Source organism: Ylistrum balloti, unplaced genomic scaffold (genome assembly GCF_031769215.1).
Source record: "Ylistrum balloti isolate Yb309-2 unplaced genomic scaffold, AGI_CSIRO_Ybal_v1 Utg369800, whole genome shotgun sequence".
In the NCBI taxonomy this organism is placed as follows: Eukaryota; Metazoa; Mollusca; class Bivalvia; order Pectinida; family Pectinidae; genus Ylistrum; species Ylistrum balloti.
In genome coordinates this window covers 1,516,640-1,738,693 of record NW_026781978.1, presented here as the reverse complement: position 1 = coordinate 1,738,693, position 222,054 = coordinate 1,516,640, and the positions used below count along the sequence as shown (strand labels likewise).

Genomic DNA, 222,054 nt, shown 5'->3' with positions numbered 1-222,054 from the left:
TCTGTTTGTCACCAGCAGTGAATAACCTAGCTGTTTGTCACCAGCAGTGAATAACCTGGCTAAATTTATATAATTACCACTGGGTAATCATACTTCTGTTTGTCACCAGCAGTGAATAACCTGGCTAAATTTATATAATTACCACTGAGTAATCATACTTCTGTTTGTCACCAGCAGTGAATAACCTGGCTAAATTTATATAATTACCACTGGGTAATCATACATCTGTTTGTCACCAGCAGTGAATAACCTGGTTGTTTGTCACCAGCAGTACCAGCAGTGAATAACCTGGCTAAATTTATATAATTACCACTGGGTAATCATACATCTGTTTGTCACCAGCAGTGAATAACCTGGTTGTTTGTCACCAGCAGTAGGTAACCAGGCTAAATCTATATAATTACCACTGGGTAATCATACTTCTGTTTGTCACCAGCAGTGAATAACCTGGCTAAATTTATATAATTACCACTGGGTAATCATACATCTGTTTGTCACCAGCAGTGAATAACCTGGCTAAATTTATATAATTACCACTGGGTAATCTGTTTGTCACCAGCAGTGAATAACCTGGCTAAATTTATATAATTACCACTGGGTAATCATACATCTGTTTGTCACCAGCAGTGAATAACCTGGTTGTTTGTCACCAGCAGTAGGTAACCAGGCTAAATTTATACAATTACTGCTGGGTAATCATGTTTCTGTTTGTCTCCAGCAGTGGGTAAGTTGATTTAAATTATATAATCACCACTGGGTAATCATGTTTAAATTGTTTATAAGTAATAAGTAAACAGGATTATATTCTGTAGTCAATATTAGCACAGGAAGATTTGTGTGTAAAACATGTGTACAATAACATTGATGTGAGGACAAAGCTTAAAAAAAGAGTATAATGTAGAATATTGGTATGATGGTAATAGATTTGAATGAGGTAAAACAGTATCATATCATATTTGTTACTGGATACAGAACTAATAATACCATTCACACAGAACATTTGGACACAACTGACTGTCTAATACCAATATCTCAAAGCAGCATTCATCTTTGAACTCTATCCTTTTAAGCCAATTATCTAGTCTGCATTTTGCCTTTTACCTTTGACCTCTGTTCTTCCCATTAATGCATTCATTCCTATGTTGTTTGACAGAGGGACTTCTGATACTGCTGCAAGGCCTTCAGGTAGTTGGCTAATACACAGTTTATCTGTACCTTGGAGATTTCTTGCCTTGTAAACACACCAGACAGATAGTCTGTCTTAGCACAAACAGGAAAGCCAATCGTCTTATGTCAACTGACCATTGACTTCAACAATGAAAGTGTAAGAAAAAAACCTCACAGATGTCTTCATCACAATAACAATGATTTGTCCTTTTCTCTGTGCTTCATAGCCCACAACAGAGAAGGCACCAATCTTTGAATTCCACTCTAGATGTGTGCATATTGGCATAACAAGCTCATAGAATTGGATAAATCTATAAAGTAAAGCAGAAACGATCAGACCAAACCTGATATGTCATCCTCTCATACAATTATATAAACACACATTTTGACATATTAATTGTTAGCTAGGATACAGATAATTAACTTGTGTAGGATCAACATTGGCCACCAAAGTGTCCTTCCAATCTACAATTTATCGCCTAGGTATTCCCTCTCCTCTTCTCTGTCCTTAATCATTTTTCAGCCATCTCTATGTTTTCTCTGTCTCTCTGCCCTAAGACTAGTGTGAATGATGAAACAACTGACCACTATCTACAATCCATTAGGATAGCATTCTCTCTCTTCCGTCTCTTTCTTTCTCTCTGCATGAATATATATTTAATTGATCCTAACTGAAATATCTACTGAACATCAACATTCCTTTAGGTTAGTTCTCTCTTCTTCTCTCTCTCTTTACATGAATATCTTTTATTGATCCTAACTGACATAGCCCAACACCATGGGCACCCGCCTGTCCTAATCAGACGTTCTCTATATGAGCGTCTCCCCAGTCAATGCCCCATCCCTATGCACCCTGTCTCTCAGTGATTATGATGTAACAATATGTCTTTAAGTCCTCAGAGGGTACTAGGAGCCTCGGGTTGTGTGGTGCTGCCTCCCTTTGTGGCGATACCTGGTGCAGGTGTTACAACACTTTTCACTGTAGAAAGGATAGGTGCAGAGCCTGGCCTGGGCTACCAGGTTACATATCTTTATTGTGTCTGTACAAGTGGGATCTGTGGTAGCAAAACACAACATAAGTATTAGTTCTTATAGCAACAAAAATACAGACAACAGTTTACTTTGGCACAAGGGACATAACTTTTAATAAGAAAAGAAATACAAAGTTTTGAACAACTTAAACTGTCAGTACACTCCACACTGGTCATTTGTGTGATGAAGGTGATCATCTCGTCATCGAAACTTCACAATCAAAACTCCCAATGGTTGTGTTATAAGAACTTCTATTCTAATATCTTTAAAATATGTATCATGATGTGCAATTTCTAAGACTTCAAGAAAATAATAAAGGTTATAAGGATTTCAATGTCATAATTACTATAAATTAGAAAATCAGTTTGGCCTTTTAGGATATCTCCATTATGCCTGAAGTTTTCATGGTTTGAAAAATTGTGTTGTAAAATCAACAAGGACATAGTCATCAAGATCCCTCATCCCATCTTCATTTGTAAAATATATACATTTAAAGTGAGCAACATGGAAAACTGGAAAAGACATCAACCAATCAGGTCACAGCAGCCTAATTTATTATGCTTCAAATTCCCCGTCAATTGAACTTGGGCAAGGTATTAAGGTCACTAGTGTACCAACCAAGTTTCATCAAAATCTGACCAGTCCTTCAAAAGATGTCATACAGAAAGCAGCATCTGGACTGACGGACAGAACCCACTTGAATATCCCCTGCCAACTTTATTGATCAGGTATAATAGACTATTTGTTAATGAAGTAATAGTATTGTCACATGAGGAGATAGATTGATATTATAACACCATAATAAGTAATAAATTAATTCATGGTATAGAAATGCATCTCCTACAGCCATTTAACAGTAATACCTTCATCTAGCTGTGGTAGTTCACATGACTGTTTATTACAGGCAGAGCGTCGCGATGGCCGTGAAGTAACAGGACAAGCAGAGTTTGGCTGAAGCTTTGGATCCAAGCATTTAATTTCCCTTGTTCTTGTTCCAGTGTCACAGCTTTTAGAACACTGAAATTATAAATCATATGATTTAGTGCTATGTCAAATTTTTATCACAGGATTTAGATAAAATTGCGAGCTTAATATGTTCAATAAACACCTAAAGACACATCAGGTCTACAGTGTAACATTTCTAGGAACAAAAGAATTGAATTGATACACTGCCATCCAAATTTCTGATAGTATGAGATATCATACCAAAGATATTGGAATATGTTTCTTTACTGTGAAATCACTAATACTTGTGGAGATTTTCTTTTTTACATTTTTTATGAGAACTCCAAAAAGACAAATTCTTTGTTATGTCAATGAACTGTTGAAAAAACATGCAAATTTATTTGGCTATATTAACCTGTGAAATCAAGAGTCTACAAAAGCATTCTTTTGGATTTTTTTGGTTTGAAAAATTGAACTCTACAAAAAATGCCTGATATTACAGTAAGACGAAGGAAAAATCAAAATAGTTTTCACTGAAAACAAGGATGACACACTGCACAGGATCCACAGTACACTGCAGGGAAAATTTGACTGTAGAATTTTTTGACTTTACAACCAGTACAATGTTGAAAGCCTTTTACTTACCAGAAAGACTTTAATGTAGAGTAACGTCGACAGTAGAATAATACTGAAGCCCTTCAACTAGAACTCTAAAGCCAAAGGTATGCCTTATAAGCTATTGATGATTTTATTTAGATAGTTGTGCAACAAAACAGTACTACTAGACTTGTCTGATACCTACCTGTGACCACTGGGTGACAAACCATTCAGAGGGACACTCGGGCAGTGGTCCACAAGACTCTTCTGTCACTGGTTTGTCCGAAATATCGCAATTCACTGGCTTCACCGGCGCAAACAAACGTTCTCCCACCTTTTTCATACAGACAACATCTCTACGACGCACACCTTCCCCACAAGTAGCAGAACACTACAAAGTCATAACAAATCACAACAATCATTATTAGACACTCTCTATGTTGATGTTTACTTATGAGCATTTGCAGTGAAAACCGGGGAAATTATCTCCCCTGGTTGTTACCACTGACACAAGGCGACGAGGACACTGCAAGATCTCGTGGAGCCCCCGTGACAGTTTGGTGCAAACCTTAAATACAGCGCTCTCTTCACTCCTAACAAGCAAACCATATGGTTGTGTCCATCAAACATGAGAAACGTCACTGTACCTTTTATAGTTAGGAGCTACCCCTAAAGGGTCCTGTGTGAACGCACACAGGAATTCTCTACACATTTTACCTCCATTGGTGAATTCGTATCTTGTGTATGCCTAATACATATGCATGATCTGTAACAAATGATGGGGCATTATCAACTCTGGCTTGTTATGCTTTAAAAATGGTACCTTAAAGAAACAGAATTTATCAGGTTAATGCCATCCTATAACAACATAGCATCTCAACAACTTGCATTACTAACAAGGATTTAATCATTGGTTTCCCGATCCCAAAGAATACTTCAATGCAAAGTTGGACACTTGTTAAGGAGCAGATGTCTTTTAGACAATTACATATCTACACCATTACGATACACATATTTTACTAAATCAAGATGTGATTCATTGGTCTATACTGACTAAGAGTAGTTTGAGATCCATAAATATATGTGACTGAGAAAAGGGTGAAAGTTTCTGTCATTTCCAAGTGATGACCTTTTGACTTCAGAAGAAAAAAAGCAGGGGAAAACCTAGGTATCTAAATATCATGATTGTTTTCCTCTCAACAAATCACAATCACATATAGTAACATAATGGCAATCTCAATTTACCAAGGTATTCTGTGACATATATGAGCCAAGGGTTGAATTTCAAAGGACCAGCTGAATATCTATAGGAAACTTATTGGTAATCACCATTCCATGCCAATAACTGTTTATGTATGGTAAAGTAGTGATCTCCATCAATTTCACATGATCGTATGTTCATATGCTTAAATGGATCGTAATGGTTAATTAACAGTAACAGGTATAACAAGGTCTTAATTGATATTGATAGAAGTACATTTTTTTAAATTTACAAAGTTTCTTTAATGAATCCATCCTTTTCTATTTCTAAATATGTTCCAGCAAAACATTGGCTACTTAACACACCCATTCATTTAATATTGAATCTCTCTGACCCAACCGTCAGTCGAGATCCCATCTCCTAGCTGTTCTAGAGTAGTACCAGGTATTGTGCTCTGAACGAAAAATTGGCAGACAACCTGACAGACAATGGATGTCATACGATGCATCAGCTCATTTTTTTCCTCTGGGCGAGGTGAGCAAGATATTCAATAGGACGTAACCTTTCCTTGGTTAACCTTACATTTCATTTAGATGTCAATATTTGATTTTATTCCAACTTTAAAAATTCAAAAAGTTTTAAATAATAGAGGAAATGTAGTACAAAGCTTTGGAAGTTTAAAATTTAAAATCACTACACTCTTTATGATGAAAGGTGACCATTCAAACGAGGTATCTTTATGAAAATGAATTGAATGAGAGACAAAAAGTCAGATGCCTCAAATTATAAAAATCACTGCATGAGTCCATAATATAGTCTAGAAAGACCATTGGTAAGCACAACCATGTGACCTTCTGTTAAAATCATTCACCTTACAAATTATTATTGAAATAATCAAGATCAGGAAAAAAGTCACATACCAGATAAGCTTATTTCAATTAACTCCATTTCAATATTAAGAATTAAATTTACTTCCCAGACGCTTCTTTTTTACAAACAATCTTTACCAACCACATTTCTATCTATTTTGATTGGATTTGCACTTTATATCCTGAGTGTCATATCATGGTAAATTATAATAGATTACAGCCAAGTTACATTAGACAGATGGGCATGTTTTCAAGAGTTCTGGAGTCAAAATTCCCCAAGTCAACAAAGAAAACTGGTCAACATTAGTAGTAAGTAACACCACCAGACCATAATCAAAACACAAATACTTTCAAGGTCACCATCAAGGGAATTGAATGGTATGTCCTACAAGTACAATGTATACATTTGTTTCTTATGAAAATCAAAATGTAACAAGTAAGTTTCGATATATTTCAAACTTAAATCAATTAAAAATTTGATACCATATGTCAAACTTTTGATACATCGAGACTTCAAATCATGCGTGATGGGTTATATCAACGTTTTTCATGTTCATGGCTATATATAGCTGATGATCTGAACAAACACAACAAATACTAAAACACAAGTTTAAATTAAAAGATGCATTTTTATCTTTTAACAAAATATTTTCATTTAAGTGAAAAAAACATAACTTAAAATAAAAATCAACAAGAAATTGATCTTTCATGTAACACAGTATTTTACGGGTCAATTTTAAATGAAACGAAATTACAAGAGTGTTTGCTGATGCTCTGACGCCGACTAGTCTGAATCAATTGGAGAACGAATATAAATCATCATGTCTCTCATGCTTTAATGGTTAAAATTGAAATGTTACGCTGCGGGAATGTGTGCAATCATCAAACAAGTGATAGGATTTGCTCTGATTTTCAAAATTGTGTAAATTAGACCTAACTAAATGTCATTACTACAATGGTGGCAGTGAACATCACGAGAAGTCCCATTTATCTGTGATTAAATATCATGGCTTGTAAGTAAGCAATTAAATTTTAATCTTTGTCCTGTCATTAATTAATCTCATAACACAAAGCTAATGATAACTGGCTATCGTAATCCAATTTTCAGGTAGCACTCTTTGTTGAAATGTGTAAAATTTTGGACAGTACTGGTGAATGTTTTGTTCGAATCATGAGGTGTCAATGACTAAGTTAACGTAGTTTACGGTCCATGAAAAAACTTTGATACATGAAAAAATTTTAAATATAAAACTATGAATCATAAGGGGGTAAGTTAGTGGTAACATATAGAGATAAAATTTGGGACCTGACACCTAGAAATTGGAATCATCAAAGTTTGATTCATAGAAGTTTGACTGTACTTGATCTTTGAATTTGATTCAAATCTATTTCATAAAAAGCTACTTTGTTTAAATTATTCTAAATGTGTCATCAAGGCAACCATCACTACCCACCTCTGACCATGGTCCATCAAACCAACTCCCTCCGCATGGTTTTTTGTTTTTACACCTCTTTCTCTCGCGTGGTCGTGTACCAGCACATTTGATTTCGTCTAATGGAGTACCATCCTCAGCAGAGCAGTAAACCTTACGATAGAGGTAGCCTTTACCACAATCAGTTGAGCACTGCAAGGATATATATAATTTTGTTAAGTGTCTGTAGTATCTTGACACACTTTTTACATCAAACATGACAAAATATTCAAATCATCTAAATACATTTTGCAATCTTTTCTTCTCTTTTTTCCCTCCATCTTTTTTTTAAGTTTGCTATTAAAACACTCTTCTTTGTGTTGATCAAGTTTAGTTTATGCTGATGTTGTTAATAAATGTCTGTGTTTTATTTTTGCAAGTTTACATTTGTTGTGAATATTTTGTTTTCTTGCAAGAATGGCTCTATAGTACTTTGATGTTTATTGTTCATGACCTGCAACCTTCAATAAATATTCTTGTATTTGCAAGATTTTGTAGAAATAGCGTTAACAACTATAACCTTCAACATTCAAAATCAAAGATGGCTGCCTGTCAGTCATTTTGCTCTACAATCAGTCCAAACATTAATGAAGCATAACTAGAGACTGGGGGGGTTCTACATGGAAATTTCATAAAAATCTTTTCTGTATTTCCCATAAAAACTGAACGATAACAACTTTCAGCTTTCAAAATCCAATATGGCTGCCTGTAGGCCATTTTGTTTTTTCAATCAGTCTCAAATGATATTTGAGAAAGATCCATCAAGTGTTTATCAATGAATAGTGATATCAATTGTTGTTTAAGGATAGACTGTCAACAGAAAACAGACAAAGTATAGTTAAAACAGCCCACTATCTGATTATGGTGTGCCTATAACTCGCAATAAATTGTGACACGAAAAAACTTCTTTCAATAAAACACATTAAAAGTTTATATGTCATGCATAACACTAAATATTCAATATTAATGGTAGGTATAAACTCATCTCAATTGTCAAGGTTTTTTTATTTTAGTTTGTTTGTTGCCTGTTTTTTATGACAATGCATGGTGTCCTTGCACTTATAAACCGATGTTGTTAAAAAATGTAAAAACATGTGGCTAAGATAAACCTTGACATTGAAAATGAGACTCTGTGGACAACATCCTGTAAATACTTTGTGTACTTTAAGTATCAACACAATTGTTATTGGCTCATGGCTATTACCAGCGAGGAAGTGCTTCAATCTGTCAACGAGTGCTTATATTGAGTTGCAGCAATTATAATGTACATTACAGTAAGTGGTGTGTATTGTCACTCACTCCTGTAGGAAGTGCAGCCATTGTATATTGCCAAGCTCCCACACAACTTCCGTTCTTTATCATGACTGTATATTGTATTACAAATAATTCTTTGCTTTATTGAGATGTTTTTTGAAGTTTAATACCATAAAGGTTGTTTTTATAGAGGGGTCTATCTCTCGCCATTTCTAAACAAAAATTGTTAAAACAATAATACATTGAAAATCCAATTTTTAGGAAAGACACCTTTACAGTATGCTACATGGGTTCCATGAATGATACATCCTTTCTCCACCAACACCTTGATAAAATATTGCATTAAAAAACCTATCTATAGTAACATGTTTTCCATCATAAAGATGTCCTCGAAATGCATTTGTCACTGACAGCCAGGAGATATAACAATTACTTCTGGCTGGGGTTGGATGGTCCTATTACTTACAAGGAGAGAAGGAATTCAGTCAAGTCCTACAGATTTTTTAATTTCTACGGCCATTTGCACTTGTTGATGTAATCCTATTTCAGCTGAAGACTGAGTTGTTTTATCTGTGAGATAATCATCACATGTACACCCATCCTTATCCCTACTCCAAAATCTAGTTTTTTGCTCCGACATGACAAAACACATGCATAGAATCTTAGTTATAAACTACACGAACAAGCACAAAAACACACAATTCTTTTACATTGAATCCTCTTTACAATGGTATCTGACCAATCCTAACCTCTTTACACAAACATTACAACCACATCTAACTCTTAACAATGACATCACAAACAAACAGACCCTCTTTACAATGGCATAAAAAACAGACCCTCTTTACAATGGCATCACAAACAGACCAGACCCTCTTTACGATGGCATCACAAACAGATCAGACCCTCTTTACAATGGCATCACAAACAGACCAGACCCTCTTTACAATGGCATCACAAACAGACCAGAACCTCTTTACAATGGTATCACAAACAAATCAGACCCTCTTAACCATGGTATCACAAACAAATCAGACCCTCTTTACAATGGTATAACAATGGTATAACAAACAGACCAGACACTCTTTACAATGGTATAACAAACAGATCAGACCCTCTTTACAATGGCATCACAAACAGACCAGCCCCTCTTTACAATGGCATCAATAACAGACTATATCCCCCTTACACTGACTTAATTAACCTATGCCACTGACACTGACATCTTGATATCATGTGTTAAACAGAAATCATGAACACACACTCTGTAGATTTCTAATCAAGACAATATGGACTTTAAAACTTGAGTTTTTCTGAATGTGATTAAGTTTCAACCAGTACAATAGGATAATGGAAATATCTTGCCAAAAATATCCAACTAAACACTATCGATGTTCTCAAGCAGAGACAGTAAAACATTAAAACTATAAAAATAGATGTTCATTGTATTGCTGCACAAGGCATGGGTGTCTACCTCTGGAGACTTGTGCTACTCTCATACACTCACACTGTCAACATGAAAGGTATGTGCTGGGGAAGGCCCTGGTTGGGTTTTTATATTGTTTTTTTCTTTTATGGATCCCTGGCCAGAATCAAATGTACACAAAACAGAATGAAAGAAAACAGACAGTAAGATGTTTGGCGATTCTTCAAGTTGAGAGAGAAGTTGCGAGGCGTAACATTCCAGATATCCCAATCTACTCATCAATCTTGAACATTCCCACCAATCTCTCAAACACAACACTGCAATACCAAACTCATGTAGGTTCATTCTTAGTTCAGGGCATATCTTCAAAGAAATCCGTTTTTTATTCTTAGAGATCTGATGCTATTTACTGGCACTACTAAAAACTATGATGCTGTCATTCCTCAAAAAGAAAGAATATTTTTAAATCAAGAGATTTATTATTTTAATTCTTCTGTAAAAATTCATGTGATAAGATAGTAAAGCAGGTGTACATATTGAATCAGTAAACAGGAAAATGATGATTTTGATACCAAGATAATATCTCTTTTCTATTTGTTAGCTCAATGGATGGACACAGAATGGTGAGGTCATGTAGATTTTATTAAGAAGTAGTTGAAGTAACTTTACACCTTCTGTAAAATTCTATGACATGATTATTTTCCATTCTGTCTTTAAATACTCATAGCTGTTGATAGGAGGTGTGGCAATAAAAAACTGAACCTTGTTTTAATTCGAGATACTATATCAGTATAAGTGCATGTCCACATGGTAGTATCCAACTTACAGAAAAGGTATTATTATATAGTGCTGCTATGGGAGATATAAGAATCACCTGGGTGATATGAAGGTATCCAAATGTAGAGTTGGTATAGGAAGTGGCTGTTGTGTAGGTCTCCATGGATATAGGAGCATAGGCAATATAAAAGTTCACAATAAATACAGGAGTAGACACTAACGGAAAGGTTCTACATAAATAACTAGAGAGAGCAATATATAGGTAGGTCTCCATAGATACAGGAGAAGGCAGTGTAAAGGTCTTCATAGATCATTGAAGAGGGTAATATATAGGTCACCTGAGATACAGGAGTAGGCAGTGTAAAGGTCTTCATATATAACTAAAGAGGGTAATATGTAGGTCTCCAGAGATACAGGGGTAGGCAGTGTAAAGGTCTTCCTAGATAATTGAAGAGGGTAATATGTAGGTCTCCAGAGATAAGGAGTAGGCAGTGTAAAGGTCTTCATATATAACTAAAGAGGGTAATATATAGGTCTCTATAGATACAGGAGTAGGCAGTGTAAAGGTCTTCATTGATAATTGAAGAGGGTAATATGTAGGTCTCCAGTGATACAGGAGTAGGCAGTGTAAAGGGCCCCATATATAACAGGAGAGGGCAATATATAGGTCTCCAGAGATACAGGGGTAGGCAGTGTAAAGGTCTTCATAGATAATTGAAGAGGGTAATATGTAGGTCTCCAGAGATACAGGAGTAGGCAGTGTAAAGGTCCCCATATATAACAGGAGAGGGCAATATATAGGTCTCCAGAGATACAGGGGTAGGCAGTGTAAAGGTCCCCATAGGTAATTGGAGAGGGCATTATATAGGTCTCCAGAGATACAGAAGTAGGCAGTGTAAAGCTCTTCATAGATAAACAGTGAGGACAATATATAATTTCCATAGATACAGGGGTAGACAGTGTAAAGGTCTTTATAGATAACTGGAGATAACAATATATAGGTCTCCAGAGATACAGGGTTAGGCAGTGTAATGGTCCCCAAATATAACAGGAGAGGGCAATATATAGGTCTCCAGAGATACAGGGGTAGGCAGTGTAAAGGTCCCCATAGGTAATTGGAGTACAGGGGTAGGCAGTGTAAAGGTCCCCAAAGCAAATTGGAGAGGGCATTATATAGGTCTCCAGAGATGCAGAAGTAGGCAGTGTAAAGCTCTTCATAGATAACAGGAGAGGGCAATAAATAGGTCTCCAGAGATACAGGGGTAGGCAGTGTAAAGGTCCTTATAGGAAATTGGAGAGGGCATTATATAGGTCTCCAGAGATACAGAAGTAGGCAGTGTAAAGCTCTTCATAGATAACAGGAGAGGGCAATAAATAGGTCTCCAGAGATACAGGGGTAGGCAGTGTAAAGGTCCCCATAGGTGATTGGAGAGGGCAATATATAGGTCTCCAGAGATACAGAAGTAGGCAGTGTAAAGCTCTTCATAGATAAACAGCGAGGACAATATATAATTTTGATAGATACAATAGATACAGGGGTAGACAGTGTAAAGGTCCCCATAGATAACTGGAGAGGGCATTATATTGGTTTTCATAGATACAGAAGTAGGTAATGTAAAATTTCCAAACATACAGACTTAGGCAAAGTAAAAACATCCAATGATACTAGGCAATGGAAAGGTCTGTAAGAATACACGAGTATGCAATGTAAAGGCGTTACATACAGGAACAGGACGGTGGTAAAATCTCTTGCATACAGACCTAAGAATAGGCAGATGATGGGTTCTATATTATAAGATACGGGAGTACAGTGTGCCCAGTGATTACCACAATGGTAGCAGAGGAGTGTGAAGGCTACCATATTAATAGCCCCTTTATCATACTGATTATAAAAGTGTCAAGATAGGTAAGGGAAGCAGCTACAGCTATTTATCACCAGATGTAATACAGTGCAACCTTTTATATTTATACATAAATTATGATTTATAAAATGTACGTACAAATACACATATAAAGAGATATTTATTATGGTCTACATGCAGAGAAACGTGAATCAGTTGCAGTCTAAAGCTACATAGAATCCGAGTCTTTCCTTAATATACCTGTTATGCTATGTTGATGGTTATCCATAACATTTTAAAAATCACAGATGTATAGTGATACCAGTTCTATGCTATGTAAATACTCTGTACATTGCTTGTTTTCTACACTTCTTCAAATTCAACTCAAGTCTTATACATACAACTGATACTCTATTTACCGTCAGTTCTATACCTTCAATATACCGCGCTGTATCATATGCTTTAACTTCAGTTTTCCATTTAAATACAGAGACTGTAGCCAAAAATCTTTAAGAGAAACCTTCTATCATTAAGATATAATATATTTAACTACAAACCTATCTTGCATAGGGTCATCCAACATATACAACCAAATGTCTGGATATCTTACATGGTATCACGTTGAAATTTCACAAACTGTCACAAAAATATCTTACATTGTGTTACAATCATAAATCATTTTACACCTGGTCACCATAGAATCCTACATTTTAACATTGTGACAATAAAATAAATTGTCATAACGATATTGTACATCCTCTCACTCAGTTATTTCACATACTTTCATCAAGAAATAGTCACTTTCATATCTTATTCTTAGCTATTTGTACACAATGTCATCCAGAAATCTTAAATCTTGACATTGAGAAATTGTCAACTTACTTCCGGGATTCACTGTCATGCAAACACTTTATCTGCATGATAATTTGGAATGAATCTTGCACATGTTGTCTGTTAAAGCCAAGGCAGAACACCCAAGTTCAGACTAATGGTTTCCCGTTAATGTGATAATTACAGGGAGTATCAGTTTAGGAGGAGGGATGCAAAACGCAACTTCACATGAGTTATAAGATCCCCTGATTATCACTGATCTACGGCCAATCAGCACTTACACCTTTCACCTGAAGTTAAATGGACTGTAAAAAAAACTGGGAAAATTCATCATGAAAGCTGTAGGAGTGTCAAAGTGACAACTAATTCCATACTTTTAAAGGTTCTCTATTGCAGTCTATGGTTTAGTGCTTTCTGAACAGAGAAGGCCTTCACAAAAACTCAGACATGTACCCATCCCATGGGAGGGTATAAGTCTGCAGGGACCCACACATCACGCTTGTATTACTCACCAAGTAGGGCCATTAGCTTGGAAAAGTACCACCAAAGTAATCTATCTACATCTTCACAGGGCTTTTACATAATCTCTAAGATGATATGTGCTAATAGTATTATGTGCAGTATACACTAGAGCACCATCATGTTACTTTCCATTTTGTACTCTATATATCATGATATAAGCCAATGGTGCCAAATTATTGCATCTGACACATGGGGTGAACTAAATATTACAGGACAATGATTTGTTTGTTACTGTTGCCCTGTCAACAGCTATGATGATTTTGAGGCAAGGTCTCCTTGTAGCAGTGGTTACCTCACTGAACAACATACAGGAGGTCCATCACATCCAAAACCAAGAACACAACCACAGCAACACAACTTTTTCTCAGGTTTCTGAGAATCACAAACTCTCATGGATAGGGAGCATTGAATTTGAGGTTTCATAGCCCATTGCTCTAACACACTGACATATTGCAGCCACTAATGATGATGGAATAATGTTTGTTGATATTTCTTCACAACAGTCGTATATGCGGTTGAGCTCATGAGCAGGTAAATTTATAACTTTACAAGTATCACCTATTGTATAAAAGCATTTGCTATGGTGTAGTTTTAACTTTTACAAACTGAATCAGCAGGCCCTTAGTTATGACATCAATCTTTACAAGTCTGATCATTCTCAAAAGTTATATAGAAGGAAAGAAAAACTATGGAAGAGTTTCATTAAACCTTACAAATTGATCACCATTTTCCCATTCTAAACTCAGCAATATGCTTTCTGACAAAAGTGTTCACATTTCTCTAAAATATAACTCTAGACATTCAAGACAAGTTTGTCAAAGGTTTAGTAAAATCAGTAATTGGACTGATCACAGACACTAGGTTTCATGATGATCTCTACCTCACCGTCTATGACCATCCTCGGATTACTTGAATACCCAGTATTCTTCTAATTATCTACATGGTCCCAAGGAATTCAAATTTGCAAGTTTTTATTAAATTTCTTTAAAATTTTATTCCAGTGATGGAGACTTTTCCATGTAATTAAACAACATAAAATTTGCCAATACTTAAATTTGTTTTCAGCTTCTGCTACAATGGCAGCTGGATACAGAAGCACTACAACTGGTAAACATAAACCACAATGGAAACTGGATTCAAGTCTAGGACAACAGGATTTGTATTGACTGTAGCGTACAACAACTTAAAGCTCAACTGTAAAACACTGATTACAATTGAAAAATTTTAAACTATCTTTGCAACAAAACTGTTTACTTTTCTGAACTTCATATCAACATGTACTTTTAACCAACTGGAAAACACATGAAGTATTTATTGAAAAGTTTTCTCAATATGCAGTGTTGGCAGCTACCAGATAGAGTAGAAGGACCGCCTGGCCCTGTTATCACATTACAGGTTACTACATCAATACAAACGTGTTGACAGACATAGATTGATCTTCCTATAAATCATGACCTAACTCATTCCACACAGATTTTACCAAAATGTACTCGTAGCCATCAATGAAAATCTGACACCCCGGTGTACTCCTCAACAATTTGTCAGCTTAGAAGATCCTATATCTTACACCTGTTTTGGTTTGTTTATACAAAGAACACTGACCTCAAATTGAGAACAAAACAAACAGATGAATTTCATCAGAATTTATTTTGAAAAAAACTGGCAATCTGACAACAACACAACTTTGAGAATCAACTCCATATGACCATGTAGAGAAACTGTCTGAGGATCAACTTTACACAACCATGTAGAGAAACTGTCTGAGGATCAACTTTACACAACCATGTAGAGACTGTCTGAGGATCAACTTTACACAACCATGTAGAGAAACTGTCTGAAGGTCAACTTTACACAACCATGTAGAGAAACTGTCTGAGGATCAACTTTACACAACCATGTAGAGAAACTGTCTGAGGATAAACTTTACACAACCATGTAGAGAAACTGTCTGAGGAGGATAAACTTTACACAACCATGTAGAGAAACTGTCTGAGGATCAACTTTACACAACCATGTAGAGACTGTCTGAGGATCAACTTTACACAACCATGTAGAGAAACTGTCTGAAGGTCAACTTTACACAACCATGTAGAGAAACTGTCTGAGGATCAACTTTACACAACCATGTAGAGAAACTGTCTGAGGATAAACTTTACACAACCATGTAGAGAAACTGTCTGAGGATCAACTTTACACAACCATGTAGAGAAACTGTCTGAGGAGGATAAACTTTACACAACCATGTAGAGAGACTGTCTGAGGAGGATAAACTTTACACAACCATGTAGAGAAACTGTCTGAGGATCAACTTTACACAACCATGTAGAGAAACTGTCTGAGGAGGATAAACTTTACACAACCATGTAGAGAGACTGTCTGAGGAGGATAAACTTTACACAACCATGTAGAGAAACTGTCTGAGGATCAACTTTACACAACCATGTAGAGAAACTGTCTGAGGATCAACTTTACACAACCATGTAGAGACTGTCTGAGGATCAACTTTACACAACCATGTAGAGAAACTGTCTGAAGGTCAACTTTACACAACCATGTAGAGAAACTGTCTGAGGATAAACTTTACACAACCATGTAGAGAAACTGTCTGAGGAGGATAAACTTTACACAACCATGTAGAGAAACTGTCTGAGGATCAACTTTACACAACCATGTAGAGAAAGAGTTTGAAAATCAACTTCAATCAAATGGCACAATATAACAATAGACTGACTGGTCTGTTGAAGGCCTATTGGTCTATTTTGACCTTACATACTCTATAGATTGACCTTTGTGACAAATGACTGAATATTCACACTTTTTTCTTTCTAAATAACAATATTTTCAAAGACAACCACTGATCAATCTTCAGCTAGATAAAGGTCACCTACAAATCTACATACAGTTTATAAATAATTGTTGGTATCAGTGTGGTAATGTGTGGACATCAGCTGGTTGGCATTCCTTAGTTTGATTGTAAAACAAATATACAACCCAAATTTTATGACACGTCAGAGATCAGAGCAAACACATAGATAAATCTGAATTGAGTACTGTGGCTTCTGTGTGTTATAGATGTAACTTAGGTTGATTTTTAATTAGTAATGAGTAGCTTACTAGAGAGACAGATGTTTGGAGTCATGTCAGATAAGCCAAAAGGTATTAAGTATGTTTATTCTCCTTTGTCTTTTTTCCCTCTATAATCTCTAACTTGAGCAAATCTATCCATTCACCAGACTGAATGAAAAAAGTGAGTGAAACATTCCAGAACCATTTTGAGAAGATTTTTGACAATTGTTTGGTCACATCAGTATTTATCAGTGTTGTAATACAATCATTCCCAATCGTGGACTTACTTCTTTGGACCACCTGGTGTGGAACCATCCTTTGGCACATGTACCCATGTCACATGTGCTAACATTTTCTGGCCGGATACCATTACAAATATTCTCCATTGCCTCGCCCCCCTCAATACTTTCACAGTACACCTTCCGCACCCTCTCGCCACGCCCACAGTTGGTTGAACACTGTAAAAAAAAAACAAAAAAAAAAACAATGAATTTATTGATAAAATGTAAATAAAAATGCTTCAGAATCATGAAACTATCTCTTCCAATTCCGAACACTAAATTTACAATAATAATATTCATTTACTTATTTTTTCAACTGATTTTCCATTCTAAATCATAAAAAATAAATACAATAGATATATTACTAACAGGTCTACAAGAAAATATTAAAACTTAATCAGGTATAGGACTTGATGATAAAAAGTACTGTGTCGTGAATATAAATATAAACTGATTCTATGAAGGACTTGAATATTGTTACCATTGACCTATAACCTAACTGAGGAGTTCACAAGATTTGAAATACCTTTCCCCAGTCCTCAGCCTTCCAGGAAGCACATGCTGGGGCCTTACAGCTTCGAGCTGATTGTGGCCTCTCCACATCCCCACAACGGGAGGCAGCCACCCTGATGATTTGAGTATCAGACACGCGCTGTCTACACACAACTTCCCTTGTCTGCATGCCCTCCCCACATGTCACACTGCAGTCTGTCCAGTTCTGAGTGTTCCAACTGAAATATAAAAAGAAGCATCTTTAACAAATGAATGTAATAGCATGTTAACACCAAGGGGACATAACTCATACAATATCAACACCAAAGGAACACAACCAATGTAAGATAACAACAAGGGGAAAAACAAACAACAAAATCATCCCTAAAGGGACATCATTCACAGAAAATCAACAGTAAAGGGACACAATCAATGTAAGATAACAACAAGGGGAAAAACAAACAACAAAATCATCCCTAAAGGGACATCATTCACAGAAAATCAACAGTAAAGGGACACAATCAATGTAAGATAACAACAAGGAGAAACAAACAACAAAATCATCCCTAAAGGGACATCATTCACAGAAAATCAACAATAAAGGGACACAATCAATGTAAGATAACAACAAGGGGAAAAACAAACAACAAAATCATCCCTAAAGGGACATCATTCACAGAAAATCAACAGTAAAGGGACACAATCAATGTAAGATAACAACAAGGGGAAAAACAAACAACAAAATCATCCCTAAAGGGACATCATTCACAGAAAATCAACAGTAAAGGGACACAATCAATGTAAGATAACAACAAGGGGAAAAACAAACAACAAAATCATCCCTAAAGGGACATCATTCACAGAAAATCAACAGTAAAGGGACACAATCAATGTAAGATAACAACAAGGGGAAAAACAAACAACAAAATCATCCCTAAAGGGACATCATTCACAGAAAATCAACAGTAAAGGGACACAATCAATGTAAGATAACAACAAGGGGAAAAACAAACAACAAAATCATCCCTAAAGGGACATCATTCACAGAAAATCAACAGTAAAGGGACACAATCAATGTAAGATAACAACAAGGGGAAAAACAAACAACAAAATCATCCCTAAAGGGACATCATTCACAGAAAATCAACAGTAAAGGGACACAATCAATGTAAGATAACAACAAGGGGAAAAACAAACAACAAAATCATCCCTAAAGGGACATCATTCACAGAAAATCAACAGTAAAGGGACACAATCAATGTAAGATAACAACAAGGGGAAAAACAAACAACAAAATCATCCCTAAAGGGACATCATTCACAGAAAATCAACAGTAAAGGGACACAATCAATGTAAGATAACAACAAGGGGAAAAACAAACAACAAAATCATCCCTAAAGGGACATCATTCAAGATAACAACAAGGGGAAAAACAAACAACAAAATCATCCCTAAAGGGACATCATTCACAGAAAATCAACAGTAAAGGGACACAATCAATGCTACATTAACACCAAGAGTATAGAATCAACACAGTATCACCTTCAAAGGGACATAACTAACACAACCTATACAACTAAGGGGATAAAACCTGATAAAACAAAAACACCAAAGGGACACAACTTATACAACATCGACGCTAAGGGACATAACTAACACAGTATCAACACAAAAGCAAATTTATTTTAATAATTACCAAAGGGAAATAACATTACATCAAAGTGACATCCATATGCCATACCTATGTAATTTCTTTATTTTATGCATAGATTGCAGTTAACAGAATATACAGTACATATTTTTAACTCACCATGTTAAAACCACTTAAAACATAAGAGATAAAACAAAACAGATAAGAAAGTTTATATTCCTGTAGTGTTTGCAGCTCTGTGTTTGTTTTAACCCCCATACTGTAGATACCCCTGTCTTGACTAACACCTCTAGAATATGGCACAATGGACACTATGGATATCCTTGTCATGTCACGACTTACACCTCCAGTGCTTGATACACAGGACACTGCCCAAACACACTCAAATACAGGATAACACTATGAGACAAACAAAGATAATAGTGTGCTTTTTAATTAAACTTTTTCCTGCTGACATCCTGTATCATGTTTGTCTGATGGGGAGCCCCTCAACTATATCTCTGTATATAATCACAGGCGCCATATTGCTTCTGTAAAGGTCCCAGAGTAGAAACAATTAAATCCTGTTTTCTATGTCCAGATAAAAAACATTTATCCTTTAAACTGCTGACACGTGGGAGGGTTTAACTGCCTCAGGTAAATGGAAAAAATAGAGATCAGGTACACAGAAACTTGAAATCAGCTCAGGAACTGATACAAACAGATCATTTATTACAAGAACAAATACTTCAGTTTGACTAATATAAAGATACAACCAGCATGTTTATCCTTTAATAAACCACCTTGTATATGCATTTTCAAAATACTCAGGTGGTCATAGAAGTTGGGAAAGTGCTTTTTGATTCTTAAATCAATACAGTAACTTTCTATCTTTTTCAAAAGAATGGAATTTTAAACCGATTACAAGGCCAATATACACCCCTCATATGCCAAAATAAATAAATATTATTTTGGAACAGATGAAAATATTGAAATGTAACAACATTTCTAAAAACACCACTGAAAAAGCAGGATCAACTTGATGTTTTTACAATAAAGCTTACCAAGTCTAAAAGAAATTGGTCGACACCTGATGCTGAGGATATCTAAACATGATTAAAAATCTGAAAAGAATAAAAGGCAAAAACTCCTCCAAAAAACTGTCAAATCAAGACCATATATTTTAACAACATGGTTGCATTTCATCTAAGCATGTTATTGCTAGTAAAAGAATTACCCTTGGGCTTTTGGTTATTGAAAAGATTAATTTGGACACACATTTTATCGCAGCATTCATCTGACCAAATACCATCATTCAATTTGCTTCTTGGTATTAAAAAAAATCTTGTTATACAGAAGATAAGAATAAGACTTTTACTAATTTGACCCCTGTAGACTTGAAAGACGATCAAGGTCAGATATGATTGCCCCTTACAAATTTCCAGCATGGAACTTGCCCAATACCATGACATAGGGCCATTTATCTCAGGAGTTATAGAAAAAACTTCAGCAAATTTTAATGCCCTGTGTTAGTCATATGGTACCTCATTTAAAACATAGTACCTGCAATTAAAATTGAGCATTTTTGATTGGGGGATACATTTCATGCATGCATAAAAGGTATCCAGATACTTTATGGTAGGGAGTTGCTTTTTATGTATTGCAGTAGCTTCTTTTAACAGATGAGCTCAAACCCTTGTGAGCCGAATTAAACCATTATTTTCAAACTTAGCTGATTCAGGAAATAAATTCTCTTCAGAATATAGACATGATCCTAGTTGATGTATCTTAATCCAGCCATTGAACTTTCTGGCAAGGAAGAGCCTAAGGGACCACTTTATTTTGCTATTTGTAGAGAATGTATTGTTAAGTTGCCTGTAACTTTTTCACATGGTCAATATCTGAAAAAAAAATCCAGTAAGATGTTTATGTTCATCATGAACAATAAAGTCTAAAATAAACATCATACTTGTTTACAACATGCTTTCATTTGCTATGAATTGGGTACTTCAAATGTCCCCCCCACCCCCACCCATTTTTGTATGGCTACATTGCTTCTATTAAACATTATAAATGGATATAAAAAAACAAATACAAAATATTAATAAATATAACAAGTTTTTACCGGTAATTTTCTGTTTGCTACTGTAATGAGGTGATAACAGTAATGAAAATATTTGAAATAAAACTGCATTAAGTGATATTTGATACAACTTCTGGTATCTAAAATTTCCTTTCTTACTTATTTAAAAACAAACAATTATGTTGACTGCTGTGGGAGATATTGCCTTTCAGAAAAAATCAGTAATTATACTATACACGCCCAAAGTCCTAGTGTTACCAGTCAGTGGGAGTCACTACAATAAAAGTAACCAACCACACTTCAAATCATACACACATATATATATATTTTTAAATGTTTTCACTGATAATGACATCATTGTTTGCAGAAAGAGAGGAATTTTAAAAGTTTTTTTTTATGAAGAACATTACACTTTACACTAACAACCTTTTTTTCCTAAAAATGTGGCTGAATTTTCTCCAGCAGGAAATGGCCATATGGCATAACGGGTACATCCTGTCTAATACAGAAATTTTTTTTTGAGGAAAAGAGAGGGCAGCTCTTAGATAATTATTGTGATGGGCATATTGTACTTTCTATAAATGTATGAAGAAAGATATGAACTAGAGATAAAAAAGAAGAAACCTTACTGTTTTCATTTCTTTTTCATTGTGTTACTGTTAACAATGTTCATAAGTTTGAAATTATTGGGGAAAAAATGCACTTGACCTTTGACCTTGAGTTTAAGTGACATGACAGCAGCGCTCTGTATATCAGCTTAAGGTAATGCTAATATACAAGTTTCATTAAAAAATGTTCAACAGTTTAGAAGTGATAGCCAAGACAAAAGAGTAAAAAGATAATCATAATAACTTGAATGACTCAAATAACCATGTATCTATAGACCATTGTACTTTTACTAAAATGTCATGATTTGAATAAATAGTCTGGTCTTTGAACATGAGATTCAAGGTCACAGCGACTTAACGACAGTGCATTACACATTGGCTTTAAGTTATGAAGGTGTACGGAAACTTTCATTAAGAAAGATTTAACATTTTAAAAATTACTGCCTGGAAAAGAAATTATTAGAAGACCAGAATATGAACCAGAAGAACCAGTACTAAGGAAATATTCATTCCGATGGCAGACATTATCATCTTAAAACCGAAAGAACCAACAGACCCATGGACCTTAAGGGTCATCTGGTCATCTGACTGTAAAGAGGAAATATAGGCCTAAAATAAATTGCTCAAATACACTACAGCTTACATAGAAGACATTGGTTGGTTCATAAAGACATTTTCTGCAAACTTGAAATCATTCTTTATGCATGACTACACAAATGCCATTACTCAGAACATACTGCATGTTTAAAAAGCATGCTACAAGCCCTGCAATATCAAGACCCATGGCCTTTTGGTTATTGAGAACTTGCTTATGCATTTCAACACATTGGACACCTGTGACCTTGACAGTAAGTCAAGAAGAACAAACTTGGAAGACTTTCATTCCAGTATGCTACAGGCTCAATATCAGCACCATAGACCTTTTGGTAATTGAGAAGAAATATATTCTAACCTTGTGACCTTGAAAGTGGGTCAAGGTAATTCATTTTAACAAACTTGGTAGCCCTTCATCCCACCATGCTATTGGTTATTGAGAAGATGTTGTTTACAGATTTTGACATAATTGACACCTGTGACCTTGAAAGCAGGTCAAGGTGAACAATATGAAAAAAAACAACTTAGTAGCCCTTCATCCAATCATGCTACTGGCCCAATATCAGCAACTGGGCCTTTTGGTTATTGAGAAAAAGTTGTTTAAAGATTTTAAAATATTTGACCCTTGTGACCTTGAATGCAGGTTAAGGTAATTCATATCAACAACTTGGTAGTGCGTCTTCCAATCATGCTACAGGTCTAATATCAGTATCCTTAGCCTTCTGGTTATTGAGAAGAAGTCATTTGAATGCAAAGTTCACGCACGATGGACGACGACAGACGAAACACAAATGCTACTCTTATGACCTTAAAATGAAGTCATTCAATAAGGTATTGTTCTAAAGAAAAATTGATCCATTTGAAATAGCATTGAAAACAACTAACCCTTAAAATTTTAGAACAACATCATAAATATAAACTTATGATTATACATTTATATCATATTTTATAAAAAGAAAATCATTAGAACTCTTTTTCTTGGGAACATGGAAACTGACACAAAGATCCAATAAAGCATATTAGAGAAAAATATAAAGCAACACTAAAATTGCAAAATGAATTCATGAGATAATTCAAAAACACTGACAAAACTTCCATTCAGACTTGGAAATCAAAGTTCCCTTAGTGGACTGTTGAGTCAGGCACAATTCTTTTAATGTACAAGATCTGCAGAATGAAATGCCATGAATATGTTATCACAGTTAAATGCTGTGAAAATGAATTCATGATTATGTCTTCTACATCTCCATAATATGTTCATATCTTCAGCACAATCATAAAAACACAGACATTTTATAGCTAAATGATACATAAAACAATTTGCCCTGGGAAAGTGTGTAAGACATCATGTATGTATAAATGACAAAGTGAGTTAGGCAAGGATCCCTGATAACATGCCACACAGATGTGCCATATAGATATAGCCATTCACTACTGCACACCATACAACAATGAGCGGACTTGTATGGGGTGCACGCCCGCACAACATACAACAATGGATAGACTTTTACAGGGTACAGCATTGGTGCATCAAAAGACTGCAGGCTAATGTGACAAGCTGACACAGACACACACAGTGGGTCAGGAGGGACTTACATTCTACAGAAAATGGGTTCCTGTTTAACACTTATGATATAATTAGCATTCTTTCCCATTTCCTGACATTTATCAAAGAATTCCCCATAAAGAAAATATTTTTTTTTATATCAGGAATGGGAATTTTCAAAAAGCTAGGTTTGATTTTTATCCTTTCATTTTATTACACATTCAAACCTGTCTGAAAGGATACCTTGATACCAGAGAAACCTGTCTATACAGGCTGCATAATCAGTTTCCTATGTCACACAATGAATAAAAATTAAACCTCTATATAAATGCCACCTGTGTATAAAGTCCATTTCTTCTGCACCCTTTAATGGCCTCTGTAGACAGGTTTGCCTGAATATCAATAATAGACTAAACAGAATGTACAAAATACAACACTACTGATGAAAGCTTTAACCAACTGAGTTAAACATCAATCATTTGTGATAGATCTGTAGGGATGTTTTTCTGTTTCAGATTAAATGCTATATATGTATACCTGAACATTATAAATACTGGTAACTGTATTTTCAGTTTTTCTTATAAAAGTATGTGATAATTCATTACAGTTTATCATTGAGACAGTAAAATTCCTACAGACTCAAAGGCAGTCTCAGAAATTTGGAGATGTTTGAATCATGATGCTAATATTTTCTGTCTGCTAAGCAGCTACATGTAGATGCAAATATTAATGTAGAATGCAAAATATCACTTTGTTGTATTTTACTGTTATCAATTTTTTATCACCAATAACTTATGTTCAATTTCAGGATAAATATTCTTTGAACAAGAGATCCCATGGGGATCCTCATGGTGCCCAACATAGTTTGATCCCTCTTTGTAAATTGAGTTTTTCATTTTTTTCAACTCATTACCTCTATTTTTACTCTGAAAATATCTTAAAAATTCAAATAAATATATAAAATCAATTTAAAAATGCTTTTGAAGAAATTGTGATCATAATCTTTAACTGCCAAATCCGATATAGTTGCCTCTTAACTAATTTGGGTATCTTTTATTATATCAGTTCCAAAATCAAACAGGCACAGCTTCAAACAAAAGAAAGCTTCAATACAAATTTTCACGACAAGCCATCACAGATGATACAAATACTGTCATGCCACACAAGCTGTATGAAATACAAGAGTAAAAAAGAGATAGAGTGATTTGGTCTGTTTCATGAACCTGTCTGTCAATCAGAAATGTATGTTAAATGTCTAAAGTATTACCTTATAGCATACCAGAGGTGATGTTTGTGAACACATGTGTTAAGTTTTGTGACAATAGGGAAAGAAATGCGGCCTGTAGAGCCTGTCAGAAATTCTGTTCATTTCTGTTTATAGTAACAGTGACCTAGTTTTTTTACTGATGAAGGCTGATAAGTGAACTTGTACATGAGGTAATGCTTGTGAAGACATGTATGAGAAGTTCTGTGACAACCAGATAAGAAATGTAGACTTTAGAGTTATGATGTCATTTTGAATATGTATGTACGGGCAAATCCATACTTACTCTCGAAAACTTTGGTCAAGAGGGTATAAAAATCAATCCAGTCCTTCTCAAGAAATAATTACAAACATCCATTGTCAAAATCAAATATGGTCACCTGTCACCTATGCTGTTTTTCAGATCAGTCAGAAAATCAAAATTGGAACAATAAGGGACCAAAGGGAGACTACATTTGACATTTGGGAATGATCCATCCAGTATTTCTCAAGATACATTGACAATAATCTTCCATTGTCAAATCCAAGATGGCTGAATATCAGCCATTTTGCTTTCCTGATCAGTCCCAAAATCAAAAAGCACAACTAGGGACCACATCAAACTTTCATACGAAATTTGAGAAGGAATGATCAGGTGCTTCTCAAGAAATAGTGATAACAAGAAATGTTTACAGACATAGGTTTGAAGGATATAAGGCGATTTGGATAGCCCACCATCTAATCATGGGCTAATTAAAGAGCATGTAGAGCTGACTTGTTGATTTCGTTTATTTCAACATGTTGTCTAACTACTGACAGCCATCAATGAAGATGAAACCTGAAAGTAGAATCAATGGTGTAAAAAAAAACAGATCAACCAACCCTCCAACAATGTAAGAGAAGATCACAGGACCTGTACAAAGGAAAGATTGCTTTGGTTTATCAAGACTTTAGGACCATCATGTTTATTTAACGTGGAAATAGAAAAGCCTATCCACGAATTTGTCAAATTGATAAGTTTTCTGATCTGCTGTTTTTCTGACACAAGAGAATGTGTTTGTGATCAGTCCACACATAATGTGTAAGGTAGATTAGAGAATCAAAGACACAAAATGTTTGCCTTTTGAATCTTGGGCATGGTGTGTTTAACAGATACTTGCCAAGGGTCAAATGGCGGGCTATTTACCGGTGATTTGAGGTGAAAACAGAGTCATTTCCCCACCAATAACAGAATCATTTACAAGCAGAACAGAAATGAAAGACTTTAAGTTCTTTTGAAGCTTTGAATGGGGGGAATATGTTGTCTGTGTATGTTACAAGTATTGATTGTTATAGGATATTATACCTATCAGGTCACTACTGGTTAAATTTCTGGTCACTATTATTAACTGTAAACCCATCTACAAACTACAACCTAATTAACTACTACAGTTACAATAAGCTAATTATACTAGTTAGTTTAAATAACTAACAATCACGACAAATTACAATACACTAATCAACAACCAGAGTCACTAAAATTAGCTGTTACAATCACTATCACTAATTAACTACCACAGCCACTATCACTAATTAACTACCACAGTCACTATCACTAATTAACTACCACAGTCACTATCACTAATTCACTACCACAGTCTCTATAACTATTTCACTACCACAGTCTCTATAACTATTTAACTACCACAGCCACTATCACTAATTAACTACCACAGTCACTATCACTAATTAACTACCATAGCCACTATCACTAATTAACTACCACAGTCACTATCACTAATTAACTACCATAGCCACTATCACTAATTAACTACCACAGTCACTATCACTAATTAACTACCACAGTCACTATCACTAATTAACTACCATAGCCACTATCATTAATTAACTACCATAGCCACTATCACTAATTAACTACCACAGTCACTATCACTAATTAACTACCATAGCCACTATCATTAATTAACTACCATAGCCACTATCATTAATTAACTACCACAGCCACTATCACTAATTAACTACCATAGTCACTATCACTAATTAACTACCATAGCCACTATCATTAATTAACTACCACAGTCACTATAACTAATTAACTACCACAGTCACTATCACTAATTAACTACAATAGCCACTATCACTAATTAACTACCACAGTCACTATCATTAATTAACTATCACAGCCACTATCACTAATTAACTACCATAGCCACTATCATTAATTAACTACCACAGCCACTATCATTAATTAACTACCACAGTCACTATCACTAATTCACTACCACAGTCTCTATAACTAACTACCACAGCCACTATCAATGATTAACTACCAGTCACTATCACTAATTAACTACCACAGTCACTATCACTAATTAACTACCAGTCACTATCACTAATTAACTACCACAGTCACTATCACTAATTCACTACCACAGTCTCTATAACTATTTAACTACCACAGTCTCTATAACTATTTAACTACCACAGCCACTATCAATGATTAACTACCAGTCACTATCACTAATTAACTACCAGTCACTATCACTAATTAACTACCACAGTCACTATCACTAATTCACTACCACAGTCTCTATAACTATTTAACTACCACAGTCTCTATAACTAATTAACTACCACAGCCACTATCACTAATTAATTAACTACCACAGTCACTATCACTAATTAACTACCATAGCCACTATCATTAATTAACTACCATAGCCACTATCATTAATTAACTACCACAGCCACTATCACTAATTAACTACCACAGTCACTATAACTAATTAACTACCACAGTCACTATAACTAATTAACTACCACAGTCACTATCATTAATGAACTACAACAGCCACTATCATTAATTAACTACCACAGCCACTATCACTAATTAACTACCACAGCCACTATCACTAATTAACTACCACAGTCACTATCACTAATTAACTACCACAGTCACTATCACTAATTCACTAATTAACTAATGAACTACACAGTATCATTAATTAACTATATCACTAATTAACTACCACAGTCACTATCACTAATTAACTACCGCAGCCACTATCATTAATTAACTACCACAGCCACTATCACTAATTAACTACCACAGCCACTATCACTAATTAACTACCACAGTCACTACAACTACCACGAAATTTTAACTTCACTAGTCACTTTTGAAGTCTCAACACTTTTTGAAGTTTTTCGGCTGGACATTGGATCTCATTTTCTTTGTATTCTTAATCTAAATGTTAACCTCGCTGTTCACAATAAGAAGCTATCAACTTATCAATACAGATATAAACACCATCTAGTCACTGTAACTAACCTTTACCACCTCAAATCAATTCTTACTTTTATCATCAATAAGATTTAATTACCTTTAACTTCTGTTTTTAGTCCGATTCATTAGATGATTTCTACAGGTTTCAGGTACAAATCATCATACGCTCTCTGCCAGTATATATTACTATAACTTTGTGACTTGAGAATATTTGTTCAAAATAGATGTTAACAGCTGCATGCAATTCTTGGGTGTAAATAAAGAATTAACTAAACAAGAATGGTTGCCATGAATGAACTGTGGGGACGCATGGTCAACGTGGTGTCTCCGCCTATGTCCAACATTACACTGATACACCTGTCATTATCACCTGTGATTTTCACCAGTGACTGATAGACCATTTATTGATAGCAATAAATTGTCCCGTAACCGGACTCTCTTTAACGAGGTTGATACCTGTTAACACCTATAATCATCACTGACCCTAACCAACTGTCCCCGAGTGGTTCATAAGGATTGGTAATTGGCCTGTAATATGATTCTTCGTAACTGTGTAGACATTTGTTAACACCTGTGATTAACCTCAGCAATAATAAGCATTGACCAGACAGGTGTGATTAGGTATAACGAGCAATATATCAGATGTAACAGGGCCCACAAGAAATTGTATGTTCTATATAACAAAGTTTCTTGAATGCCACACAACATCTTGATTAATTGTATATATTGGTGGGTCTATAACACAAAGATGTCTATAGGAGCTGGTGGCTGCCATATTCTTGCTAATCTATGCTTTAGACAATAAACTGATTCAGAAATTTTCATTTTTAGATTTATATCAAATGCTTCAGGACAACTTACTATTGGGGTGCCTCTATCTAATTTGTTTGAAATTTTACAACCTTTTCCAGTTCTTATATAAAATGATTCAATAATGCTGAAACAACATCCTTTATCTCATGTACTTTGCAAACTGTTTAATTATTTTGATATTTAAGGTGGAACAGATTTGCATATCTTTTTCACACTGTACCTCTGATTTAATGACATGTCAAATATGATTTCAGGTGATAACAGTTCAATGTCCAACCATATATACCAGATGGGAGTGTTTCAACAGCATCTGTCTCAGAACAGTTAAATCATGTATTAGTCGTAAGTTTTTTGTCACAGAAAGCATTAACTAGTGTCATCCAATCAATGATACAAAGTTTTAAGCTAATTGACTTCCATGGGACAGTACATTGTGACCACTTATGTATGACATGGAAGAGATCACTAATTTGATCGCTTTTTACTTTTGTCATTTTTTATCTCATAACACTATTTTTCAACTTTAAGTGTACACAAGGATAAACTATAACCATTTCAATTCCTGTGATTTTTTACCATCTTGTACACGGTATCTTTCATTCAAATATGCTTCACACCAGTCATTTGAGTGCTGAATGTGACAGTATAGTCATCAAAAATTCAAATATTAATTTTTTAACTGGTTGTGATATCAGAATACCTAATCAATTACAGACTAAGTGTTATCACAGTCTTTCATTCAAACAAAATGGGTAGCCTTCGATTCCTAACTTATAAGGTTAAAACTTGAAGGTTGATGTAAGAACATTCTAATGGATATGATTAACTTTTAACCTTATATATCCTTGAAAGGGTCACTCTTAATAGGAAAATATGTGCTAGTCTTCTAATCCTGCTAACTATAGGCCTAATAATTATTTTGATATTTAATGTGTAATAGATTTGTATATACTTTTACACTTCTGATATTGTGACATGTCAAATATGATTCCAGCTGACAACAGTTCAATGTCCAACCGTATATACCAGGTAGGAGTCACCTCTCAATTTTAGTTCTTGGTTCTAGGGAAGTGATACATTTCAAGTTTACAACATGTAAGTTAAAATCCAAGTCTGGTATTAAACTTTAGTACATCAATTTCAGCACATTATAGAAGTTAATGTAGAGTAATTAACATATATGTAAATCAGTTATATTCAATGTCACATGTGCCAGTTACCTGTTTGATGACAAAATTCACACAGAGATAGTATCAGTTAGATAACAAAAGGCACAAAGATTCTGCAGCCACATAAAGCCCCTGTCAAAACCTCCATAGAACATTAAAAGAAGGTAAATTTCCAATCATTTCTAAAACACCTGACAACTCATACAACAACAGGAAGATTTGGAACAATTAGGAAAATAATGTTCAATTAGTGATGAACAAATAACTATGTTCTGTTGTAAATGCTACAGTGAGTTAAACAGTGAAAACTCAAAAACTTCACTCTACATCATATACATGTAATTGAATATCTCAATACTATGATAGCAGCAAGTCTTACTTACGCTGGTGGACAGATGTTCGTGTTGCAAGCAATAGTCTGGGTGGCTGGACGAAGGTTGGGGTCACAATTGTCAATCGTCACAATGACATTGGTGTTTCTTTTCATGCACACAACTTTGGTTTGTTGCTTTCCTGGAAAAACACACAAGAAAGTCATATTTATAACTCCATCTGGCATCATAATATCTTCAGTAAACACTAAAACACATGATTTAAGATTATCAGTTTTTGTTTTCAAAATTTCAAGGAAAGTGATTCTGTTATAATGTTGATAATGTTTATGATTGATTAGTGTATATAAAGTTAGCTGTTTCAATAAGAATTGGTTTTGTAAGAGAGGTCATCACATTTTCAGTTTCAGGGATGGATGGAGCCAGCAGCCCTATCTTAAATTTAGTCGCACCAAGGTTTCGCAACAATCCAGGAAAGATCTAATCCTAATGAGGCGATTGTTGCCAATTTCTGTTAATACCTCCTTGGTTCATTTAAGAACACTTAATTCAGTACGACATTTCCTTGTTTGGCTCAGGATAAAGCCCTGAAACCTCTGGCTTTATAGATAACATTCCACTGAATAAATTTAAAGATGGAAAGTCTACCTTACCATGTCCTAGTTAAAGCAGGCAGCTACTTTCAGCAAGATTATAATTTCTCAGTCAAATACTGAGTAGCAAATAATTTGATGAAATATTCCGAAAAAATGTTTTTCTTCTTGTTTTTAATTTGTAGAGAAGACTAATGGAGATTAATACAAACTACCAGATAATCTATAATTTTAACAAAAAAGTAACAAAGTACTTATAAAAGTGAACAGTATCTGTATCCATCATTAATTAAAACAACATACTTCTACAAAGCATTTCTGTAATAAAACTCTATGTACATTTCTGTCCCTGTACACTATATCCTAATGTCTGTTGAAAGCCTTGTATAAAATATGTTAGTCATGGAACTGAAGCTGGTTTGATGGAGAGCTTGTATCATTTATACTCACTAACACTAACATCTTGGGGAGTTTTTAAATAGAAGCCCTGATACAAAGTGTAATAAAAGTAGAAACAGTGAAATGAAGATTTTATAATCAGTATTTGTGAAGCTGGTCTGCTTTATGGTAAAACCTGTATAGCTACTATCATAAAAGTATTAAGGTAAAGGGGAGATAATTCATCAGCACCAAAGTATTGTTGCCTTAGTTGGCATGAATGTTTAAGAAATTGATTTATCTATATATAACCTTGATATATCTAATTTACATCAGAAATCTTTATATTAACAAATCAATGACCTAAATCTGATGAAACCAGACAGGTATTTAAAGTACTATCTTTAATTTTTCACTTTCATTATATTTATACATAGCACATATCTGTTAAATGTATAAGTGATATAGCGGAGCCAGAAGTCAGTCACATCGCCCACTGGCTACATCTTCAGTAGAGATATACATCAGCCCAGCCCCTTGGTCTGCTTAAACAATTTAAAATTTGGTTATTATTCCAAGTATTTGATAATTCCGTTGGTTTCTCAAGTCTGATAACTTGGCCTGACTCCTGGCACTCATGTGTTACCCTGAAAACCCATTATCCGCCCCCATTCATACTTGCCTAATACACCTACACTTTATTTCTGTTCAATATCAGAAGCCAGTCATTTATCTTTTCAAGGATAAACAATTTTGACATAGGTTTTGTGATTTTCACAACAATAGTTCAAGATATGTTAACATTTATTGAGAAAGGAAGAGTCAGTTAGGACGCATCAGCAGCACTATAAAATACACATTTAGCTGAAATACTATCCTATATTAACTTTTAACTACCAACACAATGGCTTCTGTAAGACTGCAAACACTTGTCTAATTGTATAACCCCTAATGTCTAGGAATGTTTCAATGGAGATCCTGCCGGTATGTAATGTCAGAAAGATATAGGCAGAGAAAGATTAAAAAAGTTATTTATGGACCATTTTTTAAATATTTACAATCAACTTTTTAGACACTGATGAACCTATCATAATAACTCTTACATTCCAGGAGAAGCATATGCTTTGAGCTTTTACCAGAAACAAAACCCATCTATTTAAGCAATCATTATGCAGATCACGTAAAATATTACATTCCATTAGTAATCGGTTAGTACAAATTAGAATGCCCTGCTTACATGAATCCTTCTGTCAAAAAATCTCAGGAACCTGGTTCACTTGGTTATCATTAGTTGTTTGGAGATTGTAACAAATTTGAATCCATTTGTCCAAAATAATTCATTGGAACAAAACTGATACATCTTCATCCTTACAGACCTTAATCCAAGAATGTTATTGGCCAATTCCTTATTCAGGAAAAATACACTGAAAGGCTTAACACATTTGACTCCTGTGACCTTAAACAAGATTCAAGGTCATTCATTTAAACAAATTTGAAAAGTCTTCACTTCAACTTGGTTCTTGTACAATTATCAAATTATCTTTGATCATTATCTCCTTGTAACAGAGAAAATTTTCTGTTTAAACCTCCACAGCAAAAGCTCAATTACTTGCTGGTCAAAACGAGTTATAAAATATTTGCTCAGATTTCACAGACATACTTAACCATCAAACATCATATATTTAACACAAAAACACACTATCATTCCCTCTAGATTTGCTAGGCATATGCTTTAACTGGAATAACAATCTGTGCTTAATGTACTTACAGCCTGTTAACAGGTAAATCAATGTCATTCACCAGACTATTGTAAAGCTGCTGAAATGTCTTAAATTGTCTACACTAGACTTGTCAAGAATTTGTGGAGAAATCATAATAAACTCATAAAAGGTATGTCATGAATACTATAAAATCATATATTTTTATGGGGCTAAATTTTCGTGGTTTCTCAAAAAAGCATAATTATTGAGACATTTGAATTCCTACATAAATATATCTTGATAAATCTACTTCAAACTTTCAAGAGTTTGTTGACATATGAATTCGTAGATTAAGAATACCAATAACATCACTGAAAAAAAAAATCCCACAAAAATGAATAATTTTAAAGTAACAACTAAAATATTCTGAACATCCTCAGCTGTTCCCTTTACTAATTGTTGCTTAAGATTCAATTTGGACAGAATCTATACCAGACGATTCAAGTTGATGGATGAATGATAGAGTGTAACATTGTGTAACTCACTGGCAGTTCGGACCAGGTGAGCTAACGAAAGCAGACTCTACAAAATTTTCAAATCTCTGTAAACAAATGAAGGAGAAGTTGGTCCAAAAGGTATCCAAACTGCACAGAGCACAAAGTACACATGTATAATTAAGGTTACAGAACTTTACTGGTGTCAGCTAATCCCAATCTTTATGTCACTGATACTGAAATACCTACATCATGGAGAGACTAGCAAATCACTCAAGCATGTAAGTAAAGGTCACCCTTACAAATGTCCCAATTTGTCAAATTCTACTGAAAATTATTTACCACCATAACAATCAGCTGTAACTAAATAAGGGGCAAAAATGATGCATTTTTTTCCTCTGGAATAAAGCTGGAGGGGGTAGTGTGTACTTTAACAAGGTTTTCTAGGGGTCATGTGTCACATTACTATATAAGCCAGGATATTATTGTAAAATAACCTGTCATTCTGACAAAACAGTAAATTAACCTCAGTGAGGTAATCCTATTTAGAAAACATTACTTTTATATTCATGTCAAATTCAATGGGTTAGCGTTTTGTGTGGAGTTAGGACTTTTGCAGAGGATGTCCATTAACACTTACAGTGTTAGACAAAGTATAAAGATCAGATAAGTGTGGACTGTTCCCTGACAGCTACTGCAAAACTAAACTTTAAATAAGATTACAGTGTTTAGTTAGGTGGTAAGAAGATGACACATCCAAATAAAGCATCAGATGTTTAAATCTTATTAAATGCAATAAAGTGTCACCACATCCCAATATCACAGAACTATCACATAATGAGATCACCATGTCCTAATATGAGAGCTCTTACATAATGAGGTAACCTAGGACACCATGTCCCAATATCTCACATATTAAGCTCACCTTGTCACAGTATCCCTATGCCAATTCTTACATAATGAGGTCACCACGTCCTAATATGCAGAGTTCTCACATATTAAGGTCACCTTGTCACAGTTACACTGGATTTGCATAAGTCGCCTCAATATGAGCTCGGACATAAAAAGTTCAACACTCCAAACATCACTTGAGCTCTGAGCTGAGGTCACTATGTCCAAATATCACTAAGCTCTGACAATGAAGTCACCATGTCTCAACAGTACTGAGCTCTGACCTTTTTTATGAGTTTGTCTAATGACGTCACCATATTCCAAATTCATTGACGTCACATGGGACCAACTTTTGTTTTTAAAAAGATCTTTTTTAAGAAACATCTAATAAAATTAAATATCATACATTCATGGTGTAGTTATATGAAAAGTTTCAATTGTTAGAGATGTGGTAGACCCTTGTAATATTCACCAAGTCAAAATAGTAAAAATTACTGTAAAATCTTTATGGGCCGATTCATTCATGGTAGGAAAGAGATTGAAACATCACAGGATCCTCAGTTTCACAGATGTGCATAACCACAACATCAAAACCACACATGAAAATCTAACCACAAACTCCCATGAAGGTGTGAATGTGTGATAAATAGGTAGTTTATAGGTTCAATAGTAATTTACTAGATGCTAGTGTTATCATGAACCTTCTAATTGGATATGAACCACATGTCGTGGTTTCTTCCTTCAGGATCTGTACAATATTGTGTATTACTCTGAGCAGTTTGTTTATAGTTCCTTCTATGTATAAGCTACTGATTATAGTGACTATCTTTAAACATCTAAATTTAGAAAATTTGTAAATATATCAGAACCTCATTGGTCAAAAACATATTAAAAACATTTTCTAATTTTCACAAAAATTTAAAATTTAAAACAAATCAGGTGTAATAGTCAATAATTACCATCTACTTCAGAGTGAGATTGAGGATAATTCTCCGAACGATGGGCCTTCGTTCTGGATGTACACAACAAATACTCTGCTATTTTATGAGATATAAAAATGGTGAACAAAGAAAAATAACCCTATATTGAAAGACACAGTGAAATGATTTCAATAAGATTAGCAATAAAGAAAAATAACTACACAAAAAGAGATGAAGAAAGGGTAAAAAAGTTTGCACAAAGTGAGGAATAAAGGGAGATAACTCAATACGAAGCAAGGAATAAGTTAAAAATAAATAAATAAAAAAATGCTTGGAAAGCTTATTTTTCTCTGATTGCCTAATGCCCTACAAACAGTTAATGTTCTTTCAGGATGACCTACTGTATACAAGATGAGTGCATGTGTTTGTGGGAGGCTGCCATGTTTGATATGTTCATGTAAGCCTCTTTCTGAGAGTACAGAAATGAAACTGACTTTATAGCACTACTACACTGTAGGAATTTCCACAAGACACTCCATTCACATTATACTGACAATAGGCAAACAAGCCGTTACACTACCATAGTGCTGAACATTAAGCACAGAGTAGTATCTTAAGTTTTAAATATTCTGTTATGCCTTGGGAACCAGGGGACATAACCCAAAGCTTTTCTCGGTGAATGCTTAACTAAAGGACAAAACTGAAGCAATGCCAAGGGAGCTATTTCAAAGAAATTGTTGTTCAGAAAGAAAAGATCAGATTTAAAATTTAGTCACTTCTTTTAAATCATGTTATTAGGCCTAAAGGTCTATACCTTTTAAAGAAATATCATTGAACATTTTCCCCCTAAACTTTTCAAGCAGAAAAAACTTAATAAGGAATTTACAAAAATAAAGACCATTTGTGCGATGAAAGTTAAAATGACTTTAAAAAGAACACATACCTCATCATTCATAAAAGTTCTGTCCATCTGTGAGTATGATTCAAATATTTATCAATTATATTTGATTAATTATCTTCAATACAAGAAATGTAATGAACATCCAGTTGTGACAAGCACCATAACAACAATTAATTTTGACTTGAATGTGGTCCCACTGTTCCACACTCTAATACTGACACGTCAGGGCCATGAAAATAGGTGAATGATGTAATTCAATCTGATGGTTGGTCCCTTGGTAACAACTGTGTAGCCCTAACTAACTCCTGGTCCATTCTGAACTATGATCAGCAGGGCGACACATAATTAAGTAAAAGTGCCAGTGAGGTGGCAGAAATGAAGTCGCAGACTATCTTAAAACAGTCTCATGCATATACCCTGACCATAATCAATGTAAGTGATACTTAGTGCATATGGAAATTTCAATATTTAATGACCATAACTTCACATTATCTGTGAAGTCCTCTATCACAGATAATAAAGATGTGTCCCCTATTTTTCTCACCTTTTTAACAATGCACCATCAACGCCAAAGAAATATGTTGAACACTGTTGAACACTGTTAACAAATCAAACCTTTAACACTACTTAGCACAGAGGTATCAATTCAATAAATGTAGACAACTTAGAATTACAAAGCATTGATTTCATATTTGACGTCACAGTTCTCTTGTTAAACCTGTCTTCTGATATTGTGTATTCCTTAGAACTTGTTTAAGCCCAATTCTGTTATAAATACTCTCAGTTGGTCTGGTCATTACTTATGTACTTAGATATCTGTTGATATGTGTAAAGTGTATGGACCTCCAACATGTGGATCTGATGTTATTAAGACCACTTATTCATTCTGAACCAGACAACAGCATCTAGAGACTGGTGCTAGTCTCTATCAGATTATCATAACAGACAGTATCTCCCCACTGATTACAACTAAGTACAGGTAACGCACAGGTAAACAAGCGTGCCTCATTTAACTATAGTGTATAATTTACATTTTTGGCCTAATGTGTCCAAAACCACTCCATTGTCCATGCTTACATTGGACATTTGTTGGCGACTTAATTTCAACATTTCAGTTCTCCCATGTAAACACAGACATGGTCTTTGTATCTGCCTATGGTCACAGAACTCCATAGTTTCATTGATAAAATCATAACACTACACTTTACCAGAAACAAATTTACCTTTAATGATCAATGGGTGATGATTAAGCAAGGATATTTCTCTTTATACTTCTGGATGTTACTGTGGCCTCGTCTCGTATTGCTATACATATACCGGTATGTTGGCCTAGCACAAATCAAAGTTTTCAACTTCACACTCTGGATTTGGCATTAAGCAAAGTGAAATTTCCTTGTTCATGAATAAATTTTCAGCAATTCAAATCAGGAAATATACTACTTCGAAATATGCTTTTTTTTTTTACTTCCATAAGAGGGGACGGGGTGGGGGTGGGGGGGTGGGGGCTTTACATATGTTGTAGTTATCATGTCCTAATGTCCTGAACAAATAGCCGAGTAAGATGTATCAGTAAACTCACAGAAGGCTGTAGTTGAACGGTTTAGGAATCATTGTTCAAATCTATTATCAATACCTCAAGGTGGAGGAAATTTGTTATTATCCTTATTGGCAGTAAAACATGGAGATATATTTATTTCTGTTTGGTATGATTCAACTTACAGTGACTGCCAGACAAATATACAAAAAATGCAAATCCAAGAGGGTTGTTAGTAAATTAGGGGAATGGTGTTAATTCCATCTGACTAGGAAACACATTGGCAGATCGCTTGAATTTCCGGTATTTTTTCTTCATTTCTAAAAAGGTTTTAATCTGCTTTATACAAAGATGAAATAATGTTGAAACAATTAAGCAGATAAAAATGAGCTTGCATTTGCACATTTCCCGCCCCCTTTCAATATGAAGGCAAATGGCTGGTTTATTATAAGGCACTGGGCAATATATAGGAAAAAATTCTTTTCATCTTTCAACAAAATGCTTTTCAGATATCTACAGTTTGGTTCAAATATAGCTGATATATAGAGAACAACTGTGAAATATGCTTTAAACATGTCGTGGATACATCAACTTAAGTGAAACTACAGACATTTCAAACCCAATCACTGACATATCCAAATGCTTGTTTGGCACGTCACAAAACTATTTTTTCCCTTTTCCATGTGAACAATGTCTCCAGGATATGGGATTGTTGTCACAAATCTGTAATATTCCTTTGGACAAATTTCTGACATGCCTGAGTTTTTTGTAGGATTTGAGATTTTATAAATAAAGTAACATAATGATTAAATCCACATGCTTTCTATGGTGTTGTTAAGAAAAGTTTTCTTTAATCTATTGTTTTTTTATATCCACCGCTGATATTTCATTCCCTATTGTTATCAATACATTATACTCATTCGCAATCAATACTTGAACTTCTATACACATAATTTTGCTAGACTGTGTTTGTGATACTTCACTTTATCACTAGACTGTGTTTGTGATACTTCACTTTATCACTAGACTGTGTTTGTGATACTGCTACACTTTATCACTTGATACTTCACTTATTCACTAGACTGTGTTTGTGATACTTCTACACTTTATCACTAGACTGTGTTTGTGATACTTCACTTTATCACGAGACTGTGTTTGTGATACTACTACACTTTATCACTAGACTGTGTTTGTGATATTACTACACTTTATCACTAGACTGTGTTTGTGATACTACTACACTTTATCACTAGACTGTGTTTGTGATACTTCACTTTATCACTAGACTGTGTTTGTGATACTACTACACTTTATCACTTGACTGTGTTTGTGATACTACTACACTTTATCACTAGACTGTGTTTGTGATACTTCACTTTATCACTAGACTGTGTTTGTGATACTACTACACTTTATCACTAGACTGTGTTTGTGATACTTCACTTTATCACGAGACTGTGTTTGTGATACTACTACACTTTATCACTAGACTGTGTTTGTGATATTACTACACTTTATCACTAGACTGTGTTTGTGATACTACTACACTTTATCACTAGACTGTGTTTGTGATACTTCACTTTATCACTAGACTGTGTTTGTGATACTACTACACTTTATCACTAGACTGTGTTTGTGATATTACTACACTTTATCACTAGACTGTGTTTGTGATACTTCACTTTATCACTAGACTGTGTTTGTGATACTTCACTTTATCACTAGACTGTGTTTGTGATACTACTTCACTTTATCACTTGACTGTGTTTGTGATACTTCACTTTATCACTAGACTGTGTTTGTGATACTACTACACTTTATCACTAACTGTGTTTGTGATAGGTCACTACACTTTATCACTAAACTGTGTTTGTGATACTTCACTTTATCACTAGACTGTGTTTGTGATACTACTACACTTTATCATACTACTACACTTTATCACTTGACTGTGTTTGTGATACTTCACTTTATCACTAGACTGTGTTTGTGATACTACTACACTTTATCACTAGACTGTGTTTGTGATACTTCACTTTATCACTAGACTGTGTTTGTGATACTACTACACTTTATCACTTGACTGTGTTTGTGATACTTCACTTTATCACTAGACTGTGTTTGTGATACTACTACACTTTATCACTAGACTGTGTTTGTGATACTACTACACTTTATCACTAGACTGTGTTTGTGATACTACACTTTATCACTAGACTGTGTTTGTGATACTACTACACTTTATCACTAGACTGTGTTTGTGATACTACTACACTTTATCACTAGACTGTGTTTGTGATACTTCACTTTATCACGAAGACTGTTTGTGATACTAAGATCACTAGACTGTGTTTGTGATACTACTACACTTTATCACTAGACTGTGTTTGTGATACTACACTTTATCACGAGACTGTGTTTGTGATACTACTACAGTTTATCACTAGACTGTGTTTGTGATACTACTACACTTTATCACTAGACTGTGTTTGTGATACTTCACTTTATCACTAGACTGTGTTTGTGATACTTCACTTTATCACTAGACTGTGTTTGTGATACTACACTTTATCACTAGACTGTGTTTGTGATACTACTACACTTTATCACTTGACTGTGTTTGTGATACTTCACTTTATCACGAGACTGTGTTTGTGATACTACTACAGTTTATCACTAGACTGTGTTTGTGATACTACTACACTTTATCACTAGACTGTGTTTGTGATACTTCACTTTATCACTAGACTGTGTTTGTGATACTTCACTTTATCACTAGACTGTGTTTGTGATACTTCACTTTATCACTAGACTGTGTTTGTGATACTACTACACTTTATCACTAGACTGTGTTTGTGATACTTCACTTTATCACGAGACTGTGTTTGTGATACTACTACAGTTTATCACTAGACTGTGTTTGTGATACTACTACACTTTATCACTAGACTGTGTTTGTGATACTTCACTTTATCACTAGACTGTGTTTGTGATACTTCACTTTATCACTAGACTGTGTTTGTGATACTACTACACTTTATCACTAGTCTGTGTTTGTGATACTACACTTTATCACTGAAGGCTTTCTCTGTAATATGAGATGTTGATTTAATACAATAAGCATTATGTTTTATTTGCAATATATTTTTTACCTCCCCCTACCATGAAAAGTCCTCAAATATCATGCCAGTAATTGAACTGGATACACATCTCATGGTCTCCATAGTTGTTATTATACATCAGATAAGTGTAACGAATATGAGGATTTTGTAGAAATACTGTTTAACGATAAAAGTTTGTATTACAAGACATTCTAAAGAGCTTCTAAACAAGATTTGATACAATGTATATAGGCACCTCAGTATCATATAGACAGATTGACTTCAATAAAGTTTGTCAAGATTTAAAGTTTAGAAGTCTAGATTTGACTATATAGTTAACGGATCCAAATCAGTAGACATATTTCCTGTCCACGTATGTATACTGTTCCTGGACCACCATGGGTGATTAACACAAAATGACACTGATAATGGTTTAACAAATCACTATACAAGTCTGCCTCCTACTTAACATATAATGGCAATCGTAAATATTCACCACCAAGTCTATTGTGTTCATGTAAATTTAGAAAAATACACCCTAAAGGTGACAACCCTCACAACTCAGGTCATAGCAGTAACACATGTTCCAGTGAAAGTCTGACCTTAAGGTGACCAAGCCTGTCACATGTTTCTCTGGAAACATGACACATCACCGTGGTGATATTTGTTGGTGGTCATGGTTAGACAGAAGCTTGCCCCTCCTCACTTCATATATAAACTGGAGGCAGTTTGAATTGTGACTGATGATGAGGACCTGTCGTCACAGATTTGAAGCTCTGTTAGATACAGAATGATGACTGAGTTAATGTATTGTTATTGTTTATGTTTCCTACACTGACATCCTGAACACTCATTGTAAAGGATATCACAAATGTCAAAGGGGGCTTGGACAAGGGCCACAACAGGAAGAATATTGGCTTGACAGCACAGGAAAGGAGAGTTCATCTTATCTTTTCTGATGACATTAAATACAGTAGAACCTCATTATCTCAAAATTGGCAGGACCGTGGAAAAACCTTGAGTTATCACAGTAATACTGTGATAACCAGCGTAATGTGTGCACCTACGTTAAGTGTGCATGTCCCTTTGATGGCTAAAAATGGTAAAAAAAAACTTCTACCTGCAAAATATGTGCACTTAAATATTCTATCAAAATTGATCTCTGGGAGTAAAGAAATTGATCTTAAAATGTTAAGCTAACACATCAGGGTTGAGTAGAGTAAGTGAAACTGAACTCAAAATGTCTACTTACCTTTGCCACAGGGTTCAGTACAGTTAGTGAAGCTGTACTGTAACTGTCTACTTACCTTTGCCACAGGGTTCGGTACAGTTAGTGAAGCCAGCTATCCTCCAGTAGTAGTTCACACTGTCAGGAATATTCTGGGCAGAAAGTTTGGGAACAACCTCATTACTGATAGTGTCACCAACATAGGCCCAACCATTTCTTGGTTGGTAGTTGCCTGATTGTTGACCCACTGTCTGTGACAACTGCTGTCGATAAGCAGGGTCAAAGGGGTCAAACTGACCACTAGTTACTGGAGTCCTATGGTAATCTGGACCATATTGATTGAACTGGTAAGACCTATCTCTGGTCTGCACTGGATTATTGTCACTTCTAGGGTTGGTCCCTTTGGCCCGGCCATTGCTTGTTTCCAAGGCAAGATTCTGATTTCCAGAAGTGTCATGGTTTGCTCGGTAAACAGGATTCTCCAGGACCCTAATGTTTCTCTGGTTGCCATGGTTACTTTGGTTTCTATGGTGACCACTGTGTTGTTTTCTACGATTGGTACCCTTATTGTTAATGGCTGCAAGGTACTTGTCCATTAAATGAGAGGGAATAGTGAACTGGTACTTAATTCCTGGGTTCCATCGATAATACAGGAGCTGAAAAAACACAACATATTTAGTCAAAACAAGAAAGTTGTTTCTCGTTCCATGCCAGAAACATATTTCTGCTATCTACAAATATTTACCAGTGCAGATATTTACTCCTTGCCTTCCATATTTCACTATTTGACCTTTGCATTTAAACTTGAACTTTGACCATAACCTTATTTCATTTTGATCAACTCTGCTTCATAATAGTACAACAATATATATATATCTGTAACAGTAGAATTTTTAGAATCTGACCTTAACCTGAAGTCAGGTGACTTGCCTCAAGAATTAGGTCAATTTTTCTTCAAAGCATTGTATGAAATACATGCAAAATATTTGCTTAGAAATGGCGACCTTTTGCTGAAGATCAAAGTGACTTAATTACAGTGTAATGAATGGTGTCTGTATGTGATGTTTATTTCAGCATCTGTTAAATGGTTCAAGAGTTAGAAGAAGAAAATCTGTCTTACACACCAACTATAGATGGTAAACCTAACTTGAGACAACCTATCTATACCTGATATACACAGACCTGTCAATGAGACCATCTGTCTGTTAAATAGACAGTCCTGCCTTAGAGACCACCTGTCTGTTAAATAGACAGTCCTGCCTTAGAGACCACCTGTCTGTTAAATAGACAGTCCTGCCTTAGAGACCACCTGTCTGTTAAATAGACAGTCCTGCCTTAGAGACCACCTGTCTGTTAAATAGACAGTCCTGCCTTAGAGACCACCAATCTGTAACTTCCTTACATTAGATTGCTTGTAACTTCAGAAATGCCTATCTCAGAGACCATCTGTTTGTTACTTCAGACACACTTGCCTTACAGACCATCTGTTTTTTAACTTCAGACACATTTTCCTTGAGACCAACTGTCTATTACTTCAGACACACCTGTCTTTAACTTCAGACACACCTGTCTTTAACTTCAGACACATCTCCCTTGAGATCAACTGTCTGTTTCTTCAAACACACCTGCCTTACAGACCACGTGAATGTAACTTCAGACACACTTGTCTTACAGACCACCTTACTGTAACTTTAGACACATCTGCCTTAAAGACCACCTGACTATAACTTCAGACACACCTGTCTTACAGACCACCTGACTCTTACTTCAGACACACCTGTCTTACAGACCACCTGTCTGCAAGTTCAGACATACTTATCTTAAAGAAAACCTGTTACTTCTGACACACCTTATAAAAAACATATATAGTCTTTACAGTCTGTTACTGATACAAATCTGTTTAACCATCATTATGCCATAGGTACTGCATTAGTCCAATATTATCTTTTACTAAATAGTGTATGCTATAACTAAACGGAACTGTTGAGTAACTGTTTAACTTAGATGATTGTAGAAAATAAATGTTTTTATTTTACACTTTATTGTTACAAAGTGTTTAACAATGTTCTATATAACATACTATAGCTAAGTCATCATTATTCTACAAGTAAGTCTTTAAGAAATTTTCTTTTGTTCCTAAAGTGTGAAATCAGCAGCTTCAGAGCATGTTACAAATACTCAATCTTTGTAATTTTTTACAAGTAAGTTTGACAGGGATGAGAGAATGTTCCACAACAATATCTGGTTTTTATTTCTAGAGTTAATGATATATGTTGTTTATTTTAAGTGTTAATGATGGCAAGATAGGTGTACATTTTCTGTCTATTTTTATCTCCACCAAGCACCTGCAGTGCAAGATAATGAAATTGAAAGTTCTTGCAACATCAGAAGGTAATTTTTTTCACAAGATTCACACATGGGGTTATTTCCCTTCAACTTAAGACTCAAGCTTTAACCTATATAATTTGTTTCAAACTAAAGTTTTGACGAGTAAAAAATTCAGTCACCTTAGTATCGGTACAAACTTTCAGATCTCCATGTCTACCAATATAAGTAATGGTACAAATTGTAAGGTCTGCAACATATCAAATGAATTGGACCATATTTTCCATCAGCTCTTATTAAAAAGGTAAAAAAAGTTTTTTGGAATTTGATATTTATATCATGAATACAACACAGAAATGTGATCGTTAAATTGTAGGGACATTCAACAAGACTGGTGTCTATCTTCACAACCCACTTCCATTTTTATCATCTCCTTGGCAATCAACCAAAATCTAGTAACAGTGGGTATAAATCAGAGGAGAAAGTGGAATTATTATAGACCGAAGGTGTGGGTAGATACATTAATGATGTAATAATCAGTGGTCCACCATATATATGTAACTAACTATGTGGTCAATGGCAGTTAGTCATTCAGGACTTCCTGTCTGGTCATTAGTGGTCAATCAATATCAACTTTCATCTGGTCATTGGTGGTCAACCTTTAATAACTTTTGACAGGTCACAAATGGTAAACCATTAATAACTATAGTCTTTGGTGGTCAATCATTAAATATGATGGTCATTGGCTGTCAATCATTAATAACGATGGTCATTGGTGGTCAATCATTAATAACGATGGTCATTGGTGGTCAATCATTAATAACTATGGTCATTGGTGGTCAATTATTAATAACGATGGTCATTGGTAGTCAATCATTAATAACGATGGTCATTGGTGGTCAATTATTAATAACGATGGTCATTGGTGGTCAGTCATTAATAACGATGGTCATTGGTGGTCAATCATTAATAACGATGGTCATTGGTGGTCAATCATTAATAACGATGGTCATTGGTGGTCAATCATTAATAACGATGGTCATTGGTGGTCAATCATTAATAACGATGGTCATTGGTGGTCAATCATTAATAACGATGGTCATTGGTGGTCAATCATTAATTACGATGGTCATTGGTGGTCAATCATCAATAACAACGGTCATTGGTGGTCAATCATTAATAAGGATGGTCCTGGTGGTCAATCACCAATAACTATGGTCACTGGTGGTCAATCATTTATACTTATTGTCATTGGTGGTCAGTCATTAATAACTATGGTCACAGGTGGTCAATCATCAATAACTATGGTCACTGGTGGTCAATCATTTATACTTATTGTCATTGGTGGTCAATCATTAATAACTATGGTCACAGGTGGTCAATCATCAATAACTATGGTCACTGGTGGTCAATCATTAATACTTATTGTCATTGGTGGTCAATCATTAATAACTATGGTCACAGATGGTCAATCATCAATAACTATGGTCACAGGTGGTCAATCATCAATAACTATGGTCACTGGTGGTCAATCATTGATAACTATGGTCACTGGTGGTCAATCATTTATACTTATTGTCTCTGGTGGTCCATCATCAATAACTATGGTCACTGGTGGTCAATCATTTATACTTATTGTCACTGGTGGTCAATCATTTATAGTTATTGTCATTGGTGGTCAGTGATTAATAATTTTCATTTTGTTCATTGTTGGTCAAGTGGTTCAGATGTGTTATAGAGACAGAGATGACGAAATAGTCTAATGGTAGACAATGACATGTGTACCACAGCTGTGTGAGTGGTTCAGGTGTGTTATAGAAGTAGAGATGTGAAAGTTTAAGTCTAATGGCCGACAATGACAAGTTGAACACAGCTGTGGATCAGCTAATTGTGTTTACTTTTCACTATTCTGTCTACAGGTAAGTAGTTCTCACCATTACAGGACACAGGACTTACACTCACCTGAACTACATGCATCATGAATAACATTTCTTCAAAATAACAAATAGATGTCCTAAAACCATGAAACTGTATTCTTTTAATCATTTGTTGGTTTATAGTACGTAGTAAGCCAAATACATACACTGGGACAGTAGATTTAACTCACAATCAGCAACACCCTTTTCCCACCAAAAATATAGAGTTTATCTCATGTAAAAATTATAGAAAAGGAGTGAACAGGGCGGGGCTCTCAACACCACAAAAACGTTAACTTCCTGCTTTTGATGTTTTGATTGTACAAGATTTAAGTATAATGGTTAACTTCATGGTACTTTACCAGCTTAGACAGCCAGCTACCACATCCTATACAACTCCATTAGAAAACACTAAACAAGGGATCCCAGAGGGGTCTTGCCACCCACCATCATTTGATCTTTATTTGTTCTTTAGAAGTGGGGCCATTTTTTCTCTCTTTCTTCTATTTCTGCTCTTAATCATATGAAACTTCAAATTTTCACTGAAGAATTAGTATTAATAATTTTTAACTGTCAAATCCAAGATGGTACCCTGTCAGCCATTTTTTCTTTTTCTAATCAATCCCAAAATCAAAAGTGTACAAACACGGACCAAAGGTTACCTACAAAAGGCGCAAAATCTATCCTCAACGCATAGTGATAATAAACTTTCATAGCTGAAATCCAAGATGGCGACCATGCCGGCCATTTTGTTTATCTAATCAGTCCCAAAGTCAAATGGGTAAAACTAGGGATCAACAGGAACCTATATATGAAGTTTTAGAAAGACCATCCAGCATTTCCAAACCATAGTGATAACAAACTTTCATAGTCAAAATCAAAAATGGCTACTAGTTAGCCATTTTGTTTTTCTGATCAGTCCCAAAACAAAAGTCACTACTGAGGACCAAGGGGAACCCACAAATAAAATTTAAGAAAGATCCCTTCACTATTTCTCAAGAAATAGCCTTTGGAAAAATTCTTCCCAGATGGACAATCAACCATGCATGTAGGTCAATTTCAATAGCTCACCACAGTGTAATGGCCATCATTATACAGCCAACCTATTCAAACAATGATGAATGAATTCATTGATAGTGCAAATATCTTGTGTTTTAGTATCATCATGATTCCGGTTGGACTAATTGGAAGGTATGTGTGGTATATCAATGGAAGGAACATAACCAGCAATATCATATAGGGACTTCATGCTGATCACATTTCTTATCATTTAAGTGGCATATTAAGCTATGATAAGTACAATATCATGTGAAAAACATACAATTTCTTAATTTCAATTTTAAGTTTTCAATTCATGCAGACCGCAATGTAATATCATAAACAGGATATCTTGCGACATATCAGTTCACAATATTATCAAAAGTTAAGGAGTTTTGACTAAGACCAAGAACAACATATTTGAAGACAGAATATTCCATTTGAATAGATTTGTATGATTTAGACTGTAAGATATTTGTTTTCAGTGATTTTTCGTTCGTCTCATTTTCAAAAAGTTTACCATAAAGTGCCAGAGCTGAGAAAAGCACTTTTGTTAAGACATTCAATAAACAACATGAACAAAAATATGTAATAAGATAAACACATGCCTGCATCTACTGGCATTCAGTTGCTAATGAGTAAAAATAAGTATTTAATTGCTTCCCATTTAATATCATATGTATTTCATGAGTATTACAGAATATCTATATTTCACACGAGTGACAAATATAATTATTTCTACCACATAAGTGAAAGATTATAAATTAATCAATTTCATTTTCATTACATTTTAAATGAAAAACACAGATAGAAAAAAGCTTATCAAAGCAAAAAAAAAAACAAAAAAAAACTAGCATTTAAAATTGTTTAGGCTTATCAAAGATGTTTGATAGTTTGAAGTTCAAAAAACAAAAAAACAAAAAAAAACTAGCATTTAAAATTGTTTAGGCTATATGTACAAGTGCAATCTTTGATGTTTGATAGTCTGAAGTTATGATGTGATAGTCTGTAGTTATGCTGTGATAATTTGAAGTTATGCTGTGATAGTTTGAAGTTATGATGTGATAGTCTGAAGTTCTGCTGTGATAGTTTGAAGTTATGCTGTGATAGTCTGAAGTTATGCTGTGATAGTCTGAAGTTCTGCTGTGATAGTTTGAAGTTATGCTGTGATAGTCTGAAGTTATTCTGTGATAGTTTGATGTTATGCTTGACAATAATATAATGCCATTTTGAATGTTGGTTGTTGTAACATTTCATACTGTTATCAGGTATGAATTGATAACAAAACTGTTATATATACCAAATTGGAGAAACCATGAAATATACACAGTAAAGATTGGATGGAAAACTAACTTTTCAACCCGAACTTCATTTGTGTCTAGATGGAAAAAATATGCAAATTTCAATACAGTGAAAAACATTGCCCTGACAGATCAAAACTACAAAAGTTATATCACTGAATAAATGTAATTACTAGTGATGATATAAATTTCTAAAATCGATGAAATTCCTCTATTTTACAAGCAAAATGTAATAAAAGTAGATAATTTATTTTGTTAGCCTGAATTCTTTGATAGTAATCAAGGCAAGTCAAAAATGTATCTGTCTGGCCACACAAGGGCTGTCAACTTGTATCGGGGACCTAGTACATCTAATACATTGCCAAGATACAATCTACAGCTTGAGCTTATTGACACGTCTGTAATAGTTTTTGCAGATGCTGTACCAACAAAAGGTTGAATGGTCAAGTGAAAATAAGTGGCATCTCAAGAACAACATCCTTCTCAAGTTACAAACACTTTAGACAAAGTTGAATAAATTCTACAACATTTCCAAAATTGTAATAGCCACCAGGATTTGACACAAATTCTATAATCTCTTTTGCAGTTCAATCACAGCCAGTACAACAACTTCTATTTGAAACACTCAGAACCGAACTACCAAGAACTGAAAAAAATTAACACTCTTCATCACAAAAAACATTTTCAGGATAATAATTGTTCTATATAAACGTTAAAGAAAAGCAATCCCTAAATGATTTTGTCATTTTACTTACTTCAAAAGCAGCCTTAAAACTATATGAATCATGAAGAAAATGTTATACAAAATACATGAAACATTTTTCTAAAAGGGACACAGAACCTTTATACATATGCTTTATGTAACAAAATAGAGAACAGATTACCTTTACTACTTAATATGTACTATAAGCTTATTACAATATTGCAGCAAGATTTATGAATAATGCTGAAATTACAGAATCTCCACTATAAAAGGGAGGCTTTATAATCATTTCAACTAAAAAAAAAAAACAATTTTGTCTTTGTTTTTTTTTTTTAATTTTCTTTCTGGAATCCAACATCACATAATATCTTATTTCAAGCTTGTTAACACAAAAATCATTAACTAATATATAACCTTGAATTGACCTTGAAAGTGTGTCCAAATTCCTTTATGATTAAGCATCCCTTTGGACATCCTAGAATGGTCATAATTTGTAGTCATGGTGACAATAAACAAGCTTGACCAGTGACCTCATTACACCCACCCTGGTCATCCTTAAGGGTAGAGCACTGTATCTGTAGGGACATCTGTGAGGACATTTGTCTACTAAATGAGGACATTGTCTTGGTTTCCGTTAAACTTGTAATCATTGAAAGTCTTGTATCATGTGTGAATGATTTGAATGGGCCTAATGCAGTCCTGAAGTACCTGTGATGAACCTTTATACAGCTACATTAGACATCAGTATGATTCTACCTGTACAACAATGATTAATTATAGACCACCCAAAATAATAGTCAGTGATATGAAACCATTAATTCTAAAGTGCAGGATTTTCCTCGTCTACGCAATATCAATAAAACATTGTCATGCAAGTATTTACAATAAAGCAGAAACAAAAAGAAGCAACTTTCAATTGTTTATTGATTTCAAGAGAGTTCTATTAATGATCCTTAAAAGGTTGGCCCCTTCTGAAACCTTAATTTACTAAACCATACTCATGTGCTAATTGGACATTGATACAAAGATTTTTTACACTGATTTTATGTCATTACAATGCTGATCTTACACTTCCAACAAAGATTTATTCTCAAGTCATTCTTTCATGTCAATTGCTGATATGTGACCTTGATCTTCACAAAGTCCTTTGTTTTTTAATCATTTAATTGTGAGTATATTCATGCTGTATCATATTACAAAATTACCTGTACATCAACTGACTGGTCTGTTGGACCTGGGGCACTGATACACTGGCCTGGACAACCTCGACTTTGATAGGCACTGTAGGTAAAGGTTGTACCTGAGCTCCTGTATTCACCTGGAGTACTGAGTCGCATGCCTCCGTTTATGATGTTTCTTCCATTGGTTTCTTTCAGAGCTAAAGACGAAAAAAAATTTTAAAAATATTATTAATCTACATCATCACAATAATATTCTTTGATGGTGTGAATTAAATTGCATACAAAAGAGTTCAGACACTAAAAGTTGTCATGATGATGATAATAACAGGTAAATATTCATATGATTATAATATCTATTTTACGCTTTCTCTGACCTCTTTATGAAAGGAGAATTATAATCATGCTGCCTACTGCACCATCAGAAATATTTATAGGAAATGTAATATGCTTACAAACGCATGTTTAAGTTGAAATAGTGATGTAATTTTGTTTTCTTCAACCAAGAACTGAAACTATTCAGGTTTTTTTATATGCAGATGATGATGTATATAAATTTCACATGCTGGTGAAATCAGTGTAAGCATCTCACTAACTGGTCACCAAGGATTTTTGCTAGTTCATGCCTGCATGTCAAAATATCCATTTTCAGAACTGTTAGATTCCAATTCATATAGACTTATCTTACATACCTAACCAATCCCTTGCAATGGCTAGTGTTTCATGAAATAACTGATGAAAATGAAAATCACCATTTTACAAGGCAACTCCACCATCAACCCAGTAAATTCTTTACTTGACATTCATTTCAGACACATTTAGGAGAAGTTATCATGGCACTAGGACTTTCACTTCTTTAGAAGAAGTTGTTTCAACATCAAACATCTCCACATGAGTAGGTCTAAAGTACTAACACATATAAATCACTTGTGACTGATGAAAATTTACTCAATGGGGATCGTATTACCTTAAGCTGTCAATTTATAAAATTGTCATGTAGCATATAGCAATTTTTTACAGTCTCTGCACCTTGTGCATTTACATGGCTCAATTAATGTTCATGACCTGTTTCAACACTCCATAAATATTCATTCAACAAAATTCAACAGCCTTGTACTATAGAGCATCATGGTAGTGACAAGTGCATTCACATACAAGTGGAAAAAAATAACCTGGCAGTTGTCAATATCACATAATCAAAACTACTTGATAAAAATCTCTACAAATCACAGATCTGATTCTACATTACAGTATATGCAAGTCAGCTAAATCACAATCAAATGTCTGTTTACAAAAGCCATCCAAGAATCACAAAACATCACAGATTCTACACACCAGTACACTTATATATTCAGTGTCTTCTACATCACAGATAACTCAATAAGGCAAAGCTAATCTATGAGATGATATTAATGTTTATAACAAGCTGATCCTTCAGGAAAGCCAGGAGTGCTGTGGTATTAACACTAAGCTGTAGGTTAGTCAGTAAGGCTGTCAGAAAAGCTGTTTAACAGTGCACAGAAACACTAGTAATAAGCTATACCACTTCTCATACAAGTGCCTACTTTCTATAACTCCTACAATTAATTCAATTACCTAGCCACAGGAAATTGATGCATACCTATCCTACAGCTGTACATTATAGTACGTCACAACCAAACAGCACCTATTTATAATATAATCCATTATCTCAGTTGTTCAATTTTATGTTAAATATCCATATCAGGCATATCAGAAACAAGATTACTCATTAACATCATTCACAGGTTGTTAATATGATACTGGCTTTGATATTACGATCTTAGCCCTAAGTACTGATATCACGTGTCCACTTTATGTGACTTGATGTAATCAAAGTGTTTTAACTTTTATACAGCTTCATACAGATTAGTATAATGACTTATACAAAAGCTAGATGCTAATATATATGTTGAATATTTTTGTCAAAAGATAGCATTGCTGTGAAATCAAATTTTCATAGTTTATCAAAAAATCACTATTTTGTTAAGATTTTATTTCCTCGGTAAATATAGTCCAAATAGTTCTTGCAATTATGAAAACAGTCTGCAGACACCCCCTATGGACATACACGTATAATGCACATATCTTTTTTTTTTGAGGGAATCAATTTTTAAAAGTGTGAACAGTACACACATGAACAAGTCATTTCTTTTAAGTTCATGCTCAGTCTTCCCATACTGAACAAAATTTGTGTACGATGCCATCAGAGAGACATAAAATACAAAGAATTAATGGGCCTATATCTTTCCAAATTTCATCTGCTTGAGTTTCATCTCAAGTCCAGGGAAATTAAAGGAAGCAAGCACCAGGGGTTATTCTGACTTGTACACGGCCATGATTTTCCAATGATAACCAAAGAGTCTTTCATCATCTGCTCCGACAGCCATAACAGAATGCAGTCAAGGTATGAAAAGTTAATAAGTACCTATCTTGTAATAATTTTTTTCTGATCACGTATTGTAAAAACAACATCACTTGACAACTGCCAATTGTTTAGGTGGCAAAATATTCACATTTTTAAAAAAAATTTTCCCCCCAGAGTCTACCTGCATATTATACACAAGTGCTTACAGCTATGAAGTTATGGATTATAAATATCCTCCAATCACCAAAAATAAATCCTCCAGGAAAATGAATAATCTCTTCATGATTTCTCTGTGATCCTTTAACAGGAACATAAACGTGAAAGAAACTATTGCAGCAAATATAAAAGAAAGTGATATACATGCTTTCTGACTGATTTCAGGTAAAATATTCCATTTCCAAAACTTCAGTATGTTTTTATTTACACAGATTTAATACAATGTAACATCAACTCGAATCAAATTTGAGAAATAAATACCTCTGTGAGGAATTGTTGGACTTAGTCATATATAAAAGGGAGTGGCTATCAGTACAAATGTTGTGACAGGTTCTAGATCTCTGAACCCTATCTCAAAGTAGGCGTTTCTATACTGTATTGTAACACTCCTAACCTATGTAAACCTATAGCACTATATCAACTTTCTCAACTGGTGCTAAAGCGAAAATAAATCTGATTAGTCGAATATTTATCAGAGTTGTTTGATAAGTGCATTAGGCCGTGCTAACTTATCACCATTCAGAATCTACTCCTTGTCATTTACTCTCAATTTATCTACCAACTTCAATATTCTATGGTGGTAAGTATTTTTGAGGAAAATATTTTGCTCATAGAGTAATTCACATTCTGTTCTTTGATAGAATTTTGAGTCTGTTTTCAACATCCATATGAATAAGAAGATTAACATGAAAATCAGAAATCAGATACATTGCTTGGTTTGAATTTACAATAAAAATTAAAATCTAATGTAATAAAGCACACACCACTTTTTAATATACACGTTACTTGATTCTGACATGTTTATTACTCCATAAAGAAAGTTCCCAGCATGCCTTTATTAATTTGATTGTTGACTGGACAGACAATATTTAATGTTGGAAATTTTGGTAATTGATGTGTCAAGGTTTTGGACTGTTATACAATGGCCGCATCAAATTCTCCCACATCCAACCAAACAAAAACAGGACAAGAGATCTCAGAGGTAAAGGATCTTGGTTGGCCCCTACCATTGTTTGTTCTTTAAAAGTTTGATATTTTTTCCTTCTCTTCTTTCCTCTGTTTTTGCTCTTATATCAAATTTGCAAACTCCCCTACAGAAATAGCAATAATAATATTTGTCAAAACCAAGATGGCCAATTTATCTCCTATTTTCACCTTTCTCATCAGTCCCAAAATCCAAGGAGTACAACTGAGGAATAAAGGTATTACCAGCTGTACATTAAATTTTAGAAATAACAATAAAATATTTTCCCAGAAATAGGGATAAACTTCAATTGTAAAAATCCACAGCAGTCGCCTGTAGCAAAAACAATAATTGTTTAAAGGATTGATGACCAATGAATGGAAGCACTGATGGACCAACGATGGAAAACAAATGCAGGGCAACTTGAACAATGAACAATCAACCTTCTGATGAGCTTCTAGTGGGTTAATATTTAAGGAAAATTAGAGGGAAAATGATTCACCTGTAAAATTGAGATATCTAAACATGTAAAAACATCCAAGTCCAATCTCGGATCTTGCTGTGGTCATGTGGTCAGTGATTCAGATATGGCACGCCTAACATTTAACACCCTGACGAGATCAAACACCAAAAATCACAAAAATTATTCCAATATCACCTATGATTCACTTCTTTGACCTTTTTGTGTTTCATAATCAATGTGGAAACTCCTTCATATTAGCTTGCTGTTTTCATAGGCCATGCAAACTGGCCTAATTTTACAGGCAAGAGAAATGGCCTTTTAATGATAGTACGTAGGTAGGTCCTTCAAATCCAATCATAGACACCAAAAGTTATCACACACATGATCCTACTTACTGTGAATTTAACTGGGATTTGCATGTGGGTGATTTCAATTAATGTGGGTCATATTTTCTCAGGTTGATGAAAAAATGCCCATACAACTCCTGTCAATTTCAAGAATGTTTTAGGTAGCTGGGAATTTTTTTTTTGATATGTATATATCTACGTAAATTACCACACAAGCAGAAAACTACTTCGGTTATATATGGATATGTACTATACAAAAAAATAAATCTTGGTTTCATCCAATTCTTAGCAACTTCTGGTTCTAACTGTTTATTGCAACTGGTTCAGTAAAGGAATTTTTAGCAACATTTGTTCATGCTCAACCTCAGACTGAGCTTACAGCTGAAGATGTTATCAGACAGAAATACTATTAGTATTGTTTTGCTGACAAAACATTTCAGAACAGCAAGACGATTTCATATGTTTGTTATAGTATTGGGAGTTTTCTGCAATGATATTTACAGGCAGTGCTATCGCAGTCTTATTGAGACATTTCTGATAGTCTGCAGGAAGCCAAAAGGTCTATCTAAACATGAAATTTTCTACAATAGTTTTCATTTATTTGTCTTTTTTTTACATGGGATGTATATAATCAGATTCAGAGTATTTGGCAAATAAATTCAATATTTTCAAACAACATTTTCAAATCTTTCTGTAGGAATTTTTTAAGAAATGTAAAAAAAAAAGCATAAGATATCCAGAGAGTCTGCTGTCTGAGTGAGTGTTGATCTTCAAGCAAGACATTCTAAAACAATGGCGTAGATCCTTTTGACAGGATATTTACAGAGAGTGTTGCTGAACAAACCCTTTAACTGATGACAAGATTTTCATTCTATCTATCATTTTTGACAAATCTGATAAGACATGAGTGTTGTTGAGTTCCGACATCCAACATTTTTCGATCAACCTGTATACTAAGATGTATGTGTCTGTTTCCAGACAGTGTTGTTATAAACTTGGACAATAGATAAATAGATCTCTACCTCATACCTGTTGCATCATATTTAATGCCTGCCAAGTTCTTAACTCAAATAAACCAGAATACCACACTAACCTACTCCACTTGTGTTTCCAACCTAATAGGATAACAATGATGTGTGCCCCTCCCACTTCTACAGGTGCATACAGCCTCTCTTATCAACAAGTGATCTAAAAGCACAGGTAATACAATCAAATTACCCCCATCCCTGAACAATCAACCATGCTGCATGCTAATTAGATGTTTATATGTACATAAACAGTGTCTACCTGTACTTTCCTATACAAATGTACATTCACAGTCGAACAAAAATTAGCTCATACATTCAACTTTGATCTGATCTAGGATTGTTGACACTGGATAAAACAATCTGGTCAATTCCAGTACACATACATATATCAAATCATAACGATCTAAGAGAGATCTTCAATAAAGTGTCATTCTAAAACATATTCACCCACCTGTCTGTTTTAAAACCTGTTCAAAAACACACATTAAGTGACCTAGCTGTCCATTCTAAAACACATATTTAATGACTTGCCTGTTTTAAAACCTGTTCAAAAACACACATTCAATGATCTGTCCATTCTTAAACACACATTCAATGATCTGTCCATTCTTAAACACACATTCAATGATCTGTCCATTCTTAAACACATTCAATGATCTGTCCATTCTTAAACACATTCAATAACCTGGCAATTCTAAGACACATATTCAAGGACCCATCAATTCCAAGACACAAATTTATTGACCCTATGTTCTAAGACACATATTCAACTACTTGTATGTTCTATTATACACATTCAAACACCTGTCAATTCTAAGACACACATTCAAACACCTGTCAATTCTAAGACAAATATTCAATGACCTGTCAATTCTTAGACAAGTTCTTATCCATTAAAATATTACTTTTAAGACAATATTCAACAACCTGTTAACTCTCAGACACAATTCAATGACCTGCCAATTCTCAGATACATAATCAATGACCTGTCAATTCTCACACATAATCAACGAACTATCAATATTAAGACACATTCATTGACCTGTCAATTGTAAGACTCATGTCCATTAAAATGTCCATTTTCAGACACATATCTAATGACACGTCAATTCTCAGACCTGTCCATTCTAAGGTACCATTTCAAGGACTCTGTTCTAATACACAAAAATCAACGACCTGTCTATCAGAAGATGTATATTCAGGTATGTAATATGCAGAGAAATATTAAACATGCGGTGTAGAGAAATGTGTAGGAGTATATATATTTCATCATCCTTATTGAATAATCCAATCTTACACTACGTAAGAACACCTACAACTTACAAAAGAGCTTTGGTGACCTAATTACATATACTTAATTTTTTTTCTCAATGCATAATTATGACAGATTAATTTTTTCAGACTTGATATGTTACAAGATAGGTGAGATGGAGTTTTGTAGAATTGCTTACAATTATGAAACCTAATATGCTCATTATGAAAGTGTCTACATGAAGTATAACATAGAACAGGACAATTTAAAGATTGTCGCTATATTACAAAGAGTTCATACCGTCTGGTAGGTGTTGAGTACTGATGTCTGGAGATACACATCTATCATCTAGATCACTAAAAATTACCATATCTGTCTTCATTGATTTGCCTGTACATTGTTGTCTAGTCTTATTTGCTGATATTATTCATTACAACAATATCTTATATACATTTTTCAAAACCTACTTTTGCCAAAAAAACAAAACAGAAATAACATAATATGTACTGGAAATATGTACAAACAGGTTTTCAATCAGTCGTTGATAGTGTTTTCACCATAAGAAGCAAACTAGTAATATAATTGGACTTCAATTAATTATTACAAAGCTCAACCAATTGGTTAAATATGACTTATGTACATAGTGGTACCACAACGATAAATGAAAGATGGCAAATAAAAGGTAGGGCCTAAGAAATCAAGATGGTGGGTCTATCAACTGTGTAGCTATAGACATTATCAAATCTACTCATCTCTTTGGATAGTTCATGTCATATGGTCACTGTCTACATTTCTATAGTTGGCAGTGTGACATTACATTCTGCAATGTCTCCAACCCCTTGTCAAATAATATTGGGTCATGGCCTTCCAATTCAGGGTGACAGGTTGGGTGTTTCATACGGGCACCTGGTAAAGCAACTTAAAGTAAATCCTATTGTATATATTCATTGCATTAGGAGATATTTCATGTTATGTTTGAACATTATTTTGACTATGTTAAATCCAAAGTTTGAATTTGAAACTTTTAAATTTGAGACTTTTAAACACTGATCAAAAATAGTATCAGGTGATGCCAGAATTTTTCATGATTTAAACAGTCATGATATGATCATTGTCGGGTTGACCTGACGAAACCAAGTGAGTTGGCAGCTCTGATCATGGTGTGTGGTGGTGATGAAGAAGACACTGTTAATTAGTTTCATATTTTAATTGTTATCTGTAATATTTTCTGGGTTTCATTGCACTTCAATTTTTTTTTTCAACAATAAAGTGAAATTAGGAGTATTTTGAGTTGAAAAACAAGTTATTTGTGTAGTGGTCTTCCAGGTGATTCCTTCAATTTGGTTGAGCCTTTATATTTGTAAATACTGGGACTTAATATCAGGTAGCTAATTGTGATGAATTAAGTCATTATCAGGTACAAAAATTATAGAAATACCAGCAAGTCCAAAAACATGTCAGAAGGGTGGGATTACCGAAGACTTGAACAAGATAAAGATGACTACCTTTAGAGAATTAACATCCCATTGGAGATATCATTGCTCCATAGTTACAACACTACAGTCTGGAAGCCTTGGATTCCTGATTCAGTATCCTTGTATCAAAGTAAACCTACTCAATTTTACTCTCATTACAGTATGACATGCTTAACAACCAATACATGATGCTAACTACCCTGTTATCACTTCTAAGGTACAGGCAAGTGGAAAATAAACTTTGGGTGAGAGTTTTATCACCTTCAAAATAGAGCATATCATGGTAGCTGGGTACAAGGTATAGGGAGGAAGGATGTGGTCAAAGGACGGTTGTTACAACAAAATATTGGTTGTCTTTAATAGTTCTATATCAACTGTTAAAAAATACCATCATTTCTTTAATACAATGCAAGCCAATTTCACAATATTAAGTAAGGTCAACTAATAAACAGTTACCTTGTAGGGCAATTTGTTAGTCAAGCTTACAACAATTTCATACATTTCTGATCCTTATAACCAGAAATGATCATAGATGATAGGACATGAAGACTGACTTGTTGCTTTATTTTCTAACATTGAGACCTCGGCTATTCACTTTTGACTAAACATTTCAGATGCTGCGATCAAGGCTATTGATCTCATTGTTTCTGACTCTAGGACCTGACTTTTGATCCCATTGTTCCCGACTCTGAGATCTTGACTTTTGATCCCATTGTTACTGACTCTGAGATCTTGACTTTTGATCCCATTGTTACTGACTCTGAGATCTTGACTTTTGATCCCATTGTTCCTGACTCTGAGATCTTGACTTTTGATCCCATTGTTCCTGACCCTGAGATCTTGACTTTTGATCCCATTGTTCCTGACTCTGAGATCTTGACTTTTGATCCCATTGTTCCTGACTCGGGGATCTTGACTTTTGATCCCATTGTTCCCGACTCTGAGATCCTGACTTGTGATCCCATTGTCTCTGACTCTGAGATCATGACTTGTGATCCCATTGTCTCTGACTCGGGGATCTTGACTTTTGATCCCATTGTCTCTGACTCTGAGATCATGACTTTTGATCCCATTGTTCCCGACTCTGAGATCCTGACTTGTGATCCCATTGTTACTGACTCTGAGATCTTGACTTTTGATCCCATTGTTCCTGACTCGGGGATCTTGACTTTTGATCTCATTGTTTTTGACTCTGAGATCTTGACTTTTGATCCCATTGTTCCTGACTCGGGGATCTTGACTTTTGATCCCATTGTTCCTGACTCGGGGATCTTGACTTTTGATCTCATTGTTTTTGACTCTGAGATCTTGACTTTTGATCCCATTGTTATTGACTCTGAGATCCTGACTTTTGATCCCATTGTTTCTGACTCTGAGATCTTGACTTTTGATCCCATTGTTTCTGACTCTGAGATCCTGACTTTTGATCCCATTGTTACTGACTCTGAGATCTTGACTTTTGATCCCATTGTTCCTGACTCGGGGATCTTGACTTTTGATCCCATTGTTCCTGACTGAGATCTTGACTTTTGATCCCATTGTTACTGACTCTGAGATCTTGACTTTTGATCCCATTGTTCCTGACTCTGAGATCTTGACTTTTGATCCCATTGTTACTGACTCTGAGATCTTGACTTTTGATCCCATTGTTCCTGACTCTGAGATCTTGACTTTTGATCCCATTGTTCCTGACTCTGAGATCTTGACTTTTGATCCCATTGTTCCTGACTCTGAGATCTTGACTTTTGATCCCATTGTTACTGACTCTGAGATCTTGACTTTTGATCCCATTGTTCCTGACTCTGAGATCTTGACTTTTGATCCCATTGTTCCCGAGTCTGAGATCCTGACTTGTGATCCCATTGTTCCTGACTCTGAGATCTTGACTTTTGATCCCATTGTTCCTGACTCTGAGATCTTGCCTTTTGATCCCATTGTTCCTGACTCGGGGATCTTGACTTTTGATCCCATTGTTATTGACTCTGAGATCTTGACTTTTGATCCCATTGTTCCTGACTCGGGGATCTTGACTTTTGATCCCATTGTTCCTGACTCTGAGATCTTGACTTTTGATCCCATTGTTCCTGACTCGGGGATCTTGACTTTTGATCCCATTGTTTCTGACTCTAGGACCTGACTTTTGATCCCATTGTTATTGACTCTGAGATCTTGACTTTTGATCCCATTGTTCCTGACTCGGGGATCTTGACTTTTGATCTCATTGTTTTTGACTCTGAGATCTTGACTTTTGATCCCATTGTTCCTGACTCAGGGATCTTGACTTTTGATCCCATTGTTACTGACTCTGAGATCTTGACTTTTGATCCCATTGTTCCTGACTCAGGGATCTTGACTTTTGATCCCATTGTTCCTGACTCTGAGATCTTGACTTTTGATCCCATTGTTACTGACTCTGAGATCTTGACTTTTGATCCCATTGTTCCTGACTCGGGGATCTTGACTTTTGATCCCATTGTTCCTGACTCGGGGATCTTGACTTTTGATCCCATTGTTACTGACTCTGAGATCTTGACTTTTGATCCCATTGTTACTGACTCTGAGATCTTGACTTTTGATCCCATTGTTCCTGACTCTGAGATCTTGACTTTTGATCCCATTGTTCCTGACTCGGGGATCTTGACTTTTGATCCCATTGTTTCTGACTCTGAGATCTTGACTTTTGATCCCATTGTTATTGACTCTGAGATCTTGACTATAATATAAATAAGTCATAAAGCAAAATGAAAACCCAGCAGGAACAGACATGCATGAGCATGAAATTGAAGAAAGCTTTGTAAAGCACTGTACAAGATGTTAGGATAAGAGTTTTTGAACCTGATATTCAAGATGAATACTCAGTATGGGTATGGTTTTCCTATACTTCTATACAAGCTGCATGTACAAAACTTGTTATAAATTTGTTTGATGTTCATTAAAACCATTCAATTGAACTGCCTGCTGGTCATTTTGTTCTTCACCTCCTCTTCTGTCCACAATAAAAGATGTCCCTTAACAAGGTTCTACAGATATTTGTGTAGAATGTTTAATATTCTGTGTGGTATATTCTGAGGAAATGCTACAATAACTTTAATCCTGAAATCCAAAATGGTACAGAAGTGATAGCCATATTGTCTGTACTAACAAGACCAATGTTACAGTATTAGAATTCAACAGAAATGGATGATGAAAATTAAAAAAACATACAAAACAAAAGATCAAATCTGTACGGGAAACAATGCATATTCGACACAAATCCATTCAGGATTTGTTATACAAAGCTGTCAAACACATGATGCCAGGCACTATATGGACATGATGATTTATAATTTATTTGTAATTGGCATGACATTTCTAAGTTCAAGTGATGGATTGTACCTAGTCTTTCTCAATATCATCACAGAAACAGGCCACTAACAACATCAAAGTCATCTGTAAAGTTCAGGGGATCTTAAAATAAGACTTAAAGTTTCGGAAGATGAGTCAAACTTCAGGCCGACCAGATGTCATTCTTGCCAATGTTGGGAAGGTTTGGCTTTAAACATACTCTAGTGCAATGCTATTTTAGTGACATACAGGAAATAACAAATGAAATCACTACTTAAAACACCAGAGAACCAACAATCTGCCTTACAGCTTAATAGTGTTAACGTCAGCAGACTCTGGGTATCAGATACAGCCAGTGCTTCATTACACTGCTATCGTATGCTGCAATCCATCTATAAAAAGGAAAGTAAAACTAATTTATCTTGTAATTATCTATTTGATATAAAACTGTCCTGGAGAGAAAAGGGATTCATTCATCATCCCCCACTTCCCCCTTAAGTCAGGCAAGGGACTTTTTACAGGACCAATATCACACGATTGGCATTGTAGGGGTTCAAGGGATCAGATATTGAGTTATCAAGGGACTTATATGAAAGCAACACCAGAACTGCAAAGGAAAGAGAAGTCAATGAGACAGTCAATGGGAGAGAAAAAGGGCTTTCGAAGGTACAGGAAAGGATTATCAATGGTACGGGAAAGAGTTTTCAATGGGAAAGAACTGTCAATGGGACAGAAAAGAGTTGTTAAAAGGAAAGGAAGGGACTATCAATGGGACATGAAATTGAAGTCAATGGGAAAGGATTGCCAATGGGAAAGGAAATGACTATCAATGGGACAGGAAAGGGTTTCAAAAAGGGTAGTAAAAGGTTATAAACAAGCCAGATAAAGACTGTCTATGGGACAAGAAAGGCATTTCAATGGGACAGGAAAGGAAGGTGGCAGCGACCTTGACCTTGGAGCCCGAAAACCCTTCCAAGGCATTCTCATTGTTAGCCATTGTATAAAGATTGATCAAAATCCCTCTGGAATTAAGGTGTTGGGTCATCAAAGAAGACAACTTGGATACTAAAGGTTTTATTGTACTATAAGAAACAGGATGTGTACAGATATTTATCAAGAGTTTAGGAAAAATGCTGTCAAAGAATTGGAGCAAGAATTTCTGGCATTCTTCCAGAATGAGAATGTGCATTATTAGAACAGCATATGCTGCAGATTGTCTACCTTATGACTAGTGACATTTATTGTGGACACAGGACATTAACATCTAATTACATCTGGAACTCCTATCCTGTTAATTCACAATCTGCACTGTCACATAATCACGCCTTTTTCTTAAGCTGATAAATATATTTCCTTCTATTCATGCCATTGATTATTGTTTTCTGACATTTTCACATGATTGGCACTTTGAGGTTCGCAGGTAAAATAACTCCTTCCTTCACTCATTAAGTACATTTACAATACCAAGATTTTTCAATTATGACAACTTCATTTACAAATTCAGTGTAGTTTATCACAAATCTGTAAGGTTTTTCATGTTCATAGTTTTCGTTATGTTCGTCAGTGATATAAAACAGATCCCTGTATTTGATTAGTTACTGTCAGTTTGACTACAGAGAGTGATAGCTATATCTGAAAACTAAAATTAATAAAATGGATAAACAAACAATGATCTTGTCATTGTGTGTGACACATTTCCACCTGGACATGCACAAATGTCACTCTTCTGACAGTGTGGCGTCGTTTATCTGGCCAGAGGTGGCGAGTATTAATTAGCAAACAATTAAAACTCATATAAATATGTTAATGAATGTCTAATCAACATTACATCAACACACTTCCTCATTATCAACCAATTTAAGATTTTTTTCATACATCTGTCAACTCTATTGTTCATAGGTTTAAATTCAGAATATTTACAGTTACAAAAATACATCTTCAGTAATGGTAGTGAAAACTTTGAAAGTCAAACAACTGTAACTTACGATAACCTTTTCAAAATTGGAATAATCTGGTGATATATGTTTGCATTTGCAGGGAGGGGTGCTACATCTCTGGTGACACGGACATATACCGAAAAGATTCTGTGGCTGGCCTACCATAACTCAGCAGACTAAACTCCTGACAGCTGTCCCAGTGTGTTTGCCAACACAATTTTATCTCCTAATTTAAATAATTGAAGATAATTAGGACCATTTCAGACCTTTTGTTGATGCAAATTACACAATGTTTGTACACTAATTTATGGATACTATTTTATATGTCCTGATACTATCTATATACAGACCAATACTTTTTGTATATACTTCTGTCAGCTAATGCTAAGACTGGAAAAAAGATATGAAAGATAGCCCAGGTTCTTCATAAATACAGCACGTAGTTATGTCAAACTACAAAAAAAAACCACAACTTACACTGGAAACACAACTAAAGGAATATAAAAAACATATTAAAAACTACTGCTGTTAATTCTTTTATTCAATTTAATAAAACTTCATATAATGTTCATGCTGGAGTGTCTTATCATCAAGTGATTCACTTATCATAATTTTAAAGGTAAGAATAAAATGGTTCTTGACAAAAAATGTTTCAAACATTTATCTATTCAATGAAAATTTGAACGAAGAAAACTAGCAGCCATGGGTGTTAAGAGTCCTCAGAATTCTATAAATGTTGTTATTGTTATGTAATATATGTCATAAAAATTAACTTGTTGACTGAAAAGTAACATATTCTGATGTATATTGTACACGTAACACAGAAGTAAACTATGTATATCTTTAACTGCCATCTCATGATAAGGATTTTAACTATGTCTAAATATGTTGTTTTCCCATATAAACTAAACTGTACCCCTTACCAAAGAGATCCTGAGGTCATATTATTCACAAGTTTGGTAAAGCATCTTAAAAGCCTTCCATTCATGCAGAAAATTTGATTTTACCAAATCTTGGTTTTTTGAAATTTGATTCCCTGCGGCTCCTTTTTGCCCCTCCCTTCAGTCCCTGTGGGTCAGCAGCCAGGGTCAATATGTCCATACAATCAAACTGTCATCCTCAACTATGAATTCTAAGTCGGAATTATTTCCAAAGGAAATTGAACAAATTATGCTCAAAATAGTAATTTTCCAATATAAAAGATAGTAAACTGTACCCTTCCTCTGTGGTAAATACCAGATCACACAGGACATGAAAATAAAACTTTTATAAAGCACCTCCAGACCTTTCTATCACCTGTAAGGATTTTCTTCTACTACTCCTAATTGATGAGGAAAATCACTTCTTTTGGCCCTGCCCTTCCAACCCTTAGGGTTAGGACACTAGAGTTAACAATTTTGTTTCACTTTTGACCATGGAATGTTATGCAAAATTTCATAGAAATTTGTTTAAAATTTTTTCCAGAAGATTGGTTATCAGAAGACTTTGGTGACCTAAAAAAAACTACCCAAGCCAGTAGTGGACAGTTCCGATATATTATCATATATTACAGGCTACAGTTCATAATTGATCATCTCAAAACTTTCTTACTGGTTTACTAGTAAAATAAGCATCATTCTTGATAATATTTCTCAATAAACATATTCATTATTTTTCAAAAATATACACTGATGTAGTTACACTTAGCCTAGTATTATGTAGTCACACTTCTGAATAATTTCATGTTGAACAGTCAGGAAGTTCTAATTCATGATAGATTCAGTTTAAACTGTTAATGCCAAAAAAATTTTCTCAAAAAATGTTTAAATGCCACAAACAGTGTCAAGAACTGTTTGCTTAATTGCTGTGTTCTTCCTTACTTTTCTATGATTAATTTTTTCTAATACTTTGGAAGAACTCTTTATGACTGTACGCTATTATAGTTCTAAATGCCACAAAAAACATCATTTGTCATCAGGAATGGCACGCCATCCGTCATAAGTTTATGTAGAAAGAGACAGAAAGATGTTAAATTTCACAAATGATGAAATGGGTTCTTTGTTTAAGTTTTCACCACAGTTTTCCCATTAGTTTGATAGTGTTAGTTACTCAGGCTTTATTTTCCTGTTAACTTCCAGCTAAAATTTACAGCAAATAACTAGAATTATTTTCATTGTCTTCATTTATATCAAATTAACTTGTCTGTAAAAACAGATTGAGAAAACAATGTGTCAGACATGGCTGAAATGAAGGGTTGATTTCCTAAATTTTCCTGAAAACCAAATTATCACAGTATTTTCAATGAGGCTGCTTGTAATTGAAACAGGGTACTTTTGTGGAGGACCATAGACTTACCTAAGTAGTTCCTACTTCTGCCCATCTCTGTAATACTGATGTTACAAGCACCTGCTGGGATCTGCACTATCAAGTTGTATCCATTGGGAAGGTGTGTCCGTGTAAATATCGCAGAAATGATCTGACAGGAAGTATTGTCTCCATTACACACACCACATCCATCACGCTCCAGCCCTGAGCCCAACACCCCATCACAACCCACCTTCTGTAATACAATAAATAAACATCACTTAGAATGGTTCTATGTTACAGGTATGAGCGAGGACAAAAACAAGAAAATGGCTAAAAACCTAAATTTGAGTTATTGCAGGAATGAATAAAGTTTCAATTATAAAGTACTTCTAAATAATGATTAATTAATTGTGTAAAGATGAAGAGATCACTATATGAAGTACTCTCTCACTATGAACTATCATCATTTGGAAACAAGTTTAGAAGAATGATGTGCTATTGATGATTTGTGGACGATTGGCATGCTTCATACACCAATACCAATGCTATGTATTTCTGCATCCATAAGCACGACAGATATCATGCGAATATTGTTGTTGTTTTAGAATCAGTAACCTTAATTAGCTGATATCCCAACAAAAGAGTTAAGTATAGGGGACATAAGGGGACTAATTTAAAAAAATCATTCAGATATTTTTTAAGGCATTGTGAACAAACACCAAGACAAAAGACACTGTATAAGAAAAACATCATACACAGACAAACACATACATAGATTGGATAATACGTACAGAGAAACACATATATTGAATCATACACACACAGAGAAACACATATGTATATTGGATCCTACGCACACAGAGAAACACATATGTGTATTGAATCATACACACACACAGAAACACATATGTATATTGAATCATACACACACAGGAAAACACATGTATATTGAATCCTACGCACACAGAAAAACATATATTGAATCATACACACACACAGAAACATATGTATATTAAATAATACACACACAGAGAGAAACACATATGTACATTGAATCCTACACACACAGAGAAACACATATATTGAATCATACACACAGAGAAACACATATATTGAATCATACACACAGAGAAAACCACACACACATATTTGACCATACATCTATTTGAATAGACATATTCAATGAACAACAGATAAACAACAAAGTATTGCGATTAGTTCTGAAGATCTACGGAAAGTCATAGAAGATACCTGGGTGTCCTAAGATGGTTAATATTTCAATGAAGGTTACCTGTTGTGGAGGCTATTGAATGGAATGTAGACCTTTTGACATACTCGAAAATTGAAATGCTGATTATTTCTGTCTCTTTCAAACTGTATTTAAATAGTTTTCATGTATCCTGAATGTCTGCATCATTTGAGAGACCATGTTAATTCTTTATCAATGATATCTAAGCCTCAGTTGACTGCACAGTGAAGGCAAAGTTGTACAAGGTAGGTGCTAAATTCTTTAGGGCACAAAACATCATTTTAACATGCAAAACATGTATAAAGTTATATAATAACAGGTGTGTTTTCATATATAGGTGCATGCAAAAACTAAAAAAATAAATTTAAACTTTGATTTACACAACTCATCACACAGAAGCCAGAGATATATCTTATATACAGCCGAAACTTGTTGTCTCGAAATTGCCAGAGTCAAAATTCTGTTTGAGTCGAAATAATTTTCAAGTCCAGATTTTTTCCCTTCTAGATCTTTGTAATTTTAGTTCGGATGACTCAAATTTCATTGAGTCAAAATTTCGGGTGAGTCGAAGCGATTTTTCGGTCCCTTCAATTGTAAAGCAAGGGAAAAGTCATTCATTGTCTCGAAATCAATTTTTGTCAAAACATCAGCACGTCTTCTGATGAAATCTGTCAAATCCGCTAATTATGGTGTAAAGGTGGTCCATCGTACCAAAACACTTGGTCTCAATTACGAGAGAAACTAATTTTAGCTTGTTTACAAAAGGAACTTTGTCAGGTTTAGTATTTGGGCAATGAAGTGCTGAAAACATTTTTCATTCATAGAGTCTATATCTTCGTGTGATTTGTTAAGTCTAGTGCTTGTACAATGTTTTCTTTAAAAGGTAAAATTTTTCTAGCATTGTGTTTTCATCAGTTTATTTATTCGTAATTAAGTCATGTTGATATGATTTGTAGCTTTATTCATATTTTTTGTAGCATATCAAAAACAAATTTTAATTTCATTTTATTGCCTTTCAGTAAAATATATGATATATATGTGCTTGGTCAGTAAGGGTATTGTAAACGTGTGCAGGACTTTTGCGATTTCAAAAAACATCAATCTACTCTGTTAGCAAAGCCCTACTTCATTCAACTGTAATCAACTTCGGGAAACATATCATCAACCTTATTTATGCACTTCGTTTGAGTTAAAATTCGGATAAGTCCATGGTCCCTTTAATTTTCAGATAACAAGTTTCGACTGTATTTCAAAAAACAATCCCAAAGGCCTCTGTTTTGCTCATCTCAATTTGAGCAATCACAACAATATCATTTATAACAAGTAATATTACTACTGTGTAAGGGGTAAGGCTGGTACCTCCACCAATAGAACTCAACATTCATGGTCACTGAGGGTGAACCTTAATTCCATGTTTCAAACCCAAGGACTGAACAAGACTTGTTGCTGATCCTAGTGATGTAAATGTTAAGGCCCTGTAGCTTGACTGTCATCATCATAAAGCATGCCAAATTGTAAAGCCAAATCATGATAAAACAATATATTCAGCTCTCCAAGCTCAGTAAAACTGCATGTAATATTGAATAGTAGAGATTTTAAAAATACCCCAGATATCATTAAGTTCCTGTAAATTCACAGGTAAAAAATCAAAGATACTCCAGAACTGTTTGGTTAAATGTTTTTATGATGGTATGTACTAGGAAGGATTCATGAAAAACATAAACTGCCCTGCCTGGGATTCAAATTATTGATACTTAATTCTCTTGCCAGACCTCTCAACTACAGAGGGAATTCCATTAGACAAGACTTGTAAAGTGACCTACTGTCAGTTTCTGTAAAGGCTGCATGGGTTCTAAAGATCTCTTGCTTTTTATTGTATTTTGAGATCTTTAAGTCAAACAATATAATAAATTGTTCCACATCAAATTAAAACAAAAGCCTCTCAGCTTGACAGGTGTACATGTAAAAATGCACAACATAGTCATTTCAACACATTATCTAAAAACATGACATCTCTACAGCTTTACCCATACTTTTAAATAACGAGACATCAGATCATCTGATATGTCAGAATCTACTTTTCATTTTATTCAACCATAGTCCAAATACCTTGACAATAGATCTATTCTCACCTGTACAAATGTAACACCTGTATTACATATAACAGATTTCATCTCTCGATAACAGATTTGTTTTACCAAAACTAATTCCTCTCACCTGTTTGATAAATCTGAACAAGTCTACACACTACACCTCAGACATAGTATTATGTTAAAAAGCCAAGAATATTTTTATGTACATATCAACTGAATACCAACCAGATTTAAATCCATGCTTCATGTCTCTTTACATCCATATAAGGTTATGTTGACCCATTTTCAAATGCAATATACACCACTGGATCATGATGAACATGAAAACCATGAACACTTTCTGTAAATGAAGCATGGAGTTAGGCCAAAGCCTGTAAACCTATCTTTTAGTGTTAGGTGTAGAGTGTCAAGGTCAGTGATCAAATAAAGGTCACAGTGTAATTTTTATACACAACACAATCCTGAAGAATAATTTATCCAAAAAACCTAAATCTAAGTACAGTTGAAGCTTGTCTCAAAATTGCTTGTGTTGAAATTCCATTGGATTTGAAATTATTTCCAAGTTCTAATTTTATCCTTCAGTGTCTTTGTAATTTTAAGGTACATGACTTGAATTTCATAGAGTCCAAATTTATTTGAATCGAAGTGATTTTTCAGTACCTTAATTGAAAAGCAAGAGAGAAGTAATTGGTTGTCTCAAAATTTATCTGTCCACAACACATGGCTAATTATGGCATATCAATCTATTGTCCATACCACATTTGGTGTCTGATGATTGATAACCAGTTTAATTATCCAATTAAAAGTTGGCTTCTTAATTAGTGTCACTACACTATAGCAGTGTCTTACCTGTACATTCAACAAGTACAGTGTTTACACAAAACAGTTAGCTTGGTTGTGTGCATCTTAAAGAACGAAAGAAACAAAATCGACAAACCATTCCATACTTTTTGACGAAATCTGATCCCAAGAATTCTGGAAGAAATTTATTTCTATGCTTATTTACTAAAGGACTGTGACCAGGTACTTTGCTAGATTTAGTGCTTGGACAATGCAGTTCTGAAAGTATTTTTCACTGCGAGAGTCTACATCAGTGTGCGATTTGTTAAGTCTTATGTATAATGTTTTCTATAGCAGTTAAACGCTTTCAAGTGCAGCATTTTCCATATGTTTCCATAGGAAATTCATGTTAATATGATCTGTAACTTCCTAATCATTTCTAGTACCATATCAACAACAAATTTTAGTTTTATTGATATTCTGTACAATATATGATCTATATGTGCTTGGTCAGGAAGCGGAACAAAGTGAATACAAAAGTAATTGATTGTTGGTGTTATTACATGTTTTGATATTTAAATAATAAAACAACAAAGAAGAAATCTATTTGTTTCTGTTTATCTATAGCCATTTTACATAACAGATTAAATTAGCCTGTTTGTACCACAGAGTACTAGCTATAGTAGCCCTTATTTTTTCACCTTAATTAATGCCAGAAAACTGATATCATCCACCTTATTTGGACACTTTGTTTGAGTAACAATTTGGACACGTCAAAATATTTTCCATAGTCTCTTGAATTTCAACATAACCAGTTTTGACTGTACGTAAGATCAGCATCAAATATACAACAGAGGTCGTGATATTCCTATTACGATATTTGATATAATGCATTCTGACATGTTTGTATGGAATGTTCACCACTAAAGTCTCCTGAAACTTGGAGGACTGATGCAGTACCAGTATCCTATATTAGAGATTATGTCCTAAACCATATCACATGTGTCAAGCATGATTATAGAAGTACAAGTATGAAAGTTTGACCCAGTGAAGTAACAGTGTAGTGTAAATGCATAATGCCAAGCAAGACCAATATTTTCCCCAAGAAACAGATAGCAGTGTAATCTAATAACAAACCAGTGCACTCCAAAACATTCTATTAAACAGTAAGTCCCTTGCGCTATAAAAAAAACATTAAAAAATTTTTTTTTTTTAAATTGATGAAAAAAAATTAATTTGAGCTGAAAAAATTAGCTTTATCACAGTGCAGGCGGCACCACTAAATCCTACTTCAGTCCTGATTCATATCTTTCCTTTTTTATTACCTACAGGAATGGATTATTAGATACATCTAACTGTAAGTGAAATCACACCTATCATTTTTCATGTCCGCAATATCTGTCTGTTAAGACAGAAAGGAAAAGTTGCTCACCACAGTTTGTAAAATTGGGATCTTTTGTAAAGATAGGCATTAAACTGAGCCCTTGTAGATTTGACAGTAACACACATACCACCCTGGACTCAAGTATCACTTTAATTTAGACTTGCAGCTTTAATTAAGTGGAAATGTCTTCACATAATCTTTTATAATTACACGAACTTTGTTGATGATACCTATTGTGCAGATGTACGTCAAAGGGTGTCGAGGTACATGGATAGTTTTGAGGGTAAGGTGATACTGTATTTACCTGGCGTTTATGTACATCCCCCCTTGTAATCTGCCGACCTGAGCCTTACACTGTCTCTTACACTCTGACAAGATCATCATGATATTTCAAATACTGTTTGTTTGTACAGGCTGTAGCAATAACGTCTGTCTAAAAACACCAACCCTGCTGATCTTCGCAATGGGTGTTTTTTCGAATCACTTGCTAAATTTGACAGTTATCTATTGGCTGTCTACAAAAAACACCGTCATGAAATTTAGCTCTTGTCAATCACAAATGCTGATAAAGTGAGCTCTGCGATCAATACAGCTATCAGCTATACACTTGGACAAGAACCAGTATGTTAAAACAAGTATCCAAAATGCTGATTATTGATAAAAAAATTTGAGCAAGTAATTCACAGGCAGGAAACCTATAAATACAAAAAATGAACCTGAACTTCAAAGAGGGAACAATCACAGAGAGGCAGTCATATCATCTTATAAAGTATTATAATATTGCAACCATTTCCACTCTGTCAAAGTGAGGGACATTAACTGAAGTCATATTTATCCTTTAGAATAAAACATTGACACTCACCTCCATACACTGTCAAATAGTGAGATAATAACTGAAAGTCATATTATCTTACAGTGTAACATTGACACTCACCTCCATACACTGTCAAATAGTGAGATATTAACTGAAAGTCATATTATCTTACAGTACAACATTAACACTCACTTCTATACAATGTCAAATAGTGGGATAATAACTGAAAGTCATGTTATCTTACAGTACAACATTAACACTCACTTCTATACAATGTCAAATAGTGGGATAATAACTGAAAGTCATGTTATCTTACAGTGTAACATTGACACTCACCTCCATACACTGTCAAATAGTGAGATATTAACTGAAAGTCATATTATCTTACAGTGTAACATTGACACTCACCTCCATACACTGTCAAATAGTGAGATATTAACTGAAAGTCATATTATCTTACAGTGTAACATTGACACTCACCTCCATACACTGTCAAATAGTGAGATATTAACTGAAAGTCATATTATCTTACAGTGTAACATTGACACTCACCTCCATACACTGTCAAATAGTGAGATATTAACTGAAAGTCATGTTATCTTACAGTGTTACATTGACACTCACCTCCATACACTGTCAAATATTGGGACATTAACTGAAAGTCATGTTATCTTACAGTGCAACATTAACACTCACCTCCATACAATGTCAAATAGTGGGAAAATAACTGAAAGTCATGTTATCTTACAGTACAACATTAACACTCACCTCCATACACTGTCAAAGCAAGGGTCGCTAACTAACAGCCATATTATCTTTTAGTACAACAATGGTTTACAATTATATGTAAATGAGCTGAGTCAAAACATTGACACAGAAGCATTCCTTTTACACTATCAACAGGACAGTTATCAAATGGCAAGATCAACCCAGATCTTAAAGTATTCACAAATGTGATATCTATGGAGTTCACAAAGATATAAACAAACATTTTGATAATTTATCACAACATTCAGAGATCCTGATATATTGATAAAGAATCATGGTATTTCCATCGCCCCTGTTTCATAGTTAAAGTCATTAGTCAACAAAAGTACTGGCTTAACTTGTTTCATTTGATCCTTATCAGTAGACGTTTTAATCCCTCAGTTCGGGCCACCTGTCTACAATCTGGCCAGACCTGGACAATGGTCAAGACTTAACATCTCAGTGATTTAATAATTCTGAACTGATGTGTATTTCCTCTGGCTTAACTTTGTAAACCACCTAAGTACACTTATGTGTTCAAGAATCACAACTTTTCTCAATTACCTTTTTAATTGTTAAGCCGATTTACTATCCTACAGGTGAAAGTATATTGTGACCTCCGCAAGAACTCCAAACGTTTGCTGTTTTATCTATTTATACAAGTCAGAGGCTATACAACTTGAGTAGAGGCTATACAGCTGAGAAAGAAAACTGATGGCTGGTGTTTGTTTGCTACCCCACTTGTGTTCAGTTTTTAATTCTTGGTAGGATGTATGTTTCCAATGTGGACTATCCTTACAGGTGGAAATTTAATGCACCATATTTCGTACCCTTTCAAAACAAGAATACTAACAATTTGTTAGGTCTGAGGCTTGAACTTATGGTAGGTTAATCTCATTGGTGTTTTCAATGGTAAATTGATCAGGGTTACTGGGTGTGTTTAATCATTCAGAGGCTTAAAAACATTCAAAAAATTTAAAAGAACTTTTGCATAACTTGGGAAACCTTAGATATTTAAATACTTTTGGAATGCACTTGCACTTTCAGTGTAATTTCACTTTTTTTGTTGGAGTTGTATGGTTAACATGAATTCAAATTAAAATTATTAACGAAGAGTATTATATATCAATTCCATCAATAGAACAGATTTGTTTAACTTACCTACACCTGTACCTCAAAATATTGAAACTAGACATCTTGACAATTTTTCTTTGTGTCAATGGTAGTATTATACATTCAAATTAAAGAACCCAGTAATTAGGTTTTCTTATGATTTTATTTTACAGGCCGGTGAATGCTCTTGAAATAAAATAGATCTGATTTAATCATTAATTAAGATTCAAATATGAGAATCTTATTTGACAGGCTAGCGAATACTTTTGAAAAACATAACTGATTCAATCAGTAAATTTCAGGTATTTTAAGAATCGTATTCTACAAGCCAATACTTCAATGCTTTTCAAATTAAATAGATTTGACTTAATTAGTAATTAAGTTGCATGAGAATCTTATCCTAAAGAAAATTCCGTTTTTCTTTTAAACACAGCACATGGACATAAAATATATCTACAAAATTATATATTTACATAAATATACCAGTATGTTTGTTGATGATTAATGTTAAATAGTATTCATTCTCCCTTTACTTTACCTCAAAATCATCACTACCAACAATCATTGAGTATTCATCATCATCATCATCATCATCATCATCATCATCATCATCATCATCATCGTCATCATCATCATCATCATCGTCATCATCATCATCATCATCGTCATCATCATCATCATCATCAAATCAACTTATTATTAATAGTGAATGCTTTTCAAATCCATTAGATTTAACTAAATGACTAAATCAAGCAGACTGACTTAATTGGTCAAAGATTAAAACAAAGTAGCAACAGCTGATACATACCATTGTGTTGCTAAGGTCAATAAATCTTTCTCATAAAAATTTTAAAACAGGCATAATAGGCCTGTTTTGCTAATTACGTAGTTATCTCACTTCTAAGAACTTGGCAGTGTAAAGGTAAAATTATCAGGTTTGAGTATCAATATTCTATGTTATGGATCTCTGTAAAACACTTTTATTCCACACATTATGAATTATTTATGATATGAAAGTTTTTAATTCTTTAATTCATCCACGTGACCTGCATATTTCTACTTAAGCCATCAATATGGGCCTCAGACTTTACAAACTCAAACTTCAACAACCTACAGGCTTCTATCATAACTGACAGAACTTTTGTTATTAGACAAATTTCTTACATTTGACCTCTGTAACTTCAATTTACATGCCTGTCAAATTTCATTTTAAAAACTTCGCTCATTCATGCTTCTCACCAAATATTATAGCCTTTTTAGAACTTGTTTGAATATTAAAAATGTTTTCCTCTGCATGCAACATCACTATATCCAATCGCACTTCCCTTAGCCAATGCTTCTAGTCCAATATTGTGACTAACAAGCCCCTTGGTTGAAGAAGTTAACCTGGACAGATACAATGTTGACCTGAACAGACACAATGTTGACTTGGACAGACACAATGTTGACCTGGACAGATACAATGTTGACTTGGACAGACACAATGTTGACCTGGACAGACAAAATGCTGACCTGGACAGATACAATGTTGACCTGGACAGACACAATGTTGACTTGGACAGATACAATGTTGACTGGACAGACACAATGTGTACTTGGACAGACACAATGTTGACCTGGACAGACACAATGTTGACCTGGACAGATACATGTTGACCTGGACAGACACAATGTTGACTTGGACAGATACAATGTTGATCTGGACAGACACAATGTTGACCTGGATAGACACAATGTTGACCTGGACAGACACAATATTGATCTGGACAGACACAATGTTGACCTGGACAGACACAATGTTGACCTGGACAGACACAATGCTGACATGAACAGACATTATGTTAACCTGGACAGACACAATGTTGACTTGGACAGACACAATGTTGACCTGGACAGACACAATGTTGACCTGGACAGACACAATGTTGACCTGGACAGACACAATGTTTACTTGGACAGACACAATATTGACCTGGACAGACATTATGTTGACCTGGACAGACATTATGTTGACCTGGACAGACACAATGTTGACCTAGATAACACTGTTAATATACATATATAAGCTGTAATCTTATTTTACCATTTTTTGTGCTTTAGATATTGCACTAATTACAGTGCCTCTATGCCATCAATAAAGCAACTATTGTGAAGGCACAATTTCCTCATCACATTTTTGTTAAAAATTGATATTGCAGTAAAATTTGAACGTGAATACATTCACCAAAATAAGTGTTTATAGTATATACATGTACATTTACATGCCTTTGATTTTGACTTATATTAAACAAATTCTGTTTTTAGTGACCTATGCAGTCTATCATCAGTATATCATAAAGCGTATGTCTTTCAATGTTTAATTCCCTGTACCCTATATTTGTTATATTATCATCTTATTGATAATGCCTTTTTTATACAGAGCATTACCATAACATTTTTTGCAAAGTCATTTTGCAGATTTAAAAGCTACAGTAATACTACAATGTGCACCTTTAACTTGTATAACCGTAATCATCCTGGCCACGAAATATCACACAGTATGGGTACATTCTGACCTATCAAAATGTTAATAAAAATCACAATCACAAAGTGTACATATAATAAACTGTAACACCATATACAACATCTCTCTCGCCTACAAATATGAATGTCAGTAAGTCAGCACAACAGAAGCTTGACGACTATAATCTCAAATCATTTTATATTAAAGAACCTAAAGGAATGAGATTCTTATTTCATCATGTTTTAATTTGCTGACTAGATAAACTTAATGTGATATTTTTCTTATTCAGCAAGCTTGTAAAGGTTTGTGGGGATGCTGTACTGTACAAATGTATACAGGGAGTGTAATGACTTTTCAACAAAAGATTAAAATTACAACATGACATTCCATCTGGAACCCAACTTAAATTCATAGTCCAGTACAAATTCAAGAAATTTAATCACTGATATGATTAAAAAAAGCAGTATTTTTTAATTAAATTTTGTCTCAACAAAGAAATTGATGAAAACCAAATTTCTCTGGAAATAAAACTCACATATCAGTTCATGAATATTACAATGAGTGAATACAATGTCAAACAAGAGCTTACACTTGAGTTACGCATTTAATTTAAACAAGGTTGCTTCATCACTATCCTGTTACATGTCAGTTTATGTGATACTAACAAACTTTACAGGTGTCAACACTCGAATAGTCCTCTGATTCATCAAAATAACAACCATGATTTTGTCTGTGTCAGCACTTGACCAAATGTAACCAAAGGAACCTAAACATTACCTCTGATTCCAGATAATCCCAGGAACCTAAACATTACCACTGAATCCAAGTTATCCCAGGGACCTGAGCATTGCCTCTGACTCCAGGTAACCCCAGAGACCTGAGCATTGCCTTTGACTGCAGGTAACCCCAGGAACCTGAGCATTGCCTCTGACTCCAGGTAACCCCAGGAACCTGAGCATTGCCTCTGACTCCAGGTAACCCCAGAGACCTGAGCATTGCCTCTGACTCCAGGTAACCCCAGGAACCTGAGCATTGCCTCTGACTCCAGGTAACCCCAGGAACCTGAGCATTGCCTCTGACTCCAGGTAACCCCAGGAACCTGAGCATTGCCTCTGAATCCAAGTTATTCCAGGGACCTGAGCATTGCCTGAGCATTGCCTCTGCTCCAGGAAACCCCAGGAACCTGAACATTACCTCTGACTCCAGGTAATCCCAGGGACCTGAACATTACCTCTGACTCCAGGTAATCCCAGGGACCTGAACATTGTTGCTGACTCCAGGTAACCCCAGGGACCTGAACATTGCTGCTGACTCCAGGTAACCCCAGGGACCTGAACATTGCTGCTGACTCCAGGTAACCCCAGGGACCTGAACATTACCTCTGACTCCAGGTAACCCCAGGGACCTGAACGTTGCTGCTGACTCCAGGACCTGAACATTACCTATGGCCCAAAGTAACCCCAGTTATGATTCCCGTATCTACTGTGAAATAGGTGACATATCTCAAGGGTAAACATTCAAGTTTGTAACTACATTCAATCAAAATGACACTGGGTGCATCAGTGCACTGATGCAGTGCTGTGTATTGTGTATACCCTACCTGTACTGTACACATCAGGTAAGATTGTTTGTTCCCCTGTCACCAAACAATACACAAATTAATCACTCGACATTCCATAAATTTCTAGGTTTTATTCTAGAAGAAATCAATGACAAACAAGGACTGAAATAGCCTGCCTAAAAAAAGCTAACTGTAGCCAAAAACAAAACATATTTTCATGACATTTTTCAACCCAGACTTAAAATCACACCTGGTTGGGCGAGATGACAAGATTAGATAAGTAGATAAGATAAGATATATATTATTATAATGTGCACATATGTCACATATTAATATCTCATACAATACATAAATGTGTAACAACATTGCAACATTCGGTTGAAGCTGACCCACTTTCTATCCAGCTTGGCAATTTACAAACACAGCAGTACAATTATCTATTACACCTCAATGGATTTTTTGCAGTTGGAATTTTCATTGGAAATAAAACACTCAGCATATTTCCTTCAAAGTCTCCATTTGAAATATAACACTACATTTACTAAAGCTATGGGACTTGTAGACAGTCCATTATCAAGGACATAAGAAACAGAAACAAAAATTGACTTGAAAGTTTGCATTTCATTGAAACTCTTATAAGGCTGAATTTCTAAGATACGTCTGTAATAGGCCTAAGTGTCCCATAATCCCTTTACCTTCTTCAACCCATATCTCCCAGTAAGAGAAATTGATTTATCACATAATTCACCTGTAATCAAGCGAATTCTGTCATGTAATCATTTTGCATAAATATTATAATATATACTGGCACATTTTTCATTGGCTACAAGACTCAAAAACTGATTATGATGTCATAATATGGATAATGGTATTACCTCAGGTATTGAATACAGCTCAACAAAATGGCTGCCTTTATTGGATTTTGTCCTCCATATTTTTACTATTTTAACTTTTCTGAGTTATATGATGAAGAAGATCTTAAATTTGTTTTCATATGATATATGAGATTTTATGAAACTCGAAGTTTAACTTCTGCTCATTAAGATTTGTTTCATTGAATCCCATATGGAATGAAAATCCAATATATATCATCATAAAAAAAAACCCTGTTGTGTACAAAGGAAATGTAAAAACGAATTTCGTTTGATATTAAGCCTGTATATTTTATTAAACTAAGAAAATGTGTCTTTCAACAGGGATTGTTTTTGTATTAAACTTGTATATTTTACTAGACAAAGAGAATTTGAACAGGGATTTTGTTTGGTATTAAGCTGGTATATTTTACTGGATACCACTGGACTGACTGTAAGAGACAACATCCTATTTGTAACAACAATAGGCTGTGCAAGAGAAAGGCATGTGACATCATTGCAGTACAATACTTCCCCTAACAGAGTCAACAGCTGACTTCCTCAACATTATAAAAAGGCTACTGATGAACTATATGCAACAGGTGAAGTTTGCTTTCCAGTGTGACTTTCCATTCAATAATCTTACATCTGTTTTGCACAATTTACATAGAAGACAAATGGTCTGTCAAGAGTTACTTCCCTTTTTATAAACTCGGAAGACAAATGATCTTGTCAAGCATTACATCCCTTTCTATTAACTCAGATTTTATATGATTGACACATTCTCTTTTACTTTTTGTTTGGAATAACTTAAGAGGATCAACACTGACATTCTGTTGAGGACTATTAAACAATCAGTAGGTGATTTCTCAGCAAACAATTTCGTTAACTATTAGTTACTTGTTGCCAAATTCGGTATAGATAATTCAGTTCATGCTATGTTCCCCAGTGAAAATGATTATATGGTACCTTATCAAATTAATCCTATTAATGGGTATGAGTAGATTAGTTGTATGACTGATTCTGGATTTACACAACCGATAAATTAACTTATCCAGAGTGATTTCCCTTTCAACCTGGCACAGGTTACGTCCAGTCTGATTTATCAAACTACGGTATGCGACATTACAGGTATAGTTCTAATCAGGACCTGATATTAGGTATGTACAATATATACCTAATATATGTATAACCATGTATCAAACTAGCTCAGCTGGCTCAAATATGTTATTTCAATATTCATTTAAAACTCATAATCACGAACAACAGCGAAATGGAATTCTCTAGTCTTTAACAGACATGTCACTAATGATGATATATACATAGGATCTTAAATAAATTTACATTTCATATAGGATATAATGAAACAAGTCTTAAATTCTTTATTTTTGTAGACCATGGCAAGGAAAAATTTAAACTTCAAGAAGTTTTCATAAAATTACATATGAACTGAAAACAAATCTATGTGTTTTTTTTTATCACAAAACTTAGAAAATAATTCCTTACCTTCAATCTAACTACACTAACAATAAGATGTTCCATTATACTCACAGCCTACCATAGAGTACATACAGTACTACGTTTCTGACATGACAATTTAAAATATTACTTGCTAGATACACATATACCTAAGTAGTTTGTGTTTTGGACATGACAATATAACATATTACTTCCTAGGTATACATATACCTAACAATTATGGTGTCTCTTACTTACCAACTAATTCATCCTACTTAGAGAAATGTTTTCTACATCTAGGTCAATGTCCAATTGGTGTCCATCCTGTGGTTGACAGGAATGTTAGCACAAACTGGCTACATTACATCCCTCATCCACATTCCACAGTCAGTATAGAGAAATATTTACACTAAGTATTGGGTCGGATTCATTTTCTGATTTAACCTACCAATGTCACCATTCCAAGTGACCTGATGAGGTATCTATTCTAACGACTTATATATAAAGTTTTTTATTTTAAAGGGGTTTGTGTTCTTTTTGTAGAATAAACAGAAAAAAAAATGGCCTGAAAATTAATAATAAAAAGAAAACTACCTATTAAACAATTTCCACAAAATAACATGTAAAAAACATTGTTCTTTCTCCCACAATTCCCTTAAAAAATATATTGTTTTTCTTCAAATCTTTTGGTTAAGCAGCAAAACCACCAACTTTCAAAGATCACTATAAACAAAATATCCTTTATGAAACAAAGAAATGCTTACAAACGAGAATCAGGCAATTCTTAACTAAGAAGCTTCATTGAATTCGTCTTTATCCAGCTGCCATTCACTGTGCTCATGAACGCAGGTCAATGCTTACAGGAAGTGAAAACCATACGACAAAAAATTCAATTAAAACCATCCCAATCATATTCTTAACATATCTTGTAGGGCAAGTAAAAAGAGACTCCCCTTAGAATTTCAAAAAGGGGCATAACTCCTACAACAGTTGAATAACATGGGGAAAATGTGAATGTACAACTTTAAACTTTATTTCATTCTTCACATTTGAAGAAAACACTTTGAACAAGATCAGTTTAAAGGAAATATTTAGATATAGACTAAAAGCAGCAGCTAAAGACTACTAGGTCTGAATATATACCCATCTTCTCTATAGCTCCAAGGCTGGGTCTAAATACATTCAACCACTCTACAGCTACATAGCAAGGTCTGAATACAACCAACAACTGAACTTGTACACTGGGTCTGAATACAGCCTAACTCTCTACAGTTCCATTAACGGCAGGGTCTATGACTTCATGGATCTACAGCTCCAAGTCTGGGTGTGAATACTGAACAGTTCTAATCTGCACAATACAGATTTCTCTACAGATCATGAGAATGTCTTGTGGCCCCTTTACTCCTAGAAACTCAAGACAATGCTCTTCTACACCTCAGGATCACTAAAATTCCACGAAGGTTATAAGTTACCATGACTAGGAAACTGGCATCATTTGACGGAAAGTCAAAACTAATGTGTGTCAAAAATGTCCTTGCTCCCATACATATCAAAGTATCATTGATGAATTTGCCAAAGTTATCAATTGTGACCTTTAACCTTGTCTGAAGAATATCTTAATATGAAAAGGTGTAAAACTTCTTGATATGATACTAATGGGTAAATATGAATCATATCTGTTGAGAGGTTTTCAAGATATGTCTGAAACAAGACATGGCATGACAAGGAATCATGTGACAAGACATTACCCGACATGCGTGACACTGAAGTCCTTTCTTGAAATAGTGGGGGTATAATTCCAACGAAAGTACAATGCAACATTTATTCTCAGGATACCAGAAATCATTATTTTTTATTCTGTATGGAACATACAAACTTGCCTTCAAAATCTGAAGTAATCTTTTGGGTCTTAATCAATAAGAAAAGATCAATCCACAGCAATTTCTAGATTAAAGCTGTCACTCCAGGGGCTGGTGTTGAGGTCACTAGCTGGAATTTCCGGAGGCTTTGGAGTAAGAGGGGGGCAGATCTGTTTCATAGATTTAATGTTTATAACTGTGATTTTGTCTACTCCTGGGGCTCATATGGAGGTACTTGGTTTAAATATCAGAAGCCTAGGAGGTCTTGATAAAATTCCAAATCATTTATAGTAACTTTACCTGTCAGCCATTTCATTTTTCTGAGAAGATCCATTCAGCATGATGAATAATAAATAAGTAAACTTTATTCATTTCATAACAATTGCTAAACAACTTATATTAATCATTCTTTTTGGCCCAGATGGCAGCGTGCAAGGAGTCTTATAATTACTGTGAGAGGAAACCAAAGATGGCTACTTGTCTGCAATTTTAGTTCTCTGATCTTGTCTCAAAATCAAACAGTAAAACCAGGGATGAACAGAAAAGCCTAAACATGTAATTTGTGAAATATCCATCTAGTACTTCAAGAGAGCAATTGTTTCCATACATGACCTCAATTTGAACTTTAATGATCATTAATTGTAAATGTTTCTAGTTTACGAAGAGACTGATTTCATCTTGTTATCTCCATGAAAATAAACTTAGTTAAACTTTAATAGTCACCCCCCAGATCATTATCAGTATAAAAGGCAGATTACAAGGTAAAGGGTCTGAGAGATTGAGCAATGTGGTTATGTATCTTAAGAGATGAACTGTTTTACAGAAGGCCCTATTAGAACTTACAAACTTTTTGCCAACACTGATATTTAAACACAATTTATTTGGTTTCAAACAATTTTAAAAATAAATGTTAAGAAATTTTAACTCTAAAAACATCTGGTTGAGTATATCAATCTAAATGGAAAACAAAATATTTGAATTTGTTGTTGCTAAAATCAAAAAGTTTATATATAAATAGTGTACTACACTTGACAGAAATATCCTTCTGCTTTTTACAAGGCAAATGTGCTTTGTCAGTATGCATTGTGATACATTGCAAAGTGGTGATAACACATACATTCCTAGCTATGAAAGACAGCAGTGTGAGCAGAACTAATGCTGTCAATGGGTGTAAAATATCGGGTAATTGTGCGGTATCATCTGTATATGGCCATACCTATAACACATGCATTAAATCTTGGTTACAATCACACGCTCATGTGAGTACGAACCATTGAAACGATTCAATCATTTTCATGACAACACTTGACTTTTTTATTTATTGTCACATGGATTCACATTAGTTTTACACCTCTGTTTCCTAACAGATCCTTAATCTAGTTTAATGGTTTTACTAGTTCACTCACTTTACTGTCATTAAGTATCTAATATTTACCTTTGTTTTTTATCTAATGACTTATTCAAATTTATTGTGACAGGTTAAACGATCACTTTGCCTGCATGTACATATGCAGACCAAATTTCAATTGGTTAACATGTTTCTAAAACTTGTTAAAACATTTTAGACTTTTTCAATACAGTTGTAATATGCATTATGATAACAGAATTCTGGACCTAGAATTTAAAGAATTATTTAAATTGTGCTGTAATGATATGGTCAAGTACACTATGTTGCATACCATACTTCAAAGATAAACATGACTCCACATAACTTATTAATGTACATTAAGGATAGTAAGCTATGTGTACAACATAAAAACTTCAATGTTTTTGTCCTTAAAGTATGGAGCACACACCACACTCAGAACAGGCTAGCCAGCCTTTTACTCTCCTGATATGATGAGAACATGTCTCATTAATATTCTAGCCCACCTTCTCCAAATTTTGGTGGCGTCATAATTTGTGCCTTCTAACAAAGCAGAGGACAATGGGTGTAGATTATTTCTTTATTTTTGGGGGCAATGTGTTACTGAAGCATTGCCATATGCTGCTTCTCCTCAGTCTTGCAGTGTGACAGATGAAATGTTTGATGTGGGATACCTTACAAACAAGTCTTCTCACCTTACAACCAATTACAACAATTAGTTTCACGTGGATCAGCACTGGTGACTGGTAGGAAGGGAAAGAACTGAAAAAAAATCATCAAGTGTAACAAATTTAAAGTCCACTTCCTAGACAACAATTAAAACAATGGAACCTCCTAATATCTATTGTGACCTTGACCTCACACAGAAAAAGAAACTACGTCCAGCCAATCAGTACCTTAATTATGTTTCAATTGTAATCAATATCTCAATTGTCTGGATTTTTTTTTAAAAACAGTAAAGCTGCAACAGTTTGGAATCATGACTTTCATGCAGATAAACCAAACCTTGACATTCAATATCTGATAGTGACCTTTACAGAAGAACAACATTTGAAATCAATATAATACTGGCTAGTCATGACGTTTTTCTTACAATATTTGCCTGCTGCTTCATTTCTGAAGGAGGTTTAACAAGACTTCTTGGAGTAATCCCTGAAGTCTTTTAGAAATCAGCAGTAAATATAATTGAAATCTCTGACCCCTTACTGTGTCCTTGACCTCAGATTACAGACTCAAAAGTAGTGAAAAACCATCCTGTCTTGATACACCTGATATCTGTATCAATGCTTGACACAATCTATTTTAAGAAATTTACTTTATTTCCCCTATTGGGCCCTGCCCCTCCTGCACCAGGGGACCAAAGATTCACAATTTATACAAAATTGATTCCCCTTCACCAAAACATGATTTACACCAAATTAGGACAAAATCCAATCACTTCTCTTGGGGAAGTATGATTTGAAAGAATTTCCTCAATTTCCCCTATTGAGCCCTACTCCTCACGCTCCTGGAGGCCAAGATCCACTGTTTATACAAAATTGATTCCCCTTCTCCTAAACATGACAAAGTTCAATCATTCCTACCGGAGGAGTAGGATTTTAGAGAATTTCTTAAATTTCCCAATTTGGGCACCACCGTTCAGACCTTGGACAGGACAGACTTTTATACAAAAAAATGTTCCCTTTCTACTGAAAATACTTCTGATCAAATTTTGTCAAAATCCCCTCAGCTGTTCATGACTAGTCGCATTTTTGTAGAAAAAGTTGACAGACGACAGATGACCAGGTCAGGCCAGGTTGGCTAAAATTCTATCGAGAAATCAAATTACAAGATTGATGTTATCTACTGGTTGACAATTGTAAGTGATCTTAACCTGAGAAACAGGACTCTGCCAAACATTTTCACACAATATAGTTCGTTAAAAACCCCTTTAGACTCTTTAGACTTAAATCTTAAGGCTGATGTCACTAAACTAATTGATTTTCTATAAAAAGTAGCATAGACATTGACCTTTGAACCTTGAAAAACAAACTGAAATTTAATGCATTTTCAAAAATTGACTTTGCATCAGGTTTTCCTGCTGAGCTTCAGGTCCTTGCTATCACATTGAGGTTTAAATGAGCATATCAAAGCCTCCCAAAAATACACACATGCAACACATGCAAATCACCTCAAATACATCAGAAGACCATCCTTAAATGATGGATGTTAAATAGTAATTTGTAACTGTGTTGTCACTGAATGTCCCAATGTTTTTTTTGTAAATAGTAATTTGTCACTGTGTTGTCACTGAATGTCCCAATGTTTTTCTTTTGTAAATAGTAATTTGTCACTGTGTTGTTACTGAATGTCCCAATGTTTTTTTGTAAATAGGAATTTGTCACTGTGTTGTTACTGAATGTCCCAATGCTTTTTTGTAAATAGGAATTTGTCACTGTGTTGTTACTGAATGTCCCAATGCTTTTTTTGTAAATAGTAATTTGTAACTGTGTATGTCACTGAATGTCCCAATGTTTTTCTTTTGTAAATAGTAATTTGTCACTGTGTTGTCACTGAATGTCCCAAATTTTTATTTTTTAAATAGTAATTTGTCACTGTGTTGTCACTGAATGTCCCAAATTTTTATCTTTTAAATAGTAATTTGTCACTGTGTTGTCACTGAATGTCCCAAATTTTTATTTTTTAAATAGTAATTTGTCACTGTGTTGTCACTGAATGTCCCAAATTTTTATTTTTTAAATAGTAATTTGTCACTGTGTTGTCACTGAATGTCCCAAATTTTTATTTTTTAAATAGTAATTTGTCACTGTGTTGTCACTGAATGTCCCAAATTTTTATTTTTTAAATAGTAATTTGTCACTGTGTTGTCACTGAATGTCCCAAATTTTTATTTTTTAAATAGTAATTTGTCACTGTGTTGTCACTGAATGTCCCAAATTTTTATTTTTTAAATAGTAATTTGTCACTGTGTTGTCACTGAATGTCCCAAATTTTTATTTTTTAAATAGTAATTTGTCACTGTGTTGTCACTGAATGTCCCAAATTTTTATTTTTTAAATAGTAATTTGTCACTGTGTTGTCACTGAATGTCCCAAATTTTTATTTTTTAAATAGTAATTTGTCACTGTGTTGTCACTGAATGTCCCAAATTTTTATTTTTTAAATAGTAATTTGTCACTGTGTTGTCACTGAATGTCCCAAATTTTTATTTTTTAAATAGTAATTTGTCACTGTGTTGTCACTGAATGTCCCAAATTTTTATTTTTTAAATAGTAATTTGTCACTGTGTTGTCACTGAATGTCCCAAATTTTTATTTTTTAAATAGTAATTTGTCACTGTGTTGTCACTGAATGTCCCAAATTTTTATTTTTTAAATAGTAATTTGTCACTGTGTTGTCACTGAATGTCCCAAATTTTTATTTTTTAAATAGTAATTTGTCACTGTGTTGTCACTGAATGTCCCAAATTTTTATTTTTTAAATAGTAACCTGACCTGGACATTTTTGGCTCTTATACAAAAAATCAGTCAAAGTGTTACCAGGATTTACATTTGTATCTTTAACTAAATGTATGAAATTATTTCAATGTATGACACTGATTAAGCAAGGGTGGAAAGGTAATGTGACAAGATGGAACAGACAACATGGTAACATGTCTCCCAATAAATATGGTAGGCAAAACATTAAGATTTCCAACTCCTGTGCTAGTGGGTCCTTACTGGAACTGTGCATTTTTACATCCTAGAATTACAGGTAAAATCACAAAGTAAAAGAAGACTGATAAATTCACTGGTTTTCTGGCACAGTTCTGATAAATATATAGGGTTCTAAAATGATCTAGTTAATATGCTTATGTGTCACAAAATAACAATACTTTTAATCTACAATCAAAATGTACTCTACTTAAAGCATAAATCTGGTTTATCAGGAAATGAATCTGGACCTAGTAACACAGACTGAAGTGTGACCGTCACAAACTGTTATAGAAATGTGCCTCTATACATAACAGAGTTGTTATTCCTTTGCCTACCGCTATGTCTAGTTACGATACTGTATCCCCTTTTATCGCAGCGATCAGATTCTTCAACCACAAAAGTAGGCTGTGAGAAAACAATGACTTTCATGATAAAACAAACTCAATGGAATATGATCTAAAAAAAAAGAAAAAGAATTTAAACATAAGACTTTACGTAATGGATGTTCTGACATCTAAAGCCAAAATAGGTATCAAAACAGTAGGACAATAACAGCAGATCTGCAGTATTCATAAATGCAGGCAGATAGAGGTAAGAACAGTTAATCCAACAGAGACAGAATGAAGTAGGAAGAGATATCCAACAGAGACAGAATGAGGTAGGAAGAGATAATCCAACAGAGACAGAATGAAGTAGGAAGAGATAATCCAACAGAGGCAGAATGAAGTAGGAAGAGATAATCCAACAGAGACAGAATGAAGTAGGAAGAGATAATCCAACAGAGACAGAATGAGGTAGGAAGAGATCATCCAACAGAGGCAGAATGAGGTAGGAAGAGATAATCCAATAGAGACAGAATGAGGTAGGAAGAGATAATCCAACAGAGACAGAATGAGGTAGGAAGAGATAATCCAACAGACACACAATGAGGTAGGAAGAGATAATCGAACAGACACACAATGAGGTAGGAAGAGATAATCCAACAGACACACAATGAGATATGAAAGATATTCCAACAGAGCAGAATGAGGCAGGGAGAGACTCCTCCATAAAAAGAGACAGCATGAGGTAGGGAGAATCTCTCCAATTGAGAAACTGAATGTGGCAGGGAGAGACTCCCATGTAGACAGAATGAGGTAGAGAAAATCTCTTCCAATAAAAACACTGAATGAGGTGGGAAGAAATTCTCCAATAGAGATAGGATGAAGTAGGGAAAAACTCTTGAATAGGGACACAGAATGTGGTAGGGAGAGACTCTCCAATAAAGACACAGAACGAACATTTCTGAAATCTTTGTACAGAGAAACAAAGTTAAATGAGACTGGTAATATGTATCAAAAGTTATCTTCCTTAAAAAGAACTGAATTAGCAAACCTAAAACTTAAGATATATATAAACATACACACACACACATACACACACACAAACATTACTCAAACAAATGTGTGAATTAGCAGATATCTCTAAAAAGAAATAAAAAAGTGTGTTTCATTAATCAACTCAAATACAATTTATATCTTTTGTCATCATACTAAAAAATATTTTATCATCTTGTTACTGTGAAGCTGTCTTGGGAAGAAAATGTAGGTTAAGGTGCATACACAGCATCTCCATGTTGGTTATCTTAGCAGGCTAGACATTGACGAGCCTACAAACACAGCATCTTCTGTTGCTTGACATATTAATCTAAGACTTTCCATTTACATAGTCATGTGCACCACTACGACCTCCATGCATGGTGTGGTGATGATGCCAAAACTTCACAATAAAAATTTTGATGGAAGTCTCATTCTGTTGATATTTTAAATTCTTAATAAACTGATATCTAGAGTAATTTAAAACATTTTCTTCTGAAAAATTTCATTTTGGCCTCCAAATAGTTAATCCCAGAGATAAAGTCATTATAATTGATCAGCAAATTCAGGGTCATCCACCGTCTTTGATTGTAAAACTCAGATTTTCTCAGAAACATTGCCAATATGAATTGAAAGGCAATCAAATTTGATGGCCTCACACTCAGTAAGTAATTTAAAAATTTTATTTTTTCAAATGTCTATGTTTGAATTGTACTTCAACGCCAACTTATCATTTTCTTTCTTCCAAATTAATATATGAAATATTACATATTGATGTGACAAAAAGTTACTTAATAATTAAAGATTTTTCAGATTTAATGCAACTGATGATAAAATGAATTAGAACAATGTTTGGTGAAATGATGTCTGAGTCAGCAATACAGCCCCGCACACGTTCCCTAATCCATGGTGGTACGTACACACAGCTAGACAAAAGCATCATCCATGTTATGACCACTATTGTAGCTTTAATACAAAATTTATATCCAACCTTTGAACTGCTGCATGTGCTATAATCTACCTAACAATCCCTTCTTTAATTTTTTGTCAATAAAACTGTCTTCCCTTTCCTTGAATTTCAACATTTGCCATTCTGAATGCACATGCCTTTCTGCTGGTTCTCTGACATTTGACCTATTTAATGATCACTTTCCCTAAATGACCTCTCTTTAACAACAAGAACTTCAGCACATGACGAAGCAGTTTGTACCATGTACACTCTGTATACAAATTGTTACACAACTTTAACAGGTAATTGAATCAGCAAATAACCAGTGATCTACCGAAAACAAAAATCTTAAGCCAAACCAGCCCAGCAGAAGGAAACTTTATATCAATGTCCCACATTCAGAAAATTGTAAATTCTCTGGAAGTTTTGATTGCAGTGTTTCAGATAAGGCATAAAAATTAAAAGTGTCATGATATGAAGAATTTCAATCACAATCTCTCAACATCTAGACTTTATAAGAGTCCTTATCATCTAACATTAAACTCAGGCTGGTGGTGGGGTGGGATGGAGGGTAGGGGGAAGGATGGGAGTGTTATCCTATAGTTCTTTGAAAGATATGAAATTATCAATAAACTTTGATCTATGTTACACTGTGTCTTTGAATCATTTATCTAATTGCATGTTATGACCTTGATGACCATGCTTGGTGAAAGTCGTCTTGTGTTACCTATATCTCACACTACATTTATAGATTTGAGTGACCTTGGGTGACCTTAATGACTCTATTACAACAAAGTGGACTTAAGTGACCATTATCTGACCATGTCATATCTTAGTGACTTTGACTGACCTATTTAATTTGGTATTAGTTCCATTTAGGTGACCTTGGGTGACCTTATTGACTTTTTTTCCCATCTTGGGTAAAAAATTAAGTGACGTTTCTTCTAAGTGAACTTGAACCATCTATACCTATCCTTGTTGCATCTTACTGACCTTGGATGACCTATTTTACTTTGGTAGCACTAGTTGAAATATAACCTATCTGACTAGAGTTATCAAACAGGCCTTACTAAAAGATACACTAATTCCCACCTATGCTCTTTAACACACCATGAAATAATCTCCAAATCTCTTTGCTGTAATTCACAGAGAGAAAACCTAGATAAGCTTTTACATGTAACTTGTTGTTGACACAAATATGTATCTATGACAGGGTGGAGCACCTATTTCGAGTACATGTGGTAGAGCAACCAGTTGGTATTTTTGTTTCCCAGAAGAAATATGTAAATATCAGAGAACCAAATTCTCCTGATTTTTATATAAGTTTTACTGATATGGCTGATTGTGTCAGATCTTACAGAATAAACCTGATAGCCCCAATAAAGCACAGACTTTTAAAAAAGCTTGTCTAAGTGCTGTGGAGTTGGTACATTATAACCAGCTATCACTTATTGACATTTGTCTGATCATACTAGGCCTCACTCAGCCTTCAAGCATTTGTTGCACTGAACACAACATCTTATATTTATCTCACACCAAACAAAGAGTAGGTGTTACCAACCCATGACAACTTCAATTTCATGTCTCTGGTTGAACTATGACCCAAATTAAACATTATCCTTTTTTGTTCCTCTTTTATTTAACAGGATAATAGGAGCAAACTTTATCCAAATCAAACCCTCTTCGTACTTAACACATGCTGCCAGTCATTTTGTCTTTTTATGTATATAGAATTACTATTTTATTTATTTCAAAATATGAAATTCATGATTAAAGTAGATTAAGCATGAAGTAGATTTCAATTAAAACATTGATATAAATATACACATTAACCTATATTTCTATTAAAGACTTAATCCTGAATCAAGTGGTTTAACTTCATATTACACAATAATGTCAAAAACTGAACTCTCTCATCATAAAAAGTTAAGTACCGTACATAGTTTCTCAACTTCTTTTTCTGTATTAAGAATTTGTTTTAAGCTATTTATGTTAAGACAGCAACAAAAATGTATTACATGTATCAGTAAAATTCATAGTGAATTTCAATATTGACAAACTTTGTATTTTAAAATGCTAGAAAAAGTCACATGATCACAAAACACAGGTGCCGGGCCTGGGGAAATGTATGCATAATAAATAACATGAGTTGAGTATGAGCAAACAAATCGAACAGCCATGAGAGTATGCATGCATACACCTATGTTTTATGGTCGCGACCGACTTGTTTCCTTTCATGTGGAGTTCTGCACATTCTAAAAATGTAAAACAGGACAAAAGTCCAGCAGGTTTAAGAGTAACCTTGACTGGTAAATTGTATCACATTTAATCCAACTTTTAAGACTTAAAAAGTTTTCATTATTTTCTTACATAATCACAGGTATCTTCAAAGTTATTAAAAAAAATCCTGACAAAATACTTTTTAAAACACCATTTTGATACACCTTCCATAATACCTCCTGCTGTCGCTGTACAGAGTGTAAAACCCTTGTACCGTAAACTATAACTGTTACTTTTTAATCACAGTCATTTGGTGATCATACAAGATTACTAACACCCAGAATTCACAAATGAAGGAAAGAAGGAGATTACAATCATTTTTAAAGCTATATATTTTCATGTCACAGTTTTATAGACAATTAAATACCGTAACTTGTGTCAATTATTTCAGGTAGATCAACTACATTTTTATATTGATAATCTATAGAGTTTTAACTCTACTGACAGTGTGTATACTGCATAAAAAGTAATTCATATTACATCTTTGTTAATAATGCAGAATACTGCAACTACATGTGAATATTAAAAAACAATTGTATCTATATAAATCATGTCCAACATCGTATCCATAAAGATAACGAAGAACACTGAACTGATTAATAATCTGAAGGATACTGCTTCTATAAAACAACTGTAAAACAATGTATCTACGAATTAAACATTGTGTATCTTTGTATCTCTGAATATTATAAAACATAGTATTTCTATAATTTTTGTAGAACATTGTATATCTACTAGCACATGACTATTGTATAACATTTTATTTATGTAAATATCATAGAACATTTGAGCTATATCAATAACTCTAAATATAATAAATCAAATGAGGATATCCTCATGAAGTGACACATGAGGATGACTTACCAGAAGGAGTAGTATGATGGTTAATAATCCTCCATGAGGCATACTCATATTATCTTTACGTGTTCCTTTCACTCATGGAATTACATTTATACACAGTCCACTAAAATCGCAGTGTAATGTAGTGAGGCTACAGTCAAGCTCTCGTGCTCCCTTTAATAACTGTACTGTACAAAAGCTAGGCAGGTTAGCATACACCTTCTACCTGTCGACAGGTAAGAAACACTGGAACAGGTAAGGCAATCTGGCCAGGTATATAGTTGTAGTCGGGTTGTTTGTAGGGGTGCCGTTACGTGTACGATACAGCGCCGATACGTTGGTTTATAAGTTGTGTAGTGGTGTGCCCCTCACTCGCGTCCTACCATCCCTGTTTGTAAGCCTGCCTCTATCCTTGGTGTTCCTGAGGGACACTTTGATGTAGTGTCACACCTATCTCTAGAGAATCAGGGTTTTAGTTACCTTAAAATCTACACCACAATATATTTATACAAATTCTGAGGTACAATTCTCACATAAAATTTGTCAAATTTTTTAACCATTTGAAATATGTTTTTCTTGGCTAACGTGAAATGAGAGAAATTACTTTCACAATTCCAGTCTTCAAGTATGGTACTACGTTCTCTGATTAACAATGCTTACTGGTCACAGTAAAACAGCCTTTAAAAGTGGGAATGTCCCCAGATCCAAGTTACATTCGCGTTATCACAGAGGCTGCTGTCTGTGTACATCCTGTATACCCACAAGACTCTGTATAATCAAACTAAACATTACCACCCTCAACAACCAAAAAACTTTCTTTACCACTCTTCAGCCCTGACCTCCTCGTGCCACCATTTACCAGACCGGTGTGCAAACAATGTCAACCTAGGTAAATCACAGACACCTTTGATCACTATACAAATACAAGCTTACATATATTTTTTTTCTACATCCTATCTCATATATTAGAAAATTTACATGGCTATCATAATTCATGACATAATTCAAATTTCAATAAAGCCATACATCTACCTTATATACTGATAAGGCGGAGTTGGGTTTTTTTTTTTTGTTTTTAAACTTAAGTTATGTAATTTTCATGTGAGAAAATGGAGCATGTATAATATGACAATTAATGAAAAATCTTCAACTTCTATATATATCCTCACCAGTGTTTCTACTGAAAAGGATGGATTATATTCAACTTATAGAATTAAGCACTCTTAGGAGCACTTAGAAATTTCAAATTCATTATTGCAAAATTAAACCTCTCATATATTATTTCCACACTAATTCTGAAATCATTTCCGCAATGATTATTTTCTTAAGTGCATTATAAAAGAATGGGATTCAAATAGGCCAGAAAAATGTAAAGTCCATCAAGATTTCTTGAGCTGTCATGTTCACCTTTCAATATTATACTGATTACAGGTAAGTCAACATTCCTATAAGGTGCACAGTTGGACTAATCAGAATGTTATGTATTTGGCATGATAGGTTGGTATACCTAGAAATGAATACAAGAGAACACTAGGGCCTGTATCACTCATCTGGCTTTGACAAAGATGTTTTTGGATTAACTAGAGTTACAACACATCATTATCATTTCTAGTCATGTCACGGAAAAACATTATCAAATAGACATCGTGAACATTAGCAGTGTTGATAGTTACCTATATGACACTTAAAAGCTATTGAAGAAGCCAGTCTCCATAGCAGTGATTTTTCATGGAAAGAGAAATAATTTTTTAAAGGTATGAAATATTGAAAATTTTGCAATATTAAACCATCTGACAAGACAGATGTTAATCAAATTGATTCTTTTTCTCTTTTGTTGTTTCTTTTATCATTACTGTTTGAAGGACACACCTGGACTCTGCATTAGCTTGGCCCACATACAGAAGATTTCACCAAGGTCTAACCTCCATGTGAACGACATTTTATGATATATCCCCCTACCATGTCAAGGGCATCTACCGTAACAACACAAAGTAGCGACATCAGCATGTTCTGCCATGATTAAATACTTACAACTATCAATTAAGAAGATAAATAAAATAAATTGACTGAGTTTATGAATGGTGCTGGTTGATACACTGCCATCAGTTACCTGGTTTGATCTCCCACCCTCTGACAGGTGGAGTGCAAACTTAGTTTAAACCCTGCCTCCTATTATAATGCTATCTTTATTATCAAGTGCAAATCAGGTCCTGTAGGTGGTGATAGACGATGTGTGATTAACACAAAGGTTTTAACTTGTATTCAAACTCTAGTCTGATGTTCATTTACTAAACAGTTTCAATGACATTGGAAGGTCAGATTAGGTCATAACAGGCACTGTGAATATTTTTAATGAGGTCACAGATTTTTTAATGCTAACAAAGACAAATCAAGCTATCTTTATCAGTTATTGACAGATGGTTGATACCATCAGGCCAAATACACCATTATCATACTGAAGTCAATAGGTAGTGCACACTTACCCATATGTACTCCAAATCACCTTGAAGTTACAAGGTCACCTTCATATTTCCTTATTAGGCCACAATAATAAATCACAATGTCCGTTCATTATTCTGGCAAACTAATTAATACCATACTGACCCTTATTCGGTCAAGCTGACAGAAATCACACAGACATTATGTAAAGCTAAAACAAATCAGCTTGATCTCACAAAATATATTGATACAGGTTACCTTCACCTCATCAGGTCGTAATGAAGTCATCATGACCTCACCAGGTAACAATGAATCACCTTCACCTCATCAGGTCATATAATACGTAAGTCATCTTGACCTCATCAACAATGATAACAATTTTTTAGACTTTTCCTATCTATGAATTTTGTACTTTCATATTAATGACATATATCTATAAAAATATGTTATGGAGATTTTGGAGGTAAAAAGAATAATGTTTTAACATGTTGTATATATGTTTTTGTTTCCCACACAAATTTATGCTTGAGCTATGAAAGTAAGGGCATACAAAATTCAATCTGAATAAAGTACATATCAGTTTTAAGCACTGGTTGTTACTAGCATGTCTGCTATAAATATTTTGGTACTGTTATTTGCGTTGGAAATAATAAAGAGCTCAAAGATTATAGGCTTTCAAACTAAAAAAGAGTATCAGTGAAATTGATGGATGCTTTACTAAACACACATTTTGAACAAAGGGTAATAACTCTGTAATTAAGGAATTATCTTGGTATGACCGATATATACATCAAGTTTCATGATCCTTACTTAAACGTGGAAAAGTTATGCACTAGCCAGGAATGACAGAAAGATTACTGGATAGACAATATGGCAGTTATGCTAAAGACACAAAATTATAAGATAAAATTGTAACATTTGTACACTTCACATTGTCTTAGTAATACAGTGCAACTACCTCTAATTGATCCATCTCAAAACCAATCACCTCTGAAAACAGAAGGAAATGCTGGTATACAGAATGATATCCTCTTTATTATAAAAATAAAAACCTTCCCAATACCAAGCCCTCTCAATTATGAATACCAAACCAATGTTGTGTCCGAAACGATTGAAATATATCAAGAATCACTTCTGAAAACCAGACTTACCCAAACGATGAAGACCAGAGTTCTAACTGAACAGAATGTGAAATCAACACCTGTGGTGACAATTGTAAGCTTTGCATCCCCTGCATGTACACCTGTAATGGGTAGATTGTGTGTACAACACCTATCCTGATCGGTAGAACTATGATAAACATAATGTATCTCCATGCAAACAATTAATCCAGTTTTGTTTTAGAAGATAAGTTTTTATACCGATCAACAAAACACATAATCATCAAATATATTGGTTGGTTACACTTGCTAACAAGCCAACCATCTGACCATGGCTAACCAGGTTGTAGTTATGTAACCTTGTGTTACTACCAGGATCGCCTGGCATTGCACTGCTTTCTTTTCAACTGAAGTCACATACAGATTACACACATCACTGGTTTTTTTTCACTTATCCTTTCACTTTTTCACAAACATTTTTTCTCTATAAACATTTTTCTCTGTATTCAGCTGGACTTGTGCAGTGTAAATGGTAAATGGTCATTGTAATGAACAGAACAGAATCAGTTCAATTATATCAGCATCCAGACTGGTCAACTTGCTTCACTTCTAAAAACTCCCTAAACTAGCCCCTTCCTAAACTAGATAATTATTCATGCCTCATGCATGGTTTGGAGAAATTCCACTGTATCAATGTATACATCAAGTTTCATTATCCTAATTCAAATGCAAACAAAGTTATGTTCAGGACATGGAATTATTTAATTAATGACTCCATAATTAAGATGATGAAGGCCCCAATCTAGGTACACTTCTCATTGTTCTCTATGACCAATATATACATCAAGGTTTCATTAGTTCATATCAAAGCAAACTTCTGCATTAGACACAATTTTCTTCAAAAGGGCAATAACTCTGTAAATAAGGGGTTGTGAGCCTTGAATCTAGTACACTATACATCACGTCAGTTTAACTGATGTATACACAAAGTTCCATAATCTGTTTTCATAACTTTAAACTTGTGGGAAAAATTATACACCAGACACAAAAAAGGACAGACAGATAATGCAGCAACTATACATTCCTCAAACACTCTCCAGGGAGCGTCAATACTTTATATTACATTCTTTATGATGTAATCCCTTGGTGTGGCTGTTGTATAAATATGCTAAGTGGCCTCCATCATTTTCTAAACAAAACTTTACAACTCAGGTTCAGTAGATCTATAAAAAATGGGAAGAAAATGAGATAAAAAAAGTCTTCTCTGGACATTAGCTTTCTTGTTCAACCAGCAATAGCATACCACTTAATACCCCTTTCTTATAAAATACTTCACGACCACAAGAAATGTCAGTGACAATGATTTCCACTACAAAACATTCAGGTGAGTATAATGTTAAGAAACTCATCTGATACTACAAATGTGTATTTCTTCCTTTCCAATCAATCAAAAGCCCACCTTGATAAGTCTCTAAAGAACCAACACCACACAGAAACGTATTGCTGGTTTATCAGCAATTTGGCAATGGAGGCCAAGAAGAGATGTAACCTCAACTGTCTGCACAAAACTGGCAATCTAACTAGTCACTCTAAGAGATTCATGTGACCTTACACCTGTACAGGTGTAGTAATTAATGGAAAGTAGTACTGTAAATAAACTAGTCACTGTAACCTGTTGTGACCATCTAACTCAGAAAGTCTATAGATAATATGACTTGAACATCTAATTATGTATGACTTTGACCTAATTACAAAGGCAACAGACCTTTGTGATTCATTGACAGGAAACTTTCATTTCAAAGTCTGATAGCATTGAAATAAGAATTTTAAAACAATTACAGAACTAAAATGACTGTGACACAAAAGAACTTCTTGTACCCTATTTGTACTCCAATAGAGGCTACAGTGATTGCGTGGTTAAGACGTCTGACCGTCTTTATCACTAGCCCTCACCTTTGGATGGCGGGTTCAAGACCTACATGGGGCAGTCACCGAGTACCAGCAACAGGTCAGTGGTTTTCCTCCACCACCCACACTTGGTACATCCTTAAAATAACCTGGCCCTTATTAAGCTGTAAAGCATTAATAAACTAAATTGTACTCTTATAAATCCTGAAAACAATAAGAAATGACTTCCAAAAAAGGAAGGTGGGCTTATTATAAGATGTTAATTACACACAATATATATAAGTAGTTTATTACAAACACATGCTAGTTGTTGGAAAGATACGATATATTGCAAAGCATTGCAAACAATACAAACCTCTTCGCTCCCATTTAAAATGTAATTTGATTAAGAACACATCCCTTGTATTGCATCTAGTAGTGTTTAGTTAATTCACATACTAGCAACTTAAACCTCTGATAAATGATACAATCGTGTTCAAATATTATCAACACACATTTAAACTATAAATAGTGGTGACCTTGACCCTATGACACTGGCCAAATGGAAACACCAATTAGTTCTAAGAATCATTTCCTAAATAATTCTATAACAGTAACAGTGACCTTAACGCTGACCCTGGCAAACTGAAGCCTAAACACTTTCAAGGTATTATGATACTTGACCAATATGTAAGGTTTGGTAAAAATCAGTTGAGAAATGAGGTTGCTAGAGCAATGACAATGATTTTCTATGAATAGTAACAGTGACCTTCATGTTGACTCTGGCTCATTTAAACACAAACATGCTCAAGGTATTGTGACAATTAACCAACATGTAAAGTTTGATCAAAATCAGTTGAGAAATAAAGTTGCTAGAGTGATGACAAAAAGTGAACAAGCTACGCATGTATGTTCATAGATACGTATGTACATATGAACGGAACACAATATCCCCTTTGCGGTTGCTGTGAGGGGATAATAACTCATATTCTAGTACCATACACCTATCAATACATATCAACACAGGTGAACCTGTAGAAGAAACTCTCAATGGCATTCCAAACCAAATTACTGTTCAACCATTATAAAGATATCACTGGCTGCTGCAAAGATATCCGTCTTTACAGGACAAAAGGAAATAAAACTATATTAAATTCAAGATAAGGTTTACTTCCAAAATGTTACTCAGTGCAAAATTTGTACTTTTAAAAGAACATTTTCAAGAACTTGAGCTAAGCAGCATTGCCTGCAACACATTTGTATCAAAGGTTTAAAAAAAAACAGAAAGTACCACACTAAACTAAATATCTTCTTATTTTTTCATTATCTTTTTTAGTAGAAATAAAATCTAAAAAGCTTCCCAACAATTTAAGCTTATTTTAAGGAAAAGTAAAAGAAAGTTTCTCAGATGACTCGAGAATTTAGCAAGTGAACCTCACATAATAGTTATATACCATCAAACTATGGATCACCTGAGCAGCTATCACATCTCCCAGTTAACTCCCACCAGCCCACCACGAAAACTCATCAACAGTTCCTACATGTTTTTTTTATGAAATGGAAACTGAGTTAAGTACCTAGACAAGTGCAACATTCTTAAATCTGCCTAAAATCATTAAATGTAAACTTTAGAAATCTAAAATGGTCCCAATTAAGAAGCGGCAACTGTTTAATGTCCCAATATACCTTGGTATGTAAATAGATGTAACAATGATATCATACAATGGTATGTAAGTAGATGTACCAATAATATTATACCTTGGTATGTAAATAGATGTAACAATAACATTATATCTTGGTATGTAAGTAGATGTAACAATAACATTTGAAGTAGAATTGTCTATAGAATCACCTTTGACACAACATTTATTCTACTCAATAAACAATATATTGATGAAGGTATTGATTAATATGTGGTATGTTTTGCGAGGTCTTTCTTTTGGGGTTTAAGCCTCACACATCCTTTTTAAGGTAGAAACTTTCTTGGGTGTCACATATATTATACAAATATTTTTTTAATCTGAAAAGTCTGATTTGTTGGATTTTATTTTCATAGTTTGAATTAACCAAACAAACATGTCAATTATACAGCAATTAGTGTTTCCATATCAAGGGAATGCACTGGTTTGTCATTTCATGGTTTGTCTACAGCCACTAAGACCATGAATGTTTCAAACCTAATGAACTTGTCATCTGTACAGCAATTAGTGTTTATGTATCAAGAGAATGCACTGGTTTGTCATTTGTACACTGGGAAAATGCTTAAGAAAAATCAGGGGACTTGAAATGTTTGTCTTACCTGATAATGACGTTGCTGTACAGCATTAGGTACAAATCAACAAGTCAATCTTATCTGTCTAGATTTTATTGTATCCATACATAATTTTATTCTTCAAATTTAAAATTAATATTGCTAACTAAACTTTAATATGAGTAAAAGATATAGTTCATCATACCGGAAAGAAACTTTTTGATTTCCAAAAAACATTTCACTTATTCACCTCTGAATATTTATTCTTCCCTGGAGGTTTATGATATATCTAAATGTGTTCGTGGAAAACTTGGACAAGAAATAGTAATGATAAATGTCTTATTAATTTCTAACAAGCTATTTAAGCTAATGTGTTGGTTGAAAATCAAATTAATCATCAGAAAGATATGTTTTTGCACAAAGATCATTTATCTGTATAATTTGTTATTTTGTTATCTAAGAGCAACTCTGTATAGTTGTCTACATTCAAGAAAAGGTCAATCACGACAGTAGATGGTTACGATATCTTCATCAAATGGCACATATATCTACAATGTAAGCATTTTTTCCCTCAGAAAAATCAAAACAAGCTATTAATGTTGTAGAATGCCCTAACTTCACCACTCACACTGACTGAATGGTGTTACTCTCCTACCATCACATACTGCAATAGCTGGCATTCAATGCATTCTGACACAACCTCTCCATGCACAAACATGCGTTAGCTCCACCAGGGCAATGCTACATACTCATATATGTCTCCTAAACCTGTCTCTGGAGCTTCCCAATACATAGGCGGCTTCTTAATGACGAAATGGCCCCGCCTAAACATGTATATGTTTTCATTGCTTTTTGAAGAATGATACTTAAGTTCCCATGAAACTCAATAACACTAAATAAAAAGTGATAATCACAAAGGTCAAAATTTAACATAAATGGGAAATGATAAAGCCTAGAGGCTGTACAGTGTTGCACTAATCCATCAGGACAAGTCAAACATTTTGTGTGTCTGATTGTAATATCATAATGGTAATAATATCATTACCATTTAATCCAGCAGACAGACTTTCATTACTATAAAAGAACCATTATTCTGACAAAGAAAAGGGCACAGCTCCAAGTCTCCTTATACTCAGTCTTTGACCATTAAATTAAAGTCCCTGCCACACATATGGTAGGTCCTGTTTCAGTAACACCCTGAAACCTCATCAAAATATCTGTCAGATTTTCTTCTGATCCAAAGCCTCCATTTACTTCGAACTGAGATGCAGACAACAGTTTGACCGTAGAGCCATTGTTGATTGTAATGGAGAATGAAGTATTGACTATAAAACAGTCCCAAATATTGTCTCGATGACAACCCTTACTGATTCAAATTCTGAATAACTCTTTGTATATTCACACTCTGGTACATCTAGCCTTTGGCCATGAACCATAAAAGAACCAAAAATGTTTTTTTAAGTTTTTCAAAAATTTCCAAATACCAATGCTCTGGGATTTTTGCAGGTATTTTATACCTTACCAAAGTGACATTTAATCAGCAGTAGTTGCTGCCATTTACAGCACCAAACCTTACACAGGACATACATCCACTGTTACAGATGAAGTCAATTACTTTTGATATGACTTTTGAGCATAATCTGATCCTCCATGCAAATAATTTTGTTGAAATAATAATTAAATTTGTTTCAAACAAACACGAAAATTAAACAGCCATGAGCAAAACAGGTACATAATTTGCTAAACATGAAAATGTATTTTCATATCAAATAAGAAAACATTTATTTCTCCATGAAACAAGTCAAAGCACTGATAAATTGCCTGGATTACAAAATCCTAAAATCTAATTTAATGACTACAAAGGTTAAATTAAATGATCAAAATTAGATAATAGTTTCTATCTATGTCGGAGACTACAATGAAACATTTTGGAGACATTTCCTTACAATGAAGTGTTGGAAAGTGTCACAGGTTCACAGGGTCATTTATATAGTGAGAACTCCTGTAGATTTAGCCATGGTGCTGTGTGTCATCTTCCTCTTGGGTCAGAAGTGGGTCCTTAACAAGACTGAATTACATTCCAATGTCAACTGCTTCATCTTTTCTTGTCTAAGATGTGTAACAACGTGTTGGATTTCATTAAGAAAATTAATTTTGTTGGTAACACCTGGACAGTATTTATGCAATAAGACCAGCACAGTCATATCTGGCAAGACAAACAGGAGAAAGAAACCAACATGTCATGCTCCACCGATGAGCATGTCATGTGATACTCTCTGATACTTGTTGATGCTTCAGGTGTATTTTGAAAGATATCGTAGACGATAAAATTTCAACAATCCAGAGATACATGCCAGCAAGAGCTGAAAACCAAACTAAATGTTATTGTTAAAGTTTGAAAAGTATCAATATTTAAGCAAGAAACTGCTTATATTTTACTGAAAAGTTTATGTTATTTGTTTCCCCTTAATTTAATAAATATATGCCACATAGCAACAAGGTCAAATCCATATTGTGGTAACAGTCATGTTAAATATCACACTGACCTAAGGTTGTATTTTTGTCATGATCACCAGATGAAAGTATTTAGCAGTAAGGCTGTTCATATGTCCTGATAAGGTCAATTACATACTACAGGAAAAACATCATTTCATAACATCAGACTTCTTTTTAGGTCAAGGTTATAAGGTCAAACATGTATCCTGGTAATAAATTTTAAATCAAATATATGTCATGGCAAGTTCAAAACATTAACTGTACAAACTTGTGTTTGCTGGGTTTATGGCCCCATGAACAGCCAGGGTCATTTCAAAGTAGGGTCTCCTTGAAGAAGCTGGTAATTACCTTACTGAACAACATACTAGAGGCTGTCACATGTCATCCAGAGTAATCAGGAGTAAAATGCCTTGTCCATGGACACAACTGCCAAGGGTTGGAGGGTACAACAATCAGAGTTAACAAATATATATTCATAAAAATGAGCCAAAAAGCGTGGCATTATCCCCTGCATTCAGCTGTTGGTGTAAAACCCTAATATTATATATGTATATATACTGGTATATCAATCTGTGAATCACTCAATTATGTAACGTTACTATCACCTAAACATCTCATAAAGTGAACGAGATAGTGCAAAATGTAACGTCTTCTTTTGTCAATTATCAACTAAATTTCCTTGCATCTCCTCAATTTCAATATTTCATATATACATAGATATCTTCTATATCAACTTTATAGTAAGAGTTTATTTCTTTTTATATCTTGATGTAGATCCTGTGTGTTTGATTGTTGATATTTAAATAGAGCTTGGTATTGTCCATGAACCAATTTATGCAACACTCTATAAGCTCTGGAGTTATATAAGAAGTCATAAGAAATAAAAACAAGAGTGCCGTGGACACAATATACGCCGCCATAAAATATAAAGATCAAAGATTGGTCCTTTTAATTATCGCTTTTAACATGTCTGTATACATAAGCTCAAAATGAAGTCTGTGAGACCAGTTAGCTTAACTGGAAGAGACAGGGACCTGAGATCATAAATGGCATAAATCTTACAAAAATCAAAGAACCGAAAAATCACCCTTTCATGCACATCTACCCATTGTAGAAGTAACATTGTGCAAGTTCGTGAAAATTTGATGATTATTTTAGGAGGAGTTGCATTCACAAGGCTCCACTATGAGCAAGATACAGATACAAAGTTGAAAATGGCATAAATCTTACAAAAATTAACAAACCGAAAAATCACCCCTTCATGCACATCTACCCATTGTAGTAGTAACATTGTGCAAGTTCGTGAAAATTTGATGATTATTTTAGGAGGAGTTGCATTCACAAGGCTCCACTATGAGCAAGATACAGATACAAAGTTGAAAATGGCATAAATCTTACAAAAATTAACAAACCGAAAAATCACCCCTTCATGCACATCTACCCATTGTAGTAGTAACATTGTGCAAGTTTCGTGAAAATCTGATGATTATTTTAGGAGGAGTTGCGTTTACAAGGCTCCACTATGAGCAAGATACAGATACAAAGTTGAAAATGGCATAAATCTTACAAAAATTGACAAACCGAAAAATCACCCCTTCATGCACATCTACCCATTGTAGTAGTAACATTGTGCAAGTTTCGTGAAAATCTGATGATTATTTTAGGAGGAGTTGCGTTTACAAGGCTCCACTATGAGCAAGCTACAGATACAAAGTTGAAAATGGCATAAATCTTACAAAAATTAACAAACCAAAAAATCGCCCTTTCATGCATATCTACCCATTGTAGTAGTGACATTGAGCAAGTTTTATGAAAATCTGATGATCAGTTTAGGAGGAGTTGCGTTCACAAGACTCCACTATGAGCATGCTACAGATACAAAGTTGAAAATGGCATAAATCTTACAAAAATTAACGAACCAAAAAATCGCCCTTTCATGCACATCTACCCATTGTAGTAGTGACATTGAGCAAGTTTCATGAAAATCTGATGATCAGTTTAGGAGGAGTTGCGTTCACAAGAAATGGACATACGGACGGAGAGACGGAGAAGATGACGCCAATAAACGACTGCCTCCGGCAGCGTATAAAAATTTGATGGTAACAGAAAAAAGACAAATAATAATATGTTCTCAATAAGAAATGCACAACTAGGGCACTGACCTAATATATACAGAACGTTTTGCAGAGTTGAGTGGAATGGTTTTTGAAGTTGTAGAATGGAAAGGAAAGTAAACACTAATTTTGTGTTTATTTGGCTATGTTTACATGGTAAAAAAATATAAGAAACAAAATGAAGTCAATAGCAAAAGGCACAACTAGGACACTAACTTCATATATACAGCAAGTTTTGTGAAGTTGAGTTATACCGTTTTGAAGTTATAGCCCCAAAAAGGCCCTCGAATTGACAGCTGGACATGCAAGCGCACACACACACAAGCACGGATGCATGAACACATGCAAGTCAAAATTAATATCCCCCACAAACGGATTTCACTGGGATAAAAAAGTTTACACAAGCAAGTAATATAAATATTATATAACAATCAGGTGAAACACATGCTTATACATATCATTACACCACTTCTTTCCTTTGGTATTTTCATCATTGTTTCTAACAATAAGCACTGATGACAAATGGCTAACAAACAAAAGTCAGTTTCGGCATCTGGTCCTTGTTCTAAATTTCTTCTGAAATGAATTAATAATCTCATTAATTTCACTATATTAATCTTATTCTACGCAAAAACAGAGAAAACAACAGTATCGTAGTGACACTAATGAATGCTCCTCGAAAATGACTTTATTGGACATATGACTTTATCAAAGAGTGGTTAAGATATCTGACCATCTTTTTCACTAGCCCTCCACCTCAGATTTGAAGATCCAAGGCCTACATAGGGCAGTTGCCAGGAACTAGCCACAGGTCAGTAGTTTTCTCCAGGAACTACAGTTTTTCCTCGACCACCCAAAGCTGGCACATCCCTAAAATTTACCTGGCTTTCCATAGGATGTAAAGTAGCAATAAGATAAACAAAATTGTGTTGGTATCGAACAATACAGTCAAATCAAATAAAAAAAATCTCTGCTTGTATCAAAGACATACAATCAGAACACAGCAGCTCTTAAACACTAAAGTAAATTAAAACAATTCATTATTTTGTCAGGAAAACAACATGTTTGGTGTTCATTGGCTGACATCCTGTAATTATTGCGTTAATGTGGACTACATAAGAATGATGCCATTTTAATAAAGAGGGGTTATAACTATACTATAGGTATCAAGTTCCACCAGGATTTGTTCACAAACCAATTTGTTGACAGTTAAGAATGAATCCTTCATGGAAAGCCAGCATTTACAGATATTCCTATTGATGGATTTGATCTAAACACATACATCAAAAGAGAGATCTGGTTTCCATATATAATCTGTACGTGTTACGGGTGGAAAAGAACAACAGTTGATTTATAAATACATGTAAAACAATGACAGGTAATCTGTTCAGCCAGACAAAAGAGCTGTGTTGACCAGGATCCTACCGGTTACCCCTTTTAACGCTGACAAGCCGACAATCACAAGGACCCCAGCACTAACAAAAGAGTTATGGGGAGATTCCAATGACACTTGGTTACATTATCACAGACAAGCGCTATATTTACATCAGATTTATGCCCTGGCCCCGTATCAGACAGTTTTAGGTGACAATGAAACAGTAATTGAATAAAAAAAAGCTCAGGTTCAGTGGTAAGCACATCGCAGAGTCCAAATCATTTAACTCTTTATTCGGGGATTTATTGTCCAAGCAAACCAAGCAGGTCATCTTGGGTTTCCCTATCCGAGTATTATAGGTTTATCAACATGTACTTATAAGACAGAAATATCCCATTTATTTTTTCTCAGTGAATGGCTAGATCCAGCCTTGCCCATTCTGGTCACAACATTCCAACATTACGAGAATGTGTGCGTTTACCTGTTCACGACTTCAATCCGCAGGTGTTACATACACACATACACACGCACATGAGGCTAGTTTTTACAGTTATGGTCATATTCAAATCTGATAAATGGCCTTGGTGTTTTGTGTAAATACATACTGATCTTTACCAATATAGAAACTTCGGGAGCTGAGAAATTGTTCACACCTGAGGACACTAGAAACACTTTTATCTCCACAGGTGAAATAGTGGCACCTGTTAGGTACTTTGAATGCTTGGCTATTTCAAATTAAATGTTTATAATGAGAAACATTACATTTTAGATATTGAGGGTTTCCAGCAGTTTCAGCATTTTATGGAATCTTCTTAAATCATACCCAGCAGTGCCAAATCAGAAAACAGATGAAGAAAATAAATACTAGGTTATCAGTGGAGGTTAAGGATTTTGTGTCCATTTACAGAATAATATCAAATAAATAAGGCTATAATACAATGATTAATGTCAAACCAAATAAAGAAAATGTAGATTGAAAGATGTCCAGCCAAATAAGGAAAATGTAGATGAAGATGTGAAGCCAAATAAGGAAAATGTAGATTGAATGATGTCAAGCCAAATAGGGACAATGTAGATTGAGCTTATGAAGCCAAATAAGGGAATGTAGATTAAAGATGTGACACCAAATAAAGAAATTATAAATTGAATGATGTCAAGCCAAAAAAGGAAAATAAAGATTAAAGCTTACCACTGAGCTTGGACAATATGATAGTGTGCCACATCGACTTGATGAAGGCAACACTGATTTACATTCTTCGACTCAATGGGTGCAATATCGAATCAATTATTGCATGTCTTTCCACTCTTCCAGTGCAATAATGATTATGTATTTTGAAAATGGTACTAGGACAATATTTATTCAATATTCTTCAGACAAATGAGGAGATATCAAACCGTATCATGATCTTTTTTGTTAAGTATCAACAAAGTCCATACTATCTGTGGAGAGAATGCAAGTCATTATCCATACACTTCAGAACTGTTTGATTACCTCACTTTTCATACAATCCTCCATCATTTATCTTTGGATATCAAAATCACAAAGTTGCCAGTCTATCTAACTTGAAGGAAGGAAGGCTGGGAGGGCCTGGGTGTAGGTAACACAAAGGTGACAAAGTAGGGTACAAATAACACATACCTAACATTAGAGTTTGACAGTAGGGGCAAGCTGACCTGCTAATCCATCACCTATCACCACACATAGTCAAAACAGCGACTCAGTTTCACATAAAACATGATACTTTTAAATACCCAAGTAATGAAATAAAATTTATGGTAGATTGCATTACCAATGATAATTATGAACATGAAGGTCTCGTGTAAATAAATTACAAGTATTTATAACGTACCTGACATACTTTTTATAGCTCAGGATTTCTCTGTAATTCCAAACAATCAAACAGATGACATAGTGACAGTCCCTCCCTATATTTCAGTAGTGATGCCTCCTCTCACCAATTATACCTATAGGGTATCTTACTGAGCAAGGTACCACTGAAAACAATATACAAAAGTAACCCTAAACTTTTATAAAGAAAATATCGAAAGAATTCTCTCGGGAAAAATCCTTCTACAAAGGAATATACCGAAGATCATGTTGGCAACTTTCATATATATAAACCATTAAATGATATTACAATTACGTTAACTCAAGCTCATGGTTGTTCACTGATAATAATTCAAGATAAAAAAAATTCACTGCTATTCATCATAAATTGTTCAACGACATTATTTATAACCATCATTGACAATATGGTCATTGCTATTGATTACACTGTTCGCTGCTACTGATCTCACTGTTGTTGATGTCACTGTTCATTGCTATCGGCGACACTGGTCACTGTTGTTGATGTCACTGTTCATTGCTATCGGCGACACTGGTCATTGTTATTGATGTCACTGTTCACTGCTATGGGCGACACTGTTCACTGTTATTGATGTTACTGTTCACTGCTATGGGCGACACTGTTCACTGCTGTTGATGTCACTGTTCACTGTTATTGATGTCACTGTTCACTCTTATTGATGACACTGCTCACTGCTGTTGATGTCACTGTTCACTGTTATTGATGTCACTGTTCACTGCTATTGATGTCACTGTTCACTGTTATTGATGTCACTGTTCACTGCTATGGGCGACACTGTTCACTGTTATTGATGTCACTGTTCACTGCTATGGGCGACACTGTTCACTGCTATTGGTGACACTATTCACTGCTATTGGTGTCACTGTTCACTGCTGCTGATGACACTGCTCACTGCTACAGATGACAAAGTTAACTGCTGTTGATGTCAATGTTCACTGCTATTGATGTCACTGTCCACTGCTGTTGATGTCACTGTTCACTGTTATTGATGTCACTGTTCACTGTTGTTGATGTCACTGTTCACTGCTATTGATGACACTGCTCACTGCTGTTGATGACACTGCTCACTGCTGTTGATGTCACTGTTCACTGTTATTGATGTCACTGTTCACTGCTATTGATGACACTGCTCACTGCTGTTGATGTCACTGCTCACTGTTATTGATGTCACTGTTCACTGCTATTGATGTCACTGTCCAGTGTTATTGATGTCACTGTTCAATGCTATTGATGACACTGCTTAATGCTGTTGATGTCACTGTTCACTGTTATTGATGTCACTGCTCACTGCTGTTGATATCACTGTTCACTGTTATTGATGTCACTGTTCACTGCTATTGATGTTACTGTCCAGTGTTATTGATGTCACTGTTCACTGCTATTGATGTCAATGTTCAATGTTATTGATGTCACTGTTCACTGCTATTGATGTCACTGTTCACTGCTGTTGATGTCACTGTTCACTGTTATTGATGTCAATGTTCGATGTTATTGATGTCACTGTTCACTGCTATTGATGTTACTGTTCACTGCTATTGATGTCACTGTTCACTGCTATTGATGACACTGCTCACTGCTGTTGATGACACTGCTCACTGCTGTTGATGTCACTCTTCACTGTTATTGATGTCACTGTTCACTGCTATTGATGACACTGCTCATTGCTGTTGATGTCACTGTTCACTGTTATTGATGTCACTGTTCATTGCTATTGATGTCACTGTCCAGTGTTATTGATGTCACTGTTCACTGTTATTGATGTCACTGCTCACTGCTGTTGATGTAACTGTTCACTGTTATTGATATCACTGTTCACTGCTACTGATGTCACTGTCCAGTGTTATTGATGTCACTGTTCACTGCTATTGATGACACTGCTTAATGCTGTTGATGTCACTGTTCAATGTTATTGATGTCACTGTTCACTGCTATTGATGTTACTGTTCACTGCTATTGATGACACTGCTCACTGCTGTTGATGACACTGCTCACTGCTGTTGATGTCACTGTTCATTGTTATTGATGTCACTGTTCACTGTTATTGATGTCACTGTTCACTGCTATTGATGTCACTGTTCACTGTTATTGATGTCACTGTTCAATGTTATTGATGTCACTGTTCACTGCTGTTGATGTCACTGTTCACTGCTATTGATGTCACTGTTCACTGCTGTTGATGACAATGTTCACTGCTGTCGATGTCACTGTTCACTGCTGTTGATGTCACTGTAGACTGTTTCTGATGACAATGTTAACTGCTTTTGATGACAGTACAGTCTTCTGATCGCAATATGTTCACCACTATTTTCCTAGCTAAATATAGGTACATACAACCAGTCAGCAACAGATCACAAGGTAGCATTGTTCCAAGTCTACAGAGGTCAAGGTCAAATACATCAGTGTGTTCAGTTAACCTTAGAAATAAGGTCAAACTACTGTGCCTACTGTAACCATAACCAAATATTTTCCTCTTATGTCATAACAAGTATAAAATAAATGTCTGTTTACACCAAAAAGAGCTCCACTTTGTTTCAGAGCCTTGTTATATAAATATTCATGTATATCAGAGTCTATATGTCCCTCCAATTTTTCTCAAAACTGCTTCACATCTTGGAAAGAATTTATAATGCACTGAAGTCCCTAGATAGGTACAATTGCTATAAACTATACACAAATCACAGCAGAGACCTATATTTACTATCTATTGAAATACTCGTAACAAATTGACATTTACAATGGCTAGCTCTTCTATGTACAACAAGTTTGATTTGGTATCTTTATACCGATAAAACTTGGCATCAATCTGGAGTTCTTCAGACATCGTGAGGCTGAGCATTTCATTGAGAAAGACAATACTCTTTACCATTTTATTCCTTTCCAACATATATTAAATTTATCTCGGATCAAACTAGTAAATCATCAAGTGCAACTAGGTATACATCATTCCCACATTGGTGGAAAACCCTTCGGATTCGGTAATAGTGGCACAGACATCTATCAGTGTACATAATTCATATTCAGAAGTGTAAGTCTTAATTTGATGATTTAAACACTTCATCGAGGAATTTACAATCCTGGGAAAGCAATTATTTTAGGAGTAAGCAGTCAATCATTTTGTAACTCTATTTGGAGACGAATTTGTAAACTCTCCACATGTATATTACGGACTTCACAATAACTGTTATACTCTTTATCGGGTAATATACTATGGTATGTTTAGCTGTATATCATATCCGTTAAAGCAGATAAGAAACAAAATGGGCAACTGTACAAAAAAACAACATCCATCTCTTTCTTACTGATGTGTAAAACTTGAAAATCAACAGCCAACATCTGAGTTAAAACCTTTTCTAACTGTTCAGGAAAAGTGAAAGAGAACATTTTGTAATCAGTATGTTATACAAGTTTTTTTTCTATCTGAAAACGATATAGAACTAAAGTGTTATAGTGAGCTAAACAAAGAAATGCTTGGCATTGTTCAGATCTATGTCCCAATGTTAATGACAGACAGAAATTTAAGTTGACATATATCTACATAAAAAGTGAACATCTTTAAGTACAGATCTTTGTCAAAGTAAATGAGAATACAAATTGAGATTTCTAGTTGTTATCTGAAATGATTTTTGAACTGTGATTAAAATATGCTGGTTTTTATTTTCTTTATATCTTTAGAGCTTATTTAAACTTGTTAAAAGTTTCTTAAAGTAAGCTCAGTGTTCTACCCATTTCAGCATGGTAATTCCTTCCTTGTCTTAAATCAAAAAAAGACTATGGTTTTGATCTGTGATGTGCTCTGAGAGCTAACACAACACTTCTTGGGGTGGGCTAATTACAGGACATTGAATAACATTGGTTCATGATATAACAGAATGGCTGGGCTTATTACAGGGTGTTAAAATAATTTTACTGAAGAGTAAAATAAATGGATAGGTTTATTACTAGGATAGATCAAATAATATTAGTGACAGGAATTGGATTTCACTTTAATAATTGATAATCAAAAACACAAAATTGTTCAATTATTATCAGTTTTCTATTTAGTACAATATTTTTGGCTTTTGGTTTACCATACAGTCTTTTACAGGTCTCAACAAATTTAATCCCTGTGACCTTCAATATTGGTCAAGGTCATTTCTTTTCACAAACTTTGTCAGGCATCATCCTCAGAAGCTATTTACCAAATACCATGCTTTTAACCTTTTGGCTAAGAAGCCATTAAGACTTTAACAAATCTGACCAATGCATTCTTGAATTAGGGTCAAGTTAATTTCTTTTTGCCAACTTTTGTGGACTTCATTCTTTGAACTTAACATCTGAATACCATGCTTCTGTGTCCTTTGGTTTATCAGAAGCAGTCTTTTTAAGATTTCAAATTTGATCCCTGTTACCTTGAATAATGGTCAAGGTCATTTCTTTTCAGAAACTTTTTGGGGCTTCATCAAAGGAATATAGCAAATTAACAGCCAAATATCATGCATCTAGGCCTATCAGTTCATAAAAAGCTGTTTAAAGGTTTTGACAAATTTGACCTCTGTGACTTTGAATATGGACCAAGGTCATTGTTGGACATCATCTTAGGAACCTAACAGCTAAATATTATGCTTCTAGGCCTTTCAGTGAATGAGAACAAATTGTTTAAAGGTTTTAACAAATTTGACCCCTGTGATCTTGAATTTGGGGTAAGGTCATTTCTTTTCCTATTTGTTGGGCTTCACCATAGCAACTTATCAGCCAAATATTGTACCTCTAGGCCTCTCACATCTAAAAGGTTTTTAAAGGTTTTAACAAATTTGATGACTGTGACCTTGAATATGGGTCAAGGTAATTTCTTTCCATGATTTTTGACAGACTTCATCTTAGCAACTTATCAGCTGAATATCTGCCTCCAAGCCCTTATAAGCAGTTGTTTAAAGTTTGACTGTGACTTTCATAATGGATCAAGGTTTTTTCTTTTCCCTTTCTTGTTGGGCTTGATCATAGCAACTTATCAGTCAAATATTACACTTCTAGACTTTTCAGTTAAGAAGTGGTTTGAATTGTTTTAACACATTTGACCTCTGTGACCTTGAAAATTGATGAAGGTAATTTCTTTCCATGCTTTAGGTTGGGCTTCATCCTATGAACATTCCTGCCAAATATGTCTAAGCTTCTCAATTTTTGTTTAAAGGAAAAAGTTGGAGGACAGATCATGGACGACATATGGATGACAGAAGTTGTGCCCACAGCCCTTCGGGCCAGGTGAGCTAAAAGTTTAACGTTTGTAATGTATTTTATCTCCTCCTAAGTCAACTGTAAACTACCACTGAAATGTAAGTAAAGCAAAGAATCAATCATGAAGCACAAACACAACTCAAAGCCGAAAATTCACTGACACTTCTGGACATTTTCATGTCTTTTCAAAAATCTTCATCGATCATAGGGTTCATCATTCTTTTCACTTAATTTTATAATTTTTTATCATCAATTCCTACCCATAAATACTATTCTGTTAATTACCAATGTATTCCAGACAGAGGATCTTACATTTGTTTCCATTTCAGGAGTCTCAGAAGACAAGCTTCATACATCTCATATGAAATTGAAACAAATGAAAGATACTGTTAATCACATATCTTAAGATACTTTTGTAAACATTCATAAAAACCAAATTTTATCAGATTGATTCAAAATCTAAATAAGGGACTTGATTGATCTCTCTCTTTTGATGACATTACAATGTATATGATGCCTTGCCTCATTTTAATGTGATGTGTATTATTAAACAGATAACAGGCTATGTTATAGAGTATTATAAACATATAACAAATATATCTATCTAAGGTGTATTATCTACATGTAACTTGTGGTAAGCATCCTTAACAGAAACACTCTCCCTAAAGGTATCAGGTAACACTATGATATTGGGAAAACTTCAGGCGGAAGTAAAATGTTCATCAGTTAATAGTGGTGTGTTATAGTGCATACTACTCAGACTTAATGAAGCATCTTTGGTGTGAGGCGATCACATTACTACTAAAACCTAGGATACCAACAGACCTGGCTCAGTTAAACATCTGTACCTGGACAAAACATTCCTTGCTTCACTTTAAAACAGCAGAATGTCTGCATCCTCACAACTTAAAACTGGAGACAAAATGCACTTCTTCAATATCTTTTTCCACCTATTTCCACCCACCCCATTTCACAAATACAGTTTTTAACCTAACACAAGCACTCGTCCTTGTAATGTCAATAACTGCTCCCCAACCCCATTTTTTTCTGGGACTTAAAAGTCCATAAACAGGTGGCTGACCTTACTTTGAACTGTTTGTCTGAAATTCACCAATATTTCAAACTCAAACTGTATTTATTATTACCTAAGTGTCATAGTTCACAAGGCAACTTTCCCATTTCATGTTCAGTAAGTGTAGATCTCTTCAACTTTTTTCAAGTACACAGTGCATTTATTGGAAAAATAACATAAATAGAGACAAATGCAGCAGTTTTCATGAAGCATCAAGATACATTACCGTGTTTATTCACTAATAGGCCCATGGCAGGCACTACTAACATAACCTCTCATCTACATATTGCAGGTCAGTAAAATGTCATTTTATTTTTCCTGTAATTAGCACACCTCTGATTTACCATGCTAGCCATATGGATCAGTAATTATAATAAATATTTTTTTGATTGAGTTTTGTCATAAATATGAAGTTAATGTGCATGTATGCAAAATAACAATTTTTTCCATGTTTTTGAGAAAGATGTTATGCCCCTTAAAATCAAAAAACGAAAAAGTCAAATCCAAAACAGGCCTAGTAGCCTGGATGGTCACCTGATATTAGCAATATTGATTATAAAGGTTAAAGGGTAAGTAGCTTTCAAGTGTCATGAAAAAGAAATTATGACATTGATAATAGTAAGCCAGTGTCAATACATGCATACCATCACAACTGTCATCCTATACTAATAATCTTTACAAAGTTATATCCAGTGTGAGTAAACCATGCTATGCTCAAAAATGCAATTTTTCAATAAAAATTACAGTAAAGTTTACCGTCTAGCTGTCATTCCTTACTCTTAATTCAAACCAAGTTTGAAATGTTTCCAATGGAAACTAAATAAATTTTGCTCAAAAATCTGCTTTTCCTATATAAACTATAGTAAACTTTACCCCTTCCCAATGGGACAATGTGAGATCATGGGGCCATGAAAATCACAATTTTGGTAAAGAACCTTATGATGCTTCCATCCATGAAGAGTATTTGATTATACCATATTCTACACTTTTGGCCCTTCCCCTCAAGCCCCATGTAGGGTGGGGACCATACAATTCACTAATTTGGTTCATCTTAGAGCAGGGAAGGTTTCTATAAAATATTACTGAAACAAGTTCAGAGGTTTATGAGAAGATCGAAAATGTTAAATGGTTTATGGACAAACGGTGCTGGACAAGGGTGATCATGATAGGTCACCATGAGACCAATTAACACAAAACATAATGAAGACCCCTTGCTTGATGGTAGTTAGCAACAGGTGAAAACTAATGGTACTGGTGCAATTGAATTTTTTATTACAATTTCTGGAGAGAAAAAAAACCTGGTATCAAACCGGTTTCCCTACCATTAGCTATAAACGTTTCTGTGACAGTAGGTCTTGTTGATCATGCTGCAGTGCAAAGGCCAGTGGAACAGGACAACAGACAATCTTTGACGATTTCACATACCTAATCTAATAATTACACACATCAAGCATTCTCAAATTTCTCAAATACCCCCAGATTACAACTGAGGAACCTATACCTCCTCTGGGGTATAATTACATCTCCGGTATTACCACTAAATGACATGCAACTCCACTGAACATTGAATCTACAGCTGTCACCTCTATCCCCAGTAAAACCTTAGTGTCATATGGCACAACTCTACATTCAACTCCAACATAAATGTAGGTAGTTTTTAATTTTCTACTCATGATTTCACTTAAAGCTTCCACTTCCAGTAATGAAAGAAACGAAATCTTTATATTGTCCTTCTTTGTCTTTATATATATATATATAAATAAAAATCATCTCCATCACAAAGAGATTTTATCCCATAACAACTTGAAAGGTGAGCTCATCTGTTTTAATATTTATCTAAATGTTTTATACTATTCAGACACATTACAAATAATATCTCACAACTCCTTAAAATGATACTTAAAGTCCTAAATAAAATGTTTCTGTGTCTATGAAGAGCAGAAAAAGGTGGCTCTATCAAATAGGATGTTGGTATAAGCTGACTAGTATTCTATTTCCTGTGCTTTATTGCATGTGCCTGTATAATTCTACGGCACTTTGATGGTGAAGATCATAGCATTCTCTGTTTAAGTACATTCTAGGTTAATCAAAATCAATGATAACTTGATAAAATTTCAGAATATATCTTTATACCACTGGTCTGACCTGAGGTACCCATTTTTGTTTGTAAATATATTATATATATTTTGTCTGTAAATATCTTGTAAATATTTTGTCTGTAAATATCTTGTATATATTAATGTATTACAAGCACCTGTTAGCCTATTAACTGTGTGCTATAGATTTCTATACAAACCCTAGATGTGCCCTGGAGACAATACAATAAACATATTGGTTGTGTAGATGAGACCGCTAATAGACAACAATACAGTGTCCTGTGTTACCTGCCAGTCATGTTAAAACACTATTAACAGCCAACAATTAAGACATTGGAATGCTACTTATAATTCTCCCTTATCAAACAGTCTGTCCACAAGAAGGATTAGTGTACACTAAATCAGAGCCACGTCCTGCTTCAGACACCTGACCCCGCAACTGGGACGTTTATCAATGAATACAGCATACTCCACCGACAGAACCTTATCTCGCCACTATGCTCCCTCCCATCCTCACATTTTTCTATGAAAGGTAGTATATATGTTTTTAGATAAGCATTGAAGTTTGCACTCACAGACACATTAATTTATCACAGTAGCCCTTGTTTATATATCAGTGGGGTTTTAATGATATTCTAATGGACTTTCCTACCCCCATTCATTCATTCAAGGACGGCTAGGATGAACGCAGGCTCACAGGTATATCTTATATCACACAGCAACATAAACAATTCAAATATAATTGTTTTTACACTCATTCTAAAACCAATTTCATAACAGTTAAAACTCATTTGGACAAGATCCAAGAGTAAGGAAATAGAGAAAATAGCATGTGCAGTTGAAAATGGCTAAGTAATACTTAATATATGTATTTGCCTGTAAGCCAAGCACTCATAAAACAGAAATTTCAGCACCAACACGACACACCTGTACAAAAACCCCAGGTAATAATTATAGGTGCTACTCTTTGATTTGATGTTTATTTCTTTGTGAAGTGTCATGTACAGGTCCAGAAATAATTCTTAACTTCTTCAAAGATAAAACAGAATCTAAAACGATTCAAATACATTAGTCACCAAGGATTCTTTGCAATACAATATACAGCCATATCCTTGGGCATATAATCACATTCTTTACAATAAGGCAGGTTTTATTTTGTCCATGAACACATTGCAATATCGATAAGAAATCAGACATCCTACGTTGTATAAAGCTCAGACTGTGTGCAATAGACCTGTGTGAGATACTGGAATCATATCCTGTAAGCATACTTAATTTTGTGTAATGCCATTTCAACGCATCATCACTTTTTGGCAAATTAGTGATAAAGGTGAATAGGAGCATCAAAAATAATTACAGATATTTCAATTATCACAATGACATTTCAGCACAACATCTCCAGCACCAAGATTATTGCTAAGATAGGTGGTACATTATCTCAGCCATCTCAAAGTTAAATCATCACAAAATTGTTACCTTAACATTTTGATTTTCACCTTTAATTAATGAGTGCATTTATGAATTATAATGTACAATCCATGTTGCAAAAGACAATATGAATTTCCTAGCTATGGTATTCATGGTTTATCAAAACAACAAAACAAATGATGTCAATGACCATTAGAATTTTGCAGTAAAAGATAAAACAAGACCAAGACATTGTGTGTGTCTTAATATTTAGTTAAAATAGAAAAAAATTTGTTAAGATAGAATACCTATAATGAAAAAAACGAATTACGAAAGTAAATATATAAATATGGAATACTGACATTGAAAGAAACTAATTACCGAAGTCAAAATATATATATATATATATATGGGATACTGACATTGAAAGAAACTGATTACCAAAGTAAGTATATATGAAGTTCATCATAATTTTCTATCTACAATTACACAAATGTCTACCAAAGTCAAATCATAATAAACATATATGCATATGCTTTGTATTAAGCCTATGCATGGATATTATAGATACAGCAGAGAAGTGTGAGGAAGAACTAGCATGGTTCCTAGTTCCTTAATTCAAAATTAATCCAATGACCTATACTGCCATAATTCCTCACCAGATCACATCATACTTTTATCAGTTTGATCGGATGTTATTTCAACAACAGCTTTAGAATGGACATTAATATTTTGCTACCTACAGAATTTAATGAAACACATATAGCATTCATGTCGACTTACAACAAATTTAAGGTTTTCAAAGCATATCTCTTCTTCAATAAACTTTGTCAGTCTTTCTCGTAATTTGTCAGATAATGTTAATCTTTTCATCAGCCTGTTTGTTGATTTATCTATTCATATATAATTGTCACTACGTTGCCTGTCTTTGTCTGCCAATTTGTACATTAAAATCCTTCGTCTTTAAATAATTGACCTAACATTTATCAAATAGAATTTTTTTTTTCAAACATTTTGTATGTTGCAAGTTTTCTTGTTTCATTATCTTTGAAATATCTAGCTAGTTTGTCAATTCCATGTTGGTGTGTCTCTCTTCCTACATGTTTAGCATGTTTGTATGCATGAGAAATAACGAACATATTGTTCTAATGTTATAAAACACCTGTTTTTGTCTGTTTCACATTATTTAATAACGAAGAAAAGGCGTACATTGCTTCCCTATGTCAAATGTCTAAAATAAACTCCTGCACAATTTATCTGACATTGACAACAGCGTTTAAGATACATCAGAATATTTAAACAATCGACAGTTGTCTCATTCGCGATGTTTTACTCCCCCGTGACGTAATAACAGAATGGAGAGAATCATCATGGCTACAATATGTACCCTTAGCCAACAGTGTTTTTTTTGTGCAAGTCTGGCACATTCACTTTTTATACTATGGCTACAGAGAGAAATATTCTGCATATTTCTGAAATATTTATACACTACATGTAGTCAGCACAGATTGATAAATATTCATCAGAATGTCCTGTGTGGGTTTAAAAACAATAACAAAGATATATAAAAGTTTAGGCTGAAGTTTTCCAGCATTCTGATAAGACAAGACTAAGTTGGATGATTGTTACTGTCATCTTGAATATCTTGCAGAAGGAGTAGGGAAAGATTGGGAAATAAAACAGAAAACCAATCCAAATGGTTCTATCATCAACATAAAATAAATAGTTTTAAAGTACAATTTACCTGTGGCTTGTTCTCAGCAGGAGTTGGCCAAAGGAGAGGTAAAGCGTGCATGGTCATGTCTATTAACCTGATATAGGGCATATAGTGGATACCTAATTAGGATGTCTAGTCAGACTTACAACATACCGTCTCATCCAGGTACCAAATAGTCTGGCAGCACCTCAGTAAAGGTACCAAATAGTCTGGCAGCACCTCAGTAATGGTACCAAATAGTCTGCTGCCCTAGTCAAGGTACCAGACAGTCTGATGCCCTAGACAAGGTACCAGGCAGTCTGATACCCTAGTCAAGGTACCAGACAGTCTGATGCCCTAGTCAAGGTATCAGACAGTCTGATGCCCTAGTCAAGGTACCAGTCTACTGTCCTAGTCAAGGTACCAGACAGTCTGATGCCCTAGTCAAGGTACCAGACAGTCTGATACCCTAGTCATGGTACCAGACAGTCTGATGCCCTAGTCAAGGTACCAAACAGTCTGCTGCCCTAGTCAAGGTACCAGACAGTCTGATGCCCTAGTCAAGGTACCAGACAGTCTGATGCCCTAGTCAAGGTACCAGACAGTCTGATGCCCTAGTCAAGGTACCAGACAGTCTGATGCCCTAGTCAAGGTATCAGACAGTCTGCAGCCCTCGTCAAGGTACCAGACAGTCTGATACTCTAGCCAAGGTACCAGACAGTCTGATGCCCTAGCCAAGGTACTAGACAGTCTGATAACCTAGACATGGTACCAGACAGTCTGATGCCCTAGCCAAGGTACCAGACAGTCTGATAACCTAGACAAGGTACTAGACAGTTTGATACCCTAGTCAAGGTACCAGACAGTCTGCTGCCCTAGCCAAGGTACCAGACCGTCTAATGCCCTAGTCAAGGTACCAGACAGTCTGATGCCCTAGTCAAGGTACCAGACAGTCTACTGTCCTAGTCAAGGTACCAGACAGTCTGATACCCTAGTCATGGTACCAGACAGTCTGATGCCCTAGTCAAGGTACCAAATAGTCTGCTGCCCTAGTCAAGGTACCAGACAGTCTAATGCCCTAGACAAGGTACCAGGCAGTCTGATACCCTAGTCAAGGTACCAGACAGTCTGATGCCCTAGTCAAGGTATCAGACAGTCTGATGCCCTAGCCAAGGTACCAGACAGTCTGATAACCTAGCCAAGGTACCAGACAGTCTGATGCCCTAGCCAAGGTACCAGACAGTCTGATAACCTAGCCAAGGTACCAGACAGTCTGATGCCCTAGACAAGGTACCAGGCAGTCTGATACCCTAGTCAAGGTACCAGACAGTCTGATGCCCTAGTCAAGGTACCAGACAGTCTGATGCCCTAGTCAAGGTACCAGACAGTCTAATGCCCTAGTCAAGGTACCAGACAGTCTGATGCCCTAGTCAAGGTATCAGACAGTCTGCAGCCCTAGTCAAGGTACCAGACAGTCTGATACTCTAGCCAAGGTACCAGACAGTCTGATGCCCTAGCCAAGGTACCAGACAAAGACCCTCGTCAAAAGTAATGAACAGACTGTAACCATGGCCTGGGTACAAAGTGGTCTGCTGCCCTAGCCAAGGTATCAAACAGTCTGCTACCCACACCAAGGTTCCTAACTGTCTGCTAGCCTAGCCAAGGTATCAGAAACAGACTGCTACACCAGCCAGGTACCAGTCTGCTAACTAGTCTTATTTGTACAGTCTGCTACTCTTAGAATGTATCGTGTGAACTGTGATGTCATTAACTATTTCTATAGCCTTGCCAATCAACAAAAAGCCCTGTAACTAAAGTACATGTTTCCCATGTCAAAACGAAAAAGTAATTTACTTCCAGTTGTAGTTTTCAGTCCCAGTCATCATACATAACACTATTTCTTTGTGAGTGCTATGTTTGGTGTTGACAGAAATATGTTGTAGAATTGACCTTTAACCATTGTACTTTACTTTTAAGTTTATAAAAGTGTGAAATCTTGTAAGGAAATGGACGGTAGCAGATGTGACAGCAGCTATGTGAATTCAAGCATCAGACACACGTAGATTTGACACCAAGCCCAATTTTTTGGAGTGTGACTGGTCACACAACAACAGAGTACAGCTATGAACGTCAGCAACAATTCTAGTAGTCCTTATTCCCGATCTCTGTTATGACATTTCAAACCAACTAGTGCCTTAGTTTTCTTTCTAAAAATGTAAGGATGTAAGTATAGTTTTCTTCACAAGTAAATTCTCCCCAACTTCTATTCTATACACTTCAAACATTATCAGTGTCAATCACGAGAGTCAAATAGCACCCAACATCAGAGTCATAATTATAATCACTCACATTCACATCTGACTTTGTTATTTCAAATATTTATCTAGCTGTTCTCTTTCAGACATTCAATGAATTTTTCAATTGAATAAAACTACAGAAAAATCTACACAATTTGAATTTTGATAACATGCAGCCTCACGGGCTAAGTCTTCCAGATAGACGACATTGCCCACAGTCCACGCCAGCATACCAACTGAGGTAGCCAAATATATTCTACTGATCACCGATATAAGTAAATATTGTACACAAGCCAATGACATAAGATAAAATGAATTTCTAAAGAATGCTGATTTAAATATAACCTGTCCTGTTGTCAGTGATCGGTCTGTCGTGTCAGCTGGACTGCCTGGTATGTGGTAAAGAATGGAAAATCTAAATTTATAAGTGTGAATTAAATAGGCCAAGCAAACAAACACAGCTCTGGTTACTTCAGCTTCAATAAGTTAGACACCAAAATCTGTTAACATATTTATCTATCTACTCAGATGATGTCCTTTAACATTATACAGATTCATGTCAACAAGGGAACCTTTTTTAAGCCTTCTGAAGGGGCCACTGTGACCAAGTGGTTAAGGCCTCCGAGTGCCTTTATCACTAACCCTCCACCTCTGGGTTGTTGGTTCGAGGCCTACGTAGGGCAGTCGTCAGTGACCATGGGTTGGTTGTTTTCCTCCGACTCTGACTTTTCTCCATCAACTAAATGGGGCATGGCCTTAAATGACTCATTATTTTTTTTATCGATCATTTATTTTACATGCCTCCATAACTGCCAGCTTTGATTTTCAACCTTTCTAGTGGACACACAGTTAGCATGTCAGGCTTCAACGACCTGTCGTTATACATGCATGAGTACAACAACATTATGGGTCAATCATCACAAGTCAAAATTAAACTTCACACTTTTCATATTAATCTACCTTGGAATAATATATCATCCAATTTACTAATCATCATTACAAATTCTAGTGAAATGTCTTCTTTTTGTATTTGCACCAAGAGTTGTAAGACAAACATCTATTACCTGGAGGTAAATTCCAATGAGAGCAATAACTTTATAAACTAAACTATTATGTTCTGGTTTGATTTTGCTGCAAGGCTCCAAAAGTTAAATCCTTAAAATTATGCATTTTGAAAATTACCAGGTGTGTGACATTACCATAGGAGCAAAAACAGCTATAGGGACTTAGTACAAACCAATGACATATATACCATAAAATGAGTATATGTTTGTAAATACAGTTAAGGAATGAACATAGAAATATTGTTCAAATACAATGAAATATTACAACACATATGTACAGTGTAGTGCATTCACACTAAAAAAAGTTCAAGTTAGCTATAACAAACATTAAGTCTGTTTTCTCATACAAAGTTTGGAGTCGAAAATTAACATATGATGAGAGAAATCTAACATACATAGCAGTAAAAAGACACTGTTTAACTCCATGAGGTATACTCTCATAAAAGAAATAAATTAAACAAAGGGCCATAACTATGTTAAATGGAGGTCTGAACTCTCAATGGAAAACTTTGCCAAGCCATAAAATACTTGTATATTACATTGCAGTAGATATATTCTAAACAAAGTAACATGTATAGTTAACAAAGGGCAATAACTCTGTATATATAGAAGTATGGTTCAATAACCAATCTAATTAGCAATCACTTCACTAAGGCTGCAAAAGTAGCAGACAATGTGAAAATTATACTTCCCTGGTATGTACTAGAAAGGGACACAAAAAATTTGCAATGTGAAAGGAGCATACAGTGTGACTTGTACAGTGTGTCTCTGTAACTCAACTGACAGGGCATGCTTCTTTCATTCAGTTGGCATAGCAGGATTATCATACCAGAGGCCCAGACTCAATTCCTGTTCTCTATGCAGTAAGGTGCTTTTCCTTGTTTCTTTATGTGGTTGCTCAACAAAGTCCCATGGCTCATGGTATTTACTATCTCACATTCGCTTCGCCCAAGGATACTTCATACCAAATTTGGGCCAAGACCTACCATGTACACAAAATTCATCACCCTTCACCTCAGGATGCTTCTGACAAAATTTGGTTCAATCTGCTTAGTTGTTCATGACAAGTAGTGATTTGTAAAAAAAACTGACAGACTACGACTGGACAGACAACACAGTATACCAGAAGTTCATTTGGCCCTTCGCGCAGGTGAACTTAAAAATGGAAGTACTGTAAAATGAGTATATCAATGTGTCTTGTACATATAATGTTAAAAATGGTCTCACATTTTTAATGGAAGAGATGTGGATTATCATGACAAAGTCCAGGGTTTGATTCCTATCAGGTCTTTATGTAGGAATGTGTTTTCCATTGGTCTTTTTCACTAGATTTTCTAGAACATGTAAATCTACTTGTATACTCTTTGTCCTCCATGGTGACTGGTTTAATTTAACCATGAAAATTTCAAAGCAACAATATTTGTGCTATGGAATGCTGGTACTGGATGCTACATATAATGATTATGTTGGCCTTATCTAACAGCATTGTGCCAGTGATCATTCTCAGAAGCATTTCAAACTCATCAACACCTAATACTAGAATAGACCTAACAGATGCAAGACATCTATCACCATAACACATCAGGTTTTAGCTGTCAAGATATACTGCCACAAAATGCTACATTCTTCATCTTCTTATCTCTGCTAATTTACCAATTTCTTTTTTCTAAAAATTTCCAAAAATTATGTGTCTTATAATTAAACTTAACGATTTTTGACAAGCAAGTGATTTATATAAAGATTTCTGCATTACAAATAATTTGTAATTTCTGGTAATTCAATGCTATAAAAAGATTCTGAAAAAATCTGACTTAATATGTAATACTTCTATGCATAACGTCCTCCATAAAGAGTCTGTAACATCAAGGCTATGTCAGAATGGGTGATCGATCAGTACTGCATTGATTAACAGAACTTGTTCAAAGAAATCTCAGGAATGGATCTTTTTTGATACATCACCACCGCCAACACTTTAAACAATTAAATACTTTTATGACTAAGATTTTTGTCTCTATTTTTTCAAGAAAATGATACTTCCACTTAACCAAAAATAGAAACATTTTAAAGGATTACCATACATTCACAAGATTTCAATCTTTTCAATCATTGGTTCATGCTAATGTTCCTAGTTGATAAAAAAGTTACATAACATGGTATGTAAGTTGTGTACACCTAACAAAGGACAGTATTTTATCAGTATAATGTATTTCTTCATGACAATGAAAATACAATACTTAATCATAGTTAATTTCCGATACTCTTATTATGCCAAAAACAGAGAGAGAAAAACCACTAATAAATAATGTGGAGTAAATTCTGTCTAAAACAGATTCTTTTTGCATCAAATTATATGGCCAATTAAGAGCGAAGTGTGGTTCACATAGTTAGCTGTATCAACTTGCTATATCGAAGTAAATGACGCTGTCACTGTGACTTAAATATTTCTTTAGAATGGTGATAATTAAAATAATTTAGTCAGAAACAATACCAGTTGTAACTGTTACAAACACACACAGTATTAATACTTACCATCAGCAATATCAATAGTACTCCAATCCAAGCCATCTTTTAATGTCTATAATTCTGTTAAATAAAATTCCAAAATGTCCTCGTACAGTTGAAACACTGTTAAGATTTATCTACACATTGTATCACAGCCACAGTAATATCCCTATATCACAGGCAGTGCTCCCATCCACACTGTGGATCTATACACAACAGCCACTGAAAGTACATCTCTCTAAATACACTTTCTAATTTTAAAGGGACAGTTAACAGTAAACAACAAAAGTGGCTCCAGTGTGGACCTTTCCTACAGTTTATATATTTCACCAAATGGGATGCAAATATAGATGTAGATAGGAATGTTAATGATCTGCATGCCAGACAGAACTCAAACTCAAACATTTTTAAAAAGTAGATACAGAAATTTTCCTTATTCCTATGGCAAATGCATCATTTATGTAGTGTAGTAAGCATTGGGATTTACCACAAGAGATCTCTAGGGGCAGTATCTTATATACAGAAAAACTGTTTTCCTGTTATTACACTAGTTATCACCCTCTTATGATAGAAGACCAATAAGTCTACTATGAACTATTCAACATAATGGCATTTACCACCACAATAAGCCCATTTTATGGTAATAAGCCACCCACATCTATTGCAGATTCAGTAGAAATAATAAATGGTAGATCATTGTCCTGTAATGTAACCTACCTAATATCAATCAGTCTTTATTTGGACTTATTACAAAGTAAATATGGAAGATCCTTTCAGAAAATAATTGATGTCCAGCCAGAATATCATAAAGGGATGCAATACTATATAAACAATAAGTGTAATATAACAAATATCTGGCATCAACTCTTCAGGACTAGCCAATGGAACTGTTCCAAAATCCAGTATATCCTCTACCCCTTATTCTCTAGTCTCTCTATCCTTTACCTCCGTTGCCTGTGCTCTCTACTTCCTTCCCCTTACTGTGTGCCTTCTAACTCCTTCCAATTACACTGTACCCTCCACTCTGTCCCCTAAATCCCTGCTTTCTACCTCCTTCCCCTTACCGTGTGCCTTCTAACTCCTTCCAATTACACTGTACCCTCCACTCTGTCCCCTAAATCCCTGCTTTCTACCTCATTCCCCTTACTCTGTGCCCTTTGCTTTCATCCCTCAGCTTCACTGAGCCCTCTCCACTCCCTTACCCCCTTCTGTCTACCTCATTCCTTTTACAATATGCCCTCTAAATCCTTCCCCTTACCCTGTTCCCTCTATTTCCATCCCCTAACCTGTGCCCTCTATTTCCTTTCCCTTTCCTCTGCCTCAACCTCCTTCCCCTTACACTGCGCCCTCCATCAAATTACCCTGTACTCTCTACATCTTTCCTCTTATCCTGTGCCTTCTACCTCCTTCCCATCCTTTAATACTGCCCTCTGTCTTCATCTCCTTACCCTGTGCCCTCTGTCTCCTTCTCTTTACACTATGCCCTCTACCTCCTTCCTCTTTCACTATGCCCACTACCTCCTTCCCCATACAATATGCCCTCTACCTCCTTCCCCTTACACTATGCTCTCTACCTCCTTCCCCTTACACTGTGCCCTTTACCTTCTTCCCCTTACACTATGCCCTCTACCTCCTTCCCCATACAATATGCCCTCTACCTCCTTCTCCTAACACTATGCCTTCTACCTCCTTCCCCTTACACTATGCTCTCTACCTCCTTTCCCCTACACTGTGCCCTCTACCTTCTTCCCCATACAATATGCCCTCTACCTCCATCCCCTTACAATATGCCCTCTACCTCCTTCCCCTTACACTATGCCCTCTACCTCCATCCCCTTACACTACGCCCTCTACCTCCTTCCCCTTACACTATGCCCTCTGCCTCCTTTCCCTTACACTATGCCCTCTACCTCCATCCCCTTTACCCTAATGATGGTCTCATGTATACATACATACAAAGGATAGAAGTAGACTCCTGACTTAGATACGTATATCAGACAAAAAATATCATAAGCCTAACAGAAAAAATATCTCAAAATATCTTGTTTTAAGACAACAGTTTGTCAAAATTCAGTCCATAAGCACTTTTTCATTTGAATAAAGTTGTAACCCTTAAACAGTCTCCTTCTGGAAATTCCAAAATAAGTGGAAAACAAATGTCTGTTAATACATGTATGTATTACAAAATATTACCTCCAGACTGTAATACAGGGACGAAATGCTAATAGTATTCAAAGAAAACACTCTCCTTGTAAACCAGTTTAATGAAGAACCTAGAAACTTCACATAAATGTTGCTACACAAAGATTCCAAACAAAACATCCAACTTGATCCACACTGCATTAACCAGGATAAGAAATATACCCTGTGTGAGAGTGCTGGAGTGACATGTGGCTTTTAAAGGTGACATGCGACTCTTTAGTTAATTCAGTAGAGTGAGCAGGTGAACAAATCTCATGTAGAAAGAAAGAATTTCAAATTATACTTCTATCAAATAACCTGACCCACCATCTCTGTCTGACAGAGCTCATAAACAGGTTAATGAATCAAGCTTTTATCACATGAAGAAAATGACATAACCTTGAAACACAAAATCCCCACCGTACTGGTAAATAGTGGGGAAGGTTTAAGGAGTTAGTCAATAAATCTACATTATGGAAATACTCCGGTATAAAGTAGGATCACAGGTTTTAAATCTGCACATCAAAATTAAAGTTTGCACATGAAATTGTGTATCATTTCTTCAGGATAAAAGAGCTTACTTTATAGCATTTTGTTCTTGATCTGTTGACACACTAAACCTTGGTATGGGAAAAATATTTCTTTATACTTAACACACAGACATATCAAACATGCAGTGATATATGTACTAGTGATATGTGTGTCACTTGTATTTGTTTCCAGCATTTCACCGAATTTTTAATCACAGGTAAACTGTCATTTTGGAAAAGCTAATCATTCTGTACGTGCTACCTTATGCAGTCTCTTTTGTTTTTTATATCATACAATTTTATGTAACTGAAATCCTTTGTAATTTGACATCTTTTATAATTTGATATCCTCTGCAATTGATATTGTGTATAATCGGACAGTCTTTGTAACCTGACACCGTGTATACTCTGACATCCAGTATGTAGTCATCACCTGATATCATAAGTAATCTAACATTCTGTGTAATCTGACATCTTGTAACATCTGACATGTTGTGTAATCTAACATTCTGTGTAATCTGACATCTTGTAACATCTGACATGTTGTGTAATCTAACATTCTGTGTAATCTGACATCTTGTAACATCTGACATGTTGTGTAATCTAACATCTCATGTGTAATCTGACATCTTGTAACATCTGTGTAATCACATGTAACATGTGTTGTGTAATCTAACATCTAGTGTAATCTGACATCTTGTAACATCTGACATGTTGTGTAATCTAACATTCTGTGTAATCTGACATCTTGTAACATCTGACATGTTGTGTAATCTAACATCTAGTGTAATCTGACATCTTGTAACATCTGACATGTTGTGTAATCTAACATTCTGTGTAATCTGACATCTTGTAACATCTGACATGTTGTGTAATCTAACATCTAGTGTAATCTGACATCTTGTAACATCTGACATGTTGTGTAATCTAACATCTAGTGTAACCTGACATCTTGTAATATCTGACATGTTGTGTAATCTAAAATTATGTGTAATCTGACATCTTGTAACATCTGACATGTTGTGTAATCTAACATCTAGTGTAATCTGACATCTTGTAACATCTGACATGTTGTGTAATCTAACATCTGTGTAATCTAATCTGACATCTTGTAACATCTGACATGTTGTGTAATCTAACATCTAGTGTAATCTGACATCTTGTAACATCTGACATGTTGTGTAATCTAACATTCTGTGTAATCTGACATCTTGTAACATCTGACATGTTGTGTAATCTAACATCTAGTGTAATCTGACATCTTGTAACATCTGACATGTTGTGTAATCTAACATTCTGTGTAATCTGACATCTTGTAACATCTGACATGTTGTGTAATCTAACATCTAGTGTAATCACATCTGTTGTTGTGTAATCTAACATCTACTGTAATCTGACATCTTGTAACATCTGACATGTTGTGTAATCTAACATCTAGTGTAATCTGACATCTTGTAACATCTGACATGTTGTGTAATCTAACATCTAGTGTAATCTGACATCTTGTAACATCTGACATGTTGTGTAATCTAACATGGTGTGTAATCTGACATCTTGTAACATCTGACATGTTGTGTAATCTAACATCTGTGTAATCTGACATCTTGTAACATCTGACATGTTGTGTAATCTAACATCTAGTGTAATCTGACATCTTGTAACATCTGACATGTTGTGTAATCTAACATTCTGTGTAATCTGTGTAATCTGACATCTTGTAACATCTGACATGTTGTGTAATCTAACATTCTGTGTAATCTGACATCTTGTAACATCTGACATGTTGTGTAATCTAACATCTAGTGTAATCTGACATCTTGTAACATCTGACATGATGTGTAATCTAACATCTAGTGTAACCTGACATCTTGTAACATCTGACATGTTGTGTAATCTAACATCTAGTGTAATCTGACATCTTGTAACATCTGACATGTTGTGTAATCTAACATCTAGTGTAATCTGACATCTTGTAACATCTGACATGTTGTGTAATCTAACATCTAATCTGTGTAATCTGACATGTTGTGTAATCAACATCTGTGTAATCGGACATTGTAACATCTGACATGTTGTGTAATCTAACATCTAGTGTAATCTGACATCTTGTAACATCTGACATGTTGTGTAATCTAACATTCTAGTGTAATCTTGTAACATCTGACATGTTGTGTAATCATCTTGTAACATCTGACATGTTGTGTAATCTAACATCTAGTGTAATCTGACATCTTGTAACATCTGACATGTTGTGTAATCTAACATTCTGTGTAATCGGACATCTTGTAACATCTGACATGTTTGTGTAATCTAATCACATCTTGTAACATCTGACATGTTGTGTAATCTCTAACATCTTGTAACATCTGACATGTTGTGTAATCTAACATCTTGTGACATGTTGTGTAATCTAACATCTAGTGTAATCTGACATCTTGTAACATCTGACATGTTGTGTAATCTAACATTCTGTGTAATCGGACATCTTGTAACATCTGACATGTTGTGTAATCTAACATCTAGTGTAATCTGACATCTTGTAACATCTGACATGTTGTGTAATCTAACATTCTGTGTAATCTGACATCTTGTAACATCTGACATGTTGTGTAATCTAACATTCTGTGTAATCGGACATCTTGTAACATCTGACATGTTGTGTAATCTAACATCTAGTGTAATCTGACATCTTGTAACATCTGACATGTTGTGTAATCTAACATTCTGTGTAATCTGTGTAACATCTGAATGTTGTGTAATCATCTAACATCTGACATGTTGTGTAATCTAACATTGTGTAATCTGACATCTTGACATCTGACATGTGTGTAATCTAACATCTAGTGTAATCTGACATCTTGTAACATCTGACATGTTGTGTAATCTAACATTCTGTGTAATCTTGTAACATCTGACATGACATCTTGTAACATCTGACATGTTGTGTAATCTAACATCTAGTGTAATCTGACATCTTGTAACATCTGACATGTTGTGTAATCTAACATTCTGTGTAATCTGAATCTTGTAACATCTGACATGTTGTGTAATCATCTTGTAACATCTGACATGTTGTGTAATCTAACATCTAGTGTAATCTGACATCTTGTAACATCTGACATGTTGTGTAATCTAACATCTAGTGTAATCTGACATCTTGTAACATCTGACATGTTGTGTAATCTAACATTCTGTGTAATCTGACATCTTGTAACATCTGACATGTTGTGTAATCTAACATTCTGTGTAATCTGACATCTTGTAACATCTGACATGTTGTGTAATCTAACATCTAGTGTAACCTGACATCTTGTAACATCTGACATGTTGTGTAATCTAAAATTATGTGTAATCTGACATCTTGTAACATCTGACATGTTGTGTAATCTAACATCTAGTGTAATCTGACATCTTGTAACATCTGACATGTTGTGTAATCTGACATCTTGTAACATCTGACATTCTGTGTAATCTGACATCTTGTAACATCTGACATGTGTAATCTAACATTCTGTGTAATCTGACATCTTGTAACATCTGACATGTTGTGTAATCTAACATCTAGTGTAATCTGACATCTTGTAACATCTGACATGTTGTGTAATCTAACATCTAGTGTAATCTGACATCTTGTAACATCTGACATGTTGTGTAATCTAACATTCTGTGTAATCGGACATCTTGTAACATCTGACATGTTGTGTAATCTAACATCTAGTGTAATCTGACATCTTGTAACATCTGACATGTTGTGTAATCTAACATCTAGTGTAATCTGACATCTTGTAACATCTGACATGTTGTGTAATCTAACATTCTGTGTAATCGGACATCTTGTAACATCTGACATGTTGTGTAATCTAACATGTGTAATCTGACATCTTGTAACATCTGACATGTTGTGTAATCTAACATCTAGTGTAATCTGACATCTTGTAACATCTGACATGTTGTGTAATCTAACATCTAGTGTAATCTGACATCTTGTAACATCTGACATGTTGTGTAATCTAACATCTAGTGTAATCTGACATCTTGTAACATCTGACATGTTGTGTAATCTAACATCTAGTGTAATCTGACATCTTGTAACATCTGACATGTTGTGTAATCTAACATCTAGTGTAATCTGACATCTTGTAACATCTGACATGTTGTGTAATCTAACATTCTGTGTAATCGGACATCTTGTAACATCTGACATGTTGTGTAATCTAACATCTAGTGTAATCTGACATCTTGTAACATCTGACATGTTGTGTAATCTAACATTCTGTGTAATCGGACATCTTGTAACATCTGACATGTTGTGTAATCTAACATCTAGTGTAATCTGACATCTTGTAACATCTGACATGTTGTGTAATCTAACATCTAGTGTAATCTGACATCTTGTAACATCTGACATGTTGTGTAATCTAACATTCTGTGTAATCGGACATCTTGTAACATCTGACATGTTGTGTAATCTAACATCTAGTGTAATCTGACATCTTGTAACATCTGACATGTTGTGTAATCTAACATCTAGTGTAATCTGACATCTTGTAACATCTGACATGTTGTGTAATCTAACATCTAGTGTAATCTGACATCTTGTAACATCTGACATGTTGTGTAATCTAACATGTGTAATCACATCTTGTAACATCTGACATGTTGTGTAATCTAACATTGTGTAATCTAACATTCTAGTGTAATCTGACATCTTGTAACATCTGACATGTTGTGTAATCTAACATCTAGTGTAATCTGACATCTTGTAACATCTGACATGTTGTGTAATCTAACATCTAGTGTAATCTGACATCTTGTAACATCTGACATGTTGTGTAATCTAACATCTAGTGTAATCTGACATCTTGTAACATCTGACATGTTGTGTAATCTAACATTCTGTGTAATCTGACATCTTGTAACATCTGACATGTTGTGTACTCTAACATCTAGTGTAATCTGACATCATATGCAATCTATCAATATCAGACATCCTGCATTATCCTATACTATACAGTTTGACACATTCTGTAAGTTGACAAATAGTGTAAAAATGATAATTTCTCATATAAATAAGTTGACGTCGTTCTCAAGGTTATATCTCTGTTAAACACATGAAAAGATGATTATTATACACTAAGCATTTAATTGATTATATTTCTATGAATAGTTCACTAAAGGTGATATTTATTTGTAACTTGACGTACAAATTAATTTGACACACAGAATAAAACAAATCGTTTTTGTAATTTGACTAGTTGTTTAGTCGCCCAGTAGTAAATGTGATCTTTTAGTAGTAAAGTAAACCCTTGGACCGCAGGATGAGAAGATTAAGAATCTATTGGTTTAATCAAATGATACTGGCATTTTAAACTCATCATCGGTATACCCTCAAACTCAATGACCTAGAACACTGGCTTTATTCAGAGAGACCAGGTACAATGATTGGACATCAAACACCTCATTGAAATGTCATGTAATTTTCAGCATTCAAATGGTGTCAAAAAATATCCTACATTCAAATATATCTGTACATCATATTAATCCTATATTCCAAGGTATTTGTGTATATAACATACAGTCCATTTCTCCACAATAACATTCTAATGTTAATCTGTCCAGCTGATGAATATTTAATTTTTCCAATTTAACAGAGATAATATGCTGATTGAGTGTGATATGAAAGTACATATGTGGACTCCTGGTGGTCTTGAGCACTTGTAGAGCGCTGTATATATTTGATACAATTTTAAGATATTAAATATGTCGCCACAACAGACTGGAATAAGGCGACTTTTTGCTCAAATCCTACAACTGAACATGTTTTACACCCTACATGTATACCTAACAGGCCTGAGTTACACTTTTATTGAATAGACCTGTTACATTTTGCAGCTGGAATTACATTTTACTCCTCAAGTCTGAATAACATGTCCCACCTAAACTAACCACAGTTAGTTACATTTTGCAACTTAACAGATCTGAATCAATTTTACTTTACAACTGAAGCGGCCTGAGTTAATTACAATTCATTACTAAATCAACTCACGTTAATTACATTTTATAACCAAACACATCTGAGTTAATCATATTTTAAAAGTAAACAGCTGTGCAAGAGTCAATCATATTTCACAACTGAGCAGATATCCTATCTATACTGAACTTATTCGTATGAAATAGGTTTTAGAATTACCTGCAGAAATAGTGATTGACTATAGTACAAGGTTTGAACTTAATGCACTATTAAATGACATCATGATACAAATGTACCTGTAACTGAAACACATACTTAAAGGGCAGGAACTCTTGGTACATTGTTAATGGCTTTTTACCTGAAGAGTATTAGAGGTGTGAAGTGTGTCAGTCAATCATCACCTTACCTAGCAAGCTAATTAAGTATGACACATGCCATACATTAACAATAACAACAGTGTTACCCTTACAATCCCTACCACAAACAGCAGTAAGTATACTCATTACTACTGTCTGCCTGACGTATCACCTGCCAATGGAACATTCACTTCACCAGAAAGGGAATTCACAAGAAGTCTACCTCTTATAATCTCCAAACAACGTAGCCAACCACAAGCTCAACTCAAACAAAAATTTCTTCAACATAGCTATCTGCAAGCTGTAAATAAAATCCTATAAAGAGGCTAATCAAAAGCCCTTAAACAAGGCTTGTCACAAGCTCTGACTAAAAGATCTGTTTTATACATCTACAAGCTCCAGCCAAGACTGTGATTGAAGCATACTACAGCCTCCAACCAAACACTTATATTAAAAGGCTGTCAACAATGCTGACTACAAGCTCGAATGAACATCTTTCAAAAACATCTACTATAAGTTCAAAAACAAGAGATCCCAGAGGGATCTTGGCGCCCACCATTTGAGGATCTGTTTTCAGTTCTTGAAGATTTGTTTATTTTTTTATTTTTTTGTGTTACAGGTTTTGTAAATGTTCATGAACTGGTCTTCATTGAATGCTCTCAATGATGGCACAAGATATTTTTATTAAGCACCTTTTAGCAAATATCATTTGAAAAAGATCCCAAAGTATTATTAGATAGCAGTCAGTTACAGGTCGATAATGGACATGGTCTTGAATCAATATGATAGAATATCGAAGAAAATATGCTTGTGCTGTATTACTGTCGACATCCAAGATGGCTGCCTGTGGGCCAACTTGATTTCAAATCAGTCCAAAAAAAGTACAATGCACAACTAGGGACCAAGGGTAACCTGCATATGAAATTTGAGAAAGATCCATCCAGTACTTTCCCAGAAATAGCGGTAACAATCTTTTACTTTCAAACTGCAAGATGGCTGCCTGTCAGCCATCTTGAATTTGAATCAGTCCAAAAAAGGTACAATGCACAACTAGGGACCCAGGGAAAACCTGCATATGAAATTTGAGACAGATCCATCCAGAACATTCCCAGAAATAGCAGTAACAAGAATGGTTTACGGACGGATGGACGGACGGACCATGGACCATGGACCACGGACCACGGACACAGGGCGATTTGAATACCCCACCATCTGATGATGGTGGGCTAATAAAGCTTTCCAACATGGTGTACCACAATAAGCAATCTAAAGCATTTTCAAAAAGGCCTTCTACAAGCTCCCTTTCCAAAACCCAGTCTAGAAGACCTACCACAAGCTCTTAATAAGTATCTTTAAACAAGGTCTACCATAAGCTCCTACCTAAAGCCTGTCAATAGGGCAAACCACCATTTCTAATGTAGAGCTGTTCCAAAAGGCCTATGACAAGCTCCTCACTAAATCCTCTCAACAAGGCTTACCACAACCTCCAAACTAAAGGTCGTCAACAAGGCTTACCACAACCTCCAAACTAAAGGTTGTCAACAAGACTTACCACAACCTCCAAACTAAAGCCTGTCAACAAGACTTACCACAACCTCCAAACTAAAGGTCGTCAACAAGACTTACCACAACCTCCAAACTAAAGGTCGTCAACAAGGCTTACCACAACCTCCAAACTAAAGGTCGTCAACAAGACTTACCACAACCTCCAAACTAAAGGTTGTCAATAAAACTTACCACAACCTCCAAACTAAAGGTCGTCAACAAGACTTACCACAACCTCCAAACTAAAGGTCGTCAACAAGGCTTACCACAACCTCCAAACTAAAGGTCGTCAACAAGACTTACCACAACCTCCAAACTAAAGGTTGTCAATAAAACTTACCACAACCTCCAAACTAAAGGTTGTCAACAAGACTTACCACAACCTCCAAACTAAAGGTCGTCAACAAGACTTACCACAACCTCCAAACTAAAGGTCGTCAACAAGGCTTACCACAACCTCCAAACTAAAGGTCGTCAACAAGACTTACCACAACCTCCAAACTAAAGGTTGTCAATAAAACTTACCACAACCTCCAAACTAAAGGTTGTCAACAAGACTTACCACAACCTCCAAACTAAAGGTCGTCAACAAGGCTTACCACAACCTCCAAACTAAAGGTTGTCAATAAAACTTACCACAACCTCCAAACTAAAGGTCGTCAACAAGGCTTACCACAACCTCCAAACTAAAGGTCGTCAACAAGGCTTACCACAACCTCCAAACTAAAGGTTGTCAATAAAACTTACCACAACCTCCAAACTAAAGGTTGTCAACAAGACTTACCACAACCTCCAAACTAAAGCCTGTCAACAAGGTTTACTACAACCTCAAATATATACAACAAGCCTAGCAGTCTTGACAATCATCTGAGGTAAGCAATATTGAGTTTACGGTTGTAGGGTACGTAGCTTTCAAGTGTCACAAAAACAAAATCGTGACAATGATGACACTAGGACTGAAGTGATGTGTTTTAAGCCCTTCAGAGTCTGCCAGTAGCCAGTATCAATATATGCATACAATCAAAACTGTCATCCTATACTAATAATTATTACCAAGTTATTTCCAATGGAAAATAAACAATGCTATGCTCAAAAATGCAATTTCCCTATGAAAACTATGTTAAACTTCACTCCCTCCCCAAGGGAAAATGTGAGAACCTGGGATGATGAAATTCACAATTTGGTAAAGCACCTTGACCTTTTCAGCCATGAAGAACATTGGTTTCCACCATATTTGGGTGTTGAGAAGAAGATTTTTGAAATTTGTGTCAATTTGACCCTGTTTGGCCTGCTCTTCAGCTTCCAGGATGAGGAGTTGAGTGGGGAACCATATAATTCATTGTTTTGGTTCATCTTTAACCAGGGAAGGTTTTTGCAAAATTTCATTGAAATAAGTTACACGGTTTTGGAAAAGACGTTGAAAATGTTAAAAATTTACCGATGCACAACCCTGCACAAATGATCGCAATATGTTACCATGGTGACCAAAATGCCTGTCAACAAGGCTTGCCACAACATCCAAACTAAAACTCTCAACAAGACCTACCTTCAGCTCAAACGGAAAGCCTTAACATAAGTAACTTACCAGGTATCACACTGTTGAACAGAACAGTCAACAAATGGGAAACAAATGTTATTTTAAAGGTTTCATCTAACAGATTTCTAAAATTGTAGATCACAGAGCTCTAATGTAAATGAAACTACTTCTTACCTACAGTGTTACAAATCAGGCCTTCATTCCTAAGACTGGAATCTAGAGCAATCAATTAATTAATGCATTATGATCTTTCCAAAGACTTGAAATTACAACAACTATAGTTTTTTTGAGTCTAGGTTTCATTCTTCTATGAACATCAAAATACACTAGTTTTTTAAAGGAACCAATCTCAAGTCTCAGTAGCAGATTGAATCCATTGGCATAAATCAGAAATTCTCAACACTAGTCTTCTACAGGAATCAACAATAACATACCTACCTTAGAGGGCACCAACGAAGAGACCAAAATGATAACCTTCTATGAAAGACTCTAACTCTGAGCTCTACAGTTACAGGAGAAGGAGCCTCCATAGTAAACTTCCTCGGGCATCAACTTCAAACTCTTTATGATACGTCAACCTTCAAGGACATATGCTCCAGTCCTCCTTACTTAATTTCCAAGGGTTTCAGACTTTCAGCCCTCAACACTTAACTTTAAATTAAACTTCAGCCCCCAATTCTCCATACTTAACTTCCAAGAGGACCAACTTAGGATTTCCCATCCATTCATTCATAATAGCCCTCTATGGCTATGAATTTAACAGCAATTAATTTCAGTCTCAATTTTAAGATACTTAAAAAATGACTTTGCTCTGAAGGTGGTCACATTTTTCTGGAAAAGTATACTTTTTTATATTAATACTTGTTTTCAACAACTAATACTGTGGGGTAAAGTAAAGGAACAGAAAGGAAAGCAGATGAAAGGAATCACTTTGAATGAACCTAATCGTTCATACAGGAGTACTTCTCCCACGCATTTGAGGTTAGAGATAGTTGAAATATGAAGCAGAACTGAAGTAGTTGATGGATAGATACAGACAAGATGGTGTCATGATACAGTTCTACTGAAGGCAGGATTGTAGAATGCATGTTCCAAAATGGGGAGAGATGAAGTCATATTTGTTTTCAAGCCTCAGACTTTTGTAACCAACCAAGACTAAAGGTCAATTCAATTCTAAAAGAAGTGACAAGTCCTCTACATCACAAAAATTATTTTCACCTTTTACGGTTTCAGGACTTCAAACGCAATGCCTTCTAATGCAGCTATCCATGTAGTACATCTGATCTCCATATCTTGTCACTCCATCTAACACTCTATCACAGGATTTCCAATAGGGTGAGTCAACCAGAGTGAATACTGTCACCAAAGATACGCCTCACAAATCCAACATATATACACCAAGTCTGCCTGATGTATAGGAGAAAACTTTCTCTGTTTTTCTGATTATTTCTATGAGACTCATGCTTGGTTTGACTTATAAGTTTATTGATTAAGATATTTACAGATCTATAGGACTACGTTATTTTACATCAAAAGCAGTGCATTTTCATTCCAATCTAAGACAGAAAATAACAGAATAGTTTCACTTCGTTAAATAACTTCAGAATATCTTTATCTGTATGAGATTGGTGAAGGTTTGTATTCAAGTGTTACAGTGCAAACATCTATTACAGCATCAGGGAATGAATTATCAGGGGCAGAGAATCTCAAAACAGCTATCTAGGTATCTACACCATGTAGACAGAAGTGATGCAACACCTGATTATAGAACACTGTAGATCAATCTGAAATGATAGGTCTCTGTGTGATAAACATTCAACTTTCACTTTCAGCACTGTTCACTTTTGAGTATTTCACCTTGAGCAACTGGTCAGCAGCCAAGAAAACAGCAAACCAAGTCAATTGGCACATATGACAACTTGAAACACAATTAGTGAGAAAAGCACCAGCATATAATTAAGCTAGAGTGAAACATTTTGCACGAGGGCAAAGGGCACCTGCATACTACCAATCATTCTCCAGTGACCTCCCCTGTCTATCAAGATGTGTATATCTCAATATGATATGTAACTGTTTACCTAATTGCTTGTGTTGCACAGAGAAAGCCATTATGAGTGCAAACCCCAGTAGTGATGGAGGAGACTGATGGAAGAGACTGATGCTGGTTATGTGGGGAGACATTGGATATTGTGGTATGTTATCAGCTCTCATCAACACATGTTTGTAACAAGGTCCTGACACCATCAATACTCAAAGTTCCAACATACAGCAACTTCTAACAAACATTTTTGATAACTCCTGTACAAAATGTGTCGGACTATATTACATCATTGCACTTATCTTATGACAACATATTTACATCTGAAAATGTAAACAAGCAGGACAGCACAAGGAAGCCAGAAAGTCAAAAACAATTATACCTGAGGCATCAAATAGAATCTATACATTTAGTTAAAAAAATGAAATGTACACAAATCTAATATCCTTTTTATCAAATGAACAATAAAATTTGCAAATATTACAGAAAGCATGCTTTTCTATATCATTCTTTACGTCATCTTACCCTGTATTGTGAGGTTATAATTAATTTGGTGTGATTGTGACATCATTTCTTTGTCACCTCCTGGCATCGCAATAGGTCATATAATATAGAACAGGGGTCCATACATTGAATGACACTGCAATTATTTCATCAAAGTTAACTTACCCTAAATAAAACAAGAACTATCATCCTGAGAGTAACTAGTATCCCCTGCAGATGCAAAGACCTCTATACATACCAAATTTGATAAAAACTACAAGAAAGTAAAACAGTTGCAATTAATTTCAGCATTCCCTAATACCTCAATATACAAAATATAAGTAAAAAATCAGACAATATCTAAATTTCAACCAATCAGAAGACACCATTTAACTTAGCAAGCTTCTTATGTCACACAAACAAATACAGTAATATTTGTTCCCCTATTACATACCAAATTTTGTCAAAATTGGATATCTAACATCTAAATTTTTTACAAATCAGAGGCCAGGAATGTGTTACCATAGTAAATGTTTCTAAAACAATGTATCCTATCAGTTATACCAATTGGCCTACGTTATATAATAAAATCTGTCCAATGACCAATGAATAATGGCCATTTACACTAGTCACCATGACAACCAAAATTTGGGGGTGGGGTGGGGTTGGGGGGGGGGGGGGGGGGGCTTGCTAGGTTTGCTGAGTGCTTGTGACATGGAGTTATGTCCAAATTTTTGTCCCTAAATACCCTGGAAGGATCAGAAGACAAAAATATTCTACAATGGTTTCAAATACTTTACTTACATACGGCAAAATACAAAAGGATAAGGAAGGCTAACCAAAATACATTACTCTTGGAAACATTGTTATCAATAAGAAAAGTGTACAAACAGATATATCTACTAGTCTATTACGTATTTGTATCACTTCAATCTAGCTATACTTTATTCATAAACCTGTAAGCCTGTTTAATCATCTTAACTATTTATTGAACTAAAAAAGAAATCTTTTATCAATTCACAAGACATTCTGTACAACTTGACACCGTATCATTATAACCGCATCTTACCATGACATCAACACCACAAACATATTACAGATGTGCCACAAACATTCCAAACTACTTTAGTGTGGGTCTGTGTGTTTTCCCAGTGAAATCCCTGATAAGCCATGATAAAACGCATGGCGTTACACAATGATACAGCTACATGATGATGTACCAAGCTCTCTTCTGATAAACATGTATCGCCACAGGAAGCAATTAATACAGGCAAGTAAAAATATCATTATCAGCTTTCTCCTACCAATCAGTACATATCTTGATACAGAAATTAAAACCTTATCAGTCTGCAAGTCTATTCCATCGGCTACTACTTCACAACGTATACTGTAATGAAAATATTCCTGACATATTTTCATGGAAAAATGAAATTTTGCAATATAATATCAGACGTATTGATATGAATGGTATTCTAGCTGATATAAATCAACACACTTCCTCCGAGGTTAAATTTAAGTTTTCACGCGAAAATTAGGATGCTTAAATCCCATCAATTCAGTATGCATTACTGCATATTACTATGTGCATGTATATGTAACCATGTACTTCAATGGTCTAGGCTTACAAATTGATAACAAATTTCATTGAGTTACGTAATTAGTACAAACTTTCCATTGACAATTTTACAATCATTAGAACAGGGGAAAGAATGGGACTTAACTGGAATATTCATTTTTTTAATCACATACATGTTTTGAATTGCATACCAAATGTCAATAATTTAAAAGTATCTTCCTGCAAAACATTAAGCTTATCACTGAATGGCTGCAGAAAGCCCACACTGGAATCCCCATCTCATTTGAACCTTCTAAACTACAGAAATATCTGACAAGTATTTTAGATATTTCCAATTGTAGTACTGTCTACCTTGTCTGAGGAGGCAGGCCTTGTATATCTGCCATTGCTGATGTGTGTGGTAAAGAAAACATTGTCAAGGAATGTCTATAATAAAACAATGGGGTTTTGTACCACCATTCTAATCAGGACTGGGAAAAGTTTGTACTTTTAAGCAAGAAATACTGTGAGTACCCTGCAATAAGCCCACAGGCCCTGACACATCACTTCATACGCTAAGTTAGGTGTTGGGCTTATCATAAAATAATAATCATATGTCAATGAAACCTCATTGGTTTAAGGGTGACCCAATTATTACAGGCTTATTGCTGGATAAATAGTTGTAGTGTTATCACCAACCTGCGTCCTTTTACACAACCAAGCATTATCACAATGTGACCTTCATATAGATGGTGGTCTTCAGTTCACAAGCATACCTCAACACCAGCAAGAAATGTTCAGGTCGCTGGCAGAATTTACAAGACTATCAAGTATTCATTTAAGCCTATACAGTAAAGGGTTCACAGCAGTTACATTTACTCTGTGAAACACAAATGGGAACATCTAGATTATTTGCCCTCAATACAATTTATACAAATTTTGTTTAGTTTTTATACTTTTGCCTTTTTCTTTTTGTCATGGATGGATAACTTTCTATAATCTTATATTTCTACATCATGTTAATATTATCTACAATATGATTTTAAACTTGGCCGAGTTGATTTCAGAGACTGACATGGAAAGGTATGTCATTCCTCAAAGGAGAAAAGCAATATGAACACCATGTTACGTAAAAGACCGCAACTTAAAACCTTTGTTATATTAGTACGATTGCTAGCCAACCTTCCATTTACCCAAGAATATTTCAGTACTAATACCTATTGGACAGATAAATGGTACATGGTACAGATTATTCGGTACAAAATATTTGTGCTTAAAGTATAAATCATTATTATACAATAATGGTGTTGTTTGGTAAATAAGCAGTTATATACTTGAAACTTGACGTCATGAGCATCATCCTATATCCACATCAAGAAATCTTAATTTGCTGATATAATGTTATTCTTTTGTTTAAATGAAAAATCCTGAAAATTTGAACTCCCTAAATATAACCAGCTGTATTTATATTCTACATACTCCAAATACAAGCAGCAAAATGCATTTACCCCAAAAACCTTTACAAAGCTATAAAAATAGAAAATAGGTTACAGTGTTTTACTTCTCCTTCATCATGATGCAAATAACAGTTCTTTTTTTCTCAATCTGACTTGTCAGTAGCTGGAAACCTACAATATATTATGGAATGATCCATCATATTCTTTTCTAAAAAAAAAAAACAAAAAATCTTAAACTTCTGGTAATATTAAGTCTGAGCTGGATATACAACACTTAGGTCCATGCAAGTATCACTGATATCCAATGTATTAAATATTGAACACAATTTGACTGTATGTCCCATTTGAGATAGACTTACTAAAGTTCTTTTCTGAGAATACATATGTAACATGCATGGTTAAAGATTAAATGTCAAGAGATACACACTTTTCAAGTTCCTACAGACATGTAACATGCTTTTAAATCTAGCAAGACGGCAAAACATTAGACATGTCACTTAAATGTAAAGGCCTTATTACCACAAATGACAAAGGTTTTAAAAAAAATATCTGTAAGTCACCTGGTCTCCTATGTCTAGCCACAGGAAACATAAAACTCTAAAACCTTATTACTTATTGAAATGGTCGGCTTAGATCCAGACAATAGGTCAGACCAAAAACACAATTAAATTTAAAACCCGATATCTGACACAAAATAGAACAACATACATATACGTCTTCTTTTTAATTGTAGTCTCAGCTTGAGGCAAATGAAACAAGCAGCTAAACCATTGGATACTGATTTGGAAAGAGTCCGTCGTGATGACAGGAGAAAATAGCAAATAGGATACTTCCTCTTTGTCTTACTGTTTTGTCAGGCAAATTTGCGGGCAGCAGCAGTATTAGTATTCGATCATGAAGATAAAATTGCAATAACAAGTCAATAAAATAAAGATTATGTAAGTCAAGTCCCTACCAGACAATGGCCCTGGACACAAACTTCGTCAGAGGAATCATCAGTTCCACACGAGGTGCCATCCTCCACACGGTCTGCAAACTTGTGGTGGAAGTTGTAGTATATTGCACGACAGGACAGCTCACATTTGTTCTGGGCTGTTGATACAACAGATGTTATTATGAAGTCTTTAATATTATGTAATTACAAAATTAACAAATGTCAGGACTTTAATGAGTCGTTGGGTTAACTTCCTATGGGAAATTATGGTCATACTAATATTTTTACCTTGCTAGGGAAAAAATCCAAAACAAAATGAAATTTCACTTTCTGAAGAGTGAAAATATTAGCATTTTAGCTACAATAATATATTCACTTTACATCACATGTACTTTATTTATGGGCACATTCATGTTTCCTACTGTTTCAGTAAGTAGTAAAATCTGTATATATAATGTATCACACTTAATCTCTTAAATCTAAATTTGTCAAATTTTAGACAGCATGGATGATGGCCATTCCATGCATGTCTCACCTTTTCCAATGACATATCAGCTGATAATACACTGTTTCTTTCCTTAACCTTAGTTAGAGTTGGGGCCATACAGTTTAGTACAAAACTTTCTGTTGTACTTGTTTTCTTATTTCTTTCAAATTGACCTGTTCATCTTCATTTAAATAGTGTGCGATAAATACTTTGGTTGACTATTTTAGAGTGTTTGGGGATCTTGTTGGAACCATCATGGACTTTATGAAGTTCATACATACTTTATATATTTCACTATTAAAGCTAACAATAATTTCTATTTCTTTGATATGAAAATCTGTCATACATTTTGGCCTAGCCTGTATATTGCAGCCCTCAAATTTCCTCGATGGAGAACTTATGGATAATGATATTAAAGTTCAACTTCACATCAAACTCTTAGGCCCCAATACACACAACTTTCATAATAAAGCAAAGTGAAGTATTATTCACTTGTATTGATATAGTAAAAATAAAATCACGAGAAACACTCACGACAATGTCATACAATGATTTTTATATAAAAGCTGTAGATAGTTCTTTTTTGTAAACTCTCATTTATGATTTTTGTCTCAAACCGAACTTTAATGGGTATTTTTTTACATTTCCGTAAGAGGCCCGTTTTAATAATAAACATATTATCTAAAGCCATGTATACACTCTTACAGACTACACGAGCCCTCGAATGACTACATACCTACCTGTTAATATTTTAAGTAGAACCCACTTACATGAATGTTCGTTTGTTTCGATATCCTTGGGAAGTGTATCTTAATAGATACAACTAGGCGTAGGTAGGTTTTAATTTTATCTATCAAGTGGAAGTCTTCTCAGATGTTTTTCAATCTTATAAATTTGTAAAATAATGCGTCTATTGGGAATTTAAATATTTTCAATATATATATTGCTCCCGTGTGGAATGGACCGCCTTCTTCAGATTCCGGCAACTACAAATTCGTCACGTGCGCAACCGCCTTCGTCCTTTTCGCGCCGTTTGGATGGAAGGGACATAACTCCCAGTAAAAGTTGTGTTGGTTTCACGTAGCTATTCTAAAGTGTGTGAACTAGCCCTTTACCTACACTTCAGCATGGACGTACATTGCATTATCTAATATGTGTCCTTGATTTTAGGTGATTAACATAATAGAAGTCAGCAAATTTGTATTTTATATCTAACCACAATGACATCGCCCTTACAAAAGTTATTGGTAATGTATAATCATTATTTTATAGTTTAAAGAGTAAGCTTGATAATTAAATGTTGTAAAAAGAAAACAAGATTAATGTGATATGTATCAATGTATCTCTACTACGGTAGTGTTACCGAAACCTATGATATATAATAAAGAAATTTTATGTAACATGGTTACATGTTAATCATCAGTCATCAACTTACGATTGATATACTTGTCCCACTGGTAGCGCCGTCCTCTCACTAAATGATTGCTGTACCTACGACACTGTGCTGTCCGGTCCTCAACCTGCTTTCCCTCACATTTCTGTAAAACATTACAGATAATTTAGCCTTGTTTACCAAAAACATCAGGGAATAAAACAACAGAAGATGTAAATGCAATGATTCAATGATTTCAGCAGTGTGGTAGTTAATCGGAAAGAAAATATGTACCTATATATATATATCTTTTTAATTACCTGTAACTCACACCGTCGGTACTCCACTCCACGACCGGTACAGTAGCTTGGGTTCAGACTCGTCTCCCCTCTTCAAAATGATATTAATGCATTTACAAAATCATGATTTGTTTGACATAATCCTGATATTTCTTACACAATAGAAATGCATTTCCCCGCCTACAACACGTATCACATAAAGACTGACTTCTCACCGAAAAAAATTGAGGACCATTACTTAACAATACGATACGTGATACTTCTAAAATCTTGTCATTTTGATATCTAAAATAATTAATAATTGGTGGTTTTACAGTAACAAAGACTATTAGTTCGGTTTTAGCATTTCCGAACGTGGTTCTAATAGACAATACTAATCAGGTACACTGCACTTTTAATTAACAGAAACATTTCATGATTGTGTAAGTGAACGTGAGGTATACAGATATAGATAGATTTAACCAAATCGTAAAATATAGATACAAGAGAGGAACACTATAATAATATAGGAAAATCGTGGTCACATCATGAAATAAAAGAAATATGAAGAAATCGACAAATAATTTTTTAACACTTTCGTACACTTTTTTTAATGTTATTAATGTTATTGCTGTCTTTAATGAAGACGGATGTGGAACTCACTGTTCATTAAGACACTTCCTGTTCCGGTTCTGAATACCCTGGTTGCACGTCTTGGAACACTTGGACCATGACGACCACTCATTCCACGATAAACTTGACTGATGATAACAAAGAAATCGGTATCTTATAATCTCTTCATAAAACACATATTGTAAAACATAGACTTGAAAAAAATGTAATATGCATGATTGTGCCCATAAAAACATATGACGATCGTGATTGTCGAGATAGAAACATATGACAACTGACCTTGACCTCCTGTCCTCGTGCTGTTACAAAGAACAGGATCAGGTTGATGACAATCGCTGTCCTGGAATGTCATAAAAGGAAAATTAAGCAGAGTTGTGCTCAAGTAACCATAGCCCCATGATAACATCATATCGTGACTATCAAAAACATGTACAGAACTGTAACATATCACAAAAGAAACGACAACAGCATCATAATGTTTATTAATTTTGTGTTTTGTAAGTTTGTTGTGTAAATTAATTTTCTCGGGGGTGGCTATCAATAACTGTTTTACTGTACCAAATAGACGCTGCACTTTAAGTAGCATAGCTATGGAAAGTGGTTATGTAGCATTTCCGAACTTTTGTGACAAACAGCAGATGTAATTACTCCAGATTTTACGATGGACACTATGTAGTTAAATGCATGAAGTGCCATAACTAAAAACAAAAATATAATGGTCCGAATTATTGAAATTGTCCGAGCTTTCGATATATTAACTTGACATCATAACATTTAATGGACACTAGCCGTCTGTCTCTCCATCACGACTGCCCGACTACTAGTCAGTATATAATTCGTCAGTCTTAACGGTCATCACTCGTCCTCTGAAAGACCGAAAGGTCGTAATAGTGGACGTAAAACCCATTAAAATAAACAATATAAATACGGTCATCGAGTCTGGCGTTCAGACGTCTTACGTTTGCGTTAAGTGGATTCTAAATATTGACTACTAAGTCAGACACGAGATGTAGGTTGTCACATTTATCTCTACATGACGTTTAGAGTAAACAGTCAACACCTCGGATGGATGTCTGGTCAGTTCTAGATAAAATACCAGGTGTCGCCGTCCGTTTCTCTGGAGACCTCTCATGTCCAAGTGTCTCGTCTTGACCAATAACTTGTAATCGATGTTGATTCTACCGACTGGAATACTCAACGACGTAGACAGATTTGTTTGTCACCGCGTGTCATATTGCAATGTTTCTATTGATGTTTAGAGTTAAAAATAATTATACGGTAAACATAAAATTTGAGCTCGCGACAAGTTACTTGACTAATCGTAAGGGGTAAACCTCCATTGCAGATTGCTTTGATGATAATTATAGTAAAGCCTATCGGTTCTCGGTGTCGTTTTTCTGCCTCTCAGCTCATTTTATCGAAATCGAAGATTTCTGTGTATTCTTTTGTAACAGTTTAAAGACTCGTCATATCTTATCCGTGATAAAGCGATTTGTCGTGACATACCCTACGATTACAAAGAAATGTATTATATAAACCCTTGAATTTTGAAGATGCAAAGGTCTGGTTTTAAATATTTTTTATGAACAGATACTTCATTAAATCACTAAAACATGTCATTGATCAAGAAGATTACTTAAAAACTAGTCCTACATACTACCAATTTCTCATAACGTTAAATAACCCTATTTCAACGTTAACATTTTAACGTAAACTTAAGTACGTTAAATTAACGCTTGAATTTAACGTTATTTCTGACGTTAGATAAACCTTTTTAACGTTAAAATAACGTTTTGAAATCATTGGCTGTGTAGGGTATGAAAATGTTAATATTAGGAATAGCCACCAGGCTTCTGGTATAATTTTATTATAGGTCGTCCCGTACTATTGACCAAACATCCAAGTTTGTTCTGAGGAAATTTGCCACTCCTAAAACAAAACAGTCCATAATTCTCCATTGTTTCGCATTTTGGATCCCGAATACTGACTTTTTTGTCCGAGACAGTCCCAAACATGCTCAATGAGGTTCATATCTGGTGTCATTGCAGGCCATAGTAATGTCTCTATGACTTCTTGTCGGAGGCAGTCTAGCACAAGGCGGGCTCCGTGTGGTTTGGCATTGTCATCAATTTAAGCGAAGCTTACAGTTTAGAGAAACGCATCCCAAACAGTAACACCGCTACCACCAAATGCTATTGTCCTCAGAATGTATTTTTTGGTCTCCAAACATGGATCTTGTCGTCTGTCGGACTAAGTAAAAGGAGGCTTTAATCAGATCAGTGCCCGTTACAGTGGTGCTTATTCTTTACTGGTCGGCGAGAGCGAAGAGGATACGGCGGCTAACGCGAACATCGACGTTCCACTGTCCTCTGAACCTGTGGCAGTGGTAAAGGGGCCTCGCCTTGTCTGTCTACACTAAAGTCTATCTGCAAGTCCTGATACACTTGTAAACATGCTCGGTTTGGTTCAGGCGCTGCATTAACCGAAAAATCACAGAATAACTGACATCAAAAACGTCCAATACGTGGCTGTGTGTCATACCACCTTGAACCACTCCAGAAGCTTGCCATCTTCCAGCATTTGTCAATTTTCGGTTGGCCATTTTAAGTACAGTACGAGAATGTGTATTATTTACAGGTAATGCACGTGCATACTCTGCTTTAGGTGGCAAAGCAAACATGTGTTTTATTAGAATACGGGATACAACAATTTAATCCGGGTTATCGTTAGTTTGGTGTATTGATTGGTGGCGTACGGTACCAAACATAACAAGGAATACTAGAAAGCCACTACAATAGGAACAATCAGTATTGATTTAAATGTTCATAAGGGAATGGATGGTCCCTAATTTATGATCATGTGTATATACCTGTGTAAATTTAAAAAAAAACCAAATATAGCTTCTACAATTTCTGGAAATGATAAATATATCAACTATTACAAAAAATATATGGGGCTGTATATCATCAAAAAAAAAGACAGTAAAACACTGATAATATTGTATTAATAAATTAATTGATTAAGATAGTTTGATGGTTAAAATGTTAATGACACAACTTTTACAATGGGTTGCCATGCCAATTACGATATGAAGGTAAAAAAATGCATATGCTTATGATAAGAATGTGTACATTCATAACACATAATTAGGCCTAATAATGTTGTCAGTTTGTAATATTTGTTGAATATTGTGTTCTAGGATGAAACATAAAATATATAAATATAGATGTATGTGATTATGAAGACTTTAATAAAAAAAATTGTTGTAGAAAATGGACCTTTCCCTGACAAATTTGAAGTCATTTGGCTCTATACTTTTGGTCTCCCTCAATACAACACAACGCAATCAGCGACTTTGTGACGCTATTTAATCAAGCATTTGTACCTGACATCACACTAGATTAAATTACATCTGTATTATTCACGAAACAATAAGGCAATCATGGGATAATTTGATTCAGATATAGAACATGATTAATATAGTAAAATTTCAATGGAGTCCTGGTTATGGTCCCTGAATACTTCGTTAGAAGACTGCTAGAAGCGACATTTGCGATGACTTGCATTAGACCTCATTGTCATTCATCAAAAAAACAAATACTTTTTTTACGTTATTTGGGTGTATGTATCCATCTCTGTGCGATAATCACAATATATTTTCATAATGTTATTTCTAATTCTAAAATATTCCGTATCACATGAAAGATGATTGCGGTTGGTAGCCATTTTCATGAAGCAATTAATAGCATAAAAGTCCCGATGTTGCACTCAACACTTTACCGTGGCATGTATAATTGGCCCCAAGAGGGTCATCCTATTGTGTGTAGTAGCCGACGCCTATATATATACGCAATCAATAAAAACAAATCATTACAGGAGATATAGCAAGCAAGTACTTACCACATGTCTCACAGATCCAGTTGACCATCACCAATGGAATGACAATTGTCCAGATTGTACAGTGTACACAAATATTTGGATGTGTATTGCTAGTCTGTCTAGTCTCTCAGGCTGTTTCTCCAACTTGAGTGGTCAAAATCAACAAAGTATGTCTCTGTCCGGGATAGCTTGACCAATACCTAACTATTTAGAATTACACGCCAAGTACTTCCGGACAATATCGTATATAACCTCTTAATGTGTCCAGTGCTTGATAAACTGAATATATTTAGATTCGATTGTCCGGACCTATTTGGCAGATGACCAGTAATGGTCAAACAAATTGACCACCAGTATATTACTGCCACTTGATCTTAATATTGTCCTAAGGTTTAAGTTTATAGTATACTGGTTATACTGACATACATATACCAGGCTAAACAGATTAGAGATTAACTCGTTAGAGCTGGTCAGTCATCCGAAATTGATTACTGAGTGGATTACATGCCAATACACCTGGACAGTCAGTGGTAATTTCCCGGCCTTTATGGTCGATAATTTTTATCATTGATTTGCACAAGTACTTAGCGTGGTGTACATTATGTATACTCAATATTTGATGTTAGAACAGATACGCTGTGTATTATTCTGGTAAGTAGTTTTGGAGGGCTATCAAGTTACCGTTCCGTAAAGCCGTATTTACCTACTGTCATGTAACCTATCACCATATCTCACTACCGCTAAAACAGTTTACACGCCAGATTTGATCGCTTACATAACAATAATCATAATAAATACGATTTTCATTGTGTTAGGTCAGGCTGTTTGACATTGTTCTTTAGCTTGAATCCTACGGTTAGTTTAATACACTATGTCGGGTTAGAGCTGTGGTCCAACTATTATGTAAGGAACAATGCCGCCAAATAGCTTCTGGACGAGTTTATGAAAACAGGACCCACAGATAGCAAATCTCTCAAGATAAAATATTTCTTTTAGTGGGACAGAACCATAATAACAGTCCGTAAAACACCTCTTGACTCGTGTTGTGTTTTTAGGTGTTTACTATGGAAAGTGTTTTCTGTCACTCCGTCACTTAAATACATGTAATCTGTCCTAGCACAGCACTTGAGCTGACGTGCCAAACCGTTGGGGACAAAATGAAATATGTTTTATCCTCTATATATTTATAAGCAATTACTTTACAGATGTTTTCAATTACAGAAGATTACAACAATTGAAACACATTATATGTCGATCCAGCAAATGATGTGAGATTTCAAGTGACTCTGTAATGGCATTCAGTATGATCATTGGCAAATATCTGGGTCATTAGACATACGTAAATGAACATAAACAGGCATAGTGATCAAATCCTAACCATGAATATGTACCAAATATATTAGGGGTGTGGGGGGGGGGGGGCGGGTCTGGGGGCTGTTTTATCATAGTTACATCTATAACACATACATTAACGAACTAAGAAAGATTATTAACAAACCATTGTTAAGCTATAGGAAGGCATTCATCAATATTAATCAATAAACTAATTAATTAATCAAGCGATGGCGGACAGTGTGATTAGAACAGAGATTGACTTATTGATAGCGGTTAAATAATTTTAAACGTTTCATGGAATCAAAGCATTTTGGTGTGATTGAACTAAGAGAAAACCACGATATAGTGACCTTATTGAATTTAAGAACCCGCTTATAAAATTTCTTACAAAATCATCGCCAATTCAGAACCAAACTGGCATCGTTATGTTTTATTCATCCTCGCAATGGGATACCACGCATTTATTTCCATTAAGGTAGTTGATGTTATGAGATGGATCAGAGGATCAAATCAAGGTTGCAGAAATTGATTTTCTATTCAAATGAAACAAATCCTTTCTGTCAGGCCTCTACCACATAGCGGTACATGTGATACCGTAGTAACATATCCATAGTAACATTGACATTGACCTTTTGACCTGAGCAGATTTTAGTACCAAGACACGAAGCTAGAGCATGTTCACAGGAAGCAATCCGTGAAACGAAGGTGTGATACATGTACGTACAAGAGAACAATATTACACGGAAACTTTTCCTCGGACAAGCAACTAAGTCAACACTACGATCTCTAAAATATACCAAAATAGCGGAGTGTATTGTACTTTGCCAAGTGAAAAAAGTAACAAAAGCTGTATGTTGTTGTATGATGATGAGTAGATTTACCAGAATAGACAGACAAAAAAATGGAACGTTTGGAACAGCTGTGAATTGACATAAAATTATATGAAATGGGAAAGTGGTTATTATACCCGTGGTCATATATTTAAAATGTGAGCGATCCTCACAGATAAAATAAAGAAAGACAGCTATAATTTTACTATTTATTCCAGTCTTCTTACTAACGTACACGTTTCTCGGTGGTCTCTGACCTTGCGTTACTGTAATAGTCTCTGACTCCAAGGCGAACGCGCGGGAAGAATGTGGGGAAAAAGAATTCCGGATTGTGGTCCTCAATCACAACAGATGGGGCAGCTGATGGTGGCGACTCCAATCGGCGAGACCGGCGGTTGAGTTCAGGAAGTAGTATTACCACTTCCAAGATCATGGTAAATGTAACAACAGCCATCCAAATGATTAAGCCCACAAACATAGAACTGGTCAACATCTCGTCACCTGTGGCTGTTTTTAGTGTTGTAAAAAAAAAGTTGATTTAAATTTTCAATAGTAAGTCATGTAGCGAGTCGGTTTTCTCACAACAAAAGAGCTTATATAAGTTTTGGCTTGTTTTCCACCCCAGATGAAATGTACATATATTTAATATAGAATTATAAGTCCCTTACCGTCATATTCGGACGCATCGACTGTCAAGATTATCGCTATACTGACAGAGTGAAACATATTATTACTGCAATCAGAATAATTGTTTATCAAGTTGAATCTTAAGCGTTTAAATACACGAAGGGAATGAACTTCATTTTTTCTGGTCATTGTCAAGACTCGAAGTCAATATAAAAATATACTCTTTCACCAAAACATTTACCAAAGTGATACTGATATAACTGATATAAATGTCGATGGCCAGCATATGTGAACACCAAGCAAGCACCAACGAAACGCAAGACATCAGCCTCGCTGAAACGGATACTTACTTCGACCTGATGCGACAGGGGTAGCTGTGTATGGACCTACGCACACGTGACCGTCCCACGTGTTGATACAAATTTGGTTTGAGGAACAGTCACCATTATTAACAAGACATTCGTTGATATCTGACAATACAATAATGAGAACCTTTAACCATGGAGGAGGGCATGGCGATATGCTGTCTTTTATGTAGACAAGATATGTATAAAAAGGGCTTCTTCATTTGTAAAATATATGTAAACTACGATGTCACAAAAATCGAAAAAACAGGGATGATGTTCGATAATCCTTATAATCAAACGTTTCCGAAATAATTACAGAATGTTAGGTTGTTAATTACTTATCAACAAATTCTTAATCTAATTGTACAGTGCCTGATTACAAACAGTTATTCTCGCATTTTTACCTGCATTTTTTTGATTGTTGTCAGTTTCTTGTTAAGGTGCTCTTGATTGCATATCGTGAAATATTAACACTCCCGCGAACTTGAAGCGGTATTGAGTTGTCGTTCTTGACTACAACGCTAAGCATGATAGGAGCCCGCTCAAGCCGAATTCGTCGCCCGGACGGAGACACAGTTTCAAATTATTCGTAAGTTCTTTCTCGTTTATTGTGAAGTAAGTGTACTGTTTTTATATCAAGAAATTATTCAAAACTCATATGCGCTAATATTTTAGCATGCGAAGCTCTGGATTTGTCGTGACAAATACCGGGGTAAGAAATTCCCTTTGTTAGAATTTCCCGACTCTAAATTAGATCGAAATGACGACATTTGCTTTATTCAAGCGATTTCATTGGTTGGTATAATAAGATGATGGATAATCGTCCTACGTCATTTTAAAAGTAATATGCGATTGGCTGAGAAAAAGAAAAGTTATAAACGCGAAACCAGGGGAACCCCTGTAAGGCGTACTCTCGGTATACAGTCACGGACTATCTCCTGACTTCACGATAACCTTTCTTGACGGTGAAATTCCGTTTGCTTTTAAATTAGAAATTAATTGTACATTTTCATGAATACTTCAGCTATAATTCGCCGAAAGTAATAGAGTTAATTTTTCATCGATAGCGAACAACGGACGGAAAACTCGGGCTTTCATGCACAAGAAACTGTTCACTCGCCAAGAACAGTAACTCTGTATATATCTCAAAGGACAAGTAATTTCAAAGTTGCTTGTTTTACGAGAAGAAATTTAGCAATTCGGCATTCACCGCATCGTTTCAAGCACTTGTATTGTCACGTGACTTTATAGAATGAAATTTGAGAAAACTTCGGTTTTGGATCGTAAAATTTATTGTTGTTATTATTATTACAGTCTTAACGGCCCGTCAACACATAAAAAGGTCATTAGGGCCATCAACCGGTTTTGGATCTACATCCAAAGGCATCTTATATGTAAAATATCAGGAGCTGCATATTTTTCGGAATATGGTATTTTCCCGTTACTTTTACGACCCTTCAAAACAATTTTGTTCAAATATACTCCCCACCCCCTCAAAAAAAAAGAAAAAACAATCGGTAATCTCAATTTTTTTTTACTTTTAGTGTGTGTGTGGGGGGGGGATATCAGAAACAAAAACTTTATGGGAATAGATTATCTTTTATATTACCCAATTACTTACGCCTCCGGTTACGATACTTACCGTCACATCTATGTTCGTCGTTCGCAAGCAGGTATCCCTGTGGACAGGAACAGACGTAACTTCCGGCGGTGTTCTGGCAGAAATACTGACATCCCCCATTTCTTGTAATACACTCGTCTATATCTGAGATTGATGCACGAAAATATTTGACTTCGGTGCAAAATAATAGTTTGAACGTAAAAATGCTTCAAATTCGTATTACCGTTATCACGAAGTATTCACGTACCAAATGTAAAGGAACTAAAAGTGAAATCAGTTATTTGTAATATTAAATTGCGACTTAGTTTCAGAAAATCCCCGTCTCCAAAATAGATGACACCAACCTTGACAATTTCCGTTTCTAAGCATGTTGTAGCCTCTTCGGCAGGTACACGTGTACCCGAGGGGGCCGTTCGTACAGCCATGGTCACAGTCAACGGTGTGTAGGGCGCAGTAATTCACATCTATAATGTATCAACAGAGTTATGGTGAATCACATTGATCACATATCGCTCTCAAATTCTATTGTGTCGATTTTTTTTATGTGAAATAATATTTTACCATAAAAAATTAAAAGGACGGGTAGACTGAGTTAAAATATTGCAAACTGAGTAGACAGTAGAACGTCTTGAATACTGGATACATTGATAGGTGAATGACATTGCCTGTTGATTTAAATACGAATCTTTCTTTAATTGTTAGCTGAAACCCTGTTCCACCATATTATGTACTTTTCTATCTGGAATTCACAAGTAAAGGTCGACGTTAATTGCATAAGAAACGTATATCAACTACGCAGAACAGGATTTAATACTAAAGATGTGTATGCCCTGTCCGTAAGGTAATTTGTAAACAAACTGCAAAAATTCACTATATGCAACTGTCTTTTGCTTTAGGAAACAAAACTTATAAGTTTTTGTCAATTAAAAACATGTAGACATGTTATTGACGTATTGTAAAACATAAAATGAAAAATCTGTAATGCTTTAATTTTCAAAAATCATGTTCTGAAAATCTGACGTTTTACCACTCCTTACAGTACTTTTTCAGTATGATTATGAACTAGACCTGAAGTGAAAAGACTTCATGGGAAACTGAAGTAAACGTTTGTTTGTTGGGTAATCAGACCCCGTGAACAGTTGGAATAATCATCTAATTGTAGCAGCTAGTGTCTATCTCACTGTGCAGCATATGGTAAGTGATCTGATGCCACCAAGAGAAAATGGGGCTAAGAGTCTAGCTAGACCAAGGATGCAACCACGATGTCATAGACAGGGCCCATTCTGTTTCCATGAAAACGAACCGACACGGTTATTCACATTGGGTTGAGTAAACCAAAAAAATCAAACCAGTGTCTCACCATTCCTTATATTTAGGGTTGCTGGGCCGTAAAATCTGGAACTATTTTATAAATAAATGATGTGACGGTGTCCATTTTGTGATTGGACTATGTAACAAGTCTGATTAAAGTTGTATTTTTGGGGTAGCATATCTCAACTCAAAACTTTAAAAAGAGAAGTGTTGCTTTCGCGACTATTTGTCGCGGGCGAGACATACTGAAAGGTCCCACGGATAACTGCTTACCAAACGGATCCCAGGCTGGGCCTTGCATTCCAGAGGGTCCTGCAACACCGGCTTCACCTACAGCCCCTTGGGATCCAGTTGGTCCTGTGTCCCCGAGTGGTCCATTCACTCCTGTTACACCCGCAGTCCCTGTCGCGCCCTTGTTTCCCTGAAGCCCTTCTAAACCATTCCTTCCACTGTCGCCCCCTTCGCCAATGTTACCAATCTGACCTGGACTGCCGTGTATTCCTAGCGAGCCCTGTACGCCAGTCTGCCCCGGAGGACCCCGGGGTCCAGCTATGCCGGTGACACCTGTCTCTCCGTTTGCTCCATTTTGTCCTAGAATTCCAATGTTTCCTAGGAGTCCTTGAGACCCCGTTGGCCCCACTGGACCTGTGGGACCTGTAACTCCATTGCCTCCGACAGTTCCCTAAGATAAATTATCACACATTAATGTTGGTAGGCCGAAAAAGTGGACGTCAAATCAGTTAGATAAATGAATGTTGGTACAATATGTTTAACATATATTGTATACACGTTGTTTATATTTTTCTTAGAAAGAAGACATACCGTTATTCCAGTATTTCCTGTTTGTCCAACAGTACCGGCCACGCCTGTAGACCCGGGCAGTCCATTAACTCCCTCGGGGCCAGTGTTTCCCCGGGTTCCCCGGTCTCCGGTCACACCAGTCACCGGTGGAGGTATTAGTGCTTTTAAAAACGATATACGATGACTAAATATGTACATTGGAGATTTGTTTTATGTAAGCTTACTAAGACAAAAACGTTACATGGTTCATTACGGGGAGGAATTGGGAAGCAAAACTGAGGACCATCTATAACAAATGCAAATTGAGATTACGCCACATAAACAAGGATTTGAGCAGAGAACAGAGACAGGGCGTTTGCATGAAATAACACACACCGTCAATTTCAGCCATGACAGAGAATCTGTGTGTGACTTGGAAGTGACTGAATATAGCCTCCATTCCCTCGATCGCTATTCCAAACCGGAAGTCGCGTGAGCCAGATAGGGAGAATCGTGTGGGGTTGGAAGTGTACTCAAAAACCACACATGGTGTTGGCGACATGTCCACGAAAACAATTCGGTCAATTGAGGTTGCAACAACGGGATCTGGAACATCGACCTACAAAATATTCAAAAACCTATAACAGTGATCTTATATTTTCCCCAAACATTGTTTTCGTCATCGTTTCATATTGCCGCTTTAGTAACCACTTTGCATAACGGAGTAACATGGAGTTATTAAGTCGCAATCAGTTAAGTACAACATAGGAAGAGCACGTTTGGACTCTGTAATGGGCTATTTCGATGTGTGTAAACATTATCAATAGGCAAGAAAGAGACCAAAAACTCACAACTTCTCGACAAAATCCCCCAACGTTTGGAATCAACCAAAAAGACAATGAATCAAATTAATTTTGGAAATTAATCCGAAACGCAGAGTTTTTCACAATATAATAAAATAATGCATATATGGAATTGTTTGTCTGGTGCCTTTATTGTCCCGTGAGTAATGACACATGTTAAGACGCGGTCTCTTTTTTTGCTACCATACTGAACATCCTTCAGGAGGCTTTTTACATGCTATGTAGGCAATAAGTATAAAGTGTCTTGCACAGGGGCACAACCATGGAAGCACCGGAAGTTCCTGATAAACACAAAATGTCCTATATCACGGATCATCACCTGCAACTGAGATGTTCGATGCGCTACCTTTATAGCTGTCGCGACCGTTGTGTAAATTGGAATTCAACATACCACGTAGTACCCTGTCGCAGTAAAGTTCTGCAACGATGTCGTATACTTCATCCTAAAAGTCAACGACAATGCGTCCACAGTCGTCCACAACTGGAAGTAGACCTGGCAGTCGTTGCCCAATATGTTAACGTGAAAGGCGACAAGGCGTCCAAACATTAGGTCTGTATCACGCAACATCACGCCGATTCCCGAGGCAGAAGGTAGCAACACATCAGTAGAGGTGGTGTTAAACCCGAAATAAGCTAGAATAGACAACAGTCGTTTTACACAAGGAACAATCTAGAAGAGATGGCAGAAGAAAGTCTATATAAATCGTCATAGAATAGAACAGACGAGTCGATATATATATGAGATAAACTATTGCTGACGATAAACTGTATGAATCTGCTTAATGCTACCACAGACGATAGTTTATATGTAAGTCCGCAATAAGCTAGAAGAGACGACAGTCTGTATCAATCTGCTTTATGCTACCACAGCATATAGTTGATTTAAATATGCAATAGATTAAAACAGACGAAAGTCTGCATAATTATGTATAACAGTCTGTATAAGTCTGTAATATGCTTCAACAGTTTATACAGATCTGCAATAGGTTAAAACAGACGAAAGTCTGTATAAAATGTAATTCACTTGAACAGACGATAGTCTAGAGAACAGATCATGATCTATATAATCCGAATAAACTAGAAGAGACGATAGTCTAAAGATATTCCGACATTAGCTCAAGTACCCGATAGCCTACAGTATAAAACCGAAATAGGCTACAAACGACCAGACATTGACTGGATTGTCTGCCGTAGTTTTCTACCCAGACACGACATTGACTGGACTGTCTGCCGTTGTTTTCTACCCAGACACGATATTGAGTGGATTGCCTGCCGTAGATTTCTACCCAGACACGATAATGACTGGATTGTCTGCCGTAGGTTTCTACCCAGACCAGACATTGATTGGATTGTCTGCCGTAGTTTTCTACCCAGACACGACACTGACTGGATTGTCTGCCGTAGTTTTCTACTCAGACCAGACAATGACTGGATTGTCTGCCGTAGTTTTCTACTCAGACCAGACAATGACTGGATTGCCTGCCGTAGTTTTCTACCCAGACCAGACATTGACTGGATTGTCTGCCGTAGTTTTCTACCCAGACACGACATTGACTGGATTGTCTGCCGTAGTTTTCTACCCAGACACGATAATGACTGGATTGTCTGCCGTAGTTTTCTACCCAGACACGACACTGACTGGATTGCCTGCCGTAGTTTTCTACCCAGACCAGACATTGACTGAATTGTCTGCCGTAGTTTTCTACCCAGACCAGACATTGACTGGATTGCCTGCCGTAGTTTTCTACCCAGACACGACACTGACTGGATTGCCTTCCGTAGTTTTCAACTCAGACCAGACAATGACTGGATTGCCTGCCGTAGTTTTCTACCCAGACACGATATTGACTGGATTGTCTGCCGTAGTTTTCTACCCAGACACGACATTGACTGGATTGTCTGCCGTAGTTTTCTACCCAGACACGACACTGACTGGATTGTCTGCCGTAGTTTTCTACCCAGACCAGACATTGACTGGATTGTCTGCCGTAGTTTTCTACCCAGACACGACATTGACTGGATTGTCTGCCGTAGTTTTCTACCCAGACACGACACTGACTGAATTGTCTGCCGTAGTTTTCTACCCAGGCACGACAGTGACTGGATTGTCTGCCGTAGTTTTCTACCCAGGCACGACACTGACTGGATTGCCTGCCGTAGTTTTCAACTCAGACCAGACATTGACTGGATTGTCTGCCGTAGTTTTCTACCCAGACCAGACATTGACTGGATTGTCTGCCGTAGTTTTCTACCAAGACACGACACTGACTGGATTGCCTTCCGTAGTTTTCAACTCAGACCAGACATTGACTGGATTGTCTGCCGTAGTTTTCTACCCAGACACGACATTGACTGAATTGTCTGCCGTAGCTTTCTACCCAGACCAGACATTGACTAGATTGCCTGTCGTAGTTTTCTACTCAGACCAGACATCGACTGGATTGTCTGCCGTAGTTTTCTACTCAGTCACGACATTGACTGGATTGTCTGCCGTAGTTTTCTACCCAGACACGATTTTGACTGGATTGCCTGCCGTAGTTTTCTACCCAGACACGATAATGACTGGATTGTCTGCCGTAGTTTTCTACTCAAACCAGACATTGACTGGATTGTCTGCCGTAGTTTTCTACCCAGACACGACACTGACTGGATTGCCTGCCGTAGTTTTCTACCCAGACACGACACTGACTGGATTGTCTGCCGTAGTTTTCTACCCAGACCAGACACTGACTGGACTGTCTGCCGTAGTTTTCTACCCAGACACGACACTGACTGGATTGCCTGCCATAGTTTTCTACCCAGACACGACACTGACTGGATTGCCTGCCGTAGTTTTCTACCCAGACACGACACTGACTGGATTGCCTGCCGTAGTTTTCTACCCAGACACGACACTGACTGGATTCTCTGCCGTAGTTTTCTACCCAGACACGACATTGACTGGATTGTCTGCCGTAGTTTTCTACCCAGACCAGACATTGACTGGATTGTCTGCCGTAGTTTTCTACTCAGACCAGACATTGACTGGATTGCCTGCCGTAGTTTTCTACCCAGACACGACATTGACTGGATTGCCTGCCGTAGTTTTCTACCCAGACACGACACTGACTGGATTGCCTGCCGTAGTTTTCTACTCAGACCAGACATCGACTGAATTGTCTGCCGTAGTTTTCTACTCAGACCAGACATTGACTGGATTGTCTGCCGTAGTTTTCTACTCAGACCAGACATCGACTGGATTGTCTGCCGTAGTTTTCTACTCAAACCAGACATTGACTGGATTGTCTGCCGTAGTTTTCTACTCAGACCAGACATTGACTGGATTGTCTGCCGTAGTTTTCTACCCAGACACGACACTGACTGGATTGTCTGCCGTAGTTTTCTACCCAGACACGACACTGACTGGATTGTCTGCCGTAGTTTTCTACCCAGACACGACACTGACTGGATTGCCTGCCGTAGTTTTCTACCCAGACACGACACTGACTGGATTCTCTGCCGTAGTTTTCTACCCAGACACGACATTGACTGGATTGTCTGCTGCCGTAGTTTTCTACTACCCAGACCAGACATTGACTGACATTGTCTGCCGTAGTTTTCTACCCAGACCAGACATTGACTGGATTGTCTGCCGTAGTTTTCTACTCAGACCAGACATTGACTGGATTGCCTGCCGTAGTTTTCTACCCAGACCAGACATCGACTGGATTGTCTGCCGTAGTTTTCTACTCAAACCAGACATTGACTGGATTGTCTGCCGTAGTTTTCTACCCAGACCAGACATTGACTGGATTGTCTGCCGTAGTTTTCTACTCAGACCAGACATTGACTGGATTGACTGCCGTAGTTTTCTACCCAGACCAGACATCGACTGGATTGTCTGCCGTAGTTTTCTACTCAAACCAGACATTGACTGGATTGTCTGCCGTAGTTTTCTACCCAGACCAGACATTGACTGGATTGTCTGCCGTAGTTTTCTACTGGATTGTCTGCCGTAGACCAGACATTGACTGGATTGTCTGCCGTAGTTTTCTACTGGATTGTCTGCCGTAGACCAGACATTGACTGGATTGTCTGCCGTAGTTTTCTACCCAGACACGACACCGACTGGATTGCCTGCCGTAGTTTTCTACCCAGACACGACACTGACTGGACTGTCTGCCGTAGTTTTCTACCCAGACACGACACTGACTGGATTGCCTGCCGTAGTTTTCTACCCAGACACGACACTGACTGGATTGTCTGCTGCCAGACACTGACTGGACTAGTTTTCTACTACCCAGACACGACACTGACTGGATTGCCTGCCGTAGTTTTCTACCCAGACACGACACTGACTGGATTGTCTGACCGACATTGACTGGATTGTCTGTTGGATTCTACCCAGACAAGACACTGACTGGATTGCCTGCCGTAGTTTTCTACCCAGACACGACACTGACTGGATTGCCTGCCGTAGTTTTCTACCCAGACACGACACTGACTGGATTGTCTGCCGTAGTTTTCTACCCAGACCATTGACTGGATTGCTGACTGACTGGATTGTCTGCCGTAGTTTTCTACCCTGCCGTAGTTTTCTACAGAACCCGACACTGACTGGATAGCCTGCCGTAGTTTTCTACCCAGACACGACACTGACTGGATTCTCTGCCGTAGTTTTCTACCCAGACCAGACATTGACTGGATTGTCTGCCGTAGTTTTCTACTCAGACCAGACATTGACTGGATTGTCTGCCGTAGTTTTCTACCCAGACCAGACATTGACTGGATTGTCTGCCGTAGTTTTCTACTCAGACCAGACATTGACTGGATTGTCTGCCGTAGTTTTCTACTCAGACCAGACATCGACTGAATTGTCTGCCGTAGTTTTCTACTCAAACCAGACATTGACTGGATTGTCTGCCGTAGTTTTCTACTCAGACCAGACATTGACTGGATTGTCTGCCGTAGTTTTCTACCCAGACCAGACATTGACTGGATTGTCTGCCGTAGTTTTCTACCCAGACCAGACATTGACTGGATTGTCTGCCGTAGTTTTCTGACACTGACTGGATTGTCTGCCGTAGTTTTCTACCCAGACCACACTGACTGGATTGCTGCCGTAGTTTTCAGACATTGACTGGATTGTCTGCCGTAGTTTTCTACCCAGACACGACATTGTCTGCCGTAGTTTTCTACCCAGACACGACACTGACTGGATTGCCTGCCGTAGTTTTCTACCCAGACACGACATTGACTGGATTGTCTGCCGTAGTTTTCTACCCAGACACGACACTGACTGGATTGCCTGCCGTAGTTTTCTACCCAGACACGACACTGACTGGATTGCCTGCCGTAGTTTTCTACCCAGACACGACATTGACTGGATTGCCTGCCGTAGTTTTCTACCCAGACACGATATTGACTGGATTGCCTGCCGTAGTTTTCTACCCAGACACGACATTGACTGGATTGCCTGCCGTAGTTTTCTACCCAGACACGATATTGACTGGATTGTCTGCCGTAGTTTTTTTCTACTCTCCCCTTGACCAACGAGTGCAGTCTAGTGTAGTCAAGTAACTAAGGCAAATAATCCGGTCTAGAATAGACTAGACTCAAGCATCCATGACCAGACCAGACCATACCAGTCTAGACAAGGTTAGACTTGGTCAGATCAGTCCAGATCATATCTACAATCAAAAGACATCTTTCGATATGTTTATAGGAAGCAAAATATGAACAAATCTTTAGTTATGTTTCTTAGGTTATAAAACTTTTAAAAAAATCGATAGACATTAATAATGTATAAATTACTTACCAATGGTGGAAGGTTGCGTATCTACAAAAAAACAACAACTAACAAGTTAAGAATGATTTAAAACTAGACCATATGTCTTCGTATATCGCTGAGAGTTAGACGAAGAAAGAAATGTCAGTATAACGTCCCGGCGTTGACTGAACACGAAGCAAACAGATACATCCATTTATTAAACACTTGAGAAGTACATACACATGTAATACAACAAGAACCTACCCTGTATAATTCCCATGATGCCATAGTGATTGGTATCCTGGTACGGTAAAAATGTGTAAATGTTGCTAACCGTTGGAGTCTGAGTGAACATGTAAGTCAAGGTCGAGGATAGCGGGTTGATGACGAAGTTGAAGGTCACACATTCTTTGAGGCTGGTCGCGGTGAACCCCAATATTTCGGATCCTGTTAGACTGATTGCGTTTCCAAGTCCTAGGTCTACCTATAATGTAACAATGTAATTAACAGTTTAAAGTATGTGATTTTTCGATACATATGTAAGAAACAGTGCTGATTCCGTACACGAGACACTATGTAATACTTTGTATTCCCTTTTTCGATCAAGCTAATATATTGGTTTAATATCAACTATAGATACTGAAACCAGTTTTTTTCCCCTTTTATTTCTATATCTCTACCCGTCTACAGAATATTACGTTGTACATGTATATATCATACACATAACAAACCGGGCCCTGACGAAGCGGTATAGATGGTACAGACACCCAACAAAATGTATGAAATCTAAGAAAGCTCTATCTTGAACTTCCCAGGAAACAGCAACAACATGTCAGACTAGTCAAAATATAAGAGGGCTGCCTTTCAGCCATTTATTTTTCTGATAAGTTTTAACTCGAAAAGGGGCACAACAGAGGACCAAATGGAACCGTGTGAAATTTGAGAAAAATCCATCAAGTACCTCTCTAGAAATGACGATAGATAATCGCTGCCAAAGACCAAAATGGCCGCCGACCATCTTTTATTCCATTCAGGCTTGCAATGGATTTGCGCATCTAAAGATCATGCCTACCTACATATAAAATTTGAGAATGACCTATCGAACACTTCATCGGAAGTAGCGACAACAAGCTGTTACTGCCAAAATCCAAGATGGCCGACTGTCAGCAACTTCAAAAGGTTTTTTTTTTCCCCGGATCAGTCTCAAAATGAGACAATGCACAATTAGAGACCAACGGAAATTTACATACGGAATTTTACATTGATCCATCATCTACTTCTCAAGAATAGAGATAACAACAATTGTTTAAGGACACACATCAGACGCTGGGCAATGTGATCAGTCCTTTAGATGTCTTGTATTTGTGATTATATTTATAGTAACGGCAACCTACATACTGAAGGGGAAATACAATAGAATAGTAGAGAGTACACAGCGATTTCCCAGGTATAGTTTAACATAATTGTAGTAATATAATTGTAGAAATTAATGGTGACCTAAATACTTACCTGCATACGGAATTCACACATGACAAAGCGAGAAGAATTTATTTTGACTTTCGGATAGATATGGATGCCAATATTACTACCTGCTGTTGTCCGTCATTGAGGAAGGACAGCTCCGCCGTGGTGAAGAGGAGGGCGTGGTTCTGGGGCGTGATACGTCTCCAAAGCTGCAGCTGGAAGGAACAGTTGGCGTCCGTGGTAACAAGGAATCCCGTCAGCCATCCGGCGTTGGGTAGATCGACGCCGGAGAGAATCACGGTCTTTTGTCCGTTCAGTGTGTTGGTGGTGGCAGCGGTGATGTTGAATCCCACGTAAGCTAAAGATGTTGCAATTACGCCACAAGAAAAGACTAACTATAAAAAATCATCAGATTCATATCAAAGTCTTTACAAACTGGGTAACAGGTATTGCCGTCATCATATTAACATTGTCTTAATTATTATCTCAGCTACATTTGAACAGGGTCGCATGATTTATTTAATATCGTCCTTGATTTGAAACAAATCATTATCAATAATAGTAGGTTATCAATCAATCAACAAACGATAAATCATATATAAAATTTAAACGTATAGAGCGACCCAAACGAGGAATTGTCATCTAAGTTACAGACAGTATGAAATATTCGCGATAAAAACCAGTTGGCACTAGTCCGAATTATTATGACGTTCTATCGACTTTTTTTATACTCGATCAGGTGTCACTCCAAGTCGGTAGGACGGGAGGATAATTTGGACTACTTGCATGTTTGTTGGTTACGGGGTTTTCCGCCTCCCTGACTCTTCCTATTTCTAGGTGTTGTCTCACCAACAGACATGTCCTGGCAGCGTACAGGACTATTTGGTACCTGTTACAATGTATTCGGATTGACCGCTCTATCGATATGATTAGATTATTTACACCGAGAGAGAAGCACTTTAATTGGTCATTTTAGGTTATAACATGCCCCCCCTCCTCCTCCCCCGCCCTACAACGTAAGAAATTCGACGTCATTTTGTAACTGGCCAATTCGCAGGTGCAAGATACTCTCAAAGAAAATTATGAAATAAAAGAATATTGCTATTTGTTGTACTCTCGCAGTGTATAAGAGTTATCTGTGTTGTGGTTCAATCATAAAATTATTTGAGTCAATCCTTCACTGGTGTCTATTATATTTGAGACGATACGTGTCTATGATATGTCTATAGATGTCTATGCATATTGAAAAAAATGAACATAACACAGATATTACCTTCAGTTGTGAATTAGAGAGAATATGAACATTTTCCATACTTAAACGTCAGATATTAGTATGTAATAGACAAACCCAACAGTGTAACTGTGTATCTCCCACATTTGCTTCACAAGCACATTTGACCTTTTTGACCTTTGAATTGGATCACGACAATAAAATTGAAAATCTTTCGTCCATGCATACAAATATTACCCTAAGTCTCGTTGTTCATAAGAAGAAATTACTTGAAATTTATATCAGGGACGTATAGGATATTATGTATTATTTATTTCTCTGACTTGACTATTTTCTGTTCGGGCGAAATTAATTGAACGATTTCACTAATTTTGTCTATGTGACATTGAAAATTGTGTTCCATGTCATTTATTTGAAAAGACTTAATTAGCGTGATGTTCCTTCATCAGAACATGCAACAAGTTACTAGACCCTTTCTTGGTCCAATGGTTCTACTTTCTATCTCTCTCTCTCTTTATCTCTGTTCTTGGCCTTCAACATATTTTCGTCCATAGAAATTTGGAACAAAGTGAAAGTCGTTCAGTTTTACTGTTATTTAAAACAAAAAGCTCAACGAAAATGTTAAGGAAGATACTTACTGATATTCTGACCCAGGGAAACTGAAAAATGACAATGCATTACAAATTGACAAAAGATGGATTCACTTATGAATATCAGAGAGCTTAATTACATTCGTGTAAATGTGATGGTCTGCCTTAAAACGACTAAATGGTTAGATTTTCATTTCATAACTGATTAAAAACATTATGATATCTAAATACCTGTTAAAATTTATGCATTTTCAGTTAATTTCAATATTTAAAAGTTTACATAACCATTTTATAAAAAGTAAAAAAAATAAATAAAATAGGAGCAATCCAGCACTAATTCATAGCATTATCATTCGGAGAATGTAAACAATGTTTTTGCGCATGCAAATTTAGAAACCATGACAAAGCGATGAGTTAAAACAAGGCTCTGAAATGTCACGTGATGAACTAGACTATCTTCTACCAAAACAAGAAATTACGGTAGACAAATCACGAGTATCGACCGGTATCAGTTTCAAGCTGATCATTTTTTATATTTTTCTCATGTGCTATAATTTTGTGAATAATCTGATTTTAGATTTTACAACGCTTGTCCGAAATCCAACTCATGGACAAAAAAAATTCACGAAATCTAACCATTTAGTTTCTCTAAAATGTTAACTTATGATGTCGTTAATGTAATGTAGTGACGTCATGATGTTCAATGAAGTTGATGTAGATGCGGGTGAGAAGAAAAGCTACAGCAGCTAACTAGACTATTGGTTAAACAATGACTGTTAACTAGACTAGGTTAAACTATGCCTGTTAACTAGACTAGGTTAAATTATGACTGTTAACTAGACTAGGTTAAATTATGCCTGTTAACTAGACTAGGTTAAATTATGCCTGTTAACTAGACTAGGTTAAACTATGACTGTTAACTACACTAGATTAAACTATGCCTGTTAACTAGACTAGGTTAAATTATGCCTGTTAACTAGACTAGGTTAAACTACGCCTGTTAACTAGACTTGGTTAAATTGTGTTAACGAGGCGAAGTTAAACTATGACTTAACCAGACTCGGTACAACTATGACTTAACCAGACTAAATTACTTTGTTACCGCAGAAACTTCTATTTACAAGTATTTTATTGTGTTTATGGAATAAGTTTGATTTGTTTTGAACTAAACGTTGCGATTTTTTTCATACAACATTGTATCGGGATTTTTAGTGAAAATTTAACTTGTACTTCCTTGGCGTTTTGTAGTGTTGTTTTAGATTTGAATTATGTGGGGATATTTCAAGATGGGGATCGTATAGTGATATATGTTATTATATAAAGTCCATGTCATGTGTACTGTGGACAGATGGCGAAATTGTTCACTATCTAGCTTAATACTTTAGTTTATCATTGTTACATACCGCTGCATCCCGACAGGATCAATAGCATCAAAACCCCGAAACTGATGACGCTTTGGTGGTCAATAGCCATGCTTCTCTGAAAAAAAATGGAATTGAAACATTTGGAATATGAGTGTGGGTGGAGGTAATGCACAGCACTACGAAGGATATGTGGAAAACTGACACAGTACTGACGGATTGCAAGGCAAATTTTGTGTACTAAGGGAGGTAACTGTACGATCCTAATAAACATTTTGTCCATTATTTATATAGAAGATTTGAATATGTGACCTGATGAAATCATAAAAAATAAATAATAAAGGAGAATATTATAGCATACCTTTAACTTTAGTTGAAGTCAAAACAGGTCTTCCTTTACGCGAGATCGTTCTGTAGAACCACTCATGCGTGCGGTGTAAGAAGCAAATTGCACGCGCTTGAGCACATGTCGCAAGTTATCCGGTACTCACCCACGTGAAGTCAGGTGATATGGGCTTTTCTGAAGTCATATTGACGATGAATTCAAACGGATCCACTCAATATTAAAGCCGAGTTTTTAAAAAAAAAATAGTATATGTGCCCGCCTTATCAAAGATATTCAGAAATAAATACATACCCACTACTAACTAAAATATACATTTATATAAACATATCACTTGTCAACATGATTTGATCATGGATGTTTACTAAAATTAACTATCTTCGTCATTTTTATATCATGCAGGGCACCAAAACATGGTGTTTCGCCATTGAGACACAGTAATCATCTTCCTTCTGTCACTCCTGAAGCAAAGTATCACATACATTACATCATTTGACAGTGGATTTTTAACTTGTTACCGATATCCGTTGTCAAAATTCACAGAATACATCTTGCCCTGCAGAACCACATCTCGCGCGGGGCAAAATAACGATGAACAACATGGAGAAAAACACGATTGAAGTCATATTTGTGCTACTTTGCGACACATTCTCCATTCGTTCGTTCTAATGCTTCGGAACCACAATGCTGTTAAGAGGGGAGAAAAGGCAACGATTACCCATGATTTTTCGCGATGAAATAACGAATAGACCAAATGACACCAATGGTATCGTGTTCGTCAAAGTAACCAGTATTAATTACATAACACCTTGAAACGTATATGGTTCATAAAAAAACTCAGAGAAAATATTCTTGCAGGTAAAGTCATCTTCGGTTAATTAGTTTGTGCTATGTATGTACGTTTTGGTCTTCCGTCATGTATCACTAGCTTGCATCAGGCTATCGATACACTGAATGAGTGTGGCACGAGGCACTTTACTAATGCGTTTCGCTTATATCAACAAAATGGGAATCTGTAAGATTAATTTACCGCGACACGTCTCGGCCCAACAGCACCTCTGCGCTGAATCGAATATCTAACTTCCTTTTCCGCCTTGGGTTGATGCCGGTTAGCAAGGTAAAGTTTGCTGGACATATCTCCCATCCTTCTTGACGGAATAGTTGACATAATATCCTAATTTCATTCGAGTGGAAGTTATTTGTAATGCCATTTATCATTGTAGTCTTGCTTTCCTCGCGATCGTGTAAATTGTATGGTAGACCAACAGAGAATTTTGAAGTCTTTAGTGTACAATGCTGTTTGCATACGTGGCCATCCGGTGACAACTATGTGTAGAATCCAGTCTGATAGTAACGTAGAGATATTATGGTGAATTATAATAAGATATGTCGAACAGTATATACATACGGACTGCGTTGATTATTCCAAAATAAGACATTCAATCCTACTCTCTGTATTCAAAGTCATATTCCGAATATGCTCTCAGCTCAGGCGTGACGTGAATTCATTAATCCATGCACACCAATATCTAGACCTGACGAAAAGTTTGACAGTAATGGAAATTTATCTCTTCGGCTTTATTTACATTGCAGAAAAAACTTCAATAATGTGTCTATCATTTACATGTTTTCTTGTCTATATTTCAGATGAAGATTTGGTTGACTTTGTTCGCTGCTTTGTGCTTAGTCTTGTGTTGTAATGGTGATAATGCTCGACTGCTAGCATCTAAAAACATTTTGAACCAATATCTGGTTGAAGGCAGGGATCTTACTGTGCAGTACAGCATTTACAATACCGGAGGAAGGTAAACAAAAGGCATTTAAGGATTTGAATATTTTCAAGAAAATACTGATCCCATATTGGACATAGTAAAATATGACATTGTAGATAGCAAAGCTTGTTACAAAAATGCTGATAAAAATGTCAATATTGCTCTATTGCTTTTATCCTTATTTTGGTAACTGGTGATTCTGATCACCTCAGGCTGATGATGTAATATTATATTGACACCAAAAGTTTGTCATTTATGTTATGAGTTGTGACAAAGTCAAGGACATTAACACTCTTTGGCCTAACAGTGATCAATACGCAATTTATTTTAATGAATCCTCTTAAACTTTATTGCTGAAAATAATGACCCCAGAATGAAAAAAAGTGAAGTTTTTCCAGGAGTCCCATCAAAATTCTATGAATACAAGACTTAGGACTCACATGTAGATTTATCACTGTATAAGATTCCAATGTTCCTGCTAACCTGGCCATGGCAACTTTTTTGTTTTTTCTTGCTTTGTTAGTTTTTGTTGACAAATTTTGAGAAAGGTCTGTTTAGAAAAATCTTTTTAGAAAATTATAAAAGAAAAATTCAACTGGTGTACTTAAGCTTTTTCTGGTATATGAACAGAACAGCATGTATCATTTTTCGAGGCCTTAAGCTTCTGAGCTGATATTGTGTGTTTTTATTTTTTAAGTGCTGCTCTGGATGTCAATCTGAAGGATGATGGGTTTCCAGAGGCTGATTTTGAGGTTGTTCGAGGAAACCTTAATGTGCGCTGGGAGAGAATTGCTCTGTATCCTTTCACAAGTGCTTTGAATTGAATAAATAACATGAAGATTTTAAAAAGTGTTAGGAAATGATCAAATTTTATGAAATAAAATGTATGTACTACATTTGGGAAAAACAGTTTTTGACCACAATTCAGATTGTTTTGCCTTGTATAGTAGGTACACTTTTTGTCTTGGGTTTAAGACACAAATGTATAGAAAAGATGGTTGGGGTTAGGTAATTAGACAATGTGTCAAATGCTTCAAAAGTACATGTGTAAAACAAAAACCCACCCAACCCCCCAAAAAATATTGACATAACATTGCAATATGTTTGTGATGACTTTACATCTATAATTAGGAGTCAGAAGTTGTAGTGTGCAAAATTAAAGAGTGATTTAAGAATTTCCAAAAAGTTGCAAACTAAAACGTGTTCAGGATAGATTGCTTGATTTTCTTTTATTTACTTCAGCAAAACTATATTTGGCTAAATTGGATTGTAGAGTTATTTGAACTAAGAAAATGGTGATATTTCTTTAACTTAAGCATAGTGGCACCAATGTGACACATTCCGTCGTCCTTAGACCTCTCCAATATGGCTACTTTAACTTCACATCTGGTGAAGTCAGCTACAAGGACTCTGAAGATGCCACTGAGGCTGTGGTAGGTATTCCCATGTCAACAATTAATTAAGTCAAATATTGTAGCAGCTAGTCTTTAGGATGGAGAGATAGAGTATCAAGTTCTTTAGATACAGGTACATTGTAGTAGATAGAAACATTTCTGGTTTTTTTTATAAATATGACTAAGTTTTCGAAATGATTTTAATTCTTTGCAAGACAGTAAACAGATTCTCATGAATGATGATGAAGAATACCAGAAATGTTGTTGGAACATTTTTATACATGTAATTTATCATAAACTTTATATAGAGCTTCATATCATATACTGTAATACATATATATGTGTATATATATATCATATATGTATTATCATAGTGATGTAAACACGATTTAAAAAAAAGAAATTATTTAATTTACAGTTTGGATATACCAGTGCACCTGGAGAGGGTGGCATTGTTAACAGCAAAGAATATGACAGACGGTTTTCCCCTCATGTTGTAAGTTTCTATGTAAAAATTTTCATATTGTTTGTGTGCTTGGATGCAAATACTGTTGATTAATCAACCATGAAGAGCATAGCATGGACAATTGTACTCTTTATTTAAAACTGACTTCAGTTCCAAGTCAATATTATATCTTGAGAACTTCTCAGCAGATTTGGGGTTGTTTATCCATTATATTTTTTCATGATTGGGACATTGGTTCATTACCTTAACAAATACATATTGTAATTGTACGTCCCCCAAAAATCTCCCCAAGTCATTTATGTACATAGTGTTAAAGGGACCAAATGGTTAGAGATATTCATTTCATAACTGATAACATTTAAATATCTGTTCAAAATTGTGTACTTTCTTCTAATTTTGTTAAAGTTTGCATAACCATTTTATTAACAATGTCAAAAAATTGAAATAAAATAGGAGTGACCCAACACTTTAAGCATGCAATTGTAGATTCAGATTAATTCAAATTCATTTATTTCGCGTTGTCATACGTAAAGCGTGAAACAAGAGGTCATTTTACAAAGTAAAAATTGAAACATGGTTGGCAAATGAAGTTTTGGCTAATAACATAATTATACATAGTAATAAATCATATCAAAGCAGCAAGTTAAAACAAGGCTCTGAAAGGTCAAATGATGAACTATCCAGGATCAAAACAGCGATGGGTGGTAAACACAACAACAAGTGTCGACTAGCATTAATTTGAAGCTGATAATATTTATAAATCAATTTCGGAGAGTGTTATAATTTTGGAAAGAGTAATTTTAAGTATTACAATCTTGCCTGAAATCAAGCGCATGGCAAAAAATAACAAAATCTGACCATGTAGTCCCTTTAAATTAAGATTAATACAAACTAAGGTAAAAATTTAACAATATTTGAATTATTAGGGCAGTTGTTTTGTCCAATAAGAAAAGAACATCACCAATGTGTTGGCTGTGTCAGACTAGGCATTTGTAATGATTTTCATCAAAACCGAACAATATGTAAATTTCAAACAATCAGAAGCTCCCCTCAGTGGCCATTATGCTAAGTCAGAAAATGAACTCCATCAATTTCAACCAATAAAACGGCTTTATGTTGTGGCCGTCTTGTCTAATCAGAAAACGGATGGTGCCATCCATTCTTATGTGAAACCACATCTACATACCCACTACATTTATGAAAATCAGACAATTTCTAAATTTTGGTCAAAGTTTGACCAATCAGGGGTCATGGTTGAATGGTCAGATGAACTGGAAAATGAAGAAGCTCCTGCACACTACCTCACTTGTGCAAAGTTTCATTAAAATCCATTCTGTAGTTTTTGAGAAATGTGTTGGAAACCTTGACGATGGAAGAAATAAGAAAACAAAATGGAGCAAAAAGAATATATCCCCCACTTTGATAATAAGTTGTGTAATAGTAAGTTTAAGTATCTATTTTTTAAATGGAAGCATTAACATTCAGCCATTGTGATACATTTCTGTATAATTTTTATGCCAAATTGATAATCCCTAACCTTATTGCTTCTCTTTTCAGCTGGACTGGTGTGTATTTGCTGTAATGACACTTCCATCCCTGGTCATTCCATTCCTCCTATTTTACAGGAGTAAAAGTCGATACGATCAGCCCAAGGCGAAGAAAAACTAAATTATATTCATCGTATTTCATTTTCATGTTTTTTAATAAAAAAAAATCATTTATTTATTCTCTCATGGCATTATCTTTACGAGAGCAGAGCATAACAATTTGTAAAATTTTACAACATATAAATGATAATTAATGTTTCTGATAAGTCTCATGAAGATGAACAATTTGTGGATGCCAATCAACCAACAGGCATATCTCTACAGTTGTCAACATAATTTGAAAACTATTCTTGAAAATTTGCTGAAGTAATTTGAAGTAACTTCATCAGATGTACAAGCCATATTTTTCTTGTAACAAGCTCATGATCAGGGAGACAAGACATACAACACATCATATTAAGCTGTTAATCTGAACCTGCCAAGAATTGAAGTATTTTAACAATAACAAATCACAGGAATATAAATAAGGGCAAAACATGAACAATAAGACTCCAGAACAAATACAGGAAAAAGACCAGGTTTTCAGAAAGGGATTAACACATTAATCTTGGTCAATCCAAGTAAGTAATGTCACATTCCCAAAATAAGAACAAGGATAGTAACAGAACCATCAAGTATATGTGAGAACATCAGCTATGTCCACCTTAATGTCGCGCAAGTAGAACATGATCTTGATAGAGATCACAATCATAACCCTTATCAACTCGCATCTCTCGCCCTCCTTTGTTGAATATCATTTGCCAACATCTTGCATGGAAGTCATGATATTGGCAACAAACCCTGGAATACTTGATCATCTGCTATATGTAAACACAATAGATTAGGGCTGCAGGGATTTTGATATCCTGAATTGAAAATTCGCAATAATAGAGCATTTTGAGTCATCATGCTTATCATACAGCTTGGAAGAAAGCTGTCCATGTTGTCCTTTATTTCCAATTTTGGTTGGTATAAACATTGAACATAGTCAATCGACCTCTTGTTAGTTAAAGACAAGACATCATCAGTACATCTGAAAGTTTGGTCCCATAGGTATGCCAGTAGTCTGTCAGAAGGTCTTGACACCAAACTTGAGAAAGATTCTGTCAACCTCGTACTTTTATTGTTCAGACTGGAGGAGGGAAAGTGTAATTTGGAATGATCAAAGACTGGAAATATTTAGAAATAACAAGAAATAACACCAAACATGAGCTTCAACATTTTAATGCGTAGCTTTTCCCTGATTACTTGTATCTGAATGCACCACTTTGACAGAGACAATGATGTAGTAAAATGTTCGATTTTCTTTACAACTTGAATGCAGCTACAGTGCTATATACAATTAAATGTTTATCATGTCAATATCACCCTATATTCATCCTTTTGTAAAAACCAACTTGTCAGAAATATTTTCAACAAGAACAATTCAGATTTTACACTAAGTTATATAAAAATTATAAAAATAGTCAATAATTTAAAAATGCATATTATGACATTAAAACAGAAGCGATTTAAATACTTGAATATTTGAATTTAATTAGGGTTTCTAGGACTATCAACATACAAGGTGATTTGAAAAAAAAATCTTTTCCATTCAAATGAGATTACCATGTATTGGTAGTTTGACAATTAAAAATGACCTGTGAAAGGTAAACAAATACATTCCAAGGAAAAAATGATTGTAAAATGTGTACAGCACAAAGTTCAGCACATATATGCACATACATATATATATCCCTTTAAACATGAACATTTACAATTCATCAAACATAGAGACTGGTATAATATGTGTAAGTGCAATGTGTAAGGAATTATATTAAAACCATATTAGGCTGATCAAGAAACAACTTATATTTATTTATCCTTCTATAAGCCCATATCTCTTTAAAAGTTACTCAATCTTTTCCTATAGAAATACAAACCAATATTTTATCTCTATCTATCCAACTCGTACTATTAAGTTTTTTGTCCATGTTGGGGTTATTACTGAATGAAAAGGATAGAAAAAACTTTCATGTACTCAACAATTATGATGTTTTGAAAGAAGTAAATAACATTTCAAAATCAGACATCAAGCCTCGGTCACAGGCTAATTAGAGTTAACCAGTTGTTAGAGAAAAATTCTACTTTTGTCACTTAAGGGACCAGAGATTAACTGGCAATAAATAATGTTCCCAATTCAGTTTGATTTGTCTTTGAAAATTGTAACAAACCATTAGCTATCTCTAACAAGCCTCTAAACAACCAGGGCCAAATGCATATCAATAGGCAAAAATCCATTTCAAACATACAACAAACATAACAAAATCTTGTAATTTACTATTTCCAAGCAACTTTTGGAGCACATCTTGCAGGCAAACCTGAGCAATAATTCCAGGTAATATAAATTTGATAAATAAATAAATGTAAATGATCTGATACTACAAGAAATAAATGAGGATTTCTTCCCATCTGGTTTGTTAAGTCAATATTGTAATATTGTTCTCTCTTTGTAAATTTTGTCTAAGTGGAGCATGTGTGGTGTAAAACAGTCAATAAAAATAATACAATTTGGCCAAATTATCATTTAACCCGTGATGCTTTCAGAATACATGAAGCACTGTATAGCAAACATCTAAGGTAGGCACATGACAATTTGAAACTGATTGTAGAATAATGATTCAGGTGTATCATATAGAACAGAAAGATTTGTAAACTGGTTATTAATAGGAATACTATGGATGTCAGTTTTGCTAGGACATTGGTCAGTGATGACAATGTAGCAAGGTACTTCTTGACCATACCAAGGAAAGTATATTACTGATTACAATTTTCAATACCATCAAAAAAAAAAATTGATACTTGACGTTTGTTTTCACCATGCACAGGAAATAATAAGAAAATGGCTTATTAAATATGTCTCAATTTCATAAAGGAATGGTACAATGATCATATAGCAGAGTTATTACAGATACCCAGGTACAGAAGGTGTATATTTGAGTTGTTGTGGAAATTCAAAGATTCAAGATTCTAACACTTCAAAGAGGGTCTTATGGCAATCAAAAGCATGAATACTCACTAATGTGAAGTGATGAAATATTATATTACACACAGAATTTAATCTTTTATTTCTAAAAAGGGTACTATATATCAATAATGATTCATGTGGGATTTACTTTCGCTTTAATACGCTAGGGAAACCAACAAAAGCATTTGTGATTATTTGTACAAGAATTACTCTGGATGGCATCTATGTTGATCCGGTTACAGATATCAGAGTGTTGAAGAGTCCAGGTCTCTAACAGCTCCTCATTTACAGATTTGAAGTCATTTCCAGGTCAGTATTTAGGAAATCATGCATTTGCAAATATGTCTGAAGTGGTAAGTTTGAAACAGTGTGTTCGCAAATCTAGGTAATTTACAGGAGTTAGTAAAATGTTGCTGTTTAAATCAATCAGATACCTGGGTGGTAAGAGGATTACATTAGAATATTGTATATGTTCTTTATTATTTCACTAAGACAGTATCAGCAACATACAATATGTGGCATATGAAGCACTCTGTGATAAATCTTAAACAATGGGCTACATACATATATATAACGTATGATGGTTACATTTCATCTGGTGTAGATGACATTAACATGATGAACTGGACAACCTTCACAGAAGAAGCCCTCTATTTGTTCTTTATTACTCTTCACAAAAGAAGATATCTATGCCATATTTGTTTGGCATTGCACAGAAAAGACTGAATGCTGAAAAAAAATCCTGATGTAAGTTAATGCTGTATGACTGATATTCTACAACGATACATATGATGCTTTCATAAAATATAAATTTGTTATCTGTTCCTGTACACATATATCAAAACAGAAAGACATGGACTACAATGGATGACATGGTGAAACCTTATAATTTCAACCCAGATATATTCTGATTCTTGTCTTATAATTAACATACTGCTGTCACCCAATTTCTATTTAAAATATAATCATATTCCATACTGGAAAACTAGATCAGCATCACAGTGTATCCCTGGTCTATTTAAAGGAAAAGTTACCTTGACTATAGCAAATTGATTAACATACAGCAGCAAATCTTAAAATGAAAAACTTGCTTTTTGTTGACTTTGAGAAATCAATTTATCCTCCTGAAAACAAATGTGGACAAAGGAAGAACAAAATATCAAACAACATATCAAAGGAAACAAGGTACATTAGGATTCTCCCAGAATGTTAGCTCTAGTTTGTTTCATTTTTTGAAGCCAAGCAGTAAGATTTTCACTGTCCAATGAACCTCCACTAACTGGCATGCTAAATTTAGGAAGTATAGAACTTCCACTGACAGGCAAGCTGCTTGATGCTTGCTCAGAAGTCCTTGACAAAGCTGGAGATTTTCTTGGGGTGCCCCCTTCTAGCTTGAAGCCACCTTTAAGTGGAACAAATGAATCATCTAAATCATCCACTAACTCTAATTCTTGTCCTTCTAGTGAAAGAATATCATCCTCTGCACCCGCATCTTCATTGATGTCTGCTGACCACTGCCCAGTGGAGGGTAACTCCATGTCAGCTAGCCAGGGACTAGTCTGTAGGTGAAGCGAATTATCTATGACTGGCTGATGAGGCGTTAGAGATATCAAGATATCATTATCATCTTTTATGTCAGTCAAAGGGAAATTGGGCTTGGCATGCACTTTATCACCAAGGCTTCCAGTATGTACACTATCCAGACTTGTAACTCCTGGGATAAGGTCAACCTTAGGTGATTTCCCTTGAATGTCAAAAAGGCCTTGCATTCCATCCGTGATGTCATCAATAGACATGTTTGGGAGTTGGATGTCCTCTAGTTGCTCCTCATCCATTTCACCTAGACTTTCAAACATAGTGAAGGTCCCATCTCCTCCACCTCCTAGGTCGGTTCTAGTTCCTATAAATACAAAAAGTTATTAACAAGTTGCAATATATCTCAATAAACCTACACAATACCAATTCTAATAATATGAAGAATATTAGGTATCTTTATTGAAAAATAAATCTCTATTTCAGTGCTGAGTCTATGGTATCTGATGGCGTTCTAGTAAGGAGATATTAGTTTGACACTGACTTTATCACCTGTATTCAATCATTACCTGTTGTCTGAGTTTGACTTTATCACCTGTATTCAATCATCACTTGTTTTTCTGACTGACTTTATCAACTGTACTTATCATTACGTGTTTGTCTGACTTTGACATTCTTACCTGTGAAGGAGTGATTGGTTGTGTTTCCTGATTTAGATTTTGGTGTATCTGTGTCCTGCATGGCCTCCTTGAACATGCCCCTGACCTCCATTGACAAAGGACTGGCCAACATCATCATAGGCATTGGTTCTGGCTGGTCAGCCTCTGGTAGGATGTCACACACTAGTGTTAAACAAGCACAACATTTAACATACTGCAAATAATTACCATGTTCATTTTTTCTACCCCCAACCACCTCTTCCTTTTTTTTTAAAAAAAAGTATCCATCACTAGAAAATAAATTCTGAAAAATTGAAATACAAAGTATGCCATACTTCAACAAACTCAGCATATTCAAATATAACCTTTTTAATATGTAGTCTTTTCTTCAAGATTCTTCTAGTAATTCCTACCAGAGAACAAGAATATAGACACAGTTCAACAGGAATCAGTATAAGTTATGTACAATGAATAATAAACAAATTGAAATTACACAGTAGCAGAGACTAGGTGATCATTAAAAACTAAAAAGAAAAAAATCTAGTCACTCTTTTATAGTCTTTTCCATACACTTGAAGACACACAAGTGAAATCACCTTTCATTACATTGATGGTATATCATATCAGATTCAAACTTAAGAGTTTGATAGCAACAGGAATTAGAAATTGTAACATTAATATGAAAAAACATAATCAGCTCTCCTTCCGGGTATTAAGTGTGAAATGAACTTGATACCTCCTAAAAAAACTGACGTCACTAGACAATACAGCAAAATACAACTGGAGGATGTATATATAATAGAAACTTTAGAGGTCACTGACCTTCCATGCGCGACTTCATTAAAGCCCTAGCAGATGTTGGACAAGAATTGTCAGATTGATTCAAGTCATCTGCTTCTTGAGACTCAAGGTCTAGTCTTAAGGAGGATGTCGGTCCATTACTGATGGGTAGAGAATGGTCAGAATGATACTGAGGAAGTCCAGAGTGAACAGATTCTTTGTCACTCCTATCTGATGGCAGGAACTCTGGCTGCTCAAGCTCAAAGGAAGAATCATGGAGATTCTGAAGGGTGTGTTTTGAAGTATCCAGCTCAACAGATTTACCCAACAGATCAGATGTCATTGATCTTAACTTTGAAGTATCCAGTCCGCCAGAATGGCCAGATTGAAGGCTATTATTGGGAGATTGGTTATCTCCTCCTAGTAAGCCTGAAGGCCGGGACAAGCTAGAGCTGATGGAGTGGACACTTCCTTGCATGGAGGCCTGAGAGTGGACACTTCCTTTCATGGAGGAGTGATGAGAGTGGTGTGAATCTTCTGATCTGGTTGAGTTGTCCAAATTCTGTGATCTTGCTAAAGAATGGTGTGGGGATCCTTTTCCTGTCAAACTTTCCAAAAGTGACTGAGAAGTGTGAGACTTTGGAGACTCATGACAGGAGTTTGATGGATGCAATGCTGGTGACTTTGGAGAGTTCTGTGAGCTTAAATGATTGAACTCTGGTAACAGTGGAGATCTCCTTGACTTCAAATTCTCTGAGCTAAATGAAAGGGAATCATCCTTGGAATTGGATAGCTTGCCTTTCGCATGCCTCGGAGAGTCTTGTAGACTTGCAGATTGATGTGATCGGTTAGTCTCTGAATGACTTGGAGATATCACAGGCTCTGGGAATATTTCTACACCTAATGGCAACAACACTTCTCCACTTGACTCTCCAGGCTTTTTAACGCATGTAATGATAAAATCTTCTGAAAAGAAAAAAACAGGTCTTCATCATTATCAAAATTGCTTTGAATGTTTTGTGTTAAAATGTACTGCTAATTGCAGTCCATGACCTAACATTACAAAAAAACATCTTTTTTGTTGAAGAATAAAAGTATTTCCATAAAATGTATTTGAAAAAGTTTCAATACGGTAAGCTAGAAGCAAGTATTAATCATATGGTCCCAACGAAGTTTTTCATTTTGTGATAAAATGATAGGGAAAACATTTGGAATTTGTGATAAGCCATGAAAGTTCATCACTGATCACAGATCACTGATCAAGTGACTGAGGGTAAGAAACAAGTAACAAGTATAAACAAAATTTGGTCAAAATCTGGCAATATCTAAACTTCAATGAATCAGAGGCCACCATTTACCTTAGCATGGTTTTCATGGCGATGAATTGCATATTGTGATATTTGGCTTCCCCTTATACCCTATATATAAGTTTGGTTGAAATCAGATAATACCTAAATTTTGACCAATCAAAGGGCCATGAGCATGTTGCTATAGCTACTGTTTCTGAAATAGTTAAAGTATCTGACTAAAAGTTTTGATTAGTAATGCTATTTGACCATACTCAATAATAAAATCTGTTGAATGACCAAGGAGTATTGGTCAGCTAGCTACCATGGTAACCAAAGTTTTGGAAAAAAAGATTGCATGTACATGCCCATATGGTTCTTTATATTAATATGAAGTTTCACTTGAATCAGTTTACAGGTTTGGGGGGGTGGGGGAGTTCTCTGAACAATATTATATTTGCGTATGACATACAGACAGACACACTTAGTTGTGGGTTTAAAAAAAATTTGTATAATTGCTTACCATATTGTATTGTAAGACATTTCTTTCTTGAAGTTAGTGTTCATAACATAGTATCAATATAATTCATCTCTCACCCTCATCAGACTGATCTATGAAGTTGGGAGCCATCATTCTGTTGACAATGACATCACTTGGAGAGAGAGCTTCTGTGACTGGTGACCTCTGAATCTGGGTGGGTGGTGTCCTGGGGGAAGGGTGTTTCGGGGAAGTATTGTCTAAAGTGGGACTGCCTCCTGTACAGCTTGTGATGCCAGTCAGAGTACGATCTCCACTACTGAGGGACTGTTCTCGAGATGATGATGTAGCACTCTGGTACGAATTCTCATTGCCTGCTGATGCAAGCCAAACATATAAAACAACAGAATATTTTCATGACACAATTCACATAATGAATTTTAAACACGTTTCTTAAATATTTAGTTGAACAAGTATACTGAGTATTGCTGAAGCAAGATAAGCAAGCTTTCGGAAGATTGTTTTGGACTGGGAGCATTCCTTATAATAGATGTGCATTCTGATCAAAATCAAGCCATGTTTCTGCCATGAGGTAATAGTTCTGCATAAAATGTGTTATATGAATTACATTTATATATGTAGGAGTTGACTATAGGTATATGGTATTTTAATATGAGTGTACATTAATTTTGTACCAACCTCATTCAACATATCAAATATAAAGTGTAAACATTGCAAAAGGTGCCCTTTTCACCGTGATTCATTTTAATAGTACCATGGTACATGTGAAGGTACAATGAGGAATGATTGACACCAAGTTTAACTCATATATATAATAACTTAACATATTGGTCAACAAAGACCAATATAGTTATTATTTTAGTCCCTTTTCAGAACTATTGATAGTACATTTGGATATTGACTTGAAAGATAAAGAGACAATGGCTTATTGAAAGTTAATACATTGTTAGGCTGAACTTGTTGATGTGACAGTTTGATTTTTTTCATGTTCTATGAGAACAACCTTTGCCATCAAATATTATTTAAGTATACTGTTCAGGCTTTTTCTGCATTATAGATAACAATGTTTTCTGAAATTATCAACAACCTACAATAAATCCCTATAACTTGAACCTTTATTCCTCGAATAATCCTTATTTGCCTAACTGATTGCTTGGTCCAAACCGTGTCCTTACATATTTCTTGTTATTTAACTTCGGATTCTTCTAACCATTATCCCTTAAAATATCCGGCATTTATTTTTATCCTTGTTACTTCATGTTCACAATATTCTTTCTATTCATTGTCATATTAGCCAAAATTTACCTGTATAATGTACAACTCAATCCAACTTTAGGGCAATAGTTCTGATCACTCCCAAGATGAGAGTATGGCAGATATATCCGACCTATAAGCAGTTTCAAAGTGTTTTTCCTTGTGATTTGATGACTGTATGTATTGATTATTCAACAAATATGTATCATATATATAAAACGGTGAAAATCTTCACAGCAATGTGTTTTTCATACACTAAGCATTAGAAACCATTATCCATCGTGGTTTGCAGACACAGATGGTTGGAACACTCTATGATTAACCTCTGATAACTCAAATAGCATGTATTTCGACATGATCTGAAGGAGTTCAGCTCAGCAGGGTTGTACTGTATATGTACATCTTAAAATGATCAAATAATCACGTAACTATACTGTGCATTACCCCTTAAAAAAAAATTTCTACAGGCTTTCTTCAAATCAAAAAATTTGCATCATTAACTTGCCAAGATTTCAATTCTATTCAAGTTTTAGCTGATGTTAGAACACATACTGAAGCTAATTCTTAAGTAAATCAAAATGATTGACAAAACTTATATCATACATATTGTAACAAAATGAGTAAAAAATGGATTTAATGGTAACTTTGGAATGGTGTGTATCGTAGAGAGCAGTATCTTAGTTTAAAGTACATCTGGTCAAAAGTCAGTCAATGCTGGACCGAGGTAAAAATCCTGTGAGTGATAGGTAGTGATAACGGGCGGGGTGTGTACCCCAGTGTTGAAGCACCGTGGCAGAATATCGCCAGTATGATTGATCAGGACAGATAGATGCTCTCTTTTGTATGTCTCACTTTGGCGAATGTATTTGTAAGTAAACAAGATAAGAAACAATGTATAAGGTAGATCAAAGATGGGAAGTTGATAACGGGTACTCCTAGTCGCACGTGCCTTCATAATTAGATGCTCCGGGGGCTGGGTTATTGTTGTCCAATAGGGACTAAGCTGAAATGAAGTATTTGGGTATTATTTATACTAAGACAATAGTCAGCAGAAGTTAGTTGAGTCTGGGATCGAGTAGCTAGAGAAAGTCGGGAGTCGGACATGGAGAAGGGCAGAGTCCCATATGGGACCTGCTCCGCGATGGAGCGGGCCCTGGCCAAGTTAGCCCATGGACATTTGTATGGAACTCTTTGATATGGACGGGCAGGTGTTTATTTTTTGTCTGCCTTACACAGGTATTTATTTTTGGTGCCACAACATGCTGCTGTATGTTGATTAGGAACTAACTTTTGTAATGGATATTGATGCGAAGTACTACCTATGGAAAACCACTATACGATGAAATAAACGTTTTGGTATCATAAGTTTGTATATTTCCTGTGATAGCCTGGTTTTGAAAATGTTAAAAAAATGTATTCTAATACAAATTTGATGAAAATCAATGAATAATGCTTCATGAAGGTAAAAAAATAAGGATTTCTTGTGGTACAAAAACATGTTATTAATTCATGTTTTGACATATGGTCACTTAACAGAATGTGTAGGTCCTTTGGACCTTTTCAATCTAAAAGATAAAAGCTCAAGTGTTTATTTTGTATTGCCATTTACAGTACTATTATCATGCAAAGTTTGAAAGAAGTCCAGGTGTGCATGATTTCAATGGGAAATTTAACATCAACTAGAACCCGATCTTTTTTAACGACCAAGGAATGAAAATTTTTATCATACTGACTTGTTGTAGAAGGTGGAGAGTACAGACATACCTGTATGTGTGGGGAAAACAGCAGTGTAGGATTTACTGTTGGTTGGGGTAGATTGTCGTTGGACAGGAGGATTCCTTGCTTTTGTCCCCTTATTCTGTAATTTACTGACTTTTCTTGGAACCTTAGTACTTGGAACCCTGCAATCAAAATTTTAAACTTGATATTACAAAAGTCAATCAAAATAATAAAAATTCATACTATAAAGGTTTAATGATGTAACACATGTACCCAAAATTTTTCTTTGCTAACATTTAATACTCAACATTGATACTTGCCATCATTTAGTATCCAACATTGATATTTGCTATCAATTAGTCCCAAACATAGACATTTGCCTATCATTTAATACCTAAAATGGCCATTTACTATAATTTTGTACCAAACATAAATATTTGCCAGTTATTTAGCAATTAATATTTAGTACCCAACATTGATATTTGCTATCAATTAGTCCCAAACATAAACATTTGCCAATCATTTAATACCTAAAATTGCCATTTGCTATAATTTTGTACCAAACATCAATATTTGCCAGTAATTTAGTACACAACATTGATGTTTGCCTATTATTAAGTACATACTTCAATATTTGCTTTCAAATCCTATAAAAGATAATTTGAGTATGTTCTGTCTTTTACATCATTTATATGAAATCAGAAGAAACAAAGTTTAGAGGAAGACCCATCATCAACCTACTTCTTTTTAGTGTTTGAGGAGTTGATGTTGACTTGAGGAACATACTCAGGAGAGCCTTGGAACAGTTTTCCTTTAACTCGTCTTGCAGTCTTCAATACACCTTCAGCTAACTTACTTGCAGCTTCTGGAGTTGTTTCTGCAGTTTGTGACAAAACATTCACAATTTTTTCTCAAATAGAAGTTTGCAATTGTTTGTGAGCAAACAAATATAAGATCATACTGCACATAGAAATACAGATATATCAGAGTAAAATATATACATGACAAACCAAAATCAATGCTTGCATGAAAGATTTAATATAAGACCAGACCACAATAAAGATGACTGTTTTTCTAGTTTACACAAAATCTTCCACAGACCATCTTGAGAAATGTAATTTTCTGACTTATGACTCAAGTTATCCGTGAAAGATTACAACATATTATGACAAACCATTTTGGGGAGTGCGACGTAAAGCAGATGGTTCAGGCATGTCCCCAGTTGTAGCTTGCCCAGGGGTAAAGGATACTGAGGGTGATGGCTCTAACAATCCCAAGCCAAGTGACTGTATAAAGAAAACATCCCACTGCAGTATTCACAGCATATATCAAAGATTATATTAAAGATTGGAATTCCTTTCTACAATGAGTCTGGTCAGAAGCATTTCAATATTATCATCAATAAGTATGTAATGTACAAGATTATGATAGATACTGTTGACCAGATGTATGATGATAGCCTTGTGTCACTAGCTGAGCTATTATGTGAATGAAATTTAGATGTCATCAATCCACTACCTTGATCTGACCTCGGGTTAAAAGTCACAAGTGGCAGAGCTACCATGCGACGTGTCATGACATTGACATAGGAGACAAGTGGGTTAAGGTCATGACACATTCTTTTATTATGATTTAGGAAGATTAAGATTCACATACTGTTGACCGTTCACTGCGTGGAGTGCTGTTCTGGATAGTGTGACTATCCAGACTTTCCCGGAGATGCTCTACAGACTCCTTCAGTTTTGGCAGGTTGTTTGCCAGTTCCTTCTTCAGAGTCCTTGTATTTGTCAGGTAAGCATGGTTAGTATGGACCTGTTTGGTGACAGATCCTATTTCCTCTGTAAAGTCTGGTACACCTACTGCAAACACATCATACAGGGTAATCCACACATAATCTAAAATTAACTTTTCTTTATTCATTAATTAAGGGAACAGAAATGCCCTGAATTTGACAAATTAGCAAGAACATATTGATATGCTAAATATGCTTGAGTAATTGGATTCTACAAAAACCCTAATTTAGATGTATATGTACAACATATATCATGCATGGGGTTTCTAATTGGTAAATATACAAAAATCTTAAACCTTTACGTTTACAGATATTTCTAACATATTCTTGATTTCATCAGTTTTGGCCTTATTACCTACTAGAGTGATCAGTAATAATTAATTGATAAAGTCCTCTGTATGTTATCACTGTTAATCCTTACCTTGGTGTAGTCGTTCTATGTATAAGTGAAGACAAAGATTCCATAACTGAAGAAGACTGACTAGGTTCAGCTTGCCTCCATGAAATGTGTTGTCTACATGTCGCTGTAACAGTTACAATAGAAGCTTCCTAGTAGATTTCTACAGGGCTGTTTTAACAGTATTGAACTTGTGACATCACAGATGTGTGTTACGAATAGAGAGGTGATCGCCGCTGATTAAAAGGTGTGCATTTCAGATAAATCACAATATCTGGGAAACTGAATAAATCATGATGTTTGCACTCTCTTCACACTTTAATGTATAATATAAAGTATTTTAAAGCTATATGTAGAGAAATGTTTTTGTTACACTTTTAAATCTGTCAACGATTCCATGACATTTTATTGCAATTTTTTCAAAGCAGTCAGCTGTGAAATTTTACAGTTTCATATCAACAAATGACTACCAATTAATATGAGACATAAATCTTAGAGGAACATTAAATCAAATTTCATTTCATATTAGTACAAGCTTTAAGCACTTTGGCAATGACCCTTGTTATGGTTGGAGAGTATTGACGTGAAGGCGGATCAAACAGCATGATATTTTCACAAGATACACTAGATAGATTTCTGGTAGTGATTGACAGACAGCTCTCCCCTACAGTTTACTTGAAAGGTTTGACTTTTCGTTGGTACCAACTTACCCGCCGGATTTCTTGCTCACATTCTCTAAGAAGGAGGTCAGGAACCTTGATGTTAATGGAAGCAGCATCAATTTTATGTTGACTCATGGTTCGGTCTACAATGGATTCTATCACTTCTCTCTCTGCAGCCTCACGCTCACAGAAATCATTGACCTGCTTCCACATGTCACGTACCTAGAAGATGATTTCAGTTCATTTGTATCATTTTTAATAGTAAACAGCGAATATTTATAATAACAGAACTAGTTACTTCTTCAGACAGATTTTGTTTAAGTTATAGATCCTTTCACATCAGTTGTGAAGTAGTAAACTAGTTAGCATGCAGTGTCAATATCAAAGTTTTAATAACACTACCATCCAGAACAACTAAGGTTCAAATAAAACTGGTCAGTAAAAAGAGATATAACTGTACATCAACAGGCAAAACCAGATTGGTATACATTATACACTGCTATAAACTTACCTGCTGTATTCTCTGAGTGCGTTTGGTAGACTGCGGATCCAATTCATTGTCATAACTGTCTGATTGCCGCCTCCTCATAGGACTGAAGTGTAAAGGTGAGTAAACTTTGAATCATTACATACAACATCTTTGCATTCCAATAACAAAACTGAGATCTAGAAAGTACAAACAAACTAATATTCAACATATCTAATATATATATTGTATTCAGTTGATGGGAAGTAGAAAACATGTTATTATTTTATAATAATGTCTTTAACAAATTCTCTTAATTGATGATAATTGACATTGGGTGAATGTTTCACTATTTCCTAATTGACTGGTACACTGACCTGCCTCGTACCACAGCAGCCTCTGCAGCCTGCTGTTTTACCACTCGTTCTAGGTGTTCTCCTTCTCTCACCTCCTTGGACAACTTCCGATAGTCTTTCACCAGTTCACTGCCATACAATTGAAAGCTCTACTATAGTCATTTGATTACCAGGTTTGCTTAATTCTGACTCTGAGAATGTAAGGCTATAGACAAATATATATATATATCATAGAATTTCTCACGTTTAATTGTGAGACTGATTCTGTCATACAACATAAGGCTCAATTTAATTCATCAAGTCTATGTTGCCTGGAAAAGAAATTATTAGAAGAACCAGAATAAGAACCAGAAGAACCAGTAATAAGGCAATATTCATTCCGATGGCAGACATTATCATCTCAAAACAGAAAGAACCAAGAGACCCATGGGCCTAAGGCAATTTTTCTTCCTCCCTTCATTTGAAAGGAATACATAACAATAAGGACAATTCCAGTAACACATTTACTTGATCCATGGACTCCAAAATCACTTGTACCACGGTTAAGTTTACTGCCTATTATATCTAAGTAAATCATCAATTAATAAATTTTAGTAGTGTACACCTAAACCAAACTGGAGTCCTGGAAAGGAATAGCTGTTCTATGGTTTAGATTTGAAAATTTACCAAAACAATGATATGTTAAGTAAGACAGAAGTCCAAAAATTTTCTATCTTATTACAACATACTTAGCATATTCCTTCCACTCTCTGTTTAGCACTAGTGTAGTCTGTGACTCCTCAAGAAACTTCTTCCGGAGTCGAGCTACAGCACACTGAATGTTTTTGGCCATCACATCTCCAAGAGAGGCAGTTTGAGTGGACAACTGAGGGTACCGCAGCTGATCAAATTCTTTAACACCTGCATTTGTTACAAAACAAATTTGAACGTTTCAAAGTAGAAGATATGGTAATAAATATTGACAAATATAAACTAAATAGATAAATTAACTGACACATGTTTACAAACTTACCATTTTCTGTTCGTATTACTGTCCTCAATACATATCCTGAGAAGTGAAACAGTAGATTGTAAAATTTTCCCCCTCCTGGAGACATGAAATGTGAGGCAACAATTCTAGGCAGGTGTGTATCTGGTTCTGTCTGAATAGTACAAATGAAACACATTTACAACTCAAGAAATAGGTTGGTAACATCCAGTTTTAGTGAATGCAAATTCTAACATGTCAGTGAAACAGAAAATACAATTTACAGTGACACTTGTATCTATACCTACCAGAGGTAAGAAAAAGTGCTCAAGATGTATTTCAAGTTAAGCTAAGTTGGATGATAACTGAACGATAAATATTCTACTGCTGAAGCTACCCACAAAGTTTAACTACACACCAGAGCACTCAATTCATCTGTAATACTCTTGTTTTTCTATCATTTCATAAAGAAAAAGATAAATACCCAGGTATATTTTAAGTGTTGTATTTGTTACAACGGAGACCTAGTTAGTACGGGCCTGTCACATATATACATCTGTATAAAAGTAATTGTTGTTGCCCAGAGCACACCATCCACCACTCACCAAGGTGTGACACTAAACAATAGAGAGACAAACTAGTGCTGGATAAGGTGGTATTTCAACAACTATTATAATCACTTATCAAAATTCAATATGCCTATAGTCGCTATTCATTCATAACTACATAAGTTTTCTGCTTAATTTTTAATCTGTAATATTGATCAAACAATATCACCAAACCGCACAAATTGTGCCATCCTATCACACAGATGTATGCTAGATAATGTTGTATTGTGTGTGTGGGTAAGTGAGTGTATGTGCATGATGTGTGGACAATGCACAATGTGAGGATTAGATATGGACAGTGTTTTTTCATGCACTGTGCGATACCAAAACTATTATCATAATAACAATTATTCAATTGCTATAAGTAAGTTTTTGGTATTACAAGGACTAGGGCAAGAGCTAGCTCACAACTTCAACCAGAGATGTTTCAAGGCCTGATCAGCAGCAACATTTATCCTTCTGTTTTATATCATATCCATGTCTAATTACCTTTGTAATGTTTACCAGCCAATTGTGACATGTTCTGCGAAACTGTTGCTCTTGTTGTTTATCAAGTACAGGCCAGCAGTCTCTACAATACAGTACAATTATTGTATCATTATCCCATACAACAGATTAAAGATAAGACCAGTGATTTTCTGTTTCAGTTAACGTTTTAATATAGCAGTTCAGAAAAGATTATTCCTGTACCTGGAAGATGAGATAGAAAAACTAAGGAATAAAGTTATGACATGCCCAAAGCAAGACTTTCCCTTAAAGGCTTTAGCTGCATGTACCTTAAAGTTTAAACATTTAATCTTACTTATTGGACTGTTAGAATTAGACTTTTCACATCATTGAAAGTAAAATTGAATTACTTGAACATCTTCTGAGATATTAAGAAACTTTGGCAGTTATAAGTTCTAAACATCAATATCTGAATATCAGCCATACCTGAATTCTTCTCTGCACATAATTGGATTGAGTTTGTTAAAAAGAAAATATAACACTACTTCAGCTCCTTTTTTGTTTGGAAGGTTAAACATATTTCTGAAAAATAAAAATTGATTTATATTGAAAATAAACAATTTATAATGACATTGATAGTAAAATGCTAACAAAAGATAACATATTGAATAGGGTATACTTTCCACAATATTTAAACCAGCATTTCAATCAAATACAAATTAAACACAGATATAGTAAATGTACAAATATAATCATCAGCTGAGGCAAGCTAGTTGTATAACTGCTTTCCAATATTTTACATCACATAAATAATAAACACAAGTTTTAATCAAACTCTTATAACATGCTATCCAATATACTTATTTCACAAAGGCAGCCATTGCTAGGCACTTTGATAAATACCAGCCTTTTTTCTTTTTGCATCTATGTGTCTTTTCTAAGCTCAAATGTTGAAATTTCCTTTCATATAAGCTTTTAATTTTGCTAACATTATTATCAGCATTTTTATTTTTATGTTTCTCACTCATTTAGGAAATCATAAATATTTTGTGATACTGTAAACACTCTTATTTTGATGTAATCAATTTTAGAGCAATTTCAAATTTGAATAAATAAGTGCAATGATGAATTCATGCATTCATAATAATTGTTATATCAATGGCATACAGAAAACTGCAATAAGTGCAATTATATTTTAACACAACATGTTTAGTATGAATAACTGCTATAATAGGATTGTTCCTAAAACAAGTAAGACTTGATATAACAACCCATGTGTGGATCTAACATACTTATTAAATGGTACACAATATGAGGCTTCCATCGCTCCAGTATCAAAGCCCAACAGCTGTAGGTTGGTAAACAGCATCTGCTTCAATTCCAGTGTGTCACCCATTTTGACAATTGTCTTGCAAATCTAGATGTGCACTATTATTGATTATCCATCTAAACCAAATGAGAATAAAAGAAACACTAAATTAAGTAAGTACATTACAAATGACAAAGCAATATTTCATATATAGATATACATATGCATGCAATGACATTAACTGAAACGCTTAGAATTTGCATGAATCATCTGCAGGAGCAGTCTGTCTACTCTATACTGCTGCAGTGCAAAGTATACCCCCTCCACCACCACAACAGCAACAAAAATTCATGTCCCACTACGGCGCTAGCTATTACGGTGGCTAACTAATGGGACAAATGAAGTTTCACAAAAACAATTATCCGTTTTCGCTGAATCATTAAATTTTAAATATGTGTACATGGAACAAACAAGACGGGTATAAATATAACGCCAATGTTATGTCCACAACCGCTTACCCTGATCATGAAATGCATCGAATTCATGAAAACAGGAACGAACTTGAACTTTCGAGTTTTAAAAATATTGTTGCCTACTAATTGCAAGAAAACGATAGCATATCTGGCGTGTTGTTGCTAACCAGTATTGTTTCGTGGTTCCTACCGTATATAAAGATTTCGTATAGTATGTTTAAATCGGGGTAACAACACAGATACGCTTGGAAAGGCTGCAGATTTTTCAGTGATGTGACAGGGTAGCCATATTGAAAGTAGCCGCCAAGTTGGGTACCCGGATGTTAACAGGAAATACTATTCAATGATAGCATTTACTTTTAAATGTGTTGCATAATTTCTTTATAAAAAAAGTACAGTATATTCTGCACGATTCAAAATCACTTTACATTAAAACATTTTAACAATTCGTTTCATGCTTAGCACTTATTTCACAAAATTTGAAATTTTGTTTTTGTTATGCAAATGTGTTCTAGTGTATCACTTTTGTTTACAGTCGCAACCAAAAAGGATGAACTGACAGTCAGAATCCTAGAATCAGAGGATACAAACAGAGAGGAGTGAAACAGCCAAATGGAAGGTTTATGTTGTAGAATATTATTGTACTAATACAAATGTATACGTAGTGATAGGTTATACGCTGTATTTGTGTTTTTCATCGTTCTAATTCTTGGCATAATTTGTATTTTAAGAAATTAATTTGGGGAATGTATTTTCAGAAGGCAAAGTAACAAAAGCACTGCTGAAGACCAGGAGTGGGGAGTTCGAACTGGAAAGCATACATTCCATTAATTTGAGAGAATTAGGTAGGTCTAACGTAAAAGACAAATACTGTAAATTGGTTTATTTATGTGGACTGTGAAGTGTCATTTACTGACTAATGTGTCCATCTCCCATCTCCTACTTTTAAAGAGTACGTGCCAACTGTAACAATCTCGAAGCTGCATGTCAGACAATTCAAGATTTGAAATATGAATGGAGGGAGGCTACACCTAATTATCCAGTGGTAAATTTAAAATAAGTACCATGGCACTATAACACCATTATTAATCCGGACATCTAATAATGCGGACAAGAAAATTTGAAATAGTTAGAAATTGAGGGTTTGATTGACAGTTTACTGGTTGCTGAAGTGTGCTCTATCACTATTGTTATCCAGCTTATGCATGATTCAATCCCCCCCCCCTTTTTTTTTTTTTACACAATTTCGATGTACATTCTTATTCCTTAAACTTTCAGGTATTTCTGATCTTGGATGCATAGGCGAGTGTACTGGATTGGAGCGAGCGAATTTATCAAGAAATGATATAACAAAGCTTACCAAACTAGCAGGGCTTACCAACTTGACAACCCTAAATCTTTCTGCTAATAGAATAATATCTCTAGGTGAGCTTGAAATCTTTACACATTTAGTTTCAAACATGTCTTGTTTGTATTGATTTAGAAGGATTTCAATGGTTTTTAAACTAAATAGTAAGTATACAGTTTCTGCACTACATCCATATACTGAAACATCGTATGTATAAGAGTGTTCTCAATATTAAACAAGGATGTGGAATACTTTTATTAATTCATGCTGACTGGTTATGCCACTTATGGCTTGTCAGGGCAAAGATAGTTATGCAACAAATTTCAGCTCCTAAAGAAGTCCTAAAGTGGTACCTTGTACCAAAGAGATTTCGCACAAATTTGCAACCCTTGGAATATATGTGTTACTATGACATAAAGGACAGTGGGTTTGGAATTTGTGACAAGTCACTTTGCTTTGTTTATGTGACATTACATTGTTCTATACTTTCAAAATCTTCGATGATTATGAAAATGATATCAGATAAGAAGAAAGGAATTAGGTGTTTTTATTAAAGAGTTGTCCTTCCTAATGAAAACAAATATTTATACAGTCCACTTGGACATCACTAATCTCTGGTTTATTTTATGGTTGCTTATAGTTGCATGGAATGAGTTCATCAAATCTTAGGTGAGATCCTCTTGAGAATCAGTCCAAATGAAAATTGAAATAAATGGCTTATTGATATACTTATATTAAAGCAATTTTAGGACTTGTTGATAAGAACTTCCTGTCTCAGTAGTCCCTGAAAGTTACAGCATAGTGACATCTACATTCTTGTGTACTTATCTTTCTCAATGCTTTAACATAAGGTACAATATTAAAGCAATTTTAGGACTTGTTGATAAGAACTTCCTGTCTCAGTAGTCCCTGAAAGTTACAGCATAGTGACATCTACATTCTTGTGTACTTATCTTTCTCAATGCTTTAACATAAGGTACAATACCCGCTGGAATGTTGACTGTCAGGTGGTAAGTGGTTAGAGAACATTCCTACCTGCAATGTTTTATTGCTGATATTGATTGACTCTCAGCATACGTATTGTTAACCACTCTTGACGGATCATGCTACAATGGGATCCTACAGATATTAGACTGGCATTGACTCCTCTACCCTCTTCATCTATAGTGAGCATCATTTCGTCTTTGTAATTTCAGAATGGAAAGTATTTACACATTGATTCATCTATGCATCATAGATCATGCAGTGTTACATGTACATTCCTGATAATTTGTATTTTCTTTTATTTCTGTTCATAAACAGAAGGATTACAGACTCTAGAAAATCTACAGTCACTTAATCTAGCTGGTAATCTAATTGGTGGGTGAGTAAGATTTTCGATTGTACGCTGATGATTTTCAATATTAAGCCGGAGAAGATGGATTAAGTTTTCATTTGAGTGAATCTGTTTAAATTGATAATCATCTACAATCCACTTCTTCATCAAAATTATTCACTTATATTCATAATTTGAAATAAATTTTGTGCCACCAGAGCCTATGAATGATAATATATATAATAAGGCAATACGTATAATGATTGCTCAAGTAGTCCTCAAACACTACAGTAAATAATCAACCTGATTAATTCTCAAATGTGATTCCTGATAATCAATTAGCTCTAAAGTTGATCTGAAGGGTTAGAGTGACCTATAACCATCACCTTTCATTCATCACAGTGCTTAAAATTTCTATTCAAACAACTGTTGACTTGTACAATGCTGGGAAGAAGGGCTACCAATATTGTTTAAATGAATGACCTTGACCATATTTCAAGGTCACATTGCTCAAATGTATTAAGATCTTTAAACAAATTCTTCTCAATAACCAAAAACCTCAGGGTGTTTATATTTTGCTTGGACCATGCTGGGACAATGAACTACCAAATTTGTTCAAATGAATGAACTTTCAAGGTCACAGGAGTGCAATGTGTAAAAATCTTTCATCTTTCAAATGTGTTGAGAACTTGAAATTTCTTCATTCAACATGCAATAGGTCATGGTATTTGTGTAGTGGCATGTATGATGAACAGGATCTCAATTTTGCATAAATTGACTTATGAACTAACAAAATCTTATTAGTAAGCTGTAGAACAGGTGAGCAATTCAGGCCCATTAGGCCTTGGCCATATATAGGTTTTAAAGTCAGATGACCATTAAAAGCCCACAGGCTTCTTGTTCTAAAGTAAATTCATGCTGCATAGATATAAGATTATATTATAACCACGATAATTTAAGTGACAAGTTTTGACCAAGACATCATGAAGCTTGTTATTTTACCAAGACAACACTTTCATTTATATGGGTTTGGGAGTGAATGCATTTTCTCACTTGTTTAAATCAGTAACCAAGTCTTGTATGTGTATGAATGAAATGAAAGATTTATCTACTTCATTGACTTGAAAATAGCATTTTATTTCTATTTCAGTGTTGAAAACTTCCGGTGTTTAACAGGTTTAGAAAAGCTAGAAATTCTTACAGTTAATGACAAAGCATTGTCCAACCCTTTCTGCATCAACCATGGATACAAAAAAGATATATCAAAAATGCTTCCAAGGTTGCGAACCATTGATGGTAAGCACTTGGTGTATGGTTTGTGTCTATCCTTTCATTGTCCTCATCTTCCTTATTAATGCTGAAATGTCTTCTGTGGTCCTGTCATAACCTGCCTACTGTTGTGTCTCTCTCTGTTTTTTTTTTTTTTTTTTTGTACAAGTGGCTGGTTCCATATATCCTTTCCAGGCATGGACACGTTTATCCTCTTTCCTTCAGAGTTTCAATGAAGTACATTGTATGATGTTGTAAATACATATCTTGGCAGGGAGCCAGCCAAGGAAAACATATCTGTATCAAAATTACTCCAAGCATCTCACTTGTAGATAATTAAGTAAGGGAGAGCTTGTCTACAGCAAAATCACTCAAAAGAATCTGATTTCTTGGTTTGCTTCCTAATCGAGTGATTAAGCCTTTTTAAGGAGATTAAAGAAACTAACATTTGGTATATAATGAATGTTTGGTATTGTTACCAAAGTCAATTTTTTAAGGAGTCTGCAAGAAGCAGCCAGTAAATTTTCAGCAAAATTAAAGTATTGTCATTGTAGATTTTACAACATAAAGATGCCCTTATTTAATTAGTAATCAATTAAACATTAGAGATTTCTGTATTCTCTTGATGACTGCACATCAAAAATATGCCAAAAATTGTTAGTATTCATGCTTTCTGTTACAGGAGAGCGTGTACATGGTCGAGGGAGTGAAGTGTTTGAAATGTGCAAGGACATTGAAGAAGCCTTAGAAAGTAATTGTGTGAATTCAATTATTGACTAAAGTTGCTCTTCAAATAGCAAACAATTTAATCTTTAATGACCATAGAAATTTGTCTTGAAATATGAACAGTTTTAATATTTCCACCTGTGTTCCAAATTAGGAAAAAAATGTTTTAGTTCAAACAATTATTTATACAATTAGACTAAATGGCATTGCAAGCTTCAAATCCTTTGTGAAAGTAATGCATTTGATTTTATAGTACAAGCATATTTCCTATATTAATTGTTTCCTACAAGCAAATGAATCGCCACTATATAAATTAGAAATTTCTTTTTAATTGGAAACATCAAGCCCAAACTTTTAACTTGTGATTAATATAACCTACAAAGTCCATCAAGGTCATTCTAGCAGATTGATTTTGATAATCAACTCACTACTTTTGACATATACATTTTATCCTGACTCTTTGGACATCCTGTGTTATTTGTTACAGTGAGGTCAAACAACAGCAAAGACACAAAAATTATCAAGGCAGAGGAATGGCTCCCAGAGAACTTCTGGACATTTTCATCAAAAAAATTTGACCAAACAAACTTAGCTGATGCAGATGATCAACTGCAAGGTAAAACATGAATAGCTAAATCAATCATTTTTCTTTCAGGTGTACATATTTCTAAAAGAATCCCATGATTCATATCTGAAAGGAATGAAAACAAAACTAGGATCTTTATACTACAGTAATGTGTTATCTGCCCTACCAATAAGTATTCTTGTACTTTCTACTATTGTTTAGTAAAATCATAAATCTATGCTATTTCATTGTGTTTTAAATAGTCACCTCACCCAGACAATGAATATTTATATAATTTGGTATTATATTGAGCTACTAGGCTTGTTGCAATCCTCCATTGACCCCATTGTCACGGTCAATCTTATTGCTATACCATCAGAGTGAAACAAAGGGAAGTAATTCTGGAAGATCAGAATGGTTTCAAAACAAAACTAGTTTGGCCGTTTTTGACCCAATTTTTTTTCATTCGCAAACTTTGTAGACCATGCCATAAGGACCCTAAATATCAAATATGAATTTAATCTGACTGTTGGTTCATGAGAAGATTTTTAAAGATTTACCTAATTTTACCCCCTATTTCCCCCTCTTGAGGCCCCTATTAGGGCCACACCCTTTTTCTTTGCAGACTTGAAGCAGCTTCCCATGGGGATGCTTTTTGCCAAGTTTGGTCAAAATCCATCCAATGCTTCTTGAGAAGAAGTCATTTAAAGAAGGTTTTTACATATGACCCCTTTTACAACCCTTACGGGCCCCAAAAGGGACATAATCACTTTTTTCATCATAATTTCTTATGTCCTTCACTAGGGGATGCTTTCTACCAAATTTGGTTGAAATCGGTCAAAGTTGATTTTTTTACCCTTTTGAGCGCCCCCTAGTGGGGCCGTTTTTGACCCAATTTTTTTTTCATTCGCAAACTTTGTAGACCATGCCATAAGGACCCTAAATATCAAATATGAACTCAATCTGACTGTTGGTTCATGAGAAGAAGATTTTTAAAGATTTACCTAATTTTTCCCCCTATTGGGGCCATGCCCTTTTTCTTTGCAAACTTAAAACGGCTTCCCATGGGGATGCTTTGTGGCAAGTTTGGTCAAAATCTATTCAGTGGTTCTTGAGAAGAAGTCGAATATGTGAAAAGTTACTGATGCACGACGACAGACAAATCGTGATTGCAATAGGTCACCATGAGCCTTCAGCTCAGGCGACCTAAAAAATAGTACATCTACATTAAATTCTTGTTCTTATTTACCTTTCTCAGTTTTTAACCTCATCTGAAGTATCAAACTTTCCTATTTTGTGATATTTCAGGTCTTTTGTACTCCTGCCAGCTGCTGAGTGAAAAGGCTGATACTGCCTTAAGTTCATTGCCATCTACACAATCAACTAGCTCCAGTGGAGACCATTCTTGACAGGAGCAGATATTAAAAAACAGAATTGAAAAAACACTTCAAAATCTTTGTTTATTCATTTCAACAACTTCATAACAAGCAAAGGTTACAACCATATCAACTTAATGATACCTGTATCGTTACATTGAAATCTACAGAAAAATAGTTTGAAAATTGAAGGTTGAATGATGTGAAAATTCCATCCCTATGTGTGGTCAATCAGCTTCCCAAACGTTCGTTTTTATATTTCTGATGTAGAATCCTCAAGTTTTATTGGATACATCTATTTACCATGTTTGTGTATCAATATTTACCTGTGAGAATTACTGCATACACTATATGTGGAAGTAACAAATTACAAAGTCATACAGTGATTGATAGGTTTCAGGAATCACAATTACATACATCTATAACAAAAATGACACTTTTTGTTAAACAACTCTAGGAAGATAAATAAACCAGTCATACAACTTGTATTTAAAATGCATTGTTAAACAACATCATCCAGCACATATTTTCATCAACATTCACATCATCCAGCACAATACAAAATACATATTAAGGAATTTTTCTTATATCAACGTCTTGTCACCAGTTGATGATGGGCCTCATATATCCAATTATCACTCCTTATACTTGTTTGGACAGAAAATGTTCTATCCAATATGTGTTTAGAGCAGTATCCTTGAACTACTTTAGTGTATGAAACACACCTATATATAGTTCTCATTTAGTACTTTCTGTATCATTGTATGGTGAACCACAGCTATATAGCTTAGAACTCATAAAACATTACCACATCTGAAGAAGTAAGAACTGTATAAATTTTTCATTTGGAACAGTTCTTTGAACGCTTCCACTTGGATAAGATGTATGAATCAATGTGATAAACACATGACCACATGAACCATACTTAATCCTGTCATTCTTTGAATTTCCAATCCTGTCGACACATTGGACAGAGCTGATTCACTTGCTGGGAGTTGAGCCACTTCACAATGCAGTGGATATGGAAACAGTGTGAACACTCTCCCCAGACTGCAAACAAACAAATCATGTATTGTCTCAAAAACTTAAGTCACACAACTATCATACAAATTTTTTTTCCAAAATAATTTCTCGAAGACTGGAAATGTATGGACATGTTTTGGACATCATAAATCATAAAGTGAAGCCACAAAATTTTTGATGCATTAATGTAAAATTATTTTTGATGAAACTGCAAAGGGAAAAAAATCCTCTTACAACACATATTTGATCTTTTTGACTTATTTTGTTACATTGCCTGATCATGAAGTGACCTTGACACTTGCAACATGCCTCTTAATATCAACCATGTCTTTTGACTCTTTGCTTGTAGAATCATTGAGTTTCATTTTCTCATGAAGGAAAAATAATTGAATCTGAATCATATTTAATAATATCATCTACACAGAACTGATTTTTGTTGAATGACTAGTAAAATTACCTTGACCTTGGATTGTAGACTTTAAAAATCAACAGGTTTCATTATTTCGTGAAGTGAAAACAGTGGGGCAAGTGTTATTATCATTGATAGATGAGTTTTCTTGAAGCACAATGACGTGCTCTTCCTAAATGTATAGTATGAGCAAATGGATAGCTGTGACATTACATCCTTGCCATGATATGATGTGAGGCTAGGGGAATGATCAGCTTATTGAAAAGACTAAGGATTTACCAAGTGGACAATCATCTCCTGGCAGTTTACAGTCTGGACAACAACCATCAAATGCCATGCGGCATATCCCGCAGTTTTCGTCATTTGCAACCCACCGCCATGTTGCTACTGCAGTCCAACTATATACCAAGAAACCATAAAATAGTCCATTAATAACATGTTTGACATGTACAGCAACTTGCGTCAATCAAATATATATACCAAAATACCTAAAGTACAAGAGGTTATCAATTTCCATGTAACATTCATTCCGAAAATTGTATCTTCTGAGAAAATTCTGTTTGTATTTACCTGAACAAACTAGAAATCTTGGGTCAGCGTTATGTGAACACCATGACACCTTTTCTCAACATGATAAAAAGATGTTGTAATTTTCATTGATAAAGTGAATCAGATTACTATAAATGTGCAAGTACTAGGATTTAGTATTGCTTACTTAAATTTTACATATGTATATATTCATCAATATGCCCAAGGGCTAACACCTTTGACTGGGTTTATTTATCCTGGTAATACTTACCCTGACAGGAGAGGTCCAGTTAAACCAGCGACAGATCATCAGATAATACAGCACATGGAAAAAAGACAAAAAAATGAGAATAAACAACAGAAGTTTGTATAAATAATGAAATACATTGCTACATTATTGTCCAAGGCTTTCAGCTTTGCTTAATTCTTTTTTCAACTGTAACAACAATCATTTTCTCAAGGACAGGATAAAAACATCAGTTACTGTAAATCAAAGCAGTAGAAAAATAGATTATTGAGTACTAACATGGTTAGTAAGAAGCCATCAATTCTAGACATCACACAACTATGATAATGTAAGATGACTAATATTTATAAAGTCAGGATACCATGACATTAAAAAAATTTCTAGAAAAAAATATCTGAACTTGAACTTAACTCTTTAAGAAAATTTCAACAAAAGGGCCGCATCTACATTAGGTCATTGCTGTACATAAAAGTTTGAGAAGATTTCACTAAAAAAAACCCAAATGAACGAAGAGGCGGACAAATTGAAAGGTGTCTACAGACAGACAAGCAAGCTGACTCCAGTACTAATCCAGTAAGTTTAAAAGGAAATTTTTCTGTCAGTAAGTATCCTTCCCTTGTTCAGCTACGTACTTTTTATACATCCACCAAAAATTGTGACAGGACATTTTTTGGTGCATGTATGTAGTGTTGTCCGTTAATCTGTTTGTCAAAAACTCTTTATTTGTCTAAATTTCCTCTTCCACAATTTTCCATCTTTATGACGTTATGATTAATAACCATGACATGAAGTTGTAAATTCCCAAACAGCAGTTAAATTTGATAATATTTAGAACTTTTTGTACTTCAAATATCTTTATGATATGCAGGTCATGATCATGAGGTACAATGAATATTCTAATTTCCATTTTTTTTGATAGAACTAGAATATACAGGCAAATTACATGTTTCATATAGACGTCGGTTTCAGACTGTTATGTATTTCGGAATGGCCAATTTGTCAAGCTGTCTTTCATAATGTATTGACTATCGTGACCTTGCACGCGGATAATTTTGTGGTATAACATGTCACATTTCCAGAAAGAATAAAAATTTGTGATTTAAACCATTCCCCATTAAATATTATGAGTATATATTTCATTTTTTCATAATACACATTTTTATATGTCAAACATCCTCTAAAATTTGATGAAATAACCTATCAATGCATCATCAGATGCCATTGTTTTGTTGTCGTCTGTCATATGAATAAAAATTGACCATGAATAATAGGCAATGCTTTTCCATAATTTCTGGTCTACACAAGTCCAAACTTATGTAGATATTGAGAGTACAGGTTGCATTACTGTGAGAATATCCCTGCATCACTTATGAAAACTCATTTCTGATTTTATTTAAATAGCAAGTTGTACACCAAGAGATGAAAAATCACCTATATTTAAATAGTTTGAGTTATAAAAAAAAGTTAACCAAGAAATATGGCTCAATTGAGAGAAAAAAGGATCATACAATAAAAGCTTGAATCTAAATCTTTAAAGAAGTAGTGCACAGATATCCACCACTTTCACATCATAATTGTATCTTTATTTTCATCAAAATATCATTCCCGTTCAAATGAAGATTTTATGTAATACATGTGTACTTCTATGTCACAATAAGCTAACTCAAGCAGCTCTGTGATATAGTCATGTCATCAGAAACAGAAGTGCAGTCACATGTCCAATTCACATGTCCATCAATTTCAGGTGAGCGAAATTGAGGTCGTATCTGTGGACACTTTTTAGAAAAATGCTGGCCTTTCACCTATCAGTTTTGAAATAAATCTTAAAGTATGAGCATATTTCACATCATTTCCTTGTTTGTTGCCATCAGAGACGTATGTCTCTGGCGGCATGCAGTTCACCATTATATTGTTGCTAGCGAAAAAATATTCTTCAGTTCAGGGGTCCGAAACTAACGCGCCAATAATTTAGTCTGCGATTTGTAACGGTCTCATTGTAACTATATGTATCAGTTGGTCATGATACAGGAAAAATAATAACAAAATCACCCCAGAGACACCTGTATCCGGGATTCTAGTTCACAATGCTGCTCGAGTTGTTTACGTTCCCGACACAGATGCATGTGGTCAAACTAAACAGCAGTACTCACTCTTTACTTTCACCTTCATCTGCACGGTCGTTTGCACTCGTGACTATGCAGTAGCATATATGGCCTACGTGCTACATGTGATACAGTGGGCCAACTGTTTTTCATAAATTCGTTTTCACTTCCAGTAGTTTCCCTCCTCAACTTTCATTTTAGTGATACACTAACTATAACTCAGAATCGGTAAAAGATTTCCGGATGGTAAAAACCTTGAAAAGTTAGAAATGCTAACATTTAAAATATACATTGTATGATACCATTGAATTTAATCATAGATTGATGCAAAGTAAAAAAAAAACTTGGACGGAAAAAATCTCGATATGAGTCAAAAACAATTATAAATGAGAGTCCGGAAGTTTCTCATGGGTGGCGTTTAAAATGTTAGTAAAAGGTTAGGGTTTCCGGTTGTAAATCTACAATTTTCATGAAGCCTTATGGACTACTTCTCCAGCTTATCGGTAAATTTAAAGAGTTAAAGTATTAACTATTTTGTTGCTTCTTTTCTTCTATTTAGCGGTCATTTTTATTTATTAAATGATATCAAGAACAATGACCATCATTGGCGCGTTTGGATCGGTTATTAGGCCTCTAGACTAGACAGTACAAATTGTATGTTTGTATACTTGCTAACCATTTTTTCTAATCAGCTTGGTTCCGGTGTGCCTTACAGCAATACATGTACACATATTATCGATTTCAATAAAAATGACATCAAACACAACACAGGGTACATAGAACAATATTCAATTAAAAAGAAAGTGTCGAACTACAAGAAATACCGCAGCAGAACAATGGGAAAAGTACTGGCTTATGACCAGTGAAACTTCATCAATATCACGCCAAAATTCATATTAAATTCACAACCACACATTATAACACATCGACAAGAAAATATCAATGTTTAACTATACATTAAATTTAATGCCTACAAATCGCAGGGTTTCCTGAAACGCATTCTCAAAATCAATTCAGCTTACACGAAAGAACATGCATATCATGCACTAGACTTGTCGGGCAATAGCTGAACATTATTATATTACCTGGTACTATTGAGTCTCAGAAGTGATTACCAACAGTGCAAAGCTTTAAAACTTGCCTACTATTTTAATCTTATACTCTCCTCTTCACAAAGTTAACAAACAAACAAATGCACTCATTTAATCAGCTGTACTCCATGGCCCTGTTTATTGACAGTCAATATTCAATTAAAACAAATTAGCAACCAATTTTGTCACTTTAAGTGTGATTATTTATAAATATTTATTTATTTGTTGATGACTGCTTGCTGTAAGATGAAATTAAAAAAAATAAGATACATGAATACATTTGTAACATTGAAGTTATACCTCATATGGTAAATAAATTTGTTTTCCTTTTCACTGCTTGATACCTTAATTTTCTATTTAATTTTTGTTATTTCAGACATTCCTGCATGTGGACATAAATTGACATGAATTTCCCAGAGACAAATTTCCCAGCCTGCCAGACTTCTAAGACAGAAAGACGAGAGGTGTTCTATGAGTATGGTTCTCATGGTTATGTAGATGTTACCGGTATTTATGGACAGAATAATGAAGTCTTTTGTCAGAAGGTCCCAGAAGGTTTCCAGAAGAAGGACTTTCTGTGTGCTAGACGACCAACACTGCCTCTGTCATCAACTCCAGAATGTACATAAAATATTAGCATATTGTCATATAAATGATATGAATGTACTTACTTTATATATATTCAAATATAAAAGTTGAATTCTCAGTGTCTGGTGAAATATATTAGAATAACTTAAAACAACATGTCGATGTGTTGTTTTTTATGTTATTGTAATGTATATATATTTACACTGGTATATCATCCCATCAATTATTACACTATTTTGTCAGTTCATTTTGGTTTTTTTTTATGCAAAAGACTTTTAAACTCACCATAACTACAAGATTGAAATTGATTATCTGAAAAAATTAAGACACACCAGATAAGAAATAAGGTTTATGAATTTTCCTCATACAAGCATGTGTATTGCTGAATAATGTATGTAACTACTGTTCTACTGCTTCACCGCTGTTGGCCTCGGCTGAGGATGTCGGCTGTGAAGCAGTAGAAACATCTTAGCTGTATTAAGGCAAATTTCCCCATTTTAGATAGACTTGAACTAAATGGGTTCTGGTTCTGACAAGCGCAAAATGTCCACCCTTTCCTTTGAGTCTTGCCTTGACTTTTTACATGATAGATATGGTAATAAGGTGTACATAGATTTAACATTTTCAAAATCTGGAAAATAGTTTAACCTTTTCTAATTTCAGATGTGTACACCACCTATACCAATGATCATATGAAGGAGGTATTGAAAGTTCATGAAGAAGCTCTAAGTTTCAGAACGTGTATAAAACGTTTCAATTTAAAAGTAAGTATGATAATCTCAGCATGTTACACAGTGTATATGTGTATAAATCTTCACTCAACAGTCAAAGTTCAGAATTGCGCTATAAGTAATGAGTAATTTCAAAATTTCATCTGCATGAAAAAAATAGTTTTACGGGAATATAGCCAATTATATTGAGCAGATAGTCTTTGTTTTCCAATTACAAACTCTTCTGATCATTATGTAGTGATGTTTGACCACAAAAAAAACAAAACAATGATGACATTTGTTTTATTTGATGACTCGTTAAGAAAGAAAATGAGTCAAAGCTACATAAAATTACTTCAGAGTACAGACTTTTATATTCAATTTGCATACTCATATTGAAGTTTTGACTGGACAACTTATTGTATGGCATAGTCTGTTTGTCTTTCAACATTTATTACTTGTTTGGAGGTCTCTTTCCATCTCAGTAAGCTTTATCTATTATATAAAAAAATGTTTTTCTGAACCAAAGTTTCATTCAAGAGGAGAAGATATTGCCCTCTTTGTCTTCTTCAGCATTCTAATCTTTTCTGGAGATCTCTGATTTCTTTGAAACTTTGCAAGGTTTATACCCATGATAAGAAATTTGTGGTTAGTTTTTCAGGTGTATTTCATTACCTTTTTGTAGCATTTCAATCTTTTCTGGAGATTTCTTCTGTTCAGTTTTAACTGGTCTTTTCCTTGGTATGCTTTATTGTCAAAACATTTAGCACTTTACAGTTATTGTCTGTTGTTTTATGAGCTTTTTTATCTTGCCTGTATATCCTCTCAATTAGCTTTCAACTGATTTTGTTGAGACTTGGTACACTTCATCATAATGGAATGAGGTTGTGCATCTGTTATTGTTTTATTAGGATATAATGTGTAACAGATGCAAATGTATATGTAACAATTTTTTCTTATTTTGTGGCTTCAGCATAAAACACTATCTGAGAAAGTGAAGAAAGAGATAGAAGCTTACTATTTGTCATCATCTGGTACAAGCAAACTAACAAATGATATACTACAGAAACTGACTCAACAGTACCAGAGGTTTCGGAACTGGCCGGATATTCCTGTGAGTGATTTGATATAACATAATAAATAAATAAATGAAGTGCAAGTATTCAGTTTGATGGTAATGAACAATGCTATGGATGCCAGACCAGTATAGAAAGGCTGATAGAAAGTCCGAATGATTCAAACAAGCTGCATATATGTGACAGCACTCAGATGCATAGAATCTTAAACAAGTTTTCATTTCATATAAGATTTAATGAAAAAAAGACTTATTTTATTATTATGAGCCTTCTCAGGCAAAAAATAAAACTTCAAGATGAGTTTTATAAAATATGATATCAGATGAAATAAATTTAAACACCATTTATCACAAAACTCAGAAAATTACCGTAAATATTCGCGTATAGTGCGCACTTTTTTAAGCTGAAACTGTCGTGTCAAAAAGGGGGTGCGCACTATACGCAGGTACATGCCATTCCTGGGGTTATCATTCCCGAGTTCTGCATCCGCCATATTGGATTACCTCCCTTCACATAGTTATATGTAAAAGTCGTCGGTCTTATATGATAGTTTGGAGATAAAAACAACAAAAAAAATAAAATGTTTTAATCATCTGCCATTCACACTAGCATTACGGTGAATCTAATTTTTTTTCGTTTCCGGTCGGTCTTACTATTGGTCGGGGCTATAGTAGTGTCGGTACATTTCGAGAGGTTTTAACACAACAAAATCCTAAGGACAAAATCATATGGAGGCAGCCATTTTGTTTTCCAATTTTCAGTTTATCATATAACATCATTGTTCATATTATGATATAACAGTTGATTACTGACTGGCACAGCAAATGAAAAATTCTCTGCGATATATTACATATGCAAAAATATTACATGCCTAGGGGAATAATTTACTGGATAACAGTTTTTTTTTATGTGCTAAATTCAGTATACATGTATATATACTACATGAAAACAAACCTCTCCAGTACGTTATAATGATGAGACTTAACGGTAGTAGAAATACAATTAATAGTTATGATGATAAGAGATTGAAGCTACATCTTCAGTGAAAATGAAGGCTCCATCTTGTGTAGAGATATATACAACTGACTGTTCTAGATAACATTGGGCAGTCTTTTTCTGACTCTAAGCCTCATATTGTCAAACCCTTCATTTATATAAAACAATCATCACCTACATAACAACTTATATCAAACATGAAAATAGAGCCAATGTCAGTTCCAAAACAGGTGGGTTATTTAGTGGGAAGCTGCACTTTTGCTTTGATACCTAGAGGTATACAGGAAGACTGATGAAATAATAGATATGAAAAAGTAGATTTGAATCACAATAGACACAATATTTAATTTTATCAGAGAGTATTTTAAAGGGTTTTCCTTTTGTTCAGAAAACTAGCTCTGAGTATGCAGGTGGATGTGTGTCATATCTACTGGGGTCAAGGACAGCTGATACAAACTCTGATGTCCGTCTGGTGTCTGCAACAGGAAACGACCTGTCACAGCTACGTATCCTTTCATGCTAAAAAAGCTCAAAAAGATATAAGTATGAACTGCGACAATGAAGCAACACATATAGTACATGTAATAGTAACACTGGGATGTAACTCAGTCAGTGATCACTGAATTCAGATCACTATCCATATATTATTTGAACTTGTATTACAAATTTACTTAACCGTCTTGAGGAATCACAGATATCACGATCAACCAACAAGATTTGACTTTGCACAAAACTAAGCATGAGGTGATTGGAAACATGCCCCTGAGAGAGGTGACTGCCAAGTGTGTCTCGGATACAGGTCAGTACTATGAATATTCATCCAACACTCAGCACCTGTAAGTAGTGGTCTTACAATGGAATAACACAACTCACTGAGGTAGAAATATGAAATGTGATATTTTCACCTGCTTTGTAGAATAATCAAAATGCATTCAATTGGTAAAGACAAAACTTTAGATATCAACTCAACATCATAGAATAACACACACATACACACACATATATATATATGCAAATGTCCATCCACAGATTACCTAGCTGCACGAGGCCTTGACACGTGTAGGCTCTACAGTAACAGACAAGACAGCAGTACCTTTACCCCTGTTGGGCTTGCTCACTTCACCGCACAGCAGGGGCATCCAACCTCGGTTCATTTGAGGTACATTGAATTAAAAAAAAAATGAAACTGTATTAGTGTTAACTTAAATATTACAACTAAATAACTGTTTGGAAATATATTCAATGCTTTGTAGACTTTGATGTTTTGGTTAGAAGTAATGGTACCATAGTCTTTTTTTTGATAAAAAGGGAAAAACTTTGCTCACTTCACTGATGTGTCATTGACTCTCCTCTTGTGTCTTTGTACTCATGCATACTGTTCTTATTAGGTCAAATATTGTTTTATGATGTCAATGTAAGATAAAAATGAGAGCTTGTTTATTTACAGTGACTACATTCCTGGTGATTGTTTGGTATCAACTACAACTGGAGCTGTGTATCTCTGGTCTCCTGACAATAGGTAACTTTGTTGGTTTCATAGTTAAAACAAGTCAAGTGTGATATTGATCAGGTGTCTGTCCATCAAAGCATTTCAGGTTCTAGGGCAACAGATCAGGGCTTTTTATTCATTGGTTTGAGGAGAGCATTTTTGCCTATCTATCTTGAGAAGAAAATTAGTGAATGTGGAAGGACATTTTCAAGAGTGAATTGCAAATTTTGTGAAGTTAACTTATATATGAAGTAATTTCATTTCGAAATGAGGCCCGTTAATGGAACGAAAAACACTTAAGCAAAATCCCTGCAATTACCTCAGTTAATATGAAATCTGATGAATCATTGTCTTCTTATAAACCTTCCTTTTCTGTTGACTGAATATAATATACTACATCACCAATAACATAATTTGATCAGATGAGTATCATGTTAGTTGTATCATGACATACTCATGATCTTATTTCCAGATAATTCATAGCTTTTGATAAGAAGTTAAAATTCAGAATTGAGTTTGAGAAATGAAATTACAAAAACAATGTGCAATTTGGCATTTGCCTGATTGAGTGTTAATGTTGCAGACCAGAACAGGTGATTGGAAGCAGGTCCACCAGGTTTATGTGTTCATTACCATGGAGACGGGCAGAGTTTGGAGCACATCCTCGAGAAGTTATTGCATCTGACCCAACTGTTGTACAACTGTTTGACATTAGGGTATGCATCACCTCAATTTTTTGGTTAATTAACCAATGATTTAACTAGTTCTAGACAGAATCTGAGGGGTAGCTGCCTACCCCTGTCTCATCCCTATCCTTCTCATACCACACCACTTCCCTACCCCTGTCTCATCCCTATCCTTCTCATACCACACCACTTTCCTACCCCTGTCTCATCCCTAACCTTCTCATACCACACCACTTCCCTACTCCTGTCTCAAACCTTTCCTTCTCCTACCACACCACTTCCCTACCCCTGTCTCATCCCTATCCTTCTCATACCACACCACTTCCCTACCCCTGTCTCATCCCTATCCTTCTCATACCACACCACTTCCCTACCCCTGTCTCATCCCTAACCTTCTCATACCACACCACTTCCCTACCCCTGTCTCATCCCTATCCTTCTCATACCACACCACTTCCCTACCCCTGTCTCATACCTAATTTGCTCTAACACACCACTTCCCTACCCCTGTCTATCTCTATCCTTCTCATACCACACCACTTCCCTACCCCTGTCTCATCCCTATCCTTCTCATACCACACCACTTCCCTACCCCTGTCTCATCCCTATCCTTCTCATACCACACCACTTCCCTACCCCTGTCTCATCCCTATCCTTCTCATACCACACCACTTCCCTACCCCTGTCTCATCCCTATCCTTCTCATACCACACCACTTCCCTACCCCATCTCATCCTTTCCTTCTCATACCACACCACTTTCCTACCCCTGTCTCATCCCTAACCTTCTCATACCACACCACTTCCCTACTCCTGTCTCAAACCTTTCCTTCTCCTACCACACCACTTCCCTACCCCTGTCTCATCCCTATCCTTCTCATATCACACCACTTTCCTACCCCTGCTTCACCCCTATCTTACACCTACCAAACCACTTGTTGTAGAGAGGTCCCGGGAAGCAGGGTGTTGACTTGTTTGTCTTTGTTGTAGAGAAGTCCTGGGCAGAAGGGTGTTGACTTGTTTGTCTTTGTTGTAGAGAAGTCCTGGGAAGCATGGTTTAGACCTGTTAGTCTTTGTTGTAGAGAAGACCTGGGCAGCAGGGTGTTGACTTGTTTGTCTTTGTTATAGAGAAGTCCGGGGCAGCATGGTTTAGACCTGTTTGTCTTTGTTGTAGAGAAGTCCTGGGCAGCAGGGTGTTGACTTGTTTGTCTTTGTTGTAGAGAGGTCCTGGGCAGCAGGGTGTTGACTTGTTTGTCTTTGTTGTAGAGAAGTCCTGGGCAGCAGGGTGTTGACTTGTTTGTCTTTGTTGTAGAGAAGTCCTGGGAAGCATGGTTTAGACCTGTTTGTCTTTGTTGTAGAGAAGTCCTGGGAAGCAGGGTGTTGACTTGTTTGTCTTTGTTGTAGAGAGGTCCTGGGCAGCAGGGTGTTGACTTGTTTGTCTTTGTTGTAGAGAAGTCCTGGGAAGCATGGTGTTGACTTGTTTGTCTTTGTTGTAGACCTGTTTGTCTTTGTTGTAGAGAAGTCCTGGGAAGCAGGGTGTTGACTTGTTTGTCTTTGTTGTAGAGAGGTCCTGGGCAGCAGGGTGTTGACTTGTTTGTCTTTGTTGTAGAGAAGTCCTGGGAAGCAGGGTGTTGACTTGTTTGTCTTTGTTGTAGAGAAGTCCGGGGCAGCATGGTTTAGACCTGTTTGTCTTTGTTGTAGAGAAGTCTTGGGCAGAAGGGTGTTGACTTGTTTGTCTTTGTTGTAGAGAAGTCCTGGGAAGCATGGTTTAGACCTGTTTGTCTTTGTTGTAGAGAAGTCCTGGGAAGCAGGGTGTTGACTTGTTTGTCTTTGTTGTAGAGAAGTCCTGGGCAGCAGGGTGTTGACTTGTTTGTCTTTGTTGTAGAGAAGTCCTGGGCAGCAGTTTGGTTGTTGACATTGTTTGTCTTTGTTGTAGAGAAGTCCTGGGAAGCATTGGTTTTTGTTGTAGACCTGTTTGTCTTTGTTGTAGAGAAGTCCTGGGAAGCAGGGTGTTGACTTGTTTGTCTTTGTTGTAGAGAGGTCCTGGGCAGCAGGGTGTTGACTTGTTTGTCTTTGTTGTAGAGAAGTCCTGGGAAGCATGGTTTAGACCTGTTTGTCTTTGTTGTAGAGAAGTCCTGGGAAGCAGGGTGTTGACTTGTTTGTCTTTGTTGTAGAGAGGTCCTGGGCAGCAGGGTTGTTTGTCTTTGTTGTAGAGAAGTCCTGGGAAGCATGGTTTAGACCTGTTTGTCTTTGTTGTAGAGAAGTCCTGGGAAGCAGGGTGTTGACTTGTTTGTCTTTGTTGTAGAGAAGTCCTGGGCAGCATGGTTTAGACCTGTTTGTCTTTGTTGTAGAGAGGTCCTGGGAAGCAGGGTGTTGACTTGTTTGTCTTTGTTATAGAGAAGTCCTGGGAAGCATAGTTTAGACCTGTTTGTCTTTGTTGTAGAGAAGTCCTGGGCAGCAGGGTGTTGACCTGTTTGCATTGCCTAGTCCCCTGGTGATGTTAGGGGAGAGGATTCATCTAAGTACACAATCTACAGCATCAGAATTTCATCACTTTGTTGCTTGTAACTACAGTCTCTTCTTGATTGACCAGCGGTTTCCTTCAACACCGGTAAGATACATACCTAACGATAAGGTCCACAGTTTGTATGCAGCCTTGTACTTTAATCACAACAAATATTTCTACTTTACTACATATTGTTTTCTCTACAAATGTCAGAAATTCTAGTAGGTTTCTTTTTCTAAATCTTACCATATTTGCACTTACTTGACAATAGGTCCATGCCTTGCAATAAGCCCACCCATATCTAATGCAGTCTTAGTAGCAATGCCAATAATGGCTTATCACTGCCTTGTAATAGAAAAAATCTTTACTTTCGGAGATTATGTTTTAGCCCCTCCCAACTGATTGCAAGGTAGATTACAAGTATGATTCATGGTTGATCAGACCCTGTATAGTTGTTGGTTTGGATATTAAAATATTTTCAGTGAACATAAAATTTTGTTTTGATTTACTTCAAATAGGTGCTGAGTTGGAAACACATGTTGGTCAACCCTCCACAGTATTTAGAAGGAGTGAACTTTCCTACCAAAGATCACAGCATCCTCTTGATAGCTAGTCAGAGTCCTCCAGAAGTTTGCTGCTACACATACAAGTGTAGCTCAGGGATGGCAGCCCAGGCTTTAGGTGCTCCCTGGCGAGTGTCAAGGATTGAGTGAGTTAAGCTAATGATTTCTGTGTTGTGTTTGATGATAGTAGCATATCCAATACTAGACACATATATATTGAAATGGATTTGAATAACACCTAGCTTTAAGCATAAGCACTTTCTTTTTTCATTTCATTATCTTACAGCATTGTCACAATTTTACCTGGTACTGTCCCCTCATGATGAATGTTGGGGAGGGGATATAGGAATGTTCTGTAGACTCAGTTTTGCCCAAACAACAACTCCTACATTACTGTACATATGACATAATTCACATGTTACTTTCACATCAATCATAGCAGGTGGTTGCTATGTGATATTTACATTGTAACAATGATGATGCCTATTGAACAGATATTGGTTAACAACTTACTATAACATGAAGTGGTAAATATGTAAAAACCATATTGCAGCTTTTTTCTTTTACTAGTTTTGTGAATCTTTATATTCACAATAACCTTAACATAAATCTACATGTTGTTTAAAACTCTTTTCCTATGAAGTTATGTCCCTTTATATAATACAGATCATGTTTAAATATTGTTCAGTTTCTGGTGATACTAATAAGCCTGAAATGATTAATGACTTTACACGTCTGGAACCTACCTGCCTTGTTTATTTACCTAGACATAGGCAACAATTACATGTGACATAATGTTTTAGTGTATGAGAGTATAAATTGGCCCTGGTTATTGATACACCAGTGCTTGGAGGATATCTCTCCCTGATTTCTATTAAATGCTACATCTGTTTTTTCTTTGTTACTCTCTGCATGCTTCATCCAGTGATGTATTTTATCATGGGGCTGTGTGTGGAGGTACACCAGAGATTGTGTTGACAGACAGGTTCAACACATCATTAACAGGTATAACTGCTGTGCCTGTGGACGAGGGTTTCTTTGCAGTCCAGGTAAATTATTATTCCCTAATTTAAACATTATTTGTTTCACAACAATCACAAAACAAGCTTTCAGCTTCTATTTATCACTGATGTTGGCCTGGATCAATGTACATAAGATGTCTTACTGTAGGCTATCTGACATAATGTTCCTTACTCCACTATCAATATCATAACCATCCTTGCTTGATGATTTAACAGATAGTGTTGTCAAATTATCATAAACATGCTTCTAAATGTCAGAACGTGTGAGACTACAGAATATCAGTCACTTTACCCAGATCATTTTGGTTTGAGGGTGAAATACTTCATGGGAGGTCACAGTGTGTCAGTCATTTTACCCAGATAACATTTTGGTTTGAGGGTGAAGTACCTCATGGGGGTCACAATGTGTAAGTCACTTTAGTCAAATATCAGTTTGGTTTTAGAGTGAAATACTTGATTTGAGGTCAGTGTGTAAATACATTAATAAAACCATACATTGTTCTGTAAAGGTTGACTTTTTGAAGGGTTCAATTTTTATCTCTGAGAGGCAGTGCTCAATTGGAGAAATTCAGCACATCCTTTAAATTATTTACATCTTCTCTAGGAGTGAGAGGGGTTTGTCTAAACTCAGTTTTGTATAAATAGTAGGTCTGACCACTTAGGGACCAGAAGGGTGGAACAAGTAGGGAAGATGGAGGAAAAGCTTTAAAATTCTTCTTCTTCTGTTAAAATGAAGATTTCATGACCAAATTAAGTGAGAAGCATTTTTAGGAGAAGGGGACACCATTTTGTTTCCTGTGAAATCATTAAAATTTAAAGTTTACTGTGTATACCATATCATAGAACCAGTGGTGAAGTTTAGTGTGAAATTAGCTTTTTTTGTATCAAGGCCTTTAGCCTTTTGATCTACCAGATAGTTTTTGACTCATGTCTTAAACCGCTTATGAAATGGGACTTTGTGTTACAATTGTAGACATATTATAGCTATATTTGTTTGTGTTTCTTTATAGATGGACAGCTACGGAGAAGTGTTTTATCAGGGTTACACTTTCTCTAGTAAAGGGCATGACAAGACCTGCTCAGTTGAGAGCGATAGCAAACCCTGGGATGACATCACAATCAAGAAGGGGCGCAAATGGATCTCAAGATATCTTAAAAAAAAAGAAAAGAAGAAAGACAATGATTCCAAAAATCTGCTGACACCAAAGGAAAAAGTTGGCATTACAGGTTAGATTTATATGTTTCAAATCTATATTTGAATAATTACGTTAAGGTATGGATGAAATTCATGTGAGGTATAAGTGTAATACTCTAGTTTAAACCCTGACCTGACTAATGAAATTAATGTATAATGATTGCTAGCAACCTGATGCTATTGTCATCAGACTATGTTTTTCAGTAGCCTTGACAGGGATCTCTGTAAACTGTAAAGGTTGGTTAAAATTTCTATAATGTTACCAAGACATGTAAGCAAAAAGAATGTATTTTTCAGAGAAGTAATGAAATGGATTATGGGTTTCTCTGTAGTAGTACTTTGAATTTGATTTTATCTTTGAAAATAGAAACAATCTGTACAGTATTTTGAACCCTAAAGAGATATATATTTTTGTAGCCATTAAGAGACCTCTGTATAGTTGTAACCCTATAGAGATATGTATGTTGATAATCCTGTACAGATCAACGTACATTTGTAACCCTGTAGAGATCACTGGATATTTTAACCCGTTAGTGATTTCTGTATATATGTTACCTGATGTATCACTATAAAGTTATAGAAATTTTTACTGATGTATATTTATTACCATGTATTTTTTTCTGTATATTTTGACCCTATTAACATATCTGTGTATTTATGATCCTATAGATATGTCTTTGGCAAAAAAGCCCCACATCAGATGTCCAATTTGTCACCCAGACATTGAAAGAATGGACAATGATACAGACACTGACCAGTGTCCAGTCTGTTGTCAGAGCTTGGCCACTGGTCATCAGCTAATACAGTCAGGGATGGTAAGTAACTAAATCTTGGTAGTTATACCATCAGAAGGTATTATCCTAAGCTGTGACAGTATAACTGTATTATCTGGTAAAAATTCTATGACTTATTGTAATCCCAACCATATATCATTGCTGGTTTAATGAAAATATAAACTGATGCTGTTTCATTGTTCTGTGAATATTCACACTGAGGCTTGTACAGGGGTAACTTGTTCACCTTTCACTTTGAATTTTGATATCAGAACATAATTTCTTATTTATTCTACCAAATAGATCTAAAACTATATTGTCTGTGGCCTTGTGTTTTTGTGTTTTTCTTTTGTCCCAAGTAGCAGTCTAGCACTTTTGATTGTTCTGTGATACATTGAAAGATGGTGTTCATCTTGGATTGTCTCCCTTTACCAAGTATTGTATTGAAAAATATCTTTAATTTTAAGGAATTCATGTTTTTACAGAGAGTGGTAGGATACGGGCCTGATGACCACAAACATTCATACTCTACTCGGTATTCTATAGGAAATTTTGAAATACCTTGTGCACAGAACAGGAGGACAGAGAAAGAAGAAAGATTTCCAGAGACAAATGCCTTGAGTAAGATTCTAAAGGCCTTGTGGGAGGAAGAAAGTCCTGATCTCACAGCCCTGTTAAAAGAAAAGGTGGGTGTTCATGAACCAGCCTTACCTCTGTTGTACATTTTTTGTAAATTGATAAATTCTGTTGATGTATTTCCAAACTGCTTTGAATTCATCACCTTTTATAATGTTTGAAAAACTGGGACCACATCCTTACATCACACTCATGTGATATGTTTACTGGAACAAGAACATAATTAGTTTTCTTTGTATGGAACTTATTGATTAAAACATGTGCTTGTTTTAGGATGAAGAAGTGAACAAGAAGAAAGAAGAAAATAAGGAAAAGAGACAGAAAAAGTCCAACAAACTTGAGGATGAGGATCAACAATTGATTAGAAATCTTCAAATTGCTGTGGATGCTGGAAATCAGTCACTGCCACTAGGGGATACTAGTAATGACAACATGGAGTCAAGTATAAACAATAGAGAACCTGGAAGTGATGGCGAAGACAGTGATACTAGTTTTCATAGGCTATTCGGTATTGATATAAGTACACTGAGGGAAGAGGAACATCAGCTAGAAAATGACATTGCCCGATCAACTGGTGTCACAACTGATGAGGGACAAGAAAACATTTCAGTTAGATCACAAGATTTCTTAATACACTCGAAGAAAAGAAAAAAACGCTTATCGTCAGCAGTTTTGTTTTCTGATGATCCAGGTGAAGAAGTTGTAGGACAGCCAACAGATCATCATGAGGCTGTCTCTACAGATGAAAGTTACATGCTGATGCAATCAGCTGATATCATGGATGATAGGGATAGTGAATTCTTCTCTCAAGATATTGCACAGTCTTTTAGTATGTTTTCAGAATCAATATTGACTAACGTCACACCCACACCTCGTGACCCAAAAATACCTTCATTCACCTCAAAAATGAAGTCACATACGACAGTGATTAATTCTCCCAATAAAGACTGGAAATTGTCCAAGAAACGTAGCAAAATATCATACCAAGGATTTTAGTTCAAAGTTTGATTATGTTGTAGTTACTGCTATGTTGTAGCATACACTTTAGCTCTCTGCACTATGTGACAGTGAGTTAATGATATGGTGTAGTATCTGTTATCTACTAGTCAAGAATTTACTTTTCACTGCTTCTTGTTGAGTGAAAAATGGTAATAAACAGGTCTTGGTATTTGACTAGTAAGTAAATTGGGAAAAATGCAATAAAAATATCTCATAAAAAACGAGAGTGTGTGTATTACCTATAACAGCAATGCTAGGGTAATCAGTTGTGAACATTTTTTTTCTTATAGAAATCCAAGGAAAAATGTCATATTCATCACTGATCAGGATCAAATATTAATATGATCTATAATCTGAGAGAGATGAGACTTTGTAATACTGCTTTTGATAAGATTGTTGTAGTGCAATTGGTTTATGAAACATGCCATTCAGGCCTCTCGTCAGATATTTCCAAATTTACAATTATAGTGGGATATGTTTTGTCTTCAGATCTTGTCAGAGACTTTGAGTTGATTTTGTAATGTGTACATTATTAGTTCACCTGAGACAAAGTCTTATGTTTACTTATTACAAACACCTTCATTCGGCATTGTGCTTCATGTGTTGTGTGTCTGTAAACAATTTAACATTTTTGACTTCTTCTTGAAAACCACTGATCCAATTTCATTAAAAAAATTTCAGAAACCTCTTCCCTGGCCTAAGATGAAAGAAAATTGTAATTATACAGTACCCACCCCACAGGGGCCGGAGGGGTCAAATTGACTTAAATTTCAAAATATCTTCTCAACACCCAGATATGGTAGAATCAAATGCTCTTCATGAATGGAAGCATCTTAAGGTGCTTTTATTACCAAAATGAGTTTCACATTTTATTCTGGTAATTGTAACTGTAATTTTCATAGAAAAATTGCATTTTGGAGCATAATGTTGGTTATTTCACACTGGAAATAACTTCGTAAGAATTATCAGTATAGGATGATAGTTTTGATGGTATGCATGTATTAACACGTGCTTACTATATTTAGTGCCACAATTTCTGTTTCATGACACTTGATAACTATCCTTTAACCTTTATATTCAATATTGCTTATCTCAGGTGACCATCAAGGCAGCTTAGGCCTCTTGTGTAGAAAATGTGTTATATGAGCCTGATCTTGGTCTGGACCATCTGATTGGAAGAGAACTTTCTCCTACATCATGGTTGATATATGTCCCCATGGCTTATCACCAGGTGCTGATATTTAATGTTAGATGATTTTCTAATATTTTTAAATTTTGCATCTTAGTTGTTGCAGATTCCTTATACACTGCCCTTAAAAAATCTTGAACAAATATTTTAACAGCTTATTTTCTTCTTTTAACTTGCAAGTCAAAAAAGTTAAATCTTACCATGGGAAGATCATTTTTAGACATTTTACAAATTCTTAGCATAGATATATATTTCAAAATTTTACATACTATTTCGTCTTTACAAATTGAAAATCATCCTACCGTAACGGTAATTGAAAATAAAGATTATGTCAAATTGTTCTTTTTTTATTTGCTCTTTCAAGACTGACCTTTGGATGATATGCCCTGTGTTGTCTGTTCATCTATGCAATGACTACTCCTTATTAAGCACACGTTCTCCTCCTTACTATGTAAATGAAACTAACTACAAAGCAAATATGGCATGTTTTCATATTTCTCAATTTCACATATACTTGGTCATTTTAAAGAAGTCGTGGGAATTTCGTTTTTAAATGCTTCATATTTGTTCAGTAATTTTGATGCGGTTTGAGTTACAGAAAAGAAGGAAGTCACTTCAAAACTAATGGCCTGCTTTTACCTACAGTAAGAACCTTTTATTAAATTTTGGCTCTTTAGCTGGAACTTTTGTAGCTGGTGTAACGTTTATTTGTTTACCCATACAAACTAAGCTGCATCATTGCATAATCATTGTTATCTTTGGAAATACAAGCCCTTTGGGACTGTTGTGTTACTATATGGGTCGCACTGGCGAGATGTCCTTGGGATAGACTATCATGTCTGACACATCCCATTGGTTTATGTCACAGGAACATATGTACGATTAGTGTCTATTTCTGTCCGTAACCTTGAAGAGCCAAGGATACCTCCATATAGTGATAAACACCTGTCATGAGTCATGCAAGTTATGCATATTTTCATCAGCCATGTGAATATAAAGGTTTTGACTATAAGAATTATTTTTAACATTTGTTACATTCTTATTACCACTACTCCGACAGGTCTTGGCTTCCCGCAATGAACAGGATTCGTTAGCAATATATATATAAGATATAGTGAGATTTATTTCTGAAGTCGAGAACTGTGAAAGCTTCAGCAGTGTTATGGATGTTTGTATCTTGTCTAAGGTAAATTAATCTCTGCGTGTGACTGTCTGTCGGATATATTGGGTTTTTTTTATTTCTTTCTCCATGTATCTGTCAAATATCATTGGTGCTCTTTTCCTCTGCCTTAAAATACTTGTTTGTGACGGAAACACTTCTATGAGGTGTAATCTATTAATACCACCAATTAAACATATTTGTTAGAATAGCTACGAAATGTGACTTTAATCAGGACAGATACTTGCTATAAGGCTCATTGGATCTTATTTGGTGTTAGTTTTTCTTATTTTTTTTCTGAGGTCACCTGACCACGTGGGTTTTCCCCGGTACTCCGGTTTCCTCCCACAGTCAGATCCTTCAGCACTTCCATCCGAACCAACAAGTGTGATTATTAGATGGTAGAATAATTTGTTTCGCAATTGCTGTGAAATAAAGTTTTAGTAGGAAAATTATTGTTTTAAGTTGAAAACTACTCCTTTTTTTCAATGCCAAAATGAGTAGATTTTCTACGTATTTCGGGCTGAATGTGGACTAAGATATAGGGTATCATCTCATTTGTTAACAAAAAATGAGTATCTTTTTTAAAATGATCAAAAGTTAGAAAATTTGATATGTCAC

At 35.3% G+C, this 222,054-nt stretch overlaps 7 protein-coding genes across 7 annotated transcripts; 3 read left to right on the top strand and 4 right to left on the bottom strand.

Moving 5' to 3' along the window:
• Nucleotides 1-551: 551 nt before the first annotated feature.
• LOC132544506 (ADAMTS-like protein 4) lies at nucleotides 552-149,425 on the bottom strand. The gene is made up of 16 exons (XM_060208109.1): nucleotides 149,397-149,425; nucleotides 148,365-148,425; nucleotides 148,116-148,213; nucleotides 147,495-147,564; nucleotides 147,238-147,340; nucleotides 145,337-145,473; nucleotides 67,005-67,209; nucleotides 51,306-51,478; nucleotides 42,897-43,473; nucleotides 31,129-31,258; nucleotides 17,808-18,012; nucleotides 17,288-17,458; nucleotides 7,266-7,436; nucleotides 3,947-4,132; nucleotides 3,063-3,216; nucleotides 552-2,222 (listed from the first exon to the last, which is right to left on the bottom strand). The coding sequence occupies exons 1-16, from the start codon at nucleotides 149,423-149,425 to the stop codon at nucleotides 2,074-2,076; spliced, it is 2,619 nt and encodes an 872-aa protein (XP_060064092.1). The 3' UTR covers nucleotides 552-2,073.
• Nucleotides 149,426-154,355: 4,930 nt separating this feature from the next.
• Nucleotides 154,356-170,185, bottom strand: LOC132544475 (uncharacterized). Its single transcript, XM_060208073.1, has 13 exons — nucleotides 170,116-170,185; nucleotides 168,761-168,781; nucleotides 167,017-167,249; nucleotides 165,692-165,911; nucleotides 165,476-165,496; nucleotides 160,070-160,311; nucleotides 159,212-159,434; nucleotides 158,858-158,997; nucleotides 158,309-158,717; nucleotides 157,069-157,188; nucleotides 156,746-156,868; nucleotides 155,107-155,226; nucleotides 154,356-154,636 (listed from the first exon to the last, which is right to left on the bottom strand). Exons 1-13 carry the CDS (start codon nucleotides 170,183-170,185, stop codon nucleotides 154,356-154,358), a joined length of 2,223 nt encoding a protein of 740 aa, XP_060064056.1.
• Nucleotides 170,186-171,493: 1,308 nt separating this feature from the next.
• Nucleotides 171,494-175,769, top strand: LOC132544516 (translocon-associated protein subunit beta-like). Its single transcript, XM_060208119.1, has 6 exons — nucleotides 171,494-171,533; nucleotides 172,064-172,221; nucleotides 172,886-172,984; nucleotides 173,510-173,621; nucleotides 174,001-174,078; nucleotides 175,606-175,769. Exons 1-6 carry the CDS (start codon nucleotides 171,519-171,521, stop codon nucleotides 175,714-175,716), a joined length of 573 nt encoding a protein of 190 aa, XP_060064102.1. The 5' UTR covers nucleotides 171,494-171,518; the 3' UTR covers nucleotides 175,717-175,769.
• Nucleotides 175,770-179,819: 4,050 nt separating this feature from the next.
• On the bottom strand, nucleotides 179,820-193,486 carry LOC132544521 (uncharacterized). Its single transcript, XM_060208131.1, has 18 exons — nucleotides 193,359-193,486; nucleotides 192,553-192,648; nucleotides 192,109-192,190; nucleotides 191,057-191,186; nucleotides 190,773-190,944; nucleotides 190,066-190,173; nucleotides 189,734-189,815; nucleotides 189,271-189,444; nucleotides 188,585-188,687; nucleotides 188,028-188,230; nucleotides 187,546-187,657; nucleotides 187,113-187,248; nucleotides 186,417-186,553; nucleotides 183,497-183,754; nucleotides 181,656-182,579; nucleotides 180,847-181,016; nucleotides 180,744-180,750; nucleotides 179,820-180,541 (listed from the first exon to the last, which is right to left on the bottom strand). The coding sequence occupies exons 1-18, from the start codon at nucleotides 193,460-193,462 to the stop codon at nucleotides 179,832-179,834; spliced, it is 3,708 nt and encodes a 1,235-aa protein (XP_060064114.1). The 5' UTR covers nucleotides 193,463-193,486; the 3' UTR covers nucleotides 179,820-179,831.
• Nucleotide 193,487: 1 nt separating this feature from the next.
• On the top strand, nucleotides 193,488-200,480 carry LOC132544505 (leucine-rich repeat-containing protein 61-like). Its single transcript, XM_060208108.1, has 8 exons — nucleotides 193,488-193,548; nucleotides 194,607-194,693; nucleotides 195,127-195,273; nucleotides 196,499-196,559; nucleotides 197,662-197,807; nucleotides 198,463-198,531; nucleotides 198,994-199,122; nucleotides 200,380-200,480. The coding sequence occupies exons 1-8, from the start codon at nucleotides 193,488-193,490 to the stop codon at nucleotides 200,478-200,480; spliced, it is 801 nt and encodes a 266-aa protein (XP_060064091.1).
• A 496-nt stretch (nucleotides 200,481-200,976) lies between these two features.
• On the bottom strand, nucleotides 200,977-202,710 carry LOC132544503 (anaphase-promoting complex subunit 11-like; the record flags this gene model as incomplete). Its single annotated transcript, XM_060208107.1, has 3 exons — nucleotides 200,977-201,497; nucleotides 202,159-202,277; nucleotides 202,679-202,710. Coding segments are annotated over 3 exons (267 nt in total), but the record flags the coding sequence as incomplete, so codon positions are not given.
• A 2,489-nt stretch (nucleotides 202,711-205,199) lies between these two features.
• On the top strand, nucleotides 205,200-220,613 carry LOC132544481 (uncharacterized). The gene is made up of 16 exons (XM_060208079.1): nucleotides 205,200-205,259; nucleotides 206,224-206,468; nucleotides 207,099-207,199; nucleotides 208,119-208,259; nucleotides 209,606-209,723; nucleotides 209,903-210,016; nucleotides 210,247-210,376; nucleotides 210,665-210,736; nucleotides 211,290-211,422; nucleotides 213,835-214,002; nucleotides 214,416-214,606; nucleotides 215,386-215,509; nucleotides 216,493-216,709; nucleotides 217,347-217,492; nucleotides 217,936-218,136; nucleotides 218,360-220,613. The coding sequence occupies exons 2-16, from the start codon at nucleotides 206,252-206,254 to the stop codon at nucleotides 219,080-219,082; spliced, it is 2,796 nt and encodes a 931-aa protein (XP_060064062.1). The 5' UTR covers nucleotides 205,200-205,259; nucleotides 206,224-206,251; the 3' UTR covers nucleotides 219,083-220,613.
• The last annotated feature ends 1,441 nt before the right edge of the window (nucleotides 220,614-222,054 follow it).

Bases quoted from the DNA above. Each gene is read 5' to 3' on its own strand.
- LOC132544481 (XM_060208079.1), top strand. From the start codon at position 206,252: ATGAATTTCCCAGAGACAAATTTCCCAGCCTGCCAGACTTCTAAGACA. The intron at 211,423-213,834 runs GTATGCATCACC...TCTTTGTTGTAG, and splicing joins TACAACTGTTTGACATTAGG to AGAAGTCCTGGGCAGCAGGG. The intron at 215,510-216,492 runs GTAAATTATTAT...GTTTCTTTATAG, and splicing joins AGGGTTTCTTTGCAGTCCAG to ATGGACAGCTACGGAGAAGT.
- LOC132544506 (XM_060208109.1), bottom strand. From the start codon at position 149,425: ATGGAGGTTTACCCCTTACGATTAGTCAA. The intron at 148,426-149,396 runs GTAACTTGTCGC...ATGACATTCCAG, and splicing joins TACCCCTTACGATTAGTCAA to GACAGCGATTGTCATCAACC. The intron at 2,223-3,062 runs GTATTACTGTTA...TTGCTACCACAG, and splicing joins ACTACCACAGCTAGATGAAG to ATCCCACTTGTACAGACACA.
- LOC132544505 (XM_060208108.1), top strand. From the start codon at position 193,488: ATGTGCACTATTATTGATTATCCATCTAAACCAAATGAGAATAAAAGA. The intron at 194,694-195,126 runs GTAGGTCTAACG...TTAAACTTTCAG, and splicing joins CATTAATTTGAGAGAATTAG to GTATTTCTGATCTTGGATGC. The intron at 197,808-198,462 runs GTAAGCACTTGG...TTTCTGTTACAG, and splicing joins AAGGTTGCGAACCATTGATG to GAGAGCGTGTACATGGTCGA.
- LOC132544475 (XM_060208073.1), bottom strand. From the start codon at position 170,185: ATGGCTATTGACCACCAAAGCGTCATCAGTTTCGGGGTTTTGATGCTA. The intron at 158,998-159,211 runs GTGTGTGTTATT...CGTTTTTAAAAG, and splicing joins TGTCATGGCTGAAATTGACG to CACTAATACCTCCACCGGTG. The intron at 156,869-157,068 runs GTTGGTGTCATC...CATCAATCTCAG, and splicing joins TAGAAACGGAAATTGTCAAG to ATATAGACGAGTGTATTACA.
- LOC132544516 (XM_060208119.1), top strand. The intron at 172,985-173,509 runs GTATCCTTTCAC...ACTTAAGCATAG, and splicing joins CGCTGGGAGAGAATTGCTCT to TGGCACCAATGTGACACATT. The intron at 173,622-174,000 runs GTAGGTATTCCC...TTTAATTTACAG, and splicing joins AAGATGCCACTGAGGCTGTG to TTTGGATATACCAGTGCACC.
- LOC132544521 (XM_060208131.1), bottom strand. From the start codon at position 193,462: ATGGGTGACACACTGGAATTGAAGCAGATGCTGTTTACCAACCTACAG. The intron at 190,945-191,056 runs GTAAGTTTGTAA...TAACAAATGCAG, and splicing joins AGTAATACGAACAGAAAATG to GTGTTAAAGAATTTGATCAG. The intron at 181,017-181,655 runs GTCAGTGACCTC...GTTTAACACTAG, and splicing joins AATGAAGTCGCGCATGGAAG to TGTGTGACATCCTACCAGAG.